The 248283-nt window shown below is 33.7% G+C and overlaps 60 protein-coding genes across 60 annotated transcripts in view; 24 read left to right on the top strand and 36 right to left on the bottom strand.

Annotated features, from left to right (window-relative positions):
• Window positions 1-18072: 18072 nt before the first annotated feature.
• EAE98_010562 (uncharacterized protein) lies at window positions 18073-18630 on the bottom strand (the record flags this gene model as incomplete). The annotated part of the gene is made up of 1 exon (XM_038958183.1): window positions 18073-18630. One exon carries the CDS (start codon window positions 18628-18630, stop codon window positions 18073-18075), a length of 558 nt encoding a protein of 185 aa, XP_038805543.1.
• Window positions 18631-35657: 17027 nt separating this feature from the next.
• EAE98_010561 (uncharacterized protein) lies at window positions 35658-37371 on the bottom strand (the record flags this gene model as incomplete). Its single annotated transcript, XM_038958182.1, has 5 exons — window positions 35658-36017; window positions 36071-36537; window positions 36583-36915; window positions 36972-37245; window positions 37306-37371. The coding sequence occupies 5 exons, from the start codon at window positions 37369-37371 to the stop codon at window positions 35658-35660; spliced, it is 1500 nt and encodes a 499-aa protein (XP_038805542.1).
• A 1308-nt stretch (window positions 37372-38679) lies between these two features.
• Window positions 38680-40579, bottom strand: EAE98_010560 (uncharacterized protein; the record flags this gene model as incomplete). Its single annotated transcript, XM_038958181.1, has 7 exons — window positions 38680-39004; window positions 39056-39086; window positions 39256-39379; window positions 39441-39584; window positions 39631-40000; window positions 40055-40308; window positions 40385-40579. The coding sequence occupies 7 exons, from the start codon at window positions 40577-40579 to the stop codon at window positions 38680-38682; spliced, it is 1443 nt and encodes a 480-aa protein (XP_038805541.1).
• Window positions 40580-40582: 3 nt separating this feature from the next.
• On the top strand, window positions 40583-43195 carry EAE98_010559 (uncharacterized protein; the record flags this gene model as incomplete). Its single annotated transcript, XM_038958180.1, has 4 exons — window positions 40583-40888; window positions 40945-41065; window positions 41137-41417; window positions 41468-43195. The coding sequence occupies 4 exons, from the start codon at window positions 40583-40585 to the stop codon at window positions 43193-43195; spliced, it is 2436 nt and encodes an 811-aa protein (XP_038805540.1).
• Window positions 43196-46899: 3704 nt separating this feature from the next.
• Window positions 46900-48102, bottom strand: EAE98_010558 (uncharacterized protein; the record flags this gene model as incomplete). Its single annotated transcript, XM_038958179.1, has 2 exons — window positions 46900-47949; window positions 47980-48102. The coding sequence occupies 2 exons, from the start codon at window positions 48100-48102 to the stop codon at window positions 46900-46902; spliced, it is 1173 nt and encodes a 390-aa protein (XP_038805539.1).
• A 4298-nt stretch (window positions 48103-52400) lies between these two features.
• On the top strand, window positions 52401-53696 carry EAE98_010557 (uncharacterized protein; the record flags this gene model as incomplete). The annotated part of the gene is made up of 3 exons (XM_038958178.1): window positions 52401-52770; window positions 52836-53221; window positions 53283-53696. The coding sequence occupies 3 exons, from the start codon at window positions 52401-52403 to the stop codon at window positions 53694-53696; spliced, it is 1170 nt and encodes a 389-aa protein (XP_038805538.1).
• A 354-nt stretch (window positions 53697-54050) lies between these two features.
• Window positions 54051-54629, bottom strand: EAE98_010556 (uncharacterized protein; the record flags this gene model as incomplete). The annotated part of the gene is made up of 1 exon (XM_038958177.1): window positions 54051-54629. The coding sequence occupies one exon, from the start codon at window positions 54627-54629 to the stop codon at window positions 54051-54053; it is 579 nt and encodes a 192-aa protein (XP_038805537.1).
• A 17550-nt stretch (window positions 54630-72179) lies between these two features.
• On the top strand, window positions 72180-72985 carry EAE98_010555 (uncharacterized protein; the record flags this gene model as incomplete). Its single annotated transcript, XM_038958176.1, has 2 exons — window positions 72180-72222; window positions 72279-72985. 2 exons carry the CDS (start codon window positions 72180-72182, stop codon window positions 72983-72985), a joined length of 750 nt encoding a protein of 249 aa, XP_038805536.1.
• An 823-nt stretch (window positions 72986-73808) lies between these two features.
• EAE98_010554 (uncharacterized protein) lies at window positions 73809-75659 on the bottom strand (the record flags this gene model as incomplete). The annotated part of the gene is made up of 2 exons (XM_038958175.1): window positions 73809-75199; window positions 75260-75659. The coding sequence occupies 2 exons, from the start codon at window positions 75657-75659 to the stop codon at window positions 73809-73811; spliced, it is 1791 nt and encodes a 596-aa protein (XP_038805535.1).
• Window positions 75660-76279: 620 nt separating this feature from the next.
• On the top strand, window positions 76280-77855 carry EAE98_010553 (uncharacterized protein; the record flags this gene model as incomplete). Its single annotated transcript, XM_038958174.1, has 4 exons — window positions 76280-76327; window positions 76382-76566; window positions 76617-77315; window positions 77366-77855. 4 exons carry the CDS (start codon window positions 76280-76282, stop codon window positions 77853-77855), a joined length of 1422 nt encoding a protein of 473 aa, XP_038805534.1.
• Window positions 77856-78867: 1012 nt separating this feature from the next.
• EAE98_010552 (uncharacterized protein) lies at window positions 78868-79266 on the top strand (the record flags this gene model as incomplete). The annotated part of the gene is made up of 3 exons (XM_038958173.1): window positions 78868-78919; window positions 79000-79029; window positions 79091-79266. 3 exons carry the CDS (start codon window positions 78868-78870, stop codon window positions 79264-79266), a joined length of 258 nt encoding a protein of 85 aa, XP_038805533.1.
• Window positions 79267-83829: 4563 nt separating this feature from the next.
• Window positions 83830-84735, top strand: EAE98_010551 (uncharacterized protein; the record flags this gene model as incomplete). The annotated part of the gene is made up of 3 exons (XM_038958172.1): window positions 83830-83935; window positions 84019-84120; window positions 84206-84735. 3 exons carry the CDS (start codon window positions 83830-83832, stop codon window positions 84733-84735), a joined length of 738 nt encoding a protein of 245 aa, XP_038805532.1.
• Window positions 84736-88915: 4180 nt separating this feature from the next.
• EAE98_010550 (uncharacterized protein) lies at window positions 88916-91388 on the top strand (the record flags this gene model as incomplete). Its single annotated transcript, XM_038958171.1, has 2 exons — window positions 88916-89057; window positions 89107-91388. 2 exons carry the CDS (start codon window positions 88916-88918, stop codon window positions 91386-91388), a joined length of 2424 nt encoding a protein of 807 aa, XP_038805531.1.
• Window positions 91389-92765: 1377 nt separating this feature from the next.
• On the bottom strand, window positions 92766-93554 carry EAE98_010549 (uncharacterized protein; the record flags this gene model as incomplete). Its single annotated transcript, XM_038958170.1, has 3 exons — window positions 92766-93184; window positions 93277-93318; window positions 93398-93554. 3 exons carry the CDS (start codon window positions 93552-93554, stop codon window positions 92766-92768), a joined length of 618 nt encoding a protein of 205 aa, XP_038805530.1.
• A 3567-nt stretch (window positions 93555-97121) lies between these two features.
• EAE98_010548 (uncharacterized protein) lies at window positions 97122-97818 on the top strand (the record flags this gene model as incomplete). Its single annotated transcript, XM_038958169.1, has 3 exons — window positions 97122-97262; window positions 97355-97433; window positions 97499-97818. The coding sequence occupies 3 exons, from the start codon at window positions 97122-97124 to the stop codon at window positions 97816-97818; spliced, it is 540 nt and encodes a 179-aa protein (XP_038805529.1).
• A 1071-nt stretch (window positions 97819-98889) lies between these two features.
• Window positions 98890-99612, bottom strand: EAE98_010547 (uncharacterized protein; the record flags this gene model as incomplete). Its single annotated transcript, XM_038958168.1, has 2 exons — window positions 98890-99194; window positions 99348-99612. 2 exons carry the CDS (start codon window positions 99610-99612, stop codon window positions 98890-98892), a joined length of 570 nt encoding a protein of 189 aa, XP_038805528.1.
• Window positions 99613-100232: 620 nt separating this feature from the next.
• On the bottom strand, window positions 100233-101576 carry EAE98_010546 (uncharacterized protein; the record flags this gene model as incomplete). The annotated part of the gene is made up of 1 exon (XM_038958167.1): window positions 100233-101576. One exon carries the CDS (start codon window positions 101574-101576, stop codon window positions 100233-100235), a length of 1344 nt encoding a protein of 447 aa, XP_038805527.1.
• Window positions 101577-102299: 723 nt separating this feature from the next.
• On the bottom strand, window positions 102300-103468 carry EAE98_010545 (uncharacterized protein; the record flags this gene model as incomplete). Its single annotated transcript, XM_038958166.1, has 4 exons — window positions 102300-103090; window positions 103138-103192; window positions 103249-103342; window positions 103410-103468. The coding sequence occupies 4 exons, from the start codon at window positions 103466-103468 to the stop codon at window positions 102300-102302; spliced, it is 999 nt and encodes a 332-aa protein (XP_038805526.1).
• Window positions 103469-103945: 477 nt separating this feature from the next.
• EAE98_010544 (uncharacterized protein) lies at window positions 103946-105544 on the bottom strand (the record flags this gene model as incomplete). The annotated part of the gene is made up of 3 exons (XM_038958165.1): window positions 103946-104666; window positions 104720-105038; window positions 105088-105544. 3 exons carry the CDS (start codon window positions 105542-105544, stop codon window positions 103946-103948), a joined length of 1497 nt encoding a protein of 498 aa, XP_038805525.1.
• Window positions 105545-106821: 1277 nt separating this feature from the next.
• On the top strand, window positions 106822-108712 carry EAE98_010543 (uncharacterized protein). Its single transcript, XM_038958164.1, has 4 exons — window positions 106822-106971; window positions 107092-107215; window positions 107531-108224; window positions 108321-108712. Exons 2-4 carry the CDS (start codon window positions 107124-107126, stop codon window positions 108450-108452), a joined length of 918 nt encoding a protein of 305 aa, XP_038805524.1. The 5' UTR covers window positions 106822-106971; window positions 107092-107123; the 3' UTR covers window positions 108453-108712.
• An 805-nt stretch (window positions 108713-109517) lies between these two features.
• EAE98_010542 (uncharacterized protein) lies at window positions 109518-110494 on the bottom strand (the record flags this gene model as incomplete). Its single annotated transcript, XM_038958163.1, has 3 exons — window positions 109518-109888; window positions 109953-110153; window positions 110356-110494. The coding sequence occupies 3 exons, from the start codon at window positions 110492-110494 to the stop codon at window positions 109518-109520; spliced, it is 711 nt and encodes a 236-aa protein (XP_038805523.1).
• A 2395-nt stretch (window positions 110495-112889) lies between these two features.
• Window positions 112890-113517, bottom strand: EAE98_010541 (uncharacterized protein; the record flags this gene model as incomplete). Its single annotated transcript, XM_038958162.1, has 2 exons — window positions 112890-113341; window positions 113421-113517. 2 exons carry the CDS (start codon window positions 113515-113517, stop codon window positions 112890-112892), a joined length of 549 nt encoding a protein of 182 aa, XP_038805522.1.
• Window positions 113518-115180: 1663 nt separating this feature from the next.
• On the bottom strand, window positions 115181-116723 carry EAE98_010540 (uncharacterized protein; the record flags this gene model as incomplete). The annotated part of the gene is made up of 2 exons (XM_038958161.1): window positions 115181-116515; window positions 116568-116723. 2 exons carry the CDS (start codon window positions 116721-116723, stop codon window positions 115181-115183), a joined length of 1491 nt encoding a protein of 496 aa, XP_038805521.1.
• An 819-nt stretch (window positions 116724-117542) lies between these two features.
• On the bottom strand, window positions 117543-118446 carry EAE98_010539 (uncharacterized protein; the record flags this gene model as incomplete). Its single annotated transcript, XM_038958160.1, has 3 exons — window positions 117543-117712; window positions 117763-118090; window positions 118165-118446. The coding sequence occupies 3 exons, from the start codon at window positions 118444-118446 to the stop codon at window positions 117543-117545; spliced, it is 780 nt and encodes a 259-aa protein (XP_038805520.1).
• A 2062-nt stretch (window positions 118447-120508) lies between these two features.
• On the bottom strand, window positions 120509-121518 carry EAE98_010538 (uncharacterized protein; the record flags this gene model as incomplete). Its single annotated transcript, XM_038958159.1, has 3 exons — window positions 120509-120973; window positions 121045-121335; window positions 121396-121518. 3 exons carry the CDS (start codon window positions 121516-121518, stop codon window positions 120509-120511), a joined length of 879 nt encoding a protein of 292 aa, XP_038805519.1.
• Window positions 121519-122278: 760 nt separating this feature from the next.
• On the bottom strand, window positions 122279-123501 carry EAE98_010537 (uncharacterized protein; the record flags this gene model as incomplete). Its single annotated transcript, XM_038958158.1, has 6 exons — window positions 122279-122391; window positions 122446-122639; window positions 122685-122722; window positions 122794-122839; window positions 122904-123214; window positions 123271-123501. The coding sequence occupies 6 exons, from the start codon at window positions 123499-123501 to the stop codon at window positions 122279-122281; spliced, it is 933 nt and encodes a 310-aa protein (XP_038805518.1).
• A 1428-nt stretch (window positions 123502-124929) lies between these two features.
• On the top strand, window positions 124930-126202 carry EAE98_010536 (uncharacterized protein). The gene is made up of 3 exons (XM_038958157.1): window positions 124930-125282; window positions 125409-125543; window positions 125678-126202. Exons 1-3 carry the CDS (start codon window positions 125010-125012, stop codon window positions 125807-125809), a joined length of 540 nt encoding a protein of 179 aa, XP_038805517.1. The 5' UTR covers window positions 124930-125009; the 3' UTR covers window positions 125810-126202.
• Window positions 126203-126477: 275 nt separating this feature from the next.
• EAE98_010535 (uncharacterized protein) lies at window positions 126478-127858 on the bottom strand (the record flags this gene model as incomplete). The annotated part of the gene is made up of 3 exons (XM_038958156.1): window positions 126478-127564; window positions 127617-127705; window positions 127787-127858. 3 exons carry the CDS (start codon window positions 127856-127858, stop codon window positions 126478-126480), a joined length of 1248 nt encoding a protein of 415 aa, XP_038805516.1.
• Window positions 127859-129142: 1284 nt separating this feature from the next.
• EAE98_010534 (uncharacterized protein) lies at window positions 129143-130027 on the top strand. The gene is made up of 3 exons (XM_038958155.1): window positions 129143-129299; window positions 129473-129570; window positions 129733-130027. Exons 1-3 carry the CDS (start codon window positions 129238-129240, stop codon window positions 129846-129848), a joined length of 276 nt encoding a protein of 91 aa, XP_038805515.1. The 5' UTR covers window positions 129143-129237; the 3' UTR covers window positions 129849-130027.
• Window positions 130028-136940: 6913 nt separating this feature from the next.
• EAE98_010533 (uncharacterized protein) lies at window positions 136941-138795 on the top strand (the record flags this gene model as incomplete). The annotated part of the gene is made up of 3 exons (XM_038958154.1): window positions 136941-137791; window positions 137851-138397; window positions 138449-138795. Exons 1-3 carry the CDS (start codon window positions 137252-137254, stop codon window positions 138793-138795), a joined length of 1434 nt encoding a protein of 477 aa, XP_038805514.1. The 5' UTR covers window positions 136941-137251.
• A 1411-nt stretch (window positions 138796-140206) lies between these two features.
• EAE98_010532 (uncharacterized protein) lies at window positions 140207-141643 on the top strand (the record flags this gene model as incomplete). The annotated part of the gene is made up of 1 exon (XM_038958153.1): window positions 140207-141643. One exon carries the CDS (start codon window positions 140207-140209, stop codon window positions 141641-141643), a length of 1437 nt encoding a protein of 478 aa, XP_038805513.1.
• Window positions 141644-142712: 1069 nt separating this feature from the next.
• Window positions 142713-143675, bottom strand: EAE98_010531 (uncharacterized protein; the record flags this gene model as incomplete). Its single annotated transcript, XM_038958152.1, has 1 exon — window positions 142713-143675. The coding sequence occupies one exon, from the start codon at window positions 143673-143675 to the stop codon at window positions 142713-142715; it is 963 nt and encodes a 320-aa protein (XP_038805512.1).
• A 1649-nt stretch (window positions 143676-145324) lies between these two features.
• On the top strand, window positions 145325-145606 carry EAE98_010530 (uncharacterized protein; the record flags this gene model as incomplete). Its single annotated transcript, XM_038958151.1, has 1 exon — window positions 145325-145606. One exon carries the CDS (start codon window positions 145325-145327, stop codon window positions 145604-145606), a length of 282 nt encoding a protein of 93 aa, XP_038805511.1.
• A 583-nt stretch (window positions 145607-146189) lies between these two features.
• On the bottom strand, window positions 146190-146582 carry EAE98_010529 (uncharacterized protein; the record flags this gene model as incomplete). The annotated part of the gene is made up of 1 exon (XM_038958150.1): window positions 146190-146582. One exon carries the CDS (start codon window positions 146580-146582, stop codon window positions 146190-146192), a length of 393 nt encoding a protein of 130 aa, XP_038805510.1.
• Window positions 146583-149688: 3106 nt separating this feature from the next.
• On the top strand, window positions 149689-151262 carry EAE98_010528 (uncharacterized protein). The gene is made up of 3 exons (XM_038958149.1): window positions 149689-150003; window positions 150081-150359; window positions 150420-151262. The coding sequence occupies exons 1-3, from the start codon at window positions 149844-149846 to the stop codon at window positions 151085-151087; spliced, it is 1107 nt and encodes a 368-aa protein (XP_038805509.1). The 5' UTR covers window positions 149689-149843; the 3' UTR covers window positions 151088-151262.
• Window positions 151263-151418: 156 nt separating this feature from the next.
• Window positions 151419-153970, bottom strand: EAE98_010527 (uncharacterized protein; the record flags this gene model as incomplete). Its single annotated transcript, XM_038958148.1, has 4 exons — window positions 151419-152400; window positions 152463-152548; window positions 152609-153227; window positions 153273-153970. The coding sequence occupies 4 exons, from the start codon at window positions 153968-153970 to the stop codon at window positions 151419-151421; spliced, it is 2385 nt and encodes a 794-aa protein (XP_038805508.1).
• A 574-nt stretch (window positions 153971-154544) lies between these two features.
• Window positions 154545-156357, bottom strand: EAE98_010526 (uncharacterized protein; the record flags this gene model as incomplete). Its single annotated transcript, XM_038958147.1, has 2 exons — window positions 154545-155908; window positions 155958-156357. The coding sequence occupies 2 exons, from the start codon at window positions 156355-156357 to the stop codon at window positions 154545-154547; spliced, it is 1764 nt and encodes a 587-aa protein (XP_038805507.1).
• A 1801-nt stretch (window positions 156358-158158) lies between these two features.
• EAE98_010525 (uncharacterized protein) lies at window positions 158159-158636 on the top strand (the record flags this gene model as incomplete). Its single annotated transcript, XM_038958146.1, has 2 exons — window positions 158159-158200; window positions 158253-158636. The coding sequence occupies 2 exons, from the start codon at window positions 158159-158161 to the stop codon at window positions 158634-158636; spliced, it is 426 nt and encodes a 141-aa protein (XP_038805506.1).
• A 103-nt stretch (window positions 158637-158739) lies between these two features.
• EAE98_010524 (uncharacterized protein) lies at window positions 158740-159305 on the top strand (the record flags this gene model as incomplete). Its single annotated transcript, XM_038958145.1, has 4 exons — window positions 158740-158799; window positions 158854-158988; window positions 159038-159181; window positions 159234-159305. 4 exons carry the CDS (start codon window positions 158740-158742, stop codon window positions 159303-159305), a joined length of 411 nt encoding a protein of 136 aa, XP_038805505.1.
• A 2651-nt stretch (window positions 159306-161956) lies between these two features.
• Window positions 161957-163848, top strand: EAE98_010523 (uncharacterized protein; the record flags this gene model as incomplete). The annotated part of the gene is made up of 4 exons (XM_038958144.1): window positions 161957-162349; window positions 162407-162459; window positions 162516-163222; window positions 163301-163848. 4 exons carry the CDS (start codon window positions 161957-161959, stop codon window positions 163846-163848), a joined length of 1701 nt encoding a protein of 566 aa, XP_038805504.1.
• Window positions 163849-164548: 700 nt separating this feature from the next.
• EAE98_010522 (uncharacterized protein) lies at window positions 164549-165999 on the bottom strand (the record flags this gene model as incomplete). The annotated part of the gene is made up of 2 exons (XM_038958143.1): window positions 164549-165618; window positions 165876-165999. 2 exons carry the CDS (start codon window positions 165997-165999, stop codon window positions 164549-164551), a joined length of 1194 nt encoding a protein of 397 aa, XP_038805503.1.
• Window positions 166000-168445: 2446 nt separating this feature from the next.
• EAE98_010521 (uncharacterized protein) lies at window positions 168446-169874 on the bottom strand (the record flags this gene model as incomplete). The annotated part of the gene is made up of 3 exons (XM_038958142.1): window positions 168446-169353; window positions 169413-169706; window positions 169763-169874. 3 exons carry the CDS (start codon window positions 169872-169874, stop codon window positions 168446-168448), a joined length of 1314 nt encoding a protein of 437 aa, XP_038805502.1.
• Window positions 169875-170791: 917 nt separating this feature from the next.
• Window positions 170792-171877, top strand: EAE98_010520 (uncharacterized protein; the record flags this gene model as incomplete). Its single annotated transcript, XM_038958141.1, has 1 exon — window positions 170792-171877. One exon carries the CDS (start codon window positions 170792-170794, stop codon window positions 171875-171877), a length of 1086 nt encoding a protein of 361 aa, XP_038805501.1.
• A 681-nt stretch (window positions 171878-172558) lies between these two features.
• On the bottom strand, window positions 172559-174482 carry EAE98_010519 (uncharacterized protein; the record flags this gene model as incomplete). Its single annotated transcript, XM_038958140.1, has 2 exons — window positions 172559-172732; window positions 173709-174482. 2 exons carry the CDS (start codon window positions 174480-174482, stop codon window positions 172559-172561), a joined length of 948 nt encoding a protein of 315 aa, XP_038805500.1.
• Window positions 174483-176240: 1758 nt separating this feature from the next.
• Window positions 176241-176723, bottom strand: EAE98_010518 (uncharacterized protein; the record flags this gene model as incomplete). Its single annotated transcript, XM_038958139.1, has 2 exons — window positions 176241-176416; window positions 176471-176723. The coding sequence occupies 2 exons, from the start codon at window positions 176721-176723 to the stop codon at window positions 176241-176243; spliced, it is 429 nt and encodes a 142-aa protein (XP_038805499.1).
• Window positions 176724-177244: 521 nt separating this feature from the next.
• On the bottom strand, window positions 177245-177862 carry EAE98_010517 (uncharacterized protein; the record flags this gene model as incomplete). The annotated part of the gene is made up of 2 exons (XM_038958138.1): window positions 177245-177369; window positions 177430-177862. The coding sequence occupies 2 exons, from the start codon at window positions 177860-177862 to the stop codon at window positions 177245-177247; spliced, it is 558 nt and encodes a 185-aa protein (XP_038805498.1).
• Window positions 177863-178789: 927 nt separating this feature from the next.
• EAE98_010516 (uncharacterized protein) lies at window positions 178790-179331 on the bottom strand (the record flags this gene model as incomplete). The annotated part of the gene is made up of 2 exons (XM_038958137.1): window positions 178790-179043; window positions 179103-179331. The coding sequence occupies 2 exons, from the start codon at window positions 179329-179331 to the stop codon at window positions 178790-178792; spliced, it is 483 nt and encodes a 160-aa protein (XP_038805497.1).
• Window positions 179332-179823: 492 nt separating this feature from the next.
• Window positions 179824-180403, bottom strand: EAE98_010515 (uncharacterized protein; the record flags this gene model as incomplete). Its single annotated transcript, XM_038958136.1, has 2 exons — window positions 179824-180104; window positions 180160-180403. The coding sequence occupies 2 exons, from the start codon at window positions 180401-180403 to the stop codon at window positions 179824-179826; spliced, it is 525 nt and encodes a 174-aa protein (XP_038805496.1).
• A 1944-nt stretch (window positions 180404-182347) lies between these two features.
• EAE98_010514 (uncharacterized protein) lies at window positions 182348-183360 on the bottom strand (the record flags this gene model as incomplete). Its single annotated transcript, XM_038958135.1, has 2 exons — window positions 182348-183244; window positions 183304-183360. The coding sequence occupies 2 exons, from the start codon at window positions 183358-183360 to the stop codon at window positions 182348-182350; spliced, it is 954 nt and encodes a 317-aa protein (XP_038805495.1).
• Window positions 183361-184189: 829 nt separating this feature from the next.
• Window positions 184190-185393, bottom strand: EAE98_010513 (uncharacterized protein; the record flags this gene model as incomplete). The annotated part of the gene is made up of 4 exons (XM_038958134.1): window positions 184190-184234; window positions 184319-184433; window positions 184518-185168; window positions 185215-185393. The coding sequence occupies 4 exons, from the start codon at window positions 185391-185393 to the stop codon at window positions 184190-184192; spliced, it is 990 nt and encodes a 329-aa protein (XP_038805494.1).
• Window positions 185394-188134: 2741 nt separating this feature from the next.
• Window positions 188135-190130, top strand: EAE98_010512 (uncharacterized protein; the record flags this gene model as incomplete). The annotated part of the gene is made up of 3 exons (XM_038958133.1): window positions 188135-188204; window positions 188257-188836; window positions 188885-190130. 3 exons carry the CDS (start codon window positions 188135-188137, stop codon window positions 190128-190130), a joined length of 1896 nt encoding a protein of 631 aa, XP_038805493.1.
• A 4008-nt stretch (window positions 190131-194138) lies between these two features.
• On the top strand, window positions 194139-194918 carry EAE98_010511 (uncharacterized protein; the record flags this gene model as incomplete). Its single annotated transcript, XM_038958132.1, has 1 exon — window positions 194139-194918. One exon carries the CDS (start codon window positions 194139-194141, stop codon window positions 194916-194918), a length of 780 nt encoding a protein of 259 aa, XP_038805492.1.
• Window positions 194919-195632: 714 nt separating this feature from the next.
• EAE98_010510 (uncharacterized protein) lies at window positions 195633-197163 on the bottom strand (the record flags this gene model as incomplete). The annotated part of the gene is made up of 5 exons (XM_038958131.1): window positions 195633-195889; window positions 195940-196738; window positions 196809-196905; window positions 196958-196994; window positions 197061-197163. The coding sequence occupies 5 exons, from the start codon at window positions 197161-197163 to the stop codon at window positions 195633-195635; spliced, it is 1293 nt and encodes a 430-aa protein (XP_038805491.1).
• Window positions 197164-197520: 357 nt separating this feature from the next.
• EAE98_010509 (uncharacterized protein) lies at window positions 197521-200674 on the bottom strand. Its single transcript, XM_038958130.1, has 2 exons — window positions 200526-200674; window positions 197521-200469 (listed from the first exon to the last, which is right to left on the bottom strand). The coding sequence occupies exons 1-2, from the start codon at window positions 200608-200610 to the stop codon at window positions 197744-197746; spliced, it is 2811 nt and encodes a 936-aa protein (XP_038805490.1). The 5' UTR covers window positions 200611-200674; the 3' UTR covers window positions 197521-197743.
• A 1966-nt stretch (window positions 200675-202640) lies between these two features.
• Window positions 202641-203656, bottom strand: EAE98_010508 (uncharacterized protein; the record flags this gene model as incomplete). The annotated part of the gene is made up of 2 exons (XM_038958129.1): window positions 202641-203268; window positions 203322-203656. 2 exons carry the CDS (start codon window positions 203654-203656, stop codon window positions 202641-202643), a joined length of 963 nt encoding a protein of 320 aa, XP_038805489.1.
• A 24971-nt stretch (window positions 203657-228627) lies between these two features.
• Window positions 228628-229133, bottom strand: EAE98_010507 (uncharacterized protein; the record flags this gene model as incomplete). Its single annotated transcript, XM_038958128.1, has 2 exons — window positions 228628-228771; window positions 228921-229133. The coding sequence occupies 2 exons, from the start codon at window positions 229131-229133 to the stop codon at window positions 228628-228630; spliced, it is 357 nt and encodes a 118-aa protein (XP_038805488.1).
• A 27-nt stretch (window positions 229134-229160) lies between these two features.
• Window positions 229161-231474, top strand: EAE98_010506 (uncharacterized protein). Its single transcript, XM_038958127.1, has 4 exons — window positions 229161-229347; window positions 229415-229519; window positions 229588-229988; window positions 230074-231474. Exons 1-4 carry the CDS (start codon window positions 229201-229203, stop codon window positions 230732-230734), a joined length of 1314 nt encoding a protein of 437 aa, XP_038805487.1. The 5' UTR covers window positions 229161-229200; the 3' UTR covers window positions 230735-231474.
• A 251-nt stretch (window positions 231475-231725) lies between these two features.
• Window positions 231726-233264, bottom strand: EAE98_010505 (uncharacterized protein; the record flags this gene model as incomplete). The annotated part of the gene is made up of 1 exon (XM_038958126.1): window positions 231726-233264. The coding sequence occupies one exon, from the start codon at window positions 233262-233264 to the stop codon at window positions 231726-231728; it is 1539 nt and encodes a 512-aa protein (XP_038805486.1).
• A 1773-nt stretch (window positions 233265-235037) lies between these two features.
• On the top strand, window positions 235038-236048 carry EAE98_010504 (uncharacterized protein; the record flags this gene model as incomplete). Its single annotated transcript, XM_038958125.1, has 2 exons — window positions 235038-235200; window positions 235276-236048. 2 exons carry the CDS (start codon window positions 235038-235040, stop codon window positions 236046-236048), a joined length of 936 nt encoding a protein of 311 aa, XP_038805485.1.
• A 10698-nt stretch (window positions 236049-246746) lies between these two features.
• The window catches only part of EAE98_010503 (uncharacterized protein), a gene marked incomplete at both ends in the record, with an annotated part of 2373 nt that continues 836 nt past the window's right edge, over window positions 246747-248283 (top strand). Inside the window, 3 exons of the mRNA XM_038958124.1 lie at window positions 246747-247153; window positions 247231-247731; window positions 247782-248265. Coding sequence (XP_038805484.1) covers window positions 246747-247153; window positions 247231-247731; window positions 247782-248265 — 1392 coding nt within the window. The remainder of the gene's footprint in view (window positions 247154-247230; window positions 247732-247781; window positions 248266-248283) is intronic.

Genomic DNA, 248283 nt, shown 5'->3' with positions numbered 1-248283 from the left:
TTTTTTATAAAAACTATCTATATACTCAAAAACTTCTTAATCTATTTTTTTATAAAGCATTTTCGAAATAATTTCAATTAAAACTTTTAAATTGAAAAACTAAATATTTATTATATTTTATAAAAAATAATCTGGATTTTTTATAAAAGATTACTTTCTTTTATATACATTCTATATAAATTTAATTAAAAATAATAACTTTTTTTTAGTTTAGTAAGTATACAAATAATAAATCTTATTCTTAAATAAAAAGTATTTCTCCAAAATCAATTTTCTTTTATTTTTCAATAATTAATTAATAACCTTCCGATTTTTTATTAAATTAAGGGATAAGATAATCTTTCTATTTTTCTAATAGATATAGGTAAGGATTCTGTTTTCTATATTTTTCTAGCTAATCGCTTTTTTCTTTTAATTTTTTATTTATTAGATTTCTAGATTAACTTAAAGAAAATATTTTAATTACCTTATTTTTATATAGAATATTAATATATAATTTAATATAATTTTACCAAATTTTGATAAAATTATATTTTGATAAGAAATTTATATTTATTTTAATATTTTATCCTTTTGAAATATTAAATTCTAGTTTTTTATTATATAAAAAAGAATTATAGTCTTTTAATTAATATATTATATACTTATTTAACTCTTTTATTATTATCTATAGTTATAATATATTAAAATTTATTTTTATAAGCAAAAATAACTTTTTTTATAATAATCTATAATATTTCTAAAGTAAATTATTATATATATTTTCCATTATAAACAAATTAATAATATTTGATATATTTTTAAAAGATACTTATATATTCTTACAAAATCTTTTAATACTTATTTCTATAAAATTAATATTAATAATTATTACTTGTACTAAGCTTATCAAAAGATTGAGCTTTATTATTAGGTTTATATTAATCAAATTGATTATTAATTCGAAATTTGGGATTGCCTTAATAAATCTATAACTATTAAAAGATATTTTGATATAAAAAAAATCTTTTTTATTATCTTGAAAGAATATATTCACTATATTATAAACAGCTTTTAAATAAATTTTATTTAAAATTCCAATATATTTTATTAATTTAAAAGAAATAGGAAATTTATTGATTATTTTTATTATAAAACTATTAAGTATTGAAAATCTTATTAAATTATTTATTTTTATAATTTATTTCTTTTATATATTAAAGTATTTCTTAATAATAAAATCTATAATAATTGAAATTTCAATTAAAAATATTTTTTAGTTAATAATTTTCATTATATTATAACTATTATTTATTATATAAAAAACTATTCTCTATTTTGATTTTTTAATTTTATTTAATACTTTTTTAATTATAATCTTTATAATAGAATCTTTTATATTATAAAATTGAATATCTATAAAACTTTCTTATACTATATTCTACAACATTATATCAACAATAAATTATTAATAACTAAATTTAAGGATTTATTTATAAATAAAATAAAAGGTTTTGAAAAAATATTTAGATATACTTTTATTATTTATTTAAATTATTATATAATAGTCTATTTTATCTTTTTTATATATCTTTAATAATATTGATATACTTTTGAATTATATATATTTTATTATTTATCAAAATATTGATTAGTTTATTCTTTATATTTATAAATTATATAATCTCTTTATCTTCTTTAAATTTTAGCTAATTATTTTAAAAAACTTGAAATCTGATTTTCTTAATTAGATTCTAGTTAATCCTAAAGTTATATAAAATTAAAATAGAATTATTTAATTTACCCCTAGATTTCTAATTTAATTAATTTATATTATTATAATATATAAATCCCTTTTTGATATATTCTTAAAAAATTAAATAATCTTTTTTAAAAAAATAATTCTTATCTTCAAGCCATTTATTATTATAAATATAGTATATTTTCTTATAAACTGAGTATATAGCTTTTATTATTTTAAAATTAATAATAATATTAATAATAACAAAAAAAAAAATTTGAATTGATTTTCAAATTACAATCTAAAACATTTTTATAATATTAAAATCAAAAAAAATCCTTTTTATTTCAATTTTTTTTTTAACTTTAAATTTTATTATAACTTATTTCTTTATAAAAAAAACAAAATCATTCAAAAGTTTAATTACTTTTCAAGCTTATTTATCTTTTAAATTACTAGAATATTCTTCTTTTTCTATATTTTTTAATTGAAATAATAGATTCTAATATTTCATTGAAATTAGAATTCTTACTATCACTATTATTAAAAAGAATATATTGAGATTCAGATTCTATATACTATATCATCTAATAATATATTTTATCCCAATCTATTATATTAGGCTATTTTATATCACATTTAATTATAATAATATATCTTCAAAAGACTTTAAATAATATACTCTTAAAAAGAATTTAATAACTTTGTTTTTTATTAAGACTTTGTTTTTGATAAGTTATTATATAATCTGATTAAATTATTGAATATAACGATTGAGATTATTAATTCCTATCTCTTTTTCCTTTTTATACTTTTTAATAAGCTTTTACAAATAATTATAGGAATATATTTTTTGAATAAGATTGTTATTAAAATATTCTTTAAAAAAAACAGATTTGAAATGTTTTTCTTAATTTTATTTTTTCGTTTGCTATTCCTTTATAACTTTAATCTCCTCTCAAAATGAGTGATTTATTTAAAGAGATATATATATTCGAAAATCTTTAATTTATATTTAATAATTTCGAAAAAGGTATTCTATTTTTTTATATTATTCGATAGTATTAGAATCTTTGAATTATAATATTCCAATTATTTTAGATAAAGGAATTGGAAATATAAAAATCTTAAAGAAATAGTTTAAGTAAACAGCAAGTTGCTTAATACTAAGGTTTTCTTTTATTTATTTTAAATCAAAACCTTTTTCGGATTTCTTATTATTATTTGTTTTTTAATTAGCTAAAATTATAACTAATTTCAGAAAATCCTTTTCTTAGTTATTAATATCAGAAATATTAACAATAAATAAGGAGATTGAAGATTTAGAGTTTGTAATAGATAATTTATTTTCTCGAAATTTAATTTCAAAATCGAAAATAGATATATTATTGATTAATTATTGTTTTGTATATAACTATATTGATATAATATAAAAAGTAATTGAATAATTGAATAATCAGTACTTCTTTATATAATATAAATACAAATTCTTTTATTTCCTTTCTTAATAACTTTATCAAAATTTAATAAAATTATATTCTCCAAAACTTTTATTCCCTCAAACCTTGTAAAAAAGAAAAAAAGTAAAATTATAGATTGATATTTTGTTATAGGAAATCTTAACTACAAATTTCTTTCAAAAATATTTCTAGATATTCTAAACTTAAGTCAAATAAATCTCTCCTATAAGCAATTTTTTATTTAGATTTAATAATAATCCTTTTTTAATCTCATTATAAACAATTTTGAATTTTTTAAAATAATCAAATTTTATTTAAATATAAACAATACCAAAAAATATAAAAGTTTTTTAAAAAACTCAAAATTTCCTATATTAAAATATAAAAAATAAATACTACCCAACCTTTTTTAGATCTACTTTATAAAAAAAAAATTTCTTTTCAAAACCAATTATTTTATTCAGATTCCTATAAATACTACCAAAAAGATTTCTACAAATTGTTTTTATAATCTTTCTATAATAATAAAGTATAATCTATTCATAAATAACTCTATTTTGTTTTAGATTTGTATAAAACTATAATTTGGTTTTTGGAAGGAAAGTATATCCCCTTTTTTATTTATTATTAAATTAATATTATTCGATTCTTTTACAATACTAGATAACTTTTTATTTTTCTATTTCCTATCAACTTTTCCAAATCAATAACTTTCTGCTTTTTTGAAATAATTCAAAAGTTTAGATTTATATATAGCTTTCTAATCTTTTAACATTCTTTTCTCTATATAAATCACCAATATAAAAGAATAAAAGATAATAAAGTTATAAAATAGTTTTTTATAAATATTACAAATAAATTACTAAAACATAACACCTTCAACAAAAAAGAAAAGAAATAAATACTATATAGCACATTACAAAGCATATAAAAAAGTAAATAAGAACTGATTGCTTTTTTTCTAAACTATACAAAAAAGATCTATAAATACTAGCTACAGAAAGAGGTCACGTGACCAGTACCAAGTTTCGCCCACAATAATTTATTTATAAATAATTATATTCTATTTCAGATTTATATAAGGTTACAATTCGGTTTTTAAAAAGGGAGATATATTTCTTTTTTCGTTTGTTATCAAACTAATATTGTTTGATTTTTTTGTAATACTAAATAACTCCTTATTCCCTTTATTTCCTATTGACTTTTTTAAATTAATGATTTTCTGTTTTTTGAAGTAATTTAAAAGTTTAGGTTTATATATAGCTTCCTGATTTTTTAATATTCTTCTTCTTGTATAAGTTACTAATATAAAAAAGTAAAAAGTAATAAAGTCATAAAGTAGTTCTTTATAAATACTATAAATAAGTCACTGAGATGTAGTGTTTTTGATGGAGGAAAGGAGAAGTAGATACTATTGTAAAAGGGTTGAAGGTGGTAGGGTTATAAAGTAGTCCTTTGTAAATACTACAAATAAGTTATTGAGATGTAGTGTTTTTAGTGGAGGAAAGGAGGAGTAGGTATTATATAGTGTGTTACAAAGTGTATAAGAAAGTGGGTAGGAATTGATTACTTTTCTTTAAACTATATGAAGAAGATCTATAAATATTAGTTATAGAAAGAGGTTATGTGATTAGTATCAAGTTTTGCTTATATTCCTTTTTATATAGAAAGGTTGATTGTTCTAATTAAATCAAAAAGAAAAAAAAGTATACTTTAAAGGGAAGAGAAATAAGGAAAACAAGGTGAGGAAAGATATAGGTATTAATACTTTTAGGTTTAATGATTTGTTTATTTGCTTTTGATATTATTTAATATTACTTTATTGAATTTTGGTAAAATTATAATAATATAATAATTTAATAATTTAAATCTATTTTTGGAGCTTATTATTGAATCTGATTATTCCATTAATTTAAAATCTTAGTGTTTTTATTGATTTTGTATTACTTGTAAATCCTTTTTTGTATTCCAGATTTTGATTTTTTATTTATTTTTAGAGTTTTGTTATATTTAGGCTTTTTGTATTTTGGAGTATCTGAGGATTTGGTTTTGCTTTAGCTTAAATCTAGATCTAGATTATGATTTGGATTAGGGTTTTTATTCGGAATATTTTCTGGATCCTTTTTAGGGTTTTTATCAGGATTAGAGTTATTATTGTTATTAGACAGAATGGGTTTGATTTCTCTTTTATTATTTGGTTCAATATATATATATTTATGCTTATCCTTTGGAATATTATTAATAGATTCAAAGTAAGACTTATTTTTATAACTTTTTTTAACAAGTTTAGTATTATCAAATATTTATATAAAAAAAAGCTTGATAATCATTTTGTATTTTTTGTATTATTTTTCGAAATCTTAATTGCTTATAATAAGAAGATTTATTACTTTATTAAAAATAGTTATATTATTTTAAAGAAATTTATTAATAAGAGTTTGCTTAATAAGATTTTATAAAACTAAATAATATTTAATTGAAAATTCGGGAATTTTGTATTATCTATTATTAATAATATATTTATTAAAGATAGGTTTCAGATTATGGTAGATCTTTATAATATTTTTATACTTTATTTTCTTTCTAAGGATTGGATTTATATTATTATTAGGATTTAGTTTTATTATTATATATGGAATGATGGATATAACAAATAGTTTATTTTCTCGATTATTTATATTTCAATTAAAGCTTATTAAATTATTATTAATAATAAGAGTTCAAGGTATAATATTTACTTTATCAAATTACTTAAACTTAATTAGTTTAGTGTAGTCTGTATATTTCTTTTTCGAGATTATATCTTGAAAGTACTTTTTTTTGAAGAGCTTATTAAACTTCCCAAAAGTTTTCTTGGTAAGATTATACTATGTTATATTTTACTCGGCTTTTGTTTTTACCTTATTATGAAAAACTCTATATATAAATTTGTTAATATTAATATTGATTAAATGGATAATGTATGTGGTAAGATCATTGATATATATTGTATTGTCTTTTATATATAATTCTTTTATATTGCTGTATACAAAGATATGATTAAAAACTTCTCTGAATTGTATAATAATTATAGGAAAAGGAATAGAGATTAAACAGAACTCTCGATTTATATACTATAGTATAATATTTTGTTAGATTTTTAAATCTTATTGAAAGGCTTATTGTTAAAAGGAATAATAATAATAATGGGTAAAGCCAAGATTTATCTTTTTGTAATAGTTATGGTGGTAATATATCTTTATGGATTCCTGAATCAGTAGTATAAAAGTTTCTTTATAGAGATGGAGATATCGATTTATTGGAATATAAGCATTTATTTTGTAAATATTAATCAATCTATTCGGAGGAGTTTATGTTAATATTAGTGTAGTGATATTCTATTTGATAGGTTTGAATTTGAGGATATCGAGGAGTTTATCTTTCTACTCTTTGCTAACTATATGGCTTTTTCTAAATCAATAGAAGTGTAATTTATGAATGTGGATATTGTTAATTTGATTATAATTTTTGTATATATATTAGAAATATTTAAGCAATATTTTTTTATTAATATAAACTGCCTTGAGGTTAAGAATACCAATGAGTTGGTGGATATAGTATTTATAAAGATTAGGAGGTATTTAATCAATTAGTATTATTATTATTTGTTAACCGATTTACTTTGTAATATACTTTTTTTTGAGTATGTGAAATTAATTCTGGGATTTCAATATTTTTAGGCTATATTTATAGACTTTAGATTGGACAATATCTACTTCTTTCTTATTTTCTTTATTCTTTGAATCATTATTTTCCTTTTTCGGGAGGTTATTTTGTTGAGGTATAATTTTATCTATTAGGTATTCTTGGAGAGGCTTAGTATTCTTATTAATAATTAGTATATCAAATCTTTTTTACCTTTTTAGATTAGCGACAATATCTTTGGAGAGTGGAGGGGCTGGGATATTTAGAAATTCAATAACTGAATTTCCAGTAGGCGGAATATTTTTGGAGTAATTTATATTAATCTTTTTTAGTATACCAATTATATTGTATTGAAATTTGAGAGTGTATTATTATTTATTATTTTATTAAAAAGTAATATCAAAAAGATTTGAATTAAAAATCCTAAAAGTATTCTTGAATTCAAAAGATATTAGATGTTTATTGATTTAAATATTTGCTTTTGGTTTTGCTATTAGTTTATATATAAATTCTCTGTTAATCAATTTCAATATTACTTTAGAAATGGTTATTCTAGTTAGCTTAATGAGTTTATTTTAAAATTTGGTTTTGTAAGTTATGATGAGGATTATAGTAAACGCGATGCCTTTTTGAAAGCTACCTTAATATAAGCTAATCTTACTAATAGCTTTCTGCTTTAACTCACAGGTTTTTTCTATTTGTATGAGGATGTTCTAATTATTGATCTTTATCTGTTTTGTCATCATATACGTTTTGATGTGTAGGTTATCTTTCAGAATAAGTATTATAATTATTTCTGTTAGGGTATCAGTTTTCGTTTTTTGTGTTTCTACCTAGATATTGAATTCTATAAACTTTTTGTATTAGAATTCTTTGGGCAGTTTTTGAATAGCTTTAAAAGTATTCAATATATTAATCAATTGAATATTATTGATTATTATTACTATATTGTATTATATATACTATAATTGGATATCCAAATATTGAATAATTAAATCCAGGTTTTTAAGTTGCTCTGAAATATTACCTTCTTAAAATTAATCTGTTATTATGAAAAATTTCTATATAAAAGATAACTTTACCAAAAAGTAATAAAATTATAAAAACTTTTGAAATAACTGAGAAAAGGAATTGCTTTAAAGTAAGCAATAAGCATCTTCCTTTAAGTGAGATAGAGAATTATAATGGAAAGAAGAGAAATTTATTAAAAAAAAAAAAATTGATATGATATAAAAAGAATAAAGCGAATATAGATAATCGAATTTGGGAAGAAAGGTAAGGTATTTATTTTTTTATGAAAGACATTTTTATTTAATTTTCCTTATTCTTTTATAGAAAGAAATAAAGGGTATAATCAAAGGAAAGGTTTGGAAGAAGAAAAGATTTTGAAATTTTCAATAAAAACAAAGATAAATATCCTTCCCTATCTAAATTTTTAATAAACATTTACTCTTTCTATTATATAAAGAAAAACACTACTTTTATTAATAGACTGATAACTGGAATTTCCATAAATATATAATTAAATCTTTTTAAGATAATTATTATAGTTTAAGGAGTTTTATTTATTTGTATATAATTTATTATTATTTTTATATTATCAAAGTATTAATCTATACAATTTAATTGGTGTGATTCTAATAAGGCTTTCAATGGGTCTTTGTATTTCAATTAATTATTATCTTCTTTTTCATTTTTTTTTTTGGAAATGGGTAGATATTCCCCTTCTCTTTTGATAAATTTCTTAAAACAGAAATCTATATAGGTTTTATCAATTGGGATATTATTTATTTCTTTTAAGGTATAAATACTTTTGTTCAGATTAGTAGTTATTATTTGGTATAGTTTAAGTTATTAGTATGCAAATTTTCTTTTATGTAATATATCAATTTTTGATTATAAATTATATTGGAATATAATATTTCTTTTCTTAATATTTTTGTTTGTTATGTTGTTATTTTTATTAAAGTATACTTTCCTATTCAAATAGTAATACTTTTTCTAAAGTATAGCTTTTTTTATATCAATATTCCGTATTTTCAATTGTTAAAGATATAATATTAATAGTTTTATTTGGGTTGTTATAGATTTTCAATTAAGAATTCTTTAAATATAGAATTTTGTTTTGATAGGTAGTATTAAATAGTAGTTATAAATTATATAGAATAGGGTAAGATTAGTTGGTTGATATATTGTAATTCTATTAGTAAACAATATTGTATCGAGATATCTCAACTAATCTCTTTTTCTATTTATTATTTTAAATAATTCATTAGTAATAAATTGGTAATCTTTTTTAATTTAGTTGTTTATTTTAAAGTTGTATATAGAAATTTATATTTATTGAATATTATACTTTTTTAGGAAATATATTATATATATTTTATTCTCTAGCTTTTTGTTCATTAAAATCTTATTAAAAATAGAATATTGATAAATAATATTTCAAATGAAAGTAGCTATAGTTTATAAAATAATATTCCGAAATATTTTATTTTCTATTTATTTTAACAAATCATTTTTCAATAATATAAGATATTTGTAATTATTATTAGGGGGTATATATATAATATCTAAATTATATTTTTGCTAATATATATTTATTTATATAAGATGTAAGAGTTCCTTTTAAAGATATAATTATCGAAGTTGATAATTTAAATAGAAATTAACGAATTTCTTGATAATTTTATATATTTCTATCCAATAGTATAAACAGGATATTTTATTGAAAATACTTTTTATATCTTTATATCTATATATCTTATGTAGGTTTTCAATAAATATATTTTATTCTTTTTAATTATTAATCATTTTTCTTAGAAATAATTATTTAATATCAATTTTGAAAAAGCAATTATTTTAAATACAAAAATCAAGAGCTTTTTTCTTAAAGTTTTTGAAAATCTTTTTGTTATTTCTTTAGGTTTTTGTAGTATTATTAAGTATTTAATTATTTCTTAATTATTCTTATTATAGATCAATTTTAATATATAACTTTATTGATTTTTAGCAAAATTATAAGAAACAAGAATATCTTAAATATTATTGAGTTTATTAATAATCTATTCATCAATATTATTATTTTGAGCTTTTTTCTATTAAAATTCAAATAATATATTTAATTTACAGAAAAATCTATTTATTATAGTATATATTATCTCTTTTATATATTAAACTTCAAAATTAAAAAACTTAATTTATTTAATTCATTTTATTATTAATATTGCCAAAAAATCTATTATAATCCTATTTAATTAAATAATAAAAACTTTAATATCGATTTTAAAAATGAAATAAATTTTGTATAAATTATATCTATATTTTCAAAGGGTTTTAAATATCTCTTTATACTTTTTTTTTGTAATATTATAATTCTTTTCAATATTATTTTATAAATTGTTTTTAAATCTTATTATAATATACTTATTATTGAATTCTTAATTTAAAGTTATATTCTAATTATTAAGATTAGTGTTTATATTTAAAATAATTATTTTAATAATTAAAGTATTTCTATAATTTAATAATATTAAAATAAGGAATTTGATTAATTCAGTTTTCAGTAATTTTATAACTCTTATTTGTTTTTTTGTTTAAATAAATTTTTAATTTTTTTTTAATAAACAATACAATAATTCTGTTTTTTAAATAAATTTCTTAATTTATATATAATAGTATATATATATTTCCAGAAATATTTATAGTTTAGTAGTATCTTTGGATTTGAATTAATCTATAATCTGGGCGATTTTTGATTGTTGTAGAGTTTGGTTCTTAAAATCAATTATATATTTAACAATTTCTATATTATTATAATATTATTTGGATTTTGCTTTAATTGAATATTCAATTTTCTTTATATACTTTAAAGTTTTATTAATTTTTTGAATATATTTGAGAATAAATTTTTGTATTCTAAGAGTTATTTTCTTGTTATTAAAGTTAATTTTAAATTTCTTTATTTTTATATTGTTTAGGAATGGTATGGTTGTTTTGGGTATTAAATTATTCAAAATCTTTATAATATTTTTACAAAATTGAATAATGGAATTTATAATATCTTGAAATAGTATGATATAATATAGTAATCCAAAAAGTATTTGAAATGTAGTTATATTATAACTTTTTATAGTTAATAGAATCTGATTATAATCTGAAAAAAAATCGATTAAAGATATAATATGATATTCTGTAAAGTTTTTTATAAAGGTATTAGTGTTTGGAGATAAGTTTATATTTTTAATCAAATATTTATTAAATTTTATTATTATATTTATAAATCGATAAGTATTAAAAATCTTTTTTTTTATTAAAAACTATAGATTTCTATAAAAACTATTTGTATATTCGAGAATTTTTTAATCCATTCTTTTATAAAGCATTTTCGAAACAATTTCAATTAAAGCTTTTGGAATTAGAAAACCAGGTGTTTATTATACTTTGTAAAGAATAATTTGGATTTTTTGTAAAAAGATTATTTCCTTTTATATATATCTTATATAAATTTAATTAAAAGTAAGAGCTTTTTTTTGGTTTAGTAAGTATATAAACAGTAAATCTTATTCTTGAATAGAAAGTATTTCTTTAAAATCAATCTCTTTTTGTTTTTTAGTAATTAATCGATAGTTTTTTGGTTTTTTATTAAATCAAGGGATGAGGTAATCTTTTTATTTTCTTGATGGATATAGGTAAGGATTTTGTTTTTTATATATTTTTAGTTAATTATTTCTTTTTTTCGATTCTTTATCTATTAGGTTTTTAGGTTAATTTAAAGGAAATACTTTAATTACTTTATTTTTATATAAAGTATTGATATATAATTTGATATAACTTTATTAAATTTTAATAAAGTTATATCTTAATAAGGAACTTATATCTATTCTGATATTCTATTTTTTAAAAATATTAAATTCTAATTTTTTGTTATATAAAAAAGAATTGTAGTTTTTTAATTAATATACTATACACTTATTTAATTCTTTCTATTATTATCTATAATTATAATATATTGGAATCTGTTCTTATAAATAAAGGTAATTTCTTTTATAATAATTTATGGTATTTCTAAAAGTAAATTATTATATATATTTTTTATTACGAATAGATTAATGATATTTTATATATCTTTAAGAGATATTTGTATATTTTTGTAAAATCCTTTAATACTTGTTTTTGTGGGATTGATGCCGATAACTGTTATTTGTATCAGGTTTATTGAAAGATTAAATTTTATTATTAGGTTTGTATTAATTAAATTGATTATTAATCTGGAATCCGGAATTATTTTAATAGATTTATGATTATTAAAAAATATTTTGATATAAGAAAAATCTTTTTTATTATTTTGAAAAGATATATTTATTGTATTGTAAATGGATTTTGGATGAATTATATTTAAAATTCTAATGTATTTTATTGATTTAAAAAGAATAGAAAATTTATTAATTATTTTTATTATAAAGTTATCAAATGTTGAAGATCTTATTAAATTGTTTATTTTTATAATTTATTTTTTATATATATTAAGGTATTCCTTGATAATAAAATCTATAATAATTGAGATTTCGGTTGAAAGTATTTCTTAATTAATAGCTTTTATTGTATTGTAATTATTGTTTATTATATAAAAAACTATTTTTTGCTTTGGTTTTTTGATTTTATTTAATACTTTTTTAATTACAATTTTTATAATGAGATCTTTTGTATTATAAAATTGAATATTTATAGAATTTTTTATATAATATCTTACAATATTATATCAATGGTAGGTTATTGATGGTTGAATTTAAGGATTTTGTTTGTAAGTGAAGTAGAAGGTTTTGAAGAGATATTTGGGTATACTTTTATTATTTTATCTAAATTGTTATGTAATAATTTGCTTCATTTTTTTTATATATCTTTAATAATATTGATATACTTTTGAATTGTATATATTTTATTATTTATTAGAATATTGATTGATTTATTCTTTATATTTATAAATTATATAATTTTTTTGTTTTTTTTAAACTTAATCTAATTATTTTGAAAGCTTGAAGTCTGATTTTCTTGATTAGATTTTAGTTAATTCTAAAGTTATATAAAACTAGAGTAGGATTATTTAATTTACCCCTAAGTTCCCAATTTAATTGATTTATATTGTTATAATGTATAAATTCCTTTTTGATATATTTTTAGAAAATTAAATAATTTTTTTTAAGAAAGTAATTTTTATTTTTAGATTATTTATTATTACAAATATAATGTACTTTCTTATAAACTAAATATATAGTTTCCATTATTTCGAGATTAATAATAATATTAATAATAGTAAAAAAAGAAATCTGAATTGATTTTTGAATTGTAATTTGAGATATTTCTACAATACTAAAATTAAAAAGAATTTTTTTTATTTCAATTTTTTTTTTGGTTTTAAATCTTGCTATAATTTGTTTTTTTATAAAAAAAACAAAATTATTTAGAAGTTTAATTACTTTCTTAAGTTTGTTTATTCTTTAAATTACTAAAACATTTTTTTTTTTTATATCTTTTTAATTAGAATAATAGATTTTAGTATTTTATTAAAATCAGAATTCTTGTTATTGTTATTATTGAAAAGGATATATTAAGATTCAGATTTTATATATTATATTATTTAATAATATATTTTATCTCAATCTATTATACTGAATTGTTTTATATTATATTTGATTATAATAATATATTTTTAAAAGACTTTGGATGGTACATTCTTAAAGAAGAATTTAGTAATTTCGCTTTTTATTAAGATTTTGTTTTTGATAAATTATTATATAATCTAATTAAATTATTAAATGTAGTGATTAAATCTATTAATTTCTATTCTTTCTTTCTTTTTATACTTTTTGATAAACTTTTATAAATAATTGTGGGAGTACATCTTCTAGATAAGATTGTTATTGAGATATTCTTTAAAAAAGCAAATTTAAAATATTTCTCTTAATTCCATTTTTTTATTTGTTATTTTTTTATAACTTTAATCTTTTTTTGAAGTAAATAATCTATTTGGAAAGGTATATGTATTCAAAAATCTTTAGTTTGTATTTAATAATTCCGAAAAAGATATTCCATCTTTTTGTATTATTTAGTAATATTGAAACCCTTAAATTATAACATTCCAATTATTTCAGATAAAAGAATTAAAAGTGCAAGAGTCTTGGAAAAGTAGTTTAAGTAGATAATAAGTTATTTAATATTAAAATTTCCTTCTATCTATTTTAAATTGAAACCTTTTTCGGATTTTTTATTATTATTTATCTTACAATCAACTAAAGTTGCAGCCGATTTCGGTAAATCTTTTTCTTAATTATTAATATTAAAAATATCAATAATAAGTAAAAAAATCGAGAATTTAGAGTTTACAATAAATAATTCATTTTCTTGAAATTTAGTTTCAAAATTAGAAATAAATATATTATTGATTAATTATTATTCTATACATAACTATATTGATATAATATAAAAAATAATTGAATAATTGAATAAATAATATTTTTATATATAATATAAGTATAAATCCTTTTATTTTCTTTTCTAACAACTTTATCAAAATTTAATAAAGTTATATTTTCCAAAATTTCTATTCCCTCAAAATCTTATAAAAAAGGAAAAAGGTAAAATTATAAATTGATATCTTGTTATAAAAAACCTTAACTATAAATTTTTTTCGAAAATGCTTCTAGATACCCTAAACTTGAACCAAATAGGTTTTTTTGTAAATAATCTTTTATTTAAATTTAATAATAATTTTTCTCTAATTTTATTATAAATAATTTAAAGTTTTATAGAATAATCAAATCCTACTTGAATATAAATAATACCAAAAAATATAAAGATTTTTCAAAAAACTTAAAATTTTTTTATATTAAAGTATAGAGAATAAATATTATTTAACCTTTTTTAAATTTATTTTGTAAAAGAAAACTTTTTTTTTCAAAATTGATTATTTATTTAAATTCTTATAAATATTATTAAAAAGATTTTTATAAATTGTTTTTATAATCTTTTTATAATAATAAAATATAATTTATTTACAAATAATTATATCCTGTTTTAAATCTATATAAGATTACAATTTGGTTTTTGGGGAAAGAATATATCCCTCTTTTTATCTATCATCAAACCAATATTGTTCGATTTTTCCATAATATTGAATAATTTTTTATTTCTTTATTTTCTATCGATTTTTTTAAATTAATAATTTTCTGTTTTTTGAAATAATTTAAAAGTTTAGATTTATATATAGCTTTCTAACCTTTTAATATTCTTTTTTTTGTATAAATTATTAATATAAAAGGGTTAAAGGTAATAGGATTATAAAGTAGTTTTTTGTAAATATTATAAATAAGTTATTGAGATATAATGTTTTCAATAAAGAAAAGGAGGAGTAGGTACTATATAATGTATTACAAAGTATACAAGAAAGTGGATAAAAACTAATTACTTTTCTCTAAATTACACAAAGAAGACCTATAAATACTAGCTATAGAAAGAGGTCACGTGACCAGTACCAAGTTTCGCTCACACTATATAGTGTGTTATAAAGTGTATAAGAAGATGGGTGGGAACTAATTGCTTTTCTTTAAACTATACGAAGAAGATTTATAAATACTAGTTATAGAAAGAGGTTATGTAACCAGTACCAAGTTTCGCCCACATTAATTATAAAGAGAATGGAAATAAGATATTAAATATATCTTGAATTCCTGTATAGATTATTAGAAAAGATATATATTGTAGGTAAGGTTTTAATATTAAGTATAGTATGTATTATATTGAAAGCTATGTATAATCCAGTTGACTATATTAATCAAGATGATTATATAATACGCCTAATGCGCTTAGCCTGCTTTCTATAATATTGTTTTATAAAGAACTTAATATTAAAAAGGTCTTCAATAATAAAAAGATGTATTTGTATAAAAATAGAAAGATTCTATTATTTATATATAATTTTATAGAATTTATATAATTATTAATATTATTAATAATGATTTGGATATTAAATTTTTAATTAAAGAAAAAACAAGGAAATTTCAATAGAAATAAAAGACATTATTTATAATAAATATATAATCAATATTTAATAATAAAGTTGTTTAAATTAATATTGATTATAATATCATTATTTTGAATATATAATATATAATGTTTTAAATGAATTATATTTGATTATAATTTAAGGAAAGGACATTAAGTTTAAAGAAATAATATTTTCTAAAAATAGTTTATAATTAAATAAAAAAGATTTAAATAATGTATTTGAAACAGGAAAGTAATATCATTAAGAAATTTAAGAAATAAAGAGTTAATATAAAATAAAGTCAAAATTCCTAATTGAAATTATATATATTGATAATATTTTAAAAATTGAAAAGATACTATAAAAATAATAAGACAAATCAAGTATATAATAATAATTAATATATATATATATTAAATCAAAATAACATAATTAAATAAACAATTCAAATCATAAATTCACTCATAAACAACTCATTCAATCTAATCTTTTTTGAAATAAATTGATTTAATTTTAATTAAAATGTAATAAAAATTAGATAAACTATTTTTCACATTCTTATTGATTAAATTATATAAATAGAAAATCAAAGTATTTCTGAAATAATTAAATTTACTAATAAAATAAGCGAAAATCAAATAACTTTTTTAACTTTTTAATTCAATTATATAAATTTTTATAATATAAATTTTTAAAAGATTTAAAACTTTGAAAATATCAATTATTTTCTTAAGAATTTTATAAATCTTTTTTTTCAAAAAATTTGAATAATAAATAATAAAGATTTTCATATTTGAAAATATAGTAAAAAGATTATTTTTGATATAAAAATGGATTTCGGCTGATAGCAGTTAACTAGTACTGTATTATTTTAAGAAGGTAGAAATCGGAAAATTAAAGAATATCATTACAATGAAGATAGGATCGAAGTTCTAAAAGAATTACATTTCTAAAGTTCAAGCGTGAAATGCTAATATCAATGTTATACACGGAGTTTATATAATTGATATTATCGTCGCTTAAAGTTGAGACGAGATAGGGGATCCCTGAGACCCACTTCTTATCTTCCAATAACTTTCTCTATAAGAAAGCATCACTTCACGCTATTCAAAAGATTCCTTCGAAAGGACAGGAATGAAATCCAACGGAAATTTGATAAATAAGTTTCTACTTTGAAATCCATCCTCTGCTATTCTTGTGCGTCCTCTATACTATTCTGTTGAAACCGATGATTTTTGTTTCTCAAAGACGAAATTCTTCAGGATCAGCAATTGGATATTTATGAATCTATGCTATTGTGGTCATGTTTTCTATATGCTTAATGATAAAAAGACTCAAAGTCGTCTTCCTAGTTTGACTCTGTATATAAGAATCTTATCTGTCACATGCACTCGTCTTCTCCACTTCTCAGGTTTGAAAGCTCTAATTAAAATCCGACTGTCTCCTTCCGGGCTCCACTTAGTTAAGCTATACCTCCCATTTCAAACTTCTAAATGGTTTAATGCTTTGAAATCTTATGTTCCATCTAGTCTACTAGTCGCGCTTGATTACTCCAGTGTCAAAATATAAAGATTCGCACTCCTCCACTAGAAACTCGAGAATCTCTATACTATGATTTCTATTTTCAATGACTCGCAGTCAATGGATTAAAACGATAAGCAGCGTTTAAATCCGCTGTGTATGTTTAGTCACATTGATTCTTTACAGAAATAGCAGCTTGAAGTGTCGATCGTGACCGTCGGATGATTCTGCAATTGATAGAAGAGTAGCTCTCAATAAGAGCCTCTCTTTGAGAGAGAAAGAAGAGGGGAGGTAAGGGAAATCTTTGATGCCGATGAATGGAACACGTGGTGGTGGAATTAACGAGAGGAAAAGAAAGAAGCAAATGGATTGATGAGTGAACTAGAACTCCTGAGACAATCTTGAGAGATTGAGAAATATGGTAGCAGCGACGGTTGGGTAAGCATGATTTTTGCATTCCTATTACATCTCAAAACTGACATCTAGCTGCGCAATCTCCAAAAATGTTTGTCGTACAGTTAAACATCTATATCCTTCCATAGAGCCGTCTCTCGTGTATTGTACCCCCGCAGCCCGTCTTAGAAAGCAGCATATCATGACAACTGTGATGAATGTGGCTATATCATATCACGAAACTAAAAGAATTATACTTCTTCCACCTTCTCCTTGTTCTGATCCTCAATCCATTTTTTAATATATTTGATCTCCTTTTCAAATCCTGTTGAATAGTGTACGCCTGGGAGATGGCATTCCTCATCACTGTCCATCTCCATAGTCCATCCCTTGATCAACTTTTTCATACCTTCCACAAACTGTTTTTCTTCCTTCCTCGTCAGTGCTACAAAACTCCGAGCCCCTATTTCAATTTTGCCACGCACCTTTGCCTCAGACTCCTTAATTCTTTCTGCCAAATGTAGCCTCAATTCAAGTGTGTTAAAATCTTCGGAATTTATAGGTGGATTGTTGGTATGAAACTGCTTCGAGATGAGAGAATTTGCCACGGCGAAGAAACATAGATCTAAAACTCGGGTCGATCGCTGCTCTGCTGGAGTATGCAGCAGATCTCGGAGAACCTGAGCTCGTACTTCTAACTTTATTTGTGCCTGGAAATGTTGCCTCTGGAACCACCAAAAAAAAAATAACGCAACAAAATGAGCTACGATCGCGATTGCAAATATGTCGTCCCGATAATCCCCCTGCATGTTTATTTAAATGAACTACTACATACAATTCTTAGCACTATGCTTTCATCCACTTGTATACCTGGAAGATGTATAAAGGCTAAGATCAAATCAATTGAGCTGGAAAAATGATTACTTACGATGGTAGAATTTGGGTTAGAAATATCGATATTGTTTCCAAATTTGACTGTATTATAAAATATTTTCAAATCGATGAAAGAAAAAGATTATTTGGTGGGGGATTGATTGAATTTATAGCTATTCGTCATCCATTAGTCGGGAGCTAGAGTCTTACTTATTGATTAATACTAACGTCAGTATTTCATAGCCCCTCAAGTTCACTTAATACGGCCCCACTTTTGTCTACGTACTATTGAAAAGTCGTTGAAATCTGTCGAAGATGTGATCTTTTCTACAATTCTACACCAAACCTTATATCAATTATATGTTAATATGATTTATGATTTATTGAGTATTATGTATGTCTCTGATTCAATACCGTATGAGTTTGACTATAATTTGGAGCACGCTCTAATGGCCTCGAGAAACCTTATTAACTAAGTTCTCCTAGTCCCCTCCGAAACTCTTAATGTTAACGCTAGAGAAACTGTTCATATACCGTACCGTATTCTCCTAACAACCTCGCCTAAAGCTAACAGAAATCACTACTTTTAGTATCAATTAGCTTCCCTCTAAAGATAGTAAAACATCTTTAAATAGAAAGATTCATTAGAAATTCAAGAAACTGAAGGTATTCGATAAATAATCTACTGATTGAGCAAATTAAGTAACTTCAATAGTTTCTATAACCCTAATTTATAATAAGCTTAAGTTATTAACCCTTACTAGCTTTAAGCGAGGTTATTAAGAGAATACAGAAGACAAGGCTGGTATATAGTAAGTTAAATTGTATATTGATCTAAAAAAGGTAATAGGGGGAATAATCTCTTATATATCTATTTATAATTTATATATAGTAAGTATATCTTTTTTATTTCTCTTTTTCTTTTATTAAAAGAATAATAATAAGTGTGATTGTGTATCTATATCTAAAATCTAAAGTTCTATTAATTTTTTTTTCAAATTAAATAAACATCCTATAAAAACTCTTTATTTTTAATTATATTTTATATTTTTATTTAAAAATACCTTTTAAACTATATATTATTTCCTATTTATTCTAATTCCTTTTTCTATAAAAAGCAACTATTATAATTCCCTTCAACAAATTTTCAATTGAATTTATTTATTTTATAATCTTTTTTAACATCAAGAATCCAAATTTCTTTTTCAAGCTTCTTAATAATTCTTTTTTGTTTTGATCTATTTAGATATTCTAATAAATAATTTTTTTTTTATAATTCATAATTGTATTTAGAATTTAAAAGTTCAAAAAACTAAATAATATTAAGAATTCTATAAAATCAAATTCAATTTCAAAAACTTCTTTAAAAGATTTAGTATTATTATAATTGAATAAAAAAGCCTTTTCCTCAAAATATTTTATATCTATATTGAAATAATTTGATTTCAATAATTTGCATTTTATGAAAATCTTAGTTTTTAATTTAATAATTTAATATTTAACATTGGTAGAATAAAGAACTAATTAATAAGAAAGTAATTATATTAATTATAAAATTTAAATAAAAGTATAAGATTCTAAAAGATTATTTTTATTTATAGAAATAATATAATTAAAAATATTAATATAGTATTTAATGATATAAAGTTATAATAAATTAAAAAGTAGATTCTTTTTCTTTTTATGAAAGTGATTTTTATTATTAAATTGAATAAAAGTATATATAATATATTAAATATCTTTAATTATTAAGCTAAAAGTAGTATATTTTTTAAGTTTAATATTTTCATTATTAGTTGTTCCTATAAAAATAAAGTTTTTTGTAATAATCTAGTATTACAATAGATCTAAATGATTAACAAGTATTAGAAAGATTATATTGTTATTAGATTTTTAATTAATAACATAATATGATTTATTTAAAATGATTTTAATAATACATTCCTTTTTTAGAATTAAAACAATTTTTTAAACTCAAAAAGCTTTATTATAATTGAAGATCTTGATAATAATAAATAAAACGGGGATTCTAATTACTTACAGATTTAGAAACTTAATAAAATCGATTTATATAATTTGAAACTCAAGAGTATAATTCATATTATTTTATAAATATAAAAAATATTATTTTATTTATTCTAAATTTAAAATAATATTTATAATACAAGTATAATAAATATTAATTAAATTATTAATAATAATTAGATTTAAAGTATTAAATTTAGATTTTATTATAGTATTTAAAATAGATTTAATTCTAATTTCAATGGAAGATTATATAATCTTCTTCTTCTTTTTAATAATATTTTCCCAAATTATAAGATATTTTAGATTTTTAAATATATCAAATGAGATTTGATAAAAAATCAAAAATCAATTCCGAATGTTCCTAATTCAAAGATTGAAAATCAGTTCTTATAATTAATAAAGATTCCTTTAGTTTTTATTATAATATTTAATAAAGACTTAAAAAGCTTTACAAATCTCTTTTTTAGATTTAAATAAAATATAAATTTTAAAGCATTTTCTTTACATTTATATATTATAAAAGAGCTTTATGGAACTTAAGCTAATTAAAATACAAAATCTTAAAATAAAATTTAAAACTGATTTTTAAAAATTAACCTATATTTTTCTTCAAAAAAAAAAAATAAAACCCTAAGATATCTATTATAAAAAGTAATCTTGATCTTTAGTAATATTAAATGTATTATTAGATTTAATTCTTTTATAAAATATTACACTAAAAACTTGAATTTAATCTTTTTATTCATTATTTATATTAATATCAAATTCTATATTAAAAGAATACATTTTAGATATAAACATTTTATTATCTAAATAATTTGAATTATTATTGATTTATACCGAAAAGAAAACAGAATCTAATCTAAAAGAAATTGAATTCAAACTGATAGCAGAAGATTTAGATTTTTAATAATTATTTAGATTAATTTGATTATTAATATTTGTTAGTATCATCATAGGGATAGTGGAGTAATATAGTACTAATAATTTATACTATTATAATATTACTTAAGGTTTTAAAAGCTGAAGGCTATAAAATATATATACTATAATACCAGGATACTAGTATATATAATCATATAATTATATAATCCCTATCCCGATATAAACGACTCTTTAAAGTTATTATGTTATATCTTTTCTAATTAATATTTTTTAATATATAATTATTTATATTATCAATCTTTTTCAATTTATTTTATAACCTTAATCTTTATAGTATGATTATTAATCAAATCTTTTAAAACTCAATATAATTTAGATTTAGTTATTATCTCTATAGAATTAAATTCTTTATTAATTTATTTAATTTTTATAATCTCTTGTTTTTTATATATTTTTTGAATTATTATTGTATCAGTTATTAAATTCTTTTTAATAGTTATATTGAATTTTATAAGATAATTATATAATAATCTCTAAATTGATATATATAATCAATAATATCTTATTAAATATATCTTTAATTATTATATTAATATTAAAATCTAAAATCATATTACAAAACTTTAATCCTAATGTATTTTCAATAACTTTTTCATATTTGATCAATAATTAATAAATAATATTAATTTTATTGAATTTATTTATTAAAACAATAATATATTTAATCTGGAAAAATAAATCTTTGTTATTAGTAAAGAATATATTTATAAATAGAATCAATTTAAGAGAATCTATATTAAATAAATTTTTTTTTTAAATCATTGATTTACTATTAAATACATTTATTAAGAATATTAATATCCTTTTCTTTTGAATTGATTATTTATATAATATATAATTGTTATATATACTCCTGAAATATATTATATAATATATTAATCTTTTATTATTATCAATTTCCTGAGTTTACTATATATATTCTACATATCAAATGGTTTTAATTTAATTAAACAAAGATTTTTATAATACTTTTTCTATTCAAAATAAATCGTATCAATATTTCACTGAATAATTAGACTATTATTAAATTTAAGTGACATATTTAGTATAAATATTTAATATTCTTTTACTATAAAATTAATTATTTTAAATACAATTTACTTATAATCTGTAAATATTTTATTAATTATAAAAAATAGATTTTCTATTTGTAATTTAATAATATCAAATATTATATTGTTTTTAATTATATACGATAAATATAGATTGTGAATTGATTAGCTCATTTTATAATTATCTACTTTTAGAATATTATATAATAACTACATAATTTATGGAATAAAGCTTTTTCAAATATTGATTTTTAATAATAATCGAATGTAAATTTTTTGAAAAAATTCGATATCAATTGTATATATATTTATATAATATTATTAATATTTAGATTTATTTTGTTTTTGAGTAATATAATTATTATTATTAATATAATATATTAACTAATATATTATATTATAAATAATTATATAAATTTTTTTTTATCTTTCTATGTTTTTATAATCAATTAAAATTTAAAAAATATTTATTAATTTCTTTATTCTTAATTTTATTAGTAAAATCAGCATTAAAATTCTTATATTTATAGAGATATTCAAAATCTTTATAAGTGAAAAAATGTCATTTTTTATAAATCTATTAATCTCCTTTCATTTTGATTTTATAAAAATTATTAATAATAAAATATTAATAAATACTATGTAACATTTAATATATTTTCTATTCTTATATTTATTTATTTTTAATTAAAAAATTAAAAAATTTGATAAATATCCTATAAATCTAATATTTCTTTTTTTATAAGAAATATTAATTATAATAGAATTAATATTAAGAAATCTATTATTATTAAAATTAAAGATTTCTGAATATGTTCAAAGGATTTTGTTTTAATTCTAATTTCTAATAATAACTAATAACGAATAAATATGATTTTATTGAATTTATTAATAAAATATTCTATTTATATTAAATACAACAAATTATCTTATAACATTAATCCAGCTTATATAAATAATTAAAATTAATTTTAAAACTAATTCTATACTCCTCTATATAAAATTTAATCTAAATAATATAGAATTCTATTAATTATTTATTTAATAATCATATTGTATATCACATTTTATATTTAAATAAAGAATTTATTTTATTTATTCTTTATTCTTTTATATTAAATCTCTAAATTAATAAATAAATTATATAAAAACTATTATAAATAATTTATTTTATTAATTTAAAATATGAAATATTTATTATATAACTTATAATTTATAATCTTATTCATTATCTTTTTAATTATTAATTATTACTATAAAACCATAAATACAAATAGTTTAAATTTAAATATTTATAAATACTCTAAAAACAATTTTTTTTAAAATTAATTCATTTAATTTTATAATCTTGTTTATTATTTTTATAATTATCTATAATATCATTTCTTTTATAATAGAATTATTAAGTTTATTGAAAATAATAATATATACTTTTTTAATAATTATTTAATAATATTCAATTATATCAATTAATTAATATATTTCAATTAATATATTCTTTATTCTTATTAATATTATTATAATATATTAAATCAATTCTTTGTTTACAAAATTCTTTCTAATTTTATATATAATAAAATCTAATAAATTAATATAAATATCTATCTAATATTTTTGAAATATTTCAAAAGTATATTTCATAATAATATTATTTAATTTTAATATAGTTTAACATTATACATATTTATTAATAACATATAGAATAAAAAAAATATTAATATACATTATATTAATTATAATTGAATAATTGAAATTAATATTAGTTTATAAATGAAATTTAAATCAATTCAATGATTTTCTAGACTTTGAATAATATTAATAAAACTAATTAAAATTATGAATCTCGATTTTTGAAATGTCATTATAACTATTTCATTATAATACTTATAAAAGCCTATATCAATAATAATCAAAATAATAATATAGTTATTATAATTCTATATTGAAAAAATAACATTTCTATTCTTAATAATTTATTATATGAATCATTATATATTTATATATTATTAAAAGATTATATATTTATTATATTAAATATAAAAATAACTTTCTTTTATTTTATCATAATAATATAAATAATACTATTATAATATATATTAAGTTAATTTATATTATTAAATAATAATAACAATAATATTTCTATATTTATAATATTAAATTCAACAATTTTCAATAATAAATAGAACTTTATTAATCTAAAAGATTTAGTTTTTTTAATATCAAATATTACATTTGTAATTCTTTTTCTAATTATATTTAAAATAATACTCTCAATAATTTTTTTATATACTATATATTAATCAAATTCTATTATAAATTATTATATTAAAACTATATCGATAATAATACCCTTAAATTCTTTTAAATTATATTTATTTATAACTATAAATTTATTCTAAATTCGATATATTAAAATGTAAATAAAAATTTTATTAATTAATCTTATTATGATTTTTTTATTATAAATAAATCTATTTTGAATAATAAAACTTGAGTATAATTCTTATATTGATATATCTTGAAGTTTATATTAAACAAAATAAACTTTAATCTTTTTATTAATATCGAAATCAAATATCTTATCATAATTTTAATTAGAACTTTTATATTCAATAAAAAATCATTTAAAATCCTTATTAAAGTTATTGTTAATATCCTTAAATTGTTCTCTCTATTTCTATTATAACTTATTATATTCCTTCTTATTATATCGAATTGATTAATAATTATTCTTTTTATAAATAAAATATTTCTTTTTAATTTATAATTTGAACAAATATCAATCATCTTATTTAAAGCTTTTATTTTAATTACATCCTTTTCTATATTAATATTTTTAATTGATATAGAATATTATATTTCTATTCGAATAAGCTAATTCTTAAATTATAATAACTAAATAAAGTTTTTTAAGAAGATCTAATATATTATTAATTGAATGAAAATAAGCTAAAAAGCATACTAATACTAATACATATATATTAATAATCTTTTAATAAAATAAATCCTTTATTCTAATTATAATACTGAATTCTTTATATAAATAATATAATCTTATTACTATTTATTATAAACAATAAGTTATTGATTTTCTATTATTCTTTAATTATATTATTATCCTTTTTAATATAATATTTTTTTATTATTATTTCATATTCTTTTTATATTTAAAGTTTTCAAATATAATTATAAATGAATTAAAAATCTTCTATATAAATTCTAATATAGTTTTTAAATTCATATAATAGAAATCAAATATTATATTAATAAATATAATAGAAAATACTTCTGAAAATAGATTATTAAATATATCAATATATTAATAATTTTTGAGAAATATATTACATTTGTAAATAAAATTATCATTTTGTTTATTGTATTTATTATTCTTATTATAAAGTTTTATAGAATTCTTAAAACATTAATCAATATTTTAAATAATATATTATTAATTAATTATAATTATAATTATTAAAAAAAAAGGATTTCTTAAGAAATCTAATTATAATTCTTTTAGAAAATAAATCGGATACCCTACTTTCAGACTACCCCTCTTTTGGGCTACTTTTTATACCAAAAATATACTGAAAATAGAATTTATAACTTTCTTATTTATAAATAGAATTTGATGAAAATTTATATATATATAATTTAAATCGATTTAAGTTTATTCTAAAATTTTTAGTTTTTTAGGATTTTTCCATATTGAAAATTAGAGTTTTAAAAGATCGATTTTTAAATTTGTATAGAAATCATATACAAATTTAATTTTTTTATAAAATCTTCTATAACTTTCTAATAAAAATTACTAAAAGTAAACTATAAAATTTTATTATAAATTTTCAGTATGTTTAATATAAGAGATTCAGAAAAAAAAAAATTTCTTATAAATAAATATTTATAAGGGTACCCTTAAAATGACAGGGATTATTTATACTACTCTAAACTCACCGTATACTATATTTCTATATCTATTAATTTTTTTGAATTTTTTTTTGAATTTCTATATAGATTCAAGCTTAAATATCTCAAAAATACATATGGTTTTCTTTTAATGATTATTGCTAAAAAGTTATTAAAGATTTTATAAAAATTTAATTTTGTATGTGATTCCTATATAAATTTGAAAATCGATATTTTGAAGCTTTAGCTCTTAATACAAAAAAATCCTAAAAATCTAAAATTTTTAGAATAAGATTAAATCGATCTAAATTATATGTATAAAAAATTTATTAAATTTTATTTATAAATAAGAAAATGGTAAATTCCATTTTTGATATATTTTTGATATAAAAAGTAATCCAAAAAGGGTATAGTCCGAAAATAGAATACCCGATCCATTTTCTAAAAGAATTGTAATTAGATTTTTTAAGAAATCTTTTTTTTAGTAATCATAATTATAATTAATTAAGAATATATTATTTGGAATTTATTTAAAATATTAAAATATTTATTAATATTTATTGTAATTTAAATTAATATTATAAAATATAAATATTAAGAATAAGGAAATTAATAATTTAAAGAAATTATAAATATTATTGAATTTAATATTTCTAGAAAACATAAAAAGTTTTATTTTGTTTTTTTATTAATATAAAATTTACTAAAAATTCTTTTCAAAAGTATCAAAATTCAAATCTTTATTTATCAAATCTTATATCTTATTATTAATTCAGTTTTTGAAATCTTAAAAGATTTTAAAGTTTCTTAATGTTATTTTATAAATTATATTCTAGTCAAAGTCTTCATTAATATATAATCAAATTTTTAAATCTTAAAATTTATGTTTATTTAAAAGAAAATTAAAAATATTAAATAATATAGATTATAAATATCTGTCGGAAGAAATATATATTATAATTTAAACAAAGATTATCCATCCGATTACTAATCTTATAATATCTGTAATATCTTTTTATTATTAGTATTTTAAAACAAAATAAATTATATAAAATTATAATAAATTGATTAAATTGTATTCGATTATATAAAATTATTTATTATATAAATATATTTAATAAATATTAAATTAAATTTTATTGTATTATTAAAATCTATAAATATTTTTTTTGAATACAAATAATTTAATAATTATTTCAAATCTAATAAACTTTATTAAAAAGAGTTTTATAGAATAATATAATTAAATGTTCATAATTACTTTTAATGATTTTCCAAATATTTACAAATTATATTTATTATAATTGAAGAATAAAAAAGCCAAAATACATATTTTAATAATTATTATTAATTATAAATAAATAAAATCTAGAAATATAAGAATATCTATCAAATAATAAAATAACTCTACTTTTCTATATATTAATATAAAGAATTTATATAAGAAAAATCTATATTATATTTATCATTTCTATCAAATTAATAAAAAAATTTAATCAATTAAAATATTATTATAAAAAACTAAAAAAAAATACATTTTTTAAAATAAATTAACCTTTTATTTATTTTAGTAAGATTAACTATTCTTTCCAAATATATCAATCCATTTCAATTTTTTTATCTATTATTATAAACAAAATATATATCAAATTATATAATGAAATAATTCTTTTCTGATAAACAATTATTTAATTATTATATCTTTCCTATCTTATGTTTTCTAATCTAAATAATATTAATTTTATTTAGTTTTTAAAACTCTCTTCTAGATTTATTTTAATATTATATAATTATTGATTATTTATTGTATTTTATTTTCAATTGAATCAAAAATTCAAAATAATATAAAGTTATTATTAATAAAACTAATCAAAATTAAAAATAACTATATATTTATATTTACTTAACATATTGAAGAGTATTCAAAAGAAATAAGTATTATTCAAAATATAAATAAAATTCCAAATATAATTGATTATATAAATTATATGAATTCCTTGGTTAATATAAATTAAATTTTTCAATATTTAAAAGGAATTATTTTCTTGTAAATTATAAAATTATAAATATATATAGAAGTATATCAAACATTATAGAATTTTGACACATATTATAAAAAAATCGATTATATTAATTAATTTCTTATTCAGAAATATTATTATATAATATAAAAAGTCTTTTTATTATATCGAAAATCTATAATATTAATAATCTTTTTTCCCTTTATAATTATTATTTCCAGATTTAAATATCAAATTTGAATTGTTTATAAATTTAATAATTTCTAATATATAATAATATATCATAAAATCTTAATTTTTTCAGATATTAATAAAACTTAAATATTAAAAATCATTAGGAATAAGAGTTCTAGCCTTTGCTTATAGTATTACAATTATATACTAAAGTATATTATAAGGGTCAAATAATTAGAATAAGAAGGTTAAAAAGGAAAGAGATCTTTAAAGGATCTTTTTATTTCTTATATATATCTAGTTTAAATTAGTTTTGAATTAGACTGTAATGATTTATTATATATATTATGTCATATTCGTTATATATAGTATAGAAAAGACGCTAAATACGTATTAAAGGGGGTGAAAAGCTTGATTGTATTTCCTATAAAAGATTGAGTCTATTTAAGGTACTAGAAAGCTAATAAAACCATACTAGAGGGGGCTGTAATATTCACTCTGATATCTAGTCCATCCCAAAAAAGACTATACACCCCTATATAGAAAATCTAATTATCCCCTGAAATTTAAGGCCAATTACTTTGAAAATGGAACTAGCTTTCAAACTAAGAATCATAATATATTATCTATTATCCAACCTTCTAGCATATAAGACCTGAATTGTTTTTCCTGTTGTATTGTATTGTATACGATATTCCCTATCGAAACTGAAACTATATATAATATACTAATCGAAGAACTTGAAGGTAGGCATAGAAAGAATAACTTATTCAAATTCGAAAGGAAATATTAAAATAATCTGGATATTTTATACTATATAATAAAATCCCTAACTGATATTGAGTTACTATATAGTATTTTAGAGTCTACTAATAGCTCTAATAATATCCTCAAAATTGCAAACTTAATAATATTATAAAAAGTAATTGTAGATTAATTTCTAATATAAATTTAAAAAATTAAATATTGTATTTGTTGAAAGAAAAAGAAGGTTCGAAAAAAATTCGAAAGGTGATTCGAATAAGATTTTCAAAAAGATGATTTCAAAAGAGATTTGAGAGATTTCGAAAAGTAATATTATTTAGAAATTGAGAATAAAGAAATCAAAAGAAAAAGGGATTTCGAAAAATATTACAATCTACAAATTATTAATAAAAATATTATAGAAAACTATAATATATCGTATTAAAAAGAATAAAGCAATTTATAATATTTAAAAGATATTTTCTATAATTAATAATTTACAACTTGAAATAAATCAAAAAGAGATTAAAAACCATATCTATTTTACTCTTATATAAATCATTAGAAAAGATATATATTATAAATAAAGATTTTAATATTAAGTATAGTGTATATTATATTGAAAGCTATATACAATTCAGTTGATTATATCAATCAAGATGATTATATAATACGCCTAATGCGTTTAGTCTGTTTTCTAGTATATATAACAATTTTTTAGTTAAAATTTGAGATTATTTAACATTTTATACCCTAGTTTATTTCTTATAATAAGAGATTAAATCAGGAATTCTTTTAAAAAATATTATTCAATTAATCCAATCTTATAAAAAAATAAATAAAAGTTTTTTTCTAATTCTTTGAATAAGATTTGAAAAAGTTCAAATTGAAAATTCTAAATTTTGATAAAAATTCATTTGTTTTGTATAGAAAAAACATTATATATTAGAATTTTTAGAAAAATTTGATTTTAATACTATATTACTATTCAATAAACATAATAAAAAGTATTTCAAATAATTTTTCATATTTTAATTCTGATTGTTTATTATTTTCGATTTTTTAAAAAAGAAAATATAAAGATTTGAACAAAATATTTAATATAATAATTTGTATGGGAAAACCTCATTTTTTGTAGGGATTTTGTATTAGGGTTGATTTACTTTACTACTAACTCATAAAAGCATAAAGTATTCCGAATGCTTTTGAAATAATAAATCTATTATATAAACTCTATTAAATAATCGCTCTCTAATACTTACCCCCATCTTATATAGATCTACCTAATATTTACCAATCAGAAAAAAGCTAGTCCTATAAATATAGATCTATAAATATAGAATTATACTAAAAGTATATAGTTATAATTGAATTAATTATTGAGATTGAATTCAAAATATAATTATTTTTATTCAAATTTATTTTATAAATAAAAAGCTCAAAATAAGACACTTTTATATTCGGAATATAATATTAAGATTGATTTATTTTATTATTAATTTATGAAAGTATAAAATATTCCGAATATTTTCAAAATAATAAATTTATTATATAAACCCTATCAGGTGGTCGCTCCCTAACATTTTGTTACATTTGTTATAGGGGTATAATAAGCATGGACTAGAACTCTTACAATTTATATTAAATCTTTTATTATAAAAACATAATATATAATTAATTAACTATTTCTATTTTTTTTAATTCTCAAATGAATAATTATAAGAAACTAAGTTATAAATTTCAATAACATTAGAATAGTTTTATAAATCCAGCCTTGAATTTTTCTAATTCTTTTGAATCATTATCTAATCTAATAACTAGAAACTAATAATTATAGTATTATTTGTAATGAATATAATAAATTTTATAGCTTTTTAAAAACTCAGATATAATATAATGATATTATGATAAATATAATTCTGGAAATAAAATATTATAGGAACATATTATAGGAATATATACAAATAATAAGATTTAAAATATTCTTATTAGTAATCTTTTGTATATATTTATATAGAAATATTATTAATTTTGAAATATTTATTATATTAATATCAAGATTTTGCTTTAAAATATATTTTTCTATTTCATCTTCTCTTTTAGAAAATATATATATATAGTTTTCAAATAAATCAATCAATAATAAATTATATTAAAAAGGGACTTTAGTATTTGATTTTTTTGAAAAGATATTATATTTATATGTCTTAAAAGTATATATTTTATTTCTAAATAATTAATTCAATATAAAAGTTTTGAGATTTAATAAATATAATCTATAATATACTTATAAAACTACTGTATAGAAAAAGGGGAGTTTTTAGGACCGATATACAACTGATTGAATTAATGTATTTGTTATACAACTATTTAAATTTTGAAATCCGTTTCCTATTAGATTTAAATTAAAACTGTAGTTTTCAATATTCTGAAGTAAATTAGTATGGTTAAAGCTACTAAATAGTTCAAAACAATAAGTAGTTGAATAAATTGAAGCTAATATAGGGATTATCCGATATATTTTAGATTTAAAACTTAAATCTGGGTACGTCCTTATATAATCCTCTTTCCCTTTGTCAATCTAATTAATATTAATAAATATGCTAGCAAATATTTCAGTAAATACATAAAATTTATATATAAAGAATTCGCTATTGCTATAGAACTTCAAATTCAACATATTTTAAAAATTTGAATTCAGAATAATTCAAATTAGCTAAAGTTTAGTTTGGTGACATCGAGTATGGTTTTAATAGGGGAGGTGGGTGGGATAGAGAGTATATATATGATTGATTGAACTCCTAGTATTATTTTGAATAGCTTTTATTCCAACTTTCAAAATTATTAAGCGATATATTTATTCTACAATTTTTTTATAACTGTTGAGAGTTTGACAACCGTTTAATTTATATTCGATTTAAATATTTCTGTTAGTTTGAGAGAGATACGGAAGACGTGGTTCCCACTATGTGTAGGCCCCTAAATGTCTATTTGTATTCAATCTAAGGAGCTAGCTAATGAGGGAAATAGTAGGCCTTATATAGACACTACTGAAAGAGCTAGTCTCCTTCGCATTCGCCTAATACCTTTAATACAGTTGTCATTGTATTGAAGTGAATCCTTTGAAGTGAATTCCCTTGAGTAAATTCCCTTGTCCATACAATTTCTTTTAAAGAATTATAGTCTAAATTAAAATCATAAAAAATGAATTCACTAGTTGTAATACAATTGAATATCCGATATAGAACCGATCTAAATTGCTCTAATTACCTATAAGGTATTTATTTCTTTATTTCAGTAAATGATAATAAATCAATAAATGATTTTTTTATTTGATTATCCAAATTGTTAAAATGTTATTTTGTTTTTATATTGTTATTTAATTGTTTTAAATTAGAATTTGTTTAATGTCTATTTGAACTCGAGAATTTTTGAAGTGATTTGTATATTTGAGTGTTGTTATTCAAAAGACATTGAATTCGAATTCAGAAAAATGTTTTTAAAACATATTAAATATCAAATGTAATAGATATAATATTTAATTAAATTGAGTAAATCAATGTTATAATTATTAATTTTTTTTTCTCGATATTCTATTTTATATTATTTCAAATGTTATTAAAATTAATTAAATTCAATATAAATTCTTTGTAAGTAAATTAATATATTTATGTAATTTTTTAAAACAATTTTGATAATGAAGAAAATAAAGAATCTATTAAAATTATATGTAATTATATTTTTAATTAAGAATATATTCAATATTAGTTTAGTATTAATTATTTTACTTATTTCATTTATTACAAGGAAATTTAAAATATTATTGATAATATAAGAAATGTTATAAAAAATTGAATTAGATAGATTAATAATATTATTACATATATTAGAAATAGATCTATTAAAAAAGAGAATAAATAATATAAGTTTAAATAAATTATAGAAATGATAATGAAGATTATTATTTTGAGGGAAATATTAGAGAAAAACTTGAATCTATATTATTTGATATATTGGGAAATTTCAATATCTCTATATCTTTCTATCATTATTTTTTGATTGGAAGATTAGTATTAAAAAGCTAATTTTCTTAGATTCTCTTTACTATTTTTCTAGAAATATCCTTCTCCTTTAAGAAATCTTCTTTATTTAATTCCTTCTCGAGTTTTCGATTTCACATTAAGTATTTTTATAGTAATATAAGTCGGATACCCAACTTTCTGGCCACCCTCATTTTGGGCCACTTTTCGATTACTTTTTGTATTAAAAATGGAATTTTTTATTTTTTTTATTTATAAATAGAATTTATTGAAAATTTATTTATATATAATTTAAATCGATTTAAGCTTATCATGAAATTTTCAGATTTTTAGGATTTTTATATTAAAATCTAAAGCTTCAAAATATCGATTTTCAAATTTGTATAGGAATTCTATATAAATTTGAAATTTTCATAAAATGTTCAATAACTTTCTAATAAAAATTGCTAAAGATAAATTTTAAATTTTGATAATAAATTTATATTTTATTTAATTTAACAGATTTAGAAAAAAAAGAAAATTTCTTATAAATAAATATTTAAAGGGACACTTATAAAATAATAGAGATTGTTTATATTATTTTAAATTTACTATATACTATATCTCTGTATCTTTCAATTCTTCTAAATTCTTTTTTGAATTTCTATATAGATTTAAATTCAAATCTTTCAAAAAAATATATAGTTTTTTTTTAATGATTATTATTAGTAAGTTATAAAAGATTTTATAGAATTTCTCAATTTATATGTGATTTCTATATAAATTAAAAAATTGATATTTTGAAGCTTTAGATCTCAATATAGAAAAAACCTGAAAATCTGAAAATGTCAGAATAAGCTTAAATCGATTTAAATTATATATATATGAATTTTTATCAAATATATTATATATCGATAGAGATGTCGATAGGCCTAAAAAGCGATTTTTTATGTAAAAGAGTAGCCCAAAACCCTGTTGGCTTGAAAGTAGGGTAACCGACTTAATATATGAAAGTAATTTATATTAATATTCTATTTACTCTTTAATCTTTTAATATTAGAATAATTGATTAAATGTATTTTTTCTATAAAGCTAATATTATCAAATATAATATTCAATTATTTTCTAAAAAAATTGATATATAATTTAATCAAATAATTAAAAGTCAATTAATCTTATATTTATAATACAAAAAAGTATTACAATCTTTTCAAATAATATATAATATAATAATATAGTATAATATATTATTAAAGAAATAAACAGAAGAAAAATTAAGAAAAATTAAGAATAAATGAGAGATTAGATTTTGTGAAATTAGTATTTATAAAAAAAAGGGAAGGGTTTATGAGGAAAATTGGGAATTCAAAAAAAAAAAAAAAAAAAAAAAAAAAAACAAATACAGAATTTTGAGATTAATAGGAAATGAGGAGATTTGGGAATCTTATTATCCGAGTGATTTTCAATAAATAGATGAGTAAGTAGGGTAAGTGTGAAAATTATTTGATGAAATAATAGGTGAGTTAGATCTCTGATTTTTGAAATCGGTTTTGGTTTCTTCTTTGCTTGCTTGCTTTATGTTGTCTTGAGACCGTTCCGAGCAATACTTCACCCAAAATGAAAACTTACCTGCTGATAGATAATTAGGTAACTAATTATAGAATACCAGAGACACACTTTCCTCCCTCCTCTGACTCTTCTTCGATTTTTTTCAACCAATAAAACACATGATTAACTCAATTAATTATGATCAGAAGTGATTATCCATGAATAAAATACAATGCGATATGATATGATGTGACATCATTTAACTCCACAGTCCATCCATGGTGCCTTGCTTGAACAAAACTGAATTATGCGTACGTGTGAGTATAAAACACACGAACGTGGATGATATGGGTGGGGTTGAATGCCAGTTTACTTTATCCAGAGTGCCATTTTTTGTACATCACACGTTGGAACTTCTTCAATTCTGAAGAACACACTCAGTGGCTTTAGATATATTGAAGGGATAGTTGTGAGCAGGTATGTCTTGAAGTATTGTTCTACTTGAGCGCACCCCCGGTCCGGTAACAGTCTATAAGCCCTTCATAAGCCCATCGATTCCTTCTCGAATCTTGATTTTAACCATTATAGGTTCTTTTTGGATAATCATTAGAGTCTTCAATTTCGTCCAATCAAGTCTCTGCCCAGATTCGGCGACGTCAAAAGCCCATAACAGTCTCGTTATAACAAGCCGGAGCTCTGCCCACGCCAGATTTTTACCAATGCAGTTTGAGTGACCCACGCTGAAAGGTTGACTAACAGAAAAATGGTCATTATTAAATTTGGATGGTCGAGTTCCTTCTGGGAGCCATCGTTCAGGTACGAAATCATTTGGTGAAGAGAAGTATCTTTCAGAACGATTCATAGCGTAAGGGCGGACGGAGATGCTCGTCTATTATAGTCAGCAATCTTGATAAACTTGACGAAAATCGACCGGTCACTTACTCCCGCCGGAACAAATGTATCGGCATAGACATCACCACCTCGAGGGACGATACGCGGAAGACCACCAGGAACAGGGTTCGTAAGTCTTAATGCTTCATGCAATACAGCATTGAGATAGGTTAGCTCGCGGACAGCTTTAATGGTGATTTCTTCCTCGCTCTGAAAGGTTGTCCGAACCTCGGACACAAGCTTGTTTAGTTTCTCGGGGTTTTGCACCAAGTAAAGCATGGTTCCAGACATTGATGTTGCTGTTGTGTCAGCACCTGCCACTATCAAAATGGCCAAGTTTGATTGAGTCTCTGCGAGGGAAATCTTGTGGAAATCTACATTATCCTTCATGAAAGAGGCGATAAAGTCTGGCTTTTGCTTTTCCATATTAAGTCGTTTATTGATTCGATCATTTGCGAACTCTGAATGGTTTCGTTGCATCTCCATTACGCTCTTTGGAAGAAGCTTGAAGATCAAAGCTTCGACAAGCGGATACTATCTAGTAGCAGCTGCGTAAACCATACCTTTGAGGAAATTGTTCAAAGTATCTGCCCAAGGATGGAGCTCAGTATTTTCCAAGCAAGCAAAGGATTCGCCTAGTGCAAGTTCGCCGATGACATCAACAGTGAACCAGCTGGCCCATTGTACCATATCTATAGTCGCACTATTGTCGGGGGCTTTAGAATTGGTAACTTGCTTTGTCAAGCGATCAACGAGCAAGTCTGCGAAAGACTCAATCAGAGGGCTTTGAGTTCTCAAACTGGTCTCCGTGAAAGAGCTGCTTAGAACTCTTCGAAATCGCGCATGACGTTCCATGTCAAGAGACGTCACAATGTTTTGTGGCATCTCATCCGGTGCTTGTGAACAGATTAGCGAAAGATTCTTTGGGGTTGTTTCACGGTTTTAACTTTACCCTTGTACCACACTGGATCTTTAGTAGGATCAACATGCCCGGAGCGATGTACGTATATATCACTCCAGGCTTCTTCTTTTGTGAAAGAAATCTCATTTGGTGCAAGGCGCACGACATCACCATACTCCTCGTGGATCTTCATCTGGTCCAAGACGAGGTTGCCTCGGAGCAAAGATATAATATAGGGCAACCGGCTGGACCTCCATAGCAGCGGTCCTGGAAATCTTCGCAAAGGATGGAAGTAGAGATTGTAGACCACCGTGACAAAAGGGTACTGTTATTCTTGTGTGTTAGCACATCATTCTTTTCATCAGCACGTGCAAGAAGTACTTGCCAGACCGATTGCCGCAAAACTTAGAAACAGTTTCGATGAAAAGAAAATTTCTGCTAATTCGACCATGGCTCCGTGATTTTGTCAGGAAAGATTTTCCTGATGGATTTTTTTACTTAGACTGAGAACTTGTAACTCTAAGAGGAGGGGGCTCGTGTGAGTACACTTCGTCTGATTGGAAGTTCGGTTACGATACAATAGCAAATTACGAACCCATGCCTCTCGTTGTCTGCGATCTCTATTATTGAATATATTATAGGATTTTTCTCATCACAGTCGTATTGCATTGGTATTTAGTGTGGTGTTTCGATTTTCTTTCAAGTTTTAGTTAATTGGTTACCAAGATATGCATAGCAACATGTTGGTTGTTTCAATATTATGCACGTCTTTCTTTTTGTACGATTCCGCGTAATGTTCGGGCTGGTTCGACGGAATAATTTGATCCACACCACTAAAGTGGTAATCAATACATACTGCAATGTACCTTTCTATAAATTATCTGACCATCGTGTGCGGCGTAGATATCGAGTTCGAGATATCACAACCGTAGACTTTGCAAACAAGACAAAAAGTCATGCTTCAGTAGGTGCACTCGCCATTCTCAAGCCCCTCCTAGGAGTTGTGAATGCTTGTCTTCCGGTCATGAGACCTGTTTTGATCAAAAAATTTCGCTCGAAAGAAGGTGGAACATGGACGAATTTAACAGGGCAATCTAGGAAAAGCGTTCTCAGTCGTACAAATTGTGGATCGCGAACAAACAATCCTGCTTATACGCTCGATAATATCGCTGATGCAACTGTTGATATCGAATCAGACAGCGAAGGAGATAGACCAGATAACACGTCGGGAAGACACATTCGAGTAGAGAGCAGTTATCAAGTTCAATCGCTTCCGTACCACAACTAAACGGTGAAAATTTTTCCATGTATCTAGACCGATTGCGGAAATGAGTTGGATACCTGGAGCAGTTTTCTATTGGAAATTTAAACATATCTTAAATTAATCATACCGTATGAGTTTCTGGTGACATCTCTGAACATATTTAGTTGATTATGATGACGAGCTAGAGTTTACTGCTGGTCTGATTACATGAGTTGTACTAAGGCTTGAATGTGCTGTAACTTATATCTCATACATGAATACAAGATCGCTGTTCAGTTAGATGGCCAAATTTTCTTTCAGAACACTAGGCGCAGTCAATTGTTTAGTGAAGTATTGTATTCTCTGGGCTTTTAAGAATTCTTCTGGGTGCGAATATCCATACTCTTAGCTAAAGAAAATAATAACCACTAGTGGACTATTAAAAAAGATTGAACGTAAGACAAATAGTCCCTTATTCAACGGAAGATACAACTTTCTCCTGACACACTTCATTCTTCAATGCTCATTTTTCGAATTCTCATGTTTTCTTTCTCCGTGCTTTCTTCCTTGTGATATTGTGTTTAAGTTTAACCACTCCATGCCAGCAGCCATCGGCATCGAAAAGCAAACGATTGCTGTTGCGAAAATGAAGACGTGGGAGATCGAATTTGCATATGATTCCTGCACCGCGTTCACGATGGTGCTATCTGCCGAGATGTTTTGAACCGCCAATGGACCGGCATCTATTACCGCCTGTGGAGAAATGGCACTCGTTTGTCGTGGAACTTCTTTGGCCAAGCCATTCACTAGGAAGCTATTGCCGATGGAGACTGCTATGGATCTGTTTGATGTTAGATTTTACTGTAAAAGGTTTATAGCTTTTGTATCTAACCCTCCAAGTTGAGAGAAAAATGTTGCCACGCCTACAGAGGATAGATCAGTATTGAGTTCAAGATTTGAGGGGTTGTTGTTTACCATTTGCTACAAACACATTCCCCTCGCTATTTATCATTAGCTTTAAGTTCTTCACAGACATTCAAGAAACTCTCTCATTGACCTGTATAGCAACATGCGGTGCATTTATGCCCATACCGATACCAAACCCACAAATTACGAGAAACGTAGCCCAATCTATAGTCGATGTAGTGATATTGAGTGTGGTAAGGAGCCCGGTTCCTATTGCACAAATTGTCTGACCGATAAGAATGAATGGAATCTTTGAAAATCATTATGTTAGCTGTGGATGATTCAGGAGAGGATGTCTTTTTTTTTCTTACATGATGTCCAAACTTATTGATCATTGCTCCAGATAGCATGATACCAAATAATTCGGCTAGAGCTAGAGGAATATAATCGACTGCGCTACGAACAGGTGATGATCCGCGAGCAGACTGAAAGTAGAATGGTAGATAATACATTTCCTTCAAACTTCAACACACGTTATTGGGGTTGCACCTGAAAACTTACAATATAATTCACCATTTTCGTGCAAAATAGAAACGCCGAACCCATATATACTGTCCGCTGCTTGAGAAATCTTAACGGGATTGTGGCATTTTCTCCGAGTTTCCATTGAAGTATGCCAAAAGCAATGAGTAGTAAGCCAAATCCAGTGAAAAGCCCAATAACTCTTGATGATTTCCACGGTGATGACACTCCGCCAAATTGAAGTGCAAGAAACAGACAACAAACAGAGGCGATAACAATGATAATTCCAATAGGATCCATACGCTTTAGCTTGATAGCAAGAGGGAGATTTCGGGCTGTTTTCTCAATGCTCTTGATTTTCAGAAATACAGCCACAAGCGCTAAAAGAAGTGCTCCAAGAGGTACATTTCTACAAGAACGGTTAGCATGGGAGCTGAATGAAGATAGACTAAAAGAAGGCTACATCCAAAAACACCATCGCCAACTGGTACGATCAGTTAGTGCACCTCCCATGACTGGTGCAATACACATGCTGATACCAAAAACACTTATGGCAATTGACATATTTAAAGCACTTTTTTCCAATTGAGAAATGTAGGTAATAATCCCCAGTGCACCTTGAAGTATACCCGCGGCGCCAATACCTGCGAATATTCGACCAATAATGAATACTGGGGACGAGGGCGAGGCGGCGCAAACAATTGAGCCCACTGGATCCTATTAGCAATATGACTACATGCGAAGGTTGCCAAAGGCATCGTTCACGATTTCGACATCATTAAGGCAAGCATACCTTCGAATACAACAATTGATAGCATGTACACAACCTTAGGATGGAATAGCTTGTAGGCGCTCCCTGTAACGGCTGGAAAGCCGTTAAGGTGATTAGATATCCAGAGCCATACCATCCTACATCATCCAGCGCTTTAAACTCGGTCGAGATCTTGGGAATTGTGACGGAAAATTTGAATTTCCCAGCAGATCTCATCTCATGCGTCTCAATAAAGAAAAGATGGCAAATTTAGATCCCGAAATTCTTTACGATGAATCGCAAACTACTCTTCTTCATTCTCTGGAGGCTTTTGTTGGCATAATCGATTTTAATCGTCTCGGGCATCAAAAGAGATTTGGCGGCATGCTGGCTTCGCCATCATTAACAGCGGCCTATCTGATGAATATATCGACCTGGGATCCTGAAGCCGAGGACTTCCTTCGCGCTTGTATATTTGACAGTAGTGGACGAGGTAGTGGTGGCGTCCCAAGTGCCTTTCCAAGTACAACGTTCGAGATCACTTGGGTTCGTACCCTATGCTGTTGATATGTTGCAGATGCTAATAATACTCTGCGATGTAGATCACGACCACTCTCTTGCAAAATGGCTTCACTGTAGAGGATCTGGGACAAGTGAATATATCAGAGACAATCGATTATCTCAAGAAGCAACTAGATATGCATGAAGGATGCGTTGGTTTTGGTGAGCGTTGTCCACTATTAAATAATGAGTTTTGTCAACCCGGTACATTCACAAGAGCTAACAGAGAATAGCAGAAGCTATGCTTTCAGATGCGGATGACACTGCAAAGTCGTTACTTGCTCTGTACTTGTGTGGTGAATTCGCTTCCCCAGGCCCTCTTTTGTCTCGATTCGGGTCCAAAGGATACCTCCAAACATATCTTGGGGAGAGGAATTCCAGCTTTAGCGCCAACTGCAATGTTCTAAAAGCCTTACTCCACTCACCAAACCCTTGTGAATACCAGTCGTGGATATGTTCTATTACCAATTTTCTCTCTGACTCTTGGTGGAAAGGCGAAATCAAGGACAAATGGGTATGTTTATCGCACCAATTTAGATACTCACGCTTAATCTTCTCTTCTAGAACTTATCCCCAGAATATTCCATGATGTTACTGTCGGAAGCACTTATTGGTGTTTTACAACTCTGGGACAAAGGCCTACTGAAAGAACTCCCAAAAAGCGTGGTGTATCACAAAATCCCTGTGATACTTGTTCAAATCCTGAATAGACTACTCTTCAGTCAAAGCCGAGACGGCTCATGGGGACTCATAGAAGTAACGGCATATACAGTATCCACACTTACAGCCCTATCGGATGTTCCTTATTTGGACGCACTTGAAGAATTCTTCGAGTCGGCGATCAAATCAGGAAAGGAGTTTCTAAAAAAGTCTTTTAGAATTGATCGCTGGTCCGAGCCACAGTACATCTGGGTAGAGAAGGTCACTTACGGATCTAGTAATTTATTGAGATCTTATTGTCTTGCTGCTCTCAAAGCATCCCGGAAATCGTTTGGTTGGAGTGATGACCTCAAAAGTCTCCGTCCAGATATTGCAAAAATTCTGGGTCTCACCAAATTCTATCGGAAGTTGCCCAAATACTCCAAAGAAAGCTGGAAAATCAAAGCATGCGTCTTAGAAGGCCTCATATTTTTACCTCAGTTGAAGTCTACCAGGCTCGAGATATTCCCGGTCAACAAAGAAGCATCAGAACAATACTTGGAACACATTCCAGTGGCCTGGGTCCTTGTGAATAACTGTGAAGAACTACTTCTGAGCTCAGATCTTCTTTGGGATATGATGGAAATTTCCCTCCTAGATTTTCTGGTGGATGAATATATGGAGTCAATGGTTATTGGACTAGCTGATGATGATCTTAAACTTCTTGAAGTCGCACTAAAAGCCATTTGCGACTCTCATTCTACATGCAGACTTCTACCTGCTTTTGAAACTCGAGTCGTGAAGAGAAAGCGATCTGCCGATACTTTACTAGAGGAATTTACAGACAGAGACATTATTCAAGCTCGGGCGAAAAGGCCAAGATCTGATATCAGTGATGGTATGATCACTCCACCTAAAATTCAAACCTCATCCAAAACAAAGCTCCTTCTTGACGTCAAGGCTGTCTTTGAAACCTACATAAGCTTTGTAATGAATCATCCTCATATTTCAGGGGCCGCAACTGGCGATAAACATGCTCTGCGAATTGAGCTGGAGGCTTTTTTAATTGCGCACATTGTTCAAATCCGGGATAATAATCGATTGGCATCACAGGAAACAGGGGAGAAACAAGAAGTCTTGATATTCACTGACCCTCAGCTTCCCTACTATTCTTGGGCTCATACTATTGCCTCGAAACATATTTCTGCTCCCTTGTCCTTCTCTTTTTACACCTGTCTTCTGAGTTGTAACAGTACGACGAATGAATTTTCTGGTCTTTCTTCGGCATATGAGAGATACCTGGCGCAGGAGTTGAGTTCTCATCTTGCGGTCATGAGTCGACTGTACAACGACTTTTCATCGATCGCTCGTGATTTTAAGGAAAGAAATCTAAACACTGTCAACTTTCCCGAGTTCCACGAGATGCGGGACGGCGTTCCAATAAGTGTGAAAAGTCTCAAGAAAGAAGTACTGGCACTTGCTAGTTATGAAAAAGCATGTATGTTGAAGACAGCACAGGAATTAGAAGATCATCTTCGATCCGGAATAATTGGGGGGCGGAGAATGTCACAAGCACTCAGATTGTTTGTATCGGTTACGGAAGTTTTTGCGGAAATGTACGTGCTTAAGGATCTTACCAATCTTGTGAAGTGAGATTGTGCGATGGTTGCCATTGCTGATACATTAATACTTTAAAATAACGAATTTTGGAGGAGAATTACGTGCATTGCGAATTTTTAACTCATCAACTAGAAAATATGATGGCGTGTGTTTTCTTCGTTCTAGCCTGATGCTGAATAGAAGTGGATCTAATCTCTTTTTCCATGATGATTATGCGACATCAGGTGCAATTACTGTTGAATTGGTACCGGCACACGCAGGCGACTATTTCACACCCATGACCCATATTGTTCCATTAATGATCTCAAGCATCACTCTTATTTCAGACTCACATCACCTAAGAAATATCAGTAAAAAAGTCTAGAAGTCGCATCTGCGGCTCTGTCTTTATTTTCAAGAATTTAAACTGCCAGAAGGGTTATGTATAGACTAAGCGCTCCTCCGATCCAAGAAATTTGCGATGTAAAGCCCATGCTCTACGGGATCCTATTTCCGTATATTCCGTGATTGAAGTCACAGTTTTCATCCATCTACACTAGATTTCTGCTCCTACCATCTCACTCAGCGCCTGAGCCCTTCGTTCTGCCCCCTCATTGTTATCATTTCCTATTGAAAATGGCTTTAGACTAATCAAGTATTATATTGCTGTTGCTTGCAATGAAATAGTAGGCTCCACGAGATCGAAGAACTGGAATGTGGGACGTAGGTTAAGTAATGGTACGTTTATTTAACCCATGCGCGGTAGTTGGTCGTTGAGCCCCATAACAAAACGTCAAAACTTATCTTCTCACTCTCATCTATGTTTTTCTATCATTGACTTGGGCAATGGTATGGATTGGTGGGTGAAAGTAGTTTTTCATAGTGTTTTGTAAGACACAACATAGGCCTTACCCTGTGGTGGCAGAATCTGTAGTTAACGAATAAATCATTTCGTTAATTATATCAAAAATTTCAATAATTGATATTATATTAATAAAATGCTTTATATAGTATTAGTGTGATTGATTTTTATATATATATATAATTAGAAAATTTTATTTTAAAAGAATTTAAAGAAATTTTCGAAATTTCTTGATTTTCGAAAATTTTAGTTTAAAGTTATTTGAAAGTGAAAAAGTTTATTTGTATTAAATTCGATTAATAATTGATTATTAATTATAACAATATATATTAGAATTGATTTATATTTCTATTTAAATAATATATTCTATATTTATAATATAATAATAAAGCTTTTATTTAAAAAATAAATTGAAAATGAATAAGAAGATATAGAATCTCTTCTTTTTTAAATTTTCGATTAATATTATTTTCTATTCTTTAACTTTCTTATTTATTTCCTTTTTCTTTTAACTTTTATATTTGCTTCTCTATTTATTCTCCTTTTTCTTTTAATTTCTCTATTTATTCTTTTCTTTCTTCTACTTTTTATATTTACTCCTTTTTTATTTATCTTTTTTAAAATCTTTTAATTAAAAAGTTTTTATTTTCTTTATATTTATTAAAATTTAATAATAAATAATATTTATTTTGAATAAAAAAGATTTATAATTAAAAAAATATATATTTTATTAAAAATGAAAAAAGTTTGAATTCTATAATATATATATTAAATATTAATATAAAGATTTATACTAATATTTTTTTCATATATAGATATTGACTTTGCTATTACAGAATGATTATCATTTTTTGGGGGGGATTCTGAGACGCACTGAATTCACGATTTTTGTATTTACACACTCACCCGGTGGGTAACGCTATTGCAAATTTATAGTCTTTGGCAACTGCAATATTGTATAGTAAATTCGAGGCTGATTACGTCAGGTCATTTCAATTTCTTCAGCTGTTAAATATGATAATGGCGATGCAGAAGCTATTTTGGAATGTGCTGACATTGAAAGATTCGATTACAAACCTAATCTAACTTGTTTAAGGCAATGGCCCCCTGCTTTTCAGGTAGAATTATTGTGGAGGTGTGCCAAGACCTCTGTGTTCGTTACTAATCGACATCAGACCTTGAACTGATGCCAATGCAATTGGAGACTCGTTCTTGTTTTTATCATGCTCAACAACTTTGCAGGATTGAATGGATCAATATGATGCGATAATTAAGTTCGATCTTGTATGTTGATTAAACAAGATAATCATATGGAGTTATTTTGATGAGTTCAAGAACTCCGTGGTGGGTCAAACAATCTTTTGGACCCGCTTGCTGAATTGCAACGAGTCAGCCGATTCCAAGCTTTCGTTTATCTTGTGGTTACAAAGTGCCTGTTCCTGAAATGAGAGCTTCGATCTACCGAGGCCGATTTGAATCATTTGGCCAAAACCCCAAAAATAGAATTTTGCCTGAACTTAAATCGTATTTAGAATTTAGTGGTATACTTTTATACAAAAAACATTCAATTCAATACACAACCTTAAAGGAGTTTATAAAATGAAAAGAAAGATGATATAACTATTAATTAGAATTCAAGGAATCGATTGATATATTTCTTTTCAAATTATCTCAAAAATTGAAATTGATATTTGATTTAAAAGTATTTTGAAAATTTGGCAGATAATTTAATTTCAATACTGAAGCTTTTATTCTTTAAATATTATTATATTAAATCTAAATTTCAATTCTTGAGATAATTCGAAAATAAATACATCAATCGATTCCTTGAATTCTAAATAATAATCAAGTCTCTTTTACTTCTATTTCATCAATTTGTTTAAAGTTGTATACTAAATTTAAGAAATTCTATATTATCAAAGAGATGAGCTAGAGATTACTAGGTAGTTGAGACTTGATTAGTCACAATACCTAATATTTGAGATATCAATATGAAACAGATCCATTAAGTAATCAGAATCTTATTATATTAAATATAAATTTCAATTTTTGAGATAATTTGAAAAGAAATATATCAATCGATTCCTTGAATTCTAATTAATAGTTATACCATCTTTCTTTTCATTTTATAAACTCCTTTAAGGTTGTATATTGGATTGAATTTTTTTTCAATATTATAGAAACTAACTAAAACTATATTAGTCATACAGCTTAAACGAGATAAACTTGAGTTCGAGCTTGAGATAAAGAGCTCTTACTAAGCTTATCTCGCTTATTCCAGAGTAGTCTATGCATTACAAAGAAAACTATTCGAAAATAGTTATATATCAGATTTTAAATATTAGTATACTTCCTATAGGAAATTTCGAAATGGATTCTAAAAACATATAAATAAAGCTAGCCCTAAGGACTATTCGATGGTCTAGTTTGTTTCACAAAAAATCTTTAATAAGGTTGAATTTTATTTCTCTTTATAAGATTTCTATAAACACACTATACAGATTCTAAAATTTCTTTTTTCATTAGGCAGAATTCTATTTTTGGGGTTTTGGCCAAATAATTCAAATCGGCCTCGGTAGATCCTCAAACTTCAGGACGGAAGAGATGCAATATCTCCCTTTAATGCCCTTTGTTTCGGAAATCGCACAGAAACAATGGTCATGCTCTACAAATCCAACGGAGCACAGAAGAGTTGATGTGCACAGACGATTACTATATCTTATTGATGGGAGCACCAGAAACTACATGCATGTAGTCATTGCAGAGAATCTATGTATTGAGATTGAACTTATCGCTTAAGCAACCTGGCCCTTCGTCTGGCGAATACCAATAACCCTGATGTCCCGCCACAATAAGACCGCCGCTAACCCGATAACCCAGACAACGGTACCAGCAATCAATAATCCTCCTGCGAGTCACTATAGGCGAGCTGAATTGCAAGGCGCTCAGTCGTTCCTGGTGGGAATGAAAATTTCATCGGTAAGGACTCATATATTAGGAGTAGATCTGCTTGGTCTATATCGGGAATATTTGCAAAAAGCTTCTTGGGCAATGTACTCTGCCAAATAGCAGCCGATATGGTTAAACCAATAGCAGAACCAATGTTTCCAAACAAGCCCAACAAAGCCAGACGGACGGCGAAATATTGCTGCTCTGCGGCGGCGGCCATGATGGCGATCTCGGCACAGATGACCAAGACCCCTTCTGCAAACGAAATCAAGATCATACACATGACGATATACCCGGCTTTCTGGTCAGTCTGACGAAAGTAAATCAGGAGCGACGTGCCCAGGATCGTGACTAGAACACCAAAATAAAGTGCAATGGGTTTGTAACGTCCAGTAAAGCTGATGACACCGCCAGTGACGAGTGCGAGCAGGACACCGCCGACAGTGTACGTCTGCATGACATAACTGGACTCGGTAATACTAAGGCTGTTCACAACTTGTAGAAAAGAGGTAAAATAACTGACCCAACAGGAGTAACTGACGAATAGTGTAAAGGAGAGGAGGCAAGCACCAAAGACTGTACGGTCCTTGAGGAGTGACCATGGAATGAACGATATGGGGGCGAACAACTTCTCCCATATGGCGAAAGCGATAATCAATACGACTCCAAAAACTAAGAAGCAGATGATAAGGGAAGATCCCCATCCCTTGGCCTCAATAGTGTAAAGGTTGAATGGCAATAGAAAGAACACGACGACAGTAGATATTAGAATGAGACCAACAGCATCGAACTCCCGGCAGTAATAAATGTTAGACCGCCAGGTAGTGCGACCACTATCATTCTTTGGTATAAGATCCAGCTTCTTAGCTGTGAAAAACTGCCACATAAAAAGGCCAGATAGCGGAAAAGTCACAAGCGGAACAAGAACGGCGAACGCTCCATAGGCCCAGCGCCAGCCAGGTCCATTCAAAAAAGCTGTTGATATCGGCCCACTTAGCTAGCAAGTGATCAGATTAGGGGAGCTGACAAATGCCTGAATCAGACCTCGATACCGTAGGGAGGATGTATCTGCGACGAAGACACTCAGACTATATCCTATACCATATTCCAACTGTGTAGAAGACTTGAGATACTGCGTACGCCTCGACATTGTTACAACTGGCTGACATAGCAAGGCCGACAGTATACAGCGAAGCACAGAGAATGTATCCCTGAGGACGACCAAAGATATCCAGAACCTTCGCAATGCTTATATTGGTCACTCCGCCAAAAACAGCGCTCAGTATGCTTGTAGTAGGCGTAAGGGAGTGTAAAGCAAATTCCGACGTGATGTATAGAAGGAGAGAGCCACTAACACCTAGTGTAGGCAATAGTATACTATAATAAAACAGTAGCGTATATAAAGCTTTTAATATAGTAGCTAATATATATTTGATAATTAAAAACTTATTATTATAAATATTATTCACAACTGATATTTATAAAGATATATGGAAAAACTAAAATAAAAAAATCTAAAAATATATAAAAGATAATATTAAAAATCAAAATTAATTTCAATAAAGCTTAAATAATAATAAAATATTATTCATAAGAATAAATCCTATCTTTTATTAAAATTTAATAAATTCAATTAAAATAGAAAAATTGTAAAAAAATAGGAATTAATTAGATTGAGAATTATTTTTGTAGAAAATAAAACCAATAGAATATAGAATATTAAATATATAAATAGAAAACATTTTGAAGAATCAAAAATAAAATAGAAAAAAAATAATAAAAAGAATAATTATCTAAGAATTCAATTTTATTAAATGATTAGAAATTCAATGAATTTATTATTTTATTAATTATCTCTAAATCTCTCAAAACAATCCAATTTATAAAAATAATATTCTGATATTGATATTTATATTTAAAGATATCAAAAAGATTAAAATATTGAATAATATAAATAGTTTATTATTATTTAATAATAATTCAATTGAATATATAATTTTATATCATTGAAATTTAAAAATGACCTCAAATTCGTATATTTCGGCTTATTTCATACTAATCAGAAATCCGTATTTCTATATCTTATTAGTGATATTCAATATTAAAATAATATTGAATAGCAGTTAGCACTTACTGTATTACTATCTAACAGTCGGCTCTTCTAAGCGGCCGACTAGTTCCTAGTCGGGGAAAGCGAATTGTCCCTGTAAGATTATTCATAAAATTCAAATATTTTTCAGTAAAATCACAAAATCTATACCAAAATCTCATGGGGACAATTCGCTTTCCGGGGACATTCGCTTTCCCCGACTAGGAACTAGTCGGCCGCTTGGAAGAGCCGACTATTAGCCCGTATACGGATTATGGGAAATACTATTGCCTACACTGCTGACGCCAGACACCAGACCTTGAACGAATTAGGTGATCCAGATCATAACATAAGCGATGACGAACCAAGTCCTCGACCATGTCCTAGTTACGGTCTCAATCCCCTGGACGCCTTGTTGTAATGTGTTGTCTACCTGTCGTTCGCAGGAATTGACATCAACGGTATTTTGGCTAATCTCACGCCTCTTAGGGTCCCCCTCAGTACAGGCTTCATTCTGAGGTATCATAATCATCTCGTCTGGAAATTTTGACAGACTTATTATGCATGAACGACGAGCTGTCCGAGGCAGAAATAAGAAACAAATGAAAACCCCTTGTGAGTTGAGTTGAGCAACAAGCGGAGCTGTTGGTTCTTTAATCCCATCCTGGAAATCGAGGAAAGATATATAGGTATTTTCTGGTAGCAATGCAGGAGGAATTTAGCTTGCATACTCATGATTATACTTGCGCTAATATGCTCGATTTCTGTACAGGGGCTTCTAGCCGGGGAATAGTATCTGATGATGGATATAACAGTGTATGAGATTTTCTTCTCACTCAATCATTTCGAAGCGTCTTTGAACACAGCAACGACATCAAATTTTAAAGACTTCAGATTCTATAGCTAGGTAACCTTACAAAGTTGAAGCCCGAGCTAATACTGAATTTCTGAAGATTTTCACGTTGCAGTTGCCGATTACTTGTCATGGGAGATGGCACACCGGAGATAAATCGTGCTATCTATTAAAACCAAGTGAAAACTGAAGCATGAGCAAGTTTGAGGAAGTTTTTAAGTACAGATTCGAATTAGCCGCACTTTGGCAACTAATGAGATTCCTTCCTTTCTCTGTGCCCCACACAGGCTACTGAAACGCCATTTCTATGGTCAAGGAGGATAGAAAGTAACGGGTTCTTTTGCTACTGTGTACGTGTTATATCTATCTGAGAAGATAGCTAGACGGTTTTCTCGGCCACTATATTTCAAAGGACGGCTGTCAACTTGGCGGAGATGGGGTTTATACGGGTTTTTTAAAGACCCTAGCTTTGCAAAGGCGAAAAAAGTTTTCCGAAACCAACTTTCGCCGAGAGAGCCAATTGTTTACCTTTCCACTCTGATAGCTATCCGCCTTGGAAAGGTTGCTTCTTTTCTTTGACTCCGGAAGTAAGCTTGCCTAATTTCTCCTGGCTAATATCATGAGTCAGAAATCAGCGGCAGCGTGCTTTGTCCCTAATCTCTTCGTGCTCAATTGAACATTGTATCGTTGCCCGTATGAAACCACGATCAATCGTCACTTGCTTCTTTGGAAGCTCAAAAAACGGGCTTGACGAAGTTTCTAACACACAAGTGCTATAGGAAAACTGGTAACTTTTCCGGAAGCATGCGGAAGGAGCCCCTTGGTTAGACTCAGTCCTCATCGCTAATGATGAGGTCAATCCATCGCCAGCTTAGCTTGGGTAGTAGGGCAAAACAGCACGATATAAACTGGAAGATCGTAGAGGTTAAGCCATATACTGACCGCGATTTGATTCAATTGAGACAGATAATTGTCATCAACACTGTTGTTTCAATAGTAAACGAGTCCTATGTGAGAATGATATGTAATTGTCATCCGCTGCAGCCAGATGAAAGCTTGGCGACAACACAACCAGCCTTCGTAGCACTCTAGTTCAACGTGGTAAGTCGGAAACTATCTTCATATGGTCAGACATCTGCAGAGTACGCTTCAAAGTTCCATTCGTGACTAATAGGCCCCCCTATATCGTCAATCAGTTGTATCGGAAGTCTGTCTGTGTGTTTAATACTTACCTGTCTCCCCCTTATGTCCAAATTTTGGAAAAAGTGGAAGCACAAAGGTCTGTCAAAACTTATGTGGCAGATCATAGAATTTCGCCATTGAGAATGACATACGATCTGCTTCGGCGACAGCGAAATCATTCACAATTTTGTAAGTAGTTTCCTTGCTATAATTGGACACTGTTTTAGATCTGATAATAGGTAATGTTGAAGCACAGGATTTACCAATGTTTGATCAATCTTCAAAAGGAAATGCAAAGCCAATAATACTGATGTTTTGCGTGGTTACAGAGAGATCAATACATGTATTCCAGTGCAGATAAATTTTGTGCGTCCATTGACAAAAAATGGTAATTTCAAATTTGTAATGGTAAAATATGTACCCCACCGGGTGACATTCACCAAGAGGCTATGCGGCTGACGAAAGTGTAACTCGGGCCAGGCGGGAACCCGCATGACAGAACTCGGTTCATTTCGTGATTTCCATGAGATTTTGTACGACTTTCAATTATCAATTATAATACGCAGAAATGAGAAGCCTGTGAAGTCATGGGTCCGTATTGGTGGCTTTACGGCAGTACATGAGCCTGCGAGCCGAGGGATGAAGCGGGTAGGCTGGTGATAAATTTGGCATCTGGATATATTTAGATCTTCAAATTCAAGTTTCTTGCAAACCATACAAGTTCGATATCAGTCAATACCCACCTTCTTGAACCTTTTGGACATCCGAAAAATCAAAAGGGTGAGCTAAGGAGGCCGGATTTGGCTCAAAATCGACCTGCAATGCACGAAAATCCGAATCTTCATTTTGACAGATGTCGAGCTACATCATAAAGTCCCAAAATACTACTTTGATATCCACTTCACTATGTTTGAGCGTGAACTCAACTAAACTTAGCAATGATCGCTGTGATCGTAGAAAGTCATTGGTTTGACTTCTATGCGGCTGCGGAATTTCAAAAACTGTTACCTAGAGTTTGTCTATGGAATGGTTTCAAGGCTGCTACTGACAATGATGGAACGTTTTGATAGCTACCCCAAGTGAGGCTGTTTCTAGTTCTGAAATATATAATAGACGTGCTCGAGAAGTGTTTGACAGATATCAATTTCCATATCATTGCTTTTAGTCTTGTTCTTGTGCATTGAATAGGATCAATTATACAATCGACACGTACGAACTACTTTCAAAGAGACATATTCTTAGCCACAAGATCTGGCTTGGAATACAGGTCGAATCCTCTGTTTTGTGTCAAGGTACTATCATGTGGTTCAAAAAGTCTTTCATTATGGAGAAGTGTTCCACGATGTCATCTACCACTAATCCTTCCATCACGGTGGTATGCAACGAAATCCTGGATATTATCTTTGATTACGCCCTCAATAAATTCGATGACACCAAGGATCAACATAGCGCGGGTAAGCCCAAGTTTTTGTCAGTCATCGAGAAGTTCGTCAGCAGTGGAACACCAGTGGAAATGTGCCTTCCGGCATTTCCCTTCAAGTCATCAAACAAGGTGCATAAGGTCTTCGGTATTCTACCTGACAAAGCCGAAGAGATTGCTCTTGATCGACTGAATACAATGTGTTTGCGCATTGGAGAAGTCTTCCAGCCTGGAGCTAAGTGTACAATTATTTCAGATGGACTCGTTTATAATGGTTCGTCTATCTCCTACCTATTCTTTACCGGGCTTCATTCAAACTGCTGGCTAATTAAATACCAGATCTACTATGCATATCAGATCGCGATACATGGGCATACGGAGAGGCCTTGCGTGCAATGTCTGTCAATAAAGGTTTCGACCATATTGGCTTCTCTAGAATCCAAGACTTTGTCAATTTTTCATTGCCCGAGAAGTTAGACGAGATCACTTACGTTGCCAATGCCACCAATTTTCGTCTATCTATGATTAATAGATGGGGCAAAGACAGCATCAATATTGAAGATGAGATCGCCAACAACCCGGACACAAAAATGACTTATCTCGGATATCGAAGATTCCTCGAGTCGGATTTGCGATATATTTTCCCCCTTGGCAATGGTCGAAGTAATACCAATTACAAGAAAAACGTGAGATATCTCGCTAAGCAGATGTTAATTCGAGGATATGTAAGTAAAAATACTACCAAGGCCCAGGATCCCACTCCCTTTGCTAAATTTCCGAAAACAGGCTTTTGCAGGAGCGGTCAAATATGCTTTTCCCAACCATTTACGTCTTTCTATCCATCAGTCAACAGGCGATCACAAGATATCCATGAGTCTACTTGATACTAAAACTGGTTTTACAACCCCTTGGCATTGTAGTGTTGCTTTGATGGCGGATGGGGAGTGGATCAGCGCTCCAATGGGGGATTTTAAGGAAAATGATAACTTGGAAGTTGTCTACGAGGATGGTCGCCCTAGCTACTTTAAGGAGAGAATGCACGTTCTAGAGAAGCAAATGGACGACAAGAAACCAGCAGCTAACTTACAAACATCGAAAGCTTTCGAGGGGCACTCTTCCAGGTTCATGGACGACAAGAATGCCGCTTCGGAGAAATTTCAGCAACAGTCCTCTGTAGTAGTATCTATATTAGCTATTTAGTCTTTGGTTAAAAGCCAATATAGAAGTATTCCGGAACTTAGGGGAAGCTATCACTTGAACATCGGAGTTATCTCTTCTGATCAATCAATTAATTTAAAATTGTTTTCCATCATCTATATGACAGGAAAGGAGGAACACAGTATCTCGGACTCTTGATTGCCCCTAGTGTTGTGGTAAACAGAGAAGAGGTAATTGTGGAATTGAGAACTAGTGGTGGTTATCTGGATACATAGAATGGATTCATTAAGACAGTCAACCAACAAAAATGCGCGTTTCGCTTTGCTCTACCTCAGCCACAACCGCACAATATTACCCAAAGTTTGAGCATACCCTATCTCACCATGATTTCTTAACTCATGTAACAACAAATGACTCTCTAGTCCATCCAAACCACTGGCCTAATCGTTTTCCCCACGCCTGCAACATAAATTGTTCAACCTTCGCAGTGGGATGTGGCTTGTGGAACACTATCCTACCACCATTAACAGTATTAAGAAATGTAACAGCAGAGCCACCAGACTCCATTGCTGCAAATTCGGCGTCGTCCATGACTGTAACAAAAGTTCTCCAATCCAATGGCTTGGCAGCGTACTCTTCAACTTTTTTGGGGAACATACGCGAAAGAATTGGTAGGTTCGACGACTTGATATGAACGGTTTGGTGTGGATTTTCTCGAGAAGGATCATCTCCGCTTTCCACACCGGAAGCTTCTAATTGACTGGAAGTTTGCTGCTCAGGTCTCGTCTTGGTCTTCTCCTTCGAACGATTAGAGTTGTTCAAGGTTGAAAGATCTTCGTTAGCATGAGTCAAATCCCAGTTGCTATCGACGGCGATTGGTTGTTGCACTGGCTTTTTAGGTTGAAGAATGCTTTCTCTTTGTAGTTTTAGCGCGAGAAGATGCTCTGGAGCACTATCGTAAGACAACATAGTCATGTCGTGTTCGTAGTCCTTTTCGGTCGAGAACTTATGTTTCTTGAGTATGCTAGCATGAATTGTTCGCACGTGGGCCCACAAGGCTGACGCGTTACTTCTGACCTCATCTGCTTTACCTAAATTAGAGAATCATTCCGACCATGCTTGGTGGATTGGACGCGAAAATAGGGACAGGCTGATGTTTACTGACCACTTTGCCTATGTTTCGGAGCATAGCGAAAGAAACTTATGCATCGAATTTTACAGACTTTTTATATAACATAACATACATCATATTTTCTATACTCAAGAATCCAATTTGTATATAATCATATAATCTATATATAATAATATCTTTTATTATAGGTTTAATAAAGAATTGAATAAAATAAAGAATTAAAAGAATAAAGAATAAAGTTTATTTTTAATTCTTTAATATTAAAGACTTATTAAAAGCTTATTATTATTATTATTATTATTATTATTATTATTATTATTATTATTATTATTATTATTATTATTATTATTATTATTATTATTATTATTATTATTATTATTATTATTATTATTATTATTATTATTATTATTATTATTATTATTATTAGAGATTCATTCTTAAACTCTTAATTCTTATAATCTTTTTGGAATTTTAAATAATCTAAATAATCTAAATAATCTAAATAATCTAAATAATCTAAATAATCTAAATAATCTAAATTGTAACACTTTGCCTTAAAAGAACTATAAGGGCAGGGTATAATTTATCCTTAAAATTTATAATTACAAAATCGGGAGTAAAATACTTATTGAGTATATTTATATATCAATTATGTATATGTAATTACATATATATATATATAAATAATTATAATTATAATTAGATATCGATTTGTAATATTATTTTCTTTTTCGAAAAAGTTTACCTTTAAACTTTATAATTATTTATTTTAACTATCAAATTAATGATTGTAAAATAATATTATTATTATTTGATTAAATTGATATGATAAACAAATATATATATAGATTTTTCTTTTTTGTAATAAAAAGGTATATACAAAATAAAGAAAACTATTTTGTAATTTAATAATTAATCAAATCCTTTGAAATATATAAATCAATCAAATTCTTTTCCCTCTTTTAAATTTTTTTTAATCAACCAATTTTTTTATATCTTTTGATTAATATATCTTCAATTTTTAAAAAAAAATACAATAGTAAAAGCAAGCTATTATTAACACAAATTCAATAATAAAAAAATATATATACAATAATAAATTATTTATAATTTTTCCTATATTTACTTTATTAACTTATTTTTCTATTTAATTTGTAATAAAAAGAATAACTATTTTTTTTGTTATACAAAATAAATAATCTACCAAAAAGAAGAAATCCTATTGTAAGAATAATCATAACTCTCATAAGGCGAACAATGAATTAAATCCTAATAAGGAATGTAAATAAGGTTTTTCATTTATTTATTTTCAATATATAATCAGTTTATCTAATAAATACAATTATAATTGCTAAGAATAATAATCTTAAAAATAAAATCAACCTTTAATTTATTTATTAAATATATCCATTCTATTATATTTTTAAATAAAATTCGAAGGAAGAATATAATCCTTTAATCAATTATATTAATAATTACAAAAAGAAATTTGCTAACAGATTAGCTGTAGCGGTATGTTATTTTAATAATATTGAAAATAATAGATATAAGATTATTAGAAAAAAGATTATGAAAACTTTATATTAAGATTAATCTAATTATAAATTTAATATACCCTATTACAAAAGTATTGATTTTATTAATATTAATAAATTAGGATTTTTAAATAAAAGGTTATCAAAAAAGATAATATTATAATAAAAATAATATATTTAGAAAAATATTTAGATTTGTATAGACTATATATATAACTATATCTCCAGTAAAGGGAATAATATATACTATCGAGTTCCTAGTTAATTATTTAATTAAACTTATTGCTTATTTTATCTTATTAATAAGTATAAATATAAGCATTTACTTTTTAAGAAAATTTACAAGATATTTCTCTAATATCAAATAATTATTATTAAATATAATAGTATAATAAAGGTAAATTATAACTTTGTTAGTTTTTAATAAAATCAATTCTTTTTTGATAATTTGATTTATGAAAGAAATTAAAAAATTATATTTTAAAAGAAATATTTTTTATTATTTTTATTTAAAAAAATACAAAATATTATATAACTAAAGCTATAATACAAAAAGATAAGTTAAAACAACAATACTAACTTATTATAATATAAATAAAAATAGAGTTTTTAACAATTTATAAATAATTATATACAATTGAACACAAATTCAATCTTATCATCATACATACTATAACTAAAAATCATTTTGTTTTTTAGTTTATAATTATCCTATATGTATTTATTATTACTATTAACTAAGGATTTAATTAATATTTCAATTTAAACCATTCAGCCTTAACTTTTATACCTCATTTAATCATAACTATTAATACCTATAAAAACTTTCTTTTTGGTTTACTTTAAAATTATTAAAATAAATAAAAAAAAAATTCTTATTATATTATTTTAATAATTTAATTTTTATCCAATCACTTTTCTTATATTTATAAAATTGTAATTTCTTTATCATTTTGATATATAAAAAAAGTTCTTTCGATTTTTTTTATTTATATATTGATTATTATTTATAAAATTGTAATCATTTTTTTTGTTCTTATAAAAACAAATTTATTCAAATAAACATATAAGAAGTTCTAATAAAAAGAGATTTTGTAAATAGAAATTACAAAGGAAATACAGAATAGTTTTGAAATTGGAAATAAAGTATTAAATAAAATTGTTATTAGCATTTAGTTACAATACTTTATATTTAAACTATCAGTATATTTTCTCAATAATTAGAATGTACTTTATTTTCCATTTAATATTATTAATAATATTTATTGAAGACAATGATTTAATAATTTATCCAGAAAATGAATTATTTGTTACTTTGTAGAATTTGTTAGATAGAAATATAAGATAAACTTTTATAATAAATAATAAATTCAATTGAAAGGAATTTTTGATTTGATTAATAATCTTGAATCGATTCTAAATTGAATAATCCAATTTTTTCAAAGATTGTTATATTGAAAAGTTTCTTATATTAAACTATATATAATCTCCTATATCAAAATCAGTTAAACAATAATACAAATTGATTAATTGAAACATCTTTTTTTGTATACACAAGATATTCTCTTTTATTCAATTGAATATCAGTTTATTACATTTAATATACTCTTTAATATTAATTATATTCAAATTATTAATAAATACAATAAAATCGAATTTCTAATTTTAAAGATTATAGAATAAATAATTATATGAAGTTTTATATAGAAATTAATCATCTAATAATTTATAAGGAAATATAAACTGAGTATAATCTATTATTAATAAGAATTCAGATTAATTATTTTAATAATAGTTTATAAAAGATTACAAGCATTATTGAAGATATTAATTATAAATCTCAATCTAACTATTAATTTATAAATAATAAGTAATAAATAGTTTGACTTACATTCCTAAAATATTATTGAATTCTTTCTAAAAGATTAATATAAATTAAAAATTATAATTAAAGATTATAAATTTTAAAGCACTATAGTATTTATATACATAATATAGATACAAGCAGATCTGATTTCTTAAATTGATTAATTTATAATAAAATATCGAAATAACCTGTTTGATTAATTAATCCAACTTATTAATATAATAAATAAATGTATCTACAAATAGATTATTTTTTTTGATATAATACATAATAATAAAATTATAATCGATAAATAATTCTATCTAATACATTTATCAAATATTTAGCTGTTTGATAGATATAAAGTACTCGAAAGCTTTATAATTAGTATATACTTTAATTTAATATAAAAATCTAATAAATTTGATTTTTTAATAATCTAGGGATTTAATAATTACAAATATTTCTTTATTATAAACTTTATAGTTTAGTTTAATAATAATTATTATTTTTAAAAAATAAATAATTAATAGTTATTTATTATTATATTTCTAAGAGAATATATTAACAATTATATTATTAAATATATTTGTTACAGGGTATATATATAATAGTAAGCTGTTAGAACTTCGATCCCTGATATTGTGCCTTTTGTGGATAGATTGTGTGCGTGGTGTAGTGGTAAAGCTTATAATTTCTATTGTATTTATTTATATAATAGAGTATCAGGGATCTTATTTTATAGATATTATTCTAGAATCTTTTATTAATTATATTTTAATTGAAATTGGGTTAATAATCAATTAGAAAGTGGATTTGTAAGGGATAAGGATGTTTTTGCTTAATAATTGAATATTCTGAATTCATTAGTAATAGGATTATTAATGGTGAGGGTATTGGATAATGAATTATATATTAATTATTATTACAAATTATATGGTTGACTATGTATTATTAGTAATAATCTATATTTAGTCTTTTCGGAACAAAAAGATTAGAGGGGAGGGTTCTGTTATAGGGTATATATATAGTAGTAAGCTATTAGGACTTCAATTCCTGATACTATGCCTTTTGTGGATAGATTGTGTATATGGTATAGTGATAAAGCTTATAACTTTTATTATATTTGCTTATGTAACAGAGTATTAGGGATCTTATTTTGTGAATATTATTTTGGAATCTTTTATTGGTTATATTTTGATTGGAATTAGATTAATAATCAATTAGAAAATAGATTTATAAAGAATAAGGATATTTCTACTTAATGATTAAATATTCTGAATTCATTAGTAATAGGATTATTAATGGTGAGAGTATTGGATAATAGATTGTATATTGACTATTATTATAAATTATATAGTTAACTACATATTATTAATAATAGTCCACACTTAGTCTTTTCGGAACGAAAAGACTAAAAAGAAGGGCTCTGTTATAGGATATATATATAATAATAAGCTGTCAGGACTTCGATTTCTGATACTATGCCTTTTGTGGATAGATTGTGTGTGTGGTGTAGTGGTAAAGCTTATAACTCCTATTATATCCGCTTACGTAACAATATTGATTTTCAGTATATAAAATAATATGTAATTATAATATTACAAAAAAGAAATAAAGATAAATTTATCTTTAAATATATTGAATATAATTTAATAAATTTTATTGAAATGAAATTTAATATTTGTTTTTATAAATTTGTAAAGAGATTTTATTATTATATTATAATCTTTAATAAATTAACAATAAAAGTTATAAAAATCTAAAAATAATTGAATACCTTTCATAATAATAAAATAAATCTAAATAATAATTATTTCAATTTTCTTTGAATTAATTTATACTTTATTAATAGAAATAATAAAACCTAAATACTTAGTATATTTGATATTAAATTCATATTTTTTGAAATCCGTTTATAATTTAGTAAATTTAAATTATTCAAAAATATGTTTGATATATTCTTTATATTTGTTTTCATTTTCAAATTATATTAATATATTATTGAAATAAATAATATAAAAGTTATTTAAATAATTGAATAAGATATTATTTATATATTATTGATAAATTATAGGATTATTTATTAGTTTAAAAAATAGAATCTTATATTTATAAGAATCATATTAAATATAAAAGATAATATATTCTTTAGAAATAGAATCTATATATATATAATAGAATATTTATCGAATATTTAATTTGATATATATTTTTATATTAATAAATTATATAAATGTTTTATTAATAAGAAATAAAGGAGTATTTATCTTTATATATTAAAAAAATTAAATAATCTAAAGTTTATATAGAATCTTAAGCTTTTATTTGATTTTTAATAAAAAAATCAATATTATAAATAATATTTAATTAGATTTTATAAATCCTTTAGCAAGATTTTCAATAACATATTTTTTAATAATTTCAAATTATTTAAATAATATTTTATACAATAAATTATATTTAAAAGCTTTTTTGTTTTTTTTTTTCAAAAATAATTTTATAATTATATAATTGAAAGGGAAATAGAATGTTAGATTTATATTTAGAAAGTACTTAATAATATTATAATAAACTTTGGAAATTAGGGATTCTATTCTAATATTTATAATAATGTAATTGAGAGTAATAATAATTTCTGATTTGAAATTGTTTAAAAAGATAATTATAACTATAATTTAATAATTATTATTCTAATTAGATTTATAATTCAAAATAATATTATTAATTTCTTTATAAATAATTATTGTTGGTTTAAGAGAGATACGGAAGACGTGGTTCCTATTATATATAGACCCCTAAATGTCTATTTATATTCAATCTAAGAAGCTAGCTAAATGAGGGAAATAGTAGGCTTTTATATAGACACTATTGAAAGAGCTAATCTCCTTTGTTTTTGTTTAATATTTTTAATACAGTTGTTATTATATAAAAATCATTTTTTTAAAATAAATTCCTTTAAATGAATTCTTTTATCTACACACTCAAAACTTTTTTTTATAACTTCAAATATAATGGCAAAAAAGAAATTCGTAAAATTATAAATATCCTCTATTTGCTGATTAAAGTCTTTAATCTCTTATTAACAGAACTAATTTTTTTTCCTAATCCTATTCCACCTACTTTATTGCTTTGATATCGATCTTATTTGTATTGATCAAATCAGCAAAAGCTTGATACAGCTTTCCTTTCATCATCGCATTAACTGAATTAGTTAAATCATTAATCTAGATTATTTTAATAATTTCTCTCTACTTATAGAATTGATATAGTATTATAATATCAATCATTAATCTCTTTTCATTAATTGTTTCCAGCTTCGTAAATAGATTATATAGCAACTTGGAATCAATATACAAAATTAATAAAATCTTCTTACCGAGAATGGTGTTAACTATAAAAGTAATTGTTACATCAATATCAAATCTCTAAATTAATCCATATAATTCAAATATTAAAATATTATATATAACTTTTTTACATTTAATAAACAATTAATGAATAATATTAACATTATTATATTTATTCATCATTACAATCACATAATCTATTTAGAATAAATAATCTTTATTATTCACAAAAAAAATATCAGTAAAAACAACAATCTTAAATAAATTTAGGTTAAATAATATATATTTGAGTTTTTTGATAAAGTTTTCTTTTTGCTATTTAATATACTTATTTAATACTATAATATTATTCTTATTAGATTAGATTATTTATACTGTTATAGATAAATCAAAAGATATTTCAGATTGATATATAATTACAATATATACTTTGCGGATTTATTATACAATATATTGTTTATATATAAAAACATACTTTCGAATTTTACTATATATATTATATATATTTATAAATTTAATAGATATAAACTATAAATTGTTATATTATTTCTTTTAATCGAAATGAATATTATTGTTTTTAAATATAAAAATGATATTATTAAATTTTAATAAATAATTGTAAATGAATTTTTTACAATTCTTAATTATAAAATCAGCCTATTTGAGTTACTTATTTTCAGTTTATATAAATGTACTATCCTTAACAATAAGTATATCATTTATTTGAAATTCTACAATACTAAATCCAATTCTTTTATTACTAATATGTAATAAACAAGGATTATATATGAATTATTATATCTTAAGCTTTTTATAGTAATAAATATAATATATTTAGAACTAATGATTTCCTGTTTTAGGAATATTATATAATAATTTAACAACTAGTAAAATCATATTAATTAATAGATTTATTTTTTCCGAAATATAAATATAAAAAATGTAATATAAGTTCAAAATGGATTGAATATATATTTGAATAATATTTTGAATATATATTTCTATATTTATTTTTCGAATACTCACAACTAATAAAACTAGAATATATTGATACAATTGTTGAATTGTTGAGGATTATATTAATACAGATATCTTATTAACATTATTATATATTTGAATAATTAATCTCAATTTATAAAATTCAATATTCGTTTTCTTATTTTTAATCTTATTGATAAATTACAATTTGAAAATATATATATCAAAAGGAATATCCGAAAGTAATATAATCTTGAATATATTTTTAGCTATTAATCTATTAATTTCCTTTTTTTTGAACTCCTTATATATAATGGAATCTTTGGAATCGGTAGCAAAATATTCGAAATAGTAATTCTATATATAAGCTCAAATCTGAGATATAATTATTTGCGGAAAAGATGTTGAAATAGGAATCTGATTATTCTTGAATAAATCTAAAAGAGGTTTCTTTAGATTTGTTATATATATAACTACTAAAGGAGGTAATATAATTTTGCTAGATTTTGACAAAGTTATTTCGAAATTAATATTATAATCAAATTCCTTAATCTCCTCAATATATCTAGCTTCTAATTGCTTATAATATAGTTTTATTGATATAAATCTAAATCTTGTAGGTTTATAAGGTAGATTAAGAGTATATATCTCCCCTTCTATACTAATAAGTGAAAAAGGTTTTTTCCACTTACCAGTAATTATTCTATTACCCTTCCTCCAGATTAAAACCTTATTATTCAATAATAAATTATAAAATACAATTATAGAAAGTTCATTATGTATATTCAAAACCTTTCGTATTTGTATAGAACTATATAATCTATAAACCTTTATTATAACTTTAAAGATCGTAACAGCATACTATTAAATAATAGATATCAAAAGACTAATATCAATTATACAGAGAAATATTCCAAAAACAAATAAAATAAATATTAAACCATTAGATCCAGTAATATTGTTAATTGCTTTTACAGCCATTTAGAGTATAATTGCCTTACAAACACTGAGTTTATAAACTTTTTTATAAATAATTTTGTAAGATCTGTATAATAGTACATAAAATCTTTTAATAATATTAATCGAATAATATACCTCTACAAGGATTATCTTTATTTGAATGGATATTAATATAATATATTATTGAAACTCTTTTCTAACAAAATTGGTATCAGTATTATGAATAATATACTCTGATAGATTAATATATATATTGATCCAGCACTTCTAGAATTTATTCTATGTATATTTTGTAAATATATTGCTTAGTTATCAAATAGTTTGAAAGTATATAGTTTTGTTAATAATATACAGAATTGGATTATTGTTGATATAAAGTATATCAACAAGTATGGTATAATTAAACTCAAAATCCTTATCAAGCAAAAAGAATTTGAATCTACCGGATAACTTACTATGGATTTGATAATAATAACAAAACTTAATAAATTGTTTAATTACCTTAAAATCCTTATTGTACCCGGAGTGTTTAAACACCTTATAGAACTTACACACAAATAAATAGTCGAATTGATAGTAAATTCATTACAACTCAACTTTGATAAGATAGTAATCATTATTACCAATAAAATGATTAATTAATCCTTTAATATTGATATTCCATAACAGAAATACATAACCAAATTATCGATATACAGAATAGATGCCTTTAGGTATAATAGTAATATTATCAAGATTATTATATTTAAATCTAAATCTATCTATATCAATCAAAAAAAGTAAGAATGAAAAATCGGCTTCTATTATATTCTATTTTATCTTTCTAAATGGAAGTTTAATATAAAACAAACTAATAAAAGTTGTTACTCTAATATTATATTAGATTATTACCTATCTAGCAATAATTGTATCATACTCAATATTCTCAATCTTTTTTTATGCCAAATATTAATTGTATTTGATAAATGATCTTTTAATTGTACTTGTATTGATTATAATGTTAAAGAATGTATTAATATTGTATTGCTTGTTATTTATATTAAACATCTCAACTATTAATTTATGAGTGCTTGCAGTATTGTTAAGATTAATTGCTATTAAAGAATTATCACAAGTATTTATGGAGGTAAAGAATATCCTGGAGATTTCTTTAGAACTGCTTGTATTAGTAAGATATTGATTAATAAAATAATTATCATTATTATTATTATTATTGTTATTATTATTATCTTGATTATTTTCTTGTCCGATATTAGTAATAAACTGCTTGTATTGCTTTGTAAAACTCTTATCATTGAGTTTGCTGTACTTGATACAATAATTTATCTTAAATCAGTTTTTCTCTTTCTATATATACTTGTAGTATCTATAGTCCTTTTTCTTGTAACCAGAGAAGTAACAATTATTTTTACTCTTATCAACCAATACAGGAAAAGGTTGTTGTTCAATATATTTATTATAAGGTTTCCGGAAGGAGAAGTCTGAAGATCCATTGTTATAGAAACATTGATTTATAAAGAATATCTCAAACAATATATCCTATTTCGGAAATGCTTTTTAATAAAAATTAATAATTTATTTAATCTGGTTAATAAGTTTTATAATAATTAAATGAGAGTTGTATATTATAGAATAGTATTTCGGAATATTGTTGTATACAAACAAGATTCTAATATAGTATAATTGGGAATTGCATATATTGCTAGGAATAGTATACTGAATAAAGTATAAATTTGTAATTATTGTATTAAATACTTTCTAAGATTTCTTAATTAGATTTTTCTTAATGTAATCCTTAAAAATGATTTTATTTTATTTAAGAAGTATATTTCATTAATATTCAGATTCTTTGAAATTGTTGATTATTATCTCGTATACACCATCATACATCTTAGAAAGAATATTAAGGTTAACTTAATAAAAGTTTTTAATAATGTCTGAAAATATGATAGGGAATATCATCAAAGTCATTTTGATTAATATAAATACTTTACGGCAATATTCTATAAATATAGAAATCTTTAATTAAAAGAAATTGTTGATATCCTTATACCTATTGTTATCTCTATAGATTTTAAAGAGATTAATAAGGTAGCAATTCTGATTACATTAATTATTTTCTCAGTGGTTGGAATGATTATAATAATCCCCATTTCTATTATCTCTGCTATTGTTTTTATTACTATTTCTACTACTACCTTTATTACTTTTACCACTTTAATTATTGTTATTATTATTATTATCTGAATTGTTATTATTATCAGATAATCCTATAAAAGTATTAATTAATGGAATCCTAGAATCTGGTAAAGGTATATTTTGTATATCCCCAGATTGGAATAGAGATTGAAATAAAGCTAATCCTTCTATTATTGAATTATCTATAACTTTACTAGGTTTTGGTAAAGTTAGTTAATCAGCTATATTACCATCTTAAGGTTCAGGAGGTTTGGTTTATAGTCTCAAATCGAGTCTAATAGGAAGATAAGTTTATTTCGTTGATACGAATAATTGTGTTTTATTAAACTAATATTCCAGGAATTAATTTGTAATTTAATTATAATATTTGTTGTAATCAAATATTTCTGTAAGAGTATTCTCGATATCTATATTAATATTAATATAAATTCCATGATATTATAAGACTATACGAAAATTATATAATATCAACTTGTCAATATTCCTTAATATACCTTTACAAATGCAGTTGAAATCGGATATGATTGTATCCTGAAAAGGTATATCGGTGATTCTTATATCCGAATATACAGCCTTCCTAAAAAGAAAGTATTTATTGGTATAATGTTTTGTTTTTAATCTGAATGTATATTCTTTGTAAAACTGCCTGGCTTTATTAAGATCTTTTGGAAAAAAATAATCCTGAAGTTTTTTTTTGAATTTCAATTTTTTTATAATTTTCTAAGCTTTTTTTTTTTTAATTGTTTTGTTAGGAGGAATGTAAGGATTAAGGAAAACGGTAGGTTGAGGATGAGGAGGAGTATTAATTATATTCAAACCTTTATAATAAGAAATATTAAAATCTGTTTGTAGAGGATTAGTATTATCAATTGTTATATCGATATACCCTTCTATGCTAGTGGATTTATTGAATAGAACCGGTTTTTTGCCAGTATCAGGTTTCTTGTTAAGATTAGATTTCTTGCCGGTTTACTTAAAATTAACATTAGCATTTACCCAGGATGTTATAATGCTAACAATAGGAAATAAAAGAAATAAGAGTAAAAAGGTATTTTGAATAAATAAGTAATTTGTAATATTATTAATTAATATTAGTTTGAAAGAGATATGGAAGATATAGTTTCTATTATATGTAGGTCTCTAAATATCTATTTATATTCAATTTAAGGAGTTAGTTAAATGAGGGAAATAGTAGGCTTTTATATAGGTACTACTGAAAAAGCTAGTCTCCTTCACTTTTATCTAATACCTTTAATACAATTGCTATTATATGGAAGTCATTCCTTTGAAGTGAATTCCTTTGAGTGAATTCCCTTGTCCATACAATTATAGAGATTTTATAATTCTTACTTTTTTTTTTAAGTAAATTGAAATTAAATTAGTTTGAATGTATATATATTATATATATCGGAAATATATAATAAAAGAGATTTATAAATAAATTAAATATAAGTTTGATTGAAAATAGATTTCTTCCCCAAATTAATTGAAATCGGAGGTTTAATTATATTGAGAATTATTATATTAGACTCCTGGGGGGGTGTAATAAGTATTAGAAAAGACGGTAAATACGTATTGAAGGGGGTGAAAAGCTTGATTGTATTCCTATTGAAAAGTTGAAGCTATTTAAAGTGCTAGAAAGCTAAAAACTATGCTAGAGGGGGTTGTAGTATTCATTCTGATATCTAGTTTATCCCAAAAAAGACTATACGCCTTTGTATAGAACTATATAGAAAATCAAATTATCCCTTGAAATGTAAGGCTAACTGTTTCGAAAATGGAACTAGCTTTTAAGCTAAGAATCGTAATACATCATCCATTTTCCAACTCTTAGTATATTGAGACCTGAATTATCTTTCCTATTATATTGTTATATTGTATATAATATTCCTATCGAAACTAAATTAGTGTATAATGTACAATCAAAGAACTTGAAGGTAGGTATATAAAAGGTAACTTATTCAAATTCGAAAGGAAATATTAAAATAACCTGGATATTCTATATTATATGATAGGGTTCTCAGCTGATATTGAATCATTATATAGTGCTTTAGAGCCTACTAATAGCTTTAATAATATCCTCAAAACCGTGTAAACTTAAAATGGTATTGTAGAGAGTGATTGTAGGTTGACTTGTAGTATAATTGAAAGGTCGAATATTGTATTTATTGAAAGAAAAAAGGAGAATTCGAAAAGGATTCGAATAAAAGTTCGAATAAGGTTTTCAAAAAGGTGATTCGAAAGAGATCTCGAGAGATTTCGAAAATTGATACTATTCGGAGATTGAAAATAAAGAAATCGAAAGGAAGAGGGGTTTCGAAAGGTATTGTAGTCTACAAATTATCAATAAAGATGTTGTAGAGAATTGTAATATATTGTATTAAAGAAAATGAAGCAATTTGTAGTATTTAAAGGGTATCTTTAATGTTTTATAACTTGAAAGGAATTAAGAGAAGATTGAAAATCATATCTATTTTGTTTTTGTGTAGGTTACCAGAAAAGATATATATTGTAGGTTAGGTTTTAGTATTAAGTGTAATACGTATTATATTGAAAGCTATGTATAATCTAGTTGACTATATCAATCAAGATGATTATGTAATACGCCTAGTGCGTTTAGCCTGCTTTCTATATTGTAGGTATAATTGATATTATCTTTTACTATTTATTATTAATATAATAATATATCTTTTCTAATCGGGCATTTCAATTGTTGATATCTTTTTATTTTAAATAATCAATTTTAGATTGTTATAAACTATTTTTAATTAGAAATATATTTTTTAATAAAAAAATAGTAAAAAAATATTCAGAAGGCTATTCAAGGTATTATTTGAAATAATCGATTTTGATTTGGATTTTTGTTAATTATTTATAATTTAGAATTATATTATATAAATCCAAATTAATAATAAAAAATGGTAAATAGGATTATTATTAAATATTAATTATAAAATTAAAAAAGATTAAATAAATGATAATTTTATTTCTTGTACCATTATAGCTTTTGATTTTAATTAGGGATTTGAATAGTATAAAATAGGATTTAAATATAGAAAATAATAATAAAAGAAATATTTTGTTAATAAAAGTATAACCATTCACTTCAAAATTTATAAGCGCTTGAGTATAATATAAATATCCATTTCTTGAAAATGTATATAATAAATTTATAAAATTCTTTTTCATTAATTTTATTGAATTAAAAAATCTTATATCCCAAATTATACTTAAAAAGAAACTTTTATCGAAATATTTTAATTTAAATATTGATTTTTAATAATATAAATAGATTTGATAATTTCCATTTATACATCTAAATTAACATTCTTCTTAATATTCTCTTTTACATTATAGAATTTTTCATTTTTTTAATCTTTTGAATTTTAATTATAATACTTATATTATTTATATATAAAATAAAATTACAATTTATTTTTAATATAAAAACAATAATATTATAATTAAAATTGTTTTCTAGAAATAAAATACTATTAAACTTGAAGATTTCTATATAATTAATAAAAATATTAAAAGGATATAAGATTTGAATAGATAGATTTGGGTTATTCAATAAATAAAAAATCGTTTTGGAAAAAATCAATAAAAGAATTCTATTAAACAATTTTTTAAAAGGAATTTCTTTAATAATTCTATTACAATTACATTTTTAAAATATAACTTCAAATTTATCAATTTCAATAATTTATTAATTAAATTTTCCATAATATAATATTATTAAATATAAAAACTAATAATTTATTAAAGAAAATTGAAAATCTTTTTTTCTAAATTATAAAAAAAAGTTATTAAATCAATAATTCCTACTTATATAATTAATAGCCTAAACTTATAATATTATATTAGAAAATTTTTATATTATATATTATTTGATATAATTCAATATTTATATTTGATATAGATATAATCAATCTCAACCAGGTTTTTATAATAACTATAAACTAATCAGTTAATTATTAATCTATTAAATAAAGAATTTATATATATAATAAAAATATACATTCTTATATTTCTTCTTCAATCTATTTTATTATATAAAATTATTATTGTAATTCCAAAATAAACAAATTTTTATAAAGTTTAAACTATTTTATAATTAATGATTATTAAAAACTTACTTTCAATTTTATATTATTCTTAAATTTAAATAAAAAATTAATAAACTTTAAAATATATAAACATTTTATTACAATAATAAAAAAACAAAAAAGGAATATTTATTGAATTTATAGATTATTTAATAGAATAATTAGATTTGAAAAGAATAAATTATTGATATTTGGAAAAGATTATTATAAAAATTAGTTATACAAATAAGAGTTTCTTTTATTTTTCTTTTTTTTGATAGTAGGAAATACTTTTTTAATAAAAACAATTGAAATATCAGAAATTTGAATTCTATAATCTTTTAAAGAATTTATATAATATTATTATTAGGATTAAAAAGATTAAAATAGGCAAATAATATTAGAACTATATTATAATAATTCTTTTTTGAGTTTTATTATTTTATTCTTTAAGATTTTAAAGTTTATAAAAATCAATAATTATTCTTTTTAAGATAAATAAATATATATCAATATATTATTCTTGAGAATTAATTTTTTAATTAAAAAATTGTTTTTTAATTATTTTTTCTTTTTATATTTATTAATATTTATATTAAAATGATAAAAACTATATTTATTATTTCATCAAAATTGATTATTATTGATTAAAGGAATTTGATTAATTATAAAAAAAAAATCCTTTTAAAATAAATAGATTGAATATAATAATAATACTTATAATTCAATATATTTAAAGAAAATATTTTTTTATTAAATTTTAATTAAAATAAATCTTTTTTTATAAACAATATTGATATATAATTTATTTAAAAAGATATTATAATTATAAAATATTATTTGAATAATTATTAAATAGTTATATAATTGTATAGAAATTATAGATAATGTAATACTTTATTTTAAAAGAATTATAAGAGTAGAGTATAATTTATTCTTAAAATCTATAATTACAAAATCAGGAGCAAAGTATTTGTTGAGTGTATTTATATATCAATTATGTATATGTAATTGTACATATATGTATATACGCATATGAGCGATCGCAACTACGATTGAGTGCCGATCCGTGATATAAATAATCTAAATAATCTAAATAAAAATATAGAAAAAAGTATAAAAGAAAATTTCTATTATTTCTATTATTTCAATAAACAAATATGAATAATATAAATAATATAAAATAATAGAAATTATAAGGCGCTCCGAAACACTAGCGAGCTAGCTCGCCCCGAATGACCATAGTTACGTGTATATCTATAAAATAGTAATTCCATGCCATTGATCTATTATCTCAACAATCAATGTTTATTTGAATTAAGGAGATCGATCTGTAAAGAATGAGATGCACTTTGATGTAAGAGTTCTGACCCCTGCTTACTACACATGTAACGCTTTCCCAGCTAAAATATAGGATTATTCAACTTTTTATACCTTAGTTTATTTCTTATAATAAAAGATAAAATTAGAAATTGTTTTGGAAAAAGTTATTTAATTAATCGAATCTTATAAAAAAATGAATAGAATATTTTTTTCTAATTTTTTAAATAGAATTTGAAAGAGTTAAAATTGAAAACTCTAAATTTTCATAAAAATTCGCTTATTTTATATGGGAAAAACGTTACATATTAGAATTTTTAGAAAATTTCGATTTCAATATTATATAACTATTCAATAAAAATGATGAAAAATATTTCGAATAATTTTTTGTATTTTAATTACAATTAATTATTATTTTCAGTTTTTTTTAAAAGAAAATATAATGATTTGAATGGAAGATTTTATATAATAATTTGTATGAGAAAACTGCATTTTTGTGGGGATTTTGTCACATTTGTCACAGGGGTGCGCTGAGCAAGGACCAGAACTCTTAGTTAATTCTTTAGAACAATCAACAAGGCCTTCGGAATTAGGCGGAATTGAATATTGATAATTGCTTGGCCTGGAATTTATCCAAGGAATTCATAAGGGCTTGATTGATCATGTTGATCTGGAGCTGGTATTATGCCTCTTTTGTTAGACTATAGCCAAAAGGGAAAGTGGGGTAGCCAGTCAAATACCCTTGTTAGCTGCAACTTCCCATAAGCGAGAAGTTATTTATTCACAGATTGCGCCATTTATGTACTGGAACATTAGATATGTAATCGAGAACCCATATTTGAGGTTGGTAATGCCTTTAAGATATCTTCAACCCGAATCCTAACATCGTACCCCTTGCATTGTCATTGAATGGAAGTGATAGTTTTAGGCAAATGGAGTTCCTAGTGAGGCGCTTGAGATGGGGAAAGGACTAGGGGCCAGAGTGTGCAAAAAGTATAAAATGCCCTTCTTTCCTGACCTAGGTAACATTTTTTCAAGCAAATATTAACAGTCGCATTCGGGAACATTTTTTGGAATTCACAGTTCAAGGATTGAACAGTAAAATTCACAGCTCACAATGTCTGACACAAAGACATATCTCATAACTGGCGCGAATCGAGGTTTGCATTATCCAAACACATCTGCAACAATTCTTCAAATCTGACCATTCCAACAGGACTCGGTCGTGGCCTTCTAGAAGCTCTGGTTCAACGACAAAACACCACCGTTATAGCTGGTGTCCGAGACCTCTCGTCCACGAGCTCGAAATCACTCTCTGATATCTCTACAGCCACCGGTAGTCGCATCATTCCACTTGCAATTTCCAGCACCAATGACTTGTCTCCTTCTCAAGCTGTCGAAGCACTCCAAAAGACTCACAGTGTTACATCTATCGACGTAGTCATCGCTAATGCAGGCATATCACAATACTACGGCAAGGTCTCCGAGACCCCTCTATCCGAAGTACGGGATCATTTCGAAGTCAATACGATCGGAGTTCTAACTCTCTATCAAGCCACTCTTCCCCTCCTGTTGAAGTCTCCAACTCCAGTTTTCGTGGCCTTGTCGACATCTCTCGCGAGTATCGGTGCTATGGGGGACATACCAGTTCCAGCTACTCCATACGGAATGAGTAAAGTGGCATTGAATTACATGGTTCGAAAGATCCATTTCGAAAATGAGAAACTTACTGCCTTTGTTTTGACTCCAGGGTGGGTACAAACGGACATGGGAAACGCAGGAGCGACAGCCATTGGATTGGAGAGTGCTCCGGTCAAAATCGAGGAGAGCATTAAAGGAATGCTGGAGAAGATTGATAATGCAACAAGGGAAGGAACATCGGGGACTCTGCAATCGTTCGATGAAACAAAATATCCTTGGTAGATGAATGCTAGCCAGTTTTTTCCTTTGCCAAAAAGGCTTCGTCTAATTAGTATAGTTTAACTCCATCCTTTCTGCTTCTTAGATGGCGTCACTGCATACTTTGAAGGGGACAGTAGCTTCCAACATTGTCTCCTCGACCCCTTAGTCAAAACAAGTAGAATATTCCAGACAAATGGGTCATCTCTCCGAAATCTCACATCCATAATATGTATCTCATGTCCTCGAAAATAATTATTCAGGTTGAGGCCCTTTTTGAAGCATTATGCAGCAGGTCTTTGTACATTGAAGCTTTCATATCATCCTTATTGGGGAGTCATTGGGAGAGAGTGAATTCGGGAGCTCTGTCAACTCCCCTGATCTGGCAGACCTAATCCCACTTAGAAAAGGATCACCAGCGTCAGATTTTTATGCTAACACTTGCACGGAGAGTTGCGAGTGAGCGCTCGAAGAAAAAGCAGAGACAAGAAATGCGTTCAACCCGATACCCGAGCCTCAGTCGATTGAGCTCAAGTCAATTATCCTTGAAGCATGATCTACCCTGCTGTTGCAAATTTGTGGAAATTTGTGGGATATAAGCAGAAGTCGAGCAAAAGACTATAAAATTTGCTGAAACATTCGATCATGCAGTCCGCACAACCAATCTAGATTGATCTCAACAAGTAAAATAATGCTCGAAAGCGAATGAATTTCGTCTGAGTTCACTGGTATCTCGCCATCACAAATGCAACCAAAATATGGGCCTCTCGGGCTACCGTAAAAGGACGTCAAACGAGACAGGTAGACAAGAAACAAGTTATCTTCGGGTATCATCATTTCTATATGCTTAAAATTGTCCTTCAGTATTCCCATCACCCATACTCTTACTACTGCTACTACCACTCTGGATAGCACCTAAAATGCCATCTATATATGACGCACCGCTCCATTTTTGGTGCGTCAATACATCTACACCTAGCTCTTTTTCTCTTCTCTGAATCAAGTTTACATATGCGAGCATACCATCATCCTTGAATGCCTTTGACAATTCGCTGGTGATTGTTGCCGTAGAATGAAGACCGGCGAGCGAGATTAATTGTAAGACGAATCCATGCTTCGCAATATCCCAAATGAAAGATTTCAGAGTTTCGTCAGTGAAACCATGACCCATCCAGTTAAATGAGGGAGAAAGATTGTAGACTAACCCTTTACCAGGGTACTTGGCACGAATCTCGCCGGAGAATTGTGCTGCATTTTTGACGTTAGGGTCTCCGGTCTCAACCCACAAGAGGTCGGCATATGGTGCATATTGAATCGCTCGCTTTGTGGCAGCTTCCATACCAGCCTTATAATGATAGAAACCTTCTCGTGTTCGAGGGATATCTATATTGAAAATTATTGGGGCTTTGCTGTATTTTGTAGCCAAATCCTTTCGTTTCGTGATCGACATATCCCGATCTTGCTTAGTAGCTTCAAGGTACTCGTTGATACTCGACTCCGAGACACCTTGTTCCTTCAATTGCTTGACAACGGCTTCGTCACACGTCATGAGTTCCGTTTTCTTCACCCATTCCGCTTCAAAAGCATCAATCTCAGCGCCTGTAGCTCCTGCCAATTCCATGGCTTGCAAAGTCTCCGCCAATGACTCGATACCGTCTTCTGCGACGCCTTTGATGAATTCATGGTCTCGCACATCAATCGCACTGCTGAGAAGCTTTCCGCTTTCGGAGTCTGTTCGTGCAATTACTAAGTTTTCCGACCCCATAACATCCCATTGGAATCTCGCAGCCACCAGGCGATTAATGTGTTCTCCGACCGGCACTAAAACTTTGCCAGCAAGATGTCCGCACTTCTTTCCACCATGCATTTGATCCTCAAAGTGTACAGCGGCAGCTCCATTCTCTGCGAAAAGCTTGGCAAGCTTCAAAACAGCCGAAAGTCCGCCATGCCCTGTGTCTCCGTCTGCGATAATGGGCCTGAGATAGTCGGTATATGGTGTCTTTGCCCGTTCTTCCTTACTTAACTTTCTTCTAGCATCCCATTGTTTTCGATCGTGCATTGACTGCGCTTTTGCCAACCGTTGGACTTGATTTGGTACGGTATTGTAAGGGTAATCGCCGAAATCTGGAGATACCTCATTCGTGGTCGTAAGCACAGAAGAACATGCCCATCCCGAGATATACAGGACTTCCTGGTTCGCAGCTTGTTGGGTCATTTGTACAGGATCAATAGCACCCACTATTAATCAATTGAATTAGTTTATGTCTTCCAAGCTCCGAGCCTCATGATTCATCTTACTTGTATGTATTGGTTTTCCATTTGCCTCCCGCTCTTTAATTAAATTGAATAATTTCCTAGCCATGACGGAGCTTGGGTATGATTGCTGCTGACTCCCACGTTTTGAGACAACATCTGCCGCAGAATATGGTCTCTTGATTCCTTCATATCTTGGACTATTCCACCATGCTTCCACTTCCTTTATTTGTTGTTCGTATAATTCGTCTTCAGCCGCGCCAGCTTTCTGCGATTCCGGTACGAGCTGGAATGAATCCGATGCTAGAGGTCTTGATATTGGGTCACTGAGAGCTTTCAAGCTGGACATCCTAATACCAGAGGTAGACAAATGATGAACAGTAATGATTGAACTTCTAGCAGACAAAGCTCTGCGGGGCGCCACAGAAGCAATTCTGCGAAACATTTTGAGATGCTCTATTAGAAATGGGTGATTTTCAACAAAGCAATAACTTATACCAACTCTTACCTATGCCGCTGATTAATCAGGAACCATTCATGCTACACCGTCATCGGGATGCAGTTTGGTTGTATTTTCGGTTTCGTTCGGTTGTTTATTTGATGATCAATCGATGTGGCCGAGATACGTAATTATAGTTTCACCCCTGGTGTGATATAAACAAAGCACATGTCCATGTAAATGCCGGTCGGACCATTTACCCGCCTGATAGATCCAGACCACCAGATTTATTAGTTACAGTCGATAGAATACGATTCGTCAATGATGTCTTGTCCTAATGTGCTCCGTTTATCCTCGGCATAACCTACCGATGATCTGGAGTGTATTATCCAACATCATCCCATATATCTTTCTTAGGTTCTTGGTAGTACTTTGGTTTCATTTCACATCTACCACAATCAATCGTTGAGACGTTTTTCCAATGTGAGTTGAATAGGAATTGTTTATCGCTTGTTCAATTACTGACCATTCAAGTGATATCCAGCATCTGAATTGGGTTTACCCCGCGAATCTGCCCCACGATTTACCCCATCCGAGCTCCACAAACAAAATATACATCCGACGTTATGGCGATGAACGGCAGAACTGCGTCGCAGGCTTTCAGATCTTTGCGAGTATGGCTTCCACTTCCGACTTGATACATCATGCTAACACTGATTTTCTAATAGCCTGCCGGTGTTCGTACTTTCGCCCTCCCAGCCCATCGAAATTATGCTACATCGTCCGAGCCAGATCTCAAAACTACCTTCAAGGAGTGCATTCCTGCGAAGCGTGAGTTGTTGAAGAAGGTCAAGGCAAATGGCAGTAAAGTTATTGGCGAAGTTAAAATCGAGAACACAATTGGTGGAATGAGGTACGATAGATTCCTACGACATGGCATAAACGACACTAACGATATAATAGAGGATTGAAAGCCATGGTATGGGAAGGATCAGTTTTGGATGCCAATGAAGGAATTAGATTCCATGGCAGAACTATCAAGGACTGTCAGAAAGAGCTTCCAAAGGGAACAAGCGGAACCGAGATGCTTCCAGAAGCTATGTTTTGGCTGCTTTTGACCGGACAGGTCCCTTCTACATCCCAAGTCAGACAATTCTCCAAGGAATTGGCAGAACAAGCGGCACTTCCGGACTTCGTCAACAAAATGCTTGACAACTTCCCAAAGGACCTACATCCAATGACTCAATTCGCTATTGCTGTTTCAGCACTCTCCCACACATCAAAATTTGCCAAGGCATATGAGAAGGGAGTCAACAAAGCAGATTACTGGGAGCCAACTTTCGACGATAGCATATCTCTTTTGGCAAAACTTCCAGTCATTGCTGCCAAGATTTACCAAAACTCCTACAGAGGTGGTGGAGCTCTCCCTGCTCAGGTTGATCTGGAACAAGATTGGTCCTACAATTTTGCAGCCATGCTCGGTAAGGGAGGCAAGGAGAATGAGAACTTCCAAGACTTACTGAGATTATACTTGGCTCTTCATGGTGATCATGAAGGTGGAAATGTTTCAGCACATACCACTCATTTGGTCGGAAGTGCTTTGAGTGATCCCTTCTTAAGTTACAGTGCTGGTCTACAAGGTCTTGCTGGACCACTTCACGGGTATGTAGTCAAATCGTTTCGGTTAAGCCGCAATTACTAACTGCTCTTAGTCTGGCCGCTCAAGAAGTTCTTAGATGGATTTTACAAATGCAAGAGCATGTTGGAACCAAATTCACCGACAAAGACGTATCCGACTATCTCTGGTCGACTCTCAACTCGGGTCGAGTTGTTCCAGGTTATGGTCATGCTGTTCTTCGGAAACCAGATCCCCGTTTCGAAGCTCTCATGGACTATGCCTCTTCTAGACCAGAGATTGCTAAAGATCCCGTCTTCCAACTTGTGAAGAAGAACTCTGAAATAGCTCCAGACGTCTTGATGAAGCACGGAAAGACGAAAAATCCGTATCCGAACGTAGATTCTTCATCCGGTGTTTTATTCCATCATTATGGTTTCCATGAGACACTTTACTATACAGCGACTTTTGGCGTTAGTAGAGGGTTGGGACCTTTGGCACAATTGATCTGGGATAGAGCGTTGGGATTGCCAATTGAGAGGCCTAAGAGTATTAATTTGGAGGGATTATTGAAATTAGCAGAATAGATCTGGCCTAGAGAAAAGTTTCAGGGAATGTACAACACATATGATTTCAATGAATTAATGATTGATTTTCTAGAGATCGTGCGCACTTGTTTGCGGCGACTGATGCTTGAATAACTTGTTAGGTGAGGGCAAAATGCAACTCGAATTCTCAATCGTGCAGAAGACCGACAAACTTATAAGTTAGTCCGTTATTGTTGTTAGTGTTCAAATGGGATTCGCATTTTATACAGAGATATCAATGCGAACAAGACCAAAGCGCAAGTCAGCCGAAAAGTACTACACAACTGATCCCGTGTGTCATCAGATATAAACGTTGCAGGGGAGTTTGAGATCAATCTAAATATTCTCAGCTCTCAATGTTATTTGGTAGTATTAGTTTCCCTAATCTAAAGCATTCATGAGCATCAAGCGGACGTAGTTCCTTCAAGATTCGTTGAGCCATGCAAGCAAATCTCGCTTCTACTACTTGTAGTCGCCTGAGCGCGCCCTTAAAAGCATTTAAGCGCAGCACGAGAGCATACTTCAACGGTAACATGTGCGCTGTGGGTTCAGGGGTTCATGAGAAGATGTCCGCTATGTGGGTTCAATTCCCACCGATTTCCCCGTTTCAGAGCCTGCCTAGTGCTACGAAATGAAGTCCGTAATCATAGAAGACTGCGATGAGACTCTGTGGGTAACGATTCTCAGTGGGTAACTGTCCATCGGACTCTTCTTGTATTCTTTTTTTCTTTCTTTTGAAATTATTTTTTGCTACAATTCACTGGCGGGTCCACAATTTTGTATTGTGTCTGTATCTGCGCTCGTGTTATAAATTCTAAAATAGTACGGCACGCCGCCTCTCAGAACCGTACTGCATGTTCTTACTAGCTCTTTTTTATATATTGGACATATTTTCAAGCCCCAACATTACATAAAAAAAAATCTCAATCTCACTTCCTCTACTACGTCACAAAACACATCCTATCATTTTCAAAAGCAGACCAAACTTTATATTGAAGAAGAAACAACCCCAATGTCACCTTCACGACATACAGGAACTGCTCTGGCTGCGGCTGGGGACAAGGGTGAGCCGTCTCCTCATTTTCGCTGTCAAAACATGCTCCCAAACCACAACATGCTCCAAGCTAATCAATGATAACTATAGTACAGAGGGCAGGCAAGAGACTTACACGCGGTAAGCAAATTAGCGGAGGTAAGAATCATTCTTCTCCCATCCAAAAAGAATTTATCGATAGCTAAATCGTTCCTTGTCAAAGATCAAGCTGTCAAAATCCGAAAACTACGTTTGCAGCGCCTTCAAAGAATTAAAAAGCGACAAGCTGACCATACGATCACAAAAACGCTAAATAAGTTAAGCCTAAATCCAACTATTGAGAAGAAAAGAGAAGGCACAATCAAGCAGCGAAGCTAGAAGCTTATTAAAGTTAATCAAAGGTGGATGTGAATCTGGAGCAAGAAAAAGTTACCACTTAGCGTAAATAGGGAGGATTGGGAGGAGATATGGACCAGGTCCCAGCGCAAAGGGCAGGCATTAATCCATAATTGATCTTCACATTATGCAAAGCGAGGATCAGAGCTGAGAGGCTCCACGCGCTCAAACCTACACCTCCATGGATGCATTTAGTTGATTTCATCTTGCATTTACACATCAAAAATGCAGCCGAACATAGTTTATTAAACCACAACTGCAATGCAAACCCCTGATACTGAGGTCAATAACACCCTTCAAAAACTCTGAGGCTCCATAATTTCATCGTAAATTTTCTTGTGGTAAACGACCACTGCTTCAATTTCATCTTGACTCTTAGAAATGAGGAATATTATACTAAAATATAGCTCTTAGATCAATGACGTCATTGAGACGCAGAGCGAGGAGGGAGACTAAATCTAGAGAACAGGAAGCTCTTGCTTAAAGCTCCTTACACGCGGGTGACAGAATGATTGTTAAATTAGATACATGGATAGCAAAACATTCACTTCAGCGGAGACTAGGTGAAGGCAAAACGGCATAGATCCACTCAATGCCAACTAATGAAATAATTGGACAAAGTTGGAAGAACTACTTAAGACGTTAAGAAAGCAGGATACTCATTTGACTACGCGCAGGATATCGATACTTAGGAGTCGGTAGAATGACAACACATGCCAGAATTTCAGCCTCTTCTTTCCGACCGCTTTACCTGGATTTTTCTTGAAACGCCGGCAGGGGAATTTACCTTCGATCCACTTTGGAATTGAGAAACACTAGGCTCACAAGAACTGTGAAGAAGAAAGGCAATCGTAAGAATTGCTGATATGGTGCATCATGATCCAGAACTATGTATCCGCGAAGTGAGCTTATATTCTCGGGTGAGGTGTTTTCTTATTGATATTATGACATCAAATAGGCTCGGACTTTGCTCCCTTTTCTTCTGTGCTTGGTTCAATGATAAAGCAAGGAGCTTGAACAAAAGTCAATTCAATAATGTCATTGCGAAGGAGAATGGTTATTCAAAAATCTAGATGTACATCAACGTACTGGTGATCGCGATAATAGAAGTAACGACATTATTAGCCCTTAACAAAAAGTTATCCCGAAAGAAATTAGGTTCTTCAACAATCAAATCTACAAAAAGTTTTCACTCTTATTTCTCCGAGATACCATCAGCATTTGTCACGTTTAATCAAGGTTAAAGTGGATTGTCAATTTTAGAAATTAGGGGAGTACTGGCCTCAAGTGTATTAGGATTGTCTATTCCTACACACAGCTGGCTCTTCAGATAGAGTGCAACATTGACAATTAGGGCCTATTATCGTAGGTACTACGTCATCTATACTCTTCTCAAACCTGTAAATAGGGTCTAAGTTTCTCTTTACGAAATGGTGTAGTACTAAAGTAGATATCGTATGAGTTTTATAGAATTACATAAAACTGATCTTAAAGCTTAAGAATCTCATTAGTGACCCGCTTATATATTAGACATAGATTAAAACCAGCGGAAAAGATTAATCAATTATCGATGAATCATATGATTATAATAAAGCTTTCTGATACTTACTCCTTTGTGTATATACATCAAATATATAATGTATTAAATATTGACTAATTTCAAGATTCCGAGATTGATTTCATAATATTTCTATCTTGAAGAGATAATAGCCGATATGTGATTCAGCGTTGGAGAAAAAACAAGGGCATTAAACTCAATCCTGGTTAGTGGAATGTAACTATCTACGTACCTAGGTATAATTAGTATAATAGAGTATCTTCTAAAGTCAATTGAAGGTATCCTCTAGAGGTTCACGTCATGAACGACTTATAAATTGAGAAATAGTACCCAGACTCAAGATTAATAAATCAAACATGTCCTGTGAAAAAGATGGGGAGAGAGGATATTTAAAGGGGGAAATCTTGATCGCATTTGTTGCGTATAGTGAGAATCAGATTAAGTCAAGCATAGTTGAAAATTCACTTGTATAGGGAATTGTGAAGGGCAATTGATGTAGGCCCACTCTTCTTCTTACTACCACCTGCAAAAATCTAATTAGCAAGTCAAATATCAAATCCTGTTAGGAATTTTTCGAAGGGTATGATACCATGGTGACAAGTAAGTGACTTTCGCATCACTAAGCATCACATCCATCCATTTCTGGCTAACTCGAGTTGAACATCAGTTAAACATCTTCATAAGATTCTTCCTTCGCCTCAGCGGAAGGCTTTCTTCCTACCATGATGGATTCTTAACTTGAGTCTCCATCTTTACATTGAAATAGTCATGCACTGTTGTAATTTCCCCTTCTATGGTTTGTCTTGGGTCACAAGTATGTGCATATGACGCGAACGTATACCTATATGACATGATGTCGTTGTTACCGTTATGAAATCTAGTTATTACAAGGTTCGCTCGATCCTTATACCTTCAATGCTTTCTTTGGACTAGAGTAATGCATGCCAAAAAAGATCTGGGGCCATTTTTGTAATGGAATACATGTTTTTGTAAAAGTTACTTGCCAGAAAAAGCTACGTGCAATTCAAAATGCAATAGAATAGCTGATGTGCGGTTATCCTAACCAGAGAAAAAAATTCAAAGAAACAAAATGCAAAAGAACTTTCACTCTTAGATCTCCAGATCACCAACAGCAGTTGTCACGCTTACACGTAGAAGCTGGTTCTTCAATTCCAAGGAATTGTAGGGGTTCAAACCCTCGCGTTCGGAGCATGACATAATCCTCGGACCCACTTTGCCTTGACCCTCTAATCAGTAAAGCTGTCATCTCAATTAGGTCGAATGCGCTTGTGATTTTCGATACAAATATATTATTATATATCTATTCAATAAAAAATGATTATAGCTGTATACTTAGATATATTCTAACTATTATTATAAACACAGGATTTTCATTTTTGCTTTTCTAATTTACTATATCATATTCCAAAAATAATATAACTCGGTAGGTTATTCAAGGTATTATAAACTAGATGTGTCTAAATAATATAAACTACAGAAGACTAACCAGGTTGAAGAGATTGCAGATGCTCAACGGGAGAAACAATATTAAGAGCCAGCTGATGTTACGCGATGAAATCTTCGATCGTTTATTTAATATTAAAAGACCGGACTAATGATATAGACTATAAACTAGGCAGAAAACTGTTATCACATCCCTATTCTATGCTATACATACAACAGAAAAGAACCGTCGTAAATTCAAGCGGCTGTATTGATGTCCGATTAGCATTGGCCCTGAGTGGCTAAGCGAATGCAAGGTGTGAAACCGATGACTAAGCCGTCTAATCCATCCTCGTAACATCTTGAAAGAAGATACGAATTAGAAGATCTAATGATATTCAGACTCAAAAAAACAAGACAGATAGATGTATAAATAGATGGGCAGTTGAGATATTGAGTGTTTCATAACTTATTGATCGAATTACTTACCATATATTCTTATTGATCACTTAGCGAGATTGAGAGCATTCGACACTCTAGCTTTAGCAAAACTGGCAATTTATAGGTAAAACTATGATTTCTGAGAAGAGCTACTAGACTTTGAGCTTGTTTATACGAGATGACGTGGTACTAAAGCATGAATCACAGAACAATAAGCTTGCTGGCGTTATTACGGGTGCTCAGAGAATTGAGTTCGAGGTCATTGTAAGAAAGTTAAGGAATTCGAATATAAAGAGCATAAGGACGATAGTTGCCATTGTTCTTGTATTGGTAGCCACTATGTAGTTATTATTTGCCAGACATTTGAGAGTGTAATATTTGGATTCCACATTTGTTACGCTGAATCTACTTGAATCGTCTGTGAAGGTGTAGATGCAAGTCCAAAAGAATTCTTTTTGTTTACTTTCTCAAATGAGTTGGTTTGTTCAGACCATACCGATATCTTAGTCTTAATAACTAAAGTTTTTTTTCGTATATATCACTAATGATCTCGATTGAGATCCATCTTATTCGGTTCTACTTACATCACAGCGTAGTGGTTACTTTTGCTCTCTTCTCTGAAGCATTTATTTAGCACACCATCATAATCTTTCTATGGGTAAGGGAGAACCCTTATTACTCTTCTAAGACTCATTTTTGAGAAAATGATTACCGGATAAATACTAGATTCTGGATATAGTGCATTTGGTTCAAAAAATACTGTCCTCTAGGGAAAAGCGTGACATATTAACAAATTGCATAACCTCTGTTGAGAATTGAGCCGATATCATCTCATTATCATATAATTCGATAAATGTTCCCAAAAGATAAACAAAAAACATTGTTTACAAGGCGCGTCAAAAAATAATTCACGCGTTCTGATTGACGTGACAAGATTTGTTGATTTAGTGAGTTCTTTTCGGTACAGCGTCCTATATCTCGAACTCGCCCGTTCTTTCCCGCGATACGAACTCTTAACTCCTACAACCTCACCAAAAATCACCACTTTACCATCCCACACCCCCGAACTACACACAAAATTTACAACACAACGCAATATAATCATGGGCTATCCCGGGAAAGAACGACAGCAGCAGCTTCGCGCTGCGAAAGGCGCAAAGGGAAAGAAGGTTATCAGAGAAGAGAGACGTGCGGCTCGAGCTGGTAGTTGTGAGTCCAACCCCATTTCGAAGCTTTAGAGTTCGGTTCTTTGCATTAAAATTGGGCAACAAAGATGCTAATCGTTTCCGCAGCTATAGCTCAAGGCTCTTCTTCTTCTTCTGCAGCGGGTCCATCATTCGGTGCCGCGACTGCTGACTTCTCGGCGCAGCAACAACTGGTGTTTCGTCCTCGAGGTACATCTGGTTCTCTTTAATACTCGCTTCTTGACTCGCCAAACCTTTTAATTGACTCAATATGCTAACTGCACTTTCTAAATAGTTACCGCCACCAATCCTGCTGCATCAACCCTTGCTGCTAGTGCTGCTTCTGGCGGCTTTGCCGCCCCCTCAACCAACCAAGCCCCACTAGCCGATGGTGCCTCTCGCTCGCATGCTGCATCTCAACAACCCTTCGCCGCTAGAATCGCTGCTGTCGCAGCACGACGTACTGGCGGTCGCCACCACAGACGAAGTCGAGTTCCGAACGAGAAGGAACGCTTGTCTCGCCGTAGTGTATTTCGAGATCTTACCGCTGTTCCTTTGGCTGCACTTGGCCTCGGTCACAATCTTGGGGGGTCTGTCGCTGCTGATATAGTCGGAAATTGGCCTTCAGAGGTTCTTGGTGAGGAGCTTCTTGGTAGTGATGATGAAGAGGAAGAGGATATGGAAGATGATGATGATGGATCAGAAGATATAGAGGATGATGATGACGAGGAGATGGCAGACGTAGGATATGACTCGGATATTTATGACAGTGATGGAAACGAGTGGGCTGCGTTGGGGGTAAATATGCAGGAGGGACGACCGTGATAATTGGATTCTTTTTCCTACGGGAAGTTTTGTTAGGAAATGAATCTCTGTTCTCCATCATGCTTACAAATGTGACATCAAGACACTGCATTCTTAATATCTGCATCCAGTACTCATAACTTTACGCGGCATAATACAATTGAAGAAATAACGACTGTTAGCAATTGATGCAGTACGTGGAAACAAACATTCTCACAGAGAGTTGCTTAAAGCTTCACCTTGATCATCTGCCACTCAGTAGAATTCATTCTTGAAGCGGCGTAAACAGCTCACTTTGCGCGCACTGTCAATGTCGAGAGTGGTACTTACCAGGTACACACTCATAAGGACAAAACCTTGTGTATATGATGAAAATGCTAGACATAACAGGAAGAAATCGGAATCATTAGGAAAGAAACAAATCGCATCATTAAAACGGGACAAAGGGCTCGGGGACTGAGATATTTGTGATACAAATGCGGAGAAGCAAGACCACTCCGATTTGCTTACTTCTTTGCCGGAGTTTCGGAACGAAAGCTACTGAATGTTCAAACTATCTTGCCGACAGCATGTCAACATCTCTAAAAGATCATAACCTGGTCTAGACTTCGGCTTCTCTCAGAGATCTTGGTTCCACAATTCATCCCTCAAAAACAATTTTGCAGTAGACATACCTTCATAATTTGAAGATATCAATTGCTGTTGTAGGCTGACTTCTCGGGGGAGAGTCAATCTTTTCAAATTCATGTGCTCATCGACTTTTTTGATGCATAACAATGCTCATAGACATTCAAGAAATCCCAAAGTACATCATGATAACCCGTCTCCGTCAAAGCTATTTCAACGTTATCTAGGTGCATGCTGGCTCTTTTTCATAACGAAAGGCTTGTGTAAGTCAAGGCGTATCGATGACATGTCGTTGCCGAAAACAATTCATCTTAGATAACGTGGTTAAGCAAGTGGGGCTCTTCATGAACCTCAAGCTACAAAATGTACGGAAATCGCGGTCATTTTGAACGAGACTTGGTAGCCCTATAGATAGATTCCTATAATCAAGTGTACTCAATTAAGCATTGTGAGGTCTATACTAAATTAATTTCAAGGCCGCATTAGGGTCAACAAGTTTATAAACTTCGAACTTTATTTTTTTACATTGAACTGAGAGCCAAATTGAATTTAGAATCACAGATATTATCAATCCATTTGGGTAGAAAAAATATCAAATTTTATAAATCCTGATTAAATTCGACGTATTCTAGAGCCTTGTGATACTGAAAGAGTCTACAATCACTTCCAAAATGATCGAGACCTTCGTAGCATCTCCTAGTCGCAAACTACTTGACAACTCCTCAGGTTTTGACAGTATTTCAATTTAAGTCACGACTGCATGAAGTGATATACTAGGCATCAGATGGAAAGTGGTGAGTTTGGTATTCGTATGCTCTAAGTTACTCAAACACATTCCGTTATTATACGAAAGCGAACATCAAGCCCTCATCTAGGCCCATCGTTTTTCCAACATAATGCTCGAATACTGTTTGAGATTGATCAAATACTGTCAAACCTGTAAGAGCGAAACATTCAAATAAGTGTTACTTTTTGTTACATGTATCCAGGAAGGGCAAACTGGAAATTTCCTGCACTGAGGGGGTGAGATGCATAGGAATGATTGAAAAACTTGTATATGTGCGAGAATTTTGACTTCAATTTCTGATATTCACACTCAAGTGTTCCGAGGCCAAAGATGAAGCAAACAGAGCAAACTCGATTACAATGTGGTGGATACCTAAAGAAATAACAATCTCACCCGAAATTAATCTAGAAAATCATTCTTAATACAGTCCTTCTACTTTGTTGCGCATAGGTACGCTATGAATAAATAGTTCATAGAAAAGAAGTTGAAAAAAAAAGGTTCTTCTTAAGAAGATGGTGGGTTTCCAAAGATTGTTTGTTGATGTCCGAAGACTATCAATTATCATGGAATTGAACCATGAGATCACGGGATTAAACCGTGAATCGAATTCGAGCTGTGGCTCAAGAATTGAAATGTGTGGTTCTAAATTGGTTTCGGAGAACGGTTGAAACAGGCCCTCCTGACTTCTAGGATTGCTCCTAGAAGACGGGACTCTTCATCGTGCGGTTTATAACACCGAAACCAGTGTAAGGTAAGCAGATTCATTAAACGAGGCTGGGACTTTTGGGGCAATACTTAACTGAGCACCAAGACCACTGCGCCAAAACGCATGCCAATCTTGGTACAATTGTTGGAGGTCTTGTTTTGATATATAACCAATGCGCAGGAGAAGTGAATATGGAAAGAACTACACATGTCATTGCGAGGAATGTTCATGGGTACCACCATTTCGTCTCTTCAAACATATTCTGGCAATGAGCCGTACACAATAATAAATGCAAATTCTGTGTCCACGTCTTGTGGCTTCTCGGAACGAGACTTCAGTCTTCGGCTCGATCATGATACGGCATTTCTCTTAATAGTACGTTTGCATCCCAAAACTTTTACTGATCGCCAGAATTACCACCACTGGGGAATTATCAATCACATTAAGAATTCAAGAAAATACACAATGCTGGGTTAGAATGGCAAGAACAACTTATTTGCCGATTGTAGAAAAAGGGCTGCAAGAAAGATACAAAAGCAGAGGAGAGGTGGAATGTTGACTTGGAAAGGGTCCAAACAGATGTGCGAGGCTCAGCCCAGAGATTATGATGGTAGCAAGTCTGAATAAGAAGATTGAGCAGGAAAGAAAATATTTGTTGCTGGGTGAGTAAATGGAGAGGAATGGGGCAAAAATGAGGATGCGTTAATCCGGAGAGCATGCACAAAATTTATGTTCTATTGCCTACGAATAAAAAATTTAGACTAAGTCAGACTTACTGTCACTGACAGTATCAACAAACAAATTCAAACGGAAGAACAAATAACCGAGAAGAACGTCGACAACGAGGGAAACTGTGGAGGGCGGTTTCAGAAACAATGCAGGAAAAGCTGGGGAAGATGGAAATGGAGGTGGGATGAATTGGCAAGGATTTGGCGGAATTTCTAAGTCGGTTTCTCGTCTTAAGATTTAAGCCTAGCTAGATGGTCGATGAGGTTTCTAGACTAAGATTCTATACTTCGACTAAATTCTAGCCCTAAAACATTGAAGTAGATCTGCTATCCTATCAGTGACAAAGGAAATCACTGGCTTCCTCCATCTCTAAAGCAGTGTATTCAGTTTCTGAATTTTCCAAGCGGAGAGGTTTGTTGTAACCCGTGTTTTAATCCATGAGATGTCGTAGAAGTTCCATTTGACTTGAACTGTCACTACCCCTATTTCATTTACCCGTAGATAATGGTTGTCAAAACTTTACTTACCAAGTCACCCTTGGTCTCGTTGACGCTACTGCAAGATAAGCTTTTAACATGTTTCAGACTCACAGACCTTCCCGTTATCATCTCTGGGCAGTTGATATCACTTCGATTAGCGATGAAACTGAATCAGGGGAAACGCCATATATATTTGAATAAATTCTACTCCGACTCATAAGAGAAACCAAGTCGGAATAAGTCTAAATTTAACCTCACCCACCAAATCCGAGTGATCTCCTTTTCTCCGCATATGATTCGTACATCTCTCAGCCGAGAATCTTAGCCTTATGCATCGATCCGTTGGGGCGTCAAAGACCCGAAAAGATCAGCATTCAAAAAGCGGGTCGCAAGCCACCATACGAGATGCCAAGATGTGGTACCTGGAAATCCAGACTCAATTCGGTTGGTGCGTGATATAATGAGTGGTGAAAGATTTTCTTTCTTCTTAATGCAGGTGGATTGGACTTTCTTTTCGTGTCTTGGATTTCTTGGGGTGATTTATCAGGTGTAAAGATCAGATGCGATGATGATATAAAGATCACCAGGCCCGAGCGATAAAGTCTGGACACTTGCGAATATATTGCATGCAGGCCAAGGATTTGTGCAGATTTGACGTGCAACCGTGAAAATGGAAAAGTGTTAAGTAGCTGCATATTTTCCTCAGATCATACCACTTTTTCTCTCAGCTTTTAATATTCATTTGTATACAAGCATCCCATAGCTCGACACGTTTAATCGTTGTCGGCGTCCTTTCTTTTTGAAGTTACTTCTTTTTCTGCTTCATGATCTAAATTTGAAGCTCGCATTTATTTGAATTTGCCCGTCGGCAAAATGAAGTTATCATTGGGTGATCTGGTATGGGGGGTGGTATCTTGCGCTACGATTGTGAGAGCTGCCTGCTCAAGTAATCTATTAATTGATAATTATGCAAAGTTTTCCAGCCATACTAATGCTCTTGGACAATGGACAAGTGGTAAGTCACTCCTACAAGTTTGCGATGCCAGCTCTAACAAACGATGCAGACGACGGGACAACTACCAGTCTAAAAGCCGATACTGCAAACAAGAAACTCACATTCACCAGCAAGGCCAACAGTTATTTCTACACCACTTTCGATTGCGTGAAAGCGAAAACCGAGCAGTACAATGCAATAACATTTCCAGTCAAAGGGCCTGCCGGCTATTCGTTCAATCTAGAGCTACAGACTAAGAGTTCATGTACAGCTACTACTTATAAAAGCTACTACACCACTATCACTGGAATGACCGGAGCTACCCAAACTATCACGGTACAACTCAGTGCTTTCTCTGGAGCCAATTTAGATGCAATTTCTGGGCTTCTGTGGGAATCTTTCAATGTCAACGGTGCTTGGGAGATCGGCCAGACGAACTTTGTTTGTGCCGGTGGTGCCGGAGGTTCATCAAGTTCAATCCCAACTTCTAGTACGATAACCACCAAGGGAGCTGTTGTGACGAGTAGCTCTTCGACTGTTTCAAATACCTTAGCTACCACTTTGAGCACTGTCACTCCAAGTGTTACCTCAAAAGTTCTGACCAGCAGCGTCAGTGCTTCGGCTCCAGCAGGAGCTTGCACGAACTTGTTGATTGATGACTTTGCATCTCAATCTCGATTGACTTTCTTATTCTACAATGCCATGCTGCAACCATCTTCCGATGATGGTAGTATGTCACCAGTGGCAGAAAGAGCGGATACCGCCACTTCAGTCATTGTGGCTAATAATCATCTCACTTTAACATCTCGTGCTGATGGATCGTCTTATTGGTATACCATGTTTGGCTGCTTAAAAGCAACCAACGTATATGGCGGGATTGGATTGACTATCAAGGCTCCAAAAGGGACCACATTGGGTATCGAGCTGCAGACTTCGAAGACTTGTGATTCTGGTAACCCCACATTAATAGACGTCTCGTCTGCGGATCTGGGGTGGAGTTTTGACGGTACTGAGAAGTTCTATACCATTCCCTTCTCCAAATTTCCGGGCCTCGACACTGATCATTTGATCTCTGTTCTATTTTCTGGCATTAGCAAGCCAATCACTCTCGGTCCGATGTCCTTCTATTGTGGTAATACAGGAACCGCTTACCCAGTTCCCACTACTGTCCCCGTCGTTGAGCCGTCTTCGACCGTTCCGGCAACCACAGGACCTTCAGCATATGTTATCGATACTTTCGGAAATGCAGACTCTAACAACCTTGGCTTTTATCATGGTGGAGATGAGACCGCAACCTATAAACAATCTGGAAACAAGCTTACTATCAATACCAAGGGTAATTCTGACCTTGGTTGGTACACTCAAGTTTCCAATGGATGCCTCGACTTTACACCAAACGACAAAGGTTATCTTCACATCGCTTTTACCGGAAGTAATGCCTTTACCATTGCTCTTCAGCAACATAATCCCACCTGCAATCCCAATCTCAGCCCATTTCCGTTCACATGGGATTCTGTGGAAGCATCGAGATACTCCAACTCAGCGAAGACCGACATCTATGTACCAATCTCCCACTTCGAAATCGACCGCAAACTCAGCGTCGGTTTCGCGCTAAAGGGTTTCTATACCTCCGATGATACTATCATCTCGAAAATGGAAATCGTTAACTCCGTTCCATCTGGCTTCCTGGTTCCATCCAAGTTACCAACAGCACCTCTCATATTCTCCTGCACACGTCCTAACTCGTTCGCTTTCGCAATTGATGACGGTGATCCAAAACTCGCCCAAAGAGTCGTCTCTTCCGTCGCAGCAGCAGGTATCCACGTAACATTTTTCACCGTTGGTGCAGCTCTCCTTGACCCATCTACGAATCTCTCAACAGTCTATTCCAACATGTTGAGTCTTGGTCATCAAGTAGCATATCATTCCTACACGCATCCCCCTATGGAAGGCCTACCAAACCTCGCATCCATAGACTGGGAACTCAACAATGACATCTCCGCAGTGTCAACCGCCCTCTCCGGTCACACATCAACCTATTTCCGCCCTCCATTCGGCACAGAAGGCGCGCGTGTTCGTCAGCGTCTTGCTGCGCTTATTCCGGGTTCAAAATTCGTCGAATGGTCGGTTGATGTACAGGATTGGCTATGGGCCCTGAGTGATACACCTCAAAATCAGCTTACAAATTTCCAAAGTGATGTGGATAAGGGGGGGAACTTAGTGGTGATGCATTACTTGTACGAGTCGACCGTGAACTATCTGCCACAGTTCATTGACATTGCGAAGAAAACGGGGAAGCAGTTGATGAGGGTGGACCAATGTTTGGAGGATCCTAATGCGCCGCCTTTGTGAAAGGTTAATGGTGTGTGGGATTCTGTTAAATTTAGTGTAATCAAAATAATATTTAGTATTGTTATACAAATCCTTGAGTTCGAACAGCAGCGACTATGACTGGCTAAGCTAGTCCTTAGTCGTACCAACCAGTTCCATTTAATTTCTTTACCATGCCCTCCACCTCCAGTCATAGTCGTCTACATCATGACCCTTATCCAAATCCATACTCCTCAATATTCATCCCATCTTCTTCGTTATTATCATTGTCATCCTCGCCATCTTTATCGTTATCCTCTTCGCCGCCCCCAATGCCTAAAGTACAGACATCACTTGAGTTCCAGCTCTGATAGGGCCAATCATGTACCCAGTTTTAGACGAGCGTTACGACGCTTTGGATACGTCACCTGGCGCTCTTCTTTCGTTTTTCCCGCTTCTTTAGTCTTTCTGCTACGAATAATATTATCTCCGAGGTCTTCAGAGGAACGATCGGGGGCCATGATGTATTAAACGTACACTAGTTTTCGTCTTGAAATTCTTCTTTTGACTATCACACGAGGCTGATGCTGTGGTGAAAGTTGCTGCGGTTTTTCTGCTGTACAAATAACGCATATTTATTTAGCGATGTTGACACCTCCACAAACGGTCCTGTATTCTGCCCCAGGGTATTGTGCCTCCCTCTGGCCTAAAGGCGCCGCATGTTGCATCTCTCTATTCATAATCCGTAGGCTGTTCTGTGGATGGCTTGTAATTAGCCTGGTGCAATCTGAATTTTGGAGTCAGAGAAGGCAAACACGCATGCATACCATGTCACTTACACGAGGTGGTTCCTCAACCCTTTACCGGCCTGAAATCGAACCCTATCTTTCGAATTGGCTTCTGCCAACGTTGACGGACCATGGTGATATAATTCAGAAGCCATTCATCTGGAATCTCTGATGCAAATGATGGTCAGATGGGATGATGTTGCGCAGAGATGGATAGAAATGGTGCTCCCAATTCTTAATTGTCATAGTGGTATGGTGGAGAAACGTTAACCCAGCATCTATTTTATTTATTGACAGATATGGCAATAATTCACTTCAGAGAATCAAATTCACAGGTATTATGTGGGCTATCATTACTGAACCGTGGATGAAAGGGATACCAAACTCATCCCTAGGTTGCACGATTCTGGAACAAGTCCCGTAGTTTACCTAGGTAGTTAGTGGTGGTAATGGAGAGTGGCTTGTAACTGAAACATTCATTCAGCCCTGGGTAAAAAAGAAAGAAGCCGTATTCTTCTACGCCTGGAATGCCAAAAGAGCCTGAGACTCCGTCTAAAAACCCTCCAACAGTACTGTAGAGCCCAAACCTTAAACTTTCATTCATTCCAGAACACAAATCACACAAATCTAATCACCACGTCCAAGCCTCGAACCACACCTGACCATTTCCATCCATTCTCGCCTCGCCTCCCCCACTGTTACCTCCACCATTAGATTCATCCGCATCGTCGTCTTTCTCACACAGCCCAAACCAACCCCTCAACTTGCTCTTCACTTCTCCTTCATCTTCTTCCTCATCGTAGTCATCCTCGTTATCATTCTCGCCACCCTCAAACCACCGCTCCGCCAACCGCAATTCCCAAAACTGCCGAGCGAGGCTCGCAACTTCGTTTGCTTCGGCTCTTTCTTCCGCTTCAGCCGCTCTTTCTTCAGCTTCGGCCCTCTCTTCTGCTTCTTTTCTAGCTATTGCTGCAGCAGCTCTGAGATCGTGACGTTTCTGCTTGGTAGCAGCAGCAGCGGCCGCACGTCTTTCCTTCTCGTTCTTGGACCCTAGGAGGCATATGTGTCAACAGATGTATTTCTATGCATGATCATGGAGAATGCTTTTAAGCAATGTATCTGTAACTTTGGACCTGACGTACTCTTTGGTGATGGAGGCGGAACGGGAATAAGTGCTTTTGCACCTAAAATATCGTGTGATAAATTGGCTCAATTGCACTCATATCAAGTCATTTTGATCAATGGAGGAACCTTGTAACTTACGTTGTTCAGCAGCGAAAATCATATCAGCCCTGATGTTGGCACGGATGATTCTCTTGGCAGACGCACGTCGCTCATGCTCCAAAGCACGCATGTGACCTCTATGGGCCGCAGTGTAGTTTGGCTTCGCCTTTTTCGATGTCTTATTCATATATGCCATTGCGCTTTGCTTGTACTCTTTAGATTTTCAGAGAGAGGATGTGGTATCTGGGCTGGAACGATGCCTAAAAACTTCGAAACATTCACGAATGCTAGTTTACATTGATAACTCACAAGTCGCTGATGACTAAGTCATTATAATTTTATGCTATCCAATGAAAAATTCAAACATCGATTGATTAGGCGACGGCTCCAATGGGCATTGGGCAAATTAACATCTTTAAATTGGAGACGCGTATAGTGAATACGTTCGTGCTCGTGACTTTCGCACAACCTAACATAAACAAGGTTTTCAATACTCCGAACCATATCTCAACTATGGAAAGCTTTGGGTTTACGAATGGTAATGGATAATTCCAAAAAGCTTGTACACCAAAGTCGCCTTGAGTATCATATGACTATTGGATATTTGAAGTGTGTACTTTTAGTCTATCGGTGTAGATGATGGGTCACCCAGATCCCAGATACAAAGCAAATTTGTCGAACTCAGTTTAATAGACAATACTTTAGCATCAATCTTTTGACAGAAAAACGATGCTTAAGGGTAGCGGATCAACTTATATTTGCAACGAAGTAGAATAAGACTTGCTTTCAGGGATCCTTGGATAATAATTCGACATTCATCAGCATCAAAAAGCCCTTCTTGTGTGGATATTGAAGTCTTGCCAACATCAATCCGATTTAATCAGCAGACATGGCAGGATTTTAATTTTCTAACAATTTGCGTGATAAGGGAAGGTGGTGTTGGATGTAAACAGACAATAATACGGTGTTAATGGTTGTGCTTTCGATTGGTTCGAAAGCAATTGCATTGAGCAATTAAGTTAATAGACTGGTAAGTCCATTCCTCTATAGAGAGATTTTAGAAAGAATGGTAAAAGTTCTTCATTTCATAGCCCTCTAATGTAAAAATGATACTGTTGAATACTGATCAGCTTGTAGGCAAGGAATGCTATCGATCAGACGCATAACTTGAGTTTCTATATTGGGCAATTTGACTGTGGATCATGTCATCAGTTGGTGATATATTAATTCAGCAGCTTGGGGTCTACCTTTCCTTACACTCCCTGAAGCTTGTATGTCTCTCTATCTCTTGATTGTTGTGCTTATTCTACAATGCTGGGCGCTTTGATTAGTCATCAGGTCCCCACTTTGCCTTCGCTTAGCCGTTTGGGGCCAGTGCTAAACGGACATCAATACAGCCGCTTTGCATGTTCACGGCAGGTTTCCTCTTGTTTCTGTTCGCATAGAGCAAAAATTTGTGGTTATCTGGTTTGGCGCAGTCACAAACTCAGACAAAGCTGTAAAATTGTTCAATCGTTTTAATTGTCGAATGAACTTTTCACTAGGCGACAGATAAGTCTACGCTCTTAAAAGGCAAATGTAGGCTCACACGGGCGTATTTTTCCACTTTGAGGGGGTGTTTTTGATTCTTCTTCTTCCTACTGATAAAATAGCTAACAACAACGTTTTAATATCAGAATAAAATATTATCCTGCAAGCATGGATGGAAATGAAAATGATTCATGCATTAGAGCACTAAACCTGTTATTCAAGTTCTAACAGTCAACAATAACAATGACTCTTAAGAAAAAAATTGAATATAAAAGAGAAAAAAACACCAAAAAGCTATTAACTTAAGGCTCCGAGTTCCACAACCTGGCGCTCATTATCTGGTCTACAGTTGTGGTACGTTTAAGGGATTCAAACCCTCTCTTTGGAGACTTTCCTGGCTAACCCCGGACCCACTTTATCCATCAACCCACAATCATCAAAGCAACCCACTAGGCCAGGCGTGAGTGCTATGTGATATTTGATACACATTCAACACCCTCACAGTATATAATCCCTTCTGGATCTCGAAATATCATCTCACCTATCCATATCCCAAACATTCTCCCACATCAGAGCAAACAAGACGCTTTGGTTCATGCTAATAAAAAAGTAACTATCATGGAATGAGACTCTTCTTTAAAAGCTAACAACTGCCCTCATTTTATGCCCATCAATCAGATAATGAGGCTCGACTCAAACCCGCGTAACCATGCAATTTTCCTTCATTTCTAGCCCCAGCTAAGGATACGTTTATGATTCTCTCACTGTGACTACCTACAGATTATGCATTCGAATGAAACAGGTGACGGCCAATCGAAGGTTGTCATTTGAGCTCTTCAATGGTTCCACTTTCGATATTCGATGGTGGTATGAACACCGATGTTTTAATGAGTACACGGCAGTGATGCAGTACTCATATGCAACTACCTAGACACTTGGCTGAGTTTTCAACATTGATAAGATTCGGTATTTGATTTTTTGGAAAATATACCTCGTTGGACATTGATCTTCTAGACTGTGTAGAAAGATTCAGGAAACCAAGTTTATTTTTTAAATCCATCTTTAGATATTGAACAATAATGGCTGTCGTTTTAGAATTGTAGTGTGAACAGATAGCACCAAGCATGTATGCTTATCATGCACAGCATGAATCTTACGTAACAGTAGTGTTAAATTCACAATCAATTTAGTCTATCTATAGCTAATGCTACACTGACTATGCGATGCGTCTATGAGTCTTAGGTATATTCACGTATTTCTGCACTATATTCCAGTCGTCCGCAAGCATTAAAAAGGAGAGTGTTGGAAAGTATAGATGAAAGTCGTTGACTATTCAGTTTACTATCAAACACTGAAACGATTAGAACGGGACAAAACGCCAGCCGGTTCAGCGAATTAAGCTTCCCCGATCTAGCGGATAGGAAACGCATAGTCTTGCATATACAAATAACACTAGAAAGTTTCAAAATTTGAACTTTGAGAACCCTTCCGACTCACCATCAACTACCTGGCACAAAACGGTAGTACTATTCCAACGATACATTCACACAACAACAGTTCAATCACAATGACGAGAGCTAGAAGCAATCATCCCAGTTTGTGGGAGCGACTGATGGAGAATCGTAGAGAAAAAGGAAAGAAGCATAAACAAAGAATAGATGGTGAGTCTTAAAATAAGATGCAAGATTTGCAGTCAGACACGGATGAAGATATGGAGAGGCATGACTAAACGAGCGTCATGAGTACCAAAGGCATGACACTGTGACTTCCATGAATCTCAAGAAAGGTAAATCTTCCTACACAGATTTGGAAATTATGCTAATCGGGACCTTATATAGTACGGATAAGGCAGGCAACTTAGTGGTGATGCATTACTTGTATAAATCAACTATCAATTATTTACCATAAGTTATTGATATTTTAAAGAAAACAAGGAACCAATTGATAAGAGCGGATGAATTTTTGGAAGATTCTAATACGCTGCATTTGTGAGAGTTTTGGAGGGCTTAATAGTGAATATAGAGGAGGCTGAGAAGGCGGGGAAATTTGAAACTTCAGATAAAAGTATGTTATCGTACGAAAATAGCATGCACCTCTGTATTATAAACCGAAAATAATTGACACAACTCAACTGGAGCAACATAAACGAATATATTGGGAATAACAATTGGAATTATCGTCGAACCTCTACGCTAGCTACACTCAAATTCAACAAGCTAGGTTGCCCAACATCATGGCATACGATCGAGTAAGATTAAGAAAGGCCAAGAAATCCAATTATGCAAACGCGCACAAAGTAAATCTTAGTGCATTGGAGAGAAGAAGACAAGAACCTGGCAATTCAACTATTGAAGCCTGCAAACAGGAAGAAGCGGTATTTCAAGCAGAAAGGGGCAAGTTGAAGAGTTCCCCCCACCTTGCTGACCTTGATTCTTTTCAATGTTCATTTAACCAAATGGAATCAAGCTAACATATTTCGTTATCATAGAGCCCAGAAGGGTTGCCGTGGAAGCCGCTGCTGTCATCGAAGCCTCTCGAACAAAGCGTAAGTCATAGATCAGGGTGGCTTATATTTGGATTTGCATGGAAAATAACATACCTACACTATAGTATCGAGAAAGGAGGCGAGAGCTGCTGCTGCTAAAGCTGCCAAACAGAAAAGAAGACGGGAACGTCGAATCGCTGAAGCCAACGCTGCAGAAGCAACTGAACTACTGGCTAGCAAGGAAACAGAAGCCAGGGATAGTAAAAGGAACGGCAATATCGAAGGTGAAGTCGGACAGCAAGGGGAGAGACCTTTGAAAGTTGGGTCTAGGGATAGCATGAGCGATGTCAAGGATTTAAATGAGGCAGTTGGAGAGGATAGGGGTGGAATGAATTCGGGAGCTGGGTTGACATTTGTTGGACTCGCTTTTCGCCCAAAAGTCTAGATGATCGAATCAACACATAACATCCCTACATTAAACACAGAGCTTTTCACGATATTTTGAGCTTCTTACTTATTATGCTGCCAAGTACACTAGACATGCGTCGTAGCTTTGTTGTTCGTTGAGGATTAGCCTCCCTTCAGAAACACTAGCAACTCCACGAACAGGCGTGGGAGGTCGAAGTAGCTAAGGAGCGCGAGGGCAGTGTATCATTAATGAAGTGACCGTCTCAGATGCTGTGTATACGGCTGACCTCAACTACAATGAAGTAATTCTAGAAGGATTGTTTTCGGGGTGACGATGAGGTGATGTTACAGCTCGTGTCTAGGGGCCCCACTTGCTTACATACTCCCCTGGATCATGAAGCTTCTATTAACTACATGTCATTGATCTACCTCGACGTCGACAATAGTGAGCTTCAGATCGATGACCAAATGGATTGGAATCAAGGATAGCCTTTTACTACAAATTCCAGAACATGACATGCGTTGTTATGTTGCCCCCCATTAAAACCTAACTATAACCAAGAAGTACAATTTCACATTCATATCCTCTATCTTATGACTTTGGAATTGTTGATCAAGATGACGGGACCAGAAGGTAATCTGCGGGCGAATCTTGTGCGGTCGAGTTTCTTTGGATGGCCGAACACTGAATCTAGGCATGCTCACACGGATCGGTGAACGATCTGCAGAGAACTGATTTGAATGATGAAGATTGCTTATTATGTTCCTCAAGAATATATAAAGCTGAATAAACGGCATTTAATGGGTTATTTGTTCTGCGTCTTTATCTAATTCTCTTCGCATTCTCGCAACTCCGGTATCCCTGTGCCTTGCTTTCCGCATTCTTATATGTCCCAAATGTCTCTTTCTGTCTGCCACCAGTATAATTCCAATTTAGTATCTGCTGCCGTAGTAAGTAGAATTGTGGTCGTATTCTTGTTTGAGGCTAGAGGTGGAGGAGAACTGCGCGGTTGCGCTGGGTGAGTCGAGTCCTATTGAATCCCTGATAGGTATCATCGAATGATTATTTTTGATCTCTACCTTCTATTCCTACAGAAAAGTTAAATATCTAGACCATCATGGCTTGGGCATCAAACATTCCACCAAGTCCACCACCTCCACTACCACCTCCATCTTTTTCCTCATCGTCATCTCCCCAATCGCCACCCGCAAAAAGAGACTCGAAGATCTCATCATCTTCTTCTCCATCATCTTCTTCCTCATCGTCGATATTGCCACCAGAAGCGGCGTGCTCCGCGATCCGCAGATTACGCACTTTCTTGATGAGACCGACGCACTCTTTTCTTCGCGCAGCGCGACCTGCTTCCCTTGCGGCGAACATCTGCTGCTCGACGGCGGAGCGCAAGGTGGAGTCTTCGAGCAGATTGCTGCTCTGGGGTTAGGGCTATCGATGAGTAAGAAGATGGTTAGCTGTGTCTATCGATGATGTTTGGATGCGAGGAAATGTTTGAAATATTGAATGATTCATAAGTGGCTCTCAGAAATAGTAGAAAGGAAATCTCTTACGTTTTGGTCGTGAGACTAGATTCTGATGTATGGCTCCACCGCCAGCTCCCAGAATAACACCACTTCTTCCTCCAATCCCCTGATCATCTTCTCCACCAACACTTCCCTCGCTGGGAGAAAGAACAGAGCCAGGACGAATAACAGTAGTTTCTGCAGCTGCAGTCATAGCATTCTCTTTCTCTTCCATCTTCTCCGCCTCTCTCTCGATTTTTTGCTCCTCTATCAAAAAGAGGAATATTACCACCGGATTTGCAAGAATAAACATTCCAATTCATCCTCAACACATCAAATGTGCGAGTTTCAGCAAAGCTAATGTTCACATCACTCAGTAGACACTCATTAATCCCACCATAATATAGCAAAACATAATATCAACATTCTCTCCCAATCACAGATCTTCACACAACCAACACTTCACTCAATCCATCCAAGACCATCACGAAAGGATCCCAAAACATTTTCCCCACGTCAAATATCGAGTCTCTCTACACGAAATCCTCAAACTTACCAAGTCTAGCTGCCTGAGCTGCAGCTGCACCATTAGCCTCAGACTGCAGTCTCGCCTCCTCTGCCTTATTTCTCGCTCTCCTCTCGGCTGGTGTTGCCCTTCGTGGCTTGGGCTTAAACTTCCTCCCCGACTTTTGATTTTCGCATGCCATCTTTGCTACTATGGATGAGTGATGGTGAATAGAAAGTAAGTATCCACCTAATCAATTGTTTATAAACGTGGTGATATTGTGATTGTGGATGCATGAGAACGTGGAATGCAGAGGGCAAAAAGTCGCGTATGGAATCTCTTTTGTTTACAATTTTAATCACAATGCATTATCCGACGAAAAGCTGGGAGATGTCTCGTCTAATGTTCAAACAGTTAAAAGCTTCCGATTAAATATTATCCAAACCATCCTCCTGTCTCAAGAAAACCAACTGTATCTTCGGCACTCTCCACTCTGCACCACCTCTCTCTCCATCCTCCTCCCACTTCTCCCTCAAACTCCCCTCCACCACTCTCTTCCACTCCTCGAAAAAATCTTTCCTCTCTCTCCTCCCATTTCCCTCCCCTCTCCTCTCAAACTCCCTAATCTTAAACCGATAATTCCCATCATTCGTGAGCGCAAACGTCCCAGGCGTAGGGGTCACATAATCTCTCCAAAAATCCCCTTCATTTTCCACTTTTCGAAATCCCCACCGAAACGACGAATTCGCAGGACTTTTCAACGTGGTTCCTCCACCATGACTCCAATCTATCCCGCCTCCTGATTTCCAATGCGCGGGAATCGGGAAGGGACGCGAGGATGCAGAATCCGGAGAGAAATATGGATTCGTAGGCGAAGAAGAAGCGGATGCAAAAGTAGGATGTTTCGGAAGTCCCGTGATGAAGCCCCCGCGAATATCCTGGAACCACCAATCGCAATTCAAGACCAGGAATAACTCATGCAGATGTTGAAAGAGTTTCACCACTCGCACAATTTCATACTGCCAGTGTTCGTCCCGACCGATCCATTTGGAGAAATCGAGCGCGAGGCGTCGCACCCGTGTGAATTCCGCAGGACGAAATTGTCCAATGTTTGTTCCGGTGCCGTCGACGAGCTCAGACATGATCCCTTCGTTGATGTCAGAGTCAAGGGCGCGCAGGAAGAGGATGTCTCGAGTGTAGTTGAACCAGGTGCGGGGAGGGGAGGTGCGAGTGGAGAATGTGAGGGTGTAGCCGAGGCGTTGCATGCAGGAGCGAGAGTCGCGACAGGTTTTTAGGAGAGAAGGGATGGGAGAATGGGAATACAGGAATCCGCGGCGGGTCGCTTGGTAGTAGGAGTAGAGGAGGGGATCAGAAAGTCGGGAGGGAGTGATGCCTTGTCGGTAATGAGGGTTCTTTGATTTCAAATACAAAGGTACAAACTCTCTTTTCTCTTTCTCTTTCCCCTTACCCTTCTCCCTCTGCCTTGTTGCGTCTCCTTCAGATTCCAAATCCCCAATCTCAACATCCAACCCATTATCCAACACGAATTCCTGTATCATCGGCGCCATCATATCGATTCCAAAATATTCCAAATCGGGATGAACATTCCTATCATCAATTTCTTTTCCAAAAGTCCTCTTTTCGAAATGAGAAAGTGTTTCAAAATTCTCCTCAACCCCTATTATACGCGGGGGAGGAAGTGCATGAAACCAGATTAGATCACGAAGTTCTTTTGGGAGGGCGGAAAAGAGGTGGAAGGTTTGGAGGGACATTTTTGTGTTTCTTCTTGGACGAAGCGCGTTTGAGAGTAGGTACAGAGACTGCGTCGGTTATGTAAAGGGGGAAGAATTGGAAGAATGCTTAAGGGATAAATGTTTGGAGGAAGGCGAGTGAGATATCGAGAGCGGCGAAAAGTCAAGGATATTTGAGGAAAGCAGTAGAAGTTTCTGCCTAGATTATTCAATCTAAGTATCCAATAATTCATCAATGCAATCAATTGGCGTACTATGATTATCCAGAAAGAATATAATATTGATGCCTATTAGGTACATGAATCAGCTGTATTCGAGATGTCATGTTGCTGTGATGTTGAAAAAGAGTGGCCTAGCCGGATATACCCCACTACTTCCGGTGATCCCTGGATATGCAGATCCGATGCATCTTACATCTACCTATCCGGAATAGGCAGGTTGAAACGTCGATCTGTTTGAAAAGATGTTGTGTATATTACATATTGGATTGGATTACTTTAAAGGCACATTTGGTGAAGGAATCCGTCGTATTGTTGTTAGTTCCGCCGATACCGAGTCATATCTTTCAGAGTTGTTGTAAGTTAATGTCGAATAAATAATTGTCAGCATTTTGGTTGACAAATGCATGAGTTCTACGACCGATCTAGACCACAAATCATGAAAAAACATGAACTCTTCCATCTCATTCTTTAGAACAGATTACAAAGCATCCATTCGCTTCCCAATCTCATCGCGTCCTCAATCTCAAGTACTCTTCGGTCCTCCTTGTCTCAACCCCAAATCCACTCCTTGAAGCAACGTATAAACCGTCTCACAAACCCTCATATCCACCCCCAACTCCCTACCCCTCTTAACTGGCACTCCAAGTATAACATCTAATTCTAACTGTCTCCCACACAACGCATCAGTCAACATACTCGTACCAATACTCGGCATCCCTAGTATCCTCTCTATCAATCTATCAATCAAATCATCTTTGATATCTACCTCCATCTTTCGTGCAACAGCAACTACTTCTCCCATGAGCGTTCGCGTCATGTACATAGCTTCTGGGGAAGAGTTGAGCCACTCGTGTGTATGGAGACGTGTAAGTGTGGTTAGACAATTCCAGGCACAATTCCAAATGACTTTTTCCCAACGAGCGGTCTGCAATCTGGAAGGAGAGAAAACTTCATGTGGTGTTTTTCCGGTGGATAATAGATCCGAAAAGATCTTTAATCGTTGGTTCTCAATTTCTGTTGATACATTCGAATTTGTGAAGAGTCCTAGTTGCAGATTCTCGTTTTTGGTATGATGAACGATGCCGAGTGTGTTTTGAATGGCGCCGGTCCACGCAACACAGGAGATGATGGTATTTTGAGGATAAATTGCTCGGAATGGGTCTTCGTTTCCAACGCCATTTTGGATAAGTACTATAGTTGTTGACTTGGAAACTACTGGTGCAAGAGATCTAGCTACGGCTTCTTGGCCAATGGCTTTGTTAGAGCAAACTATATAATCATAATGACCTGGTGCTTCGTCGGGTGTTTTGATGACTATAGAATGTTAGTAACGAACATGAGGTTGAAGGACGAAAGCTTGCCGTTAGCTGGGTAAAAGATGTTTTCTCCGTGATTCTGACTGATAAGCTTCAGTCCCTATCAAGCAAATTAGCTTTCTTGATGAGCCACTCGTGACATGAAACTAAACACACATTCTCCTTCACAGCCTGATAATTTGACCTTGCAACGACAGTTAATCGTACGTTTGATACTCGACTTAGAATGAATGCATAAACAGAGCCAATCCTGCGACCCCGCATTAGCTCAGACCCAAACTGCTTGTATGCTTGTATAACATTAGATAGTGACTTACGCTCCAAGACCATAGAATAAAACATTTATAGTCTCCCCATCAGATGTATTCGAAGTCATCTCGATATTCTGTACTTCAGGACTAATCCACAGTACCTTGGATGTTTCTAGGAATGGAATTTATTAATTGGTGTGGTCAGTAATCATAAGATCCCCATTGCAACATTTCACCCAACAAACACCTATTCATCCCACCTTTGAGGCTTAGCTACACCAGCTATTATGCATGTGCTTACTCAGCTTGCTAGTTGGATGCCTATTATTTGGTATAGGAAAGAAATCAAGGGAATAAAGTAAAGCGAGATTGTGATAATTACCGGTGTTGTTCACCAAAACTGGAGAAGTGATAGCAGAGGAATAATTTAAAGATTTCGTTACAGGCAGATGCTGGCTATTCTAAATCAGCTCATACCAACAGACTAATAACATACATATACCACACGAGCACGAGTCCATAGAACCAGCGAACAGTGCAAATCCCAGGTGTCCAAAATAAAGGCTTCATATTTCTTAATATAGTACCCATCTATCCAACAATTAGACACTCTCGATGTATCTTCTAACCTCCCAATCCGTTACTGCCTCATCCCACAGTCTGATTTCATGTTCCCTGGTACCACCATAATGATCTACGAATTCATCGCCGAACACTTCTCTCGCTATACTATCCTTCTCCATGAACTTCTCCGTGGCTTCTTTCAAATTCTTCGCTAATCTAACCCCTGGATCTGCTTTACCTCCTACATCTTGACCTTTTCCTAACGGTGGTTGTTGAATTTCTAATTTCTTTTCTACTCCTCTCCACCCCAATGCTAGGATAGCTGCTAGTACATAGAATGGATTTGTATCTGCACCTGGTACTCTGATTTCAAAACGTGTGGCACCGGGTTTGGAAGTTGGAGGTGCGATCAGACGGACAGACGCTGCACGATGTTCAAGCCCCCAAGATACGGTTACTGGAGCCCAGAAATTTTCGACTAGACGTTTGTAAGAGTTGACTGTTGGTGCGAGAAGTGGCATGACATATGGAAGGCCTTCCAATACTCCAGCGAGGAAATGACGCCCCATATCCGAAAGATTCTCGATATCCTTCCATTTTGCTTCCGTATCTTTAGTTTCTCGGAAGAAGAGATTCTTGCCATCCTTGTCGACGATCGAAACATGCATGTGCCCACTATTTCCGGGGAGCCCTTGACGTGGCTTGGCCATAAAGCATGGGGTGATGCCGTATTTTGTTGCGACTGATTTGACCACATATCTAACAATGTTAGCCTCTCGTCCTTAGAATGGTAGGGAAATCTCCAAACTTACTTGAACAAGCTTGCTTTGTCTGCCATTTGTTGAATCTCCCCAAATGCCAAAGCTGCCTCAAAAACACCAGGTCCACTCTCTGTATGCCATCCTTCTATTCCACAATTGAATTGTTCGCATGCATCATATATCCCATAATAATAATCTTGGTTATGAACTGGTCTAGTTAAACTATATCCAAACATTCCTTCGGTCAACGAAGGTAAGGAATCGACGGGGTTTTCTCTTAGGAAGGTTGCTGTTGAAGAAGTGTTTCTTTCGGAAATTGGTGCATGAGGATTGCTCGCCGGCGCCTTGAATTGGAAGAACTCGTATTCAGCTTAAACTTGTTAGTTATAACGCCTATGACAGTCCACAGATGCTCATACCTCCAGCCATTGCACCCAAACCATTGGCTTGTAACTTTTCCACTGCAGTCTTCAACAATCCCCTCGGGCATGCAGAAACCGGCTTTCCGGAGTCCGGATCATAAAAGCTGATTAGAAAGAATGGCACGTTATCTTCCCAAGGTATCCTTCTAAAACTACTCAAATCCGGAATCGCAATAATATCATGATAACCATTCTCCGCATTACTGATTTTCAATTCCTTGAAATATGTCTGATCATGCATATCCCATCCGAAGATGACCGAACAGAATCCAAACCCTTCTTTGGCGATACCTAGAAACTTCTTCTTGGAGACAAGCTTCCCGCGCAATATACCATCGACATCTATCCCAGCCAATTTTACTTTGGTATCATTTTCGAGAAGTGCGGTGAGATTCTCGGCGGTCTTTTCATCCCATTGCTTATGTGAAGCTATCCATTCTGGAGTATCTGGCATCTTGACGTTGAGTTGAGAGGGAATCGTAAAGAGTGAATGGGACTTGTTAAGCTTGGTGTCTTTGAGAACGATTGGCCGATTGAGTTCCAAGGATATCTAGGATCTGGCTTGTCGAATGTGGAGGGAGGTTTAGATTGTTGAACACCTTACTTAATAATAATAAGAGGGGGGAAAGAGTGGTGAGAGTAAAGCAAGGAAGTTTCCCGACCATTTGCGATAAGAGATTCTGCGATAACGCGAGGGGCTGTAGTGGATGCTGCTTTAATACTATCATCCCTCACACGACCATCACTTGGCGGATTCGAGCAGTCTAGGGTGTCGGTGAATATTCGGAGGGTGCTTGTTCGTTAAAATGGCAACAGATCTTACTGAAAATGATTGATATGCAGCCATGGATGTACTGAACAACTACGCAGTGCGTCAATGCCCAGCAAATTATTCCACGAAATCATCATATGTAACGAGAAGAGATAACTACATGTATTGATCTGTTCCAAAGGGATTACACGAAGATTCGTGTAAAAGGCGTATCGTTATGACTTTATTAGTCAACAGGAGCGATAGCAATCACGACAGCATTGATTGTCTCATTGTCTCATTGTCTCATTGTCTCCTCAGAATTCCATAGTGCCCACCATTGAAGGAGATTGCCCATGACAATTATTATCATCTGACTGGTGGACCATCATCTGTCGTCTCTTCACCTATCAAGGAATTGAGAGTCTCACTCCACCGTACCCCGCGACAGGATGGTTGCACTTCAGCTCAACTCGACTTCAAACTCAGCTCTTGAGGCTGTTATACCAAAGCGACCAATACCTACGTTGGTACCTCAAAGCAACCAGTACATATATATATACCATGAGATGAGGTATTAGACATGAAACATCGCCCAAAAGCTGTGTTGTATCAATTGAACCAAGACCCAATACCAATACCAACATCCATCCCCTCCACTACAGTCAATGATCCATATCTATAATCATCTGAGGTTTTCTATTTCCTGATTCAGTCATTGAACCCGCGTTCCCTTGGAGTTTGGAGAGCATTATAACAGATTCACGATTCATTCTCTTTTCCCTATCAGTTCCATTCTCTCTTTATCAAAAACGCAGCGGTGAGTTTCATTTGCCATTCATTGAATGACTGAATCGTGTTTCGGGAATGGATGTTCTTCGGAACGATAACGAATGAGCTTGTGTGTGCTCCGTACTTGATTATATCAGTGACACATCAGCATCCACATTCTCTCTCTCTTAAATTCAATTGTCATCACAAATAATAATTATTTCATAACAATTCTTCGCATCATTTCGAGTTCTTTCTACACTTCTACAAAGGGTGAATAGTTTTCAACAATTTTATCAAATCTTCGGGAGATTCTTCTTTTTCTACACCATCAAACATATCTATATCTGGAACAAAGAGTAAGTTTCGTTTTTCGTTGTCAGACAGAGACAAGTAGTGTTTGTTTGTTACAAGAACATTATAACAACAACGCTTTCTTTGCTGGAGAGTTCATCAATCGCTGACAAGATCTTCAATAGAACACAGTATTTAAATCAAAAATACATTCAACATGGCTGGCAGCGGAGACAAAGTTCCCACCATCAACAGCTTCCAAATGGGAAGACTGCATGGTAAAAATGCCATCGTTACTGGTGCTGCTGGGTGAGTCATGTCTTCAGTCTTTTCCTGATATGGTATTTTCGGCGTGATTCGAGATTTGCGGGATTTGAAAGATCGGGACGATGAGTATCGTATCTGCTTTCTCTTCTTTATTCAGAGTTATGCCCTTATCAAGTCCTTCCGAGTAATGAGAGTGTTTGGTATGGCCACACACGTGACTTTCTTCATTTTTGTAAAGGGTCGAGCGACGGCATTATCTGAGCGGCCGTGAGAGTGTTACACGGAAAATTCTATGTCGCGAAAATATCCATATTAAATATCAAATCAATCATCAACATATACTAACACCCTCCCCAGAGGAATCGGTCTTGAAACCTGTATCCTCTTCGCCAAAGAAGGCGCCAATATCCTCATGGCCGATATTTCCGCACCAGCACTCGAGAAAGCCGCCGCAAAACTCAGACAACTAGTTCCATCCGCCCACAAAGTTGAAGTTAAAGTATGCGACGTCTCCAAAGAATCTGATATCGAGGCCGCAGTTGCTCATCTCGAATCTTGGGGTGGTATTGATATCATGTTCAACAATGCTGGAATAATGCATGCTGATGATGCCGATGCTATTGATACCCCTGAGAAGATTTGGGATTTGACTCAAGCTATCAACGTTAAGGGTGTTTGGTTTGGTTGCAAACATGCCGTCATTTCCATGCGTAAGAACAAGAAGAGCCGTGGTTCTATCATCAACACTGCATCTGTTGTTGCGCTCGTCGGTTCTGCTACTCCTCAATTAGCATACACCGCTTCCAAGGGAGCAGTTTTGGCCATGACAAGAGAATTGGCTATTGTTCACGCAAGAGAGGGATTCAGATTCAATGCCTTATGCCCAGCTCCATTGAACACTCCTCTTCTTCAAGATTGGTTGGGAGATGATCAACCCAAGAGACTTAGACGTGAGATCCACTTCCCAAGTGGAAGATTTGGAGAGGCTATTGAGCAAGCTCAAGCGGTTTTATTCTTGGCTAGTGATGAGAGTAGCTTTGTCAACGGACAGGTATGTTTTTCTTTTCCTTTTGTTTGATTCCGTCCATCCCTATCCTCCCACCATTTTATAAGCCCCCAAAACCCTCTTGTCTGACATCAACTAAAGGATTTCGTTGTCGACGGCGGTATGACAAAAGCCTACGTCACCCCCGAAGGACCACCTCTCGCTGCTCCATCCAACAACGCTCTTCTCAGCGAACAAGTCGATGCTATCCGTGGTACCGGCATTCCTCAATAGATCTTTTATTTTGATTGAATCATCAGCTCTTTTGCTTGAATTTTAGCGTACACTTGGTAGATTAGGCTGGATCATTTTAGATAGATATCACGCTAGAATGAATGAATGAAGACCGATGAGTTTCACTATCATGTGATTTTTGAAATTTAAAGTATGATTAGTGATGTGAGTGAGTTGATGCGAGGCTAGTATTCGGAATATAAAATGTGGTTCTGGGTTCTGAAATTCATCAGGGTAGAAGAAGGAGAGCAAGGCGTGGAGAAGAGGGGGTGGAGGCTAATATCACTAGCGTGACTCGGATCTGATTCAGCAGAAGGTTTCCATATATGAGAAGGCATAGAATAGCAGACGATCAGCATTATCTAGGTTGGCATAGTTTGCTAATCAATGTATCTTCAACTGAGTGTGGTATATCGTATATGTTATCGGGATCTGGATTATCATCTCTCAGAGTGCTGGGAGAAGTTCATTCGAAGTTATATTTTCAGTATTTATTGAATTTTTCTGGGCGATACATTATCTGGCGGGGAAAGTTTGGTTGGTTGGATTGTTTTTCTGGGTGGGTAGGTGGGTAGGTAGGTAGGTAGGTATATCTATATATATCTTAATTACTTAATTATTTGATGGCTTGGGATCACTCGCTGGGGTGTAAGATATCAAATGTCCGATATTCGCTGAGGTGTACGATGTCCGATATACAATATGTTTTTGGGGAGTTTACTTTATGTGATGTGTGGATAAGAGAGTTAGTTAGTTTATTGAATTTCTCTTGTGTAGGAGATGTTGGATTGGATGGTTGGTGATGTTGAGGTGGTGCTTTCTCATCGCTACGGTAAAGAAATGTGTATAAATCAAATGATCTCGCATAATTGAAAAAATCGCGATATTATCTACAACCCGTTCAGCTCTCAGAGCAGCTCTAACTCATAAAATAAAATGCGATGCGGCTCTACGACAGATCAAGATAGAGCCCAAGACTCCGCCCACAATCCAAAGGCATGTGGAGCTCGGCACTCTATCTATTAACCACCGTAGAGCTCGCAAAGCAACGAAACAACACGCAATTTAGTTTCCGGAGAGAAGGAGTTGGTTTACTCCTTGGCCTCCAGCGCCAGCAGATCCTCCCCCGAATGAATCCCCGAGCCCACCAGCTCCCCCACATACATCGTCGTCATCGTCATCGTCCGGTAGACTCCAGTTACCGAGGACCGTAGTCCAGAGCCTATCTTCTTCTTCCTCGTCCTCGTCCTCATCAAAAGCGACTTCCTCTCCCGCCGCAATCCGCTCCGCGATTCTCAAACGGGCCATACCCTTAACAATCTTGGCATCGGCTTTCTTTGCCGCCTCGCGCTTAAGCTGCCGAACCTTTCTTTTGTGTGCCTTGCGGCGCTCATTTTGCTTCTGGCGCTGCTCCTCCATTTGCGCAGGCGTGGGTGCTGCATACATCAACATGATTAGCCTGGTTCTTTCTCATCGATGAGAATGAATAACTCCTCTTACCGTTCTTTGGTCTATATGTTAGACCGGAAAACGTGCTGGAGCTAATGCCCGCAGAAACGCCCGCAAGATCTCCTCCCTCCTCATCCCAACGCTCATTACCCCCCACCCAGAATCCACCAGTGCCAGAAGGATTATGTGCCGAAGCACCACGTCTTTCCTCTTCCTCTCCTTCTCCCTCTCTCATCCTCGACTCTTCTTGCTCTGTCATGGTAGCATTTGTTAGTATGAAGAGTACAACGGTGAGGTTCTCAGGCACACCATGATAATCATGGATAAAATTGGGACATTTACAGATATGAACATGTGCAGCTATGAACATATCTCAATTATTTCACGTTGAAAAATGATACACCAACTCATGGCTTCAACAAAGCGCATGGTGCTATGAAGGAAGTTGGCTTACCCCTTTCTACTCGGACGGCAGCAGCATGTGCTGCAATTGCAGCCAACCTCTTTCTCTCCGCTCTAGCTCTCTCGGCTCTCAATTCATTATTCGCCCTCTTGGCCTTGGGCTTAAATCTCGGTTCTTTCTTTGGAGGCATGATTGAATGTGTTACTAGTGAATAGCGAGTGAACGAGCAGATATAGAAGTTTGATTTAACAATGTAAATTCGATAGAATGGGAGTGCGTGAAGAGGCAGTGGTCGGTTGCAAGTCGCGTATATTTGTTATTATTGATTTGTTTACATCCGATGTTCACATTTTCGCTCGCCTACATTAGACGATAGCTTCAGTTCAGCATGGCTCAGTCTCTTCTGTTGCCTAAGAGACGCGGCCTAGTGCTTTGGGTAATTGATACACCTCTCACTTGTTTTGACAGCCCTTACTGTTATATTTCACAGACTTATTTCAATACCGATTGCGCCATACTTCAAAACTGACGTGCAACAGCTACATGGCGGCATTCTATTAACATTGGTTCTTTGGAATTAATTACCAAGCACCAATGACCAAAAGAAAGGAGTAGAGAAAAGCCGTTCTCTAGTTCTACATCTACAAAACCTTTCGCCTGCGGCCTGAGCTTCATCAACACTGCCGGTCTGATACTTGTCATCGTAGGTTCATCTGAACAGAAAACATGATACCATAGAAAGCAGGACCTTAATTCCGCTCAACGTACCACTCAAACCCCCTCCAAATTTCACAAAATTCGATAACGAATATAACTAAAACAATGCTAACTGTTGGCGCACACTAGGCTCCCCAGCGGACTGATCGATCTTCCGAATTCGAAAAACCACGACTACCTGCCGTTAAGCCGCTCTCAATCTGCGAATAGTGCACGCGGCAGATGTCGCGCGCATTTGCAACAAGATGTATTATCATCGCGGATATAGGTACTGCGCAACCTTTGCAGCTTTTGGGCATGGAAATATGCTAAGTAGACAATTGGGAAGTCTCTGGAATATGAGAAAAGAAGATAAATACACAGCCTCAACAAAATGATCCCGGAAAAGAAGAGAGGTTCCCGGCAGCCTATATGTAAGGATCAGAAAAGCTTGTTCTTTTGTTTACATTCTTCGGGAAAACAAGTGCCGCCAAGTAGTCAAGCTGGAGTTCGTAATAAGTCAATACATGATGGAGACTCGATTTTGGAGTTTCCTGACGGCATCTTGTTTGAGCCTATTGATATTCCCAATCTTTCGTTCGGCGGCTGGTCTCTTTCGATTATAGTCTCACAATATCAGAAGTTGATTGAACAGAAACACTCGTCACCCAGCCCTTTTGGTAACCTTCTGTTCTCTTTGACTCTTACGCACGACGTCGGTAGCCCTGAGTAAACAGGTGGGGTTCTGACTAAGTTTAAAGTACAATACCTAACGTCACTTCATTGCCAATCGATCAGAACCACTTCCAGCGATACTTCAATCTGGCTACCAATAGCATGGAGCATTGTAGCTTTCTTTATCATGTAGACAATAATGATCTATCTCGTAATATTTTAGTATTTCCTCAAATAGATTCTTGTGCTATTGGAATACAGGTTTCTAAATCCCACCTACGTTGAGTGTACTCCTCCGATTGACACTTAGGTTCTACTCTGAGCCAACCAGATATTTGTTCGAAAGTATAATACCACTGTCATTCTCCGAAATTCATCCCTTCACTCGAGCGCATGGAATAGTTGAGATTGTTTTACAAATTTACCTAGGTAGATATCCACCACTAACCAAGGTTTCCCAATCTCGCTTAACTTCGAGTACTTATATTCTATCAGTACATAATCGTTAACAAAATGAAATAATTGCGGCCGCAGACCTAGTGTAGTGGGTAGCATACGTGATTATACTTGTTCTGGGGGGATACAGAAAACAGGCTCACACCTGTCTTCTGAAGGAGCCATCTTTGGATTGGTGGGCGTCAGTCCACCGCGTAGTGGATTTAATTCTACCGAGGCGACCATCTGACAGATGTCACATCTACGAAATGAAGTCCGTACTTGTGTACCTTGAATCTGGTCAAGTGTTCCTGAGATACTTCTTTGAGGGCCGTAACGATATCTTTATCTTTTTTTCTTCTTTTTTTATGCTTGTTTGCATGACTCAGCCACGTAGAGTCACTAGAGACTCACCACTATGTCTGTCCAGAAATGCAAAGAGTTCAATAGTGATGGTTCAATTAAACTTTAGTCTATTTGATTTCAATTGACTGAAGAAAATGCGATGTGAGGTTCCATTCACACGAGCCCACAGACATTCTAAATAGTAAGTGTGTGTCTTTGCGTGTTCGTCGGTCTACGTATGTCTCTCTGCTTGAATCATTCATATAAGATACTTTTGTAATATAACAGGCTACAAGGTCAGCAGCATTCAATCTTTAAGCTTAGAGATTCAAAACTGCCAATCATAGGGTACAATTCAAACCTCTAGAATAGACAGATTAATACTTGGGAATTATTTCGGTGATAGCAAAGTGCGACATCTACAAAAAGAAGATCTACCGAATAGGAATTTCCCAGCTACTTCCAGCTCCGCGACTCCCATCCCCTTCATCCCCGTTTCTTTCCTTATCCTTATTATTCTTATCCTCCAACATATTCATCGCCTTATCGACGTTGTCGTTGGGATCTTCATCTTTCCCCTCCTCATCCGCCTTCATACCAACGTCAACGTCAGTTCCCGCATCTTTCGAACTCCAGGCTGCGCGCTTTGCGAGCCGGCGCTGATTGCGGCGTTCCTGACGCAGTTTCGCAGCCATAGCAGATCGAGCCGCAAAATTCTTGGACATCTTCCCTGTTTGTAGTATCGTATCAGCAGGTAAGCGATGGTAAATGCAATGTATAACAGCAATAATTACAACACGGTCAAGAATGCGTTCCCACGAGATGGGTAGATGCGCGCAGTAACGACTAAAGATGCGGAAGTCCTTACGTTTTGGCTTATCCTTCTCTATGAAACATTGATTTGTTAACCATCCATCTCTATGGGTGATACTAAAAAGGAAGTAATCAGACTCAGGTAAACCCACTCTGTTTTGACTCCTCTGAAGGCTGCGCTTGAGCAGTAGGACCGTTGCGGTGCAATATTCTCTCTCTCTTCTTTCCCTTATCTATGTAAGGAGCCATGATTTTGATGATAAATTCAGCGAATCACTGGTCTACTCGTCAACTTGGAAGACTATTTGGTGTCGCAAGCTTGTAGAAAAATTCGAATCTTTACGAAGAAGTGACAGAACAATAAAGTCGTTTTTGGATGCTGCTTGGGGGAGCTCCACTTCTAATCAAAGAATTAATTCTCATGGTACAGTGAATGTGTTGATGCTGCGCCCGCGTACCCATTTGAGAAGCATTTACAGTTCTCTCCAAATCATCATTATTCCAATTGATAGCGTCATATTTACAAAACTGTGCATCTCATAGCGCCCGAGCCTTGTGGTATCTGAAGTTGAGATAGTATGAGAATCGCAAGAGACGGAAAGTGTCTCAAGCTTGGAAATGGGTAAGACACTCGATCTTGGAATAACACCTCCCTCGGTGTTCAATGAGTTTTCTTAAATCCATCCAAACAAAAGAACTGAACTGATGCTAATTGATGTATCTGCAGATTCCACATAAATAAATTCCCAAAAAACCAGGCGACTTTGATTAATCATTTTCGCCTACTTCATAACCTTTTTCCATCAACTCCCTTGCGCACAAATAAATCAAGTCTTAATCGCTTCCAATCCCTTCATGTAGCCATATTCGTTCTGTAAGAAGTTGGAATCCAGATTGACCATACTTGATAAACACAAGACAATCCTGCAATTCCATTTAGACACAAAACCATGGCCAGCAACATCACAATGACAAATTGCTCGCTAGATATTCACCCATTGATATACCCTCACCTTCCACATACCCCAACAAACTAAAGCGCATAATACAGGCCTGGTGCAATGGTAGTATATCGCGTTGTGGGTGACGGCTAAAAGTGGGTCTATACGGACTCCCAACAATCCATAGGTTTGATTCCTAACAAGTGCAATCCCGAGGAGGTTCAAGTCCTTCCACGTGGATCTCTTTGGATCTATAGGATTAATCTGGCTGATTGGCGAATATGTGACTTAACCGTCATAACCGCATGTTGAGGCTGTGATTGGTTCACTCATATAGTGATATTGACGAAACTGCAAGTTACGCGGGATTGCACTTGCAATTGTTTTTATGGTCTTCCATTCTCTCTTTTTATTTTTGGCTCACATATGTAAAATCGTCTTAACTTTTTGCCAGCTTGAAATCTGCAGTCCAGACGAACAAATAAAAAGACTTATTGTTCTACGTTTATAGGTTCCGCATCACGATGGTCGTCATAAGTCTGACCCATATATACTCACCCAATTCTTGCAATTTCCGTTCCAGTTTCTGGGATCGCTGTGGTTCGTGAAGTGGTATGCCAATTCCTATCTTCACCCGATCTTTGGTATTCCTTTTTTGTTAGATACATATCAGATGTTATGGATGTCTACCTGACGCTTTGATAGGAGACGGCAACTTGTTAGATTACAGGAGGAATGCAGACCTCACGAGGTTGCGATTGCACGGCTCGTAGAGAATCAGGAGAGTTTGGCGGAAGACAGATTGAAAGTTGAAGGATGCTTAGTACTGACACCGCTGAGTGCACATTAGGAAAACGGAGGAAAGTTGTTCGGAAAGGCGCACTGGGAAGGAAGTTAAAAACGGGCAGTTGTACTCTAAATTCAATCGATTAATATTGACATACAACTCAAACTATAGCTGACCTCCTCAACTATTCCATTTCATAATCTTCCTCAAAACCAGCTTCATCTTCGAGAACCATTTCCCCGTCTTCTCCTTGTTCATATTCTTCTCCATACTCCATCTCTCCATCATCCTCTGCTTCCAAATCTTCATCTTCTGCATTGGCATATGACCGTGTATTCCTAGTCTTAGGAGGGGGCCTGTCAAGACCCATATCCACTTCTTCATCATCGTCATCCTCTGCAGCAGCGTTATTCATCAGGTAATTCGTGAGTCCGCCAGGAGGTCTTCGAAGAATCGGTTGATTTTCCGCATTTACAGTTTTCTTCCTACCACCATGTCTTATCTTCCTCCCATCAGGTCCAATGCCTCTCAACTTATCTTCCGCGGCCAAAATCTCAGCATCCTTAGCCATCTGATCTAATCTTTGCTGTCCATCCGCTTTCCTCATTTTTCCTGTTGCCATAGCTTTTCGAATTCGTGCTACTTCGGCTGCTTGTTTTTGTTTCATGACTGCTCTCCATTGCCGATTGGTATTTCTTCTTTGAGCCATTACTGTAACATGATCCCTTTCACGCCTCGATTCTTTAATTTGAATCAAGGATTGCAAAAAGAATGCTTGATTTTTCCGCTGCTCAGAAGCTGCTACACCAACCGGTATCTTGAGCTCACGAATGTTACCCGATCTCCAAAAGTAACTGCGACCCTTCCCGCCAGAATCCGGATCTTTGTCTTCGACTTTGGTGTTGACGGAAGTTATGCGCGCTGTACTCGCAGCTAGTAAATCGACATCGTTTGACACGGACTGTAAAATAGGTAATTTACTCGAGGGATCGTGTGCTGTGAAAAGTAACTCTGTGCCCATATTTTCTTCCCATCGACAGTGATATATGTTTCCCTCATAAGATACAACTGGGTGATCTTCATGCAACCCTAATATCTGCACTTCTGGTTTTGGCACCGCTGGAGCTTCTCCTCCACGTTGGGTATCTGCGATGAAAGTCGAGTATTGTTCTCCAGTGGATTTCTTGGGAGCTTCGACGGGTTTCTGTTCTGTCGGCACTTGCTCAGGTGGTGCAGCTTCATCGTCTGAAATTTCTTCTTCTTCACGTTCTGCCATTTCATCATCATCTTCATCGTCCTCGCCATTGGGTGATTTCTTCCCTCTTCCTTTCCCCTTGCCTTTAGCTTTCACAGATTTGTCCTTATCAGTTACGATGGTCGTCGAGTCTCCGAGATGTCTTCGATGTTTTCCAAGACCAGGATTTAACCATTTCTTAGCATTGCGACGAGGGTGCGTTTTCACCAACTTTCTTTTGATGGGAACATTTGGATTTGTTAAATCGAGAGTTACATAGAATATCTATTGCACATATTAGAATTGATAATAAATAAGAGCTTTTGAGAATAATTGCCTCTTTTTCTGTAGTAGAATATTCGTATTCGTACTCATCCTCATCTTCTTCTTCTTCTTCCTCTACAATGTCTGCAACATTAATGCTCATAGGCATTGAATATGGATTTTGAGGTGGGGCGTCTGCTGTAGAAGCAGAGCCATGTTGATCAGCCATCAGGGTCTATGGTATGGGTGTAATGTTCGATGGATGATTAGAAGCAGAGGCATCTGGTAAGGCGCTCGTAGATTTGCGAGGAAATATAGATTAAATTTTTCCAAAGAATTATAAATGATTAATGAAGAAGTTTTGTGATGAGAGCTTGAAGTTCGCGGAAATTTGTGAATGCCTCAGGCCTGACATATTCTAACCTCGACACAAGAATCTCAACAAGGTGTCGGTTCAAACATATATTTCAAATGGATTTGATTTTCATCTTCTCTCGTATGAAGTCATATTTCTGTTTCTCTTCGAGGGGATTGGAGAGTGTGTGGTTTCAAATTCCTCAAATTTCTATTTATATCAGTCTAAAAAGGTCTCAAAACATCAATTCGGATGCGCAAATGAGATCTTTAAGATTTCGGCATTGCAGTCCAACCAAGAACTTCATAACTCTCAACTCTGTGTTTGGAGCCAAAAACTAACCCAACAGCAGCAGGATGGGCTGTTTTTTTTTGGATGATTGTGATAGCTGTGGTTGTTCTCCATATCTCCATGAAATATGGACTGCTTCACTGCGTTTTAAGAAGTGTTGTAAAACAATGATGAGTTTAGACATCCAACACAATAACAACAGAAGACCGATTCTTCTTCTCTCAAAAGAAGCTTTGTAACCTCGCCTGAACAACTACGCAATGATTCCACACTCTTCTTAATCGCCACAATCTCCCTCATAAGATAGCATGCATTCCTCATCTACATCCTCTAAAGAAGATGGCCATAGATTTCAACCCTCACAAAGGCTGCCTCGTGGAGTATACTTGGAAAGCATAATAATCATTTCTCCAGCGTTCCCATAACATGTGGAACGATAGCATAAGGAGCCTCAGTAGCAGGATGCGTCAAGTCAATCCTACTCCATTTTCCAACTCCCCTCAAAGACTTCTCCGTATCCCTCTTGAGGGAACAACCGCCCAAGAAATGAGGCCAAGCGACATTGATCAAAGCTGAGTACGAATTAGTTTTGCTCGGCTCATTCCCGTAGATTAGAACTTACATTGATACTTGTCAGTCCAGTGTCCCTGATCCTTAATCACATGTTCATAAACTGCCCAGATACCCCCCTTTCTCAACTTCTTATACAAATCCTTAATCATTTCCTCGGGTTGTCCAACACTACATAAACACAAAATGGTGACGACAGAATCCACACTGTCATCTTCAATGCCCCATTCCGTCAACCCCTCAACTCCACATTCGGCAATCTCGTAGATATCAGTGAGACCTGCCTCCTTAATTCTCCTTCTCAAAGCTTCATAATGATCACGATTTGGTTCTATACCATAAATCTTTGTGATCTTTGATTTATCAAAAACATGTAACCACTAGCATCTATTAGCCACTGAGACTTTTACCTCCGCCTTACTTTGATCAATATCAAGATATTAGACAAACATACCTCGCCACTACCAGGACCAATGTCTAGTACAACACCTCTAGCGGCTTTAATCATAGGCTCTGCATTTGTACTTGCAGACTCTCTAACACGAGGTCCATAAACGGCCCAGAACCGTGCAAACCATGCATCTTTGAACTTGTCGACGGAACTTAAAGTGGCGATATTGGAAGAGGCGAGAAGGGAAACAATGGTGCCGGGTATGAATGTAGCAGAGGCAAACATGAACTGAACAGGAAAGTAAAGGTGTTGAAGCACATCTATGATATATTCCTTGGTATTCATCGTGAGCGGGAAAATAGAGAAAGGGAAGTGGGGTAAAGCAGAAATAATGAATACAAATACGAGGAAATTGGTGGGTGGGAAATCCAGCTTCTTTATATTGCCCAAATACTCGTCAGCTTCATGGGGTAGGTGGAAAAAGTGCAGATGAAGGATGGGTGATATCAGAGAGTGGATGCTTGATTGGTCAGTCGAGGTGTCTAGGTCCGATGTGATAGTCCCACCTTCATAAATCCACCCCTTTGACAACGACATCCAACTTTGTTTTTATATCCAAACATCTCACAGACGACACATTCATTGATGTTCGATCACGTCCCGGAGGGTGTTATGAAGTATCATCGGACCCAATATAAGTATCTTGATATATCTGAGAATGTGTGTTTGGAAGGTTTCGGTTCCACCATGTTTCTGTAGTTCAGAACAAGCGCTCAGCACAGAGCTACTAGGTTACCACTTTCCTAGGGGACTTCTGATGGATCTTCGAATCATTTCTTTGATTCAAAGTACTTATGCTTCATGTTTCATATTGTTACTGTGGTATACTTTCAATTTTTGGGCCTCCTGATATCCGAAATATCTTCATCGTCGCTTCATGGATTTCTACGCAAATTTCGCAGTGCTCCCATCAGTGGAAAAGAGAGCAACAATGTGTCAGAAGTGCTGGGTGTCCGTGGCTCTATCCGCTTGCTACACCCCATATCGATCCGTTGGTTATCATTTGTGGAATTACTGATGGTATGGAATCCTATGGAATTGGAATTGTTGGTAATCTATGAGGGATTTCTAGATATCTGTAGAATATGTCAGCTAGGTTGATACTGGAGATTATATTGACGTGTCAGATAATACTCCAGCGAGTTTTAATATGGAAGGTGTCAAATGTTTAGTGCAAGAGATTCGTAAGTACCATGCACATCTGGTCGTCTGTAGTATTCATTCATTTAAGTTTGAAATATACACCATGTCTGATACAGTCGAGCATGCCCATGGCGATATCATTCTTGGAACGAAGTCTCAATTGCCAATACTCGTTTCATTTTTACTGTCAGTATCATTTTAAGTGCTAATCTTGTATTTTTGATTTTTATATTCCAGTCAGATTTTCTCCAACTTTTCGTCGTCCATTCACTCTCAGAGCCTATCCTTCAAAGCCTTCATTCGGCTCTGATACTTTCCCAATCATCAATCACTCTCTTTTCCGTTTCATGTTCTCGTCACATTTCTACTAAATTTTCGCTCGAGTTCTGAATCTTCGCGCTCTCAACCCTTTCGTTCTACCCTCGACTTTCCTACCCGCCTCTACTTTACTGGCCTCCGGAGTGCAACGTCGTTTCGCTGGCCTACGTGGAATGAAATGTATTGCATAAAGACTAGCCATGAATCAGATGTGAACTGGCTACCAATGATGTGCATTAAGCCACGAACCTCCAATATTACTCAGGTGACATATAAATCTCGATATTACCACCAAAACATACAATACTAACTACCTACTCCACAAATTCATGATATCACCATCCCTCTCCAGACACCCCACTCAACAGCTACCCCATCTCATACATGCCCATCACTCTCATTTTAATCTTCACAATGTTCTCTTTTATGTTGTAACAATGTATTGAGATTTATCATGCATGGTTGTTCGGGCGATTGAAAACCTTGTAGGGATATATAGCAAGAGAGACTATGCCAGAAGTAAGAGTTCTAGAAGTGGGAGGAAAAGGAGTAAGACTGATCACCAGAAATCGAGGAAAGCAGGGTTGTGGGAGGGAACGAGGGCATGCGATTGGAGAGATAAAGAAAGGCCTGGGACTACAAGATGAAAATTCTTAGACTGAGGGGTGAAGGAAGTCAATCAACTTTTTCGTGAGAATTATGTTGAGTGTCTTGGGATAAATATAAGAATTTTTAGAAATTTGTCCTTCATCACTAGCGATCATGGAAAACCATATCAATGCAAAAATTTGATGATACAAGGATATATACATACGAATCCTCATCTGAAAACTGTATCCTCTATTTTCAACCCACACTCCACCACAAATGCCCAAAGTGCAAAACCCTATTGCCATTCTGGCTTGAAAACCTCCTTACTCCATGGCTCACTCGTCAAATTCGTCAAACCCTTGATATTCTCACAAGTCTTCCTTCCACTCATTGGTCCTGGACTTGGTACCTTAACACCTCCCTTGTTATAAATTCTTCCTGCGTCCTCTCCAACTTCAGATCCAGACTTGACATTGCCATCTTCGCCTGTAATGGCGCCTTTTCCAGCTTCCGAATTGGCAATTTCCGAGGCGCTGGATTGAAGTGCCTTGAGTAATGTGACGGTTGACTCGGGTGTCAAATCTTCGTAGAAATCGTCGTTGATTTGAACCATTGGGGCATTTACACATGCGCCTAGACATTCGACTTCGACAAAGGTAAATAATCCGTCCTTTGTGGTGTGGCCAGGCTTGATACCAAGGTGCCCTTCGATTGCCTTGACGATTGCATCACTTCCACATCCACCCAATTGACAAGGAGTCTATTTATCGGAGAAACACATTAGTACTTGTTAAGAAGGCGAATTCCTCCACCAACTTAGAGAAAACATACCGTAGTACAGGCTTGCACATGGAATTTGCCCACTGGAGTTCTGTTATACATGGTATAAAAGGTAGCCACTTCATAAACTCTCATAGGAGGCATTTCCAATAATCTAGCAACTTCGTTCATAACACTCAAACTGGTAAAACCATGTTGACGTTGTCCAAGGTCGAGAATCGGCATAACGGCTGCCTTTTTGTATTGTGGGGGGTATTTCTTGAGAATCTCTTCGATAATCTTCTCATTTTGAGGTGTGAATTTAAAAGGAATAGAGGCATTATTGTCGGGTGTATCGCGATGCTGTGAGACTTCATGTCAGTAGCTAGACGGTATGATCGGAGCTCCATGAGGAAGACATACAACCATGAGGGAATCGCTGGATAATCTGCTACCGGCAACAAATGACCGACATTGTGATCTTGAAGCTATTCTTGCTGGTCTGAATGCTGATCGGAAAACGAAGGGTGTTATTTTGGAGGCCATTGTCGCGGTGATGTGGCGCAATGGCGAATTGTTACTTGAGGAGATATTTATCTATGATGTTGATTGATTTTAGTTCTCGGATGGTCGCCGTATTGGTATCGTCCATTGTTTAATTGGCCGATAGATTCGGTGGTAGATTTGAGCATGACATGGGTATATTTCGGTATGAGTGGGATATGTCAAATGTTGCTTCCCCTCATTATTGTAGTCCAACTTCTAATATTTTCATACTTCTGCAAATTATCAAACTTGTGTTCTTAAACTCTGGTATAATTTGAATAATTTGAATATAATCGTCTCGTTATCATCGTCCTCGATGTTCGGCCAAATTTGGAAGACTTTGACCTCCCCAAAAGTTTTTCATTCGAATCATTTCTTGTTCCTTCAAGCATTGCCATTCCATGAGTACTCTCGTTCTTCACACCCACCCTTTCACGAGTTTGCTGGTTTGAGTTCTATTTCTGATTCCTGAAGGAGACTTCATCAATCAACTTTCAAAGTAGGTCACTTTGATTGGTCATGCGAAGGTTCGATCCGGGCATCAAGTTTTGAAGTTTTGAAGATTTGTCTTGATATATTCTACGATTTCCTCATCTAATATATGAGATCCCACATTTGGCCCTCAGGAGATCTTCCCCATTTGCACCATTGTTTGTCCTGGCCATACCTTTTCTACACAAGTCTTTGCTCTCGGCGATAGTCCACAATTCATAACCCGAATAATGTGTATCGAAGAAGATATTCTCGGATTCTTTGTACATCATGTTGAATGCCTTCTATCTACCCTTTCTCTATGATATGGTGGGGCAAAATGATAGACCGAGCTTTGGATTATAGCTCCAGTGACCGGACCGAACCACCAAATCCATTGATCTTGAAGTTTCTATTAGCAGCGATTTAAGCTTACGGAGAAGAAGCTACACTCACAAGCAAAGTTGCCTCTCGCAACTGCAAAGGCAAAGCATCTCGCTGGATTCAATCCCGCTCCCGGGTATCCAGGTGCAAGATTAATACTAGAAAATGACACAAGGCCTAATGTACAGCCAACCATGAATGGACCTAGGCGTGGCCCAAAGAGTTGCGCCTGTCGGGGATCAAGAGCAGTACCAAACGATAAAATCCTATGTCGTCAGATCAAGGCGAGACAAGAAGATTCTGAGACTTACAGCATGATACATGACAAAATTGACTCGATCAGGTAAGCCTGCCCTTCGCTAACGCTTGTTGTTTCAAGGAAACATCCTCCTCCATTGTAACTTTCACCTGTTAACTTACTACTAAACGCACCTTTTCATAGAAGAGCTTCTTGACCTTGACAACCCTTTGCAAGTCCATCACTACTTGGTGTCTTGTGTCTCGAATCCAGATAATGGGAGTCAACTCACATTAAAGTTCTCTGATCTCCTAAGCTTCCTCTGATCAAGCCACCCGCAAGTGCTGCTCCGGTGGTCTGTCCTATCATATACAACATTCCTCTTGGAAATCCGGTAAGTCCAGTGATTACCGTCGCAAAAGTGATGATTGGGTTCATATGACCACCAGAAGCTGGAGCGAGCGCACATATGAATAGTGTCAAAAGAAAAATATTGGTAACGCCAACATACGCCGCTATTTGTGTAGTGTCAGAATTTCGAATTGCAATACTGATAAAAGCAGACAGGTAGCATAGGCATGTTGTTCCCACGAATTCTATAAACTATGGAAAAGGAGACTCAGTAGTAGGACAAGGAAAGGTTCATGGGAGCGACATACAGCACTTTTCCAAACCGTTACATCACCCCATCCATCCGTGAAGAATATATAAATCCGATCACTGAATCCGCTACGTTTTGATACTCTTCGTTTATCTTCTCTTAAATCCGGAGCGAAGGATCCTGGAAACTGCGCACATGATGCAGGAATCAGTTGGGTTTCTTCGGTTGGAGGAATCTCCGAATCCTCGGAAATCGGAATTGTAATTTTGAAGTTTCCTGTAGCACCCATCGTGAATTGACATACAAATAGAAGAGACAATCTTGGAAGAATTTGGTTAAATTGGCGTTCCTATTCAAGACTGTTTATGTGGTATAGGTTGCTGCAAGCCGCTGATTCATCAGAAGCGAGAACGGTGAATGGACCAGGAGTAGATGTCGACCACACATTTATTTCCACGACAGAACTGACATTACAATACCCAAGAAAGTGTAAAGCTTTGAGTCTATACATACGCTTCGTCGGAACTCTCCTCAACAGACAAACGATAATTTGGTAACTTCTCGTCATCAATATCCACTGAAAGAGTCTCAACTATTCAATCCACTACGCCTGGCGCATTTGATCGAAGAACAAAGACATCCAATGCGCCACATATCTTCATATTCAGTGAAGTTTCCGCATTTTTCAAGGATGGATTATTAGCAATCAGTCAATATACGATTGCACAAGAAAGCAATTTTCGGTAATCATCAGCCACAACTGCAGCCACGCGTCAAGCAAACTCGTTCTACTGGACGAGATTAACCACGATCATGCAATACTGCCAACTTCCCAACAACTTTCTGCCATATTGAAAACGCAATTTTGAGGAATTAAATAGATTTTTGTGACCTGAGGGATCATTTAGTCGTTGGGTTCAAAGATCGATAGATTTGGCACACGATGTATCGAGCTCATTGCCTGCTTGGTAGCTAAATTTTCCTTTTCTTTTACATCGCACCTCATCTTCTCTCCTATTGTTCGAATTCTACATAACTTATGGGGTATTTTCCTCGCTATCAAGTTTCCAGATTTGGATCGAATGTGGTTTGACAGTCATCACCAATACATTTTTAGAATGTTTCTTGGCTTACGGAGCTACCAATGTATCCAAACAGCGAATAAGTCTTTCTGGCATACACACTGATCATCGTGCGTTGTCAACTATACCTTATTTCAATTTCCTACATGGCAATCACATAAATTAGCATCCGGAGTAAAGAACCCGTCCCGTTTTATCTCATGTAGCTTTTCTAAGACGCCACAACCGTATATCCAGGAAAATCCCCCGCAGATACCCATGTCTGCTGTTTCGGTACTTCAAAAACTGCTGCTAATGGATCAGCACTCCATCTATGGCCATGAAATCTCTAGTTCCTTGATTTCAAATATGTATCTGCTACTCCTGCGTTCGCATAAGAGCGTTCCAGGGCATAGAAAAGTGACATACTGGGCGGAGAACTTAATCCGGGTTTCAAGGAAATCCTTGAAAATAGAGATGGGATTGGACATAAACATGGCTATGGCGTAAGTGCGTCTCGGTCGACTGCATGTTACGAGTAAGTTGACCTGGTTTTCTTTGCTTCTGGCTGCCGAAGTGGTGTGATGTGTGCGGAGATATAAATCTAGATATTATATCATCCCCTCACTTCTTTTCTCCTTCAATCCCACAGTCAAGCGGCTTTTACTCACGATAACTTAACTCAACTATCAATACATACACAAAAGCGAAGGAAAGAGCCCTAAACATTGCAAAAATGCACGGGACCGATATTTTAGCCTTGGTCCTTCGCGTGGGCCAATTTGCTTTCAGTACCATCGTCGTCGGTCTTACTAGTTCACATCTTCACTCAGCCAGAGCCGAACCATCATGGTCTAAGAAACGATTCATCTACACCGATGTCGTTGCTGCTTTAGGTCTATTCTTCTCCTTATTCTTCATGTTGCCGTTCACTTGGAACTTCATTCATTGGCCGATCGACTTTTTGATGTTTGTTATGTATATGATTGCTTTTGGTTTACTTGTGGATGTATGTTATATCTTCCCTTCTTTCGACCTTCTTCTTACCTCCTTCCCCCTTCCCAATATCATTCCCCACGGCGACAGAAAATGCGTAATGTAGCTGCACTTGACTAATCCCAACGGATAATTGTAGTTCATCACACCCCTCGACTGCGGCAGTATATTTAACTGGTATGGCATCTTCGGTTCCTCCGCTTGTGCGAGATGGAAATCAGATGTCGCTTTTACATTCCTAGCTTCATTGTTCTTCCTCGGCTCTTTTCTCCTCGTAAGTTCTCTCCTCTCTCTTCTCCACGTACTTTTCCCTTCCCCCGCTCTACCCCCCTCATTCAACAATCTTAGCCACACACTCCATGAATCTATCTCTCCCCTCCAACCCATTACTAACACATCATCAAAAAGGGGACATACGTCCACCACCGCAACCGCCACACAATCGTCACCGACCAACCGGCCAATGGTCAACAAAGCAATGGTCTCGGCGGTGCACGCAAGAGGTGGTATCGATCGCGTGCCGATCCATCGCGCATCTAATTTCTGCGCGCTTAGCTCTGCTCCGAGTTTTGATGCGATTTCCTCGTGATTATCGATTTTAAGAGAATTGGGATATCGTTGGACTTGTGAAATGGGAAATGGGAGGAAGTGATAATGAGACGATAGGACTGGATATTTTGAGATCGGATATGAACGATACCCCTTTTCCTTCTTTTCCCCTTGCTTCTTTGCTATTCTTTTGTGTCTTTTTTCCTTGAAGCCATTCTCTACTCTTGGTCGACAAACGAACAGGCAGATAGTCAGGTTGGCTGCATGTCCGTCACCGTACATTACGATGGGATGATAAATGGTTTCGTTAAACTTTCCTCGATTGTTGACATGTACTTCTATTTTGTGTGTAGGTCTCCTCTTAATATGAATCTATGAGAGCGCATATTTGATTGATGTATAAACTTTCCGCTCCTTCTTCTCAACATGGACATGATGTGATGTGATGCGATGTGATGATCAAAAGATAACGAATGATAAAACATCAAAAAGAACTTCTAAATTTCGCTTCTTTATCGCTGGGCTATTCATACATAATTCCATTCCCATTGCATCACTCGCTCAGTTTCCACTCCCGAAACCTTTGTTTGATGGCCACCTGGACTCCTCCAACTCCAATTCCGACACCCTGTTCTCTTCCCGGTTCATACATATATGTATTATAGTTCATCCTTTCCTCCCGCAACTGGCGTCTCGGGCCTTCCACTGTCTTTTGCCAAATCGACTCCATTCTTCTTCCTCCACTTTTCCCACAGAGCCCAGAAATCCTTCTCCATTCCCTTATCCATTTGATCCGGCAATACGACTGTGTACTCTACAACCAAATCTCCGAATTGCGTATCATGATAAACACTATCTCCATCCTCGTGCCATTTTGGCATTCCTTCTCCTTTCACATGTTCCACATGACCTGGTTGAACAGTTTGTCCTCTTTCGCGAGAAAGTTGCACGATGTGTCCGTCTAAGTGTGTAAGATTTCGTGTCCATGATCCCATCCATGCTTCTCTCAATGAGAGCATTTCGCGCCAATGAAGATCATCGCCCTTACGACGGAAGAATGTCCCGTCAACCTTTAATTCGTTGTCTTCTTCGAGATTCGCTTCCTTCTCAACTAAAGTAACGTGGAGATCACCAGCAACCCAGTCGGGAGATTCGTCGGCTTCGTTTTCATAGTTTATTGTTCGGCCCTTGGGGGCTCCGCGCTCGATGACTAGTGAGTGCGTCTGGACTTTACGAATGACGCGAGAACCGGAACAGACGGGACATTTGTGTTTGATCGTTTGTCCTTTGCCGTCACAGTGATCACATTTTACCTGTACTTGTTGGAAGATTCCAGGCGCGAGTTGATGTTTCTTTAATTGGACTCCATGGCCGTGGCATACATTACATGTATCGACTTGACCGTCGGCAGATCCAGATCCTTCACATTCCTCACATATCATTTGTTTCTCGAGTTGAAATTCGGTGGTATGTCCATTGTAGAAATCGCGAAGGGGTATTCCTACTCGCACTTCCATATCGGGTCCTTTTCGTTGTCCATGGCCGCCGCCGAAATGTCCTCCTCCACCGAAGAATCTGGAGAAAAGATCAAATGGATCGTGGTGACCTCCGCCTTGTCCTCCTTGTTGTCTTTGTTTTAGTCCTTCGTGTCCATATTGATCGTATATTTTGCGGGTTTCTGGGACGGAGAGGGCTTCGTAAGCTTCGGCGATTTCAACAAACTTTTGTTTGGCTGTTTCGTCTCCTCTGCGTATCACATCAGTAGTGATTCTAGCTTAAATCGAGAGGTGACACATACGGGTTCTTATCCGGGTGATACTTCTTGCTCAAAGTCCTATATGCGCGCTTGATATCTCTTTCTGAAGCTTGCTTGTCTATACCAAGAAGCTATTACACAATTAGCATTTGTTCTAGCCTTTGAATCCCCAAACTTGCACAGCTTCTAGAAGCTACGGAAAAAGAACATACTTGGTAAAAGTCTTCTGCGCAAGCTGCCAATTGCAGTATGCACAAGAATAAAAAGGTAAAAGGTAGCCACATCTTTGCGCCAGATATGCGCTCACAAGGAGCTAGATGGATATTTTCTCTACACGAATTGAAATATATAAACTACAAGAAACCATGCGTATGTAGTCGGGGAATATCTGGTAAGAATAGAATTGCAAAACAAATCAACGTATTGCTCAATACAAAGGAACGTTAATTTCTATGTATTGTGTTAGATTTACAAAGAACATTGAAAAAGATACCAAGCTGGCCTTATTGATAGCATCGATAAGAGATTACAAGGGTCAATGAGATGTTATACGTTGACCTTCAGAGTTGCTTGGTGTCATGGCTGATGTCGGGTAATTATCGGTATTTCTAGCTTGGTGGTCTGTAGTTCATGAACTTTTTTAATTTTCAAACCAGTTTCATACAACAGATTCATTTCGAGCATCTGATCGCTTTGTAAGGTCATCTTCTCCAAAAATCAGTGCAAATTGAAGTTTAAATATCCATATTTCTTCAAAGAGCAATATGCTCTTTGGTCCAGGCTCGCTGCCTAATCTTCGAGATCTTCAGTCTACTCAAGAAGTCTAAGACTGAACATTTTGCATTGTTGAAGAAGCAAATACAGGATTGAGGGCTGTCGCTAGAGACTTCACAAACGATCCGCGAGGTGTGAACTGACAAATGTGGTAAATAAACATCCTCCACGACTAGCGGAAGGAGGATTTCCAGACAATGTTCGATCCAAGGGATATGCCAGTGCAGTCCTAGAAAAGTAGATTGCAAAGATCTGGGAGATCAACCCAGTGGAAACATGCTTTTCTTATGGTAAAAAGTGGCCGGCATCAACAGCAGAGCCTCGATGTCTAGATGATGCAAGGAATAACAAAGAGGCAAGTTGTGACGATCAGCCGTGGTGTTACAAGAACTTTGAGAAATCATCTCTCCATAGGACAGGAGTCTAGACTGTAGAGTTTTGGAGGTCTGGATTGTTGTCTTCAAATTTATAGCTTTATGATACCAAGCAGGTTCGGAGTCTTGTCTAGTATAGGTAGGTAGGTAGATACATATTCCGCAAATCTATTAGCCGAGTTTCTTCGAACCTTCATTCTTCCATTCTACCCCGTATCATCTCATTGGTCAGATCTGACAACATACCAAACCAAACCACCAGCGTGGCTATGGTTCCTGATGACCTTTACGAGGCCAACCAAATCCCTGTCTGGAACCGAAGATCTGGTTTTGACCCCTGCGATATTGTGACGTCAGATCTTAGATTCATCATTCCTGTCGCCTCTGAATGTGTGTATAAATGCATGTGCATCCAGAGAGCGAAAATCAATTTATTTTAATATCGAAAACTACAATCTTAAATCAAACAGTCTATTTAATCACCAACAAAATAAATCAGCAGACAAGGAAACAATATGCCTATCAACGATAAATCAGGAGTTTCGGGTGGTGTTACCTGGGTTACAAGTACTGTTGGGTATGTTGTCTATTTCCTTCTTCCCACCTTTCTCCCATTCATTCCTCTCTTCTCTCTTGCACTCACATCACATTTGGCTTTTCTGCTCTTCCAAGCCATACCCTCATTTATAGACCCAATGCTTCAAAACGTCTCGCCCATGGAACGGAATCTAGACTAACACAACTCAACAGCAATGGTGTCTCAGGCGTCACAAACACAGTAGGGGGTGTAGTTGGAGCTGTTGGACGAGGATTGGGAGAAACTGTAAATGGAGTTACCGGAAATGCAGGTTTGTCATCCTTTTGCCTTTCCTCGCAATTCACAAGTTCTTCTCTTGTTTTCATGCTTTTTAGTCTCCTCTCCCATTCTTCCGAATAAGGGGAACCGAAATAAAGACATTATAAGGAGATCAGGAGAGAAAGACGAACATAAGCTAACAAATATGTATTAGGTAAACCCGTAGGCGATGGGATTAAAGATATAGGAGAGGGCATTGAAGGTGGAGCTGCACGTGTAGCAAAGGGGGTCAAGAACGCAGGGGAGGGTCAGCATGGGCCTTTGAGATGAGAAATATCTCTTTCGGTTAAGGGTTTGGGCAGTCTGCGGATTTGATATGATACCAATGTTTTTTCTTTAAATGGGCCGTCGCCTAGAAATATATGACAAATTTGTTATTTGAGATAACCATTGTTATTTGATACTTATCTATTTAACAGGAATTATCCATCGCATGTCGCGAACGAATGAGGTGATTTGTCATTGCCTCTATGTTGAAAGCATTTGATCATCACATGAAACTGGAGCCATATTCTCTATCACATTAACATTCTTGAAGGAATTACCAGCGATAATTGGCTCACCATTCGTTTTGGCATTTCGGTCAATGGCTAATGACACTACATAAGCATACCATCATCTTTACCGGCTCAAAAACCAAAACGATATCACTCCCCGAAGTTACTGATATATATATATATATTCAATCTGAAAGATATAGACTTCCATCACATATGGCGCGTCATGCGGACATTTTTGCTCAGAACGATATTGGATGATAATAATCAGATTAATTATATTGTCTAATAAATATTTTTGTTCTATATAAATACCTTTTTTGTCTGATAGTACAGTATAATCTTTTATCAAATATTAATCTGAATGCTTACTTTATTTTCTTCAATATTAATTTGGATTTGATTTATTGATTGATTTATTAATTGATTTATTAATTGATTTATTGATTAATTTATAGAGAAATAAATTATTCTTATATTACTTATTTTATAATGTAATATAATACTTATTATTATAAGTAACTAATTATTCTAGAAATATAAAAGCTTTAGATTTAATCATTATATCTCCTTTCTAATTGTATTTTATTCTTTTTTAATATGCTATCTTCAAAATTCGATTTTATACTATATTATAATAAAATTCTAAAAGGTTATCAGTTGGAATACTTAGTAGAACTAATTACTCAAGATTTAATTGCTATACATGATTTTATTTATAGAATTAGTTGTTTTTTTGTTGATCGCTATATTAGAGAGTAAAAATTACCTAAATATAATGTTTTTGATAATCCCGAAATCCTAAAGTTTGTGAAGAATGAATAGATTCAAAACTCAACATATTCAGAGATTCTTTATTTTCTTAATTACAATTAAGAAACTCTTATAAAGGCTAGAGCTTTAAAAGAATTATGTTTAAAGCATGGAATAATATATGTAGTTAAAGATAATATCTTATCAGTAGAAGAGAAAGCTTGAAAGGAAGTTATAAGGAATATTATAAAAAGTAGAGGTGCTAGATTTGGAGTTTCTCATATACTTGCCTGTTTATAATGTAATAGAGTATTAATATTTTAATATAAACTTCAAAAGTTTATGAAAAACGAGGATTATAAAGATATAATTAATCAATAGTTTCTATATAAGTATAGAAAAGGCAAGATACTGATTCTTAGTCCTAATAAAGTATAATCCATTAATAAATATAATAAACTAAAACACTAGGGAATTTATAGTTATAGAGTAATAGATATGTATATATAAAGTATATTGATATAATAATGAAATTGAACTAATATATATTCTGAATAGTTTTAATTGATTTGTTCTTTAACAATATATAAAAACCGATAATAAAACTGCTTTATCTGTATTTGCATAGTTTGTTTAACTTTGAAGGAATCTGAAATACACACTGTAATTGATTCGAGGAAATAAAGGAATTGAAATATTACTTATAGCTTAAGCTTAGGTTCTGTTAAGACAAATAGTTGAAAAAGAAAAAGTATTGGAGTAGGGTGGAATGAAAGTTTATAATAATTATATTTCTTAAAAGTTTTAATATTGTTATTCTTGAGGAATATTTATAAGAAATATTCGAATTGAAAGGTAATAATATATTCTAGCTATGTATTGTTTGAATAAGTTTCGAGAATTCTTTGAGATTCTTTTTGATGTTTATCGATTCGAAGATATTCTTACTAATAGAATCACTTTTAAATATATCTATATGCTAATGATATATTCTTGTGTTGATATTTATATCGAAACTTATAATGTTCGATTTATTCGCAAATAGTAGTATAGAGGATATTATTTTTCTATTAGCAAACTATATCAATTATACTTATAGTCAAAATATTCAGTGGAGGAGTAAAAACAATCTATATATAAGTCAATATTATAATAATTTAAGAGAATTGTGGTAAAGCTTGAAATTGATATTGATATTTATTTTCTTAAAGAGATAATAATTCTTTATTAGAATATCTATATAGAATATGGATATAATAAGGATATAATAATAGAAATGAAATTCGAGAGAGATGGAGTTTATAAAGAAGTTTATCTATATTTTTGTAATAGATTTAAATAAAAAGCTTTAATAGATAAAGTATTTTTAAAAGAATTGGATAGTAATAAAGGTATATATTTGAAAATAAAATAGTATATAACTAAATTTGAGGATATAGAATTAATAAAGTATTTTATAGGAAAAAGGTGGTAAGAATTTGATATGAATTCTAATGGTATAATAGATAGAGCTTATTTTAATAAAAATATAGTTAAAAATAAAAAAGAGGAAGAGGATATAAGATTAGATCAAGAATTCTGGGATTTTGGAGATGGGGATAGGAATACTCTTAAGTAATAGATGGTTTTATTGTATTACTAGAATATATTTATTAATTAGATTAATATAAAATATATAATAAAAGGAGATTCATACCTAAACTTTTAGATCTTTAATTCTATACCTTTAATAGCAAATCATAATAAATCAAGATTATTTCTCTCAATATCTTCTTCTTTCATTATCATCAACTCCCAAGTCTTATAATATAACATAGAATTACTTAGAATATTAAACCCTTTAGAAAACTTATTGTATCCTTTCTACTATTCAACTAGCCCTGAAAGTTTAATTTATTCTATATTCAAGAACAAATGAATATATAATAACTCTGAATACTAAGACATCAAATTATTCTATAGATTATATTCTGAGTATATGAAATATATATATAGATATATAAATTAATAAATAGATCTATTTATATATCAGAATAAAAAATTAGAATAAAGATTAGAATAAAAATATAGTGATTTTAATACCTGGTTTTCAATATATTCTTTGAATATAAGATCTCTAAATTGAAAATATTAAAATCTAAAAAGCTTTTTATCTCTTTAATTCCTTTTAATTCAAGTCTTCTGAGTTTTATTCTTAATAAGCAATAGACTTAAAGCTAATAATATTACTATAATTGAAATATAATGCAAATTAAAGGCTTTAAATTAAGATTTTGGGATTTCTTTAAATTTTGAATCTCATCTTTTATTTAAGCAAATAATTTATAGTTATTCAATATATCTACTTTTACTACTAATACTTCATTCTCAATATCTTCTTTTAATTTATCAAAAAACAATTCATTATTCTATACCGGATTTCTATTATTTTAAAAAACAAATATTCCATTAAAACTATTAATACTAAGATTTTTAGTTATAGAATTAGTATCTTTTTGAGCTTTTTATTTATTAATATTAGTATAACAAATTGAAGCTTAATAATAATAATTTATTTATCTTTTAATTTTAATTTCAGATATAGCTATTTCCTTTATTTATATTTGATTTTATAAATCTGTTTATTAAAACTTTAATAATTAATATAATTTCTTTATATAATATTGAATAGTACTTTTATTATTATTCCTTGCTTTTTCGATTTGTAATATAATAGGATCTAATATATTTTTCCTGTTATGTACTTTTTTAGTATTTAAATTCCGTAAAAGTTTTGAAAAGACTTTTCTTTTTTAATTCGAACTTATTTTAGTATATTATAAAACGAATTAGATTTAAAAGAATATAGATAATAAGAATATTAAAGGTAATTTATAAATAATAAAAGAATAATTTATATGTGAATAGATAGTTATATATATATTTATTTATATATTTGTTTGTTTTTTATAAATAACTAATTACTAACCTCTTTATATAATTTTATGATTTATCTTTTTTTGAATTAATTTTATTATATAGATCAATATTTATAATAATTATTGAGATACTAAGAATTTATTTATTCAAGGCGATTTCTGTTTTAATATTTTAAAGTCTCTAAATAAATTATGATTTTGAAGAATCATTTATATAAAGGTTTCTTATGCAAAAAGCGGAATATCGCTTTCATTTATTGGAAGGGTAAGGTTGCTGATAAAACTCCTTGAAAGAGTTCTTTCAGACTAATTACTGATAGTAAAGGATTACTTTTTGTTATTAGTAAGATAAAAGCAGGTATTATCAAAAAAGCTTGTTGATATTAATCAGGAAGTAAGTTGATTATAAGATTAGAGTAAAAATTAGGGTAAATTATTGATAATCATTTAGTTATTATATTCTGCGAAATTCGAAAATAATAAAAATGTTTAGAATTAATTATATTATAAGTATTGTTTTAATATTTTATATATAAGATTATGTATGGTAAAGAAAATATTATAGATCTTTGAATTCAATTTAGTGTTTTAGTAGCTTTTTAAGAAGTTATAGAGGTATTTATAATTACTGAATTTAATAGTAAATTTAATTCTATAATATAAACTATATACTAATTAATATTAGTAATCAATTTATATATGATTTATGCTTATAGAGTTATTATTATAAATAAAGATATGTATTTGGTATAAATACTATAAGAGTATATAACAGAATTTAAAATTCCTAAAGATAATAGAAAGGAATAATATAAAGTAAAAAAGTTTTTTTCTTAATATCAATTAATAATGAATATTATATCTAATATAATATTAAAATCAATTCAAATTTCATTAGAATCTAAACTCAATACGATTTATTTTTAAATAGAAATCAATATAATCTATTTTGAATATAAAGAAATATTCATTATTCAGTTTTATACCCCTCAATCTTTTAATATTATTTTCATTTATTTATTATTCCTTTATTCTATATTCTATAATATCCTTTTTTGTAATTACTAATTTAAAATATTATTATTCTTAGTCTTTTTGATACCCTTATTACGAAGTTTAATAATTGGCCTATTATCATTTTTGAATGATTGAATTGAGGATTGATAAGCTTTGGAACTTATAGAAGATATATTCTCTCGTTAATACTTTTCGGTATTACAAATTTGATTAAGAATATAGAATATTGGAGTAATAGCTCTAAGTATATTATTTCGAGATTGAAATATAGAAGATCTCGGATTTGAACTTCTTGAATTTGGAATAAGAGTTTCAAAATCGGAATTTCAATTAGTACTTGATGTGAGACTAATACTTATATTGGATTGAATAAATGATTGATTTATTTTGTTCTCTCTATTATCCTACTTTGCTTTCAACTTCTGAATTACTTCTTTCTTGATTACTTTTTTCTTGATTACTTCTTTCTTGATATTTTCTTTAATAAACACTGGGAGTTCATTATTATTGGAAATTGTAAAATCGATTATCTCATTCCTAATAGATAATCTGGATATTCTAGATATAAGCTTATAAATATCTTCCTCAATCTTAATCTTAATTAAATACTGAGATATAATATTAAATCTATCCTCTATATAATCAAATAATCTCCCGACTATCTTGTATGTTGTTTAACATGAACTTTAATATATACTTTGATATACAGCTGATTAACTAGATCTAGTTTTATTAATTATTAAAAACTTTGTATCAACTATAGGAATTCGAACATATAGTATAGTTATAGTATTCTTCCCTATATTCAGATATATAGTTGTCAAATTATTAAAGATCTTCCAATATGACTGTAGTATTAGTTTGATGAATCTTTTGTATATCTTTCCTATTATTGAAATCTTAGTTATAAAGATATAATAATTATTCAAATCAATTATAATATTATACTTCTCTTTATAGTTATTCCAATTAGTAGACTAATAAACCCTTTTACAAGCATACAGATATTAATTAGAAATAAACTTATTGAGATAAAAAGTCTATAAATTATTATATTTAATTACTTCTTCCCCAAACTTATTCTTGAAGTTTTTTGCTATACAAATTATAATATTAACAAACTTAGTTTGAGTGAATTTATTATGTATAATGTTATATTTACTTGTTCCTGTATTTCTATAATAAATATTTTCTTGATTTACTTTAATAGCTAATACTCTGTAATCTAATGATTCTTTCAAATTTTGTAAAACTGCTAGAGGGGCTATAGTCGGACTATGAGCTGTTGTTAATTGTATAAGTAATACATTATATTGACTAAAGTGAGGTATAATATTTTCATTCCGAGGACCTCATAGGGATTTATTATATGTTGTATATCTTAACTATATAAATAGAGTTTTAAAATCAATTCTTGTTAAAGTCTTTACTCTACAATAATAATATAGAGTACTAGGAACATGGTTAACTTGATTTTGAGAGAGTAATAAAAATAGTATCGATATCTTGAAAAAAAGTAAATTATCTCTGAGATCTTAATGATTAAAGAGAAGATCAATATATATAAATTTATTACAATTATCAGAATCTTTAAGCTTTATAATATACATTTGTATTTACTTATTACTATATCAATATAATTCTTTTAATATTTAAAATTAAATAATTAAATAAGCAGTAAACAGCAAGCAATAAATGAATTATTTAATCAATCAATTAATAAATAAGTAATAATATATTTAAATAATTAATTAATCAAATAATCAACAATTCGAATATTCAATTTGAATTTCTTTCTTTGAAAAGAATAAACAAATTAAATAAAGAATATAAATCTAAAAATATTTTATTAATATATAAGATAAAAAGACTATACTTTTATTAAATAATAATACTATATAAAACAACAACTATATTTATCAGATAATTAGTTATTATATTAGATAATAATATATTAAATAAAAGAAATTGTTCTGAGCAAAAATATCCGTATAACGCGCTATAATCACAGCTCTAACTTAGGCCCACCTACATCCCCAAACCAGCAAAAATTTCCCCACGTCTGACCGCCAAGCGTCTTATCAGCACCCCTGACATTCACCCCCGAGCTTATCATTATCAATATTTCGTAAAGCATAGGAAGAATGTAGTGTCGGCGATCTAGAATAACGAGAATAACATTTATTATGGTTGGATGAGGTGAGATAAAAGAGGGATGGAGAAAATGCCAAGAAAGTGACCGCTGATGCGAGGTTTTCTATAGGTTTCTGAGGAAGCGGTTTGTTGGATGGATGATAAGGGAGTGAGGGTCTTGGATGAAGTTTGGGTTCTTGGAATGGAATTTAGAGGGATATGAAAGATGGGATGGGGTACTAAACACTTGGGGAATCCTCACCCTTCATATATGAAGTCTCGATTCCTAAACATACTTACCAGTAGCGGAGCTTCTTCATACTCAACCTAACATTGATCACACCCACCCAGCACCATGAGTGCCCCCGTCTTCAACTCCTCCATCCCCAATGGCGGTGACCCCGAGCTCGTAGACGTCAACGCCCAATATTCCGGTTTCGAATTCCACTACACATATATAGTTTTCTGCGGCTTCATCGTCTGGCTTATCATTCCCGGTATCGGACTCCTCTACAGTGGACTCGCACGGAGAAAATCCGCTCTTACCTTGTTATTTCAATCGCTTCTCGTGGCGGCAGTGACGACCTTTCAATGGATGTTCTGGGGATACTCACTTGCGTATTCGCGTACGGCTGGACCTTTCATTGGCAATATGGCGAACTTCGGACTCAAGAATGTGATGGCTGCTCCGTCACCAGGTAGTGCTGTGATTCCGGAAATTGTGTTTTGTTTGTATCAATTGCTTTTCTGTGCCTGTACAGTGCAGATTGTGGTTGGTGGTGCTTTCGAGAGAGGAAGAATTATACCGAGTTTGGTATTCGGTTTTTGGTGGGCAACAGTTGTTTATTGTCCTATTGCTTGTTGGACATGGAATTCTAATGGTTGGCTGTATAATGTGAGTTTCTCCTAAGTTGCGGATTTTCTGTAAACAACATTCATTAATCAATAAAAAAGCTCCCTTCATTGGATTTTGCTGGTGGCGGGCCAGTTCACATTGCATCTGGGTGGTCTGCATTGGCATATGCCCTTGTACTGGGAAAGCGCAAGCACACCGGCGAAAAGTCCCATGGAAGGCCACATAATACTACCCTCGTATTCCTAGGTACTGTCCTAATTTGGTTTGGATGGTTTGGGTTCAATGGAGGCAGTGCTCTAAATGCTTCCGTCAGAGCGATGCTTGCTGGATTCAATACCAATACTGCTGCATGCACCGGGATGCTTGGATGGGTGCTTGTCGATTATGTCAAACATGGTGGCCGATTTAGTCTCGTGGGAGCTTGTGAAGGTGCCATTGCCGGACTTGTGGGGATCACTCCTGCTGCGGGATATGTTTCCGTGTGGCTGGCCGCAGTTATTGGTTTCATAACCGCAGTGGTTTGCGCGCTATTGCAGAATGTAAATGAATGGCTCCATATTGATGAAGGAATGGACGTCTTTAAGCTTCATGGTATAGGTGGAATGGTGGGAAGCTTTTTGACAGGAATATTTGCAACATCCTCTAGTATGTATCTTTATCCGTGAAAGCCTGATACCCAAGCTAACCCCGAAACAGTCAGTATGCTCGACGGAGTGACTTCAGCTCCCGGTGGGATCGATGGTAATGGGATTCAAGTGGGTAAACAGTTCGCAGAAATCACAGCGATATCAGCGTATTCATTCCTCGTATCTTGCGCTCTTCTCTATATCCTGAAATTCATCCCGGGAATGCACTTGCGGGTCACAGAGGAGGCCGAGATTCAAGGCTTGGATATGGATCAATTCTTCGATGAGCAGATCGGTGACTGGGCAATATTTGAGGAATTGGATCAACGGAAAATGATATTGGAGGCAAGCTCGCCTGGAACCCCACAAGTCCAAGAAGTACAAGGCGGCCAGACAGAGCAAACTAAGAAGGTATAGAATATTGGCGAAGGATTGTGTATGTCACTCCATCCTTTTGATCAAAGTAAAAATTCCATTTCAATAAATTCCGTTCTCGCGATTTTCGTCATTGACACCAAATGCAAAATGCTATTCTGTGGTTCATCGTATAAACTGTACTTCCCACAAACTTTTGTGGACAAAGTCTTTTCCTTTTCTCAAAGAAATCAAATATCCTTGGAGATAAAATCCACGCCGTTAATGTTGTATATTGCACTGAACAACATGCGGCCGAGCATTTGCCAGATGTAAAGCAGACCTTCCGAACAATAGATTTCCATACCCGAGATTCCGGGCGCTTAGAATCCCAATAGTTTGTACAAAATGAGCTGGAATCGGATTAGATTCGACACTTGAAGTCAAGTTCGTAAAGTAACGATGCCTTTCTAGTCATATCTAGATCGCAATCAGGTTGCGTCGCCGTCAAAATTTGCTTAATATCCCATTTATGACTCTTGGTGGCCCACTTTGTTCAAGAGGCTGGGAATAGATGTCTTCACGTTATCGATATTAACCGAACGCGTTCGAAGAGAAGAACAATGGAGTTCAAATTAAAATATCTGGTTAACGCGTGCTCCACCATCCAAAAATAGACTTTATTCTGGAGTGAAGTAAGAATTTAGCTTGTTGCGTGAGAAATGGGGGTGAAATCATTCATCTTTATACTTCGGGTGCGTGCACTAAGTTGCAAGACCCGCTAGTGGTAACATCTCGGAGCCAGGATAACGACGCCAACACACGTGGATTCAAACGCAAAATCTTTCTACAATCAAAATTTAAGATTTCTTTAATATGTATGCGAATCCTTCCGCCCACATGGTAATGGAACGCTATTGACAAAGATTCTGATATGGGGCAAGCTTGCCTTCTTTCAATCGTGAAGGATCTCCCAGGATCAACACTGGCTAATCCACACATCCGGTTAAAAGTCAATGCGACGAACCTTCCCGTCGCCAATCACTGACTCAAAATTCCTTCATTCGAGTATATCATGGATCGTAAAGGGATACTTGGTCCTACATGCTTCCAGAATTCTTCTATTGATGCAAGGGTTCGGAATGCACGATATCTGATTGGTCCATCAGATCCAGAGGGATATGATAGAACTAACCCCCATGCTACTTGTCATCTGGTATCTGACAGATCTTGGGATGAGCGGCGAAAGACAAACGACACAAAATCCTTAGTGGGATGACATGTAAAAGCACAGACACACTTCAATATCATGCTGAGCGTTTGTTCTGGTACCTAGATATATAAAGTCTGGCGTCACATTGATTGTCATTCCAATTTTCAACAGCATCTTCTTCTTCTTCTTCTTCACCTTTCCCTTTCTCTACTTCCTCTCAATATCCCCCTTCAAGTGTCAAAATCAATTATCAACATTGAAATGGCTATCTTCAAAGTTACTCCATTGCTTTTGGCTGCTGTCACAAGCTATTTCTCCCTTGGAGCTTTTGCCGCGGTTGCAAACATTACTTCCTCTGTCACTATTAACAGTGTTACATACCACAACGTGGAGTATGTCGAAAGAGATGTGGTCGTGATTGGTGGTGGATCTTCTGGAACCTATGCAGCAATTGGTCTCCTCGACGCGGGCAAGACTGTGGCGGTCATTGACAATAAAGCTCGCATGGGAGGCCACACAGAGACCTATACTGATCCTGCAACTGGAGTTTCAGATGACTATGGTGTTATTATCTTCCACAACATCCAACTTGTCAAAGACTATGCTGCACGTCTTAACATCACTTTGGCAGTGGCAGACACAACAGAATATGTTCAATCAAGTGTATATGCCGATTTCCGAACCGGTCTTGAGAATTCTACTTTCACGACTGCTGACTTTACCGCTGGCCTCATGCTGTACATGGAACAACTTGCGAAATATCCATACCTTGAAAATGGCTTCGATTTACCAACCCCAGTACCAGAAGATCTGTTGCTCACTTTTGGGGAGTTTGCAATCAAATACAATCTCGGCGATCAATTCCTTGGATTCATGTTCAACTTTGCTCAGGGTCTGGGAGATCTGTTGTCCAAGCCTACTTTATACGTGCTCAAGAACTTTGGTACCGGTGTCATCGAATGTTTTACCACTGGCTTCTTAGCAACGTCTGCACAGGACAATAGCTTACTCTACGAATCGGCACAAGAAATTATCGGTGATGACAGCGTCTTTCTGAGCGCAACAATCGTCTCAGTCGACCGAAGTGGTGACTGTGCTCAAGTTCTCATCAGCACTCCTTCCGGCTACAAGTTCATTAATGCCCAAAAATTGGTCTTCAGCATTACACCTCAGATTAACAATCTTGCAGGATGGGATCTTAGCACCTCGGAGAAAACCCTTTTCTCTCAATTCAACAACTCCGGATACTATGTTGGTGTCTTTGGTAACACTGGTCTTCCAACCGGTATCTCTGTTGTCAATGTCGCCGATAACACCACCTACGGATTCCCACCTCTTCCAGCCGCTTATGCCATCAGCCCTACTGCCATCCCAGATGTCTTCAATCTTTACTACGGTTCCGCAGTCTCTATCTCTGACGACGAAGTCCGTGCTGCCATGTATGGCGAGCTTGAAAGACTCCAAATCACCGGTATGACCAAGAGCACTCCAGAACTCCTCGCATACAGCAGACATACACCATTTGAATTGTGGGTTCCAGCTGAGGCCATTGCTGCTGGTTTCTACAGTGATTTGTATGCCCTTCAAGGACAACAAAACACTTTCTACACAGGAGCTGCTTTCCATGTTCAAGATTCAACTATGTTGTGGCAATTTACTGAAGCATTGCTTTCTAACATCACCGCTAGCTTGGCATGAATAGTTTGTTTTCAGGGGGGGGGGGACTTTTTCTGTACATAGTCTTAACGAAACTCTCGCAATGAATGGATGCATCATGGATGGACGAAAGAGGGTAGTATATATATAAATAGCATACAATATCAGAATGGAGCAGACTTTATCTGAAATAATAGTCCGGAAAGACTCTGACGTATGAACTTGACACATCTTACAGCGATTTGAAGGGCTCAATTTTGAGGCGCCATTTGAATTTTGTATCTTACTTTCACCTTCGCCTATCCGCATCAAAGCTACACAACTATTTCACCCATCGCTTCAGTAGCATCTGAGAACCACAATCAATCACTTCTTCCTTACAAATCCAGTATGTAGATGAATCTACCTCCATCCTCGTTCCTACATGTACGAAGTACTTACCAAATCTCGGCCCCACTCCCCAATTCGATTCCAGACCCATCACTTCTTCACGACCACCCGAACCATACAATTATAGAACATCCCACCTATGGCCTATCCAACCCACCAAATGCGCATTCGGTTATGCATCGTTCATCACCCGTTTAATTTGCGAAGTATCCTGATTCTTTTGGTAACTTTACTCGTACGGGACGATGATTTGGTTTTATGGACGTAGATGCACGGGTAAGGGCTTGGGTATATCTGGGTTCTGTCCGTGGTCATAGACTGGGTAGGGGGATAGGGGCAAAGGGTGATTTGTATCTGATATTTTGTGTATTATGAGATGAGCTGAACTGTAAGACGAGAGGTTACCTAGTTACTGACCGTTTGTGATAAAGAGCGCATGAAGATATAAGAAGAATGTAAAAAGGAAGTGTCACGTGTATATCATGTGGATGGGGTTGATTTATGATGGATGGTCTGTGCCTATCTACAGCTGCATCCACAAAGCACGTTGATGACACCGAAATAAAATAATCTAAGAAGACAATATTCAATAGGTTTGGATATAACGAAGGGCTAATTATAACTTGGACCAAGAAATGAGTTTGATATTGAATCATCTCGGCCGCTCTTAAATTGCTGGCTTCTTCCCTGATCACATCAAACATATTATATCCTTCCATATTTACTGTATCCTAGGTGCCGGAAAGAAATTTCTTCCCTTCACACTATTCGGGTTAGGACACACCTCGTCGATGCTAATTCCCAAGATCCAGTCCCCGACTCTCTGTGGATATAAAGCCGTTATTTTTTCCTTCAAATCCTCGGCGCTCGTCGCAACTTCGAGCAAGGTTTCCCAATCTTTGATATACTGTCTTGTCTTCTTAAAATGCTCTGTCCCATATCCATCCCAAACCTGCTTGTGACTCGGCACCACGATTTTTGGTCGCAAACTCTCGATCTTATCAACAGCTCTTATCCACTCTGCCCTCAATTCCGCGGTATTGGTCTCAACAAGATACTGAAAACATTCTCCATACACGGCATCGCCAGTTATTACAAGCTCTAGAGAAGGAACGTGTAAAACAGTCGTGTTATATGTATCCGACTGTCCGACTTCGACGGCCTGAAGCAAATGATCCTCAAGGTAAAATTTCCCATTGAGAGGCAATGGCTGGATTGTTTCATTCTGGGTGGGCATCTGGTCAGGAAATGTGGCAGACCAGAACTCGTCAAATTCCCCATAACTCAATTGTTCAGCTACATGTGCGATAGTTCTTTCAGTGGCTAAAGCGATCACATCAGGGAAATGTTGTTGAAGAACTGGGATGCCAAAGAAATGGTCGCCATGTCCGTGGGTAATGTAAATGTGAGTTAAGGTTTTGTTGCCGATAATTTCAGAAACCCACTTTGCTAGTGCGTGGGAGGTTTCGATATTGACTGGAGCGTCAACTAGGACGGCGGACGACTGGCCGTGTAGGAGTGTGAAAGAGGTAGGAGAGATGGTGTAGTTGTGTGGTGGGTCAACAACGGGAAGCTCGGGAGCGTGGAAGACGTCCCATGAGAGTGGCGTTGAAGGGTGCTGGATTGAAGTGGCCAAGCTCATTGGGGTGAAGATGAAGGTGAGTACCGATTTGGAAGAAAACATTGTATTGCTGGTTCAGCTCTCTACTCGTTGATGGATATCTATTTGATTTGTGTTTTATCTGCTTTCTTGAGATGTTCTCTCTTTATATACACTTTTTGAATACACCAGAGAAATACGAAAGAATCTTCTACCTATATGGCCGACCCAGCTTTGTCATATCATAGTGCATTAAGTCCGCCAAACGGGAAGCTATCATCGTCCATTGAAGCCCGGATAGATAGAACATCTGAGCTTATTCATCAAATACATGTTCAGTAAACATGTAATTCTGTTCGTCATGAGATATAAAGCTTTCAAGCGAGCTTAAATGTCAGGCGTTACGCAAATTTGTAAGCTGCACGGAATATGTGTTCTCAAGGCTTGAATAGTAATCACGGGAACACCAGAGTGCAATCACCTCTTTCGGCAAATTTTTCTTTGAAGTCTATTAGAAATCCCTAGGTTAAAACCCAGGTGGCTTTATCTATGTATTATCTTGTATGTTGTAAGTTGCATCTCCGTTCTTTCTGGAAGTTTGCGAGCTAAGAAAGCGAAGACTGTGAGTTGTGGTCTTATGGTCGCGAATCCAAGGAGAGGTTCAGAGTCTAGCTTTTCTTTTTCGCATGTGCGAATCTATTACGATGGAGAGACCAGTTGTCTGATCTCACCATTCACAGGGAATCTATCGAGCGATCCTCCCCGGTGACAATCGATGTTGTGTTTCATGAAGAATTAACAAGAGTTTCTCAACTATCATAATACTCGCGCGAGCTATGGTGCAACCAGAAAGATGTAGCTGCACCACAACCTCACTTTACTGCAATCTTTAGCTTGCTTTGTCTAAAGGAAAAGTTGCTAGTGGCTTCTGAAATAAAATATGGGGGATATCCAAAGCTTTCTGGGGAAGGGAGGGTTGTAGTTGCACTACGACTCAACTATTCAGGCCACGACTGAGAAAACAAGAAAGCAATCTCCTTTCTGTCCTTGAGCTCCAGATATGGACATCTTTTTCAAACACACTTCTATCTTATTCGCAGAATTCGATATTTTACCCACATCTTCGTAGGTTACAATGGAGTTCTTCTAAAATGAATGATTGTAAGATACATTGGATCTGAAGGAAATTTATGAAAGTCTCAATTTCATAGAAATTAGCATATCTGGGCATTCTAATCTTCCATGAATCATTACTGAAATTCTAAAGGTCGTTCTGTCGTGGAGAAAGCTCCGCAAATCGCTATCTCGCCTCGAAAACGATCGCAAGTTTGCCTTCGAATCATGCTTCCAGTTTGATACGACAAACACCTAAACTGGGCAATTATTTCATTCTCTTGCTGAACTGATAAGAAGACGTTTAGCAGAGAATCATGTTCATGAATCATCCTGCGCTCATTCAAGATAAATGGGATTGAAGAATATCAGAAGTTGGCTATAAAAGGCTTCGCTTCATAACTAATTCTTTTTCCCTCCTTTCTTTCCATCATCAAATACAGCTCGGTCTTTGGAAAAGTCATCTGATAGTTATCAAAAATACTCAAATTGGTACTGGTAGTTGGGCTTTCGATCCAAACCGAGCCTCCAAGCCCATTCATTAAAACAGAGCCAAGCCAGACTTTCCGCTTAAGATCGAATACAACATCAATAAAACCTACTACACCACCAACATAATCATGAACATGAATCCCTATCACGTCCACGTCTATCCCTACCGTCCAGTACCTCCACCACGAGTTCATCCAACTCCCAACAATATCCGCGACTATTACGCATTTCCTCAAAACCGCCTCCCACCTCTTCGAATCGTATACGGTAATAATCAATCGAATGAAGTTGTACGAAGACACCCCATGAGTGTGGGTAGAACCATGGAACCCAATGCGAGAATTAGTGGGCCATATGATAGTCCTTATGTTCGATATGTTACTTATCGTAGAATGGGATGGGGTCCGTAGCGGTGAGAGGGGACTGTGAAGGTATGGTGTGAGTTGGGAGTGATGGAGAAAGAGAGATTAGCCTGAGAGCGGAAGGCAGTCTGAGGGTAGAAGTGATGCTTCGCAGGAATGTATACGGCATGGTTTTCACATGAATATTTTTAATGATCTAGAGATATAGATGATGAACTAATAGTAGACGTTGTTTTATTCATGTAGCTTGTACAATCGTGCGAAGAAAATGAATTGTACTGCTCGATATAAATATTTGAGCCTGAAAACTCATAATCCAATCGTCTGGACTATTGCAGAGTCATGAAGCGATTTCCGCAATGACCCGCCACTTCTATGATACATAGATTAACGCCCCTTGTTTATTTCTAGTAAATATGTATTATGAATGGGGACGATGAATGATCCTGATAATTTTATAACCCTTTCAACATTAAACCGCGGCAACCCAACAGTAATGAATGGGTGGTTCAATGCTGTGTTTATGATGTTCCACAGAAAAAGACCGGAGAAACGATGCCACGACGTGGACGAGGTACGCTTGAAGACGGTTAAGATGATACATAAAAAGGAAAGCCAGATTACATACGTTTCACCCGTTCAAGGTCATATTTAAATTCTGACTCGGTACTTGTGGTACCGGTTCCAGCACCTCCCGCATCGCATAACCATTTACAGGATCAAATTTCTCCAATCCTTTGGGATCCCGAATTGGCGGCAAGTTGAAGTCAGCTCCCTGGAAATCGGACTCGTTAAGACGCAAGGACAAAGGCATGTTCAGTTCCCAAGAGGTATCGATTGGTTCGGGGTTGTGTAAATATATTCCGTTATGACCTTCTCTTTTGTGGTCGTATGAAACTCGGGGTGATCTCTCGGGGAGACAGAGTATGGTTGATATGTTGATGCCGTGTCCTGATGTGTATGACAGAGTGAGGCGTTTGCGACAGACTAGACACCATGAGGGTGTTGAATTTTCAGGATCCATCGTGAGGGGTAGCAGATGATGATTTTGGATGAATTTGGTAATGGATTTGATAATGAAGAATACGCAATTGCTTGGTGTAGAATTCTGTTGGTATTGGAATAAGTGGTGCGTAGATGTATTGGATACTTTGATTCTGGTTATAATGTCTTGTACTTTGTTTGAATTTCAGAGATTGTAGAAGGTCAGAATCTAAGTTATAGTATATATTCAAGGTCACAATGGAAAGAGCAATTGCGGCGGTGAGCACGATAGGAAAGAGGCATCGTGATGGAAGAGCAAGAATGTAATCAGAAGCTACTTCCTCGTCGAACTCGGTATATTGTAGCTTTAACTTCTCAGATCTTTTGTTTCCACACAATTATCAATGGACGCCATCAAACATTCATCAATTCCAGAGAGGTACGTTCAAATTGAACTTGCGAAGAAAGTAGAGAAATTCTCGGCTTGGAAGATTTTGTTGCCCACTGAGTAGTGCCCTATTGTAACACGAGTTCTTCGAAGTAGAAACAATGTCAATTGATCAGATCTGTTTTGGAATCGCCCATCATACTTCGCCTCGCTCCTCCCTTCAACATCTGAATGGATGGGGCACATTTTATGTCGCGTAAGTTCCGTTTCTAAAACATAATTAAGTCCTTTGCACCATTTTCCATCTTCTTTGAATCGACAACATTATTGATCCGAAAGCGCTCTCTAAGAGGTTCCTGTTCCAGTTAGCATTTGTAACTTTTCCTCAAAGATTACACCACTTTAGGTGCTCTGGAGCCTCACTAGATGAGAATCATCAGGGTTGAAGATACTCGAAGCCATCAAGCGGTAGTAGATCTGATACGCACCAGAAGCTCATGCTGTCTTTCGAGCCAATGGACATCAATTGAAAGTCTGCAACAGACTTCCTGAATCTGCGTTGATGGCTTTCGGAGTACCCTGTGAGAACATGTAAGAATTCCGCAACATTTCTAGGTCTGACTTATCTGATGGAAGATTCTCATTCGTGGTGACTAATCCTCTCTGGCTGGACCTAGTGGGCTCCCGAAGTACTTGAATGATTAGTGATCCAATTGAAATACCGTTCCCTGCGTTCCACATCCCAATTCCCGACACTTGCATGTCGTGATTCCATGAGCTTTTTGTCATAACTATTCGCTTTATTTACGGTAAAATGTCCCCATGTCATATCGTATAGTACTCCACTTCGGCCCTAAAGATGTCTAAGCTATAATAGTCGGCTCCCAGAAATAGCCGACTAGTTTCTAGTTGGGGAAAGCGAATATCCCCAGAAAGCGAATTGCCCCTATGAGATTTTGATAGGAATTTTTTTTTTTTCAAAATCAACAAAATCGAATGGTTTGTATCACAAGATCTTGTTTTTAATATGATCACAAAAAAATCTTTAATATCAGCTTCATTAAAACATGACCATTCAACTATATAACTCTTAGTAATAGGGATCAGTTGAGATTCATCAATATAATTAGTGTTATGATCTCACAGAAATAAATCGCTTTCCGGGGACATTCGCTTTCCCCAACTAGTAACTAGTCGGCCGTTTATCGAGCCGACTATTACGGGGGTGGGTGGAGACGAGGGGAAATTCCTCAAGGCTTCGGCAGAAGTAAACGAATTCTCGGCGCCCTCAATCTATCCCTGCATCAACGTGGGGATTGAAATGCCATTACGAGATACTCGTGCTGCGTGGGATTGAAAGAAGCAGTGGATTCCACTGGGCTATTAAGACCGATATAGTGTTGCACACTTCCTAACCGCACGAGTACCACGGCTGGAAGTGAAGAAAATCGGAAGTGAAGGCTTGCTGTATATCTCGTGCATCATGTAAATTAGGAAAAAGAAACGAAATCGAGATTGATTCTAGTATTCGGAGATTGCGGTCTTCAACAAACGTGCGATGCCTTCGTAGATACCGTATTCTATTGGAATATTGGCCGCGCGCTAGTAAGGATTAATACTTTTAGAGCCAATTGGAGGCCTTTTGTGGGCTTGTGGGTTAGGGTTGCGGTAACCACCAGAGTTGTTTGATTCATTTCTTTAATAGATTATTCATCAAATGCCTAATATTTCTGTTAAAAACTTCTATTTTGAGGCGTTTGATTCCACTGAAAAGCGAGCTAATTGGTTTTAAATTAACCTTAAAGTATTAATCCTTTCTAGCGCGCGGCCAATATTCCAAAAGAATACGGTACTCTAAGAGAAAATCGGTAAACTCCGCTTAACGCATAATTTTCCATAATTTATGATGGCACAGATATGCACTGACAGACAAGCTTCCCATGCACGGACTCAAGCCCCGGTAGAGCATTGGTCTACCCCATATTATATTGTCCTAGTCAGGGGCTTCGTCCAACGTTGATTTTAACCTTCTTTAAAGTCTCCTTCACCTCACATACAGATGAACCTGGATATACGGGCACGTGCTATACGGGAATCCCCTTTATACGGGCATATTTTTCAATCTTAAAAAAAATTTATATGGTTAAATTGACCTATACGGGCATACCTTTATATAAGAGCATATGGTCCTAATTTTCCCAATGCTCTTATAAAAATTGGTGGTAGTGGTCCAAGCTTTAGCCTATCACATGACAAATTTAATGAAAATGAGGAGGCTGAAGATATAAAAACGAGGCTAAAGGTATAAAACGAGGCTAAATGCCAAGGCTGAAACTGTATATACGGGAAACCCCTATATACGGGCATTTAGGCCTCGAAATTTTTAGGCCCGTATATCCAGGTTCATCTGTACAACAAAATATGTATGGATGTTCAGGGGATCAAGATTGATTTTGAGGTCAAGTGCTTCGGTAAAACAAGGATGTTCAATCTACCGAGTGACATTCCGCTCACGCAGCCTCGTCTTAATTGGAGCTGATGCTGATTGCAGCCGATGTCAATTGACCTTCTGTATAATTAGAGTTCCGAAGTTAGATTTGGAGGGAGCCGTTCGTAAAATTGGTGGAATGTCGATCTCGTCATCATTAATCAGCGATGGAGAGTTTTTAGAAATCATTGCTTTGTGATAAAGATGGCGGGTAAGCGTCGGCATAGTGCCAGTGCACAGCAGAAATGGCGAGATTGTTGCAGTTGGTCACGATCAGCATCGTTGGCAGATCTATCCATATTTTGTTTCGTGGGAAACATATATAGGTGCTTCCCATCTTCTATAGTGTTTATTCATCCCAGAGCAGACCACGGGTTTTGGAGTCATTTTTTACTCAAATCGTTCCTGCTTCAACTCGGTCCAAAATGTATTTCTCAACTGCTAGAGCACTTGCCTTGAGCAGCATCTTTGGCACTTCATTCGCCCGGGTAAACAATGTTCCAATCGATACTTCGACTATTGACGAGCTTTACGCTAAAGCCCTCAAAGAAGATCGAAAATTGGTTGTAGCTTCAGGTGGTGATGGTTAGTAACTTCTTCGATGACTATCTTTGATCTCATCGTTTTTCTGTAAGAATAAACATGTATTGACAAACTTATAGCCGGAGTCCAAGGTGACAGCATGAGAGCAGCTTGGGCTGCGCGATTCCCAAAAATTGCCCTCGATCTTACAGTCGACCTCTCCAAATACCACGATAGTCGAATTGATCGAGCATACTGGGCTAAAAATGAAACCGTTGATATCGCCGTTCTTCAAACTCTCAATGATTTCCAAAGATGGAAAGAAGACGGACGTTTACTGTTTTACAAGTCTCCAACTTTCGCTGATCTCTATTCGGGAGAGAAGGATCTCGATGGTGCTTTTGTGCCTATTAACATTGGTTAGTATTTCTTGCTTGGTGAATTTTGCTCGAGTATATGGTATTAACTTCTTCCTTAAGGTAGCTTCGGAACTTTCTCTTGGGACAGTACTTATGTTTCAGCATCCGACGCTCCAACCAGCTATGCTGACCTCCTAGACCCAAAATGGAAGAGTAAGATTGTGGCCACTTACCCTAACGATGACGATGCAATCGGCTATCTCTTCTCCATCATCATCGAAAAGTACGGTTTTGAATGGCTCGATGCTCTTGCAACACAAGATGTTCAATGGGTCCGCGGTACCGCCACCCCAGGGTTTGTCATGCGGGACAACCACAACAACGCCACCAAATCCGCATCTGGTTCTTCCCCTAAAGGAAGAGTTCTCTCATTCACCACTTATCCACCCTCAAATGAAACATACTTTCAAATGGCGCAACCAGCAGCCCCAGAACAGCACATGGCATGGGCACAAACAGCTGCGGCTTTTGCTTCTACCAAGAGACCTGCTACTGCTAAACTTTTCTTGGCTTGGGTTACCAGTGATGAATGGCAGAAGGCTTCAACTTCTGGATCGCCTAGAAAGAGCTTGGATATCGGAGGCACGGTTTACACGAGTAACACAACACAGACTAGTGGGTTTAGACAGTTTATGCAGGACCGTAAAAGAGTTGAGTGGTGGAAGTTGCAGTATGAGACTACGTTGGGAACGGCTCAAGGAGTTAGTCCTTTGATTCTGTACCCATAGTTTCAGAGATCAGTTGGACTAGAGGCTACAGGAGAGCTAGTGGAAGTAATAACAAGGAGGTGTGGACTGACAGGATTGTTTGTATGATGTATGCTCCATATATTTTTCAAATTGTATATATTATTTTAGTGGTGTAAAAGTAGTCATGGATTACTGTTGAGCTATTGCAAGAGTATCTGCCACGAGTTCATTTGAAGACCTGCTCCTGCTAAATCAGACCCAAACAGCAGCTTCGCCGACATCATTCTCGTCGACGCTGCTTGAAGTGAAGATGACAGTGAGTTCGGTGTCATGACTTTCCCCAGAGAACAATGCTACATAAGAATTTCACTTAGATATATTTGATATTTACATCCCATAACCGAGTTTGGCGCGTTTTACTGTAGTTATAAAGTGATTTATCAACCCATGCGCCTGGAACAAGATTAATTAAAGACGGATCTTCAATGAGCGACCAAAAGTCTCCAGCAAATCGATCCGTTGGTTCTGAGAACCAAAAATTCCAATCCTCAACACAAGGACCGTAGGTAAAATCAATTAAACGAGAAAATCCCAGTTCATAGTTGATTACCGGCTTCATAGGGCCCTCAAAATTTAAAACTTCGACTCGGTTTATGCGACTGCGAAATACCAGTGACTCAAAATTGTTGCGCCTTCCCATCTTGAAGATAGATCGTTCTGTTTCGCCATATTGTTCCAGATCAGTACCAGAAGCATGTAAGAGGTTGATCCAATCGAGTATCTGACGTCCCCTGTGGTTTATTCCTGTTTGGAACATGCAGTTACATATCATTCTCTGTAGAAGTGTAAAGCCAGTCCCAGTCTCATGGAGAGGAACCTGTGCTCCTATCAATTCCTGTAGAAGTTCTGCCGATGGGTGTTTAGAAATTGAGGGATTCGTTTGTTTTTTAACCTTCTGAATCCCAAAGCTAGTAACATTCTGACATAAGATCTGGAAAACTTCTTGCAGTGCTTTTTCATTGTTGTGCAGCCCGACGTAAAACGAGAATTTTGGCCCGCCAAGCAATGATCTGATGCACTGCTGGGTATTCCTGTACCCCGCGGCCTTTTCAACGATTCTCGCTGCAATTTTGCATTTTTCCGCGAACAGGGGCTCATTCAAAAACGTGTGGTGTTGTATGTAACTAAATATATCCACAGGCATATCTGTTTTCTCGAGAAAGTTACTGTTTCCAAGAAATTCTTCTTCCGCCCCTCCTTCAACAAGGATGCGAAGTATTTCCAAAGTTTTCCTCCGGTTGTCGTTCCTATTCAAGCATGGCGAAGAAATTAGATACTGCAAAGGGGTGGCACTAGCATCTTTGTTCAGCTATTGCGGAACATCTATTCAAAGTGAACTTTCAAAGATTCTTACCCTGTGCAATGATCTCCAGCTGAAACATCGGCATTTGCAGAAAGAAGCAACTTACATAGATTATAATGACAGTTATGCGCTGCTACCTGTAGAATATTAGAGACGTGGAAATAACTCAAAGATTCAGAGGCGTTTTGAAGACTCACATGGAGAGGAGTTGCTCCTACCCACTCTTGCATAGATCGGGTAAAATAAACGCTGGCACTGCTGCAATAGAATCTGTCATTCACAAATCCTGTCCGTTCTCGTAGCATCCTTTGCACATTGAGGATATCACCACTAACGACAGAACTAAAGAAAGCCGTATCCCCGTCCAAAGTGCGACATGTTTGAATGTTGATATTCCATCTCAACGAGGATAAATCCTTCGTATACATAACTTGCCATGCCCTGCGGGAAATCCAAGCCGGGGGGTGGTACACAGTTTCGGACTTCTGGAAAGCCCCTTTGTGGTTCTTCTTGATAATTTTTTGCATTCCGATTGACCCAAAAGCGAAGGTGATCCAACTCGACAAATTATAGTGACTCATAGTTCGAAACGGCTCTCGTTCATAAAAGTTATGATCTACTGGAAGTCTATTTTTGGCCTCCATGGTGATATTGATGGTTTGCGCTAGAACAGCGCTATTCATAGATACTTTCGTACTACATGTAGGCTGCGAAAGTCCTGAGTTCAAGAGGTGATTCTGCCAGTGTTGTAAGAAATGATCGAGTGACGCTTGTACATTTGAGGTGAGAGTTGAGGATTGCTGTTGTAGAACTGTGCTACGATACGTTAGTATTAGATTAACGATTGTTGCAGAAACTCACTTCATCTGCCAAGATATGGCTAAATGCATGGATCTAGTGGCATTTTTCATTCTCTTTTTCAGTTTTTTTAACTGCTCCGCCATCAATAGAACGTTGGCAGAACTCATTGTGCGTTTCCATTTTCGATTGGAGTTGATATCCTTGGACAGGGCGTTGACAAGCCCGTCTAATTCCGAAGAAGCATTGTGACATAGTTTTATACTCTGATCAAAGAATCCACTTGTAGGATGACAAGAAGATGTGAGCTGCGCTTGCTTCTCCAAAATACTGCGAAGGATGGTATGGTGACTTTCAATTTCGCATACAAGGAAAGCGATATCGTCGGGTGCATCCTGGATCTGGTCCCAATAGCTTTTAAACTTGATGATGCTAGACGCAAGGTTTCCAGCCAACTGCGCGATACTGATCCCGCTGGCAATAGTTCCCAGAACTTCGGCCATCGTCAGTGATTGTGCTAAAAATTTATGTTCGATATGTATGAAAAAGTCTGAAGAGTTAGAAGATAAGTTTTGAGAGAGATAAAAAACGATCCAGAAGTACCCTTCTTCCCATACCGCGCTATTTGAGACAGTTCGAGGCTCGATAGTCGTACGGATGCAGTCAAACGCTTGATGTCGCACCAAACTCTTCTTCGCCACCATTATGTGCAAAGTGGCACTAATCAAATATTCGGAGCATGTCTGATCGGGAATTCGCATTTTGATCAGGCAGTGCTGTGAGCCTTGGAAGAGCCATATTATCAAGTATTACCAATCGTTGTTTCAAAAAACAAATTTGCCTTGTTTGACAGGAGTGGAATTGGCAGGCAGATTTCTCATTTGATCCAATAGTTATTGCAGAATAAGAGCTTGTATTCCCAATAAGCAGGTATCTGCATTCTTCCAAGCCAGTTGCCATGGCACGAACTAGGCCGCGAGCTCAAATTATCTGCACTCAAACGAGGAGCACCATGTCCAGTAAGGCTTTCACGAAGCCACAAGGTCACATTGCGAAAAAGTCCAGAGCTTCCTTCCTGATATCGTGAAGACCAAAAAGAAAGGGAGATCTGCCAATGGTGCGTCAGTGATAAATTAAGATTCCTCGCTGAAGTGGAATTGTGTTGTGAAAAACATCGGAGGATAATGCGTGCCAAGCACGGGCCATCGTATGATGGAACTTTCGGATTATTCGGTACTGCAGGTGGTCTACGAAGTGGCACATTGGAGCGTTGCAAATTTTTTGTGTTATAATAATCACATGAACCTTTAATTATTGGTGTAGATACCTTGCTTATCAGTACTGAAACTGTTCAATCACATCCTCCCTCCCTAAGAAGCCACATCTCTCTACTAACCTCTCTCCCACTATTCCGCTATTCCCTCCATCACTTCTAAGCTTGCTCATTCCCCCGTTTCCCCCTCCGATGACAAAGATCTCTCCCTCTCCTCCCCTAGTTGGCCACGCGGATGTCCAACCCTCCATTGATCCATTAATCTTCGATGGGTCTCCATATTTTCCAAGCGAAATCCACGACAACGGTAGACTCTTCGCTAAAGCATAATCACTTTCCGTAGGCTCAAACACATATCCTGGAAGGTCGGAATCGGTGACATTGAAGAGATCAATATTGTTGAAAAGATACGCAAGCTCACTAGTGTGGATAACCCCAAACCCAACATCACCCGTAGCATCGAGATAGGAGGTTAGGATTGTTTGATTCCCAACGTACAAATATGACGGTGGGTTTGTAGTGTTGTATTTTTTGGCCATAGCTTGGGTAAAAAGGACAGTGGGGCAGGCGAGTAAGATATCGCGAAAGATCTGGGCGCAGCGATAGTACTCGGCACTTAAGTTTGCGCTGGGATCGGCTTGGAATTCGGATACAGGATACAGATCTAAGAGCTCATCAAATGTGGTGGTATTGACGTCTCTGTATAAGTTGGACAGGAAATCTCTTGTGTCATTTGCGGTTTCAATGGTGATCGATGTGAAGAGTGTGGCGTCGTCTTCCATCCATCCACCAATAATAGGCAATTTAGCAAATTTCCCTTGTGCGAGGAGTTTCGAAGCTTTTTGAGGAAGGAAGTCTTGATCGACAATCGGGAGATAGATATCTCCATCATTGCTCTCGGCGCTATCGACTTCTTGGTCAATCATGAGCTTCAAGAGAGTCTCCATGGAGAGTGATCGCAAGCAGGCAATCGTTTCCATGGATTGATAATCAGTAGTATTGCATTCAGCAAAAGCAGCAACTGCAGCGGTGGAGTTGAAGCTGATATCTGATGACATAGTTGGCTCGAGTGCAGTGCTTTCCATCACAGCTGCGTGAAAGGGTACAGGCTTCGAGCCTCCGTACGCGAGAATTTGCAAACCCACGCTTAAACCTCCTGAGGATTGTCCGTAGATTGTCACTTGGTCTTTATCTCCCCCAAATATTTCAATGTTTTTTTGAATCCATTCAAGAGCCAATCTTTGATCCCGGAGACCCACATTGAGAGACTTGTTGGGTCTCAGAGCTTCAGAAGCTGCAAATCCGAAAATGTTGAGACGGTAGTTCATTCCAACGTAGATTACAGGCTGGCCGCCTTCAACCGAAGCATGGATAAGTCCATCAGGTGCAGTGGTCCTTTCATTGACGGTGCCGTCAATTAATGCACCTGCATTGGTTAGTGGCTTCGAATGATAGAGATTCATAGACTTACTTACCTCCATAGATGTAAACCATGACTGGCAACTTTGAGCCATCCTTAGCCCAAGATGGTCTGGCAATATTCAGATTCAAGCAGTCTTCTGAAATATTTGTGACGTTTGTTTGGAACAAGAAACCCGCGCCGGGAGGCTGAGGGCAATCAAACCCCGGGATTGTAGCATTGTAATGATAGCCGTGGGGAGGGATGAAAGCTCGAGGAGGTGCGAATCTGTTTTCACCACTTGTATCTAAACCGTATCGGATACCCCGGAAAGTTTCCACCCCTTTGCTAGAGGTAATTCCTGTGTACGAGACATTTGTCCTGTGGTCCAGAACGAATGGTTTAGCGTTAACATGATCGGTCAGTACAGATGAGATCAACAAACATGTCGTCGACCGCAAAGACGAGAAGAGCATCTTGACCTTAAGCAAATTGAGGTAAGGATTGAGACGAAGGATCTAGGAAAACTTTCGAGACTATCACGCCTTTTTGTATAGAAGTTGCATATCCGATTATTCCATCTAAATCTATGAATCCCACTTTGATCATTGTGAGGAATTTGTTCTCGTAAATGAGATCTACGAATCGCGTCCGATTTGAGTTGGCACGTGTGGATCTCCTAGCTCCACTCAAAATTCCGGAAGACTGATCTCAAGTTCTCAACCCTTTGACTTCTGATTCACTGAGGATTCAACTTTGAACGTCAGCAAATTTCGAAAGTTATAAGCATAAGTAAAAAGGTGTGACTTTGCCAAGGGGTTTTTGAAAATTGCCCATCAAGATTGCATCATAACTGAATTTCCATTCGCCAATTCTCTTCATGCTAGACCCCTCTGGCTAAATCCACTAACGGTGTGTTTAGGGGAATCAATTCATCTCTTCTGATACGGTCAGAAATTTAAAAAAAATGCAGATTTCGCATAACCCCTGGCTGGAGATTGATTGATGCAGATAAGATCGCAAGCATGTTGCTTGCTATCTTATCTGATTGAATGTCACTGCTGTCACCATCCACTGCCTATCTCAAAAGGAAGTGACTATAGCTTGAGATACCTCTTCTTGAGTCTCGGCCCATCGATTCTGGAACGGAGAGACCTATATAACTCTCGGAAAAATGTTGTCGCTTCTTATTTTCTAGTGAGAGAGAATCGATCAAGTGGATTTATAATTTAACAACTATAGACTCAAAAATTTAACCACACTGAGAAAAGTGGTATGGGAAGTTGTGGATTTAATATGGTAGTTGACCATCTGCTCGGAAACACAGAGATTCCCAAGAATTGACTTCTGTACAATTTCGAGGGGCTCTCTCACTGGGCATCCACGCTTTTGGTTGAAGAGCGGATTAGACGGAAAGTGTCAATGCCCCACTCTCTGACACATACTCTCTCTCTTTTCCGAAGTTTATCCTGAGATATCCCGAACGTATTGTTCTCAGTCGGCGGAAGGGCTTGAAGGAAATCCGCTTCTGTAAATTGGGCGGAACACGGTAGACTTTATTGCAAGAAGAGATTGACCCGAGACATTCTTCCTGAGTGCAAAGTAAGCTTCGGCAAGGAGTCTTCGCCACGTAAAATACTAGCAAATCTTGGCTGTCACGGGCCTTTCTGAAGCCGGTTTGAACGGATGTTGATGTTTTATGGTGAACATTGCTGAACACAAAGTCATAGGTTACCGTGATGGTATACCCGCATAGAGAGTGACCGGAAGCTAGGCTTTTGAACTTCTCCGGCGGACCGGCGGACCGGCGGAGACTTTGAAGCCTGATATGTTCAAATATTTTTGTAAATATTTTGCACTGCTTATTAGACATCAAGCCATTTAGGTAAGGTTCACCATAACTTCTTGGCGGGATTCCGGCCGCCGCTCGCCGTCATCGTCACAACGCTTGATGCTCATTGACCGATTGAACATATAATTTTTCTTGATTTATCAGCGATGTGAGACTTGTAGATGAATTTGATGGATTCGAACTGGATGCTTTGATGATGTTTACCTACATTGATGCCGTGAATGAGACTGGGTCCGTTAATTTCTATTCATGACTTTGTCAGGATAATTGGTTCGACAATTTATCTTGATGGATTATGAATATGTCGAGAAAGGTCGCTTCTCCGGAGGTAGATACAGACAAGCTTTGAGTTCCAAGCCCCTTTGAAGCCTCAATCCTACGCATTTCTTTCAATCTCTTGCTTCACACTTCCACGAGTCGTCATCATGGCCAAAACTATCGTCGTTTTAGGAGCAACTGGCATCCAGGTATCCTATCATTCACCTTCATACGAGTAGCTCATACTTACATTTATCATAGGGTGGTTCTGTCGTTGCCAAGTTTCTCTCACTAGGGTGGAAAGTCCGAGGAATCACTCAAAATACCCCTTCGCCATCAGCCCAAGCTCTCTCAAGTCAAGGTATCGAGGTTGTCAGTGCCGACAAAGATGACCCAGCCTCACTTGTCGCAGCTTTCTCTGGTGCGGAAGCAATCTTCGCTGTCACAAATTTCTGGGAACCGTTTTACAGAAAGTATGCAGAGCTTTCCAAGCAGGAAGATCAGGTTGCCGGTGAATATGCTGCTGCCATTGAGACTCATCGAGGGAAAGCAATTGTTGACGCTGCGGCCAAAATTTTGCAAGAAGAAGGAAAACTTGAGAGATTCATGTCCAAATACCCTTCCCTCCTTCAAGAAGTTGAGTAATGGAAAATATTCCTATGTGTACCATTTTGATGCAAAAGCCGAGGTTGCGACGTATTTACAGTAAGATCAGAAGGACTTGTGGGAGAAGAGGAGTTTACTGAATATGGGCATCTACATGACGAATGTGAAAGACTATGGGGACGCCTTCAGACTCAAAAGAAAGGTATGACGTCATGTTTCCTGCCTGAGAAATCGTGGAGCTGATACGATTATGAAGGATGATGGTTCGGGTGAATATATCTACCACAATGCCAGCCCAAATGCAGCGGAACATACATTTGTTGTACCAACTGATGCAGGTTCTTTGATAGAATTGTTGGTCCGAAGTCCTTCAAAGCAGGACTTATTGGGAGTTAGCGAAGCAGCAAGTTTCGCTACCTTTTTTTGAGATCTGGGGACAGGTAACTGGGAACAAAGTTACTTGCGAAGAAGTCACTGTCGAAGCGCACGATAAGGCTCGTCCAGGAGGACTTGGAAGAGAAGCAGCAGAGTCCATAGCTAGTAGTGCGGAATTTGGGTGGGGAGACCTCGTCTTGCCTAAAGATGTAAGTTCTATCCCATGCGAAATGAGAGAAATGTCTGAACTGACGTGTTCAGCTTGATTCCAATATCAAAGTCACCAGCAAAAAAGAGTACATCGAAAGCGAAAACTGGAGTGAATATAGATAAATCTATCTAAAGAGATATGAAGTATTTTTCGAGGCTGAAAATCACTCGACTGATATATCTGGAATAACAAAGATACCGTCTCAAGATAACTTCTTGTATGAGGAACTTAATAACAGATAGAAATGGCCAAAAAATTATTAGGCACTCCAACAACCCGTGACTAAAGGAGTTGGTGTGAAAATTGTGAGGCTCGGGTTTCATCACAACAGTCAGGTGAAGTTTTTGTGGTCGATATCCACAAAAGCAGCGATAGGTTACAACACCATGGCTTTGATGTTACACTGCATGTCAAAGTAGCAAGGGTTGATGATGCAACCCACCAACAGTCCCAACATCCCAAAAATCCAATCAAGTCGAAGTTATCGCTGTGGGTAGAGCCAGTCAGAAGAGAGTATTTGACCCGAAAGATTGTTGCGGGGTGCTTTACCAGTAGCCTATGAAATATTTTGTTCCAATAGGGCATAAGAATAGGTAACATTTCGAAAAGTTACTGGTTAAACACTCAGGCAACAGTAAGAAAAACACTGTATTTTGACTTGTTCCGAAAACTATGATGATAAAACGTCAAATTGAAGAAATCGAAGCAAACAATCCGGCCATAGCACGAGTGAGTTCTGAATTAGTAAATCCACCGTTCAGTTTCAATCGAAATATCATCGGAAAGAGCTGTATTGCGAAGCAGAAGAAGCAAATAACAAGGAAACTCAAATCAAATAATCAATGGCAGGTCGAGTTGGTCCATAACGAAAACCGCACGATTGAATCTCGAGAGGAGGTTCTCGAGGCCGTGGAGAGAGAGAGAGAGAGAGAGATGGGCAAGTAAAGTCACCAGCCAGCAATGAGTGCGTCAGCATGCGTATTTCGTGATGCTAACAAGCAAAACAAGAAGAAGCAGAGGAAAACAGGAAAGTAGAAGATATTGCGGAGAGGTGGATTTGAGATATGGAAGTCGAAAGAAGTGCTCATATATAGATAATTAATATCGCGATTCAATGAAGATACCTGTTCAAAATTTGGACCAATCCTGGACATGAAACTGAATCTGGACTCGGATCTAACTGGAGAGGATGTACCAAAGATCCTATAGAGTAGATGGCATAATAGAAGTCGAAGGCTTGTGAAACAATTTGTATGATTTTATGTCGTCCTTCCGCGTAGACTTTATCAATGTCAAAATCTCCACCGAGGAAGGATTTCCATTTCCCTTTCAACCACGCCACTTTGAAGACTTCTTCATCTCATGATTAGGAAATACCGGCAACGGTTCCTGCAGTGCGTCGAGTTGTCTATCCAAATTGTTTTAAATGATGGAAGTGAAAATTCAGGGAAAATGTGGGTTGAACAAAACAACATTTCTATGACACATCTTCGTTTGTTACTTCCTATTTCGCCGTTTGATTACATAATCACCTCGCCCACAATGAATGTCAACGAACAAAACCACTGATGTCTTCGAATTTGCTTTGATCTTCTTGATATCTTTGTTTTTCTAGTCTATCTCAAAAAATTCGTACTCACCGTCATCACACGTTTTCCTGACTCCATTTACATGTCCATATCATAAGATTTACGTTCTTTGATCTTGCAGACCTCAATCATGCTCTCAGCAACATATCGCAATGCAAAATTTCACCCATCTTCAGATCGACTGTGCATCGTGCATATGTTTTGTCAACTGGAAGATTGAAACCAATCATGTCGAGCTCTACTGCTATCTTTAGGGAACATCATCACAGCTAGCACAATGCTCAAGATGAAAATTGTCACCCTCTCTACTTCATCATTCGCAGCGAATTAAGTGATTCGCGTCGATAAGACAATAAGCATCCCCTATCTACGTGAGTCCCGATCGATGAGAGCACCCTAGCAGTGCACTATCCATGAAAAAGCCAATCGTAAGCAGATTCCAGCATGAGAATGAGGAAGGTCGCGACGGTGATGTCCTCGGAATATGAGGATCTGATCCAGCCCTGCCTTGCTGATGATGGAATTGGGGCTCAACTGGGGTGGGATTGGATGAGATGGCGAATTGAAGACGTCACGACCTTAGATGCTGCGCAAGAAAGACTATCAAGTGGTGTCTTCATACCTCGGTTCATCTTTGGATGCAAGCATTGTAGTGTTTATTCATTACTCAATTGAAATGCTTATCGGTATCGATATCTTTGAATTCGATATTCATACTTTCAAAGATAGTTCCGCCGGTTCTGTGGTTTCAGGGGTTCCTTATCGGTCCCAAACGCTGTGGCCATTAGCAAGCATGCTCCCCCAGATTCCTTATCTCAACATCCCGAACTCCCTCTCATCATGGCTCGCATGCCACTGCATGGCTTGTGTTGTCTCCGTCGCGTAGGACATCAATGATGCTAAGTATGCAAGAATAAAGTCGTTCATGCTGCATGGCAAGGCTCAACGATGGGATGATTTCACGGCCTTGAGCCTTGGATTCATGGGTTGCGGTTCCCTTATCTCGGATTTGAAGGAAGCTCGGGACATAATTTAAAAGAATTTCATACCCCATTTTTTAGGATCTCATAGACTTACTTTCGCAACAATTCTGCAACACATTATTCAAAATTGAATTATTAGTTACTGGAGCTATCAACACAATTAGAAAGTCTTGACAACGTCTTGTATGGTTGCTCTTCCCCATGTCTGAGGAAACAGGCAAGTATCCTGAAAAGGGGGGACGTGATGGCAGCAACACCTCATCCATATCGCGATCTGAACAGATTTCAAAGGCAGCCGAAATGCTGGGTGTGGAGAAAGGTGAGACAATATCGGCCGACGACGAGTTATTGGCATCCCTGGGATATCGAGCTGAACTAAAACGCGAATTCTCATACACCACTGTCTTCGGACAAAGTTTTGGCTCTATGGGGATTGCTCCAGCAATTGCCGAGAGTATGGTTTTCAGTTTGGGCAGTGCCGGAAGTGTGGGAATGGTATGGACGTATCTGGTTGGATGTCTGTTGCTTATTCCAGTGGCATTGAGCCTGGGGGAATTAGGAAGCAGCATGCCTACTTCCGGAGGATTGTATTATGCAAGTCTTCAATACCCGAAAATGATTAATTGACTCATGAATATTAACGCTTGACAGTGGGTTGCACGTCTCACACCACCACGACAGAGGGCTTTCATGTGCTGGCTTGCGTACGTTCCTTCATCTGTAATCATATCTACACCAAACTCTAACCGTGTCGTTTTAGCGGTTATATGAACGTTTTAGGGTATATCTCGATATACGCATCGACAATCTATGCAGCGACTCTTATTCTTGGCGCAATCTGTAGCATCAATACAGATTCTGCGTTTGTCGCTACAAAATATCAAAATTACGGCATGTTCGCAGCAACCACCTTCCTGACCTTTGCAATGACTTGCGTGCCGTCACAAATCCTCTCTCGTCTCAATGTGTTTTACATATTCCTACAATTTGCTATGCTTTTTGCTCTGATTGTTGCTCTCGCCGCTGGAACACCCTCGGAACTCAAAAACTCTGCGAGTTTTGTCTTTGCAGATTTCGAAAACACCGGGTTTTGGACAAATAATGGTTGGGCCTTCATGCTTTCATTTCTTACACCAGTATGGGTTGTCTCCGGATTTGAAAGTGCAGCGACTATAGCGGAGGAGGCCAGTAATGCCGCCAAAGCAGTGCCATTCGCAATGGTCTCTTCATTGATCACGGCTGCAGTGACGGGGTGGGCAGTTATTATAACGATTGCATTCTGCATGGGAACAGATGTGATTGGTATAGTGACATCACCACTGGGCCAGCCTCTGGCACAGATTGCTTTCAATAGTTTGGGCAAGGATGGAAGTGTTGCCTTGTTGGTTTTCCTATGGATTTCGAGTGTGGCCAATTGCTCGATCTTGATGGTTGCGGCTTCGAGAGAAACTTTCGCTTTCGCTAGAGGTTAGTTATTCTATTTCATTACTTGCTGATATAGAATGGTGTCATGTGGCAGGGAAAATCTAACACAATTTAAAACAGACCACGGCCTCCCATTTTCATCCTACCTCCGTGTTCTCTCATACAACAAAACTCCTATCCGTGCCATCTCCTTCGTCGCACTTTGCACACTCACCGAAGGTCTTCTCATGCTAGTCAACACCATTGCCATAAACAGCATCTTCAACCTTGCAATCATGGGCCTCTACTTCGCTTACTGCATGCCTCTCGTATCCCGTCTCCTTTTTCGCAATTTCACGCCCGGGGTTTGGTACATGGGCGATAAGATAAGTTATATCAGTGCAGTCTACTCGGTTGTGTGGATGACATTCATTTTTGTGTTGTTATTATTCCCGAGCTATGAGGATCCAAACGCCGATGAAATGAATTATGCGGTTGTGGTGTTGGGATTTGTATTGGTTTTTTGTACGGCGTATTATTGGTGTCCGAAGTATGGGGGAAAGACCTTCTTCAAAGGACCAGTGAGGACGATTGATGAGGTTTTGGAGGAGAGAGGTGATGTTAGGGAGAGGGTGGTGGATGAAATTGGAGGGCATGGGATGAAGCGTGAGGATGGAAGTAGTGGTTAGAGCTGGTCTTATTTTAGTTCTTCAGCGTCGGCGTAGTGATACAAAAGTTGCTTGTTTCTTCACAGAACTTTTATAGATGAAGATTGTTGTGGTGTGTCCTCTGGTTTAGTTGGTTGATACACATTGATAATGTTACTTAAACCATCAATTGATGGTATCTCATGCACGTTATTCATTGTTTTCAATCTATTATTAAGAGTCTTGGGGGTCTGATTTCTTTCCTAATTCATGTGATTCTCAATGATTGTAAAATTAGATTTGTTAAGTTCTTAACCGAAATTATTGCGAGTTGCTTCAATGATGATGTTTACATAAGAGATCCCCAAAATACGAAGAGTGATATCATCGGGGGCCTTTTATGAAAATTCTCAATAGCTATTCAAGATTCGTATCAATGTGAACATACACAATCGAACATACACAATTAAGTTGAGTGAATTCTATGGTGATAGTTCGTGGAGGCTTCAAATGGATTTCAATGTGTGGGGTATCGAAGTACCTCGGTGATAATTATCAAAAACGTTGTATTAATACTAGAAACTATTATTTTAAAATGATTATAAGTTCTCCAGTGCGTAAATACATGGCTTTCTCGATATAAAGCATTATGCTCTATTCAAGAAAGCCTTTCATTAAATGGAACATATGAACATCAGCATTATGCTGCAAAATTAGATTCCCGGGAATGAGATCCGACTCCTCAACCTCCCTCGATCGACCATCTCGAATTATTAAACTTGCTCGCCACGGTGACTCCATCATTTGTTGCCCCAAGAATTTCGCTGGTGTGATTCCATCTCTTTTCGTCATTCTTGATCGCATCAATATCAATATCTTGAATACTTTCTTGAACAAGTCCACCATCGTATCGTTCCTTGCCGCCATTGACCACAAACGAATTTTCTGCTTCCTTAAACAATAGAGTCCACGATCCTCCAGCGACATCATCCTCAAAGCGAGCATCTCCTGCAAATTGAAAGTAGTCGTTTGAACCCATCGCTTTCTCGTTATCCTCGTCTTGTGGGAACATATTTAATCTTGGTATCTGGCAGTCAGGGAATCGGCACTTTTCTTTCTCGAAAGAAGACTGGAAGTATCTTGCCGCGCTTTTCGCAAAAGCTACTAAAATACCGTGTTGGAAGTCGCTTTCTATTCCAGTGATTGTAACCAATTCTAATGAATGGAATTGTATCATGCCGTTCCAGCATGTGGGTAAGATACCTCTGTAAGTGGCAGCAGGCTCCTCCTCGAGCATGATCATAGGAAGATAGAGAGATTTAACCATTTTTAGAATATTCGGTGCGCGTTCTGCTAAGTCATTCAGATCAAGGGAGGTCTTTTGGTGATTGCGAGCACCTTTCTGACGGACCCAACTGCAACCTTTCCCTGGTCGTGTTGGATAGTATACTTCCAGGGCCATGGTGTCGAGTTCCGAATTGAAGTATACCGGATCGCGAAATAGCGCCGGATTTTGGATTAAATCTTTATATTGAGAAAGAGTTACCTTCCGACTTTCTCGATTTACCCATAGAGTCTTTGGCATGTTTGCTTGTACAAAATCGAGAGTGATCTTGATTCCTCTTGGGATGAAAGATCCATAATAGCAAGATTGATTGAAAGTATGAACATGTAGAGTGACGGTTCGTCCTTCGAAAGCCAATTGCCATATCTTGTTGCGGAGCTCTAAGGGAAGTCGAGGGAAATATGCGAATGACAACTCGTTCGTAGGTGTAGCCACCTGCGTTGATGTTTTGGGCCTCGTGAGTAGCACTGTAAACTAACATTAGCTTGGCAAATGGAAAAGTTGAAACCTGAAATTGTGACAAAGTCTGATTTTGTGAATTCTGTAGAATGCAGAACTAGCACTTTCTTGCTCTTATGATTAGGCCAGTACAACAATTTCCATTCAATCTCTGTATTGTGGGCATCGATTATCCTTCCGCTATATTGACTGATTTTTCAATTTCTGCAGCAATTCATGGAGTTTAGGTATAGTAACTGAACGACCAAGGTTGAATTCTACTTACAAGAATGCTTCATTGTGCAGAAAAAGGACCCTATCATCGATCCTAACATCAAGAAGAGGATTTTTAAGGAGCAACTTTGTTTCTTGGGACTATGTGCACCATGAATGCCGGAGTATTGGACCATTCTGAATGAAAGATTTGGTGATTGGTTGTCGGTCTCAGGTGGAGAAATTAGTATACAGGTTTGTGTTTTGTCGAGTCGAGGTTGCAAATTATGATGTATAAGATTCGCTGTCTCCTGAATAGAATGGTAATAGCAATGGATGAATAGGCTCATAGTTCATATACAGACTGCTGAGAAGTCCAGAGTCTAAATGAAACAATGCCGTATTCACGATTCGGTATTTCGTGAGACCGTACAATTCTTGAATGCAGTGCATGTATACTGTATTTGATGATTCGTAAGAAGATGAGTATTTTTAGATGATACGCGATAGTATGTGGAAGAAATATCGACCGAGAAGAACCTTGAGAGGTAACGAATATGACTGACTAATCTAATTCTTCGTAGCGAATGAATATCTTGAGTATTCCTAAGGTGCCATAGACTTTGTAGCATAAATCGAACCATGAGAACCACGCGATATAACTCGAGCGTGTGGCTGAACAATAGAGTAGCAGTATTGCAGTTGTGAAGGTAGGAGTCGAAATTGAAACTCGAAAACGGTTAAGCTGAGTTACCTGTGATAATTCGCACAAACAGTCATTTAAATAGGCAAGTTCTGTAGATCTTCCACGGTGGGTTTCTTAATACAATAATGATAGATTGTGGTCATCTGTTTTTGTGATCCGCCAATTATCATCTTCGAAATTCTCCCTTGATTTGATGGCCTTCCAGACGCGTTTTCTCATGGTCCAACTACAATCTTTCGAAATGTTGTTAATGACCATTGTCTCGTTGAAATTAGGCGACTGGACCACGATGGTTTTTAACTGATAAAATTTGCCCATTATTTTGCGATAACGAGGGAATAGATTCTCATAACATTTGTGTCTATCGCAGAGAGCGCCATGGCGAGATATGAGGAAACGCACCATTTTGCACATACTTGGTGAGTATATCGAGATTTCGGCCAAAGCTAGGATGGTAAGGCATAAACATTGATCAGCCATTGTACGCGATTTTCTATCACGATGAAAGAGCTGGGGGAGACAAGCAGAGTATCTGTCTTTGTCGAGTACGTGAATGGCGAGCTTATCTAGCTGTGGGTTGAAATATACTGGGTCACGAAATAATCCAGGGTTCTGAATCAAGTCTGGGTAGTGCCGAAGCGTTTCAAATCTGCTTTCTCTGTTGATTCTAAGAGTCAATGGCATAATCGCGCGGACTGATGATACGGCCGGTTTATATTCGCGCAAGCCGTCCGTCCAGCTACATATACGATGAGCGCATATGGTGACTACACGAGATTCGAAGCATTCGCGCCAAATCATTAGACGGATTTCGTAGGGAAGGTTTGTGAAGCAGATGGACTCCGAGTCGACTGGCTCTGCTACAAAGCGCTTGTAATTACCTACGATGTCTATCAGAGACTATTCATATGCGTATATCTAGTATTTTGATACAAACGTTTGCTCCCAGTGTTATGGGAAAGCGACTGGATCTGACTGGATACTTACGTCGCTCACGAATCCTGCGAGGGGATAGTCTGGCAAGAGCTTTAGAGACGACAATTCTTGTTTTTGGCTTCAAGCCACCGCGGACATGCGAATATTGCACCATATCTTCAATGCAAATAGAATTATGAAGATGATTTTGAGTCAATCGATTATAGCTGCAGAAGTCCAATGAACTGATTAACTGGTTCTGAACTGTGTGGAAGTGATTTCTGCGGAGAGAGAGGTTCTTCAAAAGACAATTTGATATAAAAGTAGATGAATGTACGATACTTGGTCAATGAGTGAGAGAAGACATATTCGTTACGAACAGACAACAGATGAAAAAGCAATTATGGAAATTAGTTTTAACTTAAAGTCACATGGTGCGCTTGATTAACTGCTTTTGTTCTACGACGCTAAAGAGCTATTAGTCTACTTAGTGGGTGAGGTATGACAAAGTAGCTTCAACGGCTTTTTTAGTTAATCTGATTACTTGGGGAAATTTTGAAAGTACAAGAAATCTGGTCGAAGAGAATTGGGTCTAGTTTCTGCCAATTACTCGAGCCAATTAATGACCAGCAGCGATCGTCGACTATGGCCTTGGCTGACAAGTGTCTTTTCTCTCTTTCCTATTTTCTGGGTAGTGTGGTTCCTAGTTCACTGATGACATCTGGTGAAGCATGCAATTATATTTGGGGTCTCCTTATAACAAGAATCATCAATTTTATCAATTGTTCGAGGTATGCGAAATGAAAAGAGCTCTTTCCCGAAAATGTGGGCAAAACGGGAGAATCACACTTGTAGCGAATGAATTTTCAGATGGTAAATGAGTTCACATGACAAATAGCTGCATGTATCACCTTGTTGTCATAATATCATATCAATATGCCTTTGTAATAATCGCCGTTTTACCTATGGACTTGTTCATGTACAAATCTACTTCCCTTTCTCATGCCTACGCCTATTCTTATTCAGAAATCCGACTCGAACCATTTAACCCAACATGAATTGCACCTACGAAAGCTGCCATGATTTTTGTCGATATCTTCATATTTTCCACCCCCCATAATCGCAGAGAAGCTGTCACTACTGTAAGGTAAGTGGCCCAAACGATCTAGAATGATTCGAATTCTTGGCACAACGCAATCGGGATACGTTCGCTTTATGATCTTAAAGTACCCCTGAAGAAATCTCTCATGCTGCAAGTGGTAGGCTGTGTTGTCGAGATACTCTAACACGACAATCTCCTTCAATCCTTCATAGCCCCAACCTTCATTCCATGCCAACTGCAATGTCGTATCCCAATATCGATCGTGACTCCAGCATGCTCTCGGTATAGTGATGCATCGCACGAATTTCGGAATTTGTTTATAGACCGAGCCCATATGACCCAGAAATAACAGAATATCTTTGACGAAATAAGTGACTTCGGTCCATCTTCTCTTCGGGTCTGCATTACGAGCAACCTTCATGATTCTGATTGCGAAGGAATCAAGAGTAGGATGAAAGTGTATGGGCCTAACATGTTCGGGGACTAGATCTCTGTACCACAAAAGTGCTTCAGCTCGACTTTCTCGGCAAACTCTCAAAGCAAGTGGGATGGTCATGTGTGCTCCAACAATTTTCATCTTACTAATATCAGTGCCCACTTTACTATGCACTTCCACAATGACAATACGACTTTCAAATGTTGCTCTCCAGATCTTAGATCGAATCTCCTTTGGAAATTTGTGATAAAAGTTGAATTCAAGCGGTCCAAACTTTTGTTCTTGTCGTTTTTTGTTCGGAGGAAAGGTCTCTGTATCACAGAGGGGATATTTTGGGTTCCCGAATCGCTGGTACAAGTTTGTGTAGAAAACATAAATGTAAACTGGTTTAACTATAAAACGTTACTGTTAAAAATGTCTGTGAGATAGGGAGCAGAAGGGTTTTACTTACAGAAGTTTTTCAATTTAATGTAAGAGATCTTTGGCATGTTTACCACCTTCTTTACTTTGCTATATCTTGTTCTCTTTTCCATGCGTGCTTTTGACCTGCGGTTAGGTACATTGAAGGTCCGCTTATCCTTTGTTGACTTCTTTCCATTCTTATTCTTCCTCTTCCCAGACGTCTTCTTGTCAGCTTTCTTCTTGGATGGTTTATGTTTTGCTTGGACTCTTGTAAGGGCGGGTTTTCGCTGCTTCTTGTCTTTTGCCCTGCTTGGTGGATCTGAGGTCGTTACACCTGGTTTGACTTTGGAAAAAGCAACAGTTAGGAACTGATTATGTAGCTTCAGAAGAATGACTTACATTTCTGCTTGATACTGGCTATAGTGAGCGAGGAAGTCCTTGAGAGAGCCACAAAAGCTTTTCGACATCCCAGGGACTTGGCAGGCCGAAATTCCACGTCGTCTTTCGACATGTTGGAGATGTGAGGGTTTATTTGCTGAAGAGTTTGATGCTTATCCTTGCGTTAGGGAATATTTGATATGCAACCCTCTAGAACATTTTGAGTTTCCTGATATCAACCTGGTCAACCTTCCAACAAAGGTAGCCGATTTAAAGAACTTAAGAAGCGAGCAAGTTCGAGTATTCACTGAACATGATGGGGTTGCTCATTCGAAAACAAAACGTGGATTCACTTCATCTGCTGTATCCTGATGCTTCCTAAGGCTCTTATCACCCAGTGGAATTTTCTACATGGATTTGAATGTCTATGATACCCTGCCTGTGCATCAATCTCATACATTCTTTGTCACTGGCAGCTCACTTTGCAAGTTTGATAGATCTAAATATTGATTATGCAACATCTGCCGCCCCTCTTTCAAAAATTCACATTGGGAATTAAAAGGAACTTCTTCAAAGACCTTAATGTCTCACAATGTCTCAATTTCCTGCTGTAGAGTCCTAGACTGTAGTTTTGGATGATTTCCATCGATGGTGCGTGCGAGCATGTGCCATTCAATTTTTTGCCTAGATAAGAGTCAATGTACTATATAAATATTGCAAGAAGAGACGCTAAAGGCCAACCAGCAAAATTGAGTGAATGGAGAGCTCTGGTATGTTACTTTTACCAGTAGACGTCTCAATTCTAATTCACCACAATTACAATTGTTTCAAAATGAAGGAGAAGAGAATTAGAAAAATCAATGCGAAGTTTTAAATATTAAAAAGTGACAAAGAGCAGACCTTGATTCGAAGGTCTTTCAAGACAAACTACGAAGAAGTTTCATCGAAAAGCCTCAACCCAATTTGATCGCTTTCGAAATATTTAGCCATCAACAATCCCAACATAATAGTTTCCACACATCTACCAAAACTTTGAGGTAAACTTCTATTATGGCGACTCCTCCAGACAAAACTTTCTCCGATCACAAGGTTGAAGCTGAAGAGACAAATCCAAAAGTTTCTGCTGTTCTGAATAATGTTGATCTTGATCGGGTTCCATCAAAAACCATTCAGCCCTTTCTACAAAAAGTTCTAGAAAGCTCTATCAATACAGGAGAGATTCCAGCCAGCCTCTTTCCACCATCCTCAGAAAATGATCACAACATTATTCCACACAATAGCTCGGTCTCATGGCCAATTCTCAAACCAAATGCCAAAAACAACATCCTTCTCTATCCAGGCTCCTTCAACCCACCCCACCAAGGTCATCTAGCCACGATCCGCTATTTTTCAGAGCGTCGCGAGCAACTCGGTATCACCACTATGTTCCTCTTCGTGGATCCTGGCTCGATTGTCAATAGCAAAAAGAAGAAATGGGGTGACGTTATACTTCCACAAAACTTCCGCTACGAACTTTTTTACAAAGTCCCCGAAATTTCTCAACTCGTTGCATCTGGATGGCTTCAGCTCCTAGTTGGAGATATGGATAATCATATCAAAGTTCTACGGGCGACAACTGATTTGGTTTCGGAAGCTGGATATGCGGTTAAGTTGGTCGGACTTTTGGGTGGGGATAAGTTGACGGTAGAGAGCGCGCCACATGCACATCCGGGATGTTTACAGGAATGGGGTCCGGTTGATGAATTCCTCATCATTAGTGCAAGGAGACCAGTCGACTTCTTTGATCCAAAGAAAGAAACGATTCCAAGAGACTTACCGGGCTGTACAAAGTGGAAGAGGGGTACGGAGAAGTGCGACGAGAAAGAAGGCTATATCAACGATGGGGCCGGTGTTTTGTGGACATGTCAGGCCTTGACCGTCCCTGGAAAGCCGATCATAAAATTCCGTGCCTCACAGCACAGCGCGTCAAATGGTGTTAGTTCAACCAAGATTCGACAAATTATGACGGAGGCGCTCGATGAAAAGCTCATGGAAGGACTAAAGGATAAAGTCATTAGTGCAGAGTTTTTGGTAGAGTGGTTGATACTTCAGCGTAACCAGTCGCGTGAGGTCTCCGATGAGAAAGCGTTCCTTTAATTTTCTTGCCAGAGCGGATGGCGGCTCTCCTACACTGGGTCTCTACTTGTGGTTCCTCCGTATTTGGTCGTCTACCGTCAAGCATAGTTTTAGCCCATGGAAACAGCGCAGAAACGCGATTTTGTTGAACCATAGCTGTCTCCAGTCTCATTCTCTTAAAGCTTCTTCAGGCAATGTTATTTTCTCTCGCTCAAGCTGCTCTTGTCACTCATGCCACATTTTGCGTGAACCACAGATATCTTCGTTGCTTTCATCATTTCAATGTAATTAGAAAAATCATGACTCTGTAATACCTTTACCACACAACTGACCTGCACTAGTTGCGTCATTCCAAACCTTTTCGTAGGATGTCAAGTGTTTGTGTGTTACTGATATTACTAACCGCATCAAGCCCATGAATGCAGAATGAAATGGTGAAACAATATTTAGAATGAGCAGCCTATTTTGCCAGGAAGAAGAAACAAGCAGTAGCACTTTGGGAAACGCTTTCTAGTTTTCAAATGTGTTATCAGACTTGTATTGAAACTAGGCATGAGGTAGGATACTATTCATTTTGATGCAAATCACGGGTTTCAAAAAAGTCCTCGAGATAAAATATTTCATTCAAGTAGTTGTTTTGATGAGGTATCATTTCCTCTGAAAACTATTTACAGTTACAGCCAGATTATTCCATATCTCCAGTCAAAATTCGGAATCAAACCAATCTGCAGTCTCCTTCAAATCGTAATTCTCATGAACCCGGGATCCATTTGCTTGCTTCATCTCATCGCAAAAAATAGGAAGAAGTAAAGGTTCTTTATAGATAGTAACTTCTGGAATCTGGAATCTGGAATGAGGAATTTCTTTCCATTTCAGCTTCAGACATATGAGTGAGGCAATTCTCTAGATTTTGCACTTCAGTTGAGTTGTCAAATCCAGAGCTATCGGAATCTTTTTGCGGCCTGCCACTTAAGTCGGGTACCCTACTTTCGGGCCACCCCCTTTTTGGGCCACTTTTCAATTACTTTTTATACCAAAAATAGAATTTCTAACTTTTTTATTTATAAATAGAATTTATTGAAAATTTATATATATATAATTCAGATCGTTTTGAATTTATTCTGAAATTTTCAGATTTTTAGGATTTTTCTGTATCGAAATCTAGAATTTTAAAATATCGATTTTTTGATTTGTATAGAAATCATATACAAATTTAAAAAATTTATAAAATCTTTGATAACTTTTTGATAAAAATTATTAAAAATAAATTATAAAATTTTATTATAAATTTATAATATATTTTATTTAACAGATTTAGAAAAAATAAAAAATCTCTTATAAATAAATATTTATAGGAATATTTTCAAAATGATAGGGATTATTTATATTACTTTAAACTCACTATATATTATATTTCTATATCTGCTAATTTTTTTGAATTTTTTTTTTGAATTTTTATATAGATTCAAATTTAAATATTTCAAAAATATATATAGTTTTCTTTTAATTAATATTGTTAAAAAGTTATTAAAGATTTAATAAAAAATTTAAATTTGTATATAATTCCTATATAAATTTGAAAATCGATATTTTGAAGTTCTAATTTTTAATACAGAAAAATCCTAAAAATCTGAAAATTTCAAAATAAATTCAAAACGATCTGAATTATATATATACAAATTTTTATTGAATTGAATCAAATATTGATAGAAATATTAATAAGCCTAAAAAGTGATTTTTGATATAAAAGGGTGGCCCAAAACCCTGTTAGCCCGAAAGTAGGGTACCCGACTTATGATGATACTCTCTTGCAAACAATCGAACTCAGTCAGAAGTGGTTCAATGACTGCACTATAGGTGCCCACTTGTGGTTTTGGACGGGGGGGGGATCAATGATACCATAGTCATATATGAAGTAAGTCGGAAGTTTCAACGGTCTGATTGGTCTCAATGGTACCGACGTTGAAAGATCAATCAGATGCCTAATCCCCCACGAGAGTTGCTCCCTGGTGTCGCATTCACGAATATTATGCCCTGAACAATAGTGACGAACAGCAAAGGAATCTAGCTGGTAGTTGAAATAGATTGGGGAGTCGGAGACACCTGGCAGGAAGTTGGAGTAGCATTTAAGTGTCTCCATTCGACTTTCGTGGTTGACGAAAAGAGTTGTTGGATTCGGTGTGATTGTGCGACATTGGAAAATTCGAGGTGGATAATTAGGGAATTCGATCCGAAGCTCTAAATCATATCCCACGGAGATATCAAAATCCACACAGACTTCAACATTGCGACCGCGAAAGCTATACTCCCAGATCTTGATTCTTAGCTCGATAGGGAGTTCTGAGAACAAGACAAAGCTCGAAGAAGTGTTATGTCTTTCGCGCATGGGGAACTTTTTCAAGTTGATCCATCGTCTTCGTGGAATGCCCCTTTTCCAGCGGCGTTCCAAAGCTCTAAAACGTTTGGGGCGACGCTTTTCAAGCTCATCGACTAGAGCCTTGCCTGAAAGATTCTTCCATATTCTTGCGGTCAACTTGTCTTCGGGGTGCATGTTATGAGGTCTGTTGTTTCCGTTAGCATAGGCGAGCTTCACAGAGCGTAACCGCTTCCAGGGCACAAAGGTCATCACTCACTTGTTTTATATTGTGCTGTCTAGGGCTTTACTCTAAAACTGGCTGGTGGACAAGCGCTTTTTGAATGATGTTTGACACAATCTGGGATGAATGTCATCGACGCCAAAATATGCTGCAGATGAGATTTAGTGATTCGAAAAACTGAGTTTAGACTGGTCGCAAGGTGCCGCCACTTATTGAAGCGAATGTGATAAACCCTTGGAGGGAGTAGAGAAAAGTGTACACTCTATATATATATCACATTATCAGAATACATTACGTCTGCACATCAGATTCACTGCTTTAAAATTGTAAGTTTCATGCATTTCTCCTGTGAGTCCCCGCTTTTTCTTTGACGTGTGACGATTTTCTATGCAAATTGCTAGCTTGAAGTTAATACATAACGATAGAGGTCCTATGACATTAGATATCTTACATATCAGAGTGGGGTATCGCAGCAATGAAGAAGCCGACATACTTAATGAATGGGTCGGAACCGATGAATCGGGATGGAAGCGGAAGCAGAAACTCTTTGATGGAAGTAGATTCTCGCCATTAATAAGTTTTGATTACATGGATGTGGGAGCCGCATGGTCGCGCTTTTGAAGAGGGGAAGATTGGATTACCATGTCTAGTTGGCCCTTAGAGTTGAGCTGTAGCATTTGCCTTCGCATTAAATACCGTTGTTTCTTTGATTGCTCAGTGAAGATTGAACTCTTAAAACCATTTAATCCCTTTTGATGTTCCCATTCAGCGTTTTCTAGCGTCACTACTACATTGGGTGTGTACTACATTTAATGCAGCTTGTTTGCGCCTGTCAAAGGGATCTCGGCAATTTACAGGGCCTTGGGTACCAACTTGCACTGAACGCTTGTAAAAAATTTCTCATAATACCACTATTTTTCTATCCATTCTCTGTAGTAATAACTGAATAATACTTCAAAGTTCATATTTTCTCCCTTTTATTCAGCAAGTTCAACTGCAAAACTAACTATCGCAAGAACATACTTTACATCCAAGCCATGTAGTAAACCTCAACAATTGATTACTAAAAACACTAGAACGTCTACAAGTCAACGTCGTTCTTTATCTAATATATAAAAGCTGGGGGTTTTATTAAAGTGATTCCTATACTAAATCAAAACTTAATTTTCTTGATAGAAGCACTAAGTCATGCATTAATGATATAACGTCCAGGTAATAGCTGACGGCTCGCTACTCGTTCGCTAAATCTTGATTGGTTTTCTTGCTTCGATGAGGACTCCTTTATGGAATGGAAAGGTTAAGGGTGACTTTAGCATTGATAGAGTGTGGGAAGGCCATAAATTTAATGATGGCGATGCTTGAAGGGATGGTGTGGATGCTTACTGTTTGTCATTGAGGGTGATGTCGCACTTCGAGTGATTATTTTCTTCCCTTCTTGAATTATATGAATCGAATGTGATATCTTTATGTGTGGTCAGTGCATATCGTTCAGAATCACAGTCATTGCGTGAGTAGTTTTATCGAGGGACAAATTTTGACTCCTCGTCTGCAATTCAATCTTCATTTTGAAATTCGAATATATCAAAGCGAAATGCTGAAAACTCTATTAATGTGCTCAATGTACCACTTTTATGTATGAATGCGCGAAGAAAACAAATTCAGGCTATTAAATTTCCATGACCCGTACCCATTGATGATTCGACAGATAAATATGCGTATAATCCTGTACCACCAGTAATAAACCATGCTATTCTCCCTCACATGTCCCCATTTTTTCTAAATTTATCTCACAATAGAGAAAACATCACAGCTGCAAGAAATCCGGACTCCCATACCCTCTCGCTGTTTTCCACGCCTCTTTGTGCAGAACTCTTCTTGCCATCTTCCGGCGTCACAGTGCATGCTCCTTCACATTTCTCTGGGGGGCATTCTTTTGGGGGATTTTCCAAGAAACAACAGCCATCTAAAGATCTTCATTAGTTATTTATGCTTTGAAGTGGTTGAAATCTTTGCTTACCATAGACAGGAGTAGAAACAGTAGTACCAGAAGTGACTGTGACGGTATATTTCGATGCAGTTGCAACGGGATCGTTGGCAAAGTCGTCAGGTATTTGATAGACGCAGGATTTTATTGGATTATCTTTCCCTCCCTTTGGCTTCGGCTTCGGCTTTGGTTTTGGTTTTCCACCTTTTGCTGATGCTGAAGTGATGAGTGTCAAAATAAGAAATAGTTGAGAGATGATCAAGATGTGGATGCGTGAGAAGATCATGATGACGAGAGGTTCTCTTGTGAAGGTATCGACAAGTCACTTTTGCTTGAAGCGGATCAAATACCTTAGTGTGAGACAATGTACCTTGCAAGTGGTGCTTGTTAAGACAGGTTCATTTTACGTCGCAGTGTTTCAATGCATGAAATGTTGGATTGCAGTGTTCTAAGAAACTTTTAGAGACATTTGGAATGCTTTTGATGTGTACGTTCCTGGAAAAATCGAGTCATCTATTATGGGTATGATTCATGGATTCGATTTTTAGAAGTCACTTTCACGAAATGATACGATGTGAGAGGGAGTTAGCGACCAAATCATACACCCAGTCATACAGAGACCAATGAATCACATACTATCATAGTAGTCATCCTCAAAATTATGACAAATCCAATAGAAGTATGTTTTTAAGGAATTCATATATTCATCCTACAAAATCAGCTCCTCCATAAACTTCTAATCTCCCAACATGACAGCTCATAATATTTTCTCATCTCAAATGAACACACTGATTTCCATTTATTATATTAAATGAAGAATTCCAGAATGACAAGCAATCCCAAAACAATTGTAACCTTTATTAGGAAGCAATCTGTGTCCATGCCTTTTAGTCCAAAGCTCTGAGTTGGACTTGCGGTGTTGCTAGGGTTGCCTAAATCAATACAATTAGCAATTATTAAACTAATACACACAACGGCTGTGAAGAGCTTACTCTTGGTCTTTGTACCAGTGTTGGAAGTGGAAGTGGAGCTAGAGCCAGTAATAGGAACCGAGTTCGAAACGGAAGTGGAAGACGAAGCGGTGGTGACGGTGCTAGACTTTGAGGTTGAGATAGGAGTCGAGGTGAAAGTCAAAACAGAGGTAGAAGTTGAAGTCGAAGTGTAAGAGACGGTGGAGGTTGGTGCAGGAGCCACAATTGTAAGGGTGACAGTGGGCTCGAATCCACCTGGAATAATTACCAGACTGGTGATTAATGTTCTCGATGACTTGGTAGTCTGAGTACCCGTGGATCCGCTTGAGAAATGTAAAGTGGTTGCTACAGACTCTGGTGGAGGAATGGGAGGCAAGCTCTGAGCGACAGAGAGAAAGGCGAGTGTAAAGATAACGAACAGGACAATCGCATTGTTGAAATTTGCGCAAACCATGATTATGATCTGAAGTCGTTATATATGATGGATGGTAGCTTTTTATCGATATCTTTACGTCCAATTGATTGTTCTGTCGATGATGTTTTGTCGATGGATCAAGTTGTGGTATTTGGAAGGAAGAAATGAAAGTTGTCAGGTAAAAGGTAGAAAGCTTTGTGTTCGGTATTTTATACACCTAATAAGTCACTGAGAAGCTCACTAGCTCAAGACGCATGCGTGATATGATTAGAGTGAATACTTTCCCGAGGCTTTTTAAGATTTAAGTATTTCCAGAGTGTCTACACTCTGAACTCCGGTCTGTGGATGGACCTGAAACTTTTATTACCCCCTGAAACAAATTGGCCCATCCAATAGATCTCAATAAGTGCTGAGTATTCTTAGTTACCGTAAAGTATTTGAATGCTGTATGGCTGTGATGAGTCTGCTAGTGCGGACTATAAGACACAGTATACCTTCCCATTCATTGTGTCTGATGTCATCTAGGTCTTTTTACGGCCGAGCTTTTTCTTATCCAAACATTTGACTTGATTTTGGGCATTCTGCATTCACTCTTAGATTTTGGTATTTGAATTTCCACGTTTTCCTCTGCGTAAATGAATCCTCCAAAAGATCGATGAAGAGTTCTATCAACATGAGAGAAGCCGTGGAGTAGGCATAATATACATCTATGAATCTCGCCGAGCCACATTCACATTGCAAAAATAAAAAGTACCGATTTACGCTTCGATCCCACAAAAGTCTTTTAACCCTCGAATCTGTGAGATTTCATTCTAGGTTTTATGTAAAATTCAGGCAGTTTCAATTACTGTATAATATCAAGCTCATCCATGGATGATCCCCTCTCTATCTATGAGTAGATAATTTCTAGTGTTTCCCGCATATAGCCTTCCATTCGCAATTTACAAAGTTCATCCAATTTTAATATCAAAATACCAAATAACTCAAGGCCATCGAGATCAGTCCCAATACAGCGAACGAGCGCAGTAGAGAGGTGTCCAGCTCCATGCTCCGCCGTCCTGAACTTTGAGTTGGGCTTGGACTAGGACTCGGAGTTGCGGATACGGTAGGATTTGAAGTCGGTACTGTGGTTGAAGTTGCTGGAGTTCCTGTTTGTGGCTTGCATGTGGATTGAGTCTCACATGATCCCGGAATTCCATTGCTCCGAAAGCAGCAACCAGCTAGAAAGAGGGGGTTATTAGTGGCTTCTCATATAGTAATAGAATGAAATAACACTTACGCAGGATCTGGGTATATGTTGAAGATGCAGATGTCCAAGTAGTGGTGCTTGAGCCAGGTGCTAAGTTGGAGTGGAGGTGAGAACTGCAGGTCGCAGTTGGATTGGTTGGACCTCCGCTTGTCATTGTTTGAGGCAGACTGATAGAAAATGTTCCTTGGGCAATATTTGTGAAGGTGAAGGTGAGTAGGGTGAAGATAATAATGATTCTGTTGTAGTGTGAGGAGATCATGTTGGATGTTGGAAATTCGCAAACAATAACGTGTGGTAAGCTCAATCGCCAAGTCTAAGAAATCTGATATTTAGGGGTTTGTGTGCGCTTTTTCTTTGGCTGGAATCGATATTCTTGATGGGTTCTCAAACCCTCTTGTAGAAAAAAGAGAACACTGTGTTGTCAAATATGTTCTCAAATAGAGACTTAGTGCGCCCTTTGATTGTGACTCGACACTTCTAGTCATCCAATTCTTCATCATTCACTGCCAATGACTAATGACTGGGTATCTTTATTCAATGGGACTCATCTTTCGAGTATCTCCATATCATCTATTAATAGATACTCATGCTGAGTATCTAGTGACAGGTTCAGTTCAATGATCATAGGATAGAAGTATTCGCATAGAATGGAAATTTCAGGCTCTAGTTATACACTTCTGCACTCTCCAACCGACACAACATCCTAGCGAGCTGCGGTCTAATCTTGACCCTCCATTTCTAATACTGTTTTCTAATCACAAAATAAAACTCCCATTCCATTCAAAACTCCTAAAACAGAGAGCAAAACCGTCAGCAGCAAATTCGCATGTACCATTCCGTTACCCGAACTCGAGCCAGGAGCCGGATTTTTGGTCGGATTCATAACAAACGATGGAAAACCTGTCTTTGAGGGTGTTTCTGGTCCACCAGATTTCATGTAATGAGACACTGTCTTTGTAACATATGCCGGACGACATGAGGGATTGTCTTGGCAGGTGCCTGCTTCAGTTGAGAGCAAGAAACAACATCCGGCTGTTCAGCTTGTTAGTAAGGTCTTTGTGATGAGATTAAGATATTTATCTCTTACCGAAGATTCCAGTATATGTTGAACCTGCAATTTGGGTGGATGTTGTGTACGTAGCAAGTTGTGCACTTTTATCTTTGAAGAAGCTGCTAGGTCTCTCGAAGACGAGGATTGTCGTGATACCAGTAGAGTAGACAGAAACTCCCGTGGGAATTTTTTCAGGGTCGGAAGATCCAATAACAGTCATGGGTGTGAAAGCAAGCAGGGTGAAGAGAATGATGATCTTCGTGAGATGTGAGGAAATCATTTTTTCGATACAGATGGTTCTTAAGTTTTGTTATGGCGAAATTTTGATTGCCTTGAGATTTTAATCGAACGTCTAGATAATGTCGAGAAATTTGTGAGAGGAAGCGGATATGCATACAAAGATGTGGTGTTAATGTGAATATGGGGGACACGGAGAACAGTAGCACGAATCAGAATTTTGAATTGAACTCTGACTCATTGTGATAAAATTGCGCCATAAAGAAGATTCACGCATCAATGACTCAAAAACAACGCGTTACCTGCGTCAGTCCAAAAATCTAAGTTTACAAGGTGAGAAAGATGCCCGCGGTAAATCAATAGAGCGCTAGTTTTGAATCTCATCTACAGCGGCATGGAGCCTATAGTTTATCGGATATCACATTTATTGAGATTCGTCAGGAGACACAATTTTTTACTTTCCCAGGGAGCCTCGCCACAAATCCGCCATCAAATTATCTCGCAGTTTTTTGCAAGCTCACAACTCAATTAATTTCACTCTTCGGATTGATCAAAGGAGGACTTGTTAGTATTTTTTTATTTGGGTTATGTAAGAGGTTCTCTTGTACCAGCTAGGCTGAATCACAGATCCAAAACATATGCGATCTAGAATACGGTTCATGTAGCATCGATATCGACGACATCGGTGGGGGGTCATTAACACCACAAATAGATGCCCCTTTCGCTTACCAAGTAGCAAGCGACGACTGAGTATCTCTATTCCGCATGACAGTAGGAATATTCTAACATGCGATAACCTCATCTATTACTTCGACACATATCCATGGTACGACAAATTGAATATGTTGGAACTTAATAATGATAATTCAATACTAATCCAATCATGAAATGAATATATCAATTTATCTCTCAATTCACATTTGTAACAATTGAAGAGCTCTTCCAAACTTTATCACAACATACCAAGCCCGGTCACCGTACCCATCATCATTCGCTTCCCAAATTAATCTCCACTCCACTCCACCCACTTTCCACCATCACCCACACACTATCTGCAATTTTTTTTCCTACGATAATATGTACTTAATTTTCACTTACCTTCCCATCAATAAGCTCATAGCTTCTGTGGTCCAATGGTTAGGATTCCACCCTTCCAAGGTGGAGGTTCGTGTTCGATTCACGGCAGTTGCATTTCCTTTTGTTTTTTTGTGTTGATTTGTCCCATACATCTAGATACTCTTTCGCGTGAGCTCATGAACAGTGTCGAAGATATTATCCAATACACATGAGGGAAAATGTTTTATCGACTGGGAGGAAGGAGATTTTGGAGATTTTTCTCCAGGATAAATTCAAGAAACTTGTTCTCCCCCACATCCGGGCCCGCTACGCTGCAGTCGGATATTTTTGATGTTAACAAGCCTCGTGCAAGCTACGTGCAAGCTTATATTCCATAAAGAAGATCGGGGTGAGATATCCTCCTAACCATCTAATGTTTTTACAGCAAGGATATGACTTTTCTATAATTGGCTGTAAGAAATGTTGGGTGCAAAATATCAAAAGCATCTTGTGAACAATTTGACGCCAGATACAAGCTCTAGGCACGATCAGAGATCGAAGACTTCGCATCAGACCAACACAGGTTTTATGAGAATTGGAAATCCAACTACTGAAAGTTGACCCAGGTTGTGAAAAGAGTCAAGCATGAGTTGGAAGATTATTTTTTATTATGTAAGTAAAGTTCAACAAAAGCGGGTGTAAAGTTTACAATCTTTCAATTCCGTAAGAACTATCCATGTGTGGGAATACTAATAAGATCACTCGGAGTAGTAATCATGAATGAGCGGGCATCTTAAAGTGTCAAGACCAAATCTGAAATATTCAGAAGAGCGATTGAAAAGCGAACAATGATGTGAAATCGATGTTCTTGAGTTGAAATCAACGCAATAGAGTAATTTTCTTTCTACACTAATAAATTCAGTCGTATTGACTACCGATACTTCATTCTAAACTTCTTGATGAGCCCCTCTTGACATGGCGGTGACCGGAAGATTCCATAGCTCTTGACGTCTTTCCAATGGCTGGAGTGAACGGACAGACCTGGTTTAATAGATTGTTGTCCAGGGGGGGTTGGATGGCCCGGTATCTGTCGTGTATAACCAAAAGGAATTGATTTTTCCAGATTGTTCGGTGCTTTGTAAGTGATTCCCTTAATATGTGAATCGGCTAGAAGAATCAATTCATGTAGGTAAGAGTAAGCAGACGAAGGATTGGTGTTGATTTCATGGTCTCCAAATGAAAACACTTGGTAGTATCCGTAGGCCTCACCACATGGAAATACAAGTAAAGACTTGATATCTCGCAATTTCGCCGTGCTCAGACAGTGGTTTATAAGTCCTGCATGGGCTTGATAAAGCTTAGAATCTAGAAGTTTGAAGACACAAGTAACATAAACAGCTAGCGTATCGAGCTCATTATTGAAGTAGAACTTTGAAACTAAAAATCCAAGGGCTAATGGCGCGAAATTTAATGGCTTATAGTGTAGTAGCGTTTCTGCTCGACTTTCTCGATTGACTGATATTGTCGAGGGTGGTGACGTGCCTTTTTTGACACCAGTGACGGTCCCTAGCATGTTTGAAGCGAAAGGGTATTTCGTGACAATTCCAATACTGCGACTATCCCAACTCATCCGCCATATTCCTAGACGTAGCTCAATAGGAAGTCTTGAAAATGGATGAAACATTCTGCCACAATGATTGTCGGGTTCGTTGTCATCCCCTTGTACAAGAGATGAATCGATAGGAGCGACTGCTTTTTTGGCACTTGATCGAGTTCGCTTCAAGGGATTCTTTCTCCCACGCCAGCGTCCTATTGATCCTGCCCTTGCCTGTAAAGTTTTCAGTATTGAATAGATCTTCGAAGGACAAAGTGATAAGACCGACTTACCTTCCATCTTGTCAATTTTCCCCGAACCACCCGAGAGAGAGCATGATCACCGTCCATTATGACAGTAAAGAGAGCTGAATTTGGCAACCAGTGACTGTCTGACAGAGGGACCGGTAGCTCGAAAGGTAGATGTCGGTATATGGGCTGCAGCAATGAGTAATGATCCTTCGATTATTCTCAAGAGCGCAGTTGAAGAATCACACACTGGAGTAGAATGTAATATGCAGAAGAATCCCTGACTTTAAGACCAGATTTGATGGACATGGAAGTTGTGTACTATTTAATGAGGCGGAGAATATCTAAGTAAATATAGGCCGTAAGAGGGTAAAATCGAAGAATTTATCATTTTTTCTGGTCCTCGGAACTCCATTCACTTTCATATCTCGTACCATGTGCCTGTAGTACCCCGCGCCATCTCACTGAGGTGACTGAGATTCTTCCGGAATTCAACAGTATGACATGACAATCTTAATTCACAATTCGGTTGTTTTGAAATCAAACTTATTCTTGCAGATTGAATGAATACATTCGTGTGATACAATGGAGGAAAGAAAAAGGAATTGAAAATGAGCACGTTGATGTACCCATGACGAACTAGCGCGTCTACATTCAAGAGGCAAGTGGCAAAAGAGGCAAGAAAGACTGGAAAATCACAAGAAAATTGAATTTTGGGGTCCCGACTACGTGTAAAGGTTATGAAGATGCGGAATATCTCAATAAGTGTGCGAGACCCCCAGTTTTGGGTATATCTTTAAACGCCAAAGCCATCTCGTTCCTTTGTCCAACCGCAATACAGACAAAATTGTCCTGCAGTCCATAAACTCCCAACCCACTGCCTTGCCCTCTACCAAAGGGCTCTACCCCTGGTATCTCAATCGCCACTTCATCAATTAGCAGTTATAAAAGTTAATTTCTCATTTCCCACCACCGTCTATCATACACATTAGCCTGGGTCTTTATATCTTGGATATTCGAGCATCGATGCAACATCGGAGCTCAAGGATCGGGAACATACCTTCAAAACATTTCCAATCCCCGTAACCTGACCAGAAGCATTCGCGGACATGACATTAGCATAATTCGTTGCCATCAATTGAACTCCTGATACGAAGGCTTTATTATCGAATCCACTATATCCCCCAAATGGTTAGCTATACTCAAAGAACCCAATATCCACACCTTCCATTTCGGGCAGGCGTTAAGAGAAAACATACCAATGACCCCCTCCATTTGGTGTATTGTCCACTGTCTGCAGGCTGCCAATTTGATCCGTCGTCATTCCCGCTGCCGTAGCCAATTTCTCGTATGCAGCAACTGCATCCGGAATAGCAGGTTGCAATAAGGTCAATTCATCTTTCGAACTCTGAAAATGAATCTTCGTATTCTTCGCCAACGTATCTGGATCCACAACCGCCACCTGTGGTGTTAATGCACCACAATTCAACAAAACTCCCGTCTTATACTGCGCTCCGAAAGCCGGCATGAAAAATCCAGAAAGAAGTAGCGAACCCCCTGAAACACCCGTGAAGAAGACATTTTTATTATCGAATGCTACATCTTTTGATAGTTGTGTTTGAATGAGCGAATTAACCGCAGCAGCGTGTGCGACGCCATCTGTACGTTGAAGACCTGATCCACCTCCCCAGAACATATTTTTATTGGGAGCGAGAACAACGACGCCCATGAGATTATTCTGGACTGCTTGATTGGGGAAATCGAAGAAAGATGTTCCTCCATCTCCGTGAAGGAGAACGTTGAGACCTGCGGTTCCTGTGGTGTTGGCTGATGCCGTACCGCCAGTTACGCCAGATGCTGAGGTGAACATATTGGCTGGAGCACTGATTTTGTAGCGAATTGGCAAACCACTGTTTGATTAGTATTTACATGTGAAATAGAATGGTGTAAAATTACTTGATTTGAACAGTTTTATCTAAGATCATTGATCCATCCGATGCTGTTGTGATACCGCCAGATGTAGCTGCCTTTGTCGTACTAGTTGTGGAAGAAGCAGCATTTTTCTTAGGCAAAGCATTAACGGGGGCAAGAAGAGTGAGGAATAAGAAAACTAATAAATCTTGAGTGAAAATCATGATGAGATTAAACCAAACGCCCAGCGCTGAGAAAAGAAATGAATGGAGAAAAAGATCGAAGTAGCAAGAAAGATCGAAGTAGACTCAACCAAAATCGACAAAATGATTGAACTTCTCATCTTTTAATGTAATTATCACTTACAACGCCTAGAAATTCGACAAGATCCTAAACTGACCATCAAACTACCAAGCCAAATGCTGTGATGAATTTCATCCTAATTTTGTAATGTGAAGCATTTTGAGGTTTGACTTGGCGGTCATGATTGGGGTCAGGAGTTTGACTCGGACCAAAACTTCTTGGCACAAGGGTTGATTCGTCAAATGGAATACGACGGAAAACTTGGGGTTCAGATTTGAACTGAGGGATCAATAAGTGATCAATATGTATTGAATCTGGGGTTTGCAAGGAGAATGAAAGATTATAAATGCTGTAGATAACATGTGAGAATTTCAAGTGGGATTGCTAACATATCATGGAGAGAACAAACAAATTCTGTCTCCGGGATAAGCTTCAGACATGGAACTCAGACCACAACAAAAACCTTTAAACATGCCTCGGAATCAGCTAAATTTCATAGGGTCCAAGAAAATGACAGTCTTGACAGTCGAGGATCGAAATACATAGTTTTGTAGTAGGAATGAATTATTTAGATCCGTACGAATGATACCTAGGTATATATCCCAACTTCGACATCATCGTAATTGATGTGAAACCGTCTAGCGACGACGTGGTTTGGAATGAAGGGGCACCAATCGCGAATTTAATACGAATCGAAAAAAGAACAAATGCTATTTCACACCTGCAATGTAGAAAATCCGATTTCTACATGGTGTGAAAAGTTTCTGATGCCTTGATCTTCAAGAAGCTACAGACGGAAATCGTGATGATGTTTGAAGTTGATGAAAATATCTTTTATACGGTTTCTAATACTTGCACTGACAGTATATTTTTGTACATCTAGGGCGTTCCCCAACCGTGCAGAATTGAACTACAGGAGTTGAAGCAACCACTGCATCTGGTGCGGAAATGGCATTGTGAAATATGCAGCTCTACCGCTAAGAAAACTAGGTTACTCCTCTTGTAGTTTACCATCTTGTAGTACGAAGTAAAGAGCATCTAACTTCGGAATTGCATACTTTATGGCTCCACGAGTATCTTGTTGAGGTTTTGATACCCTAGATCTATTACGACATACTTGACGTAGTTGAACTATTTTCATCTATCGTAATTCTGTATTCAGGAAGTATCGACAACGGCTCGCAAGACCAATGTGCTAGGCGTTGGACAGCATGGAAATTCCATGGTGGAGGTATCCGAAATTGATTGTTTGTTGGGCATTCTTCGGTCAGCCTTTTCATTCACAATGAGAACTTTGCTCTGTAGACTCGCTCGCTCGCTCGCCATGGACAATTAATTGTAAATTAAGTAATCATAGCTTTCGGATCAGGCACTCTCGGCATCTCACAGCGCGCATACGGATATGTCATTCGCTGCAAATCAAAGGTATTGTGTGGATTCCAAGTGCACCGCCACAGACTTTCATAATCATCCACTAAAACCACAATCTTGGCGTGCAAACCAGCTGAAGAAACCTAGCAAATCTATCCTCAAACGTCATCTAGTCAAGATAAAAGAAACCAATGATGTAAAAGTGTTATGCGAGATACTCTTGGGCATCTTATCCTAAGTAGTCGTGGTGGACTTACGAGTAACTTCGGGCGAACATCTAGAAAGGAAGCTCGTTGTAGAATTTTCGTATGGACAGTTCCAGAACGACAACCTTACTGATCGGTGCGGATACATCGGAAGACTTCTACCTATTCTTGATGTTGATTGCTTCTCATTGAGCACAAGCACCTAGACATGTTCGGATAGCCTTGATTAGTTGAATACATTCAAACTAAACTTATATGTTTGCTTCTTACGTGAACACAAGAGCAACTGATAGTCAGGAGAAGTTCATGTGCAGCCCTGCAGTTTTCCCCATAGAACAGAATCATCGAGTACTTTAGAACGATCACCTTCCTGTGACTTCGGCCAGTAAAAATCTTTGATACGATAATAACAAACTTAATTATCAAATATGTTTCACACGGGCGGCTCGGCATTTATTGAAAAGTTTACTTGAATGTTACTTCAAGGATTCACAGCCTTAAGATCCCCTACGATACCCCATAGCTTTATGAAAGGTTTGCCCAAGATTTAAACAATCGCGTCACAGTATATTAAAAGATACAGTAAAGATACCACTAGGAACAAAGATTACTAGGTAAGACTTACATACCGTCGTCTCTTTGGAGGGGTTCGTTACTCCTATTCCGCCTAAACTCAAGGGAGAGCTTGCGAAACCACGAAACTCAAAAATTAGAATATCTATAGTTAAATAGATATTAAAACTCCATGGCACATTGGAGCTCTTGAATCTGAATAATTTCAACACGGTACGGTCGTGCGAGGAAAGTACAGTAACCCACCATACAAATCTAGTCATCGTTTGTTTGTCTTTCCAACGTTGTCGGATAAGATAGCCAGAACCCCAGTGATCATCATCACTACAAAAGATCCCGCTGCGCCACTTCTCTACACCTTCTTCGTTTATTCCGTTGCAGCATCCCCACTTCATCTGGAATAACAATACCTACCTAACTTTAGCAAGTTTCCCTTTACCAACAGGATACGAAAAGGATACGAAAAAGAAACAACCACAGACGAGGTTTTCCTCTAGAGCTTCAATAATACGATGGTTGATACTGGTGTGGTCAAGAGGAAGGATACTACAAAGGGTCCTCCTTTGCGCATCTTATCTCTAGGTAAAGCAAACAATCCCTTCAACCTTTCGCGCATCTTACTAAGACTATATAGATGGAGGTGGTGTACGAGGATATTCTATGCTCATAATTATTCAAGAGCTCATGCATAGAACCTACGTCGAAATCGAAGGAAAAGCGCCCCGACGAGATCAAATTCCAAAACCTGCCGACCATTTCGATTTAATATGTGGTACGGGAACAGGCGGTTTAATCGCGATTATGCTTGGCAGATTGCGATTGGATTTGGAGACTTGTAAAGAAGTTTATGTACGAATGACTAGGAAAGTTTTTGAAACGGACAAAACAATTGCGGGTATACCATATCGATCGACTTTATTCAAGGCTTCGAAGTTGGAGGAAGCGATTAAGGAGTGTGTTAGAGAACATACATTATTCGAGAAGGAAGGAAATGATGGAGATAAATCTGCGCCAGCATCCGCCTTTCCCGGAAGTCCGATTAGTCCATTCAGCCCGGCAGCGAGATCAGAGCCAAGGCGACATTCAAGCAATGCTAGTGTCGCAAGTTTCAGCAATAGAAATCCCGCGAGCTATCAAAACAAACCATACATGTCGTCGAGGTGGGGAAATCCTAACGCTAGATTATATGACAATCGCCCAGAAAGGACTAAGACGTATGTTACACTGCAAGCCTCAAATACGCAATAGCTAACATAGAACAGGGCTGTGACGGCGATCTACAAAGGTACACGAAAAGGTGGCGCGCCAGCCATACTAAGATCCTATGATTCACGAAAGGAACCATCACCTGAATATGATTGTAAAATTTGGGAAGCAGGAAGAGCAACATCAGCCACAGGACTCGCATTCAAACCTATTCAAATCGGACAGTCAGTGTTTATAGACGAAGGAGCTGGACAGTATAATCCTGCGCCATTCGCTCTCGATGAAGCTACAGTCAATGAATGGCCTGGACGAGATGTCGGTGTGTTTGTTAGCATAGGAACAGGAAAGAGACCCCCAGGAAGCGATCAAAATCAACATATGTGGTATGAAGGTTTCTTGGGCGAATTCGCAGATGCAAGAAGACGATTGATAGCCAAAATCGAAGGATGCGAAATCACACATCAATACATGAAGGAAGAACATCTAAGCAAACGAGGCGTCAATATTGAAAATTATTATCGACTAAATGTGGAAATCGGTGTGGGAGAATTTGGTATGAACGAATGGAATCGTCTCGCAGATATTAGCACCGGTACTCGAAGATATCTCGGCAAAAGTGATGTTCAAAAAATGAACATCGAAGCAGCTGTGAAATTATCAAAAATCCACAGGGCAATTCAGAGAGCTAATGGCCACATGAGGATTCCATCAATGGGTAACAGAGGAGAAAGTTATAAAAACTTACCCAATGTTCCAGAAGCTAATCCATTGGCTGTGGAACTCCCAGCTGAAGTCCCTCCCTTGACACCTGTTTCCGGCAATGCAGCATGGACACCATCTCCGAGACCAAGTTATGAATCAGGACATCATGATAGTCTCGAAGTTGCTCCTCTTGGTTCTATTAAAAATGATCCTTTTTCGCCAGTTTCGTCTCCAGATCATCAATCACCACATTCATCTCCTTTGAATCATCCAGCAGACCATGGAGATCGGTTAACAGTTAATTCTCCAACTCCGTCACAATATCGAACGGCGTCTGGATCTGATAAAATTGCAATTATGAGTTTGGATGAATATCCTAGACCAGAAATTAGAATCTCGGATCCGCCGCCAAGAAACCCAAGGAGAGTTTCAGGTCCACCTCCAGTACCACCAAAGACACCAATTAATGGGGAGAGGCCTGGAGATGCTATGCAGAGGAGACCTATTGGAAACGGAAATGGCATTGTGGCGCCTTATCCATTGGAAGATGGACCGCCGCCAGTGGTTAATATGGCAAGAAAACCTAATTATGGAAGGTAGAGAATTTGAGAAAAGTGTGATCGTTTGAATTCGTAGACTTGGTGGTACGGGTGAAGATGATCAACTGGAAAGGAAATCGGCGTTCGGCTTGAGGTCTCAGAAATGAGCAAGTTATTGATTTATTATGGGTTATGATGGAGTTCGGAATCAACCGATTGGTTATTGCGATACCTTTTTGTTTTTTATGCTTCTATGAGGATGACTGGAATGAAAGCGGATGAATGGGGGGAGTACCATTCCAATGGAATAGATGCGAGTGAATTGGAGAGATACGTCCTCCTGCACGGGAATGGTTTTGATATACAAGTAAATAGTTTTTTTCTTCTAAGGATTTAAAGATTTATTTATTATTCGAATTTATGAATTTTCTCTTGCCTCTGGAGGTTTCATGATAGATTGCTTTTGGTGCTCGTGTGATGTGAATTTGGGGGGTGAGATCAAGCTGAAAAAGAAATTGGTCTGTCTGCATTTTCATGGTCAGTTTTTATTGAATAGAGATGTTGGATGTTGGATATTGAATATTGAATATGGAATTTGAATACCTGGAATGTATATGGAGATAGGGAGTAGACTGGAACGGGTGAGGGGGCAATGGGGTGATGAAGTGATAATGATAAAGGTTAAAGGTAGCGAGCGAGCAGCAATTATTACGATCACTCCGCCTTCAGGTATCATCGCCAGCACCGTCACTATCGATATCCTATTCTCTTTTTCTCACTCTCAACACTGTGCAAATATCCTCGTCCTCCAATCGTCGAGAACATGCGTCTCAAGACAAGAGATAGGAGCAAGAGATTCATCACTCCAAAAATGCTAGAGCTGCCAGGTTCTGGGTTGGTGGTTGGCTCGGTCCTAGAATTGTATTGGTTGATATGGTTGTTAATTTAGTGCTTTGAGATATGGGATGAAGATGGGGTTTTTATAGTGTGAGGTGATGGATGATTTGGGTGAGGATTTTCTGGTCAAAAGATCGGCAGGGGAAGAGATGAGGTGAGATGGAATGGGGTTAGCGAAAGAGAGATGCTCGGAATGAGCAGGAATATATCTCGCGTGAATTATATTGAATCGTCTGATCTAATCATCGTTAATCTCAAAACTTGTTGTCTCTTCGCTTTGAGACGGCGCGTGTTCACGGTTAATCCGTGAATGTCCAATTACTTTTTCGGCATTCGACAACGAGATGTGAGACTATATCGAAGTTAGCTTCGCAAACTAACAAATTCCTTCTTGGAAATTGAGTTTCATCCACTTCCTCCTACGTGTTAAGTCCGTCACTCCATCACCGGCTCAAACCCTGAGACTTCATCCGCTGCAAGAGATATAGATTGAGGAGATCCAGATCGGAAAAATGCGAGGCTTTTTCGTTAGGATTCCACGCCGAGAGAAAGTGCGAAATGTGAATCCTTCTAATCTCTGACGTCGTGCGAGTTGGTTATGGATATGCGGGTTCGTACTAACAGGTCATTGCTTGGGTATACACGCGTACGCCGCTTGGTATAAAAAGCTGATTTTATTTTATGCTTGATGTCTATATGTGATAGTAGACAATCCAACGTTGCCATTCAGGGGGGTGTAATACAGCTAATTAGTTAGTGTCAAATATCTTCAATTAGTAGTAAATTGACTATATTCCGGGTTGTGGGATGTATCTGGTTAACGGGATGATCGAACCTTTGTCACCATTTCTTCCTATCTTTTTCAATTGCTCTTGTTCAGATTAGATCAACTTTCACTGTCAAATAAATCTAAGCATTTTCAAAAAGAAATCGAGGTTTATGTTCACCGATTTCCTAAACCAGGGATTCGAAAGTTTTCTACTCAAAGTGATGTCCGCTGCACTCTAAGAATCTTTTGATATCACACCTGCAGATGATAATATTTTTGAGAGGCTTCGGTATTGTGGATTTGAGATTGGATAACATTTTCATCTTACACTTTTATACCTCCATAAAGAAAGATTAGAGAATTCTTTGGTGAATACATCCAAAGAATTGGGGTTGAACTTGAGGGTGTCATACCAGGATCTGCATTCCATAATATGCTTAGGGCTCTTAGAACTACCTACCTAGTATAAGTATCTTGGTGAATTCGACTCTCGCTTCCGGGTATCATTACTTGTCCCACATATGGTAGCAAGTCAGGAAGATACTACCTCGAGAAGCTTTGGAAAATTCAAATCTAATTTTAGGGAACAGAATCTTAGGATTCTACACACTTCCCATTGCATATTTAAATTATGGTCCTTCTATCTTCACAAAAGCTTTGTTGTTTGATAAAGTTTTATTGTCATCAACTGACATGCTGAATCATTATCGTTCTCATTTTAATACTTTCTACTACACTCAATATTAACAGCAGGGAAAACCAATCACACCCTCCGTAAGAAGATTCTCTAAACACCCAACATTTCACTATCCACTTCAACAACTTACCTCCAAAGGCATTCTTTGCGTACCTAGCTACTCGGGAGACGGCTAAAGATCCCATAAATTCGCCTCTAATAGGTATCACTCTTGGGCTCACGTTCGGAAATTTCCCCTTCTCATTTTTATTGCAAGCGAAACCCCCACTCAGTTGATTGTAATAGATAATGAGAAGTATATAAAAGCCCTCGAGAAAACAATAATCAGAGCAAATTTTTTAGAATCCCCGTAGAATTACGAGTTATGAAAGCATGCCGTCTATTCTTCTAAGCACATACCATACTCGTGAAGAATTGGTAGTATATTACTTGGGTCATAAGATAGTAAAACGACCGATATTATGAAAATTGGCTGGTATAAATTTATTAATATCATTATATCATTCTTGTTGTCATTTGATTTGATTGACCAACATCGGAGCGGAATCAGACTCATAATCGAGACTCCAGGATAAGTAGTTGCTCGATAAAGATTGTGCGCAGGAATTTGGAGAAAACGAGATAAGTATTTCGAGTAGTTTAGAGATGCAAAATAGGTTGATGAGAAAATTGAAGGGAGTTGTTGCAAATTATGATCACAAAGAATTTTGATTGTTGGGGTGCAACCCTACCATAATTATCACCTTTCCATCCTCAATTGATCTCGAGCCTTTCGATAGATATTCACTTTTTTTGATCAGGATTTTATAATAGTACATGTGAAATAATGCTCAAATTCTTGGTACCGTTTTCTTACAACACTAAATCCCATCTACGCCTATGAGCGCCATACTATATCAATCTCACACGTCGAATATATCTTATTCGCTACCTTAAGCGATCCGTGAATCTGGAGATCTTCCTCTATGAAAGCATAAGTTGTCACAAATTACGCACCACGCTCTACAAGTGATCTTCACAATTCAAACTCTATTTTTCCACATGCTTAAATTTATTGCATGACATATTTCGTCGTAAACTTCCTGAGCGATGAAAGGACGACAATGGGTAATGGGTGGCATGGCTGCCAATTCTTCCTGTATCCTTTGCCTGCCGCTGCCCCTGAATTAGACGACCACGAGAAAAAATCACAACAGCAGTCTGAATCCCTGTAATATACCATCATAGTGAAGAAGACTTCATGCCTATGATAATGATGTAATTCCATTTAAGCTACCTGTCTTAGGCTATTTTTGGATAATATGTGGCCTTTGACTGATTAGTGCCTTCTAGAGACCTTCTAAGGTATTTACTAAAGGAGTGGTCCCACTTTTTCACAACTACAACGCAGTGCTCATGAGCTGAGACTGCCTGTGATTCGTTATTCGTAGAAGATAGCCCGTCGTGATACTTTTTGTAGTTAATGGTGTACTAAGAGGTGCTACCGTTTTCCAGATAGCTCTACCGTTCTAATGTGAATAAAATGCTTTTCTCCCCGTACTGTCACAACCATTCTCAAGAAAATTAATTAAAGTACCGCTCAATACATTTTATCAAGATCAGGTCATCTGGTAAAATTACTACATATACAAGAACAGTATTTCAAACGTTAAAGGAATCACTACACAAGCAATTCCCACCATCTCGAGATCGACCACTCTGACGTCATGACCATTCGTCGGATGCACAATCCGATGTCTGGGAGGGTGATCGAGAAAACGAGAGTCCCAAAGGATGGAAAGGATATCCAGAGACCAGGACCACGTATGGAGAGGCAATCCCTCCGGGCTACCTTCAGACTCCCATATCCCGGAGATGATTTGGTATCGAGCGGGAAGAAGCCTGCCATGGAAGAAGACTCCTTGGACATCGATAAATCTCTCTCACTACCACCCAAAGACGATACTCCGATGATATCTGAGAAAGAACCCGAACCCGAGATTGCTCCAAAGCTCCCCGAAAACTCAAATGAAAATGATTCAGAATCAGGCATGAGTGAAGGATTGTTGGAGAAGTTTCCTCATTTCTTTCACCTAGACGAAGATCTCCCGATCCCCGAGCGTAGTCCACCGATCTCCGAAGACACAATCCAATACGATTCAACCACCGAATCCGAAAGAAATAGAGCAAAATTAGCCCTGTTAACATTTTTCTCGTCGCCGAGTAATAAGCGCGGTAAATTAAGAATAACCAAGAAAGACGGTGGTCTTGAAATTCTCAAGAACTGCTGGAGCCAGGATGTGTCTGGTATACAGTTGAATGTTGATACTGTTGATGATATCATGGAAAGATTCTTTTCGGAAACTAATCAGTACGTTACTTTAATGATATCGAGGGGGACAACCCAGAGTCATGGGATCAAGATTGAATTGCAGGGTTTGAAGAAATCAGAGCCGGCCGCAGAATGCAGCAGCGTGGATATCTCTGGACTGAGCTTGGATATGTAAGAAGTAGGGGAAGACAGGTATACTGTGTCAGTGAAGAAAGATAGATCTATCTTAAAAGGTGGACTGAAATAAAATCTGTTGATTTCCGTCAGTAAGCATGTTTGAAAGATATCAGTGGGAGGACTGCTGTACAGGAATATTTTAATCATCATTAATTTTTAATTTTAAACACATTCTTCATCCAAGGTGCATTACCCTGAGATTGAAACCATCGGTATGAGGAAATTTGCAGATTCTGATTCTGCCATCGCCCTGTTTCTTCTCATTATCATAATTTAGAGCATATTTGGTGGAGCATGTGTAAGTATCAAAGATGGCATGGCTTTCAATTGTGGATCGAGGGTTGGTATGTGAACACTTACCAAGACATCTTTGGGTTTTCGAGAACACCCCAAGTCCATTCGCCTGTGCGAGTTTTATCCGCGGTCTATTTCAAAGTAATAAATTTCTTTCTAATCCAAAAAGTAAGAGCACAAAATGTTCATAGCACCCATTGATTCCCCAGTCCAGCCAAAGATTCCTTCCATCCACTTTTCCTCGCGTTGCAGAATGCTTCTCAAAAGCAGCAGATATCAAAAGCTCATAATACCTAGACGCCATATTGCCCATTGGTAACGAAGAAGAAAATGTTCAAAAACAACGACCCCGCCTCATATCTCATCATCCATCTCTATTTTACACGTCCCCCTTCTTGATCCAATCTCGGTCCGGCACCTATCCCATATTCGCACCCATTTCACGTCCACTGGTAGTCGCAGTTGTAGGGTTGTCGTTATTCCAACTCAAATATGTGTGATCACCCAGTTTTCTTGGTTTTATAAGATGAGTAACGGTGAAGAGCGCACCGAGTAGGATACAGAGACCTCCAACCACGATATAGGCGATACCTAGGAAAGGATTCTTACCACCCATAACGGTACGGGTTGAAAGAACGATTGATTTAGTACCGCCATATTCGGTAACATTGAAAACTGTGGATTGTTAGGAAATAAAAATAGAACTTTGCAGTTTTAAGGCTTACGATGTGTGATGTTGACTTGATACTGTCCAGTTTTCATAGTATCGTCGTCATTTCTCTGTAACAGTTTACTAAATGTTGGCAAACCAGCCAATCTCATCCAAACTTGGAATGCTTCATCGTTCTCGAGATCAGGATGGTAATCGTCACTGTAATTGTTTGGATATCGCTCAACCCAGTTTGGAGGAACAATCACATCCGACCAATTGTATTTTGTTTGACCATATAGCTCCCTATCACTACTCCATGACACATCTGAGTTGTTCTTCATAGGATATAATACGCCACCCGAGGTGCTATTCGCGACATTTTGTAGAAATGGACTTGAGAATGTGTCATTAAACACGGAGTTTGGAGCTAGACCACAAGGATAATATGGCTTATCGACACCATTATCGTTTACAGTCGTGAGTGGCGTACAATCGCCAGAATGTATGGTACTTGCGGAAACGGCTTTGCCGGAAAGCTGATCAGAATCGAAGGATTTAGCATATCGTCGATGGTTTTGGTAGAAGTTTGTGAGCTTATAGTAGAATAGAACAGGAGGCTCCATTTCGGATTTGATCGGAAATGTGAGTCGACACTGTACAGCTGGAACAGTAGCATGTGCGACACTGCCGTTGTAGTATGTTTGGTTGATATCTTGTCTGCACCATTGCGGAGGAGTTCCCTCATATACATATGGTGTTTTGAAAAACATTTCGACATTGTCATCAGGCATAAGAGAACCTGTATCGAGGTAGTCGGTGCAGGTTGGCGCATCCGTATGGCATTTCGAATAATCGAGTACAATTTCTTGGACCTAATCCAAAACATCAGTCATGACTTTATCAAGGCAACTCCTGTAGAAATCGTCTCTTTCATTTACTGACCACACTACTAGCATACAACAACCCTCCACCAATTGGCGCGAAAATAATTCCGATGGCGAAGAATAATGGGAGTACGGTTTTTGGTGTTAAAATTGGTCTTGCATCGTGTCAGCTTCATTCTTGGGCAATAAAGACCAAACATCACTCACTGCCATGCCTTCAATCTTTGTTGTCTAAACGCCGTATCTATTAATTACAAATTGTAATCAGTATACAATTCATGTGCGTAGCACTAAATAATGGGTCCCTCACTTGCTGGCCGTCTACTCTTCGTCTTTCCTTTGTCACCATGTAGATGAGGATCTTGCGAACTGATGGAGTCCTCATGTTGCATTGCTGGTGGTTGATCAGCCATCTTGAGATTGACTTGCGATCATGAGCCGAATATTGTGATTGATGCTGTTCCTCGGTGTAAGTCGCAGAAGATTCCAAACGATTGTTGAGTTATGGTGATTGTTGAAAGATGTCGTCGCGATTATGATGATTGATTGCGCAGTTCAAGCCCGTGGTTTCCGCAGCCGCGATTTAAATTTAGCGCACTTCAGCCACACTTTCAAAACGTTCAGCCACATCAAGGAGGCAGCAGAGGCGAGGGAAGGAGATGAGGACATGGATGAAGCTGTAAAGAACGATGATATACAATCAATTCTGAAAAGAGTCATTAACCATCGGTCAAAACTATTTGGTGCAGTTAAGCGCCCATCGTGATGTCAAAATTTATTTCATTATATTTATATCAGCTCTAAGGCTCATATCATAGCAGTGCTGTGTATTGAGCAATGTTCCCAGCCGGCCCCAAAAAGAGTCGTTACAGATACTTGGCATAATGAATCGAGAACCCGACAACGCTATTTGGATATATCTATGCTCCCAGAAAACTCCCATTCCATCCCACAAGTACTCCTCAATTGGATCACAAGATCTTGTATAATCATTTACTCGTCTTTGAACAACCACGCACCTCCCGGCCTCATAGCTTCCGCATATCTTTCGGCTACCTTTTCTCGCTCTATTTCCTTTTGCTTCTTCTTGAATGCCTCATCTTCTTGTGTAGTAGGAAAATCAGCCTCCCAGAATCCAGGTGGTGTACTTCTCCTCGGGACAACAGATTTATGCTTCCCCATTGTGTTGGATGCTTTCCATTTTCTAGCTTGTGCTAAACTATCCTTTCTTTCTTCTTTTCCCATCGTCCAAATCTTATGCCTGTTGTCACCTAAGTACTCTTCAAGGAGTGCATCTTCCTCTGCCTTTTGTGAAGTTGTAGGGTTTTCCCTCACGGGATACAGGGCTTGCGCTAAAGCACCAAACTGCTTCCCGCAACATTCTTCTCTAACACAACCCGGAAGACATTGACGATCCTTACCACGAACTACTTCTGTGTATGCATAATCGTAACCTTGATTGAAGTTTGGATTGATTTTGAAGTGATCAAGTTTTAACGTAGCCACAGGTCGTAATCGATAAGGCTCTCGTTCGGGATCATCTGAGTCAAGATCTCGCCCAACTCCTCGTCTTGATCTTCCCTTACTTGTTGTCGGTGTCTTGGACTTTCCTGGCTTTACTTTCGGAGTCAGTTCGGTATGCGTTCCAATTGCTTCGCGAGGTGTTTCTGTCGAGCCTCGTCTTGAACCTCTCAGTGAAGGTCTAGAAATCTCCCTCACAATACCAGCTCGAGGAAGGCCAGTGTGCTTTTTGGCAATTTCAAACCCTTCATCGCTTACCGATGCTCTCCGTTCTGGTCCGGGAGTCTCTTTCTTGATAACACTTCGAGGACGGCTGGAAGCTCTTTTGATAAGTACATTCCCTTCGTCGCTTATGATCGCTTTTCTTCCTGGCACCGGAGTATCATCCTGTATTTCGAGATCTTCACGATGCTTTTGCAAGTGTGGAGTAGTAGCTAGGGTCTTGTGTTTATCGAGGCGATTCGTCATTATCTCTGTCGATAACTTGGACGGTGGAAGTATTACCGATCGTACTTCTGGGGCTACAGATTGCGGTGTTGGATAGGCGGTGATTTTCGTCGGCGGAGAGCTTGAAAGAAGATTATCAAGAAGGTCGGCGGAGTGAATACGTCCTTTCCCGGCAGCCACTGGGGTTTTTGCGGGACTGGTTGACTCTCCATCTTCGAGTATTTCCTCCACTCCTCGAACGCTAGCACTTGGGTTTCGTTGCCGTTTGGTCGGTAGATTAGGGTCCACTGTATTTGGAAGAATGCGGTTGGTACTGAGTGGTCGTAGAGGTTTGCCAACTGAGCTTTTGCCTCTCTTACTCGCTGGCGTAATCATTGTCCTTCCTGGCTGCCCAATGGTGGTAGGTGTAGGAACTTGGTTCTGCTCGTTCATATTGCCATCTAGTAACAACTCATCAATTACCGCGTTCTCAACTCGGTTCTCAACATCTTCAACGTATGGTACGAATGCTCGACGCCGCTTTCTTGGTGTGACAACCCTGTCACCAATGTCATCTAAATCCAGACTTTCGCTTGCATGGAGAATTCTAGCTGTGATAGGGCTACTTGACTCAAGTTCCTCTAACTTAACCTTAGGTAAAGGCGTTCGTTGTGATTCACGCTCGTTCCCTTTCCTTTTCCTTTTCCTCACCGGGCGAGCAGATATAAACTCTGGGACATCGTCGGATGATGGTATCTTGGGCGTCTCTATGTTTGACTCACCGACAGTAGCAATCACCCTACTACCAGATGGTGAGGATTCTGGATCCTGAGTAGAACTCGAATGACATGGTTCAATAGGCAGAAACTGAGTTTCTCCGACGCTAGTCACATGCTGGGATCTTCGCACATGCCTCGGAAGTTGCGGGGATTCATGAACTACTTCCTCATTTCGATCAAGTTCATGGCCAGTATCATCCACATCGGACTGTAGATTATTATCATTCGATGGAAGATCTTTTGTAGGACTCGTTACACGAACTTCGGTCGGCTGAAGAGCGACATCAACATGTTCTTGGTTGTTAGGTGTCGTAAGCTTTCTTCCTTCCAAATCTTGCGACTTCGACCTCGACTTCCGGGTTCTTTGCGCTTGTACTTCAGTTCCATCAACTTTGTTCGTATGTGATATATGCAGCTCATTGTTCCACGCTTCCCATCGACGTAATTGCGCATTCTTATCTCGCAGAATTTCGGCATACTTATCTGCTCTTTCCTTCTGCATCAACCATTGTTCCTTGATGCGCTTGCGCTCGTTGTCGAGTTCCCTATAATTTGATTGCCGGCCCATCGAAGGTACTTTTCCGTTGTCAAATGAACTTGATCTCTCATTATCGGTACTAGCAAGCTCGGCATCTCTTGCTCGTATGGCCGCGTTGCCTAATTCCATCGATAACTTTTTGTTCTGCTCCTCAAGATCTTCCACCCTCGATGCCACATTCTGATATTTCTTTAATTCTTCCCGAAGATGCCTGTTCTCATCTTCAAGTTTATCTGCCCTGGTTGCCGCATTCTGATTCGACCAAAGCTCCTCTTTGAGCCTTGACACATCTTCCTCCAGAATCTTAATCCTCACTCCCTTCTCATGTAACGAATTCTCGTTCGATCTGATCTGCGCAGCATGTTTTTCATTATCAATTTCAAAAGAGTTTGCTTTCAAACGTAAGTCTTCCAATTCATCCTTTCGAATAATAGTATTATCTCCGTTCACAAGTTCTGCGAGGTAAACATGGTCAGCAAACAATCCCAATCAATCAAAAGATTAACCTTACCATTGTCAAGATTCTGCTCGATATTATTGCAGATGTTAGTCAATTGCTCAAATAATTCGCGTCTGCCATTCCTCCATTGCTCCATTTGTACAGTTGATGCTGAATTTTGTGTTCATCGCGGTTGTGAAGTGAAGTGTTGAAGTGGCGCGTCGCGTTGTCAAATTACTTTGACGTCAGTGATTTTGGCGTGGCACGGGCTCGGTCAGGTCACTGTACAGGTAGGCAGAGCAGAACCCAACTTCACTCCCGAGACCCCGATATTGTGGTAATTCATTCAACACAAACAAACACGATTGATCCGCAGAGAATACAATTCTTTATTTGCAGTACTTAAATCCAAATATCCACTTGTTTTTGTTATGCATTTATCGCAGTATAATGGTTTCACGACACACTCTTAGATCATCTCGCAAATGAATGGAACTTCTTGCTCACACTTTTGTGCGTAGGAATTGATGGATTTGTTGGGGAAGCTGCCCCTCCACCGAGTCACTATGGTTCTTCGCTGGATAAGATTCACCGGCCTTATATCAGTGCCTCAATTCGAAACGAAAAGAATTGGCTGTTTCGTCAATTTTCAGGATGAGCATACCGGCGAAGGCAGTCCTAAAAATGGCTGGGTGGAGAAGGGTGAGGCAGTCTTGTGTCTGTGTTACAATTAGCAGATTGGCATACAGAAGAAGTTCTGAACTTAAGAAGCCTATGTCTCTCGGATCTTGCTGGGTCTCCATCACTGTCTCCAGGTTTGACTTGAGACCAAACTGAGCCTGAACGTTTGTTGCTGAGAAGTGACTCCGCAACCCTCAAACCTACCATCACTCTTTTATGCTCCCGCTTTCGTTGCTAAGACCATGCGAGCATGTATTGAGCACCTTTCTATCAAGTGAACAAATTTTTAAAGTCTTGCAAATCCAAGTTTTGTTGGTACAAGTGCCATGGAGATGAGACATTCCGCGTAGTCTGTTAGCCCTGGCCTTCTTGTGTACCCAAAAGTGCTGGTTCCAAAGCTACCATGCGAGCACATCAAGCACTTTTCTTAAGAAGCTCTGGTACTTAATCTCATTCCATTGTCTCAGGCGAGTGTGAACTCCGCGTAGGGCTTTGAGTATCTTTTTGACCTGCGAGTGATTCATGTGATTTGGGCTGATTAGCCAGAATTCTCCAACTTGCACTGCGTGGCTGCGTAGGAAAAAATCTCAATGGCTTAGGGCTATTGCTACAACTCGTCGGGAACCTCCCATTGTAGCACATTTACCACATAATCTTCCTTTTCTCTTGTCATAATAACCAAAAAACACAGTCCTTAAATTCTATTCGTTCGGCCTTCCCTGTTCTTTTCGTCAGAACAACATACAGTACACCAGTGGGTGCACAGACTCACGGGATATTCGAGAAGAAAGCACAATTTCACACCAAAAAGATCGGTTTTAAAAATTCAATCAAAATTTCAAATTATTGTTGAATTTCTTCAAAATCAAAATATACTATTTTTAAGCATAGATGTTCTATATGTAATAAAACTTGAATCAAAAGAATTAAAGTTGAAGTTCTGATAATAGAATATATAATCTCCCACCAAAATATTTGGTGAGAAAGTGTACTGTTGAATTTTTGAATGGCCGATTGCAACAGAGTTCCTCTGGTACGCACATATTCGTAAATTTCGGTAGAACTTTAAGATGCCATGTAGTCAGAGCTCTCCATCTTTCTCTGCTGAGGTGGGTGATTATTTTATTTCAGCTAGATAGCGAAAGACTGGGCTTTGCGGCAGGAATTTCAAACTCCTGAAAGAATGAATTCGTATTAATCCGTACGATACTTTTCTCTTGTATTCTTGCCCAGGTGTTAAGGTGGATCTTCTTCCATAATTACATGTTTACTTTGTGTTTTGATATTCACGGATTGCATATCTTATTCCATTCTGGTGTGGCAAACGAGTGATGATTATTATACGATGCTTCAAATGATCACAACTGGCATCAAGGCTGCAATCCGAGTCTAATATACAGAAACCCGCCTCGAGAATCGAGATCAGTCATTAAATTTTCGCCAAGTCCAACAGTTCTACCCTTTTGCAACAGATAATGAATAAATTCCCTGTAATTGACTTATTCATTAATAAGTAGTGGACGTTGGTTCTGATGCCGTCAGGATTTGACCTCTCATCACCAACTCTGAGACAAGAACGAGGGACTGCAAGCTTACAGTAGCAGTTGTTACTATCCCTTTTGTTATCAAATCCTCTAGGCAAGCTCCACTTGACGCAGGTGTACATTTTGCAGAGGTAGTTGAAGTAAGTGTGATGTTTTTCACTCTGGTCTGAAGGCTGGTAGTGTCAGGTAAGCTGAGTGGTGAGAGATTAACGGCACAATCTGCTCCAAATGCATCAGTCCCCCATTCAGTGGCTGAAAATAACTTGCACCATTGCTGTCCGGTCGTCTCGTTTGTATTGATTGTAACAGCATAACACGAGTCATTGGCATCATCCTTGCTGCTGTTGGACCCTCCTGCGTTGTGATCTAAACATGCTTCCATGCAACCATTCATGTTTGCTATAGAATCAGGTATTGCAAACTGCATAAGACGTACACTCGAAGCTACATCGAAAGTTCGATTACAAAATAGTCGGAAGTTGGTGGGTACTGTATCCTGATGTGACGTTACTAGGAGTATAGAGTTGTTGTTCGCCCCCGAATCAATCTGGCATGGCGATGTAATGTTCAAGCTCTCTGTGTGGTTATGCCTAGTATCCATAGGTTAGCGATAGTTGCCCAAAACATTACAAATAATTCTTACTTTGGATGATTATTTTTGTTCTTATCTTTCATGCCGCTGGCGATTCCGCCCCCAATTCCAGCAGCCAGAAGAGCCACGATGACTACCACAAGGACCCAGAACCACATGACGCTCACTCCCAAGATTCTACGATAACTTCTTAGGAATTGTCGGTTTCCTTCCAGCTCCGCCACAATTTCTCGCTGTATGAGCGCCGCCTCGTATTTTGTTTGTGCCTCCCAATCCACCTGCAGCCCATCCTGATGGCTGATAGGTCTCGGACGCCCAACCTCAAGACCAGCTTCGGGCGGAACAGGAATTGGTGACTCCATCATCTTACTCGATTTCTCAGACATTATCGATCAATTGATACTATAAAGAAAGCATATATAAGAGATTATGGAAGTTCCTAAGTAGAAGAAAAGTGAAAAACCAAGGCGGACGAAGTGCGGAGAAGTAGCTGAGTACTAATGAAGAATTATCGAGTGCCATAACTCAGTAATGTGTAAGTGCTATGTGACAGTGGGAGCCTGGGAAAGTAGCAACATGAGGCACAGTGAGTAAGTTATTTATACTCGAGGGGTGTGCTACTCCTTCAATACAGGTGTTGGAATTCTTTCGTACCTGCAGCAGAAAAAATGATACGAGTGGTGGAAAGCGAAAGAAGGTTTGGATAATGTGCTCTTTGGGTGAAATAGAACTTATGAAAGCCAATTTCCATGGTTTCGCTGATGAATATGATAATAAATGGATGTATGGTAGGGCCGGCCGGGCCGCAATCCTACAGATTCTTCAATATTATGTCACAGTTCGCGAGGGGGTTGTAGAAATGGCATAATTATCGTGAAAGATTTGTTAGGGTGATTCCTTTACATTTTGCAGAAAACCTTCCAATAACATAACTTGCATCAATCAATCTCTTAGCCAATTAAAATTTCAAGTCCGGATACGCGGACTATACCGCAATGATTATGTTAGCTACTTATATTGCAGTAGTCTGGTCTTCATTCAAAAGGTCGCTTCGGCAAGCCACGCCGCACACCTCAAACACCAACACGAAGGATTCGCTGCAACCCTACATAACTGCCAGTGCAACCACCCAAGTACTTATTTAGAACTTGGAAGAATAACTTCATCGCTCCAAAAGTAAATCTTCGGCTACAGTCTGTTGCGTGCCTCAGTTCATGCAAGGTACCGTCACACCCAAATGTAACATTGAGCTTTACTGTTAGAAAATAGTCTGATTGGTCTTCCTTCTATTGATGAAGAAGCATAAAAAAATTTCATGGTCAAAAATCTACAAATTCAACTATGACACAACCCTCAAACAGTCCGACGTACGGCGAAAGTCTGATACAAATTCCAAGGAAATGGAAGGCATATTGTGATTGTACTCGGCGGTTCATGGAACGCAAAGGTCAAAGGTCTTCTTTCAATGTCCTCTACGCATAATGAGAGCTCATCTCATTGATAGGTAGTATATCGTAGAAAGCTCCAAGAGAAAATGTAGGAATGCTATCGAACACCTGTGTGGGCCACATCATTTACATCACAAGCTAAGCAAATAACTTCATCTTTCTCAATGCAATATTTCTAGGCTGACTGAATCAACTTCCGATCATGATACCAACTATCAGAGAGCTGCTAAGAATACCTAGGTATATTCTTTTGCGTCTTAAATTCTTCCTCTCTTGGTTTTGCGGTTGCTGAAAAAGTCTTTATTTCTGCGAAAGAAAAATAATCTTGGACGTGGGTAATTATCCCCATTCTGAATGATTCCAACCTTGATAAATACCATAGGAGCACACTCTTCCCATAAATAAAACCTCAATTGATTGATTATTCGCTCTAAAAAATATCACTAAAGAGTAATATAAGATATTTAGAATATTAGTGACCTACAAATATTTTTAAGTGATTATGCTATGACCTGGCCGTATTTCTTGATCTCCAACAGACCAGAAGTCTCTCGCCACATGAAAAGCGTGAATGTACTGATATCCTAGAACACAAATTTGAGTAATTACTACGGATTGTAGCTTTCTTCAGAATCTCCACTCAAGATCTTAGGTTGCATATCTACAACCCACGTGTGCCTTGATAATGCGAAATTTACAGGGTTTCGAGACTAGGTACTGTCTATCAGGGTACTTCGACCTGAAAAATGGAACCAAATGTTGCACGTCTGAATTAAAATCCACGTGCGATAGTGTCTGCTAGAATGTGGAGGTCTAGTGTTGCACGTCTACAGAAAAGCGGCGTGGATTTTCTCGTTGAACGAGGGTAAAATGTTCCACCACATTTATATCTGCTGGCCTGCAAACATTCTAAAAACGGCACCACTGGGCCGAGCTTGGATATATGAATATCCCATGTCTGATTGAAGCCATACACAGGGTCAATAATGCAATCTTGATTCGTACCCATAAAAATAAGAGTTCTAGACTACCCATGGAATCCCCAACTTCCTATCTCTGATTTCATCTCTTCCCATTTCCTCAATAAGCCGTTCCTTGTATCAGCCAATTCAAAGAATTAAAATGCGGCAACTTTACATGTAATGATTTTAGTGTTTTGACTGAACTTCTGACAAGGTATGCTAGTCTGATTCTTGCGAATTCAGGTGACTCGTTTAGATAATGTTGCATGTCTGGTGCGTTTCAGATTTCTAAAGATGGCCAGTAAGAAAACGAATGACCTATGTTTTTGCACTTCTTGAAGTACAGGGTGGAAACTAGCTTTAGTCCTGAGCTTTGAATCAAATATTTTGGACATTCACTTGTTCTATGATCAAAGCATTTTGCATATCTCAATCTCTGGCTCTAGAGCTTGCCGCTTTGCCAACCTTGATATGAGATGAAACCACGGCATTTCCAGTGATACCATTGTCATCAAAGGTTCTCTCTTGAAAACCTTTAGTCATATCTTTTAAGATTGTTATTTTTATTTCAAATCTTTATATGGAAGATGTCATTCTATGGGTATCAGCTAATGGATACTTTCTTTCCCGATTTTCACTTTATCGGATAGAAAACCTACGTGAGATCAAAGCTTTAAATTGCAGGTTAAGTTGATCATCATGGCAAATTTTTTTTTTAGCTTTATTGCATATTATATAAACTGGTGGCTCAGAATCAAAGCCTGGAAGGTAATCATTTTTTATAATGAACTCTCAAATTCACTTTCATTGTAAATACCGTAATTGAGATTTCTCTTTATGGGGTTTTCAGCACCCAGATAACCAGAAGAACCTTTCATCTCAACATTTAAAATCTTTTTGAACAGGTATCATCTATGATGAGACATCCACAACATCTTACAGATGACTTTTTCTACATAGTTGGAGGCATCATTCATTCATCAGGGGTTGAAGCGACTTTACGCGACAGACGCTCGGACTCTTGTGTTCTTATTTGAGAAAAATATCTATAATATAACAATCATCAACAAAGCAACATTGGTTTTTTCCGAGAATTGTTGTTATCCTGCTGCTAATATTTGACTCTAATGAAAGTAGTGTATATGACATCAAGTTCAATACAGCCCTAGAATTCGAGAAAGAGCGGGAAGTAAACAAGAGACAGGCCATGTAGGGCCATCCGAGGTATATGAATTGCATGCGGAGTGGCCCATACAAGTATTCCAATATTACCATCATGTAGATAGCCAAGTTGAATTATATTTAATGTGCTCAATCGTAACTTCGACATGTTCGCGGATGCCGCGATTTCATGTTTCCACATGCTTTCTGTCCCCTCGCACATCACAATCATAAATATACCACAAAAATATCAATCTAGTTTTCTGTTGGACCTTAAGATTGAAAAATGAAGTCTTGATGAGCATGCGATATTAAGTAAATTGGTACGAAACTGCTGACAGTATGCAGTTCTGAGTTCTGAGAACACCAGAACATACTTGAGGTCCTTCCAAACACAGGAAGCTGGCCCAATATGATTTAAACAAAGCCTGTAGTAGATGTAGTAAGCTGAATAATAACTTATCTCTCATGAATCTGGCGGGATGGACTCTATGTAGAGTCACAATCTTTGCTATGCTACTTGAGGATACAGTTTGGCAGTAAAGGTTCTGATTGATTCCCAACCCTTCTGCCGCGGAATGAATTGGTTAAAAGCAGCCATACCGCTTTAAGATATGCAACAGCACAGGAGAAAGTCACGATAATCTTTTCCTATTGGCTTATATATTATTTCTAGCACTTCCCTCTGCGGTCGGGCTAGATTTAGGATTCATCCGATGATAGCCGCACCATCTTAAGATATGAAAAATTATTACTTAAAAATCACAAGCAGTCTCTATCATTGGCTATTCTAAAGTTCTAACTTCTACACGTAAAGTCGCTACAGATGCTGCCAGATTGCTTTGAAGTGTGCAGGGTGACTGATTTTCCATATTAGAATAGAAGTTATTATTTTCAACGGAGAATTATAAGTCTCAGATCGAAAGATAGATACATCAATCATTGTTCACATTGATGGTATTGTTAAAGATCCCAATCGATTTGACTATAGATAATATGGGCGGTAACAGCAGGTGAGAAAAACCAAGATCGCCCGAAAATTATGTGGATATTGTCAGAAACAAGTTGGAAATGAGTTGGGAAAAAGATGAAGTTATTCGTGGGTTCCGGGAACGCACAAGTTTGAATCTCTTTGGGAAGTTTTCCACTTATTGTCCGCATAAATAGGTACTAGGTTTAGATGCGTGTTTATTCCACCTAACCCTAGTCGTATTTGAAAATTGGAACAGCCAAGAGTAAAATATTAGAGGGGCGTAGCTGATATAGGAGTAAAGCGACGGAGAGAAGGCGCGATTTCCCGCTCTTGTTACGTGACTTTTCGTTTCTGCCATTACGAAGCTTGTTTTTGAAGAATCCCACCGCTTTACGACATGCAACAAGAAAGTTAGATTAGGGGAGCTACCTAATCTGTTGGGTTAATGTCCATTATGCCAAAGTCTCCGACTATAAAATATCCCCACCGCTTTATGACATGCAACATTTGAATCTAGATTTCCGGATCACCCCTTCTATTGGTCACAACCTTCCCCTTCTCTCGTGATCGAAAGAGCAGAATCCATGATATTGCCAGGACATGCGTTAATCCACCGCTTTATGAAATGCAACATAACAATTTAAAAAGGATTTCCCTCTCAATCCATTGGTCCAAGTCCAAGTCCATGTGTAATCTACTTTTGGTGAATTTACTTCCACCGCTTTGCGATGTGCAACAAAATATAACCCTATCTCCTCGTTGCGCAACAGCACAGCTTCTTCTTTTACGACTTTTGTTAATTCGTAACCTCAATCAGGGGTTTTAGGTGATAATTGAGTAAGTTGTGCTTTCTATGGGCAGTTTAAACACCCAAAAATTGTACACATTATTTGTATAAATAGTTACAGATTTTCTCGCAATTTTACACACGCTATCAGAAAATCAGAACATTTTCTATAGGGAGAAATTTTATCCTACCTGCTACTATATGCCCAATTTGGTGATTGAAATTGAAGTTTCACCTAGTTCTCTCATAAGCAAACATCAAATCTGATATTGACCACTCGAAGCGAGAATATCCCCTTTAATTGATTACCCTAGGAACTTTCACTAGCATCTAGAATACATATCATGACAATTGACGTCAAATTATTATGCTTTCCACCTTAAACTTGGGAAATCCACACTGAACAATTTCTACAACCTGGAACCGGAATAGTCAACTACACTAATTCTTTTATAAAGCAGATTAAATAATTTTTGCACTTTGCCTCCAAATGTTGCATTTATAAGATTTTACGAAAAACGTCGCAGGTAAGAGAAGAAGGATATCAAAATAAAAACAAATCAAGAAGAACCTTTAAATCATCCACTCATTAAAAACTCTCGCCAATAGAGAATAAGTCGGGTACCCTACTTTCGGGCCACCCCCCTTTTGAGCCACCTGTTACGGGCATTGATACGATATGGAATCGACATCAGGCCGACTATTAGTCCGAAAGCGAGTGAAGAGTTTTTATATATATATAGCTTTAGAAAAGAGGTTCGAAGAGATTAATAAAAAGTCTTATTCTAATCTTATATCTATTCTATACTAATCGTTACTTTATATTGATTCTAATAATTCTTTTCATTCAATTCTTTTAAAGCAAGTTATTGATTAGTTTTTGAAAATAGCTTTAAAAGCTTCAAAAACTTTAGATTTCAATTAAACTACGATATATTTACAATATATTATTAGTATATAATTAATATTATTCAGATTATCAAGATAATTCTTATTTTTATTTTATTTCAAGATTAAAAAAAAGCTAAAAAAAAAAAAATTTCAGTTTGAACTTCTAATATCTATAAAGTATTTTTTATAATATATTATTCCGATATATTGTCGATATTCTTTCGAAATAAAATAGAATAATTAAAAAAAAAAGAAAGAAAATATAAAAAAAAAAAGAAAATCTTTTTCGTAAAACAATTATAAATCCTATCCTAAACAATATCTACATTTTTTAATCCTAAAGAATTCGATAGAAAACTAATAAAGCTTTATTATTTTATAAGATTTTTATTTCAAAAAAACAAACCTTCAATATAGTATTCTACAAAAAGGAAAAGTCTAACTAATTATTTAAATTTTTATTAAAAAAGATAAAATCTTTATATAATATTAGAAAAGAGTTTAACTAGTTATTTTATAATCAGTTAAGATTATTAATTGAAGTTAATTGTAAATAGTCAATATTACATTAAGTAACTTATATTTTAGCCAAAAACAAAATAATATTTTGTTAGAATCGTTTACCTAATAGTAAATATAAATAAGCTATTTTGGGTTTTGTGAATCTCAAATTTACTAGTAAAAATTGGTTGCATTATTTTCGATATCTTTTAAATTCAAGAGCTCGAAAAGCTTTATCATTTTTAGATTTTTTAGATTTTGAAAGTTTAATACAAGTTAATTATCACGAAGGTAATAGCTATATTTAATGATCACTTTGATCTAAGAATAGATATATAGAGTAATAATAAACTAAATTGATTTAAAATATAATTCTAATAATTATATTTACTTTATATATTCTGATTGAGTGAGGTATTTATCTAATTAGATATATGAAATATATAAATAAAATGAATAAAATAGTATTAATAATTATAAAAATAAGTATTTTAAAAAATACTGGAATTAATACTTGTAAGGTTATATTATACAATGAATTCCATAATATATTTTTTAGATTGTTAAATGCTTTAATAGTTATATTAAGAGATTTATATAATAAATAAAGGAAAAATTCTTAGATAATAAATAATATAAGTATTGATAAATACTTTATTTAAATAATTATTGTGAATTTATTTATTAAATAGATTTATTTGTTAAATAAAGGAATGTGAGGTATATAAATATATAAAGTTTTTTATAAAAAAAAAATGAATTATATTATTGATTTAAGCAATTTATAAAAAAATAATAATATTGGAATGAGGGAATTAATTTTTTGGATTAATATATATTAGAAGGTTTGAGTTATATTGATTATTATTAGTTAGATATTTATATTAATTGATTTGATTGGTTTGTATATATAATACTTTTATAGTAGTAATAGAATTGAATAGAAATTGATAGATTTTGGGGGAATATAGTAGATTGAAATAATTATAAGAGGGAGATAGTTTTCTTTTTTTCATTTTTATATTCAATAATTCAATATATTTTTTAAATATACTTTTTTTTGTTAAAGAATTTCTTAATTTTATTGATATTTTTGGTTAACATATAATTGTTTTTTTGTATAATACATTAAAAAGTAATATTCAATCTAATAGATTTAATATTCAGTATACTCCTATTCAATTATTATTTCTAATTAAAATTCAATTATTTTTTAACAAAAAGATTTTATAAATAAAACTTTTTTTTAATAAATTTTAATAAAATTCTAATAATAACTTTTTGAAAAAGATTGAAATTATTTATAATTACCAAACTAAAACAAACAAATATTATATAATAATTATTTTTATAAAATATAGTAATTCTTTTATCAATAACAAAAACAAATATTTTTTTTTTAATTTTTTTTAATAATAAGAGTTTTTTATTAAAAACCCCTTTCTCCTTAAATAAATTTATTTCTGTATTTAGGTTAAATAAGTTTTAAATATTTATTTATAAAGCTCATAATAAATATAAACAAAAAGATTTTAGATATGATTTTAAAAATAAGGGTATATAAAATTCTATTTTTTATATAAAATACACTTATTCTTTTTTTTCTAATTATTATAAGGAATATAATAAATATTTTAAATAAAAAAATGCTTTTTTTTTTGATATTGAAAATATATTATATATATTTATATACTTTTCCTAATATATTTAAAATCTTTAGTTATTTGATTATTAGAACTTTATAATTCTAAATTTGTAATACTTTTTGGAAAGATATATTCTAATCTTTTTATATTATTGTGATTTATTGATATATTTTTTAAAGGATTATTTTGAATTAGAAATTGGTTTATATTATAATAATAATTATATTAGTAATAATTAAAAAGGATAATGAGATTATTGATTTTAACTTTCTTTTATTATTAATATAGGTTATATTTTTTTTGTTTGTTTGATTATTGTAATTATCTATTTGCTTTTCTTCTTTATCGAAATTATTATTTTCCTTTTCGATTAAAAAATAAAAATTGTTTCCTATTTCCAAATCCTTTATAACTAAATATACAAAAGTCGAAGTATAGATTCTTATAGCAAATCTAAAGATTCAATTATAATTTATTTATTTTGTTTTGAAAAATAAAGATAAAATAATGTTTGATATTAATGATAATAATAATCTCGATAATGAATATAATATTATTGGTAAGAATAATGTGGTTAATTCTAATAATAAATTAATTAATAAAAAAAAACAGATTGATTTGATAAAATTCAATCTTGAATATACTAAAAGGAAGTATAAGTTAGAAAGAAAAATTTCTATTTAATCTTATTGATTTTAGTATTTATGTTTTATAGATTTAAAAGGAATATAAAATAATTGAATTTTTGTTATAATAAGTTTTTAGTTAATTTATTTGTTGTTATTTTTATTATAAATAAATATATAAGATAGAAATTTCCTTTTAAATATTCCTGATATAATTATATATTCTATATATCAATATATTTCAATTTAATAATAATTTTTTTGTTTTCTTTTATTATTAATTTAATTGTTTATTAATTGTTATAAAAGATTATAATTAATTATTTGATTATAAAATTGATTTTTTTAAGGAATTATAATATAGTTAGTATTTCTTTTGATATATATTTAATACTAAATAATTCGGTTTTGGTAATAAATTTAATAATTATATTTTACCTTAAAGCTTTTTATATTATTAATCCATTGAATAATAAAATTACAAAATTTTAAAATGATTTTTATAATTTCTTATTATTGATAAATAAAATATCTAAAAAGAATAAAAGCTATAAAATCTACTTTTAACTATATCCAATTAAATAATATCTCGTATTTTAGAAATATTGTATACAATAATCAATTACTTTTATATAATCCAGAAATAAGTTAATTAGAAAATAATTAAATTGCAAAACTATAAATACAATATCTACTTTAATTATAATTACAATATATAATACTGATTCTATCTTTTCTTGATAGATTTATATAAATATAATAATTACAGTTTCATTATATTTCATAAATTTTATTATTAATAAAAATATATATATATTATTATTATTAAAATTAAACTTCTTTATAATCTTCTTAATATAAATATTATATATTAATTAAAGTTTCCTTATTTTCTGATTATAAATAATTTAAATATCCAAAAACCATTTTGTATTACCTAAATCTCTTAGTTTATAGATAGTTTTAATATTAGAGATGATATAATTAGTTATTAATATATTTTTATAATAATACATAATTTGTATATTGTTTATAAAAAATAATATTAAAATAGTTTAATCTAGATTTGTAAAAAGATAAAGTTTTTTTTATATTGATTTAGATCTAGATTTTTAAGTATTTTATTAAAATTCTTGAATTATAATATAAGAGAATTTCAAAGATTATATAATATGTAATCAAGAATTATATATTTATTTAGTTTTTTGAATTTATTTAATAAATAGTACACTATGAATATACCTGATAAATTCCTATAAATATTAACAAATATATTAATAACATCAAATTGCTTTATTTCTAGATTGTATTTTATTATTAGTATTATTATAATTCTAAACAATCTTTTGGTGAGTATTACAATATAAGTTGACTCGATTATATTCTTTGCTTAAAGATTATTATGAATAATTAATTTAATTCGATATTGTGTTAAGAATCTTTATTTATTATATTTATATATAAATATTTATTATAATAATATAAAGGTAATTGGTATGTTTTGTATATTGATTTTATATTATATTTTATAATTTTTTAAATTATTAATTTCAATTTTATATTTATATTTAAATCATTTTCTCAAAAAGTAATCCTTGAATTAATGATAATATTAAAATAATTTGAATAATCCTAATAGATATAGATTGGGTAGTTTCTTTAAGGCTTCTTTTTTAGGTATATTAAAAGGGTTTGGTTTTGTTTGTATAGTAAAAGCAATTATATTATATATAATAATAAATGAGTAGATTTTTTTATATATATCTATATTTGAATGGTTAAACTAAAATATTGAATGGAAATCTTCAATATAGAAATTATTTTTTAATAATAAATTTATAATAAAAATATTTATAAGTATATAATTATTTATAAATAAATTATTTTATAATCTCTTTTGTTATTAAATTTGATAATAATAATTTACAAATATATTAATATTAGAAATTATATTATCAAAATCAAAGAATTGATATTTAAATAAATTGAAAATTGAATAAAAGATTTCGATTTTTATAATTCTTTATTTTTTAAATTCTTAATTAAAAAGAAGTAGAATTTCATTTTTCTTAAATTGATTGATTATGTATATCGAAGAAGGTAATCTTTTTGATAATGTTATTTCTTTTATAATATAGGTATTTATAGTATTAATAGGATAAATATCTAAATCGTTTTTATACTCTTTGTATATAATTTAAATCATATTATTAATATGCTTATATTCTATACTTTTAGGTTAATTACTATAATTACTCGATATTAAAATAGAATTTATAAATTTCTATAACTAATTAATAATAATTTATTCTTGAATTCAATCTTCTATTTCTAAAATCTTTTCAAAATATAGAATCTTATATATATTATTATTTTCAGTATTCCTGTATAAGCTTCTATCCCCTAAAGATATCCCCAAATCCTATTTGTATTGAAATATATTTGAAGTATATATAATAGTATTAATAAAACTAATAATAATATATAAAAAAGTCATTATATTATTCTCTTAATTGATAATTATATTATTGATATTGATTATTTATTAAATATTAAGAGTTAATATAAATTGCTATAGCTTTTAATTTATATATATATTAATAATTTTATTTAATTAATTCATTTTGTATATTCTTTTTTTAAAGAAAATAATATTTTAAATAATAATAATCTACTTAAGCTTGAATATTTGGATATAATAAATTAGAAAATCTAATATGTATTTGATAAAATATTTAATATTTGCTTTAAAATTAGTTTTATAAATTCTTTTGTTTATATCTAATTCTCTTTTTTATTCAAAAAATATACTTTATATTTATATCAATATATTCTATTTCAATTTAAATAGAAATCAATAATTAAATAATTCGCAATTATTAGAATAAATAATTATAAATATTTATAGAATTAAATATTTAGTATTTTATTTGGAAATTTAAATAATTAAGTTTTGAGAGAATTAATATTATATAAATAGATAATAGCTTATACTACTTCAATTTATAAAAGATTAGATATATTTATAGAGATTTGTATTTTGATTTATTTAGTAATTATTTCTTATCCTACTTATTCCGATTTATTATTTGATTTATATATATTTAATAGGAATAATTCAAATTCTATACCTTCAATTTTAATTCAATTTTTAAATACAATATTTTCTATAATATTAATAATTGAGATATTATTATCCTACTTGATATAAATTATCAAGAGATTGTACTTTCTAAATATCCAAATAAGGAAGTTCTGAATTATATTGAACATTTTAAAATAGGTCTTTTAATATAATAAAAAACTAAAGATCTTTTTACTAAACATATTTTTGATTATTAAGAGTTAGGATACTTTTATATAAATATATAAAAAGTTGAACAAATCCCATTATATTTTATAAAAGAGATATAATAATTAGGATTTATTAAAAGCTTATAATATTATTTACTTTATATATATATATAAGTAATTAATATATTCAATCCTAAAGAGTTCTTTAATCTTTACATTCCTTTTTAAAAAAACAAAATATTCAAAAGTTTTTTTAACCAAATATTCTAATTACTTATATCAAAGTTTTACAAAATCCTTTTAAAATTTAAATAAATCTTTTAATTAACGAAATAATCTTTTAATATTAGATTTAAGTATAAAACATATTAAAAAATTTGGATTTATAGATATTATATTTAAATTAATTAAATAAAAGAAAAACAATTTGTATTTTAAAAATTAAAGGTTATTTTTATAAATATAATAAATAATAATATAATTATTCTCAAGATTACTCTTTTATTAATAGGTAATAAATGGATTGGGTTGTAAAAACTGATTATTATTAAGCTAAGAGCTATGCTATTTAACTACGCTTATTATGTAAACTATACTACTAGAGCCTAGCCATTATACTATCTGCCTAGCCATTATACTACCTACTATATCTCCCTGAATCCAAAAAAGTCCGTAATACTCTCATTATGTTTTTATAAAATATCTATTACTTAATAATTAATATTTAAATAAAAAAGTGAAAACATTTATCCTTGAAAAAATATATTTATAAAATATTTTAATTATAATAATACTATTATCTAAGAAAAAAACAAAAAAAGAAAAAAGCAATATTATAGAATTAATATATAAATATAGTAATTAAAGAAACCCCTTTGTTTTTATATTCGAGATTAATTGTATAGTTTATATGATATACTTATTAATCTTTAGGATAAAGACTTTATATTTTTTTAGATTCATAATATTAATATAATCCTTGAGATTGTATGAATTTACAATCTTGAAAAGCTTTTTGATTATTTTTAGGAATATATTTGTATTATATAGCATCTCTACTATAAAATGCTTGCCTTAGAAAATATATTTCATATTATTTATTTATTTATTAGATATATCCTTATATTTCGAGATTATTTCTAATAAAGGTTTTTGATTAGTTTTATTATTTATTATATAAAGATTTAATATAACCTGAAGATTCTCAACCAATTTCGTATTATCTTTCAAGTTTGAAGTTTTACCTATAATTTCAATAATATAGATTTCTATTTATATAATAAGATTCAATAAAATCCCTATATTCTGATTAAATTGTTATAATATTTAAGTAATAATATTATTAAAACAAATAATATTAATTATAGTTTTAGCTAAAACTATTAACTTTTTTATATTAAATATTGAGACATCTACTACTGATTTAAGGATTTTAATAGATATACTAAATATATCATTTTTATATAAGTTATACTAAATAATTTTTTTCTATAAAGTCATTTTCTTGAAAGGTTTCATATTAACTAGTATTAAAAAAATCTTTTACAAAACTATTATTTCAAATATCTCCTTAACCAGATTATCCTTTAAGTTATAATTACAAATATTATTACCACCTTTTCCTTTTCTGCCTATAAATTTGCCCCAAGAATTCTTATCAGTATTAAGGTTTAATAGGAAAATTTACAATAAAAGAGCCTTTTTAACCATAATACTTTCTACATTATTTTTGATAAATAATATACCTAAATATATTGAATCAATATCTCCATTTAATCTAATAGTTTCCTACTCTATACAACCTATTTTCATTTTGTAAACACATTTCTATAATAATATTATTAATAAATCGAAAATCTTTATATCAAAATAAATGAAATTATTTATACCAAACATTTCCGAAAAGAATAAATAACATTTTCGAATTGAAATAGATATATTTAAGATTATAATAATTACATATATCAACAGAAATATATATATTAAAAAACCATTCATTTTCTAGAAATTATGGAAATTACTGAATAACAGTTTTAATAAAATTAGAAGATTATATCTTTTCTATTTTTGTATATTTTCTGAGTATTTATTATTATTACTTGATATTCAATCTGATTGGTTTATTTTTTAATATTGTTTTGTTTTTTTGATAAATTCTTTATTTAGATTAGTTTATACAAATAAGTTGAATATTGTAGTACTTTGTATATTATACTTCTATACCCAAATTATGTCTATTAAAACTTCGAAGTTTATAAAGATTATACCTTTAATAATAATATTATATTCTAAAATAAATATAGTAATACTCTTTTATATAGTAATTAAATTGTTATCCTTACTTTTAATAATAGTATTTTTTATATTAATCTTATTACCCTTCTTTTCACTTTTGTTTTCGATATACTTTTTTATAAAATTCTGACTATTAGTATTACTATTTTTACTATTTATTGATTTATTATTCATTGATTTTTCTATAATAAGAATTTTCATTTTTTTATTAAAAATTTTGCTATTATACTTTCTATCTAATAAAACAAAAACTAAATATTTATAGATTTTAAACAAAGTTGAGCTATAATCGAAATCGATTATATAACTTTCAGCATTAATAAACTCGAGAAATAATTATAAATTATTGAAAGAATTATTACAAAAATATTAATTAAACGGGAAGCCTATACAATCCTTTTTCTTTTTGTTTTTTTTTATTAACTCCTCATTTCCGATTTCTTTAAACTTATTATCAGAGATTTTCAAAATTGATAAATTATTTTTTTTGGTTTTATTTATTATAGAATGTATATTTTGAAAGCAGTCTCGAGATTTTTTGGTAATGTTATTATTTATAATATTCTTATTTTTAATTATTTTGTAATTATAAATAAATTGTATAATATGATATTAAAGAAGTAATTTGTAATAATAATATAATATTGAAATAATATAAAGTGATTTTGCTAAAAGTCTTTATAAACAAAAGTATTAATGAAATACTAATCTGAAATTCTAATATATTAAAGAAATCAAAAAGTGAATTATTTGATTAGAAATTATTAATAATTTATATAGATTATAAAATAATAATAAATAAATAACAAATCCTGTAATCTATTATTATTACTATAATTTTAATAATAATTTGTTATTAACTAGTTATTACTTTATTATTAATAAAAACTATATATATTCAATTATTATATCTTTACAAAAACAATTATAATCCTATTTCAAAATCAAAAATCTCTTCTCACTTTTTATTTCTATATTTGCTTATTATAATTCAAAATTGCAAATAATATTCTGATAATACTTAAGATATTTTTGTAATAATTATTTATTGAATTTTAATCTATATTTTTTCTATTATATATAATATTTTATTATTTCTATTAGAATGATTCTTTTCTTGATAATTTTTTTTATTTCGAATTTTTTGTATCCTTTAATAATTATTCTATTAGATTTGTTAAACTTAGATTATAGATAAGGATTCTTTTCGATAAATATTAATTCAAAATGTATAATCGAGATAACTAAGTGTATTTTCTAATATTTTAGTATATTGAGTTTATATATTAAAATGCCTATATATTTTAATATTGAAAAAGATTCTATATATTATTATTTTAATTTCTTATTATTTATAATTAGAATAAAGTATTTCTTATATAATTAAAAATAAACTAGATTTTTCATTTCAAAAAAAATGAACTTATAAACCTTATTATATTAATGTTTTATAATTATTGCTGTGAATATAATATAATCTATAATATCTACCCAAAACATTTGGATAGATAAATTGGTTATAACTATATTAATAAGTTATACTATATCATTTGGTATGAAGTTAAATATTACTTTATTCAGTGATTTGTTTATACTCTTTTATTTAGAATTATTAAAATGAAACTATAATATTAATAATATTTTTTTTATTTTTTTAAATCCTTTATTGAGTCTAAATAATATCTCTATACAATCTCTACAATTTGGTTAATAATTTCGGATTATCCATTTATTTATATGTAATATATTATAAAATATAACAGGTTTGTTCCTAAAGCTATAAAAATAATTCACTATATTTCTAATAAGAATTTTGGATTTTTATTATTAATAATAATTTTGGGATATCCTTAATCTAGATTATATATTCTTATAATTAGAATATATCCCTATACTTCTACCATTTACATAAACTTTCCTATAATTAGTAATACTTTCTTGAATAGCTTATATATATCCATTATAACTATATTAAACTTGTCTACTATTTTCAATAATACCAATATAAAATCAATTATAATAATATAAAAAGATACTAATGGTATTAGAATAAGCTATAGTAATCTGTAAGATCTATATCTCTTAATTAAATATACTTAATATTTTTTATAATAATATAAATATTCTTTTACTAAAATTGATGTTCTTTTAATATAGAAATTTCTTTTTATTAGATTTATAAATTTGATATATCCAAAATAACCGTTTTTATACAGTAAATCGAAAATATTATAATATATCATATATAGAATATATAAATATACTAAATCTTTATTACTATCAACCCTATATAATAATTTATTTCAAATCTTAAATAAAAATATTATTATATTATTCTCCAAAATCATATTTTTTACCATTATATTAAATATAAATAACTAGCTTGCTTCTTTTTTATATCCTTTCAATAATTTATTTCGAAAGATTTTGATTATCTCAACTAATATCATTATAAAACTAAATAATATAGAATCTTTTTTTACTAATCAAACAAACAAGATCTCGAGCTTTTCAGGGCTTAGATTCAATATTTATATATTGTTTTCTTTATATAATAAACAAAATAAAATATTTGGAATAATATTTTCCTTTCTCACTTTATATCTAATATTGAAACTAAAGTAGAAATAAATTCTATTATTAATATTAATTTAAGATTTAATTTATTTGTTAATATTATTATTATAATATTTGATTTCTTGAATATTTATATTAATACATTATAATTTGTATAAACAATTATTAATAGAATCCTATTATATTAGATAATATGATTTACCTTATATAATCCTTATATTAAAACTATTATTTCCAATTCGAATAGTTAATATCTTGTTTCGATATTCCGGAACTGTTGTAATAAAAAAAGAATTGGTTTTATATTTATATATAATAGATATTCATTAAAAACCTTATTTCCTTTAATATAATATAGAACAATATTTACTCTATAAGTCTTGAAAACATCAAAATCTATAAATAAATAATGATTTGAATTTGTATATATTAGTATTTGCTTTTTTAATAATACTATTTTAACCTTTTCAAATACTCTTAATTCTAATTTCAAGAATATTTCGAATAATTTGTATATTATAAAATTCTTTCTAGCTCTTTTTTTATATAAAATCTCTTTAAATAATTGAATTTTCTTTTTTTATAAAGATTTAATTATTTTAATATATTCTTTAACAAATTGATATAAATAATTTGTAATATTTAGAAAGTATTTTAGGTTTTACAGGTTTTTTGGAAAAGTAATTTTCCTTAGTATTTCTAGATGTTTTTTTGTATTAAAAAGTCTATATATATTTATCTTATATTCTAATATTATTATGAAAAGATAATTAATAAAGTATTTAAAGTTTTTGATAATAATATTATATTTGATTAATTATAAAAAAAGATAATGTAAATATTTTAAATAATCTTGTAAGATTTTATTAATAATTATTATATTATCAATATAAATTCTTACAAAATCCTTAAAATTATTAAGAATAAGATTTATTTAGTATTGAATATATATTAGAGAATTCCTGAATCTTATTAATAAATAGTTAAGATATATTATTCTAGATATATAATGATTATAAAGTATTTTCTTAATACTGAATAGATTTATTATTAAAAGAAAAATAAATATAATTCATTATATAATATATTTACAATTATGGATAGTTTATAAAATGTTTTTTTGTGAAGATATTAGATATATATTGATTATTATTGTTTTATTAAGATTATATATATTAATTACGATATATACTTTTTCTTTTCTGGTAAATAGAATTTATTATATTACAATATTAGAACTATAAAAGAAATTAGAAACTTTGTTTTCAAACAATTTTATAATACCAATTCGCTAAACTTTTTTTTATTATTTTTTGATCCTGAAGATTTAAAGAGTAAGCCTTTAACTTATATTTATAATCCTTTTTTTATTTGAAATATAGTTTTATTATTAGTTATTTGTCCTTTAATAGTTTAACGAAATCTATATTTTTTTATAATATTTTTGAAAAAATATTTAATAGATTTAATAGTATTTGTATTGAAATTAATTAATTTCCCTATCTATAATAGTTTTTATAATTATATTATCTTGTTTATTTCTGGAATGGGAGGTTCGGGGCTGTAATTAAATATAATAGTCTTCTTCTCATATCAAATCCCTGAACCTCTACTATGTTGTATATCACTTTGTAAACCCTAATCAAAATCAAAAATCATATTGATACAATTATAATATTAGTCAACAAAATAATATCTTTTTTGAATATTAATACAAATATAACTACGAAATTAATATTATATTAATACGTATATAGAAATAGCATATCTCTTCCAACTCTCAAATCATAATTTCTTACTCTCATCTCTTACTTTATACTATACTACGATTAATATATTTAACTTAAAATTAGTTTAATGTTTATCTAGATTTTACTATAATACATTTCTGATTTAAATCTTTAATTGATATTATTACTAATATTATAACCCATACAAATTAATCAAGGCTTGCTTTTTCGATATTAATATATCAATTCTTTCAGGAATTAAAATATTGTTTTCTATAATTATTTTAATTTCAAATTTGTTAACAAAATATACTTTGTATTTAAAGTATGCTATAACCAATTTGTTATTATAAATTTTCAGAAATATAAAGATTATAATAATATATTCTATAAATTATATATATTCGATTTTTATTTCTTCTATTTTTATTAACTTTGTATAAATATATATTTACAGATTCTGAGTTAAACTAAAAAGCCAATCCTTTTTTATTATTATTATTTATAAATCTATATCCAAATAAATCTCAACAGGATTTATATTCATACTGAATTATATATTGATTATTATAAAATACTATTCTCGGAATTTATATTCTATACCTATATATTTTCTAATATTAATAATTGAGTTAATAAATATAGTTTATTTAATATTGTTTTTTTTCTGAGTTTTTATTACCTAGCAAATTATAAATAAATCCTTATTAGAATTTATATACTCAAATTATAAATATTTAAAAAGTTTATTACAAAAACTGAATACTTTTCTATAATATTTACAGTTTGTTGATTATATAAACTATGCTTTTAGGAATATTACTACTATAAAATAGTTTATAAATTTATTAATATAATTATCTTACAATTCTTCAAATCCGAATAGCCCTATAGACAGAGAGAATATATTTCAATTGTATCTATCATTATTATTTTTCTAATATTATAATTATAAATACTTTTTATAATTATATTCTTAAATATAAAAATCATTCTTTTATGGAAAGCTAGTTTTTATATTATATTTATTAGCCATTATAACACTAAAAGGCGATTTATTTATTATTGCTTAAAAAACTCTTTATTTATATTATTATAGTTATAATCATTATTATTGTAATTAATTATTTATTAATTTTCTAGATTTGTATATTTAATATTAGTCTTATTATCTATAACCATCTTACTATTATCTGATATACTCTGTTTAAAGCTTATTATTATTCAATATAATTAATAATTTGTTTTTAGTATTATTTTGTTACCCCCAATATTATTACTACTTAGCAGGTTTTTAATTAATATATTATTGTTTTGATTAATATAGATTCGATATATATCCTTTTTAATCTTAATAATTATTATTATAATATTATTTGAATTAAGTATTATTATAATTATTATTATAATTCCTATATTAGCTTTTACCTTTAGGAAATAGTTGGAATACTATTGCTTGGAATACTGATTCTAGATTGTTGATTTATTTAAAGAATTCTAATAGTTGTGTTTTTGATTGAGGATATTTGATATGAAATTGGAAGTCCAGAATGAAGCTGTTTTAGATAACTATAAACTAATTATATCTAGAGATTATATTAGCTGTTTTTACATTTTGTAATATTATATTAGCGAAATTTCGTATAATATGATTATTTTGAAAATCTTTTATTTTATATTTGTCTTTAAGAAGGTTTTGTATTATTATTTTAGGGTATATCCTGAATTATTTTTCTAGGATTTTATATAGTATTGATATTATAATAATTGTAATAAGTATATGTTTTATATCTGTGAGTTTTATAATATATCAGATATATATTATATCTTGTAAGCAATTAGAGAAAACTTTAATAATTACTGTATTACTATTTATTAAGGCAAAATGCTTCAATTGAGAAGAGAAGGTATAAACATTTATATATATTATCGATTTCCCTATAATTATTATTTCGATATTCTATAGATTTAATTCTGAAAGATCGAAATAACTAATCTCTTTGGTTTTTAATAAGAATTGAAAAAGTAATTGCAATAAGTTTTTAGGGTTTAATAATAACCCGGGAAATGTGTGTAGTTATATTTATTATATTATAGCTATAGAAATTTATTCTAATTATATTTAAATAAAGGATACTATTTTAAAACAAGGGGGTGCTCTATTTTGTAGTGGATTATTAGTATTATTTTTTTTTTAAAATAATTCTTTTAAATTTAATATTCTATGTTTGTTATATAATAATAATACTACAACTATATCGAAAGTAGTATTATCCCCTATACCTTGATTTTAACTATTATTTATAGAATGTATACTATTTGTTTCTAATATAATTTTTATATTTTACAGTATTAATAAAAAACTAGAAAAAGAATAGTTTGTTTACTAATGAATCCCTTGTCAATATAGTTATTTATATAAATATTACTTCAATAATAGAGGTTAATATAAGATTTGAAAATAAAGAATTATATTATCTATTTCTTTATCTTAATCTTAATCTAATAGACTATTTAATTTGATAAAAGATATAATAATAATAAAAGAGATACAGGAAAAGAATAGATATTATAAAAATTCTTTAAAGAATTCCGAAACTCAATTATCCAAATAAATATTGAAAAAATGGATTTTGTTTCTTTTTTTTCCTTTTTATAATATTTTATTTATTTTTTTTATACTCTTACTATTAAAGCTCAAATTTGATTTTATAATACTAAAAAAGATAAAAAAAATATAATCAATTATTTTCTTTTCGAAAATAATAATGATTTGTTTTAATATTAATTTATCAATAATTTATTCTAAAAAAAAGAATTCTATAATTATATTTATGGATCGAATACAGTAATATTGTATATTTGTATTTAACGAATCTAAGATTGGTTTTGTTTTTGATATGTAAGTATTATTTCTATAAATATCTTCAATAATTTTCTATAATTTTGTAGAAAAAACCTTACAGAATTGATATTCTATATATATAAAAGTAAGTAGTTGTTGGACCTACAAGACAAGTTTGTGATCTATAAATATAATGCTGAAGGTTTTCTGTAATATTTATGATAACTGGTTATTAGTATAAATATTTCTTTTTTATTTTTATTTAAATAAAAACAAAATATATAACCAAATAATGCCTAATAGGGATTTGCTATTATTTGATAGGTAATGAATGGATTGAATTATAAAAGCTGATTATTATTAAGCTAAGAGCTATGCTATTTAACTACACTTATTATGTAAGCTATGTTATTAGAGCCTAGCCACCATGCCACCTGCCTAGCCACCATGCTACCTGCCACAAAATCAGATGGTTTAATATCCTTTTAGATATCTTTCAATATGTAAAAGTGTTATAAATTTAAAAACCATTTTGATTAGTATTTATGGGTAACGAGTTGAATAATTTTTAAGGAATTGGATTTTGATATAATGAGGTTATAAAGAGGTATAGAAGAGATTGTATATAAATCAAAGTAATTAAAAGATGTATATATATAATAAGAGTATAATATAAATACTAATCAAGCTTATAACTATTATGGAGATAATAGTTATATCTAATAATCATTTTGATCTGAGAATAGATATATAGAATGATAATAAATTAGATTGATTTAAGATATAATCCTAATAATCATATTTGCTTTATATATTCTAATCGAGTGAAATACTTGTTTAATTAGGTATATAGGGTATATAAGTGAAATGAATGAAATAGTATTAATAATTATGAGAGTGAGTACTCCGAAGGAGTACCAGGATTAGTACTTGTAAGGTTACACTATACGGTGAATTCCGTGACATTAATAAAGCTAATAAAGCTAATAAATTTAAAAAAAATTTAGATTCTAAGAAATCAGTGAGAAGTTTATAAAGTTTTATTGTTTTCAGGATTTTCAGGTTTTTTTTGGATTTTTTTGGATTTTCAGATCTTTTTCAGGATTTCGGGATTTTCAGGCTTTTCCAGGATTTTCGGGATATTAGGTCTTTTCTGGATATTCCGGATTTTTATTATTTTCGGGATTTCTTTTAGAGTTTGAGGAATTAGTGGGAAGTTAATGAAACTTTATTGATTTTGAGATTTTTCAAGAATTTCAGGATTTTCAGATTTTGAAGGTATTAGCCTGGTTAGTTTATAAAATTCTATTATTTTTTGAATTTTTAGATTTTCTTTATATTTTCGAGGAACTAGTGAGAAGTTAATAAAGCTTTATTGATTTTGGGGATTTTTCAAGAGTTTCAGGATTTTCAGATTTTGAGGGTATTAGTTTAGCTAGTTTCTAAAGTTCTATTATTTTTTAGGATTTGGAGTGTTATTTATCAGCGAATTGTTATCAAATTTTAATTTTATATATTATATTTTCGAGAATGAAAGCTGAAAAAGGGAAAAGTAAAACTCTATCGAATACAAATCATTATTCCATTATTGAATACGAATCACTACCCTATCGAAAGTAAATCGATTTCTTTTTCGAATTTTCGAATTTTTCAAGGTTTTCAAGGTTTTCAAGGTTTCAAACTTCGGATTATATAGATTGGATTAGTTCTTGACACTCTTATACTACAACATAACTCTTTTAAAGCTATAGAGAAACTGAACCTCATAAAATAAGGATGTAGGTACTGCAATATCAACTTATTACTGTAGAAATTAATAAGGTTACAAAAAAAGATCGATTTAACAATAATTAACTGTCAAATAACTTTCGAGAACGAAAGCCTAAGAAGAAGGGTTTTATTATAAGCATTGATACGATATGGAATTGATATTAGGCCAACTAGTAATCCAAAAGCAAGCGAAGAGTTTTTACATATATATAGCTTCAGGAAAGAGATTCGAAGGGATTAATGAAAAGTCTTATTCTAATCCTATATCTATTCTAGTTGTCACCTTGTATTGATTCTAACACTACCCTTTTATATCAAAAATCATTTTTTAAATCTATTAATATTTCTATTAATATTCAATATAATTCAATAAAAATTTGTATATATATAATTTAGATCGATTTAAGCTTATTCTGAAATTTTTAGATTTTTAGAATTTTTCTGTATTGAGAATTAAAGCTTCAAAATTGTTACGGATTGGTTATAACTCTACTTAGTAGGTTTGATATTGATCAAACTACTTATACCCTTTTGGGGTTATGTGGTCGAGTGGTAGAGTATTTGGCACCGTAATAGTTAGTTTGATTCTACCTGAAGGCTTTTTTCGTAATTGAATCCGATTAGTTAGGGAAAAGTGGTTCTACTTACTTTTAGATACGTAATCAGTTTTCTACTACTAGAATCTTTAGTAATCCTATTCCGGGATAGGGAACGAGATCCCGCTATGCCCATTTCGGGATTGAAGGAAGAAGTAGTGTTACGGATTGGTTATAACTCTACTTAGTAGGTTTGATATTAATCAAACTACTTATACCCTTTTGGGGTTACGTGGCCGAGTAGTAGAGTACTTGGCGCCGTGACAAAAACATCGATTTTTAAATTTGTATAAAAATCATATACAAATTTAAGTTTATTATTAAATCTTTTATAACTTTTTAACAATATTAATTAAAAGAAAACTATATATATTTTTGAGATATTTAAGCTTGAATCTATATAGAAATTCAAAAAAAAAATCAAAAAAATTAACAGATATAGAGATATAATATACAATAAGTTTAGAATAATATAAATAATCCTTATCATTTTAAGAATATTCTTATAAATATTTATTTATAAAAAAAAATTTATTTTTTTTGAATCTCTTATATTGAATATATTATAAATTTATAATAAAATTTTATAATTTATTTTTAACAGTTTTTATTAGAAAGTTATTAAAGATTTTATAAAAAGTTTAAATTTATATATGATTTCTATACAAATTTGAAAATCGATATTTTGAAATTCTAAATCTCAATATAAAAAAATCCTAAAAATCTAAAAATTTCAGACTAAGCTTAAATCGATTTAAATTACATATATACAAATTTTCATTCAATTCTATCCATAAATAAGAAAGTTATAAATTCCATTTTTAGTGTATTTTGAATATAAAAAGTGGGTGGCTTGAAAGTAGGGTACCCGATTTATAAGAACTGTTTAAAGGAAGCTTCCAAAAATCCAGAGTTGTAATCTTACCTAATCATGTGTTATTTCCAGATAAGGAGATTTACGTCGGCAAAATATTAACCCTCGCCAAGAAATTAATCTTAGCCAATGATAGCTTCGTCAACTTTTGACCCTTTCAGTCTGCACCACAGTAATGCCATAACGAGCTTACTAACACTCGTATTCTCAAGCAAATAAGGTTGAGATTGGAATGATAAAACCTACATACAACGAAACCCTTTCTCTGCCCCGGAGATGCTAAATTGACACTCGGACTTCAGCGTTTCTAGGCATAGGTAGGTAAATATGGAAGGCGGGACTTGCCGATCAGTGTATAGCCTCAACTCGGTATTAATAATTCTACACCTCTTCCACCTCTTCCACCTCTTCCACCTCTACAATCTGAATGTTCACAACGTCCACCTTGGTAAGCAACCGAGGCAACACACTGGTATCGATATCATCATCTTTCGAGAAACCACGCCCATCGGGAATTTTCCCCCTCTTCAAGAATATCGTGGTTTACACGGGGAAAACTCTACTTTGTGGGTATCATCCGTGCTTTGAATCTATGCAGGGGGGCGATGGGTCGATGATCTGCGAACGGGTTCATCGATTAGTACTCCGTACTAACAACTAACAGATACACACACGCACGAACCTCTCCTTGATTTCTTGATGGCTGGCAATACATTTGGAATTCCGGGATCGTGTAACGGAAATGTAACGGGAATTTTCCAGTCCAATGATGAAATGCCCCTTCCAAGAATAGGATTGAAAAGAAATGTCTTAAAGCCCGGATGTCCATAAATCTTTCTCTGTGCATCGCGTGTTCCCTGGCGCTTTGCTTTAATGTTGGGGTGCATATGAAGATCTTACATTCGCTATCGATAATAATATGTAAGATATCAGATCATCAGAATCTGATTCGAAATGGCGGAAAGTCATGCATGGCAGCTATATGTAGCTGTGTGTGTTTGTTACCCTTTGGCATTTATCGGGGTGTCATTAAGAACTTATGTCAGGTACTTTATGCAGAAGGTTATGGGATGGGATGATTGGTTGATGATACTCAGTTTGGTTTGTAGACATACCGTTGTTTCAATTGAATCGAAGAATTGATAGCTAATTGAATATGGAATAATAGGCCGTTTATACCATGTACACGAGTTTCGTTTTAACAGGATTACACTATGGAACCGGACGACATCAAGTGGATCTGGAGGAAAGTGATTTCCTATGGGCAATTAGAGTAAGTTCCTTCCCCATCTGGAACATGAACCGTTATTCAAGTCGCAATCTGACTAACTTTTTCCAAAGTACTGGTATTTCAGCGAATGGGCTTATGTCGTGGCGATGACTATAATAAAAACTGCCATCGCTCTTTTCTACCTCCGAATTATGGTTATCCCCTGGCATCGAGTCGCTGTAAAAGTCATTATGTGGATTGTGATACTCTTCGGCTTTGTGTATTTCTGGTGCGTGGTTATACAATGCTGGCCTATACCTTACATTTGGGAACGATACGCCACGACTCTTGATAGAAGTACGGGAAATTGTTTGCCTAGAGGAATCGTTTTGGGTGGAACGTATTTGCATAGTATTATAAGTGCTGGAAGTGATTGGGCCTTGGCTTTACTGCCAATTGTCATGTTGTGGAATGTGCAGATGCCAACTGGTATAAAACTTATCGTCGGGGGAATTGTCGCGTGTGGTGTTATGTGCGTTAATCCTTCTCTATCTTGCCTTCTCTCCTTCCTACAATCGTACCTTGTGAAAAAAGAGCTAACGCCATATGTCGTACAGTGCTAGCACAGCAACCATCATTCGTATTCCCACTGTTTCAACTATATTGGATCGTGAGGATTTCCTTTTCAAAAGCATCCCCCTAGCCGTTTGGTCGACCGTTGAACCTGGAATGGCTATATTCGCCGCGTCTCTCGCTACTCTCCGACCACTACTTCGAAGAATCTTCCCCAATCATTTCCGAAACGCTGCAATTCCATCACTACCATCATTGAGAATCCCCACAAATCTGGCGAGGAAGGTAGAACCGTCAGATGATGTCGAGATGGGAACTAACACGGCATGCTACAGCGAGCCAAGACCTGGGCAGACTTCAGAAGAAAGCCTGGAGACTATACAAATTCATTTGGATGACCGCATTGAGCTCGGTAGAAGTACAAGTAAATCAATGGAAATTTACGAGGAGTCTCCAGGTCTTGATTCGAGTTCAGAGGGGAGTCATGATTTGGAATCAAAGGGGAGTGATGACGAAATGATGGAATTGTCGTATACCTCTCGGGGACCATCTCTACGTCTCGCGCCATTAGTTTTCTCTCCAACATGTCTCTCGCACACAATTCCTTCGCCATCAACACTTTCACCTTCACATGTCGCGTCGTGTATGAGGGACAGTCAGTACAACAGGAATTCGAAGGTAGTCATCCCGTCTTCGCCTATTTGAAGCGGTTTCGAAATCTTTACACAATCAAAAGTATAAAAGCTGAGTATGAGTACATTCCTGTACTCAATCATACACACAATGTGATCTAGGATTGATGTCTGGGTATCGGACATGGATAAAATGTCAGACGGGTCCCAAATCAATCGAAAGACACTCCAACGAGATGCCAAACGCTGGTTTGAATACCTTTAATCACTGAAGACACAACAAAGGTGTTGAACCTAAATTGAGAATCAAAGGTGGAAATGCAAGAGGAGCACATAAAAGCAGGATTCCGTCCTCCACACAACGCAGATGGATCAATGGGAGACCCTTTCTGCGGCACGCCAATCACTATCTGCGGATTCCATGCCCACATTCTAATTTAATCTCGCCTAATATTAGCAGAGCACATCGATATTTTTACATCATTTCGGTTTGAAAGACAATAGAATCAGACTGACAGATCGATCCTGCAAAATGGACATGGCCTTTGCGGGTTGGGGTGGAAGATGGTGTAAACGCAATAGGTTGAAGAGAGAAAGAGCATGATTGGTGGGGCTCAATGGTGTAATGAAAAGTGTTCGGAGTAAGAAAAGAACACATATACGGCATGATGTTGGGATATTGTCAGAATTTCGCCGCTTGAGGCTCACTCCTTGGGTGTGGGGTTGCAATGGCAAGAGCCGAGGCCTGAACTTCTTTAATCCTCTATGATTAAATCTGTATCAAGATACCAAACGTATTAACATGAGAATGATTAATCAAATTGTTTCCAAGAGAACGGTTGTAACATATTGAGACGCAAAATCGTTGGATATGCTACCAACCCCGCATATCCAAATTGTACCGAGGACAATTGTCTAGTACACGTTGAAGGTCCAAGTGAAAAGCAAACTGGGTGGCAATCACTAGCACAACGAACGAGCGTTTGTATTACTTGATTCCAATTTACTTATCAAGTGACTTATTTGGTATCATACCAAGAGTAACGGCGCTCAATTGGGGGCGTTTACAAGAAGAAATCCTTCAAGCCATCACTCATCCCATTTGTTTCACCCTTCCTCCCTTTCTCCAGTATGGCAAGTGCCTCTTCGACTGGAACTCTCACAGTCCTGACATCATCGATAGGCAGATCGAGTAGTTCATCTCGAGTTCGGTCCCACAAGTTCCCATCCCATTTTCTACGGACAAGCAACAACCCGGTCTTAGTCATATCATCACCATCTACACAGATGAAAAACTCCTTATCAAGACCCTCAATGAAACGCTTTTCACGACAGAACCAAGGGAATCGTTTCACAGCCTCATCATAACTCCATTTAATCTGCTCCAGACCATGACCTGGCCGCTTGATCCCTTGCGGCGCATAAACCAATCTCTCCTCTCCAGGGCTCCGTTTAGCGGCCTCAGAATCAATCGAGTCAGCACAAAAGCCAAGCTCTTTTCCATGTGTGTTGTACTGGAAGGCGATGAAGACTGGTTGCTCGCGCACACTTTCCGATGGCCAGTCAGCATCACCATTAGCCAAAATTAGGAAACGTGTCTGAAGACCATCGTTGCAAGAATACGGAATTCGGATGTGCGGAGGGGTAGTAAATGTTCCTTTCCCGATGCCGCGCAATTGTCTGTTTCCTGTTGTTTCCGAGTGACTTCCATCCCACGATGGCAATTTAGCCATCAGCATACCGTTTTCATCAGGGTTTGCCGTGTCGATGACTAGGATGTGAGTTTTGTGCAGCCATTTGTTCTTCGAACAGCGCTGGGGATGAAGTATAGCGGCCTGTTGGATGAGGTCCCGAGTAGACGTTGGGCTGGAGGTAGAAAATGAAGGCGTGAGTTTGGCTTGAACGCGGCAGGCCAAGTCCTCTGGCGACTTATGTTTGAGCCCTGGCTCCAACTTGGCAACAACATCTTCTTCGAGTAAACTTAAGTGGATATAGATGGGAATGTAGTAACCTAGAGGGATATTTTTGATTGGTGCTGGTGGACCATCATCTTTATTAACATCATTGTCGTTCTTATTTTTGTCAGTTTTATCGTCTTCATCATCTCCTTCGTTGGAATGTAGCCCAGTGAAATCTTTCAATTCGTCCCAACCCATATTCGCAATTTGTAAGTTTGCGATATTCAAGCCGGAATCAGCAGCTCTGGTACGAAAGGAATCAACATTACAATTAGAGTCCTCGGCATCCATCTTGTTCAGTGTGACTAGTATGACACCTTTGCTTCTCCAGTCTTTTTTGACAACGGCGATAAAGTAAAAGGGCTCAAAGATATTTTGTGATGCCAAATCGATGTGATAATCAAATGCAGCACGCAAAGGTTGGCCGACAAATCGCGATTGTGGAGCGAGACGAACGGAAGTGCCCCGATCCCTCTCACATTCGACGCACTTACTTTCGCACTCGCGTTGACACTCTTCAAGTTCTGCATCGGTCAAATCGACAAGAGTGTACAAGGCCGTTGGAGGTAAGTTAAGTGTGTGCCCACGATAACGTGCCATTGATGGCGCCGTTGATGGTAGCGAAAGATCTGGCTCATTGGACATGGCGATTTGAGTTTTGATTGAATAGTAGCAACGGTGATTGTTTGAGGTTTGAAATAGTATTTGCTACAGGAAATCGTTAAATAAACGGGTAGAATTGGCTTGATGGCTTGGAAAAAGGCAAGGAGGCAATGGTGTAAAGTGAAAACTGCTTAAAGTTTTGTTTATCTTCGATGCACTGCAATTACCTAGGACCTTCATAACAAATGTGTCAGAGTATGTAGTTGCCCTACCTACCTAAACAGGTAAATATCACAATTACATAAGCGATCGCTTTAATTGTGTAATCACTGACGTCAATTGAACCAGTCAGCGTAATATTTCGAATCCTGCGGCACGATAACCTTAGGCATATCTTACAACCTAATGTCAACGGTTCTTCAAACGAGTCCCAATTAATAAGACGATAGCGATTGGCGGCAATATACGCTGTTTCTAAAACACATTGCGGCAAATTTGTATGATATGAGTTATCAAGATGCGAAATAATGTCGTCATTTACTACTTATTTCGCTTCACCGTAAGGTATTAGGATTCATACCTTCAGCAGTCACTTACGTGACGACTTATGATATTTTTTGGATCGTCGTGAAATATAATATGCCTTTCAGCATCAGATATATATAGTGCATAATACTGATGGCGATCTTTGGGGCTCTGCAAGTGAATGCGATCTCAATTACTTGCGCACCGTTTATAGAAACATTAGATGACTATCTCACATCAACGGTAAAGATCTTCGATAGTTCCAGCATTATAGCATGGCTGAAGTACCTCAGATCTTATGCACTACAGATTACTTGGAATATTCCGAGCCAACATATTGTTTCTACTCAAAAGTGTGCCACAGCCTTGCAAATCCTAAGAGGCGGGGGCTAAAGACGATGGTAATCATGAGGTCATAATTCATGGGACAGATTGAGTCTGTACGAAGGTTGCACGATATTTCCAGTTCTTATTCTGTAGAATTTGTCGATTTCGGTCTGTACCAAACATCTCGAGCATGCGAGCCTATCTAACTTGGCGTGTCCCTCTTTCATAACTGTTCCACAAGCCGAGAAAGGACAACTATTGTAAGAATACAACCTATGTTTTGTCAAGTGCGTTAACCCTCAGCTTCTTTCGGTATTGAAGGTGATAGTAATACATGTATACCTCAACCATCACCTCCTGTGACTGCATCCGGGTAGTCCGGGCACAGGGAAGTTCAACAGTAGCAGAGACATTGACACCGGCATCCGTGGTAATCATAGCATGGACCGACCGCTTTGTCGGCAGATAAACTTGTCTGCTATTCAATAACACTTGGTGCTACTCACCCAAAATCCTACTCGATCTGGTCAACAATTTGCCAAGAAAATTGTGCCAAACTCACCACAGCTCCATTTTAACTAAAACCTCACACTCGCGTAAGTCGCGTTAAGAGCCCGGTGATCATTCGTACCACTTGAGATATCTTGAAGCTGCAGTTTTTTTGGTCTGAGTACGAAGGATTGAATCATCTTATGACAGCAAGGCACAGAAGTATGACAGATGATGTGGAGGCGATGAATGTAGCGACGATTGCCCAGGTTTTGATATAGAAGTTGGGCTCAAGCAAGACTCAGATACTGGCACAGCAAACGTATAAAGATGTGCTGCCGTCGCTTGTGTTGATGAGTCCAGTCCGAAAACATTATCCTACAACTTCACCCAACAAATACGGTAATACCCAGATACAACAAACTCAATACCTTGTTATCCGCACTTCTCTTTCTTCGGAATCTATCCATCACCATGAAGAATATCAGCCTAATTGCTTCATTCCTCGCCCTTGCTGTGGCAACATCTGCCATTGGCACCCCTGACCCAAATCTCGAGGTTCGCGCGGACCCCGATGATCTTATGATCTTTGTGTGCAATGACGGCTTGGACGAGATTTGCACCAACATGTGTTATGGTAACTATGCTTCTTTTTCTTCTTCTTCAAACCCTCCTTTTCCATAAATTCCCTAGTTGACACTGTTGGTCACAGGAGCTTTCTGCGCCGGAATAGGAGAAAGTTTGCAATACGACAAACCTGACTTGTCCACAAGGCGTAACCGCCGTAAAGCTGCTGGTTGCATCGCTTCAGGTGGTAACCGCTGTTCAGTCAAAAAGGGCCACGCTTCCGGGTTTCAATGTGATGAATATCCATTCGCGTCGTCAATTCCTAGCAATGGTGCTACAACACGCCTCAACCGTTGTGTGCCGGCCGCTCAGAACCGTAAGCAGGAAGGAATCATTAGCGCTTTTTACAAGAGCAGTTACTGCACGGGTAACAATGGTGGAAAGTGTACATTCACGGCCAAATTTTCTAATTCGGGGGATATTGGGTATTGTAACTCAGAAGAATGTGACGCTGATGACGATAACGAGATCATTGGTCCTGGTGGTACAACGAGTGATGGCGACTCGGCTGAAGATAGAACAGACGACGATCCAGACGCAGGTCAGAAGAAGAAGATGAAGATCAAAAGACGCAATGGCCTCGGCAAGAGACTTCCTGGCGCGCCTGTATATCGTACAAGCTCAGGTTTAGAGCTGGATATCCCCGGCGGTGCTGTGATAGGACAGCGGGCTTTTGTTGTCTTGCCACGAAATGCGACAATGTGGGATGAGCAAGCTCAGTTTGGAACCCCTAACCAAATGAGAGAGTTCCACGGCGACGAAGGTGAAGATGAGGATGAGGAGGATTATGACTACATGTTGGTGAATTTGGATATCAGAGAAGACACAATCGTCGAGGAGATTGTTCCTGCTGTCTGAATTCAAGGAGACCTTTTTTGTATGATAACATTGTAGCTAGGGTCTGAGAGAAGTTTATAGAAGCGTAGCACGGATGAGGAATAATCAAGCTTTCTTTAATTATTTTCACTGGACGTAGTGGTTGATTAAGCTTGATGAACCAGTGGAAACGGGCATAGTGAACTGAATCTTAACATGCGTACCATGGTTAAACAGGGAAAAAAAATCGTCTGAACACATGAAGTGTGGATTGAACTCTGCTCACAACATATTGGTGAAGTTTTCCTTGGAGAACCTTGAACAATGGACTGTTGATTAAATGAGAGGAAGGGGTCTCAAGTGGTTTGTATTCAGAGAGGTCAGTCCATGTTTGCTAACCGATATCCCTACTACGTGCACGTCCCTGCTATGTGCATGATCTCGATCACCTATTTTGAATCATTTTAAAAATTAATAATAATTTCAATTTATAAGATAAAGAGCTAGCAATTTAATTGATAAATGATAAGATATAATACTATCTAAAAATATAATAAAATCTTTAGATTTTAAATTTTGTTGAAACTTGTATTGTTCGCTTTCTATTAGATTGTAATATAATCTTTTTCTCCTTTCTTTTTAAATTATTAATCTTTACAATATCAAAAAGCTTTATAGTCTTTAAGGATATTAAATTTATAGTAGAAAAAGCTTTTAAAAGCTTTTTAATTTTTTTGATTAAAGATTTTGTTGATTTTAGAATCTTTTTAATTTTCTTTTTTATATTATATACAATCTAATGATTAATCTTTTTTTACAATACTCTCTCTTTTGTTTTAATTTATTTCTATTCCTTTTCAGCTTTTTTTTTAGCTTTTATTTGAAGCTTAGCTTTTTTTTTTTTACTTTTTTTTAAGTGTTTTATTTTCTTGATATACTTTAACTTTAATAATAACAAAAGGTAATTATAAAAATGTACTATTCCTCTTTTTTCTAATAAGATTTAAACACTTTGAATAAATTCTTTTTCTTTTTTTAAGTTTTAGAGTATCTTTTAGATCTTTAGATTTATACCCCTATTGTCACGGCGCCAACTACGTTGCCTTCATGCCTCAGGCATACACCATTAGCGTACCCTACTTCCTATAAGAGAGCCTTACCCTTCCATAGCTTTTTCATCTTTATAATATAATATAAGTTTTTACCTATACCTTAATAGTTTATATTATCTTTTTAAAAACTATTTTAATTTTATTTCTATTCCAAATCTATCAAAATTCTAATCTAATTGAGTTAATCAAATTTATCACTGTTCTACTGTTTACCCTAATTGTTATTGTTTTGAATCTTAATTACAACCATAACTGATTAGATACCTGCATTTAGTTTATTCCCTTAGTTTCTATTCTTAAACCATATCCTTAATTTTGTTGAAATTAATATCTCCTTATTTACAGATTTATTTAATAATTTAAATACTATATATTTTGTAATCGCCCAGATTATATTCGAATTGATTGAGTTATATACAAATATATTCCAAATTCAAATCATTAATGCCTAAACTAAAGTTAATAAATTAAATAATATAATTAATATATTGAAAATCGTTATTTGAAATAATTTATAGACTTTATATTACTACAAGTATCTTACTGTTTCCGAGAAATTTAATAATAATAAACAAAATATTGTAAAGTATTAAAATTAATATATTATATTTCACAATACTATTAATTATTACTTAACTACAAATTACAAAAACAAATCGGAATTTCAGAAAATCACATTCCTTACCAACCTACTTTTTAATTCTGTTTATACAAATAATCAAATATATTTCAATACAATTATTGATAATCCATATGATTTCAATCTTTAACCTCCTAGATAATACATTATTATAAGTATTTAAAATAAATTGAATAAACAATATTAAACTTTTAACCTTTCCCATAAAGGTTTTATAAATTATAATAAATATAGAATAAAAAAAACTTTATTCAATAATTTCATTATTGAATTTAAATAATTTACTATTAAATATAAAAAAACTATTGAATAATAGATTATAAATCTTAAGCTTAAGGTTTTATAAAAATTAATTAATACATTTATCAACCACCCAAATAAATTTTTTATTACTAATATTAAAATATAAATAATTTAATAATAAAATATTTACAACAACTTAGAAAAAAAAGTTTACCTCAATAATTAATAAAAGAACCAAGATATTAACTTCAATTATAATTATTTTAATAATCAATAAAAAAACTAAAATATTAATTTTAATTATAACTAATTAAAATTCTATAATAGAAAGCTAATTATTATTGTATTTTTTTCTATATCTAATTTCTTTAGTAATTCTATATAATTAAATACTATTTGATCAAATTAATATTTTCTAATTTATTATATTTAGAAACAATATATTAAACTCGACCTTTACCTTTATTACAAAAAGCTAGATCATATTAAAAGTAATTACAAAAAGAAACAAATCAATAATACAAAATATAATGTTAATATTAATATAAAATATACTTCTTATACTAATTATTTCCCTGTAATTAATTAATATAAGAATTTGGAATCTTATTATAACACTATTACCCCTTCATATTAAAATTCGTTTTTATTTACTAACTATTTTTTAATCATATTATTACACTACACCTTCTTAACCCCTTCTAGTTTTATTTAAATATTTGATTTAAAAGATTATATCAAGGGTTTTGTTTATTTAAAGGAAAATAATAGTTCGATTTTTTAGCTGGATATATTAAAAGATTGATCTTGACTTATAATTACAAATCAAGATTTTTTATAGGAAATTTATTTTTGTAAATTAAAAAATCTATTATATCTAAAAATCCTTTATATTTTAAATTAATAAATAATAAATCTTTTAAAATCTCGATAGAAATCTTTTTTACATCTAATATAATTATTCTATTTATTAGTCTTATAAATAATAGAATTGTAAATTATAGCTTTATTAATAAAAAAGTTATTTTTAAATTCCGAATATTTATACACTCTTTTCCCCTATACTCATTATTTGTTTTTAATTAATAATAAACCCTCCGATATTCTTTCTTAATATATACTTCTAAATATATAAATTAATAATTATAAAAAAATAGATTTGTTTTATATTATTACTTTATTAATTATAGATTTTATAATTCTCAGTTTTTTATAACTTTAATATTATAATCCCATTATTGATTGATTAATAATAATACTCAAATTTATATCTATATATTACTTGAGGTATTATTACCCTACTAATACTATAATAATTATTATTTCTAATATAAAAAATAACTAAAAAATAATTTTATTAAAAAATGATAAAATTATATCAAATACCCTTAAACCTTCTTTACAAAAACTTATTCTAAAGATAGTTTTTATTTTTAATATAATAAATAATTAAAAAATAATAAAATTATATTCGATATTCTTAAATCTTTTTTATAAAAATTTATTCCAAAATTAACCTTTATAAAAAAGATTATTAATAAAAGCTTTAAAACTATTTTATTATTATTTTGAAATTAATCCATAATCCTTGAATCTATTATTGAAATCTTAAAAATACCCGAATTAAAAATACTTGAATTTATTTTGAGAAATACTTTACTAGCTTTAATATTTTTAGAAAAACTTAATAAAAAATATAATATTTAATAAGAATTAAACAATATTAAATACTTTACTACTATTAGTTTTATTCAGTTTTATAAAGATCAGAATATATACATTACAAAACTAACCTGAAACAAATTAAATACCACTTACAAATTGTATTAAATATTAATAGATAATTTTATCCAATTATACCATAATATTGCGAAAAGTAATATTAAGAAATTTATAGAGAAAATTGATTATTTAATATTATTTATAACTGATATTTAAAATAGATTATTATTTTGACTACATAACCTATACACAGAATTTCTGTTCTCATTTATTAATAAACTTCCCCCTAAATACTCCTAAAATTATAAGATTAAACTCATATCAAATAAGGAATTGCTATATAACAAAGAATATCCAATATTCTTAATTGAATTTCAGATTATATATAAATAGCTTAATAATAACTTAAATAAAAAGTTTATTTATAAATTTCATTCCAAATCAATTATTTTATTTTTATTAACTATAAAATCTGATAAAAATATTTATATTTATCAAAACTACCATAAATTAAACAATATTATTATTAAAAACTGATATCTTTTATTATTAATCAAAAAGACTTTTAATATTTTATATTATATGAAAATCTATACCAAATTAGATATTATTATTATATTTAATAAATTAAAGATTATAGAAAGATATAAGTAAAAAACAGTTTTTATAATTTATTTTAACCTTTTTAAATCCTTAATAATACCTTTTGATCTTTACAATACTTCTATTTCATTTTAAAACTATATTAATTATATCCTTTTTAATTTTTAAATAGAAATTATACTACATACCTAAATAATATTTTGATTTATTCTATTAATATTATAGATTATTGAAAGTAGATTTATAAGATTGTATAGAAATTAATTAATATTGATTTATAAATTAATATTGAAAAATACAAATTTGAAATTATACAAACTAAATATCTTAAATTAATTATTATATTGATAAGATTGAAATAGATTTAGATAAAATCAAAACAATTTTTAATTAAAAGTTATTAATAAAATTAAAGATTTTTAATATTTTTTGAATTTACTAACTTTTATTAATATTTTATTTGTAATTTTTTTAAAATTATAAAATTATTTAATTGTTTATTAAAAAAGAAATTTATATAGTAATAGATTATTAATTATAAAACTATTTTTAATAATTTAAAGTAAATATTTGTTTTTATTTTAATTCTTATTATATTCAATTATTATTATTATATAATTATTAAAATAAATGTTTTTGATTAAATTGTAAAAGGAATTATTTCTTAATATAATAATAAAAGTTAATTATAATTAATTACTTATTTTTTGTTAAAATGTAGTATAGCTAAATATAATTATAAGATTTATAATAAAAAATTATTAATAATTATTAAATCTTTAAAAAAATAAAAATCTAAACTATATAAAATTCAGAAATTATTTGAGATTATTATTGATTATAAAAACTTGGAGTATTTTATATTAATAAAGATATTGAATTAAAATAAATAAAATAAATAGAATTTCTTTTAGAATTTAACTTTCACATTATATATCAATTAAATTATAAGGCAATTTATTTTAATATTTTTAGTCAAAAGGTAAAAGATTATTTTATATATACCAATCCCAACAATAATTGGATTAAAAATCATTTATAAATAATATTTTTAAAACAAGTATTCAATATAATTATATATAGGGATTTTATTAGATAAATAAATAATATTATAAATCTTATTATAATCCCTATAAATACTATCATCTCTAATATTAAAAAGCTAATTAATAATTTTATTAATAAAATATATAATTTATTCATATTAATTATTAGTATATACAAAACACTTTAGAATTCCACCACTTATCATTAACCACTAGCAATCAGAAAAAATCTTTGGATAGTTTTTTAAAATTACAGATTGATTAATAAATAAATATTTTACCAAAATCAATTATTTATTTCTTTATTTACTGAATTTTATATATAAATTATTTATTGAATACATTTAATTAGATCTACCAAACACTTAGGTCATATTAAGACTATCGATTTTGTTTTTTATATATACTAATGGCTTAATATAATAAAAAAGATTGAAGTTTATATACAAACCTATCAATTATATTTTTATATAAAATCTTTTTGTCTTATAGTTTTCGGATTTTTCAAATTCTTACCAATTCTATTTTAATTTTAGTCTGATATTTTTATTAACTATATTATATTATTATTAATTTATAAATATTATGGTTATAAGTATAATTATATAGTTACTATTATCTACTATCTAATAAAGATACGTTATTTTATATTGGTAATAGGACTATTTGTAAAGAAACTTACTAATCGCTTTATTGAAAAAATCTATTACTTATACAATACACCTAATAATATTATATCTAATAAAAGCTTATAGTTTATATCAATATTTTAAATATATTTCTTTAAATATTTATTAATTATTTTAAAACGATTTTTTTAATTTTACCCCGAATTAAATAATTAAATAAAAAGATTTAATATTATAATAAAATAATATTTATAAGCTTTTATAAACTTTTACCAGAATAATTAATATAACTAATTATTATTAGTAAAATTTGTATTTAATAATATCATTTCAGAAATTATTAATGTATTCCTATTTTTTGCTAATTATAATTTTTATCCATAACTCGAAATCGAATTTTCCTTATCTATTTCACTAAATCTTTTATATTAGTGAAAATACGAATTCCTAAAAGCTAATGAGATTGTAGATTGATTCGATGTTATTTTGATAAAGCTGAAAGTCTTAGTTGTTTAAGTTATTTAGAAATATAAAGATTATACAAATAAAATATACATTAATATTTTTTTATATAAAAAGGAGAATATAGTATAAATTTATATTAAGAATATAAAGATTAATTGATCTATAAAAAAGGATAATAATAAATAAATTGAATCCTATAAGATTCTAAAAGTTTATAAATATATTTATTTATTTTAATTATTTATTACTTTTAAGATCTTTTTAATATTCTATAATTTATTACTTAAACCATTTTATAATTTAATTAAATTAGCTAATTAAGCTATAATCAATAAAACAGAGTTCCATTGTAATCAAGATTAAGTTCTGGAAAGGGATAATAATACAAATAAAGAAATCGAATAATAAGAATTTAATAAATTGCTTAATTATTATAATAAAGATAGATTTTACTATTAAGTTAAATAGAAATACTATCTGTTATTATAATAATTAGTCGAAAATCTTAAAGGCTAAAAGGAAATAATTATTGTATTTTATTTAATAAATCTAAATAAATCGGATTTGCCTATATAGGTAAAGTTTAAAAGGTCTATTATCTTAAATAATTCTATATTAAATATAATTCCAAAATAAGGATAAAATAGATTGAGAAAGGATAATTAGCTGATTATAGATCTTAAAAGAATTCATTTCAATCTTATAATAGAAATCAGAGTTTTTTAATATTATTCTGAAAGATTTTAGATTTTTATTTAATCAAATTCATTATTTATTTAATTTAAATATAATAATAAGCTAGCTTTATAGATTAATTTTTTATCATAACTTTATTAAAAGTTAATAAAATTAATCGGATTATATTTTAGTTTGTTTAAGATAAGTAAACCCTAAAAAGGAAATATTATTACAATATCAACTATATTACCTTCATACCTTAGATATATACTATTAGTATACTCTATTTTCTATAAAAAAGCCTTACCTTTCCATAGCTCTTTCACCTTTATGATATAATATAAATCTTTACCCATATCTTGATACCTATATAATAGTTTCAGTATTTAATATAATTATAGCTTTGAAAAGCTTTAAAGTAATCTTATGGGTGGGAGTACAATAAAATTCTAATTTCATTTTATATATCGCTTTTAATATATATAATATAGTAAGAACATTTCTACACATTCTAAACAATATAAATGATGTAAAAGGAATTTCAGGAATAATACAGTTGATTATAAGACTTCGATTTATAGAATATATACCTGTTTTTTCGAAGAATTATAAAATATTATGCCTTGTAGTAGTAAGCTTTTAAATCTTTTTAAATATACTTTAAAATATGCACTTTGTTATATTAACAATCCTTTTGTTATTGTGTATCAAATTATTTAATAATATACTATAATTTGTTATAAGAGTATTGAAGGTTTTGATGTTGAAAGGTTGTAGGTGATATATAGAATAAAAAAAAAGAATCAAAATAATAATCTTTAATTTATTATATTTTGAAAGGAATTTCATATTAATATGATTAGAATAATTATTAACAATGAGTAGATAATATCTTCCATCTATTTTTCAATATATAATAGGGTGAAATACATTTATAAGCTAATATAGACTAAAAAATTTGATAATCATCCATTATTTAAGACTCCAAAATAGGCTTTATCTTTTTTTTTATATTCTAAATTTATATATTTTATAGATTCTCTAAATCTTTTTTATAAATAAAAGTAGAAGGGAGAATTGTCTTATTAACACATATAACTATTAATAGGGTAATAAACTCTTTTAATCTATTTTACCTAACTTTTATTATTCTATCTTTATTATAAACACTAATATTTATTATTCTTTTTATAGTTCTATTTATATTAATCATAAAGCCCTTCTTGTTTCAATTATATATATCTTTTAATTATATATCATATTTTATAGTTATTTTTATCAATTAAAATAAAAAAAGAGGGGTATTAACAAAAATATTTTAGGTAATAAAAATCAATAATAATTGAAAATAGTTTAAACTAAATTATAAAAATAATCAAATATAACAATATTATTAGCCTTTATATACAAATTATCAATACAATGGAGATATCAATTTTTAAAATATATTAAATGCCTTTTGATAAAATTGCTAGTCCAGTTTTTTCCTATCTTTTTATCTAGAATCTCTTCTACAAGATTTCTGATTATACAGTTTATAGAAGAAATAGATCTTTATATCAGTTTATTAATTTGATTAATTAGAATCTCTTTCTGGTTATTAGAAAGTATTTGTTTTATATCGGAAAGGAACTGTTTTCTTGAGGTAGTTTTATCTCTATGCTGTTGGGAGAATGTGGATTGATCGATTTTAAAAAAATTAGCTGTTTGAATGTATTTAGAGATTTGGACCCCTTTTAAATGATTTAGTGTAAGCTCTATACAAGCCTCTAGAGGCATATCATCGATGTTTAAAGCTATAATGTCGATATTTTGAAAGTCGTGCACATAGCAGGGACGTGCACGTAGTGGGGATATCGGTTAGCGTCGGAGAGCCCTTCTTCAAATTCCGATCCGAAGAATCACCGACAATTGAACAACTTTAGACAAAATCAGCATAACAAAAGCATTGTGACTCCATTTCACTTCAAAAACCACCATGTATCGTAACGCACTTTAGAAATATATCCTGCCTTTCATTGCCTCATGAAAATATGCGCTTTGGTATGCAATGGATGATTCGAGAGCTAGAACCAGTGTTCGCTAGTCCTTGATTTCGTGCACACATGATGGCACATACCAATGACAAGTCCCTCGAGTTGAAGGATCAAACATTGAGAGTTCAGCCTCATTTAATTATTCCTGAGTAAAGGCACGGCTCTGAAATTGTTGTAACAAAGAATGAATAGCAAAAGAACTCGAAACTGGAGAATGGAATGATTGTCTTCTGTTGGAACCAAGTGTCATCGATATCCATGTAGGACAACATCTTACTTTCAAGTGGTCATTATAAGAAACGACCAAAATCTCAAGTGATATTCGATCCGAAGCAATTGCCCTTGAAGTTCTAACAATATGGAGTATAAATTTATTTTCAGCGCTTGCTGTCATTTGAATACTCTTCTCTCATCGTTGTCCAAGTCATCATGGTAAAAGGGGATGACTGTGGTGAATCACTACATTGATTCACAATCGCGCATGCGCACTTCTATTCATATAGAAGGGGGTCGTAGGTCATATTCGAATCATCTCGCTCTGGTATTGAAAATACTGAAAGGTGACATCGACTTACCTACACCGTTCATAGTTGTGGTTGGCGGCTTGCTTCATTCCGTCACTCAATTTAACCATAGATTATTTTCCATCAGAAGCCCTCTTATCGAACTGTCAGAGTTTCACATTAACTGCGGGGTGGAACTTTCCTTCAACGAAAGAATCACTCATAAACTCTACATCAGTGAACTTAGAGTGCTCTTGCCATCTCTGTTCGTCTACGCTTCTTCCAAGTGAATTCCATGTTCGAGATATTCCGACCTGTTTCAGACTTCAACTTATCATATGAAACTTATGGAACATGTGCAGCGACGTCGGAGAATAGAGTGAATTAATCTTTTGTTAACTCCATTAACAGCACTCCCTCAAGTCACCTGCTAGATACATGTGGGATTGGATAGAGAGGGGATTGATTGTGAAACATTTTGCAATTTTTACTGAGCATTCCATGCTCCAAGTATCAAGGAAGAGGTATCCCCAGTTGCTATTCAGCGATAAACAAAATAGGAATTGTAGGAAGACTTCTCCCAGATTCCTCATCATAAATCATAATCCTCGAATATCTTAACCGCAAAATTACCATAAGCCCACCTTGAGCTCATCGCCAGTACATCAACAAAATCATTCTCTATGTTGACATCGTGCTTCCGCATCGGAAAGTTTTACCGGAAACCCCTCGTCTCATATGACCCCCTCGAATAAAATTGTTTGCCGATTTCGGTCTCTTCTTGATCCCGAGACACAAAACTAACTTGATTTACCTTCCAGGAGTGGATCAAGATCCTCAACAATCACTTTATCAAATTCTCGCAGATTTCACTATTTAGGTATCCGATTTTTTCCACCTATTCAGACTTTACAAATTTTTCTTTCTACAACGTCAATACACGCCGATACAAACGACATACAGGCAAGAACTTCTCAACTCTTTTAATTGAACCTTTCCGCTTCGCCGCATAAAGTTCGATCATACTGAGAGGCAAGTACGACACCTGCGAATGCTCATAAAGATGGCAGGCTCTCTTGATATTGAAAAGAGTGTCGCGGAGCTTCCTGCTCATGTTGATGTTCTTCCGCCCACAATCTATCTTCCTCCAGGACGAATCTGTCGTGGAGCCCCAGAACTAATTGCTGCCAACGCCTGTTATCCCGACGTGACCTCTTCAATCTACGACCCTACAATCAAAGAATGCAACCTCGAGCCAAGTGGATTGCAAATTATGACCGACCACGACACAAACTCCCGACCCGCATGCTTCTCAAACTGGGCCCAAGAATGGGCTTTCGTATTTACGGTTATGCTTGCTTCGTCTTCCACAACTATCATTCAGGGTGTCATACTCATCATGACCAACACGATAGGCCAAGGATTAAAAGCCTCTGCTTCTCAAGTGACCTGGATTGCAGCTGCAGTTGGGTAATTCTCCCATATATATTTATAATGTCCACTCTCACAGACGTGGATGAAGCAGCAGGATGCTAACAATCAATTAGACTTGGCAGTGGTTCTTTCATGCTTTTCTTTGGTAAAGTAGCGGATGAAATGGGTCGAAAGATTCAGTTGCTTATTGGATTACTATTTATGAGTGCCTTTGCTCTCGTCGCTGCTTGGAGTCCCGGACCATACGAACTAATCGTCATCTGTGGTCTTCTTGGAATTTGTACAGCAGCAATTGCTCCACCAGCTCTCGGTATCCTCTTCACTGCTTATCCAGAAGGTCGTCGAAGAAATATGGCATGTGGTGCTCTTGGAACTGGCAATCCGCTCGGCTTCATTTTAGGAAGTATTTCGTCCGGTCTCGCTGTGAAATATTACGGATGGAGAGCGAGTTTTGTCGTCATGGCCATTTTCTTCTTTCTTTTGGTTATACTTGCTTTTTGGACGGTGCCTGTGATCACACGAGTGGGTAATAGATCAGATGCGATTCGAAGATTTGATTATGCTGGTTCTATATTCATTGTCTTGGCTGTCGCTTTGGTATCAGCAGGACTGACGTAAGTTATCAATCATTTCCAGTTTTACACTTATACTAATGACTTCACAGAGAAGGACCTCAAAGTGGTTGGCTATCAGTACACGTCGTTCTTTTACTTATATTTGGTGTTTTCTTCATCTTCGGTTTTATTGCCTGGGAATACTTTTACGAAAACCCCCTTCTCGATCTTTCGGTTTGGCGCAACGGCAACTTTAGTCTTTGCGTAATCTGTATGGGATTCGGATACATGTCATTCATCACAAACGAATTCTGGATTGCATTGTACATGCAAGATGTTCAACATTACACACCATTACAAATTGCTGCTCGTATGTTGCCTCAAGCAGTGGCAGGAGTATTTTGGAGCTTCTTGGGCCAATGGCTTATTCAAAAAGTGCATGGAACCATTGTGATGGGTATTGGATCTCTGATGTATCTTGCGGGGGCAATTTTATTGCTGTTCATCAAGGAGGACACATCATATTGGCTATTTCTATTTCCAGCGCTTATCATTACAGTTATTGGTGCGGATTTTCAGTTCATCGTCGCGAATGTAAGTTTTCTCCTCTAA

Source organism: Botrytis deweyae, assembly GCF_014898535.1.
Source record: "Botrytis deweyae strain B1 chromosome Unknown BDEW_037, whole genome shotgun sequence".
In the NCBI taxonomy this organism is placed as follows: domain Eukaryota; kingdom Fungi; phylum Ascomycota; class Leotiomycetes; order Helotiales; family Sclerotiniaceae; genus Botrytis; species Botrytis deweyae.
The sequence above is the reverse complement of the archived record's forward strand: the minus strand, read 5'-3'. Positions and strand labels throughout refer to the sequence as shown.

Bases quoted from the DNA above. Each gene is read 5' to 3' on its own strand.
- EAE98_010509 (XM_038958130.1), bottom strand. From the start codon at position 200,610: ATGGAGCAATGGAGGAATGGCAGACGCGAATTATTTGAGCAATTGACT. The intron at 200,470-200,525 runs GTAAGGTTAATC...TTTACCTCGCAG, and splicing joins CGAGCAGAATCTTGACAATG to AACTTGTGAACGGAGATAAT.
- EAE98_010506 (XM_038958127.1), top strand. From the start codon at position 229,201: ATGGCGGAAAGTCATGCATGGCAGCTATATGTAGCTGTGTGTGTTTGT. The intron at 229,348-229,414 runs GTTTGTAGACAT...ATGGAATAATAG, and splicing joins GGTTGATGATACTCAGTTTG to GCCGTTTATACCATGTACAC. The intron at 229,520-229,587 runs GTAAGTTCCTTC...CTTTTTCCAAAG, and splicing joins ATTTCCTATGGGCAATTAGA to TACTGGTATTTCAGCGAATG.
- EAE98_010528 (XM_038958149.1), top strand. From the start codon at position 149,844: ATGTATTTCTCAACTGCTAGAGCACTTGCCTTGAGCAGCATCTTTGGC. The intron at 150,004-150,080 runs GTTAGTAACTTC...ACAAACTTATAG, and splicing joins TGTAGCTTCAGGTGGTGATG to CCGGAGTCCAAGGTGACAGC. The intron at 150,360-150,419 runs GTTAGTATTTCT...TTCTTCCTTAAG, and splicing joins TTTTGTGCCTATTAACATTG to GTAGCTTCGGAACTTTCTCT.
- EAE98_010543 (XM_038958164.1), top strand. From the start codon at position 107,124: ATGGCTGGCAGCGGAGACAAAGTTCCCACCATCAACAGCTTCCAAATG. The intron at 107,216-107,530 runs GTGAGTCATGTC...CACCCTCCCCAG, and splicing joins ATCGTTACTGGTGCTGCTGG to AGGAATCGGTCTTGAAACCT. The intron at 108,225-108,320 runs GTATGTTTTTCT...CATCAACTAAAG, and splicing joins GTAGCTTTGTCAACGGACAG to GATTTCGTTGTCGACGGCGG.
- EAE98_010534 (XM_038958155.1), top strand. From the start codon at position 129,238: ATGCCTATCAACGATAAATCAGGAGTTTCGGGTGGTGTTACCTGGGTT. The intron at 129,300-129,472 runs GTATGTTGTCTA...ACAACTCAACAG, and splicing joins TGGGTTACAAGTACTGTTGG to CAATGGTGTCTCAGGCGTCA. The intron at 129,571-129,732 runs GTTTGTCATCCT...AATATGTATTAG, and splicing joins TGGAGTTACCGGAAATGCAG to GTAAACCCGTAGGCGATGGG.
- EAE98_010536 (XM_038958157.1), top strand. From the start codon at position 125,010: ATGCACGGGACCGATATTTTAGCCTTGGTCCTTCGCGTGGGCCAATTT. The intron at 125,283-125,408 runs GTATGTTATATC...GGATAATTGTAG, and splicing joins CTTTTGGTTTACTTGTGGAT to TTCATCACACCCCTCGACTG. The intron at 125,544-125,677 runs GTAAGTTCTCTC...ATCATCAAAAAG, and splicing joins TCCTCGGCTCTTTTCTCCTC to GGGACATACGTCCACCACCG.